The sequence below is a fragment of the Perca fluviatilis genome, chromosome 18, assembly GCF_010015445.1.
Source record: "Perca fluviatilis chromosome 18, GENO_Pfluv_1.0, whole genome shotgun sequence".
In the NCBI taxonomy this organism is placed as follows: domain Eukaryota; kingdom Metazoa; phylum Chordata; class Actinopteri; order Perciformes; family Percidae; genus Perca; species Perca fluviatilis.
Window position 1 is genome coordinate 6,131,480 of NC_053129.1, and position 243,870 is coordinate 6,375,349.

Genomic DNA, 243,870 nt, shown 5'->3' on the forward strand with positions numbered 1-243,870 from the left:
TGATGTGGGCTATGTGAATAACTGGAGGGCGTTCTGGGGAAAGCCTGGTCTGATTGAGAGAGACGGCATTCATCCCACTTGGGACGGAGCCACTCTCATATCAAAAAATCGGACCGAGTTTATTATCGGTCATAAACCATGACAACCCAAGTTTGATATTAGTAATCAGAGGTGCAGTGCAATGCGCCCCTCTGTGCTTCCGTTGGAGCAGTCGCCCACTCAGTCTAATAAGCACAGTGTCTGTCACCTGACTCAGATCGGTTAAATCAAATTGTGTAAATGGAATTAAAACGACTGCAACGACAGAACAAAATAGGAAAATTAGATGTGGACTATTAAATATTAGATCTCTGTCTTCTAAAGCAGTATTGGTAAAAAACTTGATATCAGATAATAAAATTGATTTATTTTGTCTTACTGAAACATGGCTGGGCCATGAAGAATATGTTAGTCTAAATGAAGCCACTCCTCCCAGTCATATTAATACTCAAATTCCTACAGGCTTAGGCCGAGGAGGGGGAGTTGCAGCCATATTTGATTCAAGCCTGTTAATTAATCCTAAACCTAAACTAAATTATAACTCGTTTGAGAGTCTTGTTCTTAATCTTCAACATCCAAAATGGAAAACATTACAGCCAATTATATTCGTTGTTATTTACAGGGCTCCAGGTCCGTATTCTGAATTTTTATCTGAATTCTCAGAGTTTTTATCATGTTTAGTCCTTAAGTCCGACAAAGTACTTATTTTCGGTGATTTGAATATCCATGTGGACGTTGACAATGATAGCCTTAGTACTGCTTTCAACTCATTGTTAGATTCAATCGGTTTCAGTCAGAGTGTGCACAAGGCGACGCACTGTTTTAACCACACCCTCGACCTTGTGCTGGTATATGGTATTGAAATTGAGGATTTAATAATATTTCCGCAGAATTCGGTATTATCAGATTATTCTTTAATTACTTTCGAATTGTTAATACCTGACTATACTAAATTAGATAAAAACTTCTACACTAGATGCCTATCTGACAGTGCTATAGCTAAATTTAAGGAAGATATTCCAACAGCATTTGACTCTATGTCATGCCTTAACATAACAGAGGACCTTTAAGTTAACCTCAGTCCCTCCCAAATTGATACATTTGTAGACGGTGCTACGACCTGCCTACGGACGACCTTAGACTCTGTTGCTCCCCTCAAAAAGAAGATGATGAAGCAAAGGAAATTAGCACCTTGGTATAACTCCCAAACTCGCATACCGGTATTAAAACAAATTTCGTGAAACCTCGAAAGTAAATGGCGTTCCACCAAAGTGGAAGAATCTCGTTTGGATTGGCAAGAAAGTCTCAAAACCTATAGGAAGGCCCTAAGAAAGGCCAGATCAGACTATTACTCATCACTAATAGAAGAAAATAAGAACAACCCAAGGTTTCTTTTCAGCACTGTAGCCAGGCTGACAGAGAGTCACAGCTCTACTGAGCCATCTATTCCTCTAGCTCTGAGTAGTGATGATTTAATGATAAAATTATAACAATTAGAGATAAAATCCATCACCTCTTGCCCACAGCTTCTAACGGTTCACTGCTTAAAGCTAAAGAATGACCGCTAAAAATCAGCCGACTATTCGTATTTTTAGATTGCATTTATCCTATAGACCTTCAACAATTAATGTTAAAGGTATCTTCAGCTAAGCCATCTACCTGTCTCTTAGACCCTATCCCAACGAGGCTACTCAAAGAAGCATTACCCGTGGTTAACACTTCATTACTAGATATGATCAATATGTCCTTTTTAACAGGTTATGTACCCCAGTCATTTAAAGTAGCAGTGATAAAACCTCTTCTGAAAAAACCCACCCTCGATCCTGAGGCCTTAGCAAACTATAGACCTTTATCTAACCTTCCCTTTTTATCCAAGATCCTTGAGAAGGTAGTTGCTAATCAGTTATGTGATTTTCTACATAGCAATAGTTTGATGACTTTCAATCAGGATTTAGAAAGCATCATAGCACAGAGACGGCACTGGTGAAAATTACTAACGACCTTCTAACTGCTGCAGACAAAGGACTTGTCTCCATTCTTGTTTTACTAGATCTTAGTGCTGCATTTGACACTATTGACCATACCATCCTGTTACAGAGACTGGAACACTTAGTTGGCATTAAAGGAATCGCACTAAGCTGGTTTAAGTCCTATTTCTCTGAGCGATCCCAATTTGTTAACATTAACGATAAACCCTCCAAGCACGCTAAAGTTAGCCATGGCGTTCCTCAAGGCTCAGTGCTTGGACCAATTCTATTTTCCTTATATAAGCTTCCTCTAGGTAAATTAACTTTCACTGTTACGCAGACGACACCCAATTATATCTGTCAATTAAGCCAGACGAAAGTGGTCAGTTAGCTAAACTTCAAGCATGTATTAAAGATATAAAATCCTGGATGACCCACAATTTCCTGATGTTAAACTCAAACAAAACTGAAGTTATTGTGATGGGACCAACGCACCTCCGAACTTCATTATCTAAAGATATAGCTACTCTGGATGGTATTCAAGCCTGTTAATTAATCCTAAACCTAAACTAAATTATAACTCGTTTGAGAGTCTTGTTCTTAATCTTCAACATCCAAAATGGAAAACATTACAGCCAATTATATTCGTTGTTATTTACAGGGCTCCAGGTCCGTATTCTGAATTTTTATCTGAATTCTCAGAGTTTTTATCATGTTTATTCCTTAAATCCGACAAAGTACTTATTTTCGGTGATTTTAATATCCATGTGGACGTTGACAATGACAGCCTTAGTACTGCTTTCAACTCATTGTTAGATTCAATCGGTTTTCAGTCAGACCACACCCTCGACCTTGTGCTGGCATATGGTATTGAAATTGAGGATTTAATAATATTTCCGCAGAATTCGGTATTATCAGATTATTATTTACTCCTCTTTGTAGTCATCAGTTTTATTTATTATATAATCAATAATATAGTGAGAGTAGAGGGAGGCAGGCCAGTACAGCCCGATCCGGTTGGGGAGAGTTCTAACCTGACCAGGCACCTCTCTTTAACCTGCCTCTCTTAGTTATGCTATTATAATTCTAGACTGCCGGGGAAGTTCCTTCCTTCTTATGACACACTGAGCTGCTCTCTCATCTCTACTTGTTTCCTTTTGTATGCATCCTGTCCCAGAAATGCTTGTTACTAACCTAGCTCTGGGGAGTTTACTCCCCGGAGTCCTTATGTTTCTTCTTCGCAGAGCTATGCTATGCTCAGAGTAGTCAGGATCCGGTATAGGAGACTGCACTACTCAGTATGACACGATGTGCCCTGCTATGACATGAACTTCCACGATGACCTTCGAAGTCACTGTTCCATTATCTTTAATGTGACTATTATTTGCCACTGTTCATCACACCCCCAACCGGCCCTGTCAGACACCGCCTACCAAGAGTCTGGGTCTGCCGAGGAATCTTCCTAAAAGGGAGTTTTTCCTTGCCACTGTCGCAATAGCCACTGCTAATGCTTGCTCTTGAGGGAATTACTGTAATTGTTGGGGTTTTGGAATTTATAGATTGTGGTCTAGACCTACTCTATCTGTAAAGTGTCTCGAGATAACTCTGTTATGATTTGATACTATAAATAAAATTGAATTGAATTGAATTCTGCTGTTATTTTTGTAATAACGAGTAATGAAGATGCTTAGGGGAAATGTAGTGGAGGAAAAGTCTACATTTTATTAGGAAATTTAGTGGAGTAAAAGTAAAAGTTTCCAGAAATATAAATAACAAACGTACAGGTACGTGAAAAGTATGTGTAATTTGTTACATTACAACACTGGGTGAGGCAATGTCATTTCTGAACACTGACTTAAAAAACATATTCCAGAGACGCTGATGCCGCTCTGTACATTTAAACAGAGGGTGGATGTTAAACTTTAACATGACTCTTTATAGTTCAGAGAATTAAATTTTTTTTTTTCCGTGAGACTGTCCAACTATTTTATTTTTCAGCCGTGATAGACACCTGAGTTGAGCTTGCTTCTTGTAGCTTATTTCAGCTCGCTACTGTTTAGGGGTAACGTTACCTCACATGCGTTAAGCGGTCCCAAGCTTAGATTGGGGAAGAACGTTGTGGGTTGGTAGGGAACATGTTCAGGGGGTTGTTTGAGTGGATTGTTTCACACCGCAATATGTGGTATGCACATATTTTTTTACTGTCTTTTGTGGATTTCTCAGGTTTTTCAAGCGCCTTTAACTCGTAAGGCAAAGGGTTGCTTTTGTTTTTCATAAAAATATTGCATTTCGCCTTGACACTATGACGGCAGACCCTTATGGCAGATACTTCATGATTTCAGGTCACATTAACTCCTTTCCAGTAATAATGCTCAATATCTAGTGACAATCCTGATTTTTTTTTCATAAAGCTTTTGACATGATACAAGCCTCTAGTCCTAATGTCATTATTGGAGGTGCCTTTAACTGCTACTTGGACCCAACCCTAGACAGACTTTCAACAAAACCACCTCCTTCAATAGCTTCAGTGCAAATTTTAAATCATTTAATTAAGACTAGGAACATGTTTGATATTTGGTGAGTTTTATCTTTCTACTCTTAATGTCCACAAATCATACACTAGGATTGATTATTTTCTGATTTCATCTGAATTGCTACCCAACATTACAAATTCCACTTATTATAATATTTTGATTTCTGACCATCTGACTGGTTATCACTTCAATTTAAAGATATTCTCTCCAAACAGAAGTACAGCTGGCGCTTTAACCCCGTCCTTTTGAATGACCAATCTTTTACTGAGCATATGACTGCATGTATTGATGACTTTCTCACAACCAACGATAATGGAGAGGTCTCTGATTCTACTCTGTGGGAGGCCTTTAAGGCGGTGATGAAAGGCCACATTTGTTGTGGTTGGGACCAGCTGGCTGTGAGTTTGTTTATTTTTCTCTGCTGTTGGTGTTTTATTGTTGCCCTGCCTCTCTCTCCCTGTGTCTCTTTTGCTTTCCCTCCTCCCCTACTGCCTACTCCCTGCTTTCCTCCTCCCATCCTGCCTGCTACTGGCCGACTGACTACACACACCTGCTGCCAATCACCCATCACTGCTCTCCGGCCGCTCACACCTGCCATCCATCTGCAATCAAGCACAGTACTTCACAGTACCGGCCCAACAGACCATCTCCGCTGAATTGTTGCCTCATCTTCTCTGGTGACACTCAATGCCAACGAATGCTTTCTACCCAACCTGTGTTATTCCTTACCTGACCCTCCTTTGTGTTTGTCTTTCAGATCCACTTCCTCCCTCTGTTCCAGTCAGCTGGCCTCCCCGCTCAGTCCTCCTCCCACGGCACCCTACATCGCTCTGCCTCTGCTTCCACGCTCCAGCCAGCTCTCCTTCGCTCCTCGGCTCCCCCGTTCCAGTGCCTCCTCCGCGGCTTCCCAGCCCCGGTTTCCCCGCGTCTCCCTGAGTTCCCTGGTCATCCTAGATTTTTCCCTTGAGCCCCTGCCATCCTAGTTTCTTCTCCTGCGTTCCTCACCATCCTAGGTTTTTCCTTGTTGTCCCTCACCTTCCTAGTTTTTTCTCCCGTACTCCTCCCTCCTTGTTTGTTTAATAAAGTATTTGTTTTTTGAGCTTTGCGTTTGGGTCCGTTCTGTCCATCGTAACAGAACAATTCAGCCACATGGACCCAGCAGGCTCGTCCCAACCCCCCACTACTTCTGCTTCCCCGTCGCCAGACCTCTCTTTCGCCGTGGCCTCCCAGGGGGCGCTGCTCAGCCAGCATGCAGCAACCATCTCCGCCATGGCCGAGACGCTGCGCTCCCTGGTCGAGGAGGTCCGGCGACTGGGCCAACCTGCTCCTTCCCCCGAGCCTCCCCATCCTTCCAGTAACCCCGCTCCCTCCGCTCATTCTGATCGCTCACCCGTGGTACATTCGGCCCCGCCCGTTCCCCTCGAATCTCCCGTTTCACCGCCTGACAAATTCTCCGGCGAGCTGGGAACGTGCGAGGGTTTCCTTGTGCAGTGTGCCCTAGTTTTCCGGGGGCAGCCAGTAACTTACCACTCTGACGAGGCCAGGGTGCGTTTTGTCGCCGGGTTGCTCCGCGACCGGGCCCTCTCGTGGTTCACTTCGGTGAACGCGGGACGGCCCGATCTCCTATCCTCGTACTCCGCTTTTACGGAGGAACTAAAAAGAGTGTTTGATCGCCCCGTGCAGGGGGCTGAGACGGATTCCCCTTTATGGTATCTCCGTCAGGGGACTCGCAGTGTCGCGGAGTATTCGGTTGATTTTCGCATTCTGGCCACTAGAGCAGGCTGGAACAGTCCGGCTCTCCGTCGCGCATTCCTGAATGGGCTTAGCGAACGTATGAAAGACCTGCTAGCCGCTAGGGACGAGCCGGAGAGTCTGGACCGCCTTGTCGAAACTGCAATCGACTTGGATAATCGCATCCGGGAGAGAGAAAGAGAGCGCTCGCTCCGCGCCTCTCCCTCTCCCCGATCCTGCCCTCCACCTTCTCGGGTCTCTGCTCCCTTGCCTTCCCAGCCACGTTCAGTCCGTCTCCGCCCCCCCCGGAACCCATGCAATTGGGTCGTGCCCGCCTTACGCCCGAAGAGCGAGAGCGCCGTCGTTTGGCTGGGGTCTGCATTTATTGCGGTAACCCCGGTCATTTCATTTCCACCTGCCCCGTCCGGCCAAAAGAGTTGGCTCGCCGGTAGCAGTGGGAGCTCTGGCGAGCCAAACCGCTCCCAACCCTCGCCTCCTACTGGAGGTTTCCCTGTCCTGGCAAGAGGTAACACTCCCTTTGGGGGCCTTGGTTGATGCCGGCGCCGATGAAAACTTTCTCGATATTAAAATCGCTCGACAACTCTCCATTCCCCAAATTCCCCTTGACACGCCCCTTCACGCCATCGGTCTCAATAACCGTTCACTCACCACCGTTACCCATCGCACTCCCCCGCTCCATCTCCTAACCTCCGGTAATCATCATGAATCTCTCCCCTTTCACCTCATCTCCTCTCCTGCGTCCCCCATTGTCCTTGGTCTCCCCTGGCTCATCTCTCACAACCCCTATGTTGACTGGGCACGGGGGAAGATCAGGAATTGGAGTACTCAGTGTCACACGTCCTGTCTGTTGTCCGCGCCCGCCCCCGGTAAGCCCGCTAAGCCTCTTACTCCCCAGTCCCCCCTGATTTAACGCTAGTCCCCCCTGAATACCATGACCTGGCTCAGGTGTTTAGTAAGGAGCAGGCCTTGTCTTTACCCCCACCGCCCTTTGCGATTGCTCCATAGCTCTTTTCCCGGACGCGCCCCTCCCATCCAGTCGGCTGTTTAATCTGTCGCGTCCGGAGAGGGAGGCTATGGAGCAGTACATCAAACATTCCCTGGCCGCTGGAATCATTCGGCCGTCCTCGTCTCCTCTGGGCGCTGGTTTCTTCTTTGTGGCCAAGAAAGACAAAACACTACGTCCATGTATAGACTACCGGGGGCTTAACTCCATAACGATAAAAACCAAGTATCCACTTCCTCTTATGGATTCGGTGTTTGAGTCCCGTGCCGCTTCCCGAAATAAACGCCTTGCAGACCGCCACCGGACTCCAGCTCCCGTCTACCAGCCTGGCCAGAAGGTGTGGTTATCCTCCCGGGACCTCCCCCTCCAAACCTCCTCCAAGAAGCTCAACCCCCGGTTTGTGGGACCCTATACCATCGAGGCCGTCCTGAATCCCGCCGCCGTCAGGCTCAGGCTCCCGCCTCATTTCAAGATACATCCAGTCTTCCATGTCTCCCAGCTCAAACCAGTCTCTACCAGCTCTCTCTCTGCCCCGGTGGCAGCGCCCCCTCCTCCCCGGATCATCGACGGCCATCCGGCCTATACGGTACGCCGCCTCCTGGACGTGCGACGGAGGGGCCGGGGTTACCGGTACCTTGTGGACTGGGCCGGCTACGGTCCGGAGGAACGATCCTGGATACCTGCCAGCCAGATCCTCGACAACACACTCATAAAGGACTTCTACAGGGCCCACCCGGACAAGCCTGGCGGTCCGCCTAGAGGCGTCCGTTGAGGAGGGGGTACTGTTGTGGTTGGGACCAGCTGGCTGTGAGTTTGTTGATTTTTCTCTGCTGTCTCTGGTGTTTTTTTGTTGCCCTGCCTCTCTCTCCCTGTGTCTCTTTTGCTTGTCCTCCTTTGTGTTTGTCTTTCAGATCCACTTCCTCCCTCTGTTTCAGTCAGCTGGCCTCCCCGCTCAGTCCTCCTCCCACGGCACCCTACATCGCTCTGCCTCTGCTTCCACGCTCCAGCCAGCTCTCCTTCGCTCCTCGGCTCCCCCGTTCCAGTGCCTCCTCCGCGGCTTCCCAGCCCCGGTTTCCCCGCGTCTCCCTGAGTTCCCTGGTTGTCCTAGATTTTTCCCTTGAGCCCCTGCCATCCTAGTTTCTTCTCCTGCGTTCCTCACCATCCTAGGTTTTTCCTTGTTGTCCCTCACCTTCCTAGTTTTTTCTCCCGTACTCCTCCCTCCTTGTTTGTTTAATAAAGTATTTGTTTTTTGAGCTTTGCGTTTGGGTCCGTTCTGTCCATCGTAACAACATTATTCCGTTTGAATCGTCTAAAAAAAGAAAACTTAATAGTCACCATGTCCTCAGCAGCGGCCCCCGCCAAAGGGTCGGAGCCGAAGCCTAGTGAGGCTGTATCTCGCCCGTGTCCCGCATCATGTGGGGCATCCATCTCGGGCAGGGACCCTCACCCGATGTGCATAGCCTGCATGGGCACTAAACACACTCAGGCAGCGCTGGCTGACCCACAGTCGTGCGCCCAATGCGCGTCAATGCCGGAAAAGATACTGGAAAGGCGGCTGAGAGTGGCCGTGGCCAACAGTCATGACCCATGTCTGTCGGGAACCACCGCAAAAGCCACAAGCAGTACCCATCAGCCGCGAGCTACACCTAGCTGGGCGGACATGATGGACGAGAAGTCCCAAGACATGCCTCCACTTTACGAGGACCTCCTCGGGATGGAGGACGAGGAGGAGGACTCCACATTCTCCATTCCACAGTCAAGGCCTCCTAACGCAACTGACGCTGCTCCCCCGGTGGTCAGCGGCCAAATTGGGAATACAGTGGTCAGCAGTCCAGGACCGAGGGGGAAGAGAGAGACCTGTACGACGGCAAGAGGCTCCCACCTGCCCAGCCGCCTGCGAAACAGCTTCTGTCGGCAGTGCCTGCCTGTATGAAGGAAATGAGCCGGTACTGGTCCAGCCAATTTAAGAGTAGGCTCCCAACCATGGGCTGCTCTATGCTGGAGATCCACGGGATGGAGGCACTGGGGCTGACTGAACCCCCAGTGGTGGAACCTTCAGTGGCTCATCACCTCCACCCAAACCGCCGCTCTCTCTCTCAGCCTCACACAGCATTCCTCTGCCTAACAAGATGGAGCGTCTCACTGCCTCCATGTTTCAGAGGATGTACAGATATGCAGCCCAGTCAGTCTGCTCTCTAAATGCAATGACACTGCTGGCTGCGTACCAGGCTGAAATCCTCGAGGAGATGGGCCGTCAGCTGGACTCAGGGGCTCCTAACCCGGTCCTCTGGGACAAAATCTGTGTTGTGAATGACCTGGTGCTGCGATCCTCATGGGGTGCGGTGCAGGGCTGCGGCCGTGTAATGGGGCTCGCAGTCGCAGGTGAGAGGGCCTTGGGGCTGAACCTATCGGCCCTGAGCGACACACAGAAAGCAGAGGTTATGGACGCAACATACGACCCCACCAAAGGTCTGTTTGTTCCAGCTTTAGAGAAGATGAGAGAGACCAGCACCCTCAGGAAACAGGAGGGCGAAGCCTTTGACCTCTGCCTACCCCGAAAACACACATCCCGCCCCTAGCAGGGACAGAGAGGTGGCTTTGACGCAGCGGCAGCAAAAGTAAAGCAAGGGGCTGCAAAGCCACAGAGACAAGCCACTGGTCAACAGACTAGCCAGCAGTCTCGGTCAGACAATCCCAAGCCGTGTGGGAAAACACTACTAGCCAAGAGCCACCACTCCCACCCTGGAGAGGGGAAGAAGAAGCGGCCATCCTAACTCCCCCAACTTCTCCCTCCATCCCTCCTACGAAGAGGAGGAAGGTTGGAGAGGTGGAGCAGAGCCCCGAGGTTTGTGGTTCAGGGGCCCTGGTGTTTCACAACTCTCCCTCCTCATCCAAGACGAGAAGAGTCAGTGGCAGAAAGTATTCCAGTGCCACCAAGCACTTTCACCATGTTCACAGTGACACCAAGCACCATGTTCAAAGAGGCAACATGCATACAGGCGCAGAGCCGAGGGTGAAATGCTACCCTCAAAACAAAATAAAGATAAAAATAAAACTGAACTATCAGGTCCCTGCAGGGGGAGCTCACACTCCTCCCAGGGCAGACCGCTCCCTCCAACCCATGGAGGTGACGTCACTGCAGTGCGGCTCCAGGGGCCCCCCTCTCTGCTCGAGCAGACCGGTGGTGCGCATGCGCAGTTCACCCATGGGTTTTATCCACTGTTTGTCAGGGTTACAGGCTACAGTTTGCTATGAAACCACCCAGATTCAACGGTGTGTTAGTTTCAGTGATGAAAGGGGATGCAGCACAGAGGACAGAGTCCTAGAGGACGAAATAACATCACTATTGGAACAAACAAGCTATCAGAGCTGTGCCGAGCGAGGAAACGCATCAGGGGTTTTACTCCAGCTATTTCCTCATTCCCAAAAAAGGGTGCTCATCCCTTCGCCCGATCTCTGTGTGAAACAGACACCTACGAAAATACACTTTCAGGATTTTAACACACAAAGTGCTCTGTCATTCAATCCGCCCGGGGGATTGGTTTGTGACGATAGATTTTTCAGATGCATATTTCCACATCGCCATTTATCCCGCACACAGAAAATTTCTAAGGCAGAACCTACGAATACCAAGCCATCCCATTTGGGCTGTCGTTAGCACCGAGGGTGTTCACCAGGTGTGTGGAGGCAGCGCTGTCACCATTAAGGAACAGCGGTATCAGAATATTTTCGTACATAGACAACTATCTGATCTGCTCCCACTCTCTGGAGCAGGCAGTCAGAGATTCCACTACGGTGATAACTCATCTCAGGGGATTTGGGGTTCAACATAAACTGTGCAAAGAGCCGAGTAGAACCCACGCAATGTACGGAATATTTGGGTCTAAAAATAAAGTCCCTCTCCTACTGCGTCACGCTATTGGAGGGGAGATTAGCGTCTCTGGGGCAATGTCTCTCCCTTTTCTGGCTGAGCAAAGCCGTGCCGTTCAGACTGTGCTTTAGCCTGCTCGGCCTGATGGCGACAGTAGTGTCAGGGCTCCAGACTGTGACCAAATGGTTGCATTTTGCGACCAAAATTTGAGAGTGTGCGACTGAATTTTACATCCAGTCGCACATGTGCGACCAGTACATTTGCCCCCTTTTTTTACACGTTAAATGTCGAAACGTAGGTACCTGAGCGCGTAAGCGCAAGCTTATCTATCCTCTCTGAAAATTGACAGAGAGCGGTGCTCCGACACAAACACACACACTCGCACACACGCAGAGTTGCGATCGGCGCAAACTACGTCAGCTGTTTTGTTGAAGTCACAGTGAGTGATGCCGATAAAGTGGTTTCAAGTATGGTTACAGTTTTTAAAAACTTCACGCAGACAGCGTTTTCTGCTATATGATATTAAAAACAGTCACGGTGCTGTTGACGTTACACTTCCTCTGAGACAAGCAGCAGGCACAACAGTGTGCAACTGTGCCCTGGTGACTGACTGACAGGCTGAGGGTGTAAGGCAAGGCAAATTTATTTCTACAGCTCCTTTCAGCAACAAGGCAATTCAAAGTGCTTTACATGAAACATTAAAGCGCAATTAAAAACGGTCGTGATGAAAATAAGGCTAAAAAAGTTACAGTGAGTAAGAAATAAATAATTATTCAATTTAATAGGTTGTAGGGACGGGTTTGGGAGGAGAGAGGGAGAGGTTTTATTTTTATTTTTTTAATTTCTTTAGAGTGTAACATATTCTAATAAAATAACATAATGTTCTAAGTACATAGGATAAATAGGTTTGGAATTATTTTTACAACTGAAATAAAATAACATTATGTTCTAAGTACATAGGATAAATAGGTTTGAAATTATTTTTACAACTGAAATAATTGTTTTGTAATTACAGAGGGAAAGTACCCGAAAAAATGTACCGTTGGGTACTGGAACATAATTTCAGGTATATGTACCAATATTGGTTCAGATGCGAAAGGTACCCAACCCTAAGGGTAGTAGCCTAAACAATGCATGTTTAATTTTAAGGTGAATTCATTGTAATTGTAGACTAGAGTTGGTATATTTTTTAAATATTTTGTTTACTGTCATGACAGCAATGGTGCCTTCTATGTTGCATCTTCAAACGTGACACTGAATTTGAAACAGCACATTGTAATTTCTGCCTCTATTATCAAATTATTTACTAGTAATACAGTGGAAATTAGTAGAAATGTGAATATTTGGTTAGCATGTTGATTTACGGTGTGTGCCCCTAAATTTTCTGGTTGCGCCCCTAAAATTTTCAGTAGGGGGCCACTGTGCTCCTTGTGAAAAAAGTTAGTCTGGAGCCCTGAGTGTCTGTGTTATATTTGGGGCTGTTAATGATGAGGGATTTTCAGCTGTGCCCACGCCGTCATTTCAACCGAAGGGTGAAAATAACTGCCGTGCGTATGGAGTTATATTCCTATCTTTAATCAAGAGCGCATTCTTTCAATTTGAGAGCATTTCTCACTGATATTACGTTCAGATTTTGTAATAATTTCCCTCAAAACCTTGCTCTCACACTCAAATAGTCACTGCTCGCGCTTGGATTTGCTCTGCTTGTGCTCAAAGTTTGTGCTCGCGCTTGGATTTTCTCTGCTTGTGCTCAAAGTTTGTGCTCGCGCTTGGATTTGCTCTGCTTGCACTCAAACTTTCTGCTTGGACTCAGATTATGTGTTATAACCCTATCAAAAGTCAACAACCAATAGAATGCCAGCTGTAGTGTTGACCAATGAAATGATCCCAACCCCGTTGAGGGTGCGTTCACTTTACTTTAGAACGTCTGTTGAGGGCGGCTGCACTGTAACCTGACTGTAACCAAGTTTATATATCCCCGCGCCGTTTATAGCTTTATTATAAGTATATGTCAACAATGTGCACAGAATGGTCGCCGCCCGTCAGGAAACGGGAGAAAGCTTTTTGAGTGGGACGTACTGAAGTTATGTCCACAACTACGAGGGTGAGTAACATAACTTAAGCACCTAGATAGCTAGCTAGCATATGGCGCTAGCATATAGCCTAGCTTGATGTCCAGAAACAAATATATGTTCTTTATTGTATAGCTAGCTAGATTGAACGACATATGACGGACAGTGTGTGTATATGTGATGACCCTACTTTGTATTTTTTCCTCGTTTGGTTAACCATGTTCCTGGGATTTGGCTAATTTCATGTTAGAGCCAGTAGTAAAACATAAACTGTAATATAACTGAAAGAACACAAGAAACTGGATTGTTTGTGTGCTTTTTGCATCACTGTTGTGTGTTGTTCATCAGAATTTAGTCTTCATTCCTTCATATAACATTAGTTTGAAAATAGATTCATAGCAATCTGTATAAAACGTAATGTTAAGTTCAATTTTATCACTATAATAAAAACAGATCTAGAAATGATATGGTTTCTTATTTGCTCCTTAAATAGCAGTTATTTGTTTAATTAATACAAAGCAAACTGAACTGAAAAAACAAGTATTTTGTTTTACTTTCTTTTTCATCCAGGTGGGGCTGAGGGGTTTGACCCCTGTTGATCTGTGTGTCATATCACCAACCCATGATAGCTAGAATTCACCCTGCTACTCCAGATCTACCTACTGTACGGCTGGCTACAGACTACAACCATCTGCTCCAGATCTACCTACTGTATGGCTGGCTACAGACTACAACCATCTGCTCCAGATCTACCTACTGTATGGCTGGCTACAGACTACAACCATCTGTTCCAGATCTACCTACTGTATGGCTGGCTACAGACTACAACCATCTGCTCCAGATCTACCTACTGTATGACTGGCTACAGACTACAACCATCTGCAAGTTTTGTTTGTAGTGAACATCATCAACAGCTGCACTTAAAGTCTCTTGGGTTCATATGGGACTTGATTGTTCTCCATACTGCATCAAACACTGTATTATTTTTTGGTGTTATATTAGTACAGACAACAGTAAGTATCATTACTTAATCACAGTATATATTATTCTGGTGTACACTGTTGACTTGACTCCATGCTATTGACTATACTTTAGCTTGCCACCTCATAACTTTACCTTAATTGCTCTTGTATAGTTAATTTATCTTCTACTAGTTGTACATACCTCCTATTTAATTGAATTATTCTTAATTTGTGTTGCCATACCTGAATCATCCCTCTTGTGAACACTAGGCCTATCTTATCTTTATTCATAAGCCTGCTCACAAACTCACCTGAACCTGGGTCATCTGTTTGCCAATATCAATGTTCCTGCTACAGTAAATCCTATAGGCACATTGTACTGCTTCACCGTAGTATGAACCATACACTTTTAAGGTTACGTGTCAAATATTGTGCAATTTGTTATGAATTACTCATTGTTTTGACAAGGTAAATTAAAGCTATTTACCAAGTGTCAGCTCTGGTAAATTTAATTGTACTGTTTTTTTTTATAAATGTTATGGAACATGAAAAAACAATTTGCCTTGATCAGGGTTTTAATTTGTTGCAAATGTGAACATGGTTTTAATAATCTGTATCTTATTGCTCTGAAAAACTACAATGATTTAAGAAATAGCAGTGATACTTATCAATATTTATTGAATTGATTGAATATATGGACAGACATTACAGGCACCTATTCATGTCAACAGAGAAAACAATAATTTGTTCTCTCTTTTATCACTTTGATTATACGCTGATGGTGCAGAAAAGGGTGAAGTCCTTGTAGATCTCTGGCACTTTGAGGACAGACCGATCCAGGAACTCTCCACTGTTGTCTTTGTATAGTATGCTCCTATTAAAGACAGATTTATAGACATCAACACGTAATATATTAGGTGTACATAGCTTGCTTTAACATCATTACTATCTTACCTTACCTTCTCTGATTTGGTTTTGTGGACATCAGTAATTTTCTCTCCCAGGCCTGGTTGTGCACCCTGTGAATTTAAGCAAGAAACATAAGTGTATGTAACATGATTTTACTATTATATTATTATTATTTTTACAATTGCATTATTATCAGACTTGCCAACCTTCTTGGTTTGTGCTACTGCTGCCTGTCCTCTGCACACAGGTGAGTAATGTACTGACTGGCACAGGTCCATGCATATAGTGCAGCTGTGATGCAGCTCAACGGGTACTTCAGTCACACCTGGAAGAAGAGAAACAAACCAACAAAATACTTGTTGTTTCTGCTCAGTTTGCTTTGTATTAATTAAAAAAATTACATTTAAGTTGCAAATAAAGCATATCATCTCTAGATTTGTTTTATTAGTGGTGAAATTGTACTTAACAGACTGGGTGGTCCGTGTACTTTTTCGTTCATTCGATTTTCATTTCATGAACAGGTATTAAAAAACAAAAAACGAATGGTTATTTGATTTTCGTTTTAAAACATGACATTTGAAATTGAAATACAATGCGTTTTTTCTTTTTCATTGTCGAAATGGGATGGGAGAAATTTAAAATATGCTGTGATTTTCATTTTCTATTTTATATAACAAAAATAAAATCACTCGAAAACAGAAACGAAAAAAGGCTTGTTTTTTTATATTCAGAGACCGGATGTTGTCATTTCCAAGGCAACAGTGCCAGCCTAGCCTACCAGTGTTCAGCCCAGGCCAAAATTACTTTGGAAACCTAGCTAGCTAGCTATACTCTTGATAATCCTTGGGGGGAATTTTATTTCATAATGTCACATGTATTTATTACCCTCTCTCCCTGCCTCCCTGTCTCTACCCACCGCAGACAACTTCGCCCGAAGAGAGTCGAACCAGCGGAGCAAATAGACTTTCGGTTCACGGCTGTAACGTTACCGTTATGCCACCGTTAACAATCCCAGCAAACTTTCTGTTGCTGCCGTTAAGCTTGCTGATCTGGCAGAGAGTCACCGGGGGTTCGGGATCAGATCATGGGGATCAGACCTCCGGTGCTGGGTCTAATATTCTAATATTAGCTGCTGCTGCAGCTAGCTAGCAGCTAGCCACCAGCCCTGTGACCTCGGTCCTCGCGGTTCGCTCCCCGGGACTGACTCTGCAGAGCTGGCGTTACCCGCTCTATGATCAATGAGCAATGATCAAGGATTACCAAATTTCTCTCTCATATTGCTCCTCATAACCACTGAAAAACTAAAAAATCTAACCCAAAGTACAATTATTATGGACGTTAGCTGACATTAAGGGTTTCTGCTTCATTAAGGGAAATTGTAGGGAAAAAGCGTAACGTTAACGTAACTTAAGCTTTTTTCGCGTTCGAATTTTTGATCACTGTTTATAAACAGTGATCAAAAAATACTAAAACATCGTTATGGACATTATCTGACTGATAACTGACTGATATTTGATTGATCATTGTTTAGGTACATTTAAGGTTTGGCATTTCCGTTAAAGCGTTTTAGAATGTCCGGCTGCAGCTGAGGGAATCTGTAGCCTATAACTTCCGTTTTTGCCCCCCTTACATAAATATACATATGGCTATGAAATAGATCATGAAATACAGGCTTTAGTCATAATACCTCCTAGCCTAAATACATGTATGTTTTACTATGTATTTCGAGGGACTTTTAATTTATTCCATCTATTTATACACGTGCGGTATATTTAAGGGAAGTTTGGTTATCTCACAGACTCAGACTAAAAGCAGCAGCAAGCCTGCCTGACATCAGTGCATCATAGCATATCACTATCTGCAAATAAAATAAAATATGAATAAATCACGAGCACGGCAGATTCCCAGCTCAGCTAAGCGGGAAGCCTCTGCAACGGACCAGAGTCAGTCAACACCGGGAGCGAACCGTGGGGACCGAGGTCACAGGGCTGGTGGCTAGCTGCTAGCTAGCTGCAACAGCAGCTAATATTATAATAGACCCAGCACCGGAGGTCAGATCCCCATGATCTGATCCCAACCGCGTGACTCTGCCAGATCAGCAACAGAAAGTTTGCTGGGATTGTTAACGGGTGCGTAACGGTAACGTTGCAGCCGTGAACCGAAAGTCTGTTTCCTCAGCTGGTTCGATGGGGCGAAGTTGTCTGCGGCAGGTAGAGACAGAGAGTCAGAGGGAGGCAGGGAGAGAGGGGAATAAATACATGTGACATTATGAAATAAAATTCCCCCCCAAGCATTATCAAGAGCACAGGTTTCCAAAGTAATTTTAGCCTGGGCTGAAAGCAACACTGGTAGACTATGCTGGCGCTGTTGCCTTGGAAATGTCAACATCCGGTCTCTGAATATGAAAAAAACAACCCTTTTTTCATTTCTATTTCCGAGTGATTTTATTTTTGTTATATGAAATAGAAAATGAAAATGACAGCATATTTTTAATTTCTCCCATCATTGTTAACCATGAAAAGGAAAAAAATGCCTTGTATTTCAATTTCAATTGTTGTATTTTAAAACGAAAATCAAATAACAATTCGTTTTTTGTTTTTTAAGTCTGTTTATGAAATGAAAATCGAATGAACGAAAAAGTACACGGACCCTGGGTCCATGTACTTTTTCATTCATTTGATTTTCATTTCATAAACAGGTATTAAAAAACAAATGGTTATTTGATTTTCGTTTTAAATCATGGGGATCAGACCTCCGGTGCTGGGTCTAATATTCTAATATTAGCTGCTGCAGCTAGCTAGCAGTTAGCTACCAGCCCTGTGAGCTTGGTCCCCGCGGTTCGCTCCCCGGTGCTGACTGACTCTGGTCCGTCTGCAGAGCTGCGTTATCCGCTCTAGCTGACCTGGGAATCTAACGCCTGCGTGATTTATTCATGTTTTATTTACTTTGCTGGATATGCTATGCACTGATGTCAGGCAGGCTTGCTGCTGCTTTTAGTCTGAGCCTGTGAGATAACTAAACTTCCTTTGAATATAACGTGCATATAAATAGACGGAATAAATAAAAGTCCCCGGAAATAAATATAAGTAAAACATATGTATTTAGGCTATTGAACTATAATGACTAATGCCTATATATGTATTGCCTCATTTATGTATTTCATGTTCCATTTCATAGCCATATTTATTATGTAAAGGGGGCAAAAATGGACGATCAGTCGCTCAGGAAGTTATAGACTACAGTTTCCCCCAACAGCAGCCGGGACATTCTAACGCTTAACGTGAAAAAGCTTAACGTGGTAACTTAATGTACCTAACAATGATCAATCAGATATCAATCAGTTATCAGTCACATAACGTCCATAATAATTGGACTTTGGGTTAGATTTTTTTTGACAGTTTTCAGTGGTTATGAGGAGCAATATGAGAGAGAAATTTGGTAATCATTGATCATTGTTTAGGTACATTAAACCACCTCTATTTGTTTCTGGACATCAAGCTAGGCCATATGCTAGCTAGCTAGCTAGGTGCTTAAGTTATGTTACTCACCCTCGTAGTTGTGGACATAACTTCATACGTCCCACTTCAAAGCTTTCCTCCGTTTCCTGACGGGTGCAGGTGAAAGGGCCGGCCATTCTGTGCACATTGTTGACATATACTTATAATAAAGCTATAAACGGCGCGGGGATATATAAACTTGGTTACAGTCAGGTTACAGTGCAGCCGCCTTCAACAGACGTTCTAAAGTAAAGTGAACGCACCCTCAACGGGGTTGGGATCATTTCATTGGTCAACACTACAGCTGGCATTCTATTGGTTGTTGACTTTTGACAGGGTTATAACACAAAAAAAACTTGCGCATTAATTTTTGCAAAGTGAGCAGAATCAGCGGTCGAGTGCAGGAGAAGGTTCAAAGCTGAGAGCATGAAATCTGTCCAAACAATAACATATCTGAAGTCCAAGCAGAAAGTTTGAGTGCAAGCAGAGCAAATCAGCGCGCAAGTGCGCAAACAAAACTTTGAGCAGAGCAAATCTGGCACAAGCAGCTGAGAAGCACAAACTTTGAGCTCAAGCAGAGCAAATCCAAGCGCGAGCAGTGACTATTTGAGTGTGAGAGCAAGGTTTTGAGGGAAATTATTACAAAATCTGAACGTAATATCAGTGAGAAATGCTCTCAAATTGAAAGAATGCGCTCTTGATTAAAGATAGGAATATAACTCCATACGTGCGTAGCAGCCCTCCACCCATGAATGGCACCTGGAGCCGGAGATTAGCCCAGGCTCACATAAATGTCTTGGAGCTTATGGCGGTGTTTCTGGCTCTGAAACATTTTCTGCACTTTCTCCAAGGTCGTCATGTTTTAGTGAAAACAGACAACTCCACAGTGGTTACGTACATCGCCAGGGCGGCACTTGCTCACTGCAGTTGCACAAGTTGGCTCGCACAGTGCTTTTGTGGAGCAGCGGGAGACTGCTGTCTCTTCGAGCAACACACGTGCCAGGCTTTCTAAACAGGGGTGCAGATCTTCTGTCACGGGGAAACCCTCTGTACGGGGAGTGGACTCTGCACCCACAGGTGGTGGGACAGATCTGGCAGAGATACGGTCAGGCAGCCGTAGATCTCTTCGCCTCGCAGGAAAACGCACCAATGTCCAGTGTCCAATGTTCTTCTCTCTGGCAGACGTAAATGTGTGGATGCTCTAGCCCACCCGTGGCCACACGTGCTACTCTATGCATTTCCCCCCCTCAGTCTGATCTCCCCCACCCTGGTGAGGGTGAGAGGTCCGGACCTGTGGCTAATCCTGATAGCGCCGCTGTGGTCATCCAAGCATTCGGTAGCAGAGATAATACAGCTCCTGGCGGGAGTGCCATGGCCTCTCCCCATTCGCAGGCGCTTTTGGCTTGGCCCGTGAGAGGTGGAACCTGAATGCATCAGGCCTGCCAGAACGGTCATTGATACCATTCAAAGCGCAAGGGCCACGTCAACCCGCTCTCTTTACAGCGGAAAGTGGCGGGTTTTTGAGTAGTGGTGCAAACATAGGGATACCATCCCTTACCAGTGTTCTGTGGTGGACCTGCTGTGTTTCCTGCAGTACCAAATGGATAAAGGGAAAGCTTTCTCCACAATTAAGGTGGTGTACTTGGCTGCTGTCTCAGCTTGCCATGTAGGTTTCGGGGATAAGCCGGCAGGGCATCATCCCTTGGTTTGTCGCTTCATGAAAGGGGCACGCCACAAGCTCCCAGTTTCAAGGCCCCTGGTTCCTCTGTGGGATTTGTCGGTTGTGTTGGACGCCCTCTCTCATCACCCATTTGAGCCTATGAAGGCAGTGGGGATGAAGTTTGTCTCTTAAAACAGTTTTGCTCTTGGCTTTAACCACTGCAAAGCGAGTAAGTTACAGGCTTTCCACCCGCCTCCTTTCTCTTCAGGGGAGGAGCAAAGACGTCACATGTTATGCCCTGTCCGGGCTCTGCACATGTATGTGAGTAGGACGGTTGGGTTCAGAAAAGCGGATCAGCTGTTCGTGTCCTGGGCTACTCCCCACAAGGGTAAGCCATTGTCCCGCCAGAGGCTGTCCCACTGGATTGTGGAGGCCATATCATTGGCCTATGAGCGTAAAGGTTTACAGGCCCCACTGGGTCTTAGAGCTCATTCCACAAGCGGCATGGCCACTTCATGGGCCCTTTTCAGGGGTGTGTCAGTGAAGGAAATTTGTGCGGGAGCAAGCTGGGCTACGCCTCACACTTTTGTGAGGTTTTACAGGCTCAATGTTTCCGGACCGTCCTTGGCACAGGCTGTGCTGGAGGTTACGGCGCCGGGGTTAGTGTGACTCTCGGTTCAATATTATTTGGCTTTGGGAGATTCAGGCAATCCGGGAGTGGTCTACATCTCCCATAGTGAAACACCAAACGGAGTTAGAAAAAGAACTTCTAGGTCAGTGGTTCCCAACCTGGGGTCCGGGCACCCCTTAGGGGGGCAGCAAAGATCACAGGGGGGGGGGCGCAGGTCTTTATCTGGTTTGAGGTTGAGGTAAAAAAAAATATTTGCACGTTAAACAAATTATGATAATACACTAGAATATATAATGTATACAAAAGTCGGTATAAAAAGTATATATTTTTGTTCTCGATTAAAATAGGAGGCAGGTTACTTAGTAGGCCAAACCTCTGGGACCTCTTAACCTGGGACCCTTGCTGTCATCAGGTCAGCTGTTGGCTGCTAGCTTTTAGCTGCTAGCTACTAGCTGCTATCATCCTCGTCTTTCCTGCCACCACGGCATCACTATTTTATGAATGAAACATGGTGGAGAAAAGTAAAAGTGCTGATAATTCCTCTGTATCAAAAAAGAAAGTAAGGCTCTATCTCGAGAGTTACCTCAACTTTGGTTTCCGGGGGGGGGGGGCTCAGCTTTTCTTAGACATAAGTAGGGGGGGCGCCAAGGAAAAAAGGTTGGGAACCACTGTTCTAGGTTACTTAACCCCAGTTCTTTGATAACAGATAGAGGTGTTTCACCAACACGTCCCTCCTTGCATAGACACAGAAAGAAACCTATCTGCAATGATTTGTAAGGAGCTGGTCGACTGCGATTATATGAAGGGGCGTGGCCCTAGCACAGTTTGACCTGTCTGTCACGGACAGACGTGGTGTCATCGGAGCTTCCTTAGTTGGTTACACCGAGGCGATTCCCATAGTAAAACACCTCACTCTGTTATCAAAGAACTGGGGTTATGTTAAGTACCCTAAAGTTACTAATCCAAAGCAAATTAATGCTTGCTTCGGAGACTTTTATAAGGAATTATATTCCAGCAAAGTAATGCCCACTGAAACAGATATTGGTAATTTTTTAAATAACCTTAATCTTCCACAGCTAGGTGCCATATATAAAGACTACATTTACACCCCAATCTCTAACCTTTTGGAAGCTATTGGAGCATTTCCCTCTGGGAAATCAGCAGGCCCAAATGGCTTTCGCTGCAAAATATACAAGATTTTTCATGAAAAAATAGTCCCTCTCATTTTAAGAATGGTGAATGATACAGTGAAAAACAAGATGCTCCCCAGCTCAATCTATGATGCTAATATTTATTTGCTTTAAAGAAAGGGAAAAGTACAAACCGACCCTGCAAGTTACAGACCAATCGCTCTTCTGAATTGTAACCAAAAGGTGATAACTAAAGTTCTGGCCACAAAATTAGGTATCTCAAAATTGTACATCCTGTTTTATACCAGGTTGATATTGCTTTGGAACCTCTTGCAATAGGAATCAAGTGTCACCCAGGTATCCATGGTGTAAAATTTTACATGTGAATTTCTATGCGGACGATTTATTAATTTGTTTATCTGACCCGGTAGTGTCAGTTACCAACCTCCTGAACTACATTAAATCATTTAGTAAACTGTCAGGATATACAGTAAACTTGGATATAAGTGACTGAGCCCAAACTGAGCCCTGCTTTCTCGAAATCCTTGCCATTTAAAGTGGTTACCACCCACTTTACTATCTTGGACTAAAGATTTCTAGAAACCCAAAGCTTTCATTTAAACAGAATTTTCTGGACATGGTAGACAAATTAAAAGATAACATTAGGAACTGGAAGCTGCTTCCCCTTTCAATGATTGGCTGCATAAATGCTATTAAAATGGTTGCACTTCCAAGGGTCTTATATCTTTTTAAAATAATTACTGTCTATTTACGAATATCCTTTAAACAACTGGACTCGGTTATCCTCTCGTTTGTCTGGGCAGACAATCCCCCTCGCATTGCTAAAGCCCATCTATAGAAGAATGTGAAAAGTGGTGGTCTCGGCCTTCCGATATTTAAGCATTATTACTGGGCTCTCACTTTCTGGCAGTGGGGCTGTCTCGACGACGACCAGTCTGATGTCTCCCTGCTATGGTAGTTTCAGAAACTTCTCTCCCAGTGATGCTCCTTTCTGGAGTGCAGCTTTCCTACAAACTAGTTGGTCATAAGCAGTGTTGCCAACTCTTTTCCAATAAAAGTCGCTAGCACCAGCTCCAAGAGTCGCTAAAAGTCGCTAGATGATGTCATACGCTCATTTGCATATTTGTGACGTCATTACGCAATCATTTGTATAAAGCTTGGTGTTTGTGTCAGCAAAGTAGATAGAAAGAAATAGAACTCTTTAGCCAAATAATCACAAATTCAATACAGGAATTTATTTTACCTTATTATTATTACTTAGGTAGCCTATCTTTAAAGTAAAAAAAAAATTCTACAAAGGGAGGGAAAAAGATCAATAAAGAATTCTCAAAGAAGGCTGATCTGCTCAGCGGAGTCTTTCTCCCATCACGTCCTGCTGTCTCTCCTACCTACACCGGCCCCTGCACATCCTGTCCCCCTCCCCTTCTAACTGCCTGTGCGCAGTGCTGCTGCACATGAGGAGAGAGGGGAGAGGCTGCTCCTCTGCTCCTCAGTCACATCAGAAGACTGTTTTGGCGGCTACAGGAGAGAAATACCTTGCGTGCTCTCTGGACAATACTGGATTTGTCGCTAGTTGCTTTTTTGAAAAAAAGTCGCTAAGGGGGTCTGAAAAGTCGCTAAATCTAGTGACAAAGTCGTTAAGTTGGCAACACTGGTCATAACTTAATTCTCAAAGGATTTTGAATCAATTTACAAAACTCCTTGGATTGGTGAATATCTCAGTATACAGCCCTATAACACTAACCTCGTGAGACCGTCCTGAGCTCCAGTTTTCCACTCGCAGATCAGTCTGGCATCTTCAGATAGAGAAAATGTGGAGCCGTTCGCCAAACGACCGACCAATCAGCGTTGGTTTTGAGGCGGGTTTAGGTGGTGATAGACAGATGGTTTATCCAATCAGCTAACCAGTATTTTCAGACAGCAGTAGCCCTAATTCTGTATGTCTGGAATATGGACCGGGAACCTGAAATGGTGCCTTTTATTCGTAAATTCTCGGACACAAACGGAAAATATCCTTTATCGACATGTTGCTTGCTTGCTGAGCTAACGAGCTATGCTTTGCCTGCAGCAGCAGGGGCTTGTGGTTGTATTTTCATATGCTTCGTTGATCTGATTGGTTGATTTGGCCCGTCTATCACCAACATAGGTGGCGATAGACAGATGGTTTATCCAATCAGCTAACCAGTATTTTCGCCCCTTCCCAAAAGTTTCCCAAAAGCATTTTTTACGAGAGTGTATCCCAGAATTCACAATTAAACCAAATTTTTTTTTACCTTTCACTCAGCAATTGATCTCCCGTTTTGACACTGCTTTTAGGGAGGCCTGGGCCGCAGATTTGGGTGCTCTGGTGTCAGATGAACTGTGGGAGGAAGGTTTGTCCGCTATACAGAGCTGTTCCATTAGGTCTAGAAACAGATTAATTCAATTTACAGCTATAGTGGGTAGTTTCTGCCGCCCCCATGAGGAATTCTAAGTAATGACAACAAGTCACCATACTGAGAAATACAGAGAGAGTTGTATGGAGCTGATAGTCTTAATTAGCTTTGTAGCAACTCCTTTCTCAGGTGTTTTGACACCTTTTCCTGTATCAACAAGGGTCATATCATGCAAGTTTGCTTCCATTTCGGCTGTTTATTTCTATGTTCCCTTTTAGCATAAGTTGTGCTGTTTACTGTGAAATTTCAGATGTTTGCTCATCGGATTGGGTAGGTGCCTTGTTCTGGTCCTACATGCTGGGTTCGGTTTCCTCTGATTCAGAGAGGAACCCACAAGGCAATAATAGGTCACAATGCAGAGATGGGGACTCGAGTTTGAGACTCGGACTCGAGTGCGACTTAAGTCGCACACACAGTGACTTCAGACTCGACTTGAGACTCGTCCTCGAAAGACTTCCGACTCGACCTCGAGCTGCGGTACTCGTGAACAATGTTTATTTTTAGGAAACGTCTGATGAGCTCGCTATACCCCTCCCTCCGTTACCTATAACCTGCGAGGACACATGAGAGGACAACAAACAAACATGTCGAATGCACCGGCCGCTGCTGTGCCATTCATCGTAAGCTTTGGGTTCAAAAACTTTAAACAAGACGGCCCAAACAAAAGAAGCGCTCAATGCAAAATATGTGGTATCGCGATAAAAGATTCTGGCTCAACCACATCTAATTTTATCAGGCATCTGAAAACGCACCCTGATAGCACAATAGGAGCCAAGGCCTTTCATTATAATTCATCGACAGACAAGGGAGTCCTTTTTCTTCAGAACCTCAATTTTTGGTCTGTACTGTATTGTATGTTCAAGCTACAAGGCAAAATACAGATATTAACTTAAAAGTAAAGCATTCTTGGTGTTTTTGTCATGTTGCAATAGTCTGTTTACACTGATTATATACCAAAATCAAAGCTGATACTCTATGCTGATAGATAAAGGAGTTATAATAACACATTACATGCTTTGAATTCCTTATATATAGCTATGCAGTGTTCTAAGCAGCCTGGATGGGTCGCTGTACGTGATGCAACACTTATAACCACAAGAGACTTGAGACTTGACTTGGACTCTAGCTCAGAGACTTGTGAGCATCTCTGTCACAATGTAATGTGCATGTTTATGGGCCCATCCTGACCTTCAGGACACAGCAGCTTCAAGACAGACACCACACATTTACTCAAATATATCCATACCAATAACTTAAAATACAAAAATATAAATGAAGGAAAGTTATTTTTGTGCATTATAGAGTCGTATATGAAGGACTTCCTATACCACTCCGACTTGCACATTGGTGCCATCAGTCTTTGACTGAAGGTGCTGCTGTTTATCACCTTCAGGAGGTGGAGTGGGTGTGCAGGGTTGGTCAGTATTGATCCTAGTTTATTTAATGTTCTGGCCCCTGCTGGACCCCTCTAGTTCAGCCCCGACCACCGAGCTGGCCTTCTTGATGAGCTTGTCCACTCTGTTTCTTTCTGCTGTGCGGACGCTGTCTCCCAACAGGCCACAGCAAAAAACAGAGCACTGGCCCCCACTGTGTGATAGACACTGCAGAGCAAGTGCAAAAAAATAGGGTCAGCTTTGCCCCTTACAGTACACCGCCTCCATATGGCTCTTCCAGTCCAGCTTGCTGTCAAGCTGCACACCAAGGTAACTGCGGTTGGCCAACAACTCCACCTCAGTGCCCTTGATGGTGATTGGTGTTGGTTGTATCCATCTCCTCCCCCTCAAGTCCACAACCATTGCAGAAAGTTGTTGAGTGTTCCTCTGTACTCCACTGGGCTGATATGCAAACTGTAAAAGGGTCCATTTGAGTTGACACACTAAGCCCTGATGTACAAAAGGACAAGTCTCTCAAGTGTCTTCATAACATGTGAGGTGAGCGCTACCGGAAGATTTTTCTTTGGGACAGGGATCAGGCAAGATGTTTTCCACAGCCTTGGGACCTTCTGTAAACGGCTCAGGTTGAACAGGTGTGTTAAAACAGCCCCGTCTCATGGAAGTTCGTGTAAATGTGACGTTATTTGAATCTATTGATACGTGTTCACGGAGACGTTTTTGTCGTTTTTTACGTGGTGGACAACACGAAAATGTGAACTAATGTATTTCAATGGGAAGCATATTTCGTTACCACAGCACGAAATTGTAGGGAGGAATATAAAAAGCCGAAAATCCGCGTAGGCACAGGACTTTCACCCGGGCGAGCGGGGATCGCGTCCCGTTTGCGGCTCTTTGTTTCCCGGGGATGGCGTCCCTGCGTGTGGCGTTTTGTCCCGCGTCTCCCGGCGTTTAAGGCGCCCTTTCCCCGCGAGCGCTCCTTTCCCGCGCGTTTTATGCCTCTTTCCCGGCGCGCTTAGGCCTTTCCCGTAAGTTTTTCCTAAACCCAACCTCCGCCATCCCGTTATTGTGGGGCGTCCCCAGCGGGCCGTCTCGCGGGCGCCTCCCGGCTTATGGAGCGTCCTTTTCGGCCGCCTCCCGGCTGGTCCGCAGCGGCCCGCCTCACAGGCGCCTCCCGGCTTATGGAGCGACCTTTTCGGCCACCTCCCGGCGTCCTTTCCCCGAGAAAATAATGTGACATTTACACGTAAAAAATAACGTGACAGTTACACGTAAAAAACGAGAAAAACGTCTCCGTGAGCACGTATCAATAGATTAAAGGGGTGATAGAATGCAAAACCGATTTTACCCTGTCATAGTTGAATAACGACAGTTCGGTGGGTAAATAGGACATACATAGAAGCTCAAAATCCCATTGACACCCCTTTACTATGAAAATCTCATATTTTGAAACTGCCGCTGAAAACGGGCGAATCCCAACAAAGCTGGAAGTTGACGTCAACCTCCCAAAACCGGAACCTTTGTCAGCCCATGGGTGTATTAAGAGAACGGTCACGCCTAACATTTACATAGGCTACACAACTGACCTGGGATCAGGTAGTTTTCTGAATCCGAGCTAGGTAGCGCGCAGATCTCTGCTATTCCATTACAAAATTCACTTCTGAAACTTTTTTATGCGAGAAATCAACCATATAAAGCTCAAATATGGGCCGCTTTACGAAAATGGATGGCTATTTGCAAATTTTCTCCGACTGTGTGTCGGAGTTTAGTGCCGTGTTTGGTGCTGCCTGGGTTGCTACATCGCCGCCCTGACCGGTAGTGTCAGCGAGCTTGTTACGCCCGCAATCTTTTACCGCAGCCCGCAGGTTCCAGTTAATCTTATAATTGGTATGTGTGTTGAGTTATTTAAACAAACAATCGGGGAAATAAACGCCTCTTGTCCGTGAGTCTCATTGATAGAGCCGCGGTGAGATGGAGTCCATCAATGAGAGCTAGCTAGCCTCCTCCTAACTCTGACATTCACAAAAATACATTCAACTGAAATCCGAAATCGGACAAGTGTTAGCTAAGCTTTGTAAGACCTTGAGGAACCTATAATATTCATGCCGTGACGAAATTCAAACTGTAAATATACTTTAGTTATGCGAAAGTGAGTAAGCTGCGATATTTCCCCATTGTAATGAATGGGACATATAGCAAGCAGCTGCTCCACCTACAAAGACGCCTCGCGTTCATAAAAATGCCTTAAAATCAAATCGGACACAACGGTTAGCTTTATAAGACATTGGGTAATGATGTTATATAAGTGGCGTGACGAAATTCAAACTGTAAATATAATTTAGTTATGGCAAAAGTGTAGCTAGCTAGCTGCGGTATTTCCCCATTGTAATGAATGGGACATATAGCAAGCAGCTGCTTTCCTACAAAGACGCCTCGCGTTCATAAAAATGCCTTAAAATCAAATCGGACACAACGGTTAGCTTTATAATACATTGGGGAATGATGTTATACAAGTGGCTTGACGAAATTCAAACTGTAAATATAATTTAGTTATGGTGACAGTGTATTTAGCTAGCTGCGGTATTTCCCCATTGTAATGAATGGGACATATAGCAAGCAGCTGCTCGTCCTACAAAGACGCCTCGCGATCGGACACAACGGTTAGCTTTATAAGACATTGGGGAATGATGTTATATAAATGGCGTGACGAAATTCAAACCGTAAATATATTAGTTATGCCGGCAGCTGGCCGCGGAGCCCCGTAGTGCAGTATCCACAAAGGGTGACTTTGCGCTTGGTATGGAGCCCAGCAGGCTGCCGCTTCGTCAGACTGTGTGGAGCTCCTAAAGTCTGACACGTCTTACCAAATTTCAATTTAGCCATCAATTTTTGTAAAACGGCCCATATTTCAGCTTTATATAGTTGATTTCTCGCTTAAAAAAGTCTCAGAAGTGAATTTGGTAATGAAACATTGCAGTGTCTGGAATATGAGATTCTGTCGCTTCTCTAATGTATGTGTATTGGGGATTCGCTCAACCAATCAGCGCGCGTCTCTAATGTCTGCGTATGGCAAGTCGCTCAACCAATCAGCGCGCAGCTCATCTAAATATTCATGACCATAACCATATTTGGAAGAAAAGCTCTTGTTATAAATAGGGCCAAAACACAGGGATGCATAAGGGCCAGTAAAATATCAACCAGGCCATTTTCAGCCCAACCAATGTTACATACCCCATTAGGAGACCATAAGGAACAGTGTGAAATACCCTATATAATCATTCTATCACCCCTTTAAGAATAACGTGTACATTTACACGAACTGCCGTGAGACCGGGTTGGTTAAAATACCACATAGCTCTGCAGAGCAGGTCTTCAGTAGCCTTGGACTTATGTCATCTGGCCCCACTGCTTTCCTTGGTTTCAGTCCACCCAGCATCCTCTTGACCTGAGCTGGATGAAGAATCATAGGCAGGGCTGCTGGTGGGGTAGGAGATGGGAAAAAGGGACTACGAGCAAATTATATCATAGGTGTGTCGGAGAGAGGGGGAGGAGATTAAGGAGGCTGGAGTGATGTGGGGCAGTCAAATCTGTTAAAGAATCAGCCAGACTGTTCGCCATCAGGCACCGTACCGCCCTTCTGCTTCATGCCTGTGATCTTCTGCATACCAGCCTCACTCCTTTTTGCTGCAGCTGTTCTAATTTTAACCTATACGCTTCTTTTCCCTCAATCTTTCAGTACCTTTTGAAAGGTTATTCCTGTCTCCTTCCCTGAAAGCCTTTCTCTTCTCATTTAGCAAGACCTTCAAGTTGCTGGTAATCCATGGTTTGTTGTTAGGGAAGCAACTAATTGCAACAGATGGTATGATGTCATCATAGCAGAAATTTATGTAATGGGTAATGCATTCTGTTAGGCCGTCAATATCGTCCCCATACTCCTCACAGAACACATCCCAATCCGTAGTCTCAAAACAGCACTTCAGGGCTTCATCAGCTCCAGGATACAGCATTTTGATGTTCTGATGGTGACAGACAGCCTCTTGACAGCTGGGGTGTAGGAGAGAGAGGTGTAGTATGTCGTGGTCTGAGTTCCCAAGAGGGGGCAATGCAGTACATTTGTATGCATTTTTCACACTGGCGTACAAGAGATCCAGCATTTTATCACCCCTGGTTGTGCACTCAAACTGTTTAAAAGTGGGCAAAGTCTTAGAGAGACTGACATGATTGAAATCTCCAGACATAAAAATGAATGCTGTGTGCTTAGGGTTACACCACTTGTTGACAAGCAGTATAAGCCCCCCTCCTTCTGCTTACCGCTTGCTGCGGTGTCCCAAAAAACACGCCCGACTTTCTGATCAGTTTCCCCGGCTTCAGGACGATAGTCGGTTTTTTTCAACCACATCTCTGTCAGGCATATGATGCTGCTCTCCCAGTACACTTTCTGGGTCTTGACAAGGGTTTCTAGCTCCTCTAATTTGTTTGTTAAGCAGCAAACGTTTCCCATGGTTATAGATCGTAGAGCTTGTTTAAAAGACTCCATGTTCTCGGCACCTTCCTCTTGTTTCTCCCCGCGCCGCGCTTGCGCCCGGCCTCCCGTAAAAGTTCCTTTGGTATGTCATGTTGAATCCCGAATATTGAGCCATGTACCAGGTTCAACAGTTCCTGCCCCCTCACCAGCGCCATCTTGATTACAATTAGCAAGGGTATGCTTGTTGCGAAGGCAGAGGTTACGCAAAAGAATTCGGGCTCCAATTTCAAGTGTAGGCTCTTACTCACAAATAAAATCTTTATCTGCAACTTTCTTTGCATTTTCACTAAGTTTATAACTTTCCTTCAAGTGAGAGTTCAGATATTTTTTTTTTTCCCCCTTTTATAAACATACGGTGCATGTGAAGTAGATAAACTGTCCTTGACAGGTAACCCAAATGCAATGTTGATGAGCAATCTAGGTTGATGGCCAAACAGTTCATAGGCTGAAAAACCAGTAACATAATTTCTTGTGCAATTGTATGCTTGAGAAAGAGGCTTTACATCACATGTGTCAAACTCAAGGCCCGCGGGCCAAATCCGGCCCGTTACAGATTTAAATCCGGCCCGTATATCAAATTGGGTTCACAATAAATTTTGGCCCGCCTAGTTGTGCGCCAAACCAAAAACACAGGAAAGTGTTTTTTAAACTGCAATTACCTGACATTCAAAGCAGAATATGGCAATTTGCCTACTCTGAGACTCAGATATTCCCCCAGAAGCAGAGAGAGAGTTTTCATATTCAGGCTGTGAAACAGGTTGTTAAAAAAATATAAAATAAAATCATTGTTTTGCTTTATTTGCTGAAATTCTATGATGGCTAAGGAACCGGCTAAAACACATACGGGAGCTGCAGGTAGCGGACAGGAGTGTGGCCAGACTGACTGAGACTCTATGGAGATGGTGGTCAGAGTCCCGTCCTGACTCACCCAGGCGATCCGGTGTGTAGGCGAAGAGAGCTAAGTGGCGAGGCAAGCCGTGATGAGAGCTGAGTGGCATGGTGAGCAGGCAGCCAGGGGCGATTCTAGGATCTGACCTTTGGGGGTGCTCAGCCCCTAATAAAGTATATTAAAAAAGTTAGAGCTAGATAGCAGTTAAATAGCAGTTAAGCTAGGGGGGTTCGGGGGCATGCTTCCGTAAGATTTTTTTGTTTTTTAAACCCTTAAATCATGACTTCTTGTGAGTTTTGGGGAAAGAAATAGACAGATTGAGACATGCAATTATGACAAACTATCAACAGATTCAAGGCATCTGCTGTGAAAAGAGATGGAAACTACAAAGCATGATTATTGCAGCACACATACCCAGGGGCATTGGACTGGGGGAAGGGGACTGAAAAATATGCTAGAATTCATAGCTTTGGCTGTGTTGAATGATGGGCGAGACCCCCTCCGAGCGCCCCCCCATATTCAAAATAGGGAATAAAACTGTACAACTGTTTAACTAGTATTGATAAAGCTGTACCCGTCCTTGCCCTCCCCTGAATATGTATACCTACTCCTAAAACTACTAATGCCATGTAATGAGTAAGCAAGAATCAGTGAAAGTTGACACATTAAATACTTCAACAAAGTGCCATTTATTAATACACTAAAACTGTATACTCCTAATTAATCATAAAACAAGCTATATATACACAGTACAGGCCAAAAGTTTGGACACCTTCTCATTCAATGTGTTTCTTTATTTTCATGACTATTTACATTGTAGATTCATCAAAACTATGAATGAACACATATGGAATTATGTACTTAAAGGTTAATAACTGAAAACAGAACATGTCTTATATTTTAGATTCTTCAAAGTAGCCACCCTTTGCTTTTTTTGATAACTCTGCAAACCCTTGGTGTTCTCTCAATGAGCTTCATGAGGTAGTCACCTGAAATGGTTTTACCTTCACAGGTGTGCTTTGTCAGGGTTAATTAGTGGAAGTTTTTCCCTTATTAAAAAAAAAAGCAAAGGGTGGCTACTTTGAGGAATCTAAAATATAAGACATGTTTTCAGTTATTTCACACTTTTTTGTTAAGTACATAATTCCATATGTGTTCATTCATAGTTTCGATGCCTTCAGTGAGAATCTACAATGTAAATAGTCATGAAAATAAAAAGGAAACGCATTGAATGAGAAGGTGTGGCCAAACTTTTGGCCTGTACTGTATATGTAGCTTGCTTTAGGATTATCATTTCGAGAGGCCCTATGCTATAATTTGAAGAGGTCTATTATGATTTTTTGTCTGCCAATGCAGATAGAAAAGCTACAATTCTCGTTAAGAACGTTTGCATGATGTGCATCGTTTATATAGGCTACTAATGAAATCATACAGTAAAGCATGCCTACTTTTTTTTTTATTGTTGTAGTGTTATCATCAACAGTTTGTCCACCACTCAGTTTTATCAAGGGGTTAAGTGTTTTAAGGGGAGTTGTGCTTACCGCAGGTTGTAGCCTCACTCCCTCATCTCTGTCCCTCTCCTCCTAAAGTCTCCTCCTCACTGTGCAGGTCACTGTAGCCGATACCAGCACCGCTATCATCGGCCACGGGCACGGGAGCTGATGAAGGTCCTGCTACTCCCGAAAACATGTCTTTTCGCTTTTTTCTTTTATTTGAGCCGCTTGGGTAACTTTTTTTCATTTTGGCGTTTAGACCATTGACATAAAAGACAGGTTTAGACTCGTCTTGCTCCGTCTCTGTGTACTTCCCAGTTCTCCGTGTGTTTATCTTTCGCGCTGCGGCGCACTGCGGGACGGACTAGTCCATTTCATTGTGAAAGTGGGGGGTGTTGACCTCTCTCAGCTAGCAGGGCTCCTGCAGCTTCTGGGGGCGCTGATCTGCCAATTCCCCACACAGTGAAGTGATAGAAAACAGAAAAACGCTTTGCGGCACAGAGGATTATTTATTTTTTAAGTTAAGTGGCTGCCCGGTTCGCCCGTGCCAAAAACCGCCACTAGTTTGAGCACTAAACGATTTCACATTATCACAATAAGGACTTTATTTTCAAAAAAATAGCCTAGCGCCGCCTATGCAGGCAGCAATGAGAGCTGAGTGGCGAGGCAAGCCGTGATGAGAGCGGAGTGGCGTGGTGAGCAGGTAGCAATGAGAGCTGAGTGGCATGGTGAGCAGGCAGCAATGAGAGCTGAGTGGCGAGGCAAGCCGTGATGAGAGCGGAGTGACGTAGTGAGCAGGTAGCAATGAGAGCTGAGTGGCATGGTGAGCAGGCAGCAATGAGAGCCGAGTGGCGAGGCAAGCCGTGATGAGAGCTGAGTGGCGTGGTGAGCACAGGGTGAGCAGGGAGCAGGTGAGCAGGTCACAGCAGGGGAGCGGCAGGAAGTCAGCAGGTAGCCTACAGAACGGGATCAGATCAGAGGAGATACAGGTTAACTGAGGCCCGATGAGACAACAACAAAATGCTAGAATGCAGAGAGAAGAGGAGCAGAATCACTGGTAGGTTTGCAGTGCCAAGTTACCACTGGTAATGTAGAAACGAACTGGTGCTGGAGATGTGAACAGCCCGGGTTGATAACTGCTGGTTGATTAGTGGAATGTGCTGCAGCTGGCTGGAACAGAGTAGGAGAGAGTGGCCACGCCCCTTGACCTAGATCCTGAGACACTCGCCACAGAAGGTGGAGACAGACACAAACAACAAACACAGGGAAAAAGGGAAGAGGAAAACAGGTAGGGACAGGGAAAACAGAGCTGACCAATAACAATGCAAGTGTTCTGGGAACTCCATGAGTCTGCTGGTTTGGATATTGACCAGAAGCGCCACTTTCTCTGGCTAAATTCCCTTCTGACTGTCTCCACATCAGATGCCATTCTTGGCCAGTAGAACTTTGATTTGACCAGCTCAAGAGTGCGTTTGATTCCCATGTGTCCCATTTTGTTATGAAGACTCGTAAGTACAGATGACCCTAAACCGTATGGCAGGACATGTTGGCAGACTGGTCTATTTTCACACGGCCGTCTCCTGTATAATAGGCCATCCTGTGGTTCAAGACAACTCATCTCCCTGCGCATCAGCTACACTCGGGCCGAATCAGCTTGATGATACAACTGATGACTCAGTCTGCTCTTTGTAGTCTGGCTAGTCAAATACTGTACATAAAAGACAGTACAGAACACAAATCTAACAATAGATGCATACCTTAAAATTCAAAACTGTCTTTGCCATACGTGGGAACTGTAAGAAGACCTTGGAATTCCGCCTCCTAAGCAGATTGTTATCTGTTACTACTGTGAACCTTCCAAGTCCAAGGCTTTCCAGTGAGTAAATTCTAATATTTCATTTAACATTATATGTTAGCATTATTAGTACGCTTACAAGCTAATTAGCCATAGACAGAAATAATTAGCCTTGGTGTAAGACGCCCATTTTACAGTGACTGTTCTGTGTAATAGTTTCTGTTATTAAGCTATTTTTGGTTAATTCTCGGGGTTTGAGAGACATTATTAAACGAAAGGCATTATTTCTTCATGTAGTCACGTTTGCTTTCCCCGTTCTTCTTTTCCTAATCCCAACCATATATTTTACGTTATTTTATATATTTTATACATATTTTACATATATATTTTACGTAAAATCTAGTTATATTTTAAGTCTTACTGTGAAGGACATGCCACTTCCGGTGGCACATGTCAGGACATGCCATTTCCGGCTGCCACATGCCACTTAAAAATCTAACTCCTACTGATCGACGGCATACCCTACAGACCCTACGCCGGACCCTACGCCATAGCCTGACGCGCACCTCTCGAAAAATTTAACTACACGCCTACTCGTCGCAGCGACGCATGTCACTCGCCCGTGGCTTGGTAGCATTGCATTTCACCAGACTCATTTCCTGGTTCTCCTTCTCCATAAACAACATGAAATCAAGGAGAGGGTTAACTTTTCCTGCTAAAGGTTTCCCACCGTGGTCAGAAAGCACAGGGGAGACACTTTGTTTCTCTCACTATGACTCTAGAATTGGTACTCGCTCCAAAGCTAAACACCGTCACTCTCTCACTTCTCCCTCACTCTACAACACACTCCCCACACACACACACACATGCTGGCTCAACGCACACACCAGCGCACAAGTATGAACATCAGGCCACTTACGTAGGCTACGGCAAAAGCTCTGCGTGGAGCCTGCGCAGGACTATAAAACGGCCTTAAGAATGCTGGTCAACAGTGTGGAAACAAGCAATAATAGTGCCTGTTCTAAAACCAGGGAAAGACCCCTCAGATCCATCTAGCTATAGACCTTTTGCCTTAACATCACATTTATGTAAAATCATGGAAAGAATGGTTACAGAAAGGTTGACATATTTCCTAGAAAGTAAAGCTCTTTTGTCTCCTTATCAAAGTGGGTTCCGTAAAGGTCGGAATACAATGGATTCAGTATTGTGCTTAGAATCAGAAATCAGTAAAGCATAGACAAACAAGGAAGTAGTGATTGCTGTCTTCTATGATGTGGAAAAGGCATATGATATGCTCTGGAAAGAAGGACTACTAATTAAGTTAAAATCATTGGTGGTAGAGCATTTACTTGACAGGAAAATACAAGTAAGAGTAGGTGCAGAATACTCCAGTGTTTATGCAGAGGAAAATGGTTCCCTCGCAAGGAAGCATTTGTAGTCCATTGCTATTCAATATTATGATAGATGACATATTCTCTCTGGTCAATTGAGGTGTGGGAAGGTCTTTGTATGCGGATGACGGGGCTTTGTATGCGGATGATGAGGCCACAATGTATCATTTGTAAATAGAAAAGTTCAAGCTTCGGTGGCTCAAGTGGAGGGATGGACAAGAAATGGGGATTCAAACTGTCTGTGGCAAAAACTCAGGTGATCTGTTTTTCAAGACAGCATAAAATTGCACCCATATCGGTAAAACTGTATTATCAACCTCTTGAACAAAAGAAGTCAGATTTCTTGGTTTATGGTTTGATGAAATGGTCACATGGAATACTCATGTAGAAAAGGTTCAGAATAAATGTAAGGTCATTAATATACTCCGTTATTTGGCAGGACAGGAGTAGGGAGTGAGTAGGTCATCTCTACAAGACATATATTAGGCACTCATGAGACCCGTCTAAAATTATGGTTGTATAGCTTTCATGTCAGCAGCAGAATCACATCTCAAGAAGCTGGATGTCTTCCAAGCTCAGGCCCTGGTAATCTGTAGTGGATCTTCTCTTTATCTCTAGTATCAGCAATGCAGGTGGAAATGGGAGAGATGCCTTTAAGAATTAGAAGGGTTAAGTTAATGCTGGCATACTGGGTTAATCTTCAGGGGCATTGTAATGTACATCCTGCAAAGAGCATTTTAACATACTGCTGGGAACACAGTAAGTCACATATCAGTTTTGGATGGATTGGTGATGCTAAAAGCTGCAAGCACTGGATTAGGTCAACTATAGCCCTACTGTTTCAATCTCCTCCATTCCTCCCTGGTTATTCCCCTTGCCACGTGTAGACCTCAATATGCATCAGAAATTGACGAATAAGACAAATAACTTCCAATATGGCGCACAGTCCAGAATTTTGTTATAAAGAATTTCTCAGACTTAGTATTCAATTGTACAGATGGCTCTAAACATCCAGATAAATGGTGTGCAAGTGCAGCAGTATATATCCCAGAGAGTGAAACGTCAATAAATAAAAGGGTATCAGACCATTTATCAGTAAACACCACAGAGTTGTCAGTAATGTTATTGGAATTACAGTGGATATAGGAGAAGGAAATACAAAATACTGTTATTCCATCTGACAGTTTTTCAGCCATATCCAGTATTAGATCAGGCAGATCGTCCTTCAGAACTGATATTATCAATGAGATAGTTCTAATTATGTACAGATTGCAAATTAAGGGCATATTTACAAGTATCATTTGGGTTCCTGCCCATGGTGGTGTGGAGGTAAATGAGCAGGTAGATATTCTGGCCAAACAAGCACTTAAAATTACAAATGTAGATGTACAGGTTCCACTAAGCAAAGCTGAAGTCAAAACATTTATCAGGACATATGCACAGACAACATGGCAGGAGTACTGGGACATTAGTGAAATGAGAAGGCATCTTTACAATATACAAAGACAAGTTGGTGATAGGAGGAAGGTGGCTTTTAAACGTAGGGAATAAAATGCCATTACTCGTCTCAGAATTGGTCATGCAGGTCTTAATTATTCATTACAGAAAATAAGCAACCATCCAATTGAAAAATGCACATACTGTAACCAGCCAGAAACTGTTGAACACATATTAATACATTGCAAGGAATACAATACCCAGAGAGAGCACTTTTTTCAGACACTAATTAAGGCAAACCACCACAACCTTTCACTGTCAGGGCTTTTGGGAAAACAGCAGGGCAAATCATATCACAATATTATTTTATATGTTTCTAAGAGTTTCTTTCTTACTTATTTTTTTATTATTTCTTTATTTTGTTTCAGCATTTCTTGTTCACACTCCAGTCTAGTCAATAGTGTATAGCTGCAGCCTGGAGACCTCCCGTCCCATGCCGCCCGGTGGCGGTAATGCACCTTTAAGTTGGTTTGCCAACAGCCAATGAACCAAAAAGAAAAAGGAGAAGAAGAAGACGAAATAGAAGTGGAGTATCATGGCGGACACCAGGGAGAAAGCGCTGCAAGACTACAGGAAAAAATTACTCGAACACAAAGAAATTGACGGGCGGTTAAAAGAATGTAAGATATTATTTAATTTAGCCGTTTGTGTGTGCCATGAATACATCTTGTTTGTTTTGATAAGATAAATATCGGGTAGCCAGCATCAGTTAGCTGGCTAGCTAGCTAGTGCTTTGTCATGCAGTTAGCATTATCATAGAAATGAATGGACATAAAGCTAACGTTAAACCAGTTAACACTAGCAGTGCTATCTTAGCAGAGGAGTAACTTAAATTAGTAGACGAAAAAGTCCTAAAATTCACTTAACGTTAGTCTGTGTGGTGTTACCCATCACATAGATAAAGTTATAACGTTACACATACAGTATGTTTGTCATATATGTTAAGTTTTACTTTAACTTTATCGTTAAGCTAACTTAGCAGCTAGCTAACGTTAACTTACATATCAAGCATGTTTGTTTGGCAGTGTGAGCTTTTATCTTTAGCTGTAACAAACAATTTCATTCTTGGCTGTGTCTTTGATAACGAAAAGTATAAACAATAACATTACATTCTGGGTATCCTTATTGTTTGTTTTCCAGTAAGAGAACAGCTGAGAGAACAAACTAAACAGTACGAGAAATCAGAAAATGACCTAAAGGCCCTGCAAAGTGTTGGCCAGGTAAGAATATTCTGATGGATGCCAAGATTGATACACAAACACATAGCTACACTGGCGCGCAAACCGGAACGGCAGCCACCACGTCACTTCTGTTTACTGACATACTGACATGATAGACAATTCATACTTTCTGCCTAGTGTTGGCAGAAGGTTTAAAAAAAACCAAAACAACTACTTATCAATAAGGCTGAGCAATTTTATCGATTCTGCGATATAAATCGATATTTTTTTTCCCCAAGAAAGTATCGATTTTAAGCCGCGAGTATTTATACATAAGTCCCATTCAAATCCCCCGTGTTTACCTGTAACGTTCGCGTTACAGGAAGAGCGATTTGGTCAGCCAGCCGCTAGTGTCGCTGTAGAGCAGCCAACGTCAAAGCTTTTTGTCTGGCCCGCAGAATAATCATGAATTCACAAAATGTAAAGAGGAAAAAAAATTGTTCTGTTATTTATCATTTCAAGCATTTAGAGCAAAAACCCATCCCCCTGTATTTACATCTCTATTCACATGCCGGGATTCTGTACAGCGATGCCCGAGCTCCACACACACAGCTGAGCCGAGATGTGTGTGCATTAAAGGTTAAAACATGCAGCACCTGACTGGGAACGATACAGAGTTACCAACGGCCGCTGGGGCCGATGAACTCACGCTAGTCTCTTTTCTATAAATAGGCTACAATTAAACCTTCGTGAGTAGAAAGTCAACACTTAACAATGCACTCACCTGTGTAGACCAGCATAAACATGTAGAAAGCGATATTTCAATCTGCTCAGTCCACCACGCTGTTTTACGCAAACACAGCTCTACTCTGCAAATAGCGAATTTTTACAAACAAGCTAAAACAAAAGCTGTAGGTTTTTAGTGTAACTGTTTATCTTAGGTTGCCGGGAATCTGGAAATTTTGCCAAATTCTTGTAAACCTCACTGTTGGCTGAACAAACCAAACTCTCCGCTAGAGCGGACAATCTGGATCTACTTAATATGCACGTGAATGACGCGATCGTTATGTTCGAGTGATGATGATGATGCCGGTTGTATTATTTTGCAACAACATTGTTTCATTGCAAATGAGGCATACATGACGAGTGCATAGCCTGCTTATCAGTCCATTCATCATTAAAGCTGAGCTTTTGGCTTTTCCACGTCAACTTTTTGCTTCAGCCTCTTTGACAGTGACATGTTTACCTGACAACAGCCTTTCTTTCTGCAAGCATTTTCCATCAATCAGGATGCTGCATACTACAATAATTTTTCCATAATCACAGACTTTAAACATCACTCCTCAGTGAACTGCCTCCTAGTCTGAGATCTTTTTCTAGTTAAAGAGACAGTTATCATTAATTCAGTAAGAAAGTGAAAATTTCGAACAAGAATAGGCGTATTAGGTATAAATTCATTTTATTTTCTTTATTTGAAAGTCCGGCCGCCAGAGTGCTTAGAAAAATTCTGAAAAAAATGTAGTTGATGATCCCTGCTGTAGACTCTCTGTCCAGTCAGAGACATATATTGTGTAATTGATGTTTTCAGTTCAATTAATTAAATCCAAGTAAATGGAACACTCACAAGATGTCACCAAAATCACTCTGTCCCCTTTAAATCTTTCAGAAAATGATGTAAGTGTATCAAATTATATCGAATCGGCAGAATATCGTGATGTGTATCGTGAGCTGAATATCGTGTATCGTGAGATTAGTGTATGGCTTCAGCCCTACTTATCAAGCTGTCATTCGCCGGCAGGCAGGGTGTACGTATTCAGATGAAGACTTCATCACACGACGGAACAGATTAGCAAATGTTAGCGGGTTGCTAGATAACTAGTAACACTCACCTTTGCTTTGATTATGAAGATATTCCTGTTTTTCACCTCCCATACGACAGCGTTGTTAACCCATCCACTCTTGAAAAAAAAAAGATAGCTATCTTTACTTTTGTAGGCTTTCATTTTTTGTGCGGTGTAAGGTGACGGATTCTCGATAAGATGGATGTAAATATCTCCAAACTCCAAGTCTGGTAGAGACTTTGCCAGCTTCAAAGCAATGAAAACATCAACGGGTGCTGTGTATGGATCGCAAGTTCCGAGTGACATATGGTGTGACATACGGTCTAAATAGTTGATTGATTGTAGTATTGGAAATCTGCAAGGCTGCAATTCCCGTGGCTGGCCACTGTTCCACTGTATATGTATTGATTGTTCATCGCCATTCTATCGGCATTTCTGGCCCGCCAGGTATCCATGGTAATGACGTCACTGCAAAGTTTGAATAGGCTCGTTCGAGATGAGCCAGATCTGCGCAGAATCGATCACTGGTGATCGCCGCCCAATGCATGCCGGTTAGATTTGTGTCCGACTTGATCCCGACTTGCTCTGACGTCATGCACACGTGGGCAACGATAATCTCACGAGATCAAGGTGGCCGCAGTTTTTAGAGCCAGGCTCCGCAGTTGCTCTCCACCGACTGCAAGAGCCAGGCGGACCCAGGGCATGCTGGGAAACGCCGGCCTCTCAGTTGATCTAACAGCTGATTGGTTCAGAATCGACTCAACATGATGATGACATTTTATATAAACGTTGTATTGATTTTGAATCGGAGGGATTTTAACTATTTGTCTGATTTAAAGGCTTATTCTGTACATAACACATGTTGTGTGGCTGATAATTATGTTTAGAAGTCAGAGAGACTAAATCTGTTCAGATTATGGATCATCTACAGTGTGTTGTTAATTAAAATCAGCAACAGATCGCATGTAGAGCATTTTGACAGCTACTCTGTCATAATAAAAACAACTGGAGACAGTGGAGGATCTGATATATGGGTCTGATAACATTTTATTAAATCGGACCACAGTGTTTATGTTACTTCCTGTTCAGCCTGAAGGCTGCTGGAATCAGCTGGAAAACTTGAGAGCGGATTTTTGTCACTACCCCCGGCTGCTCCCGCCACCTCTCGTCCGCTTTACAGGCGAGGCGCAGTTCATCTCGAACGAGCCTAGTGTTTACCTCTGGCTAGTTAATTAGCTAGTTTGTGGCGATATTTGGCATGTATTTGTTTTAATATATATGTTAAAGTCTGGATAATATATGTTTGTATATCTGGAGTTGTAACAAAATAATTTCCCCCTGGGATTATTAAAGTATTTCTGATTCTGATACCTCCGTTTTGACAAACTTTGCACCCTGATTTTCGACATGTTAATGTTTCTGGGCTTTGAGATGAACAGCTCTAATGCCCTCTGGGCTCGACCCAGTGATGGAGACCCTACAGCCTGTTAAGGTGCATTTGGAGCACACTGTTGGTACTCATGTTTTAAGAAGATTAACGTTATGTAGTTTGTCATGTAAGTTAGTTAACGTTTATGTAAATGACTGGGGAAGCCAAACACCGTTCATCCCACACTGCAAAGACACCAGTGGAAAATCGGCGTAGCTTCCCTTTAACGTCAGCTAACGTAAATTAACTATATATATATTACACATGTTATACATTGTTTGTCATGACAAGCTGGAGAGGAGACTGTCAGCTAACGTCGTTAACTAACACGTAAATTACGTTAACTTAGCTAGGGCCTAAGAAAAATAATTGTTTGGTTCCGGTTTCCAACCGACCCTGTTAATTTATGTGCGACCCAAATTTATTTTATGAGCTTGGGGATGAAATTATACGAATTAAATTAATGCAAATAAAAAGTGTGAGGCGAATTAGAATTACATTTTTGTACAGCACTCTTGCGATGCAAGATGCCTTGTCCTCCAGCAATGCTGGAAGAGGACCCGATGTCGCCGCAGCAGCACTTAACGTTGCCGTGTCCAGTTTTACGGCAGCAGCAGCGTGAGGATGGCACCTTCAAGCAGCTCTCACCGGCCAGCTACAGCGCTACTGCACTGCCGGGGTAACACGTTAAACGGGGCAGATGAAATCACTCATGAACTGTATGTTGTGTTTAATGTCGTTCAAGAGGATGGCAACGTAGCAAGCAAACACAATCAAATGAAAGGTAAACACCCTTTAGAGTGCTCTAACGTTACAGCAAGTCCCTGTGGCTCAATGGAGGTGACTAACAGCAGTGAAGCTAATGACAACTTCACAACACAATTCATTTGGATACAAGCGTTGCATTATGGAAGATAGACGGGATTCTGATAAGGCTGGGGGTAAACGATTATTTATTAAACGATTAATCGGGCGATTATTTTATCGATTAGTCGACTAATCTAACGACTAATTGGACGATTAATATAACGATTATTTTTCTGTTGCTCGATTAACAAAAATCATAATGTATCTCGAATAAATACCCAAAAAATTGTAATAATGTACTTTATTAAACAACAATTTTGCACAGCAAAAAATCTTCTGCTTTACACAAAATAAAATAAAATAATTTTATTGTTATACAAAATGAAAGGCCAGCCTGTTTACTCTTTCACAGTACCAACCTAACTCTCTTGTTCAAAAAATTTAAAAGTTGTAGTGCAAAAAAAACTGTGCAGTGCACAGTATAGACATTCCTGAGTGTTTAACACAATATAAAATTCCTGTTTTCAGTTTTACAGTCCCAACATAAATCTCTCCTGTACAAAGCTACTGCAATCTGCTTGCTACCGTTAGCTAGATCTAGCAGTGTGTACTTTGGTGGTGCTAGGCTAACCAACGCATCTTAGCTCTCTTTGTTCGTGCTAGGTTAGTAGCTAACGTTCACGTTAGCTAACGTTAGCTCCTATAGATAGCTGTGTTCTGCAGCTGTAAGCTAGCTACGATTCAAGCCAACATTAGATAACTAATGTTAGCTAAACACAGCTGTCTAGGCGCCAGTAGCTAGCTAACATTAACGTTAGCTACTAACCTAGCACGAACAAACTGCACGGAGAGCTAAGATGGTTAGCTAGCACCACCGAAGTGCGCAGAGCTCAAGCTACACAACACGCTAACAACACACTGACGTTGACGTTAGGGCTGAAACGATTCCTCGAATAATTTGATTATAAAAAATCCTCGAAGCAAAATTCTTTACCTCGAAGCTTTGTTAAATCAATGTAATTAAGGTTGTACGGCTCACTGTGTTTCCGCACGGAGGATTGTTACTAGCGCACAAGAGGTTTTACGCTTCTGTGGACACAAGACTGACGGCCCAGATTACAAATGAAGGAAGAAGAAAATGGAGAGGGTCTAAGACAAGAGACAGGCAAGAGAAAATGACAAAGTTTGGGATCATTTTAGGCTGAAAACATGCTGCTACATCATCTCTGTAACAAACATCCAGTGTACTCATCCATTCCACGGAGTGAACCCGACACAAGGTAGCTAACGGCTGCTGCTCTCGTCCACCACGCTGTTTTACACAACTAGCCTACAGCATGCTACTCTGCTAATAGCCATGTTTTACCAACAAGCTAAAACGAAAGCTGTCGGTTTGTAGTCTGTTTACTGGTTTGCTACTAATCTTTGGAAACTTAGCTGCTGCCAGAGACAAACCGGCTCCTCCCCCCAGGATGGCCACTTAAAATCATGTTGTCAATGTCATCATGCCGGTGCTTTCTCCTCACTGTGTATTAGCCTTCTGAAAATGTGTCCCCCAGAACAGTGTAGCTGTAACCTTTGTACCGTCAAATTTACCCTCTGGTTAGTGAACAGCTCTTTAGCATATCCAGTGCAAAGAGCCAGAGGCAAGAAGGAGAAGGGGGTGAAAAATATTTGTTTTTTGAAAAAAAAGGGTCTTGGAATATGGCAATAAGAAAGTTTGCTTTTTCTAAAAAAAGGAAACCTGTCTTTTGTGTATATATACAAAAAAACAGCAATAATAAATATTTACTATTGCTGTTTACTAAGTATTTCTTATCCGATTAATCGATGGAATAATTGGTAGAATACTCGATTACTAAAATAATCGATAGCTGCAGCCCTAGTTGACGTCATCGACGCGTCGCTACAGGCCTAGATTCTGAACACAAACGCACACAGCAGAGCTGATGTGTTTGCGTTATTTCATGCAGCACATGTAACTGATTGGAAACGATACAGATTATACATTATTTACTGCCGCTGGCGCAGATTTACTAATGCTACACTCCTTACTGTAAGTAGCCTACAATAAACCCTTCATGCTTTAAAAGTCAATACTTATCAATACCCACATACCCGTTCTACAGGCAGAAACATGTAGAAACAGATATTTCAGTCTGCGCTGTCCACTCTTGACCAAACACCGCTCTACTCTGCAAATAGCGACTTTTTACAAACAAGCTAAAATGAAAGTTGTCAGTTTGTAGTCTGTTTATCTTAGTTTGCAACAAATCTTTAATTTTGGACAAACTCTTGTAAACTTAGCTGCTGTCTAAACGAACCATCCTCTCCGCTGGAGCGGTAAACCTGTGGCTGTATTATAAGACCAAAACAGATACATACTTAATGACGCCTCACCATGTTTTCAATTTACTAAGCGACAACTGTATGTAGTAACAGGTAGGCTATGTATCCATCGCTACTGTAAAGAAGAAAAAAATGGCTGAGTTTATCCTGTCTTTACTAACCATATCTGTGCCTCCTTCCTTGCAGATTGTTGGAGAAGTGCTCAAACAGCTGACCGAGGAGAAATGTAAGTTAATTGGCAGACATCTCACATATTACAAGTGCAGCACAGGTAGTACCGGAAAAATGATTTTAGGTTGAGAGGATTTCAGCACCACTGAGCCTTAAGGCTGTAACAGCCCCTAACAAGCTATACATCTGCTTAGTGCCTTGGCTGCCAATCACTAGAGACTTGCTCACAAAATCCTGGTGAGTCCAGCTCATTTTTCACCATCGCTCCCCTCGTAATTACCTACAGTCTAGGTAGGCAATAGGGGTGCAACAGATCACAAAACTTGCGATACAGATCGGATCACGGTTTTGAGTCACCGATCGGATCAGCACAAAAAAGAGGGGAATTTAAATGATTCATAAAAAATCTTATAACGAAAACTTACAATAATAATTTCTTTCACCAGTAAATTGCTGTTAAACTACAAATACAGATGAGAAAAGAGGTATTTTACAATAACTTTGAATGCACCACGAGGTTTAGCAGTTTCAAGTAAACTCAACATTTAATCACGTCTGTGTTGTTTTTCCGACAAAAGCAATAACCAAGTGCTAGTTTGTCTTTTAGCTCATATCTTAAGTAGCAGACTGTTGTACGTCCAGGTGTTTGAATCTTTTACAGTGAAATACAGTCACACTACACAGTTTAGCTGTCAGCATTTTAACCAGTCTGTGTTTAAGCCAGTTACTAGCTAAGGGTAGGCTAAAGTTACCTGTTGCCTCTAACGTCGGTTTTGGAGCATCAGAGAGCAGAGCATGCATTTAAGTGGCACCGAAATCTGCGTTGCTATTCTGTCCGGTAGATACAGGTCGTTTAGGCACCGGTGCCATATTAGCACTGGATTTTAGCATGCGCCGTTCACATGAACAGAAAATTGCGATGCCTGTATCTTTTCACGGCAAACCTCCATTGAGATTTATCAGCCTACTTTAAGTAACCGCCACAATGAAAATGTATTTCAAACAAAAAAATAAATAAATAAAAGTTAAACAAGATGAAAACATGACAAAAACAAATGAATTATGTACCTTTCACTTATAGACGTATCTCTATGATAATTTCACTTGCACAGGATATCTATACAACCAATGCGTTTATGATTAAATTGTTTACTAGAGGGCACAGTTGTTTACAAAAGCACAACATTCTTCATAGATTTTCATTTTCATAGACATCATTTTGCTCTTAAAGTTTGCCTCACCAGATTAATGCATTTAACTTTAAATCCTAAAAAATGTTGTTCTGGGAGAGCATGTAACTGGACCCCTTGAAAGGGTAAAAATTCCTATTGGCTGTTTTTTAATCTCGCTATATAGGTATATTGCAGTATATTGTATATATTTACACAGTTTTTTTTTTCCCAATAACGTGTAGCCCTAGTCTCAACAAAACATTGCTTGGTGCATTCATCTGCATCGTGCCATTTTCACGTTTCCATATCTTTACTGTCCTCTTTTTCTCCTCTCTCGCAACTGCTCTGTGACAGGCTCGCATTACGAAAGACCCGCCCTATTGAAGCTTGGCACTCATAAAAATGACTGACAATCTGTGACTGTGACACACTGTGATTAGCTCAGACATGTGACGCTAATGTGTGTTTCTTTTTTTACTCCAGTCATTGTCAAGGCCACCAACGGACCCAGATATGTGGTTGGATGCCGCAGACAGGTAGGTGCTGAACACCAATGTGCCAAGCAGGGCTTGACATTAACTTTTTGAGGCACTTGTCCTTTGGAAAAGTACATTTACGTTTCACTTGTCCATGAACAAAAGTCACTTGTCCGGGTAAAGATTTATCATTTTATAAAAATAATTATGTTTTGCTTATGCAGAATTCGAACAAACCGTTGAAAGCATCCAACACTATCAGCATTAATAAAATTCAGTTGAAACAGTAGAAACGTGTCCCAAGAATAGATTTCCCATTCAACAAGAAAAAAGGATCTCCAGACTCCATAATACAAATTATTCAATACTTTTGAAATATTAAGTCAATATATTGAGATACTAAGTTATTGAGATCAGGGTGGGAAATTGGCACCCATTTCCACTTAAAACACTCCAGCTACAGAAAATGATTCCTCCTTACAGCAGTTTCGTACTCAAACCCTATTAAACCACTGTGTTAACACACAAACGCACACACACATACGCCAAGAGGAGAAAAAAAAGTTGCGGGCCTGGTATGGACGTGAAGGACGCTATCTTCAGTGAAGCAAACGCACAGAAATCCAACTTACAGTTAGCTGTTAGTCCAAGTAACACAGCTCAAACATGAAAACGAAAACCAGTCACCAGCTACGGCAAAATCCTCTTCAGCAGTGAAACACGTGGTCATCCTCTCCAGTCCAAAATCAGCGTCCTCCAAATCAGCATCTCTCTGTTGTTAGCTCCAACTTTAGCTAGTCCGTTAGATCCAACTTTAGCTACTTCGTTAGCTCCACTGCTGTTAGACAGGAAAAGTGCCGTAGTGTAGCTACACCTCTTCAGCTTCGTTATTCCACTTAGATCTTCTCCAAGCTAACGAGTGTCTCTCGATGTTTCTCAGTGTTTTCTTTCCTCTTCTCGATTTGCGATTCTCTTCACTCTCCCATGTCTCTGCTCAGCCGTTATGCGTGGGTGTTTTTGTTTGTCTGTGTGCATGTCTGTCTGTCTCCGTTTGTCTGTCTGTGTGAGTGAAATGGGTTAGGCTACTGAGTAGGGCTGGGCAATAAAACGATAACGATATGTATCGCGATAGACACGTAATCAATATCAATAGAAAATGCGTTCGATAAAACGTTCGATAACTTGTTTTTCTTCTTCGGAAGAAACCAGAAGTTGCGAAGCAAGTTTGGTTGCATGAACAAAGGCACTCACTCTCTGGTAACCTAGCAATGTAGGGAGTGACACTCTAACAGCCAATCATGTAACAGTATCAAGTTTGGCAAACTTGTTTTACCACCTTAGCCGCGCTCACACTTTGGAGCAAAGCCGTATTCGCCAGCAACGTCCAACAACATCTGCAGCTGCTACACCGCACAAGCAGCAGACCGCCATGGAGAGGTACTCTGCATCAGCGCCTTACTAAACGCTACAAAGAAATAACGGAGGCAGACGTGCTGAGCACTGTCCAGAAGCCAGGTTACCAACCTAGCACTAAACCTGCAGAAAATAGTTCTTCTCAGGTTTCAGGTTTCTCTATGTTTATATTTAACACTTTGCACCATTTTATTACACCTTATTAAGCAATTCTTACTTATTCTTTCTTCACTTTGATTTTAGACTTATGTTTACATTTTAATTATTTGAGTGGTTTCCATGGTTGTGTTGACATTTCTGCTTTTATAACTGAGGGGATTATAATCAGAGGAAGGTTAAGTTTAAAATAAAAATGTTTAAATTTAATATATTTTTCTCCTGGTCCTTATTTTAAATAGGTCATAAAAAATATCAATAATTATCGATATCGACCGATATGAAACACTTATATCGTGATACAGTTTTCAGCCATATCGCCCAGCCCTACTACTGAGACTTATTTTTCATTTGAATGTTTATGCCGCGGCCGGAAAATTAACGAGCGACGTCATTGCGTTATAATCGATTATATGCATTGATGCAGCATCTTCCATGTCCGCATCCCAATGCATCGAATATTTGATTAATTTCAACACCTCTATAAATGAATCTGCCTTCCTTTCTGCTTACAATTAAAAGCTAATATGGATGTATAGGTTGCCATGCGTATCTGGATGATAGCCTTAAAACTAGGAAATGAGAGGGGAATGGTATTAAGCATTTACAAACTCCTCCTCAAATAGCAAATTTACTCAGACACTGGAAAGATGGGAACACGACTTGGGTATATCACTCACCACACTTGAGTGGGACAGAATTTGGAAGCACTCGGCAGCGATGTCCAAATGTGTAAGACAGAGTAATACAACTGAAAATACTGCATAGAGCATACATCACCCCCTCAAGACAAAAAAAAAAGATTCAGTTTTAACCGAATTATGCTGGCATAGTTGCGGGGTGGTGGGTACCCTTGTGCATTCTTTATGGTCTTATCCAGCCGTTACTGCCCTTTGGGATGGAGTTAGTGACACACTTTCCAAAGTTTCTTTAGATCCAGCCACATGTTTTTTGGGTATTGAGCTCCAAGTCATTAATTGTATATTAGCGCAAGAAATTATCACACTAGCATGCCTTGCAACTAAACACTTAATCCTTGTGAACTGGAAAGTCAGGAAGGCTAAGTGTTTCGACATGTATAATTGGCTTGAGGAGTTCCTGAACCTTTTTTATAAGTATGGAAAAAGCAGCGTCCTTATTGGTATATCCAGATGGGAATGGATTATGTGACGCAATAAGGTTGACTCACAACCCACCTTCTTAGGTTCCATCATATCTCTTTCCACTTAAAGTGCTCATATTATCCTCATTTTCAGGTTCATAATTGTATTTAGAGGTTGTACCAGCATAGGTTTACATGGTTTAATTTAAAAAAACACCATATTTTTGTTGTACTGCACATTGCTGCATCTCTGTTTTAGCTACCGAGTGAGGCATCTCACTTCTGTCCAATCTTTGTTGGGAGTTGCACATGCGCAGTACCTAGGTAAGGACAACTAGCCATTAAGTAGAGCAGAGTATGAGTGCCTGCCACACTAGCAGCCTACCAACTGCCTTGAAGTTAACGGTCGCAGCGCTGCCTGGAAGGAGACGTTGGGGGCTTTAAACACCATCGAGCTAGACGAGCATTATAACGTGTGTTACAAAGTGACCCACGTTTGTCATGGATGAGCACTTTAAGAATATTCTAAACACTGTAATTCCTAGGGATGCACCGATCCGACTTTTTCAGTCCTGATACCGATCCGATACCGTTGTTGAATTAATAATACACTGTATACCTTCCACCTTACACCTACCTTACACCATGTGGCACCAGACTTTCCTAACTAAACATTACTTTCCTAACTAAGACAAAATAACATAGATGTAATGTATTGAATTCTTATTTATTTGTACGCTCCACTCTTCCAGCATGCGACAGAGGTTTTTTTGTTAATTTTTCCGATTCCCCGATCCAGCTATTTTGTCAATATCGGGACCAATATCCAATCTTAATATCGGATCAGTGCACCCCTAGTAATTCCCCACACCCCTCCCACCATTGTATTTCATAGGTTTGTCCTGTCGCTAATTTGTAGTTATGTTATGTCTTTGTACTGTTTCCTTTTTTGTTAATTTGTTTGTCATGGAAAATCTTCGGTAATAAAATAAGGATAGGATAAAAAGTTCAAAATTTGCCAACACAATGCAGTTTCACAAATCTTTGACCTCAGTGTTTAGTATGTGACCACTAATCTATGATATGTTTCATCCCAGTTGGACAAGTCACAGCTGAAGCCAGGCACCAGAGTGGCTTTGGACATGACTACACTCACTATAATGAGGTAGGCTGGATATAATCATCACTTACAATTGGTAAACTAGTATCACAGGCCAACTGTACACTTGCTTTTCGTGAACACTTTATACTGGAAAACTACCATGGCATTTGTCCCTTTTTACATATGGCTTTCAAGCAGTGTCTTGGTTCAGATTTTTCATAGCACATGTGACACCGTTATCGTTTGTAGCGAATATGGGGTTCAATCAGCTGCTCAGACTGCTGCTCTCATAATTATTCTTCATGCACATCTGTTTTCCTCCAGGAAATTTAGTTGATGTGCTAAGCCATTTGGATCCAGTGACGTATTTGTAATCAATTTAGTTAGACAATGATGACACAGATTAAATCTATGGCATTTTCTGTGTGTAATAGTGCCACTGCTTTTTTCCGGAAGAAAAATGTTTTAAACAGGGTATTTTATGATGTTAGCAATAGTGAGGTGGCTCACCTTACTCACTACGGAAAAGTTAATCAGTCCCTCCACAAAAACGCGATCGCATAATTCAAAGTATAATCAGCCAAAGTCCGCATATTCATAAGGGGGCCGCATTTTTTTTCAAATATGCCGCACTTTCGCCGCATAAATTGCCGATTTCCGCGCAAAATATGCGGTGCTTGCATGATTTCATAATCCCCGCATTTTCGTTGCAAAAAAGTCACATATATCTTAGCAAAAAGTTGAAAAAATTTTGCGTTTACTTCACACGAGCAGCCGTTTTCCCCTGTTGCCATGGGAACGTTATGAAGTGACGTAATTACGCGACGTGAACATCATCGAAAAGCAGGGTGTTGGAGCTTGAATTTGACATGTACTTTGAGTCTCTTAAGTTGGTATCCAATAAGAAACCTATCTTAATATCTGATGTCTACTCAAATTTCTTTGTTTAAGTGCTCCTGCTGTCTATATTATTAACGATTTTTGAAACTCTCTTTTGTATCTTTTATTTCCCTCTGTTTAGACTATTACTTTTATTTTTACTTTAATATTATATTATTTGTACATATTTTTGTATCCTATTTTTTATTGCAATGACTGAATATCTGTAAACTATTTTTTGGAAATTAAGTTTAAAAAAAGCATGGTGTTGGGGGAATCACTTTTTCTTCTCTTTTTCATCAAACCGCAATTTTTGCAAGTTCCCGCAATTTTTGCAAGTTCCCGCAATTTCATCGCATAAAATTGCATAAATATCCCGCATATTCCATCGCATTTTTTAAAGGGGTGATAGAATGATTATATAGGGTATTTCACACTGTTCCTTATGGTCTCCTAATGGGGTATGTAACATTAGTTGGGCTGAAAATGGCCCGGTTGATATTTTATTGGCCCTTATGCATCCCTGTGTTTTGGCCCTATTTGTAACAAGAGCTTTTCTTCCAAATATGGTATGGTCATGAATATTTAGATGAGCTGCGCGCTGCTTGGTTGAGCCTTAGCCCCGTACACACACATATAGACGCGCGCTGATTGGTTGAGCGACTCGCCATACACACGCATTAGAGGTCGTGTGCTGATTGGTTGAGCGAATCCCCAATACACAGACATTAGAAACGCGACAGAATCTCATATTCCAGACACTGCAATGTTTCCTTACCAAATTCACTTCTGAGACGTTTTTATGCGAGAAATCGACTATATAAAGCTCAAATATGGGCCGTTTTACAAAAATGGATGGCTAATTGCAAATTTGGTAAAACTTTGTGTCGGAGTTCAGCTGCCTGTGTTGCTGGCTCGCCGCCTGGCCTGCCTTCCTCCACAGACCCCGGCTTGCTGTGAGCTCGATTGAGCTCCGGCACGGCTGCTGCAGCCCACAGCACCTCATACCCACCCAAAGTCACCGTTTGACGCCGCTGCTCTGACAAAGCTCCAGGGCCTGCATCTCCTCTCTTCCTGCTGGCTAAATGGCCCGTGTGTGAGAGCGCGGTCAGCGAGCTTGTTACACCAGCAATCTCTTACCACATGTTACACACATGTCACGCCACTTAGCTATACAACATATAACTATATGTTTTATAAAGCTAACAACGGTGTCCGATTTCAAGTTAATGAATATTTGTGAGCTGTAAGGGTTTCGTTAGCTGCGACTGTCCCTGCAATCCTATGTGTACAGATTGCGGCTAGTTAGCTTCATTTTTGGTCGTAATTCGAGTATATTTACAGTTTGAATTTCGTCACGCCACTTACACAACATCTAACTATATGTTTTATAAAGCTAACAACGGTGTCCGATTTCAAGTTAATGAATATTTGTGAGCTGTAAGGGTTTCGTTAGCTGCGACTGTCCCTGCAATCCTATGTGTACAGATTGCGGCTAGTTAGCTTCATTTTTGGTCGTAATTCGAGTATATTTACAGTTTGAATTTCGTCCACCCACTTATACAACATCTAACTATATGTTTTATAAAGCTAACAACGGTGTCCGATTTCAAGTTAATGAATATTTGTGAGCTGAATGCGGGTTTCGTTAGCTGCGACTGTCCCTGCAATCCTATGTGTACAGATTGCGGCTAGTTAGCTTCATTTTTGGTCGTAATTCGAGTATATTTACAGTTTGAATTTCGTCACGCCACTTGTACAACATCTAACTAAATGTTTTATAAAGCTAACAACGGTGTCCGATTTCAAGTTAATGAATATTTGTGAATTCCAGAGGAATTCTATGAGGAGGCTAGCTAGCTCTCATTGATAGAGCTCCATCCAGCCGCAGGCTCTATCAATGAGACTCATGGACAAGCGGCGTTTATTTTCCCAATCGTTTGTTTAAATAACTCAACACATTATAATTACACACATTATAAGATTAACTAGAACCTGTGGTAAGAGAATGCTGGCGTAACAAGCTCGCTGACCGCGCTTTCACTCACATACACCGGGCATTTAGCTAGCTAGCAGGAAGAGGGGAGTTGCAGGCCCTGGAGCTCTGTCAGAGCAGCGGCGTTTGGTAGTAGTCCACCAGCCCAAACGGTGACTTTGCGCGGGTATGAGGTGCTGTGGGCTGCAGCAGCCGTGCCGGAGCTCAATCGGGCTCACAGCAAGCCGGGGTCTGTGGAGGAAGGCAGGCCAGGCGGCGAGGCAGCAACACAGGCAGCACCAGCCTCTGAAGTCCGACACACAGTCGAACAAAATTTGCAATTAGACATCAATTTTCGTAAAACGGCCCATATTTGACCTCTAAGTAGTTGATTTCTCGCATAAAAAAGTCTCAGAAGTGAATTTAATGGTAAAATAGCATATGAACAATTAGGCCTGTCGCGATAGTCAATAAAAAAAAATTAGCTCGATAATTTTTCCGGCCGCGATAATTTCCATTTGCATGCTTGTTTGTTTTCCTCGTCTCTCTCTACCAAAGAGACTGGAGGACCACTCTCGGTTCCTTAGCGTAACGAGGAGTGAACCCTCTTGTCAGTCGCATGGTCTTTGTGGGGGCGGGACTCCAGGCGGAGAGAGAGACAGAGACAGACAAACGCTAGTTGAGAGTTGGAGCAGGGTTTCCCGCAGCACTTTGCAGTTAAGGCGCCGTCAAAAAGAAAGTATATGAGCGATATCACCCGTGTTACTCGGCGTCCCGTTTTCTCCCTTTCATTCCAAACCACACAGCTGACAACCTGCAGGTGGAGGCGGTGGAGACAGGCTCGGACATACACGCCGCTGTGGACTTCCGTCAGTCTCGCAAGCGGTTTCAGGAAAGTGGCTGCATGTGTCCGACAATGCACAGAACATTAACGGTACAAGCCTACAGCTGTCCGCGGACACGGAGTGTGGAAAGTATGTCAGAGTTGTGTGTGTGTGTGTGTGTGTGTGTGTGTGTGTGTGTGTGTGTGTGTGTGTGTGTGTGTGTGTGTGTGTGTGTGTGTGTGTGTTGTGTGGCCCGCCCACGAAAGCTCCGACCTGAAGAGGAGCAGAAGCCGTACAACCCCGCCAAAATGAAGACTGAAAAACAAAACTGTTTTGGTACATTTACTCGCCATGTGGCAGATAGCCATACAGATAGATTTAATTTATTAATTATATATTATTTAAATTTAATATTTTGTGTTAAATAATTGTAAAATGTAGTACAGAGTCTGTAGTCTGAGAACTTACGTGTCACAAACGGCAATTCCACAACTGTACATCAGCGTGAAAGACGACATACTAAAGGAGATCAAAGACATATTGTGGATATTTAAAATGTCTTCCAGTTCCAGTGTTAAATATTCTTTAGAAATAAAAGTGTATTGATCTTTGAAAAGGTGTACCTGTATTATTATGCCATTATCATTATATTAGATGCAAATGGTCTCTCGATGACAATATTATCGTTTATCGCAATAATTTCTGGGACAATTTATCGTCCAGCAAAGTTATCGTGACAGGCCTATGAACAATGTATACATTTTCTGAGATCTGCACGACCTAGATTCAGAAGACTAACTGATCTCAGGTCTGTTGTGTAGCCTATGTAAATGTTGGGGCGTGACCGTTCTCTTAATACACCCATGGGCTGACAAAGGTTCCGGTTTTTGGGAGGTTGACGTCAACTTCCAGCTTTGTTGGGATTCGCCCGTTTTCAGCGGCAGTTTCAAAATATGAAATTTTCATAGTAAAAGGGTGTCAATGGGATTTTGAGCTTCTATGTATGTCCTATTTACCCACCGAACTGTCGTTATTCAACTATGACAGGGTAAAATCGGTTTTGCATTCTATCACCCCTTTAAGAAAACGTGCCGCATAATCAAGGATTTTTGCCCACAACAATCACAAAAAAAACTTGCGTTTTTCTGGAAGGACTGGTTAATGTATATAACATACCTGCAAACTAGTCTCTTTTCGGCGAAAATCGCCGTTTTGAATGGGAAAATGTCATCCAGGTGAATCGTGTAGATCCTAAGAGTTTTTCTTTTTCCGGGGGGGTCCGAGACCCGGTGCTGATACGGCCCGTTGCCTTAGTGACCGTTATCTACCGGACCGAATTGCAACGCAGATTTCGGTGCCTTATTTAGGTGCCACTGAAATGTCTGCGCTTCTCTCTGATGCTCCGAAACGGATGTTAGAGGCAACCTAAACATCGCCGCATGTCACGCTAGTTAACACTACACTTGGCAGCAGGTAACGTTAGCCTACCGTTAGCTAGCAGCTGGAGTAAACAAATGCATTTCAAATGCTGACAGCTAAACGGTGTAAAAGTTTCTGTATTTCACTGTAGAGGAATGTATGACATTGTGCAGCTGCTGTTGAAAAACAACACCGATGATTCGTTCACTTGAAACTCCTCGCCAGCCTCGTGCTGCTTCCAAGTTGTTGAAAATACCCTTTTCCCATCCTGTGGTTGTTTTTGTCGTTTAACAGGAATTTACTGGTGAAATAAGTTAAATCTTTCAGTTCAGGCATCGTTTTAAAAGTATTGTTTTAGCACCGGGTGGAATGGGGTGTATAAAATGTGTCACCTTTTTCAGCCCTTCTGAGTTGGCAAGTATGATATAAAGTATTACCGCTTATCTTTGTGTAGGTTACTTATTGAAAATGTACAAATGAGTGTGTGCCTTTGAAGCTCAATTCAATCTATAAATGCCACAAACCAAGTGCATAGTGGTTTGAGAGCAAACCATCTATACAGCTGGTGATGGGTGTGTACTCAGCCTTTGTTTCCTTTTCTTTCAAAGGTACCTGCCCAGAGAGGTGGACCCTCTAGTGTACAACATGTCCCACGAGGACCCTGGCAGCGTCTCCTACTCTGAAATTGGAGGCTTGTCTGAACAGATTCGTGAGCTGAGAGAGGTACAACAAAGCTGCAACAATTATTCAGCAGGATAGACTTCTTGAGTTTTGGCTGTTTTTTGTTTTTTTTCTATTATCTTACTCACATTTTGATATATATATGTGGTTGTATGGTGGCTTTGATTGGAAGGATTCTTAAGACCAGATGCATTTTGATTTTATTATCTATTCATTGAGTCCAAAACAATGCTGCTGTTATTTTGTGGCAGGTGATTGAGCTGCCTCTGACTAACCCTGAGCTCTTCCAGAGAGTGGGGATCATCCCCCCTAAAGGCTGCTTGCTCTATGGGCCTCCAGGTCAGTAGTTAAATGAAAACACACCTGCCTTTTTAAGGCCATGCCCATCACATTTGAGTAATTATTTTTTTTTGGTATAGGGCTGAAACAATTCCTTGAGTAAGTAAGCTGTCGGTAAATTTAGCTGCTGGCGGAGACAAACCAGCCCCCTCTTAACCAGCGCCTCCTGCACATGGCTACTTAATATGCACGTAAATGATGTTATCGGATCATGCAGATGATGTCTGCATTCTTCAATCTTTCTAAACTTCACTCAGATCAGCCTTCTGAAAATGTGTCTCCCAGAACAGTATACAGTAGTTGAATAGCCCCGCTGTAAGCTTTGTACAGTCACATGTATTAGTGAACAGCTTTTTTTGTATATGCAGTGTAAAATGCCAGAGGCATGAAGGTTAAGGGGCGCGAAGATTTGCATGCCCCCAGTGTTTAAAAATATTAGCATCTATTCCTGTTATTGTATGCAATTTAAGCAATAAAATGGTTTCTTTTTCTAAAAATGAAACCTTTCTTTTATATATTTACTACTGCTATTTACTATAAAGCAAAAACATTTCTTATCCGATTTATTCAATTAATCGATGGAATAATTGGTAGAATACTCTATTACTAAAATAATTGATAGCTGCAGCCCTAGTCTAGTATTGATGAGTGATTTTTATTTTTATTTTTTTTATTTTTTATTCTTTAACAGGCACTGGGAAGACTCTTCTTGCCAGAGCAGTGGCCAGTCAGCTGGACTGTAACTTCCTCAAGGTGAGTGTCAGTACCAATTTCAGGGTGTACTGCTACACTGCAGCCGGTCAGCTGATGTCTGTGTGTGTGTGCCGCAGGTGGTATCCAGCTCTATCGTGGACAAGTACATTGGTGAGAGCGCCAGGCTGATCAGAGAGATGTTCAATTATGCCAGGGACCACCAGCCTTGCATCATCTTTATGGATGAGATTGATGCCATCGGTAAGTGACACTGGGGAACTGGTATGGTTTCTGACTTTCCTAGGACTTTAGCATTTTAGTTTATATTTGATGTTTTTCAAAGGGTATATCAAGGATCAAAAAGCGAGTTCATTATTTTTCAGTGGTCTGTAGCTAGACCCCTCTGAAAAAGGATTACTTTTTCTACCCCATTAGGTTTACTCTATATTTAGAATATTTTCCCCGCTTTACCTTGCTGTCAGACAGCCCTTTCTGACGGGGAACTGAAACTGTTATATCGCTCTCTTCAAATCCACCAGCTCCATTGACGAAAACAGTAATTTCATCTCACTGAACACATTTTCTGCAGGTGAAGATGACAACTAACTTTTAGCGATTTATGACTAATCGTTTTTGGCTGTGCTTTCTAACATGATGTCCTTATGCTAAACGTGTACGGTTAGCCTTTACAACAGAGCCGCTTCAATACACTTGTTAGATAATGTTTCATTACAGAGTTCTCTGTTTATTTGTGTTTGTCGCTGTGTACTAGTGGTGTAAAATGAATGTAAACAAAGTTGGGTGCAAGAAATGCAATGCGCCACGACGAAGGTCCCCTTCAAGGCCAGGCTAATGTTGGAAGTTCCTCTAGTGGACAGAACATGTGTGCCATTGACAATACGTGTGCCTGAGTAGTGTAGTACATAGTAATAACAGGCTGCATTTGAGCATTAAATATTTTAATATTTAAAAAAATAACATGAAATTCAAATGGTTTTAGAGAGGAAGATTGACAGCTTGAGTGTGGACTAGCCAGACCTTCCTCTACAGCGCTGTGGAGATTGGTCTGGCAGTGCGAGACTAAGTCTGACCTTATTTAATGTGTATATAAATGAAGTTGCTGTTAAGTTGGATCAATGTGCTGCCCCTGGCATCTCCCTCCTAGATAGAGAGGTGAAGTCTGTTTTATGCTGATGACCTTGTTCTATCTCCTAGTAGAAAGGTACAGTCAGAACTTGGTCCTTACAGTAAATGTGAAGAAAACTAACGTCATGATCTTTCAAAAACGTTCCAGATGTCAGGAAAACAAACACTAATTTGCCATAAATAATATTTGATAGTGTCATCCAACCCATTGCCCCTGTCAAGTGAGGTTCCACTCAGAGCTAAACCTGTTGGGACAAACATCCAACAGAATTTGTACATAAAGAATTCTGCAGATACATTTTACATGTACACAGAAACACACCAACACATGCATGTAGAGCAGAATTAGGAGATACCCACTGATAATTAACATTCAAAAAAGAACACTAAAGGTTTTTAATGACCTGAAACCCAGAGAAACCCTCCACTCCAAAGCCCTCCCAACTCAAGAGCTGAGCCCAGAAAATAGTCCCCTATGTCAGTTGGTTCTGAGGTTAACTGCCCCTTTCTCAGACACACTCTGACCAGCCTCACAACAACACTACTCTCTAAACACCAGAGTTAAGCCAAGTATAACACAATGTAAAGAAACCGGTACTGAGGCTAACTGCCCCCTCTCAGACACACTGACCAGCCTCACAACAACACTGCTCTCCAAACACCATTTGGAATAAAGTAAATTATAACACAATGTAAAGCAACCTATCTGGAACTTTGGAAGGAAGAAACTAATGGCCAAAGTAGAATATTATCCAGCCCTAAAACGAGATTATTAATTAGCAGAATATCTTTCTACTGTCAGATTAAAAGCAGAGACAGATCCTAACCAACTACATGCTCAGTAGGGTTGGGTACCGAACTCTGCATTTTTTTGGGTACCGACCAAATTACGTTGGAACTACAGAGGATCGATTCACATTAAATCGTTTATTTTTAGTTTTGTGTAAAATGTTCTAAATAAATAACAATGTTCTAACTAAATAGGATAAATAGGGTACCGTTGGGTTCAGATCCAAATTTCAGGTACCCAACCCTAATGACCACAAATTGGCAGTTGAAACAGGAAGACACAAAAAATCATGACAACCAAACAAAAACGTGGCCACTGTTCAACTGGTAAGGTTGAGACATAAATGCACTTTCTCCTATGTAAAACATTCAATGAAACGGGGAAGGCTTATTTTAACATCAACTCTAATCTCAGATTTCAAAGAGCTAAATGACCATTCAAAATTAAAAACACTTCTGAGAGAAGGAGACAGGCATAACATTTTCCATTACGAGACGGAATGTCTGTTTTTGTTGAGGCCTGTGTGTTGTCAACTGCCCATTTTGACACTTGGGCCAGACATAAAACGCAAACACGCAAAAACAGGCTGCAGCCATGGTAGAAGTAGAGTAGCATATAGTAGGGATTTCAACATTCATGTGCTCGCATTAAATTATATGAAGTACTTGAGTTAGTTACTCGCAAAAAAAAGAGACACGGCCGATGAAGTGATCCCTACTGGTGCTAACGGCGCCATGCTAACGTTACCGGGGGACCAGGCAAGTGGGACACAGCTGTTCACAACCACTGTGACGGACATATGACAGAAGCTGCAAGTTTGACTGCCTCATAATGGAAACGTGCAGTTTAACTTTGGCAAAACAACTGTGTAGCCTGAATTGTTGTATTGGGACACAGCTTATGTTCTCTACAGGTCGCTCTACAATGTATGTAACGTTAGTTTATGGAATATGAATGTTACCATCGCCAGCTTCAAGTTTGTGATAAGATGATTCCAGCTTCGTTACAAACTGGCATGCAACCATAATGTGTAATAATGTACAGTGTATAGAAAAGCTGTATAACAGGGTCTGGAAAGTAGTAGTACCAAAAATCTCCCCGCTGCCAAAATTCTTCCTCCATCTTTTAAGTGTCTGTTGCATGACGTTAAGCCGAGAAAGCGTGGCTTGTCAGGTGGGTACAGAGCTCTGCGAAACCCCAGGCTTTAATAACAACATAGCTGCATTAGGGCTTTGACTTTTGCCCAAAAATCATATTCGAAGTTCGTTTGTATATTAATATTAATATTCGAATATATTCGAATATTTATTAATAATATTTTGACCATTAAATGCCTTCAGTTTAAAAAAAAAATTAAGTCAGACCCTGGATTAAACACAAACAGTATGCTTTTGACAGGAAGTTCGGAGCTTTCACCGTAGCCTACGTAAGTGGTCTGATGTTTATACTCGTGTGCTGGTGTGTGCGTCGAGCCAGTGTGTGTGGGCGGTGTTGCCAACTTAGCGACTTTTTTTTCACAAAAGCGACTAGCGACAAATCTGGCGACTTTCTGTAGAAAAGACAGCGACTTTCTGTAAAATAAAAGAGTCGCCAGTATTGTCCAGCGAGCACGCCATGTATTGCAATGTATTTCTCTCTTGTGGCCGCCGAAACAGTCTCCTTTCTCTTCTGTTGTGTGAGTGAGGAGCAGCCCCCTGTGCTCTCTCCTCATGTGCAGCAGCACTGAGCAGGCAGGTAGGAAGGGGAGAAGGGACAGGGTGCGGCGCCGGTGTAGGTAGGAGAGACAGCGGAACGCGATGGGGAAAAAGACCCCGCTGATCTGGCCTGGCCCTCGGCAAGCCTGCCTTCTTTGAGAATTAGGGGGGAATGCACCGCTACTGAGCCACGGCCGAGAGACGTGCGTCGCCGCGACGTGTAGTTATACATTTTGAAATGCGTGAAAAAGCCTCGGAATCTGAACTGAAAACAACGTTTACAAGCAAACGCATAAAAATAATGCCCATAACAGGTTCGAATATTAAGGGCTGGCTAATATTCGTTCGAATATCATTATTTTTTTAAATATTCGAATGGTATTCGAATAACGAAGTTCGGAGTCAAAAGCCCTAAGCTGCATCTAGCTAACTGTGGGGCGTGGGGTTAAGCGTTTGTAACCTGGCAACCCCCGTGAGCTTCGAAGCTGGGAAAGAGGGCCTGGTGGAGACGTCTGTCTTGAGTATTTTGAATTTGGACTTTATTAACAATTTTAAACGCTAGCTATCAGTATTACATATTGGACCTTTTAATTGGAACTTTTGTCAGCAACATTACAACAGTAACGGCTCCATTTTAAAAATGGAGCTATATAAATAAGTATACTAGATGTACACTTTCAGAAGGTAGTTTTCATTTTTGTCAATTCAGTTTGAATTCCCTCAAAGCCCTAGCCACTTAGACTCATTACATGAATTGCACACCCTATGGCCATTGTACACATTTTGTGACACCAATAAGAATTTCCATTTTTGTATAGGAAGCATATATTTTTGAAATATGAAATGCTTTCTCATTTTCTATATAGAGTAAACATTTTTGTGTTTTCCCATAATCATGTACCACTTTCAAGATATGATGTAGATGAGATTTTATTATTGGATACAGTCAAAATCACAAAAAACTAGGTATGTAAGTAATGAATAAAATTTTAATGCCAAATTATGTATAATATCTAAAATATAACTATAAATAGAATAAATTGATCAAAATAAAAAATTAATCGGAATTGGATATTGCAGTAACTCCTATATCAGGGTGTCCGCTGGGTTTTAAAAAGTATTAAAAGGTAGTAAATCAAATTAGTAAAAATTAAGGCTATTAAAAGGTATTAATCGCCATTTTACGAGGTATTAATTTTTTGATGTCTAAGTAGTGTTTAAGTTGATCTTGTAAAGTTTGTGTGATATTATATCCTATCCCGCATCGGGTGATAGCCTATTTTAGCCTGACAAGCCAGACCCACATCAAGATGTTGGGTCTGGGAACTCACCATTGGCAGGGCTCAATCCGAGGGGCGGGATAAACGGTTGTCTTTCAAATTCCCTCTGCACGCTACAACCAAGCAGAGTAACGAAGAAGGTAGCGGGGCTAGTTAATAGATTCAACTTTTGCATATCGGGTCGGCAAAACTCCGAACACATCTTCCTTTTTTAAGAATGACTTCTTAAAGAAAGCTTAACTCCAAGTCTTCCAGAGTCGCAGCAAAAGCCGATTCCAAAGACCGCTGTTAGCCACCAGCAGCAGCTCTTCTTTGTTTTAAAGTTGTTTGTATCCCACAAAGGTGAACAGAGATCCTGAGTGGTGCATCACACAGATGAAGAGTATAGTGCAAACATTCCTCCAGGGCAGGCAGTTGGCAGGTGGCATCTCAGCTGGTAAGAAAATATTGTATAGGGACAGTAGAAGGTGGATAGGTTATTCAGATTGATTAATGAGATGTGTTAGCGGTCTCAGTGTGCAAGGTGGTTTTGTGCATTCTCTTAACAGTGTGGAAGTGTTATTGCTTTTACATAAATAATTTATTTGAACAAGTTCTGAAAAAATATACTATGTAGTCCTAGCTCTCGATGTAGATGCTGTGATGGTTGACAGTGTTTCCTCTAGAATTATTTTCAGCAGTGGGGGTGGGGCTGTTGAACCTCAAAAAGTAACGTTACCTGAAAACAGCGTGTAGATTATTTTTAGCATCTCACATCACACTTTCAGTCAGAAACATTGATTGTGCCAAAATATGAACAATAAGAGGGTGTTTTTTTATAAATCTCAAACTCTGTTTAATGGTTAGAAAACGTGTTGCCGTATAAACCTGCAACTTAATGGCGTGTTGGTTTAAAAAAATATTGAAGGTAAGTCTTAAATCACTTTCCCTAAAAATAAGGCCTTAAAAAGTATTAAATTGTCTTAAATTCAGATTGGATAGGTCTTAAATATGTTTGTCATGCAACCGTGAAAATGCAGGCAATCTGTTCGGCCAGCCAGGTCGAATATTTTTTACGCAAGGTAACCCCATTTGTACATGACCTATCCCCTGACCAATCGGCTATCCTAACCTTAACCGAGGTCAAATGCCTAACCCCTACCAATCGAGCTGCTTCGGTAGGGTCTTGGCGTGGCCATAGTCAGTGGGATTTGCAATTTCGCCGCATACAGGTAATACAGCAATGGTTGATGGCCACCTAGAAACATGGGGAAATGGAAATTCAATTACAAATTGCTTGAAAAGAACAAGTATTATTGGTTAAGGTCGGTGCCTGGGAATGTTTATGAAGCTGACTGCGTTATGCGTCGGAAGAATTTCATACTTGGTAAACTATGTACTACGTAAAGGCTCGCCAGCAGCCCGTAATTGCTAGTTTCTGCTACACCATTTCTACCGCTAGCAACGATGTCAACGCTGGATGTTAGGATGGGAAATCCAGAGACAACCATGCCAGATGACCGCCTAGCAATTGTGGCTCTATGCCAACACTCCGAGCAGAGGTGATTTGGGTGCTGAGGACTGTGACAAGCCACAATTCCTACAGGTATAATGACGGGATTGAAAAAGTGTTCAAAGCAATGTTTCCAGATTCGGGGCTTGTACAGTCATTTACCTGTGGAAAGGACAAGACCAGATACGTTACGCTAAATTTGGACTGGCGCCAAATATAAAAAAAATAACTCCTCACCTAAGTCCAAAAATGCGGTGCGTTTGTAATTATGTTCGATAAGACACTTCACCAGACAACCAAAAGCAAACAACTGGACTTGCATGTGCTTTATTGGTTAAATGACAAGTGGTGCTCATAAGTTTATGAACCCATGATAAGTTGACTAAAAAGAGGAATACAAAAATCATCTTTTGGAAATTGATCTTAATTCCTTAATTAAAAAAAGTAGGAAAAGTCCAACCTTTAAGGACACCAATTTTCTTTGTGAATAAATAATGTATCGTAAATAAATAAATGCCCTTCCTAAAATACAGGGGGCTACAGATACAATGCATCCTGATAAAGTTCCCTTGGCCTTTTAGAATTAAAATAGCCCCACATCCTCACATACCCTTCACCATACCTAGTTATGGGGCACTTTCAATAAAATCATCTCTCAATCAATCAAACCAGCTATGAGGCTATGAGAAATAAAACCATGCCAATCTCTAGGTATGGTGAAGGGTATGTGATGATGTGGGGCTATTTTTATGAGCAGCACTGTATACTATTTATACATATTGGCAGGTAAACAGCAGACTCTAATACCATTCTAAAACTCAATTTGGCTGTTTTTACTTCATTTTAATTTGTCTAATTAACATGTAGTGCCCTATCCATAGTTGTTATTCACTTGACAAATCAGTAAAGCTTAACTATATGATACACAACATACAAGAGGTTAGTTAATAATATATTTATGGCACACTTACTTTGAAATCCTGAAGTAGATCCTGGGCAGTTGCATGGCCCATGAACTGCTCTATATAATCTTGACTGGACATGGTCATTTAACCAATAATGCACATGCAAGTCCAGTTGTTTGCTTTTGGTTGTCTGGTTCAGTGTCTCGTTGAACATAATTACAAACGCACCGCATTCAAGTCTTCAATTTCATTTAGAAGTGGTCTTAAAAAGTCTTAAATTTAACTTGTTTATACCTGTAGCCACCCTGTAAAAGGTATTGAATTTATCTCCAGGATTTCTGTATATGCACTGAATATACAGTTTTTAGGGTTTGGTACTTTTTAGGGTACCGACCAGATTAGAGTGCCAATTAGCATTAATTCAGTCTGTTCCAAATGTCGGGACCTTGCAAAGCATGTAAGCACAAGCTTCTGTCATCTCTGCATGTTGACAGAGAGGGGCTCCGCTACGACACATGTGCACCGAGCTGTGGTGCAGATGGAGTGAGACTTCGTTGGTTAATGCAGTCAACGTTACACTTCCTCAAAGATGGGCACAACAGTGTTCTCTATGCCCTTGTGACAGTCTGACTGGCTGGAGGTTGTAAGCATGTCAACTTTATTTCTATAGCACATTTCAGATACAAGGCAATTCAAAATACTTTAAATTAAACATTCTAGAGCATTTAAAGACGGTAATGAAACAAAAAATAAACAGGCTAGAATAGAATAAGATACAAATACAATAATAAAAGTTACACTGCATTGTAATTGCTAGTAAATGAGCCATTTTTTAATTTAATTTAATAGGGAGCTAGGGAGGGGTTTTATTTTGTGTGGTGTGTAAAAAGTTAACGCGGTATGGAAAATCTGGAAAAGTATGTAATTTGATTTTAGGAATTTCCTGGTCTGGATAGAAAAAAGAAACAAGGGTATAGAGAAATATTTGTTTCTCCAGACTTTCTACCATACGCTGTTCTCTAAAATATGAAGTTAAGCCAAAATGCTTAGACCAGGGATATTTGCATTTTCAGCGAGGCAAAAGACGTACCACGAGATTTGGGGAAGCCTTTGCTGTTTTAGCAAAGGGTGTTTTTTGCGTAGCTCTTCACTTCACTGCCAACGTCATAGCAGGTTCCGTAGAGTAAACTGTAACTGTGTGCGTTTGTGCATGTGTGTTGTGCCTCATGTATTTAAGTGATAGGATATGCTTATGGAAAAAGGAGAGAAAAACCGAGACACTGAACGTTTGTGATTAAATACTTCACGTTAAGTTCTGTGTTAAGTTTAAAGGTCCCATGACGTGGTGCTCTTTGGATGCCTTTATATAGGCCTTAGTGGTCCTGTAATACTGTATCTGAAGTCTCTTTCCTGAAATTCATCCTTGGTGCAGAATAACAACCACTAGAGCCAGTCCCACAATAGGGCTTTGACTCCGAACTTCGTTATTCGAATATCATTCCAATATAAAAAAAAATAATGATATTCGAACGAATATTAGCCAGCCCTTAATATTCGAACCTGTTATGGGCATTATTTTTTGTAAATGCGTTTGCTTGTAAACGTTGTTTTCAGTTCAGATTCCGAGGCTTTTTCACGCATTTCAAAATGTAACTACACGTCGCGCGCACGCACGCCTCGCGTCGGTTCGGTAGCGGTGCATTCCCCCCTAATTCTCAAAGAAAGCTGGCTTGCCCAGGGCCAGGCCAGATCAGCGGGGTCTTTCTCCCGTCGCGTTCCGCTGTCTCTCCTACCTACACCGGCACCGCACCCTGTCCCTTCTCCCCTTTCTACCTGCCTGCTCAGTGCTGCTGCGCATGATGAGAGAGCACAGAGGGGAGGGCGGGGCTGCTCCTCAGTCCCAGACCAGAAGAGAGAGGGGACTGTTTCAGGGGCCACAGGAGAGAAATACATTGCGTGCTTGCTGGACAATACTGGCGACTCTTTTTTTATTTAACAGAAAGTCGCTGTCTTTTCTATAGAAGGTCGCCAGATTTGTCGCTAGTCACTTTTGTGAAAAAAAGTCGCTAAGTTGGCAACACCGCCCACACACACTGGCTCGACGCACACACCAGCACACGAGTATAAACCATTGACATTTGGTATAAACATCAGACCACTTACGTAGGCTACGGTGAAGGCTCCGAACTTCCTGTCGAAAGATCACGGTTTGTGTTTAATCCAGGGTCTGACTTCATTTTTTTTTTTTTAAACAACGCATTTAATGGTCAAAATATTATTAATAAATATTCGAATATATTCGAATATTAATATACAAACGAACTTCGAATATGATTTTTGGGCAAAAGTCAAAGCCCTATCCCACAATGAGCTTTCCTTAGTATGTGCCATTTCTGTGTCTGTAGCTATTGAGGAGGAGAGAGGGGGGGGGGCAAGGTGGAGGGTGGGGGTGTGGCCTTGACCAACTGTCACTTTGCTCGTTTGAAAGCCATGATCTCTCTCATTGGTGGGCTAAATTCTCTGGGCGGGCAAAGCAGAGAAAGGCAAGGTAACCTTGCTCCTTATTCCTAGTGAACAGTTTTAGGTTATGTCATGTTTGACTAATTTCAACCACTAATGGTAACCGTTAAATTGCACAGTTCATTGCTGTTTGAATAAAATTATGTGCATTGAACACGTCTGGGTTTGGTTTAAATTGATTTGTATGAGCTATAGTAGTCTACCTACTCACAGGGGTGCTGCAGAAATTTTGGGCTGTACTTAATACTATGATATGCCATGTGTTAACAGATTTTTTGTGCTACCAGTTTGAAATTGTATCGACATATTCAGTTGCATACCTTTTTTTTTTTATTAAATTGCTTCAAAGTCTGGTTGGCAGAGGCAAGGATATAGTTCCCAGTCAGTTGGATTTTCAAATATTTTCTTTAAATAATTAAGTTATTAGTTGCACGGTGACATCCACATAGTCTGGAAATATGGGAAAGTATGGAATTTTGAAATAGAAAATATGTAGGAACCCTGTAATAAATAACGCAATGTTTTAAGTAAATAGCATGAGTAGGTTTGAAATCGTTTTTACAACTGAAATAATTTTATTACAGAGGGAATGTACCGAAAAAAGGTACTGTTGGGAACCAAATTTCGGGTATTGATATAACGGTTAAAATGTGAACAGTACCCAACCCTAACTGTTTTTCATTATTACAAACAAGGTCTTTACATGAATACAGGTGTTCAGATTCCCCTATTGGGGCTTAATTCTTTGAGTTGGGACCTGCCTAGATGTTCTAAATCCTCACTGTAAATTATGTCATGTTTGTGTGTTCCCTGTAGGCGGCCGTCGTTTCTCTGAGGGAACTTCTGCTGACAGAGAGATTCAAAGGACTTTGATGGAGGTAACTGAGTCACTAACAGTGTTTCCTTCAGGATTTTTTTTTTAGCATAGCAGTGGGGACAGGTCTGTCCGAACATGGTGTCACACAACAAACTCCACATGTACAATACTCATGTTTTCCTCACGAACGCACAAACCAGACAGAATGAAGAAAAGGAATAAATAAAAAGCAGTGCTGCTCACTAAACCCGACATCGCCGTCCACCTGCGGGGGGCGTGGACAGGCTTTCCAACAGGCAGGATAATTTAAAAGGCAACCTTACCAAACTACATTGTGCGTCTGCCCTATTTCTGATACCATGGCGTGCCTCCACTTCCAAATCAACATAGAGGAAACACTGACTAAAGTGTCCCAAACATTGAAATAAAATGCATAGAAAAGACATTCAGCTGTTTGCCGTGGTCATTTGACTAGTACAAAGTAGTTTTTTTTCAGTAACCAGTGCTTGAAACCAGCATGAAAGCACGGCGGAACCGGGGCATTGTTTGGCCTGACGTGAAGATTTTTTACTATTAAATATAAAATGCTAAAGACTAACACAATAACTACCAAACTAATCGATCGAGCCAGAAGTAGACAAGCAACAAACCAATCGAGGCAGCAGAAAACTTGCTTTTTTATCAATGCTTTATCGCCGTCACAAAGGGCTTTGTGACGGCAAGGTAAAAAGCGGATAAAATATTTGAAATATAGCATATACTTAAAGGGATAATTGGCCAATTTTAAACCAGCTTAGTGTCATGGCAGTGTGCATGCAGATGAACGGCTTCCCTCTGCGGCACCAGCTATCGGTTTTAGTCTAATGTTACCTTGCCTGTCAGTCAACAGGGCATAGAAAACCTGCCTGTGTGTCCCAGAGGAAGTGTAACTGCACCATGACCGCTTTCAGCTCGCTATTAATAATTATTTTGCAGGAAACTGTCTGCGTGGACTTTTGAAAAGTGTAACGACACTTGCAACCGCTTAACCGGCACCGCGTGACTCACTGTGACTTTAACTGCCATGTTATAACTCCGCTCTCTATCAACATGCAGAGGACAGATAAGCTGGAATTACGTGTTCTAAGGTACCGACATTTGGTACATTTGGTTTGATTTAACTTGAATCGGTCCTATGTAATTCGGTCGTTACAGATTTTGGCACCCAACCCTACCACTCAGTACATACACATTACATTAATGTGTTTATGTTAAAAATATATATATATTTTTTTTTTACTAAAGTATGGCTGACTAGTTCTGCTTAGGCCTGAAACCTGAATATATTCTGCCCTTTCTGCTATTATGACATGTTCTTTTCATAGTTACTCACTGAATAAAGGTGGTAAAAATGTAAACATCAAATGGAGCAGGTGAACAGGCTACATTACAGGTGTACAATTTAAAAAATCACACATTGACAAACAAAGAGGTAATGTAAGCCCTATAGCACAGTACAGTCTATCTGCAGTGTCACCGTTTTGGTCATTTCAGATGAATGAACATGCAAGAGTGGCATGTTTGACTCATTCACTGAACTCAACTGTATTAGCATTATATTCAAAAGATATTTAACTTTTATTGTCATAAGGTGCAACAATTAAAGTCAGCCCAGTAAATAATTAGCCTAATTAAAAGCAGTGATTGATTTAGTTGGTTTGTGTGGTGTGTTCTGTCAGCTGCTGAACCAGATGGACGGCTTTGACACGCTGCACAGAGTCAAGATGATAATGGCCACCAACAGACCTGACACTCTGGACCCCGCCCTGCTGCGGCCTGGCAGACTGGACCGTAAAATCCGTAAGATCTCTGTTCCTGTTCATTATCTGTGTCAGCTCTCTGTGACCACATGCAGCAAAACTAATGTCCTCTTCTGATCTTCAGACATTGAGCTGCCCAATGAACAGGCTCGTTTGGACATCCTCAAGATCCACTCCAGTCCCATTACCAAGCACGGAGAAATAGGTTAGTGAGCAGAACCGCTACCTTGATGAATTAAGTTCCGTAGATTTCATTTGTCCTGATCTTCTCGACACCCTTCTTCTAATCCTAATGTGATGCTAAACTAAAGAGTTCCTACGCTGATTATGACATTTCACACAAATGTCTATTAGAATAAAATAATGAGGTGATGACATTTATATCCAGAATGTCAAAAGTCAACAATGTCCTGCAAAAAATTATTTTCTAGACAATTTTCAACACCGTAAGTGGGCATTCAAACAGCCTGCATTGACTGCCAGACAGTGCTGCAAAAACGCAGGTCTTTCCATTTGTTTTGAATGGGGGTGTGCATTTAGGCGGTGGCGGGGTTTGCTGCACGGGGGACACACACAAAACGCAGGGGGTCTGTGGAGAAAAGTTGATACAGACTCAACTTTTGGAGAAATGCAACTCCACGTCGCGCTGCAGTTACCAATCAGACTTGTCAGTCGGTTTGAGGCAGTGTGAGAATCCCATACAGGGAAACATCACTGCCTCTATCGCTGCCACAAGAAAGTTTTAAAACACAAAATAAAAGCATTGAACTGCCCAGGGGGTTGTGTAAAAGCTGAATGTTTGCCAAACTTCAAAGCACAGTCAATCTGTCCGCTTGTCAAGTGCGGTTGGAAACGTTGAGATTCAAAACGAGCTGACTGAAAATGTTAGTTGTGAAATATAAAGTCTACTTGTCCTACATTGGGGGGTTAAAGAACACAACGGGACGTCACACAAATGGGCCGTTTCATTGACACTCCTCCCTGATCGCTGTTTCACTGTCTGAAGCGAGCCTACAGAAGGGGAAACATTTGGTCAAATACTGAATTGGTGACACTTATCTTGAAACTTTGGCAATTGTAAAGATTTTTTGTGCTACCAGTTTGAAATTTTATCGACATATTCAGTTACATACCTTTTTTTTTATTAAATTGCTTCAAAGTCTGGTTGGCAGAGGCAAGGATATAGTTCCCAGTTTGTATACGGTTAGAAGATGGCTGTGTCTCATGTGACCTTGTTATTTGTACACGCTGTGACTATACAAATCACAACATGTAAGGAAAATGTTGGTGTTATTTTGTCACTTATTAAGAGCAGTAGGCTAGATGGAGCCGGTTACCTCTAGGATCTGTGCTAAGCGAGGCTAGCAGTGGGGGCGTCAGACAGTTAAGACACGCACAGAGATGAGAAGGATTTGTATGGACTTATCTAACTCTGGGGGATATGGTGAATAAACTAAAGTCCCAATAAGTTGGCGTGTTCCTATAAACCTTGGCCCCTCTTAAAAAAACCTGTTTTAGTGATGGCAGAGAGAACTAAACGTTGTCATTGATGCTGACAAATAATCCTTGTTGCCACAAGTGCAACAAGTATTTTGCATGTAAGGGCGGAAACACGATTAATCTTTCAAAACATTTATCATATACAGACGGAGAAATCTACAGTTTTCAACCATCTAGCTAGTTCATCGATCGTTGTCCCAAGTATGTTGTATGCTAGCAGCCTGGAGCCTGCACACGGAGTTAAGTAAATTATACGACAACATGAGTTAATGATTACAAGTAACTATTAACCAGCTGATTGTTGTGGGCTCTTTCATAAATTCAATCTGAAATGGTCAGAAAGTGTAATGGTAGTGAGTTGCAGGGAACACTAAGCCAGCAGGGGTCCCGACTTCTGCCAGAGAAGGCAAACCTGTTGATCTTTTCTCCAGAAGAACAGCTAAGAGCTGTTAGGCCTAATTGATATACACAACATATGAGAAAATAAAGCAGCGTCAATTCTGTTGTTAATTTGTTGATTTCTTTATTCTTTCAAGATTGTTTTTTGGGGCATTTTTAGGCCTTTATTGACAGGACAGCTGAAGGAAATGAAAGGGGAGGGAGTGGGGGAATGACACGCAGGATTGCAGGTCGGAGTCGAACCCGGGCCCGCTGCGTCGAGGAGTAAACCACTATATATGGGCGCCTGCTCTACCAACTGAGCTATACGGGTACAGATAAGAATACCTTTAAAGTAACATATCGATAAGCAGTATCTGTAAGAGTATGATACCCATCCCTATGAACCAACTGGCTGGCTAACGTTAGCAAGCCTAGCGTTAGTTTAGCGGTGATGCTAGCTTGTGTACATATATCTGGCTTTTGCCTCAGCGAGCGGAACTTGTCATAAAGTTAGCGATAACAAAGCCCGCCTATTTAGAGTGAAGTTATGATTGGTCAATTTGACAGTCATTTGAAATTACGCTCATTGAAAACTATTAAGTTTTAATTGCATGATTTCCCTGATTAATCGCATTGTTATACGCAAAATCCAATAATTAATTCAAAATTAGTGTATAGTACAATTTTATTTTAAATGTTCTGCCACTGAACGAAAGTGCCATAACATTTGTTCATCAGCATTTTGTTTATACAGTAGCAGTTAAATAAAATATTTAGTGTAAATCTCAACTTAAACAATGTAATCAAAGCAAATAAAAAATTAAACTGCCCACAAAATCCTGAGCCACAATCATAACATTTAAACTGTAACTCGAGGTAATAATGGTTACCCAGGGATGTCCAGTAGTCCCCAGTGAGAGCAACAGCCGGTGCACGTTATAAAGTGCATAACAATTTCATAACAACTCATGTATTCTTCATGTGACTGTGCGTCTTGAGGGAATCTCATACCTGCCGTCATTTGTTGCGATTCTCAGAATGTTTCTCAGACTGACATCCTCCACAACACTAATCGGCCTGCAGTCTGTAGCTATCCACTTCGCTATGGCATTTGTTAGCTTCTCTTGCCTTTGTTTATCTATACTTCTCCCACACGCTGCATCTAACGTAGTCTGCTGACGCGCCAATGTTTGTTTCGTTGAATGATTTGCTGGTATCAACGGTGTGTATTGCTTTTAGGTGATATTTCAGACTGGAAGTACTCCGGTGATAAGAAAATTCAACTTTGCAGTGGTTACAAATAACTTTGGTTCGGTCTACTGTGCCGTCTGGAAGTACTTTTAAAATGAAAATGGCCATGCAAAAGTTCCGTACCCTTCTGCATGTTTGTTTGTTTGTTTATCTGCCAATTCTTTTCTTTTCCAGTTCCTGTAAGCATGGCAGCAGTCAGCAACAGACTTTTACAAAACAAAAGCCTGTGAGCAACAGACTTTTACAATAATTAAAGAAATAATAAAAACTGCGTTAATGCGCGATTAAATAATTGTCGGCGTTAATTAACTGAGTTAACGCGTTAACTTGCCCAACCCTAGATTTTATTCATTATTTAACTTTCAAATTGTAGTGTGGCAAAATGTTAATCCCGCAAGGGGAAATTAGTTTTTCTCTGTTGTTACACACAGGCCCAAAATACACACGCATGCTCAGGACCTATAAATGCACAAATGGAGAGATGTCAGAGTGCTGCCCATGGAAAGGCTCCCTGAGCAGTTGGGAATTCGGTGCCTTGCTCAAGGGCACCTTTGCAGTGCCCTGGAGGTAAACTGGCACCTCTCCAGCTACCAGTCCACACTCCGTACTTGTTCTGTACAGGAACTTTAAATGGTGACCCTCTTGTAGCCAAGTCCCTTCTGATTGAGCTACTGCCACCAGTTACAATACACTTATAAACATTTGGCCAAAAGTGGCTTCTCTCATCCACCATTGAAACCAGCTTTAATCTCTAGATAATAAACATTATAAGCAACTAATAGTGAGAAGGGCGACTGTTTGACAATGTTTCTGGAGAGAGAGAGAGAGAGAGAGAGAGAGAGAGAGAGAGAGAGAGAGAGAGAGAGAGAGAGAAGAGAGAGAGAGAAAAAAAAAAAAAAAAAAAAAAAAAAAAAAAAAAAAAAAAAAAAAAAAAAAAAAAAAAAAAAAAAAAAAAAAAAAAAAAAAAAAAAAAAAAAAAAAAAAAAAAAAAAAAAAAAAAAAAAAAAAAAAAAAGAAAAAACCATTACATTTCTTGTGATTGCCTTTGGTTGTTTTCAGATTATGAAGCAATTGTGAAGCTGTCAGACGGTTTCAACGGAGCAGATCTGAGAAACGTTTGCACAGAAGCAGGTTGGACATTGTCATTCAATACGGTCGTTGGTTTCATTTCCTCAGTTCACGATATTCACGAACAGCTCTATTCATGTGTTTGTTTGCAGGTTTGTTTGCCATCCGCTCTGATCGGGAGTATGTCACTCAGGAAGACTTCATGAAAGCTGTGCGGAAAGTGGCTGATTCAAAGAAGCTTGAGTCCAAGCTGGACTACAAGCCTGTATAAACCCTGTATGTGTCATCCTTGTCTGATATTTTTCATTGCATGTTCATGGACTTGCAGTGTTGTTCCATGCTTCAGTGCCAGGAAAAACTGTTTGTGGGAAGCAAAATTAGAAAAAGTGCATGGACACACAGTTGCTAACAAAGTGACTTTCACTAAGTGACCCATTTCCTTTTGCTACTCTGACCTGCCTTTTTTTTAACACTGGATTAAAAGGCTGATCATTCTGGCATCCCACAAAACAAATAAAATGACTTAATATACTGAAAATGTACTATTCTATCAAAAGTTCTGTGTTTTTCAATTTATAATTCTTTGCTCTCCATTATCTTCAAGTGAGCGTGATGGACATTCAGCATCTTAGTCACTGCATTGTCCAAAACTGATTAAAAGTTTCTTCCTAACTTTTGGAATGTTTTCTTCAGTATCAAAGTATAATCCAGTCATGGTTGTCTGTACATGCATGAGCTCAGTGCAAGCAGGAACTGCCAATAGCTAATATAGCATACTTCTAATGGTGTCAGTTCTACAATACGTAAACACATACAGGCTTAACAAACATGGGTCTCATAAGAGACATTACGCTGACATTACAACAGCACATTTGATGCGCTTTTTTGATGGCTTTACTGATGGCTTTATAGCTATAGTGCGTAGTTTTGTCACCCCCATGCGCTGCTGTTGTCCTTCCTCGGTGCTGATGCAAAACACGTCACTCAAGCTTCTGCGCACAAATTTTGCCAGACTACACCATTTTGTTAACATAGCCATACTGAGAAATAAGGAGTTTTGTGGCGCTTATAGGCTTAATTAGCTTTGTATCAACTCGTTTGGCAATGGCTTAAATGTAATGGACGTTCATTAAAGCTTTAGTGCGTAACTTTGATATTAATAAACGTCAGTTACATTTAAGCCATTGCCAAATAAGTTGCTACAGTTTTGTCGTCATTACTTAGAATTCCTCATTTCCTCAGAAACTACTACGCACTATAGCTTTAATATAAAATAGTTGTGCACTGGCTTTGTTTAGTCTTTGTTAGTCTGTTGTCACATGTTCCCAAATGAACTATATGCACACCCCCAGTTTCCTCTAGCACAGCCAGGCAGAGCAGTTGTAGCTGTGCTCACAGATGGTGGCTGTATTTCTAGGCTACTTAAAAGTAGTAATATGCAATAAATGCATCATGTGAAGTGTCACATCCTCTCCTTTCTGTGGTGAACCGGACCAACACAAGCTGTTTGTGTTCATATGGGTCAGTGGGAATGCAAAAATACACCCTACCACAACATTTGCGGCAGTAATTACCTAACCCAGCTCGCCTAAAGACCTAAATCCAGTCCCAATGGGGCATTAGTTGTATATATTCAAGCTAATCATATACAGTATGTCTTGCAAAAAACATCATCTGTGGTTTGACCAAATGTGATTGTCAGTAGCCTGGCAACATAAGCAAACATCCCCACCAGACATCACTTTTTCCCACTGAGCTCCACCCACTCAATGAGTGTAAAGAGCTCAGAGAAAAACAAATACAGAAATATTGCAAGCTGTTACAACTAAGGCTGAACCTAGTGTGTTAATTAGGGAGCCCAACATTAGAATGTTTTCAGGGCCTTTAAGATGCTCTTTCGGGATATTTGATTGAGTCTTAGAAAATTACTCCATGGATCATCAAACCTTTATGTCCTGTGTGATGCAATGATTGGGGAAGAATATCACTAGATTTTTTTTTTTTTTTTTTTAGATTCAACTTTGTCATTGTGCAATGTACAAGTACAAAGACTGCGAAATGCAGTTTGCGTCCAACCAGAAGTGCATAAAATAGCAGAAAAGTGCAATGTGATATACAAAGTAAAGACAGGTGGTGCTTAGGCAGCACAATAAATATATTGCAGTGTAATAAGAGAAGAATAAATATGGCTATGTAATATGAACAATGTATGAACAACATGTACAGATATGTGCAATGTGGTAGCAGTGACATACTGCTTAGTAGGTTGATTATCACTGGGATGCAGAGTTAGAGTTCAGGAGGGTGACAGCCGCAGGAAAGAAGCTTCCTCTGAACCTGCTGGTGCGGAGAGACCTGAGACGCCTCCCGGACGGGAGTGGGGTGAATAGTCTGAGGTTGGGATGAGAACAGTCTTACACAAGCATCGCTTGCCCTGGATGGTCTCGATGGAGGGGAGTGAGGAGCCGATGATGCGTTGGGCAGTTTTCACCACCCTCTGTAGTGCCTTCGGGTCATGGGCTGAGCAGTTGCCATACCAAACTGTGACACAGTTGGTGAGGATGCTCTCGATGGTGCAGCAGTAGAAGTTCACCATAATCTGAGGAGACAGGTGGACCTTCTTGAGTCTCCTCAGAAAGAAGAGACACTGGTGAGCCTTCTTGATCAGGGTAGTGGTGTTGAGGTCCAGGACAGGTCCTCAGAGATGTGAACACCCAGAAATTTGAAGCTGGTGACACGCTCCACCTCAGTCCTGTTGATGAGGATGTGTGTGCCAGATTCAGACTTTCTGAAGTCCACAATGAGCACTTTGGTCTTCTTGGTCTTGAGAGCCAGGTTGTTGTCAGTGCACCACGAAGATAGGTGCTGGACCTCCTCTCTGTAGGCTGTCTCTATCACCCTTTTTTTTCATGTGTTCCGACTGGACCAGTTTGGGGATATTAAAGTGATGGTTCGGAGTTATTCACCCTAGGGTCCTTTGCACCATGACCTCGAGCCAAACACCCCCCCAGAAGCTTTTTTCACCTGGGTCTAACATTGGGAGAGTTAGCGTAGAGTAGCGTTATCAGCTGAATAGCTTAGCTCAGGGGCTAACGGACCCACGTTTGTATCTCGTAAATTACCCCACTAATAATGCCCGAAATGATACCAAACGTCTACAAGTAGTACAAATGGACGATGGATTGGAAAGTTTGTAAGTAAACCAGAAGTTTATGTAAATAACACTTGCCTGCTGGCTTCTGCTCTCTGCTGCTATAAAGACCATTGCCGTGCTTGTGTCACTCCCTTACCCCTCCTACCAGTAGAACTGTTTAGAAGTGGACTGTTCATATAACTACGTTCCTGTAACTACTTGGTCGGAAAGAGGCTATTGGCACACGTCAGAACTGGCGAAAATTGCTAATTTCTGCAGCGATTGGGCTCAGGCTTGGCCAGCAGGCTCCATTACATAGACAGTACAATAAATGGACCAACAGTTCCCGTTGCTCTGGACGGAGACCAGTGAAGGCTATTAGAAATCTCAATCATTCCGAATCTTGCAGAGACAGAGAGCGTAGGTATATGTAAGGAGATAACATAAGCACAGGCTAATTATTGCTAACTAAAATGCTAGTTAACATTAGTAATAAAATAAACAGCAAGTCGAAACTGCCTGCGAGTTTGTCCTGTACTGTACGGTAATTCCTCTACTATGCGACAGTAAGTTGCGTGGTTATGACACAATTGTTAGCCTATTTTTACAAAAACGTCTGCTATGGATCATAATGTGAGATACAAGGTAATGGAGCCTTTTATACATTGTCGTGTTTCTCTAGAAATAAACAATGGACGAATAAAGTCTTTAAACGCTTCAGATGTAAATTTATTCGCTGTCGAAAGTGACGCCAAAATGAATGGCAGTCAGTAACGGGGTGATGGCTTGTTAGCATCAAAATGGCGCCATAGGAGCTACGCTTTGTGGAGGCTGGCTTACCCCCTTGCTCCATTGCCCCCCTAAACGTGTTCCTGGGTTGGGATAAAGTTTATTTGATGTTCATGATTTGTTGGGAACTTTGTTTTCATCTTTAGCAGGGTTCCCGCAGGTCCTTAAAAAGTCTTAAATTAAATTTTGTGAAATTAAGGTCATAAAATGTCTTAAATTTACTGTAAATTTGCTGTAGGTATTAAATTCGTTGACCATGTTTTTAAGATGATGGGGTAAATTGTCACCGATGGTCTACCGTAAAATGACCTAATGTGTATTTGGTTACCTCACCTTCATAGCCATTTGTAGTCTTTTAGAGATGAGGCCTTGCAGCATTTCAGGAGTTTTATGTTGCATTATTAGCGGCGGCTAACGCCTGTGTTGTTTCAACGAAGCAGAACAAAAATTTCAGACTCCCTCGCTGCTTCTCAACTGGCGGCTTTGAGTGGTTTTGTGTCGCCACCAGATTCTTCACACGATAAGCCGACACGATACCAACCAAATAATTTAGCTTTGTAGAGATTGTGTGATTTCCAAAATGAATAAATAGCACACATATTTAAGCAAAACTGCTTTGCTACCCCATTGTGGTGTAACTAAGATATCTGCAGAATTATTATTTTTTCCCCCCATTGCAGATTTAGCTCCTGTACGTCCGCAAAATTCACATGTATAGCTATTTTTAACATAGTGCCCTGTCAGTGGCATAGCTGATGTGATCCAAACATTTCCAGTAACAGTTAACTTAAGAGCGTGAGTCGTTTAAAACAAATCACTTTATATCAGGGCTGTACTGGGACAAAAAAATTGGCCCTGGTATTTTTGGCCCAGGTGGCCCACAGCCACCGTTATTGGTCAGACACATTCCCTACAGACAGTCCTCTTAAAATATGCATGCATTCTATATGAGTTGCCTAGTGTTCTGCGTTGTGATAGTTTTGGATCCTTCAAGAGGGGTCTCAAGACTTATCTGTTGATCTTACACTTAAATAATTAATTAATTCTTTATTTGTGTATTTATGGTATTTGTTTATTTTTTTAATTATTGATATTTGATATTGTATTGCCATTATTGTTATTATTACTATTTTGCTTAATATTGGCTTAGCAACTTTTAAAAACTGTTTACTGTTCATCATAACTATTGTAAGATTCATATGTTGTCGCTTTGGACAAAAGTGAACGCTAAATACAATAACCATAACCCTTCCAAAAAGCTACAATAAATCTGAGAGTAGCATATGCCCTGGAAAAGGGCACTCTGGCTTTGCAATGCTACTGAATAACATTAGCTAATTAAGCAATTCAAGGAACACTGATGCTTGTATCAACACTGATTTTATAGATCACACAGACTTTTCAGCAGGCCAACCACTAGCATTTTCAATGAAAGCTTAACCCTTGTGTTGTCTTCCCGTCAAACCTTCCGACGTTTTAGACGCCTTTTTTTTCACAGTTTGTTTTTGCTTTTTCAATGTTTTAAATTGTTACATTTTTCTTCTACACATTTTCAGCGCTTATTTCTAAGTCCCATATTTTCTGATAACATTTTTTAAAACGGGTCAATGTGACCCGAAGTCAACACAAGGGTTAAGCAGGTACCTGACAGCCACATTAATGTTACAGACAAACTGCTTGTTGTCGTTATGACATGAGGCGCACATAACGCGCGCACAAACATGTATGTTTACGTCTGCTGTATACAGCGTAGACATACACGAAGATAGCTCAAAATGCGTACAGGTAACACGCCACTTGGCTTAAGAAAGTGGCCGTGTATGTTTATGCAAACTCATGATGTCATATTGTGTTTTGTATTGGTATGTTACATTTTAAGTCAACAAAACAACTGTCCTAGAGAGTTCAGTAAATCTCTTTTCACCTGCTCCTGTCGCTCTCCCATCTCATCAAGTGTTGCTGTCTCTTTCTCTCTCCTTCCACCAGAAAGCTACCAGAGAGACAAAAGGTGTTTAATGTTAACATTAGTTTAACATTATGCACACACATACACACACTCTCTCTCAACACACACACACACACACACACACACACATTCAACATGCAACATAGATAAGAGATATATATATATAGACTTTATTAATGCCACACTGGAGAAATTCCTGTGTTAGGCCTAGACTATTCACCTATCGCTGTCTATCTGGTGAAAAGAGTAATATTATAGTGAGTAAAGTGAGGTAAAAAAAATATTTAATATAAATAATTTATATATTTTTTTACATATAGTCAAAATTATGTATGAGATCCTAAGTTAAAGCAATACATACTTTAGTCTAAGTTCATTGACACAACATGGCTTCGAACGGTATATAATTCTCAATGTTCATCTGTCAAAATCCTTTCAGCATTGGGATAAACAATGTTTCACTTTTAACTTTCTCAAAAGTAAAGTGACTGATTAATTGTTACCAGTTTCCATGCCTGATTCTGGCACAGCTGCTGCTGCTGGCTCCTCCGTCTGTAGCTCATCTTTGCTACCCTCTACAAAACCATTTAATCAAATCAAAGTGTATATTTACTACAAACTAATATCACAAAACAAGTCACACATACATTTAATGTTTGTTGAAGCCATTTCTATCCATCCATCCATCCATCTTCGTCCGCTTATCCGGTGTCGGGTCGCGGGGGGAGCAGCTCCAGCAGGGGACCCCAAACTTCCCTTTCCCGAGCAACATTAACCAGCTCCGACTGGGGGATCCCGAGGCGTTCCCAGGCCAGGTTGGAGATATAATCCCTCCACCTAGTCCTGGGTCTTCCCCGAGGCCTCCTCCCAGCTGGACGTGCCTGTAACACCTCCCTAGGGAGGCGCGCCCAGGGGCATCCTTACCAGATGCCCGAACCACCTCAACTGGCTCCCTTCGGCCGGCCGAGCAGCGGCTCACCTCCGAGCTCCTCACGGATGACTGAGCTTCTCACCCTATCTCTAAGGGAGAGCCGCCAGCCACCCTCCTGAGGAAACCCATTTCGGCCGCTTGTACCCTGGATCTGTTCTTTCGGTCATGACCCAGCCTTCATGACCATAGGTGAGGGTAGGAACGAAAACTGCCGGTAGATCGAGAGCTTTGCCTTCTGGCTCAGCTCTCTTTTCGTCACAACGGTGCGATAGATGGAATGCAATACCGCGCACTGCGCTACCGATTCTCCGACCAATCTCCCGCTCCATTGTCCCCTCACTCGCGAACAAAACCCCAAGGTACTTGAACTCCTTCACTTGGGGTAAGGACTCATTCCCTAACCTGGAGAAGGCATTCCAGCGGTTTCCTGCTGAGAACCATGGCCTCCGATTTAGAGGTGCTGATCCTCATCCCAACCGCTTCACACTCGGCTGCGAACCGATCCAGTGAGTGCTGAAGGTCGCAGGCCGATGATGCCATCAGGACCACATCATCTGCAAAAGCAGCGATGAGATCCCCAGCCCAACGAACGCAACCCTCCCCACCCCCGACTACGCCCGATATCCTGTCCATAAATATTACAAACAGGATTGGTGACAAAGCGCGCCTCGCGGCGAGGCCAACCCTCACCTGAAACGAGTCCGACTTACTGCAGAGAACCCGGACACAGCTCTCACTTTGGTCGTACAGAGATTGGATGGCCCTGAGTAGAGACCCCCTCACCCCATACCGCAGCACCTCCCAATAGTACCTCCCCGGGGACCCGGTCATACGTCTCTCCAAATCCACAAAACACATGTAGACCGGTTAGGCATACTCCCAGGCCCCTCCAGGATCCTTGAGAGTGAAGAGCTGGTCCGTTGTTCCACCACCAGGACGGAATCCGCATTGTTCCTCCTCAACCTGAGGTTCGAACTATCGGCCGAACCCTCCTTTCCAGCACCTTGGAGTAGACTTTACCAGGGAGGCTGAGAAGTGTGATACCCCTGTAATTGGCACACACCCTCTGGTCCCCCTTTTAAAAGGGGAACCACCACCCCAGTCTGCCACTCCTTTGGCACTGTTCCAGACTTCCACGCAATGTTGAAGAGACGTGTCAACCAGGACAGCCCCTCCACACCCAGAGCCTTGAGCATTTCTGGACGGATCTCATCAATCCCCGGGCTTTGCCACTGTGGAGTTGTTTGACTACATCAGTGACTTCCGCCCGGGAAATCGAACCAATCCCCCGTCATCCTCCAGCTCTGCCTCTAACATAGAGGGCATAGTCGGATTCAGGAGTTCCTCAAAATGCTCCTTCCACCGCCCTATTACCTCCTCAGTTGAGGTCAACAGTGTCCCATCCTTACTGTACACAGCTTGGATGGTTCCCCGCTTCCCTCCTGAGGTGGCGAACAGTTTTCCAGAAGCACTTTGGTGCCGGACCGAAAGTCCTTCTCCATGTCTTTCCAAACTTCTCCCACACCCGCTGCTTTGCCTCTTTCACGGCAGAGGCTGCAGCCCCTCGGCCCTTCGGTACCCTGCAACTGCCTCCGGAGTCCTCTGGGATAACATATATCCCGGAAAGACTCCTTCAGTCGGACGGCTTCCCTGACCACCGGTGTCCACCACGGTGTTCGTGGGTTACCGCCCTTGAGGCACCTAAGACCCTAAGACCACAGCTCCTCGCGCCTTCAGCAATGGAAACTTTGAACATTGTCCACTCGGGTTCAATGCCCCCAGCCTCCACAGGGATGCACAAAAGCCCGCCGGAGGTGCGAAGTTGAAAGTCCGTTGGACAGGGGCCTCCTCCAGACGTTCCCCATTTTACCCGCACTACACGTTTGGGCTTACCAGGTCTGTCCAGAGTCTTCCCCACCCCTGACCCAACTCACCACCAGATGGTGATCGGTTGACAGCTCTGCCCCTCTCTTCACCCGAAGTGTCAAAAACATACCGGCCTCAGATCAGATGAAACGATTTTAAAATCGATCATTGACCTTCGGCCTAGGGTGCTCTGGTACCAGGTACACTTATGAGCATCCCTATGTTCGAACATGGTGTTCCTTATAGACAATCCATGACTAGCACAGAAGTCCAACAACAAACAACCACTCTGGTTTAGATCAGGGAGGCCGTTCCTCCCAATCACGCCTCTCCAGGTGTCTCCATACGTCATTGCGCGTGCGTAAGTCCCCCAGCAGAACAATGGAGCCCCCACTGGCCCCATGCAGGACTCCACTCAAGGTCTCCAAGAAGGCCGAATACTCCGAACTCCTGTTTGGTGCATATGCACAAACAACAGTCAGAGTTCCCCCACAACCCGCAGGGCGGGAGGCGACCCTCTCGTCCACCGGGGTAAACTCCAACGTAGCGGGCGCTCAGCCGGGGCTTGTTAGTATTCCCACACCGCCCGGGCCCGCACACCCTGAGCAACCCCGAGAAAAAAAAAAGAGTCCAACCCTTATCCAGGAGATACGGTTCCAGAACCGAGACTGTGCGTAGAGGTACGCCCCACCAGATCTAACCGTAGCGCTCCACCTCCCGCACCAGTTCCGGCTCCTTCCCCACAGAGAGGTGACGTTCCACGTCCCCAGAGCCAGCGTCTGCTGCCCGGGTCTGGTCCGTCGAGGCCCCTGACCTTCACTGCCACCTATGTGGCAGCGCACCGACTCCCAGCGGTTCCTCCCACAGGTGGTGGGCCCATGGGCTGGAGATTGGGAGCCACGTAGCTTTTTCGGGCTGTGCCCGGCCGGGCTCCGTGGCAAACCCGGCCACCAGGCCCCCGACGAGCCCGCCCGCCGTCTGGGCCTGGCTCCAGACGGGGGCCCCGCGGCTTCTCTCGGGCAGGGTCACTCCATTTCTACCTTGTTTTTCCATTGGGGTTTTGAACCATTCTTTGTCTGGCCCCTCACCTGAGACCACTTTGCCTTGGGAGACCCTACCAGGAGCACAAAGCTCCAGACAACACAGCCCTCAGGTTCACAGAGACACACAAACCTCTCCACCACGATAAGGTGATGGTTCACGGAGAACCATTAGCCAGTTCTATGGAAGTAATAATATTTTGAGTTTATTTTGTAGGACCTCAGAAAACCTGTGTTGCAAATGGAACGTAGAAATTGGAATGTAAACAGTTGACCAGTGATCTAGAATAATGTAATTTGATTGGCTGTTAGATTTAATATAAAAGAAATAGAACCCTGCTAAACAGCCAGAAGCCACTGGACTTTGGAGCAACACAGTCTTTTGACATTCATGGAACTGCACAGTTAATCTGTAAGTAAAGTAAAGATCCTAAGTTTTTATACTTTATGTTTTTAAATTCATAAATAAACAAAGAACTTTGGATTCAAGACTTATTTACTGACGTTTTGTGTTGAGTACAAAATAACTTTGAGGTCCTAAGCTAGTGAGTCAGCTTGCTGCACTCACAATGTTAATGCTTATTGGTTATCCTTAGAGAAAACAACACCTGATAAACAAGGAAAGTATTCAGTGCAGTGGGATAAAACTAGTGTTCCTGGCTACCTACAGCATGAACATGTTCTACAAATGGCCACACTTATCTCAAAATGTGTAGCCGTTGTTTATCTTCAAATGCGATGATAAGCATGCTGGTATAACTGCTAACGTAGCCTTTGGTAATAACTAGCTAGTTAAACAAATTGGCCTACTGTGGGTGAAAGCCTGCCAGATGATGATCTTCAGACTTTAAGGACCAAAACAAAAAGTGAATTCTTACCCTCTGACTTCCTTTGGAAAAATCCCCAAAGTCTAATTTGCTTCATTTTTGCAGTCTTTCCTGCTAATTGCTGTTAAAGTGATGGTTCTGAGTAATTTCACCCTAGGATCCTTTGCACCATGACCTCGAGCCAAACACCCCCCCAGAAGCTTTTTACAGCTGGGTCGAACATCAGCTGCATCAGCTGAATAGCTTATCGCAGGGGCCAGGTTTGTATCCCCACTAATAAAGCCCGAAATAATACCAAACTTCTACACTAGTACAAATAGGTTATGCATTCATAAAACGATGGATTGTAAAGTTTGTAAGTACACCAGAAGTGTATGTAAATAACACTTGCCTGCTGGCTTCTGCTCTCTGCTATTGTTGCTGCTGCTGCTACCGGCAGTGACGAGTGCTTAGGGCCGTCTACAAATTACAACACCGAAAAGAGATACAACAAAAATATTTATTAATTTAACTTTTTTTTTTTTTTTTAAGTAAGTGCTGTAGTATAACAAGTATAGCAAGACAAGTTATAATTGAGGTAAGTTTGGAGACATTACCTTATTTAATCATTAAATTAATAAATATTTTTGTTGTATCTCTTTTCGGTGTTGTAATTTGTAGACGGCCCTAAGCACTCAGTAGCAACAGCAGCAGCAGCAGAGATGAGAAGCCAACAGGCAAGTGTTATTTACATAAACTTCTGGTGTACTTACAAACTTTCCAATCCATCGTTTTATGAATGCATAACCTATTTGTACTAGTGTAGAAGTTTGGTATCATTTCGGGGATTATTAGTGGGGTCATTTACGAGATACAAACCTGGGTCCATTAGCCCCTGCGCTAAGCTATTCAGCTGATAACGCTACTCTACGCTAACTCTCCCAATGTTCGACCCAGCTAAAAAAAGCTTCTGGGGGGGTGTTTGGCTCGAGGTCATGGTGCAAAGGACCCTAGGGTGAAATTACTCCAAACCATCACTTTAACTTGCCACTAAGTAACGTTAGTTGATGTCAACGACTGTGCTAGCTCATCCCCTACCTGCTGCATATTCAACAGAGAGGAAGAAATGGAGTAGCCCATATGCTACCGACAGCAAAGAAACTCATTCTATAGGCTAGATTATTTTTAAGACCGATGTCTATTTTAACAGGCTGTATGCAGTATGTGCTGTTGCAACTTAATGTTAAGCACTTTGAGTTTGAATTTGAGTTACTTATTTGATATGTTTAAGGATATACATAAATGCATAATTCCTTATTTGAGGTAAATTGTTGATTAAAAGGTTTCATTGAGTAATACTACATTACCCATAATGCAGTGCAGGTTACGTTTAGGAATTGACGTAAATGACGTAAAAAGAGCAAGTTTAGTTGTTTTTTTTAGATGCAATGCCTGTACACGCCTGAAGTTCTACAAGTAAAGAATCCTCGTTTTGAAGCAGTTACCGTTTGCCCATTTCTTTTGCTTGCTAGTAGAAATACAGAACATGTGCAAAGCCAAAGCACAATGAACTAAGGCAACTTATGATTTCGGGGGTTTACATAGGCTGTTGTCCGGTTTCATATTTGTCAGTCAACTTTTCAAAGTACATTCAGGGCTACACTCAAAACATTCAGGGCTGAAGCCCCAGCAAAATCGGCTGACGCAGCGTCTTGGCTCAACGCCCACACCAACGCACAAGTATAAACATCAGGCCACTTGCGTAGGCTACGGCGAAAGTTCTGCATGGACGCTTTGCAAATCATGCTTTATACAGCTTGTTATATAAAGTTGAACAGATTATATTGCAAAACCGTGCAGGACAACATACAGTTTCACATTCAATACAATACAGGAATACTGTACAGTTCAAACATGCCTGAAGATTTTCCACAGCTTCACTGGTCCACTTCTTAGATGTCCTCACAACAGATTAAAAAAGTTTTAATGGTTGCCTGTAAGAGGGAATCAGGTGGCCCATGGCATGGTCAGTGAGACACTGACTGAGACAGTGCAGCACGTGGGACAGCATGTTATGCATTGCAACAGTTATCCAAAATATTCTCCTCTCTGATTGGACATTTAATAAACTGTCAGTATTTGGGGAGTTAATGGCTTAGATTACCTTTGTTGAAGTCACCGAGGACAATAACATGGGAATCTGTGTTTTTCCGCTCGCTGGTGTAATGTTATAACATTACACCAGCCACTGTTACTGTAAAAGCAGATTCCTCCACCTTTCGATTTTCCGGAGAGATCTGTGTCGCAGTCGTGCTCTGAACTGCTGGAAACTTATGGGGTGCCGTTTGTAAAGCGGCTCCCTCTGAAAATAACAGCAACATTTTGTCACATTTAGCTTCAAACAATGTTTAAAAAACTGGTATGAATTTTTGAGGGTCACTTTTTAGCACATTTAGAACAATATTTGTCAACTTAGAGATATTTTAAATAGTTAAATCTAAACATTAAATGTTACACCTAAATGTTAAATCTAAATCTAAATGTTAAATTTAAATCTAAATCTAAATATTAAATCTAAACGTTAAATCTAAATGTTAAATCTGAATGTTAAATCTAAATATTAAATCTTAATCTAAATCTAAATGTTAAATCTAAATGTTAAATCTAAATCTAAATCTAAACGTTAAATCTAAATGTTAAATCTAAATCTAAATGTTACATTTAAATATAAATCTAAATGTTAAATTTAAATATTAAATCTAAATCAAAAAAAAATAAATCTAAATGTTTGAGTTTTGTGAAACTAAATATTTAGCTAATATGCAAATTCAAAATGCCGGTAACCGGAAGTACCAAAATAAAAGCGCGGGGGAGGTCAGTGTGTGTTTATAGTGTCAAATAATGAATAAAAAACATCTCATCCGGGGAAAATGGACTCTTGGACATGGATTATCGTGATAATAACTACCTAAATAATAAACACGTTTGGAGAAACTGTATTTGAAGAGTACTTTGAGTTTTTAGTGTCACTTTTATGAGAGGGAGACTTACGACCTGTAGCCACTATAGCCAGCCACGGAGGGGCTCACTTTGACTGATCTGTCATGTGGTTGCATGAAGGCCAGCAAGAGCCTGTCCCCGCCCGCCCTGACCAGGTACGGTAATGTCGGCCATGGTGGCGCTGTGAAAATGTCCAACGAATCGGCGTTAGCCGAGAACATCGGCAGAGCCGTCCTGGCGGCTATTCAAACTTTTTCAACAGCGTCGCAACCGCCTCAGGGCCACCACAGGCCACCTCGGTAAGTAGCTATGTTTTCCAAATCACGTAGCATTGGATTCTTGTCAAGGCTAACTTAACTAAACTAGCTAACGGTAGCCAGTAGAGATTTGCTACTAGCACCAATGCACTTTATGTGTAGCACATTTGTTTCTATAAACCGTAAAACTCACACCGGTTAAGTTACGCAGTGGGATGAACTCATGAGTAAATGTGAGTTCAAGATTATGTGAAGATGTTCTGACCAGCAAAGCATAAATTATATAATTTAAGCGTTACAGCTAATGGAGACTACTTGTCACACCTCAGGCCCACAAAATACACTGTGAATTGTTGGTCAAATGGAAATCTGCCTCTGTCCTCAGTCAGACATCTCACCTTGGCTTACCTGCTGGCCTTTACTCACAAGATAAAACCGTTCTCTGTTTGGCAAGAGAGAAGCAATGCTGATGGAGGACAGAGGCAGTCACAATGATAAAGACATTTAATTTAATGTGAATGAGTGCATACTGTAAAAAAGCATAAAATGTACCTCTTTGTTTCTGCATTTTCCTGCTTTTTTGTCCCTTGCCAATCTCAACACTGTTTTTTGACTGCTGGGCATATAACACATTAAAACACATGAAATTTAATGTTGCTAATATTTTGCTAATGTCTCTTCAGGCTCCCACCACCTACAATAACCCACCGGGGCCAGCCACACCCACCACCTCCACTGGAACATCATACCCGTCGGTATACTTTCATACCCCTGTAACCTAAATGGCTGTTTGTTGGTTATTTAATTTGTGTGGTGTAATGTTTCGGCATTAGTTCCAATCATGGTGGCATATTTTACACAACACCAGCATTTTGATTTAATAAATTGCTTATTGACAAAAAAAAGGTTAAGGAACCACCTAGTAATCGATCAATTGTATAGAGACCCCATGATGGGTTGATGATACTACCAGTTAGTTGGTTTGCATCTACAGTTTGCATTCACAATTAACTAAAAACGTATTGCTCTCTTGTAATGCACAGGTGTCTGTGTTTCCATTGATTTCAGGTTCCATTTCCATCAGTTCTTCAAAGGCCTGCTACACACTCACGTTTTGTCAGAAAAAACAAAGCCTGCAAACACTATACAAGAGATGTTGTGTGCTTGCTTTTTTCTTCAGCATCAACATTCCGCATTCCAAGGGGAGACTCAAGAGCAAATTTGGCACGAGATGGCCTTATTGGGAAGATCTCCTTTACATCTGACTGGTCTGAAGCACAACTTAAAGAAGAAATTACTGCCATTTTCCAGAAGAACGTTTGCATTGTCTATGGGCCAGTCATTCCCATTCGGAGTATTTGAGTACAGTCAAGGGATGCAAAAGACTAATGAAACCAAACGTCTCGAGAGCAGTTTTCTGTGGGTGGAAAGGAAGTTGCCCCGATTAGTTCAGCCACTTGTCTCTATATAGTAGCATTAATACGCCAAACCTGTACAGGTAAACAGTTTATATGACAGTACAGAGTTTCAGTTATGGGCAACATTCAATGTTTTAGAAGTAAAAATATATATGTTGCTTATTCTGCTTCTTTACATAAATAGCATATCCTTTTTTAGGTTAACTAGCATTGCCACTGGCTTGATGTATTATATATCACACATAACACATTTTTTCTCCAGGAGGAACCTGAGGAACTCTCCGATAGTGACTTTGAAAGTCCTGTGGGCTGGAGAAGGAGAGGTGGGTCTGAGAATTTGAAATGTTGTAGGCACAGTCAACAGTTATTAAGGTTAAGGTTGTAGGCACAGTCAACAGTTATTTTCTTAAAGCAATGGGTTTATCATCTATTTATACTTTTTTAAATTTATTATTAATTCTGCTCATCCCAAAATTCAGATATGGGTATTTAAATTAAAAATGTTAAGTACTTTGTTTCCAATTACTGATATATATTTTCCCTTCTTTTGTCCATAACATCATGTAATTTAGTTCATACAGTGTCACCTTCCACAAGTGAAAGTGAGCTCATCAGTCAAGGGAGTGAAAATGACAGACTGCAAGAAAGTCCATCGCATCAAAGAAGTAGGTTAAAGCACTTGTTTATATTATGTTTTCTATGGGCTGTATGGTAACTTGGTTCAAACCCCGGTCCAGCCCTGGTCCTTTCTGTGTGGAGTTTGCATGTTCTCCCGTGTTTGTGTGGGTTTCCTGCACCATCAAAAACGGGCACATTTAGGTTAATTATCCAGTCAGTGCCCTTGACCAAGGCACTGGCTCAGAATCTGGAGTTGGTTCATGGGCACTGTGCTATGGTTGCCCCTGCTCCTGGGATGGGTTAAATGCAGAGGACAAGTTTCACTGTACAACATTGTATGTGTGATTAATAAAGTATACCCTTGTCCTTGACAACTCAGTAATTACTGCTTTATTTACTGCAAAAGTTAAGTTCACACTTTAGGATTGTAAGCCTAGAATGATTTTTCCACTTGCCGAGAGCAATCAACAAACTTTAACCTAATGCCTAATGTATACCTAATGTATGATTTACCCCCACCCCGAGTCATGAAGTGTGCAAACCACAACACTCCTGAGTACAAGACAGACGTGTAGTGTGAACAGTACAGTGATCTTAAGACTTTGAAAGTCCTGTAGTGTGACCAAAGCTTAACAAAAGCCAACCTGACAGAATTTAAGCACCAGTTCTTTTATTTTTATTTTTTTGTCAGCCTCAAATGGATCACTGTAAGCAACCTGTAAACTGTATTTTGATTGGATGTCTTGATTCATCTACCTACAAGTCATAAGAGGTGTAGACTGAGCTTAGTAGCACAATTCAGTCATTTGTACTGAAAGGGAGAGGCAACTCTCAAACCTAGCTCATCTCATTCAGTTTTGCTTCACCCTAAATCCTTAAAGGCTGCCTTTTAATTTTTTTTAAAGGAAACACTTAAAAATGGAATTAGGGTTAAGTTGCACTTAGATAAAATGAGATTAACATCATTACAAAAATATTTCCCTTTGACCTCCTTTTCTTTATGCAGTGAAGGAGTACAGTGCCTTCATCACTGAGGGAAAGTGAGGGCAGATGTCAGGAGACAGAGAGCAGCACTCAAGAGAGTGAAAGTCAGGGCCAGGCAGGGGACCCGAGACAAGTGTTTCCTTATAATGTGGCAGAATTTGTGTAAGATATTGTTTGGGCTTCATAGAAATACAGCAGGGTAGATGTTGGTCTGTTTACATTATGAACCTCTGTTATAAGTTTTTCTCTTTCTCTTGGATTTCTGCTGTTCCCCGTTTTATCTCTGTTTGCTCAGCCCTGTTTATCTGGAAGAAGATGAGGCTCTTGAAGAGGCAATTCAGCGCGAGTCTACTAGAAGAGTGTGATGGACCTGCTTGGTTAATACTTTGAAAGTAAGAGTTACAAGTAATTTTTACCATGGGTAAATATCTTGTTTACACACCTGTGTAAACATCGCAAAACCAACATCTAACAGTTATATCATCAAAACCCCCCTGAAGGTGATAGTGGAGTAACACACAGATAGCCAAAGGTCTGTTTATCTTGTTCATTTTAATATAGGTCATCTGAAATGCTGAGCAAAGAAGAAATTGCAGGCCTTCTACAAGCTCACAGTGAGAGAGTTATGACATTGGGAACAAGACAGGTCTATATCAGTCGAGCCAATGTTTGGACCACAGCCCATACCTGCACTTTAAGAGACCCAGTTTTGTAGAAAGCTGTGACAAGCCCTATGTCACATCTTGGAAACGATGAACATGATGCTGTGGAAGATGCCATTGACCTTGGGGTCCCAGATCGAGAGTCCACCACTGGTGAAGGCCATCCTCCAGGACAAGTGGAGCTTTTGAAGAAGATAACTTTTATAACATATATATATATATGTATAATATACATATACATATACATATATACATATATATGTATGCATGTATGCATGCATGTATGCACACATGATATATGTATGCATATGTATACACATATGTATGATATACATATATGTTATACATATAAGACATAGTGAGAGAGAGAGAGATAGTAGGTATAGAGAGAGAGATTGTATATATATATATATATATATGTATGTATATATATATATATACATATATATATATATATATGTGTATATGTATACGTTATATATATATATATGTTATATATATGTTATTGTTTTTTTCTCATATTATTATTATATATATATATATATATATATATATATATATATATATGTATGCTCTTCTTTTTATTATAAGTGTGGTGTTTTTTTTTATCTTTCTTTTTGTATGCACAGCAGACAGGAACATGTCACGCAAAGATGGAGATGTCCATACCATAGAGTGGAACGTCTCCTGGCAGACATGGACGGAGGTGGAGAACACACACAGTTCAAGTCACAGTAAGTAGACAAGTACAGTGTGACAAGACACAGATCACCATCATGGAACAGTGACATAAGGAAACGCCTGGACAAATTCAAGGAGGAAAATAACGTACATGAGAACCATGGATGGAGACAGTGAATAAGGAGATGGCTGTTTTTATATTCCAACATTAATAGTTACTTTTTTTTGTTGGTTGTATATTAAAGATTTAGTGTATTAAAAAGTATTAAAAGTGCTTTATTCACTTTCTTGTCATGTAACTGTGTGCACAGTCTACATGAGAGTATTTAGTTTTGATAAATGCACACAGTAATGGTAGAAAATGGTTATCTTTAAGTATTGGTTCAAGGAACACATGGGGGATGACACATGGAAATTGCTGTGAGGGGCATGAGGAAAGAGCACGGAGAGAGAGCTTCCCTTCTGAAGTGCCAGGAGACAGTGTTTGTTGCGTTCACCTGCTGTTCTGCAGCGGCGGCTTTGTGTGTCCCTCTTGTGGTCCACTGTGCTGGGTGTTTAGGGTTCTGTTCTCTTTGGTTTATCTTGCTGGCCTTTTCATTTATGGTGTTGTTTCCCTCCGTTTTAGCACTCCTGGGAACCCCACAGCTTGCGTGTCGCTTCTCAGGAGAGGACAAAGGAAATGGATGGAAGGAGTTTACAGCAGTAATGGTCTGGGGAGCACAGGGAGGAGTGGTCCAATGGAAAGATATACCTAATATAACAAAGTAGATGGAGTAATTAAGGAAATAGAAGGAAATACATGGAGAAATGAAAGAAATTAATATAGTACTTAATGAGCGCATGGAGCCTAGGTGGAGTGGAGGGAGGAAACACATGGAAAGGAGTTATTGGGTGTGCTTTTTCCCCCTACGTTCCTGTCCTCTTATTCACTGTTCACTTTCTTAAACCTGGTATTTTCAGTCTCCAAGATACTGGTTTCTCTTTTCATTTAGCAGAGCAGGCTATGGGGGACAGGATGTACCAACGGAGGAGGTGGCTTTGGAAGATGGAGCTCTGCGTTGGTGCAGGGGGTGGAAAGTGGTTGGAGTAGTGAAGTATGATTCATATATATATGGAAAATATCTTGCCATTGCTTGCAAAATGAGCTTCACCTTTTGTGAACACAACAACAATGGCTGATGATGATGAATTTAACTACTGCTTCCTAGTAGCACTAATGAATGGATCTTTATTCAGCACCATTTAAACACAGGACGTTTAACAGCTAACATAAAAGCACAAGGTGTATTTTTGCAAGCACAACTGGAGCATAAGTGTACTGTCCTAGTTTTGATTTTTACTGTAAATCTACTACTAATTTACTGGAAATCAGTTAATTTGTAAATGAACCGCTGCAGTGTAATACACCACTGTTTAGTGCAGGACTCCCCCATGTTCGGCCAAACCAGGCTGCTGTGGTGTTCTGTGTACCCTCTGCCCCTCTCATGGTAACAACCCTAAAACTTTACACTACAGACCAGTGGTTGATTGTGTCCATATGTGTAAGTGTATTTCATAGAGGACATAGTTTGTCCATATTATAAAGCAGTGGTTTCAATTGCACGGTACATAAGAAAGCGGAAAAATATTCGAGCTCGTGTTTTTCCCATCTTGCTCCACATTCTTTGTTCTGTTTTTGTTTTATCTTGTTATCAAATTTTCTGTTAAGAGCTCCTTTGCAATATAAATGCAACATTGTGATGTACACATTATGTAAACACATCTATCACTTCATGATTTCTGTAAATCAACAGCCAGCCATATGCAATCAGTATAGCCTAATGAAAAATAATTAAAAAAAAAATGTTATAAATATGTCCTTTGAGTTCATTAAAGTTTGCGGACTAAGGTTTGGCGTACATGCATTAGTATAAAAGGATTGATAGAGCCATCAGCTCTGTTTTCCATGTGGTTTCTGTGGTTTTTGAGTGTAAAAACTCTATTCCTGTTTGTGGATGTTAATTACAAAAAGTGTTTACCTCTGTGAAGACTGTATCTGACCCTTCTTTATTCTGTAAAATGTACTGTATGATTGGAAGGATATGGAATCGGTCATCAGTAATAAACCACTAATGTAGTTACTTTAACCTTGTTATGTGTGTTTTTAACAATGATTGATTCATTTAACTACCAGTTTTTTATACTGAAACAGTAGTGAAGGAATAAACTATGTACATTTACTCAAGTAAGGTACTTCAGTAGAAATTTGAAGTACTTTTCAGATTACAATTTTAATTCCCCTCACCATTGAAAGCCATTTATATTCAGATTTACTGATCTTGAATGTTTTGTGATAAACTGAAGAATGTATTTGTTCATTTAAAAAAAAAAAATCCTCCTATTCCTACTCAAGCACTTTACAAAACCTTTTGGATTAGCTGCAAAATGCATTGTCACAAAGCTGAAAAACAGTTTTTTTCTTACCTTATGAACAGCCATCTTCTCAGAGATACATAATAAAGATACAATAGTTATGTATGTAATGTATAAGATAATAAAACAATGACAGGTATCGTTTTACTTTACTGAGTAGTTTTACTTTGCATATTTAGGTAATTAAAAAATCAGGAACAATGTACTGCAAATGGTAGTGGAAGACAGTTTTGTATCAATACATCTGTAGAGCCCTGAAAAGTATTTCACTGTTCTTTCACATAACAGGAGTCATCTTGTATTCATCCACAGTACCATTGCTTTTGGCTTGACATAAAACTTTTAACAGTTGCCAAAGTGCATCTGTAGCCTTTTAACATTGACATCAACGTGTATAAAATATCATTTTAACACTATCTACAGTCATGTGAAAGAATTAGGACACCCATGCTAAAGTTGACTAAAAAGAGAAATAATAATAAAATAAAAAATCACCTTTTGGAAATTGATCTTAATGCCTTAATAAAGAAAATTTTGGAAAAATCCAACCTTTAGGGACACCAATTTTCTTTTGTAATTAATAATGTATCGTAAATAACTGTTCTTCCTTAAAATACAGGGGGCATAAGTCAGTACACCCCTATGTTAAATCCCCAGAGGCAGGCAGATTTTTATTTCATGGATCCAGGACACTATGCATCCTGATAAAGTTCCCTTGGCCTTTGGAATTAAAATAGCCACACATCATCACATGCCCTTCACCATATCTAGAGATTGGCATGGTTTTATTTCAGTTAGCCTAATAGCTGGTTTGATTTGCATTGAGAGATGATTTTATGGAAAGTACCCCATGCCAATCTCTAGGTATGGTGAAGGGCATGTATACAATATACTTATTATTTATTTATTTACGATACATTATTCATTCACAAAGAAAATTGGTGTCCTTAAAATTTGATTTTTCCTCATTTTTAAAATTAAGAGACATTAAGATCAAATTGCAAAAGATTTTTATACCTCTTTTAGTCAACTTTAGCATGGGTGTCCAAATTTTTTCACATGACTGTATATGCTGGCAAGAGGCTTTAAATCTTGCAGTTCAAGAAGCACAACAAAACATCAATATTTGTTTCACAGTGTACTTTTGAAAGTACAATAAGGCTAATGTTACCTAGTTGTCCCATGTTATGCTAAGATCACACATTTACACGTTTATCAAAAATAAACTGTTGTGTTCTCTGAAACAATGTTTTGCCATTGTTGTTGCCATTTTGAAGAGGGTTAATGGCATCATTCAGTTCTTGCAAATCCCTGTCATTCAATGGGGAAAATCCTCTTTGAGAGTTTGGTGAGGAACAAAAAACTAACCCTGCTGTTGAGAGTTCTGGGTTGTGAAGATGAGGCAAATCATTGTCCAGACTAAAAAGCTGAACTGGTGTTCTATTTCCTTCAGATGACATAGAGTGATTGTTAAATCCAGCTTTGAATTCCCCAAAGTACGGTTGATTCTGGGTAGAAAGACATAATGGAGACAAAATAGGTCTGTTGCATTGTCTATGTCTAGGATACCCAGGGATTCCAGTTTCAAAAAAATGGGTGCATAAATATGGCTGCAGTTTTTGTTCAAGTCTCGTTAAAACGCTCGATCCTCTGGTTGTGTACAGAACTTCCTGTTAAGACAGAGCCTTCCCCCTGCTTGCATGCATATCCTCCCAAATCTGAACGTTCTCTCCTGTGAATCAGTCCTGATGTGCAGTGGTCTGCCAAACTGTCCAACAGCTGCAGTAAAGAGGTCTCTTACAGTTTCAGCACGATTATTGTTGGAGCAGTGAAGAAACATCAACATCCTACTGTAGCCGTCTATGGCTCCATGAACAACCAATTTCCAACCGAATCAACTTATGGTTTCCGCCTACATGCCATATGAAATTTGGATGTGGGACAGAGTATACTCGCCGAGCTATTGCTGTTCTTCTCCTGGCTAGGACACCAATTGGGTCCATCCTTCGCGTGAATCTCTTACACGTTGTCTTTGAACCACAATGTTTTTGAGCCGGAGATGCCCCATAAGCATCACTTCTCCAACATTTGGGTGTTCAGTTTTTTTTTGAGACACTTCAAGATCCAATTGTTGATCACTGATGCTCTTAAATTTTGACGTTGGGATATTATAGTCATGCAGTAACTTGTAGAAAGTTGGCCTTGAGATTGAAAGAATAGATGCGCTTCTGTAAAGGTGGTTTTCAGTGAAAGAACATGTTCAAGCTCCTCCTTTGGAAATCTGATGTCTTCCTTGGTAGTCATTCTAGAACACAGCAACGAATATGACATTTGGCATGTTTCTATAACAAACAAGGGTTATTCAAGAGAGAATTATAGACATAACAGCATTCACATCCACTCATTATCTTTCTGACTGAAGAGAATTATAGATTGTACTGTACATTTATTTAAGGAATATTTAAATAAAATGGACAATCAAAAGATGAAAGGTTACTGAGAGGTAAATGAGAAATAAATCAAACAAATATGAACATGAATATTAATGAGTACTTACTGACAGACAGGTCACTGGAGCAAAGTCTGTTGTTGGTGAAGGTATGGTAGTGCTGGTGCTGGAGCCCTGAAGAGTTTTGAAATATAAACAAAATACCAAAGACATTGTTATCTTGTCACATGTTATTGTTGTGTAAAATATGCCACCATGATTGGAACTAATGCCGAAACATTACACCACACAAATTAAATAACCAACAAACAGCCATTTAGGTTACAGGAGTATGAAAGTATACCGAAACGGTATGATGTTCCAGTGGAGGTGGTGGGTGTGGCTGGCCCCGTGGGTTATTGTAGGTGGTGGGAGCCTGAAGAGACATTAGCAAAATATTAGCAACATTAAATTTCATGTGTTTTTAATGTTTATATGCCCAGCAGTCAAAAAACAGTGTTGAGATTGGCAAAGGACAAAAAAGCAGGAAAATGCAGAAACAAAGAGGTACATTTTATGCTTTTTACAGTATACACTCATTCACATTAAATTAAATGTCTTTATCATTGTGACTGCCTCTGTCCTCCATCAGCATTGCTCTCTCTAGCCAAACAGAGAACGGTTTTATCTTGTGAGTAAAGGCCAGCAGGTAAGCCAAGGTGAGATGTCTGACTGAGGACAGAGGCAGATTTCCATTTGACCAACAATTCACAGTGTCATTTGTGGGCCTGAGGTGTGACAAGTAGTCTCCATTAGCTGTAACGCTAAATTATATAATTTATGCTTTGCTGGTCAGAACATCTTCACATAATCTTGAACTCACATTTACTCATGAGTTCATCCCAATGCGTAACTTAACCCGGTGTGAGTTTTACGGTTTATAGAAACAAATGTGCTACACATAAAGTGCATTGGTGCTAGTAGCAAATCTCTACTGGCTACCGTTAGCTAGTTTAGTTAAGTTAGCCTTGACAAGAATCAAATGCGCACGTTGATTTGGAAAACATAGCTACTACCGAGGTGGCCTGTGGTGGCCCTGAGGCGGTTGCTGTCGCTGTTGAAAAAGTTTGAATAGCCGCCAGGACGGCTCTGCCGATGTTCTCGGCTAACGCATTCGTTGGACATTTTCACAGCGCCACCATGGCCGACATTACCGTACCTGGTCAGGGCGGGAGGGAAGGCTCTTGCTGGCCTTCATGCAAGCGAACATGACAGATCAGTCAAAGTGAGCCCCCCCGTGGCTGGCTATAGTGGCTACAGGTCATAAGTCTCGCCCCCTTCATAAAAGTGACACTAAAAACTCAAAGTACTCTTCAAATACAGTTTCTCCAAACGTGTTTATTATTTAGGTAGTTATTATCACGATAATCCATGTCCAAGAGTCCATTTCCCCGGATGAGATGTTTTTTTATTCATTATTTGACACTATAAAAACACACTGACCTCCTCGAGCTTTTATTTTGGTACTTCCGGTTACCGGCATTTTGAATTTGCATATTAGCTAAATATTTAGTTTCACCCGAAACATTTAGATTCAACATTTAGATTTAGATTTATATTTAACATTTATATTTAACATTTATATTTAGATTTAGATTTAATATTTAAATTTAACATTTAGATTTATATTTAAATGTAACATTTAGATTTAGATTTAACATTTAGATTTAACGTTTAGATTTAGATTTAGATTTAACATTTAGATTTAACATTTAGATTTAGATTAAGATTTAATATTTAGATTTAACATTCAGATTTAACATTTAGATTTAACGTTTAGATTTAATATTTAGATTTAGATTTAAATTTAACATTTAGATTTAGATTTAACATTTAGGTGTAACATTTAATGTTTAGATTTAACTATTTAAAATATCTCTAAGTTGACAAATATTGTTCTAAATGTGCTAAAAAGTGACCCTCAAAAATTCATACCAGTTTTTTAAACATTGTTTGAAGCTAAATGTGACAAAATGTTGCTGTTAATTTCAGAGGGAGCCGCTTTACAAACGGCACCCCATAAAAACTAGCCACCTCTAGCAAGTTCGGTATCAGAACACAGAGCCACGTCTCTGCAGTGTTGCCAACTTAGCGACTTTGTCGCTAGATTTAGCGACTTTTCAGACCCCCTTAGCGACTTTTTTTCACAAAAGCGACTAGCGACAAATCTGGCGACTTTCTGGCGAAAAAGTCGCCAGTATTGTCCAGCGAGTACGCAAGGTATTTCTCCCCTGTAGCCGCCAAAACATTCACCTCTCTTCTGTTCTGTGACTGAGGAGCAGAGGAGCAGCCCCTCCCCTATGTGCTCTCTCCTCATGTGCACATTGTGCAGCAGCACAGTGCGCGCATTCAGGTAGAAAGGGGAGAAGGGACAGCGTGCGGGTGCCGGTGTAGGTAGGAGAGACAGCGGGACGTGGCCGGGGAAAGTCGCCGCTGAGCTGGCCTGGCCCTGGGCAGCCCAGCCTTTTAGAAGAATTGTTTATCAATCTTTCTCCATCCCATTGTAGAATTTCTTTTTTCTTTTTCTTTTTCCTTCCCAAAGATAGACTACCTAAGTAATAATTATAAGGTAAAATAAATTCCTGTATTGAATTTGTGATTATTTGGCTAAAGATTTCTATTTTTTTTCTATCTACCTTGCTGACACAACCACGAAGCTGTATGCAAATGAGCGTATGACGTCATCTAGCGACTTCTAGCGACTTTTAGGACAGCCAATAGCGACTTTCCTTACTGAGGAGTTGGCAACACTGCGTCTCTGTGAAGCACAAAACGGCAGATCTAGAAAAGTCTGTTTTTCTTCAGCAGTAGCTGAGGTTAGTCCAGTTCCACAATGAACTTGGGTCATTTTGTTGGAAAGGAATATCCCAGGTAGCGGAGTGCAAAGTTCCCACCTGCCGAGACAAACAAGCGTCCGGCCCGTCTTCCTCTCCTCCTTCGGCCCTTCACTGCATGGGCCAAGGTGAACACACCTTTGACTAAAATGTTCAATAAATATATATGAAAGTAATGAGTTAATGTTTGTTGTATGAGAGTGAATTATTATTTTTGAGATACAGATTATAATTTTGTATTGTGTTCAAAGGGATCTGGCCAATTGGTCTGCGCTGCCAGCATCAATACGGTCCAGGATTGCTGTTGTTAAAGGATTAACAAAGCCAAGTCATCGACTATAGACCTATGGAAAAACGCAGCAGCACACTAATGACCTCAGCATCACAAGAATTAGAGGAGGATTAGGCTATGTGTGATTTTTGTTTTCTTGTATTATGGTTTGTTTTGTTTTCCTCGAGACCGCAGAGGGTGGGTGAGGGTTTTGGTTCCTGTTTGATTGTATTTGTTTGTTCTGTATGTTGTGTGTTAAAAAATATTAAAAATAATACAAAATGTATTAAAAAAAAAAAAAAATGGCAACATTACGTCTCTAATCTTCAGAGGTTGGTCTTGACCTGTCTGACATTTTAAAGTATCAGCTCGCTGCTTATCTGTGCCATATATCTGACTGGAAACATAAAGATCCTGTATCTTTATGCTTGGATATTGAATGCTCCATGTCCGAACTGCCATTTTAGGATATGGGCAACTAAAGGAATTTCAAATGTTTGTGATCTTGTTTACGGGCCCACTTTAATGTCCTTTAGTTGTTATATGAACAAGTTATGAATGTGTAGAGAGATAGCTTTGGGCAGCATGAATGGAGCCATGATACATACATTTCATGGTAACAACCACAAACAAACTGGTCAGCGGAAATACTCATGCGTACATACAGCGAGTTTGAACATATATGTATTTCGTTAAAAAAGCAACACAGCGGCTGCTGCAAAAAAGAGAGAATTTGCGTGGGACAAAATTGCTGCTAGAGTAAATGTGAAAAAGTCCTAGACTCTGAGGTTAAGTTACCTCTCTTTCTGAAATGGCGAGTTACCCCTCTCTCTTAGGTTTGATTAACCTCCCTTTCTGAAACAGAAAACCCAAAATTTTCCTCATCTCAGAGTTAACAAACGTTTTTTTTTTGCTGCAGTGTTACCCACTGATGTTCAAGATACTATTACTTTCTACAGTCCTGCCAGACTTTTTATCCATTATAGTTTGATGTAAAATAATTGCAAGATCAAGATTTGGCGTCAGGGTTTATTTGCAATGATGCCTGTCTTGCTGCAAATTATTTCTTAAATAACATTCACTGGTTCGGTATGGAGTCATTGTTCTGCAGCTGGTCCCTGTGTCAGGGTGAAGGACTCCTGGACGAAGGCCCTGCAGATGGGGCAGTGCTGGAAGTGTGACACACAGCTGTCACACACACAGGCGTGTCTGCAGGGCAGCAACACCTTGTTCACCGCTGCATTCTGACAGACCACACAGTCTCTGCCCTTTCCCTCTGACCAGTCATTCTCCTCCTCCTCCACCACTGGACTCTGCTCGACTCTGCTGGCCTCGTCATTGGGTTCACTGGGTTGGGTATTCTGCTCTGAGTCGAAGGGCTCAGATGCCCCCCTACTGGCAGCTGACATGAAGAGAGGCTGCGGGAGACAGGAGGCATAGTTTTCTCACAGTATATCAACATCATTTTGACAGCTGTTCACAGTGACCACTACTCAAACAAAATCACGGTAATGTCATAGTGACGTCTTCTAGGTTATCTCAGGTCAGGCTTGGAGACAACAAATCTATACCAAAAAGCCCTGCATTACAAATTCGAGGTGTGGAGCATGAAATACGTCAGAATCAGAAAGAGATTTATTTCCAAGTAAGTAACACTTACAAGGAATTTGCCTTGGTTGTTGGTGTATACATAAGCATATTAAACATTAATATGAAATAAACAATAAATACAGAAACAAATATGTACATATAACTGTTTAACATTAAGAAAGAAAAAAGAGGCTGCATTTGCATATCTATATTTCTATTGTATATATGTGGCTGCTTATCAGACAGATAGAGTCTGATGAAAATATTTTGTCCAGTTGCATAAAGACATCTGTCAGGCTGCTGCTGCAAACATTGTACACCCCCGCTTCAGCTCCTAGCACTGACACTGTACCGTGATTGTTTTTATTAGCCCCACCCACTTAAAACCAGTGTACACAGAAATCTTGTGATATCACAACTTAGGCCAAACCTAGTCTGTTCATGTAGGGTACAGCTCCTCTTTTCACTCTGTGTTCACAGAAGTGAAGGCTGGACTACAATAGTGCTTGGAGCAGTTTGTGAACAGTGTTTTCTCTGGAAGATGGTAAGTCCCTTTAGGGTGGACTTTGGGCTTTTTCACTTTGTAAACCTATAACGTGAACAAAAAGATATATAACACAATAAAGGAAAGAGAAAGAGCCAAAAACTTGAAGGCAGCTTCATTTCACAGAGAGAGAAAGAAAACTGTGCTTTGTTGTTTGGCAAACATTCAGCTGCTTCGTTCACTGTGAAGCATGCAAGAAAGACAAAAATTCTTCAGGAATTCAAGGTAACACGGGGTGAGAAATACAAATTGTTATTTTGATGGTAGTAGGAAGTATTCCTTTAATGCTAATTTGTATATTTATCATCTCTGGTTTCAAAGAGAGTTCACAAAGAAATTAATCATAATTAATGTTAGTATTATTGAGCCCATTTCAAGCACTTTTTAGTTAAAAATGTCTTTTTTCTGTTCTATGTCAGGCTGCATTAATGATGGATTTTAAAGGAGACATATCATGAAAAAGTTTTTTAGTGCTTGTGTATGAATGTTTGGGTATCTGGAATGACTACCAACCCACAAACTTTGAAATAAAACAACCCAAATTGGTTTGACTTTGGCTGAATCTCACTTCCCTTACTTGATAGCTCCTGAGCATCGAGGAGGGATCTCCGAGGATCTATAAGTGAGGATACACGAGAGCAGCTAGGGCTGCACAATTAATCAAATTTTAATTACGATCACGATTTTGGCTTCCCACAATTAAATTTGCATGATCGAGCGATATTTAAAATGCGTCATTCTGTTCATAGAACGCTCCTTATCAAAGTTTTTGCAAAGCCAATCTAGCGCTCCATAAACCACTGTCTAATGACGTGCCTCCATGAGCCAATCAGAGTTGTTCCCTGCACCGCGCAGCTTAGTTTTTAGATGTAGACAGTCACAGAGGACAGAGTAACGTGAGGAAAATTCCACAACAGGTAGCAGTCGGTCATCATAAGCCAGTCACAATGTTTACCAGTTTACCAGTAAACGCAACATTTTGTCCTGGCTGTGTTGTTTTTCAGACAACAGCAGTGACCAGTGCTAGTTTGTGTCTTTTAGCTCATAGCTTTAGCAGCAGACTGTATGACGTCCCACTGTTGGAATCCTCTATAGTGAAATACAGTCACACTACACCATTTGGCTGTCAGCATTTTAGCCTTGTTTAATCCAGTTACTACTGTGGCTAACGGTAGGCTAACGTTGCCTGCTGTGTAACGTGTTATTAGTGTTTACTAGTGGGACATGCAGCAATGTTTATGTTGCCTCTAATGTGGGTTTCGGAGCATCAGAGCACAACGCCGACATGTAAGTAACAGTGTAATGAGCCACCGAAATCCACGTTGCTATTTCGTCAGGTAGATACCTTACGGCAAACGTGCATGTATGGAAAGCGGTCGCACAACAGCTGAAATGGCATACTCCTTCACAGTATCCTTCACTAAAGGAGGAATGTAACACAATATGGATGTTTTAGCAGGAATGTAGCACAATATGGATGTAAAAGCAGTTATAATTAGCCTATGTGACAATAAATTTTTTTTTGGTTAAAATCAACAAATAATCGTGATTAATCGTGATCTCAATATTGATCAAAACAATCGTGATTATCATTTTGGCCATAATCGTGCAGCCCTAAGATCAGCCTTCCCGGAAGCTGTGCAGTTTAATGTTGCTAACTCCCTCTATACAGCTGACAATTAATGTGATGTGAGGAAAGGACGTGTAATCCCTCTTAAAACACATTTCCTTGTTTCCTATCTCCTGGCATGATTTCCTCCAGTCTCTCCCATGCTACCTCGCTGGGAACGACTAAGACATGAGGAAGGGAAGCAAGTGGAGGAACTGGGGATGCAATTTAAGAATCTGGGATGCACCCACAGTTATAAAAAATATGAATGATGTAAAATGTGACAAAAAGTATACCCTGGGGTCTATGGGTACCCCAATACCCCAATAAGGGTTAATGATGTACTAACATTTAGAAAGTTTACCATAAGATTGCTTCCTGAAGCTCAGTCAGCAGAGGAATTTAATTAAATATATATAATAATATATATATATATCTATATATATATAAAAATATATATTTGAATGAATGCTGGAATCACATACAGTGGGGTTCATAAGTTTAGGAACCCATGCTAAAGTTGACTAAAAACAGGACTAAAAAAAATCATCTTTTGGATATTGATATTGATGCCTTAATTAAAAAAAATAGGAAAAATCCAACCTTTAAGGACACCAATTTTCTTTGTGAATGAATAATGTATCGTAAATAAATAAATTCTTCCTTAAAATACAGGGGGCATAAGTATAGACACCCCTATATTGGCATGGGGTACTTTCCATAAGATCATCTCCCAATGCAAATCAAACCAGCTATTAGGCTAACTGACATAAAACCATGCCAATCTCTAGGTATGGTGAAGGCTATGTGATGATGTGGGGCTATTTTAAGGCCAAGGGAACTTTATCAGGATGCATAGTATCCTGGATCCATGAAATAACCTGCCTGCCTCTATGGGAATTTAACATAGGGGTGTCTATATATGGAGGAAATATTTATTCATAATTCAAATTGAAAGTCCAAAGAGAAAACAAAGCAAGATCAAATTAAAAGTATATATATATATATATATATATATAGTATATATATATTTTTTTTTAATTTTCCATTTGGCTTTGGCTTTTGAATTTAATATTTGGCTTTTGAATTTGAATTTAACATTGGCTTTTAATTTTCATTTAATATTTGGCTTTTGAATTTGAATTTAACATTGGCTTTTAATTTTCATTTAATATTTGGCTTTTGAATTTGAATTTAACATTGGCTTTTAATTTTCATTTAATATTTGGCTTTTGAATTTGAATTTAACATTGGCTTTTAATTTTCATTTAATATTTGGCATTTCAATTTCCATTTAACATTGCCTTTTCCTTTGGACTTGACACATGTCAATGTAAATGAGGAGGCGTGGCCCAAAGGCTGGTGGGAGGGTCTGAAACGAAAGGGGTGCAGAGGCACCTTATGAACAGCAGGGGGAGCTTACTGCTGGGGAGCATCTGTCTGCAGCTTCAGGCTTGATGGCCTCTTATTTCACATGATAGAAAATGATGATGTAGGCTAAACACACACGACATTTCATGCAACAACAGTGAAGTTTTCATGTAGTTACTATAATTGGGCCCGTGTTAGTGAGGACTAGATTAGGACTGTATTTAAAGCTGATTCTGGTTCCCAACTTCGCCCCAGGTGTGTCTGTTTAAAACACGGACTCAGACAACTTTTCTCTTTTGATGTTTTATTTAATTAAGCAACAGTAGAAACATGGGTGCGGGTAGCTCTGCGACGTGTGTTTGTGTGTGGTCAGATTTCGAGGACGCACACACACACACACACAATCTCAACCGGATAGTCATCGTCCGAACTGCGACCTCTCCTTTTTCTTTCTCTCACTTTTTTCTCCGGGTGGTGCACGCGGTGTGAAGTGCGTGTCCGCGCTATTCTCCAACTTGTAGGCTACTCACAACAATCACTCCTGATTGACGGCCTTTTGTACAACCCGTGTACTTCCAGCTGTCAGCGGTGTCTGTAAGCATCACTGGCCGGCCAGCAGGGAGGCGATCCCGGCCGCCACCAACTGGCTGTCCCGTCAGACTGAAGCTTCTGACAACATCGGAGAAAATGTGCAGTTGGCCATCAACGTTTGTAAAACTGCCCATATTCAAACTCTACACAGTTAATTTATCGCATAAAAAAGTCTCAGAAGTGAATTTAGTGGTGAAAAAGCAGATGGAAATTATAAAAAAAGCAATCGATTCTATAATCTAGATCGGGAGTTTGCAGTAGTAGCAGCAGCAAACAACTGGAAACTTTTTACAATTTTCATCTACTTTTTTATGCGATAAATTAACTGTGTAGAGTTACCTCACACCGCGCGCACCACCCGGAGAAAAAAGTGAGAGAAAGAAAAAGGAGAGGTCGCAGTTCGGACGATGACTATCCGGTTGAGATTGTGTGTGTGTGTGCGTCCTCGAAATCTGACCACACACAAACACACGTCGCAGAGCTACCCACACCCATGTTTCTACTGTTGCTTAATTAAATAAAACATCAAAAGAGAAAAGTTGTCTGAATCCGTGTTTTAAACAGACACACCTGGGGCGAAGTTGGGAACCAGAATCAGCTTTAAATACATTCCTAATCTAGTCCTCACTAACACGGGCCCAATTATAGTAACTACATGAAAACTTCACTGTTGTTGCATGAAATTTCGTTTGTGTTTAGCCTACATCATCATTTTCTATCATGTGAAATAAGAGGCCATCAAGCCTGAAGCTGCAGACAGATGCTCCTCAGCAGTAAGCTCCCCCTGCTGTTCATAAGGTGCCTCTGCACCCCTTTCGTTTCAGACCCTCCCACCAGCCTTTGGGCCACGCCTCCTCATTTACATTGACATGTGTCAAGTCCAAACGAAAAGGCAATGTTAAATGGAAATTGAAATGCCAAATATTAAATGAAAATTAAAAGCCAATGTTAAATTCAAATTCAAAAGCCAAATATTAAATGAAAATAAAAGCCAATGTTAAATTCAAATTCAAAAGCCAAATATTAAATGAAAATAAAAGCCAATGTTAAATTCAAATTCAAAAGCCAAATACTAAATGAAAATTAAAAGCCAATGTTAAATTCAAAATCAAAAGCCAAATATTAAATGAAAATTAAAAGCCAATGTTAAATTGAAATTCAAAAGCCAAATATTAAATTCAAAAGCCAAAGCCAAATGGAAAATTAAAAAAAAGAAATAATATTTTTAATTTGATCTTGCTTTGTTTTCTCTTTGGACTTTCAATTTCTCTTTGGACTTTCAATTTGAATTATGAATAAATATTTCCTCCATATCTATACTTATGCCCGCTGTATTTTCAGGAAGAACATTTATTTATTTACGATACATTATTCATTCACAAAGAAAATTGGTGTCCTTAAAGGTTGGATTTTTCCTATTTTTTTTTAATGAAGGTATCAATATCAATATAAAAGATGATTTTTTTATTCCTGTTTTTAGTCAACTTTAGCATGGGTTCCTAAACTTATGAACCCCACTGTATCTACTATCATAAAATCTGGTCTAAAAATAGTCTCCGTCCGGTTGTTTGGTCAGTGTTCTATAAACACTGTTTTTGGAAGTCATAGTGCAGTTACTCTGCTAAATACTAACCGATTTTAGTCAAAATATGGAGAGCCTGACTGTGTGAGTTTGTGAGATAAGCAGGAACAACCTGCCTGAAACAAAATGTGACATACCTTTAACTCGTACATGTTCCCTTGTGAGGTGAGAAGGTACTGAAAGAGAACCCGTGCAGAAAGGCTGTATTTGTCATCAGGAACATGAATAACTGTCACACTAGCCACCTAAAAGAAGAAAGACAGCATAATGAGTTTCTTTAAATTTGTATTATCAAATCGCTTGTCAATTAGTCTCTCCTTTCTATGCTAAGGGTTTTTTAGGGAAATGTTCTTTCCTTTCTAGAGAGCTTGGTTTGGTCAGTGTAGTTGATGTCGTGGACCTGTAAAAGCCCACTCACTCACAGTGTACATGGGACTACACAAAAACTCTTGACTTGCTTTGGCCTGCAGTTTCCCTTTACTTTCAGACGTTGTGATAAGTCTGGTCATCTCACTCAAAAACAAACAGTAAACAATCATAGCTAAAATGTTTTTATGTGAGATGGACTCACAATGTTGTATGCATCTCTGGCTTCTGGCTCTGCCAGCGTCAGCACAGCCAGAAGAGGGTAGTGTTCCCTTGGCAAAAGCCCAAAATCTTTGATCTCATGGTCAGCAGGAATCTGTGTGTGGCGTTCCACTCGATCTTCATTGCCGATACTGGAAGGGTGGGGTCAAAGAGGCTAACATCAGGAGCTACAGTAGGAAATGTATATCATGCAAACACGCAGGGTAAAGCCAAATAAATATCTTAGATATGAGTATTATCACCATGATAAGAAATGATGGCAATGACTGCTTTGATTGATAGCTGTTAAAATTATAAAATAAACATTCACCTCAAAACAATTCCAACATTACTAACAGAAATTTAACTTTGATGTTCTTTTACTGTTTGGTGTAATTAACACACTATGTAAAATAAACATCACATCACCTCAGAATATTTCCAGCTACAGTAAAGAAAGAGAGCATAATCAAAATCAGCCATATGGATCATCTGCAAGGTCAGTTACCATGAGGAGTACATGAGAAAATATGAAATTAACTTTTAAGGTATAAGGTTAGAAAAGGTTATGTTTAGATATCAGGTTAAATTCAATTTACCGGTATGTTTCTTATGTGCTATAAGCCTTAGGATCAAGCACTCTCCTCGTGCCATGCTTTCATAGGTGTTGATTTCGGTGGGGACGGTGGGTACATGTACCTATCGGATTTCGTCATGAGTCATTTTGTACCCACCATTTTTTGAAAACCTCGAGCTCAATTTAGTTAAAAAAAATAAAGTTCATAACACATATAATTCTTGAGCGACAGATTGCAACAAATCCACAAAAAATCTCTATCCCCACAGGGCCGGCACAAACACAGCCGTTGCTGCTGCTGCGCTGGCACTGCCTGTCGGGACATTCTAAAATGCTTAATGTGAAAAAGCTTAACGCGGTTTAATGTACCTAAACCATGATCAATGATCACCAAATTTCTTTCTCATATTGCTCATCATAACCAATGAAAACTGTCAAAAAATCGAACCAGAAATTTGGTGATTATTGATCGTTGTTTAGTACATTAAACCACGTTAAGCGTTTTCACGTCATGACTTATAAAGCCCATGAGAACCATGGAGAGTCAACACACAGCCGCTCCGCTGCCCTGCTGAAAATGTGAAGCAGAAACGCTTAATGTCAGATAACGTCCATAATAATTGGACTTTTGGTTTTGATTTTTCGACAGTTTTCAGTGGTTATGAGGAGCAATATGAGAGAGAAATTTAGTAATCATTGATCATTGTTTAGGTACATTAAACCACATTTTTATTCATTTACGCTGTCCTGTAGCTTACTAATGTAAGTTACAGGACAGCGTCTTCAAAAATTTTTGTATTTAACTTGCTAAGGAAGTACACACTCTGCGGTGTGAGAATGGACAGCAACGTTTGTACTTCCTCAGGAAGTTAAATACTTTAAATGTAGATAGGAAAATTATGTCTTTATTTTATAAGTGCTTTATTGAATCTGTTTTTACTTTTGCCATGATTGCTTGGTATGGTAACCTGAACATCAGGGACATAAACCACCTATGCCATATCGGGATGGCAGGAGATTTCAACCTGCACATTATTACAATCAAATAACCTTGTTACGGGTGCCTGCCTTGTGGTGGTGGAGGTACAGGGCCTCCTGAAAATATGAGGGGGTGCTGAGCTTCAGGCCGTGGAATAATAATAATAATAATGTATACTTTATTAATCCCGCAAGGGGAAATTACAATGTTTTGACTCATCTGTTATTACACACCAGCAACTCTTCAGTTCCAACTCCCTACTGACTGAGCTACTGCCATCACATAACTACTATCATAAAATCTGGTCTAAAAATTGTCTCAGTTTGGTTGTTTGGTCAGTGTTCTATAAACACTGTTTTTGGAAGTCATAGTGTGGTTAGCTTACTAAATACTAACTAGCTTAGCACATTATTACAATCAAATAACCTTGTTGCAGCTGAGTCTTTGTTAGTACTGTAAAGGATACTGGAAGATCTGGCAGTTGTGATAGTGGAGGTGCAGGGCTTCCAGAAAATGTTGGGGGGTGCTGAGCTTCAGACCATGCTGGTGGGCCTGCAGTGCTCCCTGCAGGGCACTGACCTTACAGCCCCAGAAACAGCTCAGGACACAGGGCTCCAGACAGCAAGGTCTCACTGACACACCATCTGCAAGGGAGTGTTCCAAGAGCACAGTGTTGGCTAATGTTTTAATGGCCTGGGCCACAAAAGATATAATCACATGTATACTTCCATCTCCACAACATACGTGGAACAGGAATGATATTGGGTTTCTGTACCAAGAACTTATTTACGACGCAGTACTTACTGTAGCTTTACATTTACTGAACAGGAGCTGTACAGTATAACAACAGGCTTTTAGCTGTAGTAAATAATTGTCATTCTCTTGTCAGAGGTGGAAAAAGTACTAAAATATTGTACTCAAGTAAAAGTACCAATACTTTGATTAAATATTACTCAAGTACAAGTAAAAATACCTGTCTGAAAAATTACTCAAGTAGAAGTAATAAGTAGTTCATTTAAAATGTACTTTAAGTAAAAGTTACTTAGTTACATTTTTTAAAAAACTGTAAAACGGTGGAGAATCTCTCCCATGTAGTGAAAATAGTACAAGGGGTCATAAATCCAAAACTATTTTGTTTTTAATTAAAGAAAAATCTAAACAAATGTCTAAACATCTATACAAATGTATACACATGTAATAACATAACACATGTCACATGTTATTTAAGACCCTTAGAAAGGTATAATGTGCAATTTTAGTTCTGACCATCCCATGAAATGTTTTCAAACAATCAATTGAAAGTAAAAGTACCATACATTGTTAGTTCTGAGGGCCATCCTTCTTTTCTTCAAAAACATTAACAACAGTTATAATGCAAACCAAGGCCAAATCACATGTTTTGACTCCATAAATGGGTTAGACCCATAGGCTGTTTATTGATTATTAATATTAACAGTCTATGGTTGGACCCTAATGTTCACAGCCCAGACTAACAGCTAGCTTCTACACAGTAGCCCATATGAGCTAATTAGATGTATGTCAATCAATTTAGCCAGTCTCCTACATACGTTGTCCTGGCAGGAGTGGGCTATTCATTTTCCCAAGGGGCCACATGAAAATCAGGGATCGTTGTGGAGGGCCGGACCAATAGGCTAAACTTAATTCTGCTCAATATTAATTTTATGTCAGGCGACACATTCTCAAACGTCGCTTTTTTCCCCTCTGGACATATTAGCGCAGCAGAGTCCACCAAACACTCTTTAATAAACGCCCCTTCAGAAAATGGCTGTTTTTGGCGATTTTGTAGTTTGTCACAAAGCTGGTCTTGACTGCTGCATACCTGGATGCATTGTTGCTTTTGCAGCTTAACTAGCAAAGCTTCAGATGTCGGTGCCCGCTCTGCATCAGTCAAGTCATTTTTGAGGGATAACAGCTCATTTACGTCCGCTAACGTCTCCCACTCAGTTCGCCGCTCGCCGACACATCCAAGTCCGACCGTTCTCTTAACAATGGGTCCGACGGTGCAACCTTTTTATATACTAGTCTATGGGTGCACCCATAGACAGTAGGGTGTAACCATAGCAACCAGGTGCAACACATTGCAGTTCTTCTTCTACTTCTTTTTAATTGCGACTTGCAACCAGAGAAGAAGCTGCATGATGCGTTCTCTTAATACATCTGTCACTACCCAAAATGAGTAGAGTGCAGCTTTGAGTTGCGCATGCGTCACTTTGCGACGAGTGCAGATGTGAGTTGCGCATGCGTCACTTTGCGACAAGTAGTCTACAAGATGCTAACGGCGGTTTGAGCTAACGTTAACAATCAAGTAGCCTACTAGATGCTAACGGCGTTTTTAGCTAACGTTAGCAATCAAGTAGCTAGCCTACTAGATGCTAATGGCGTTTTTAGCTAACGTTAGCAGTCAAACAATCATAAATAACTAAAACGTTTTTGAAATGACTGCTAGCTACAAGTTAGCAATCAAACACAACATCGGCTGTCACTTGAATGGCGTTTTGAGCTAACGTTAGCAATCTAACAATCATAGACAGCTAAAACGTTTTTGAAATGACTGCTAGCTACAAGTTAGCAATCAGACACAAAGACTGTCACTTTAATGGCGTTTTGAGCTAACGTTAGCAACCAAACAATCATAGATAGCTAAAACGTTTTAGAAAATGATTTCCATCTTCTGTTATTGTATGTAAAGAGAAAAGTTTAATATTTTACAGATTTCACAAATTTCAGTAAGACACGTTATGCCGTAAACAGTTTAAATCTGACCATGCGCAACTCACATTTGCACTCGACCAAAGCCGGTCTGACTCGGCTAACATCGGGTATGACACGTTATGCCGTAAACCGTTTAAATCTGAGCATGCGCAACTCAAAGCTGCACTCTACTCATTTTGGGTAGTGACAACATCCATGTTTTGAGCACTCTCATTGGAACGTACGGGGCTTCCCGCCGAACACTCCAGTTCTCTTAATACATCCATGGTTCGCGCAAAATAAAGAATGCTGGTGCATTCAGGGCATTCAGGGTGCATTACAGTCTATGGTCTGGTGTAGTAATTCCAGGCGCAATTTTTTTTTATCTTCCTTTCGTTTCGTTTTACTCAGTAACGGATGGGATGTGTAATGTAGCGAAATACAATCCTTCACTCAAAACGTAATCAAGTACATTTTAAAATACCGATTTTAAAAACTACTTGAAAAATATAAAATACACAACAAAACTACTCAATACAGTAACGTGAGTAAATTTATTTCGTTACTTTCCACCTCTGTCTCTAGTAAACCTTTTATTGTATTTCTTGGATGGAGGTTGCATTTGAAATCCCCAGACACTTTCAATCCAACTTAGGCTATCTTCCCCCTTCCCAGTTTGTATGACCCTAAATGCAGTTAAAGGACAAATCCGGCGCAAAATGAACCTAGGGGTAAATAAAACGTGTCCACTGTTCTCTGGGATATGTTTTCATGCTAATCGAATGTGAGCAGTTTTATCGCAAACCGCTAATTAGCTTACAACGCTAGTCGTTGGGGCAAGGGTAAAGTAAAAAGAAATCGCTATTTAACAAGGCTCAAAATAGCATCACACTTCCACGGTAGCATAATGAGGGTCCCTACATGTAAACCGAAGCATTGAGAACTTTGTAAGTATACAAACAGTTTATTAAAAAGATTCGTATACAGGTTTGTTCAAATTTACAGGTGGGCGCCATCTTGGGTAAACAGTCACGCTCTGCTTGAGCTAAAATATGTTACTGGTTACTGGTTGCACGTCGTTTGTAGTTCGACTGGTTGTGACGGTTTTCCCAAGATGGCTGTATACGTGAACAGTACTGTCTTTATAAACTATCTTTTTAATAAACGGTCTGTACACTTACAAAGTTCTCAATGCTTTGGTTTACAAACCCTCATTATGCTACCATGGAAGTGTGGTGCTATTTTGAGCCTTGTTAGTGGTATAGAAATAGTGATTTCTTTTTACTTACCCGTGCCCCGATGACTAGCGTTATAATCTAATTAGACTAATTTAAAAAAAAACTAACTAATTAACTAAGTAGCATGCAATAATATAAGTTCAGACAATTTATATGGTTGATCAATTTAGAGGGACTCAGAAAGAATATTTACAGTATTTACGGTATGTAGGCTAATTACAGCTCATATTTACAGTGATGCAATAAGTTGTTTGATTCTTCGCACTTAATATGTGTGTGCTGATATTTTAAAATACGTATAGTGTGGATTAAGATAAAGGGAATCAGTGAAGCGTCAAGCTACAGCTTTATTCTTTGGAAACCTACACAGTTACTGTGTTATATTACTAATGATGACTGTTCTCACCAGTGACAGATGCTGGCCCAGATCCCAACTCAAGGGTGAAAGGATTGGTCATCTGAACCATTTGCTTCTCAGGGGTTGGTAGATGGGACTCTGTTTCATCAGAGCTGCGAAGGATCACTGGGACATCAAAGCCAAACCTGCAGGACAGAAGGCAGAGTGAACAAAGTGTAAAAGAGCACAAAGTAATTATGTAATGTTTTATAGTATAATCTTTAACAAAAAAATAAAAATCTGTTGAAATCTTTTCATTGTGTATATTGGAACAACTGACTTTACTGATCTTTTTTGTTGGCTGATGAGAAAAATTTTTTTTTTTCAAATCAAACTTCCACTCTGTTGACTCTCTGTCCAATAATTAATTTCAGAGCAAGATATTTCTTCAACTATTGGTTACATTATTGTGGATATTGGTGTGGATATTCAAGGATTCCCAAATTCCTTCATATTTAATGTTATGCATATTTTATTTACTTCATATTTAATATTATATGTATTTTATTTTGTTATACAAACCCCAATTCCAATGAAGTTGGGAGTGTAAAAAATAAATAAAAACAGAATATAATGATTTGCAAATCCTTTTCAACCAATATTTAACTGAATGCACTACAAAGACAAGATATTTATGTTCAAACTGATAAACTTTATTGTTTTTTTGCAAATATTCACTCATTTTGAATTTGATGCCTGCAACACGTTCCAAATAAGCTGGACGTCCCTGCTTATTTCAGCAAGACAAAGCCAAGCCACATTCTGCACGTGTTACCACAGAGTGGCTTCATAGTGAAAGAGTGCAGGTATTAGACTGGCCTGGCTGCAGTCCAGACCTGTCTCCCATTGAAAATGTGTGGCGCATTATGAAGCGCAAAATTTGACAACGGAGACCCCGTACTGTTGAGCAACTGAAGTCGTACATCAAGCAATTTATTTTAAAATAGACAATAAAGCAGGGGATGCTTTAGGTCATGACTACCTGCCAATCATGATAGAGTCCTAAAATGCGTATTCAGGCACTATAGCTGTGTTTTAATTTAGGGGTTACATCCTTTGAAAGCCGCATTTGTAGACCTAATGCATCACAGCAGCAGGAAACCAACGCAGTACTAAGTACTATGTTCGTCAGTAGTATGCAGTAGGCGTTTTGAATATGTTCCTGCCAGTTTCCATCCTTGTATTAACATAATTGATAAGTGTGTCCCTTTTCTCTTTCTCCCCTTTTCCTGTAGTACAAACTAACTCCTCCTGCGAGCCAAAAAACATATGGGACAATAAAAAATAGTAAAGTATGTGTACAAGAAAAATCACAAGGTAGGGTGCAGAGCAGAGAGGCAAAGCACAGTGCAGGTATACGCCATCATTGCTTCTGGAAATGGTTGCGCCTTGAAAGGTCAGCGGTAACAAGGTCAAAGTTGAAACCATTTGAACTAGAAGCACAGCGGTACAGTAGTTGGGTGGCACCACTCTCCCCATTGGAAAACAATGGAACGGCCAGCGCAGAGCTATTTTACTGTGGATCATGTGTAGGCGGCTTTAGAATTGTTTTTTCGGAGAAAACCCAAACGATAACCAACTCTACTGAGAACACACCAGGGCCAAGTACAGCAGAGGGTAACCAGGAGGTGGGAAAGGAGGAAAGCCGGTCAAAGCCTCATAAGAGAAAGAAAGACAGGATAAGTCGCTTGAGCTCATCAAGGATGACATGACACTGGGGATGTTAATAATTAACTATTTAACTGCTAGTGCTTGTACTAGCAAGTTGCTAGTGCTTGCTAGTGCTAACTTTGCACTAGCAAAGCGTTTGAAGATCTGCTGGACGGTGCTCACAACAAAGAGCTAAATGTCACTATATCAATGAGGAATGGCGTCCTACACACAAAGTATATCAGGCAGACACACAGCTGACAACACTGCAGGTGGATGCGATGTAGACAGGCTCAGACATACACGCCGCCGAACGCTGTGGACTTGTGTTGGTTGCGCAAGCTGTTCCAGAAAAGTGGCCACAACAATGGACGTAACATCAGGGCTGCCTGCGACCGGTACAAGTCTGCAGTTGTCCACGGACACGTAGTGCGGAAAGTATGCGTACGAGTGAACTGGGACTTTGTTGCCTGCTTGTCGGTTAGCAGTTCATGAGCGGATGATAACTACAGAGAAAGCAGGCTCAGGGTTTCAGCAGGTTCCAACAAGTCAAATTTAGGACTTTAAGACATTATGAATGAATTTTAAGACTTATATCACAACAATAAAAACTAAACAAAAAACGACAGATGTCAGAGTCGGGAAACATCATCTGAAACAATTCTCTGATTTCCTCATTCGCATTATAGGACTGAAGGACCCAGAGTAGGGTTGGGTATCGTTTTTTTTCTTTTTCTGATAGCATTCCAAAAATAATACTTTTTAAATTGTGTCAGTGCCTAAACGGTGCCTGAATCGCTACTTTAAAATAAAGAAGAGCATGGCTTGTGTATTGCTAAGGCCATATGGTCAAATAAAAATGATTTATTTAAAATCTAATAACAATTCCTTATAACAAACCTGTTTTACCAGTCAATTGCAGTTACACGACAAAAAGAACAACCACTAGATGACAAAATAGCATTTTGTCATATAGTGGTTCTAATTGAACATACATTACGTTCTATGTTGTTTCTCCGACAACTCTGAGTCTTTAACTGGAGACTGTTTCTCGGTCTACTCTGTGTCTTTAACTGCAGACTGTTGGACATCCCAGTGTTGGAATCATTTCCAGTAAAATACTGCCACACTTTACACCGTTGAGCTTTCGGCATTTTATCCGTATTTAAGCAGCTACTGACTAACATTAGGCAAAGTCTTTTGGTCATTTCCCACCTCTTTCATGTTGTAGTGATCACAATATAATTTACTCTATCGCAGCAGCGAAGTGTAATGTTAACTAGTGTCACATGCAGCAATGCTTCTGTTGCCTCTGATGTCCGTTTCAGAGCACCAGAGAGCAGCACAGGTACTGTATTTCAGTTGGACCGAAATGAGGCACCGAAATCCGCGTTGCTATTCGGCACCGGGTTTCGGTACCCAACCAAGAGCACCTCCGCTCTGTTGGCTCTGATCCAAAAACGACGCTGAGGTCGCTTACGGGAGTTGCGGAGCTGTTGCGTGGGCCTGGACTAGGCTGTGTGGAGGTAGTGCTGGGGCTGGGGCTGGAGCCGCTGCCAGATACTAGGCAGAACTAACTGCCCACTAGCTGTCCTTTGCTGGAGATGCTTCACAGCAGTTAGAGGTTTCTCACTTTTTGCATGAGACTCCAGTGCACGTATACCCAACATTCCCAGTTTAATTGATTGCTTGTTCGCATAAGAAGCAGTAGGCTTCAAATACGTTGTTAGGAACTGACTTTTTCCCCTAAATTCTGTTTTTCATGCCAAGTATCGCTAAACTTGTACCTAGAATAATAATTAAACCGTCTGTCTGTGGTACAATCCAAAAGAGACTTGTTAGCTGTGTTAGTCCCCCCCTTGTTACGCTTACTTACATGATAACTACAGGGTATGCTGACTGTAATCTAAAGCAGTGTTAGTTCCCCCCTTGTTACGATTAATTAGAGAATAACTACAAGATAACTACGGGGTAGGTGGGCTGTTATCAAAAGCAATGTTAGTTCCTCTATTTTTTTCTTCTTTTAATTTTATGATTACATTCCTCATTCACAAAAACAATTGAAAAATGACAAAAACCCTCTTAAAAAATAAATCCCTTTATTTATAGTCAGTGAAATAGAAATTTTAAAAAAACTTTTATGTAAACTGTCCACATCATGTCCTCCAGAGTAAAGGGTTTCTTGTATACTGTTGCTAGTAATCCTGATGCATCTTTCTGAGGATACTGAGAGTTTCCTGACGCTGTTTCTCCTCTGATGGTTTTTCGTACTGTGAGGAGAGTCTGTTAAGTTCAGGAAAAGCTTCAGGACTGAGCATCAGGTCACTCAGACTACCTGTAAAATATTGCAAATTCAGTGTTAGATTAAACTGTCATATAACATCAAGGTGATTACAGACAAAGTTATAGGCTAGTTCACTACATCATCTTAAATGTGTAGTTATGGCAACAGCTACAAACAGTGATGTTGCTAGGTAGCCTATATGTCTGACTATCCACGCATCCATTATTTATTATTCCATTCATCAAGGTTGCAGGGAAATATGAATTATTGCTCTCCCCTTGCAGTTCCTCCAGCCTCTAGAGGGTGAGGTAGCTTCTTCAACTTATCACTCAGTGGGAAAAATACAACATAAACTGTGTATTATCAAGTTAGCTGAGTGTTAAAGCTACATCATTATGATGTGAAACAGATATTTGTTTGTTTTTTAAATGACGAGGAGAGGGACATTGTACTTTTTAGACAGAGAGGACCATTACATTTTTGTTATCAGGTTCTACCACAGTTAAATGTTTTCTGCTCCTTGAAAGCAGTTTTTATTTCATCCATTATCCTTGCTTTGTTTTGTAGTGTTAAAATGACAACCTCTGGGTCCCAGGGACTCACTACATTGAAAACCTATCAACATCACTGAACAAAAATTGTAAAACATGATAACAAATTACTTAGTAAGGAAAAAATGTATTATAGAAAACAGTTGACTTTGTGTAACTTGTGTTGTGACATAAAAGGTTGTAAGATCACTATAAGCTGCAAATAGCGACTCAGTGTTGTTTGCTGCCGATAATATTCCATTGTGTTACACTGCAACAGAGCTGGTAATGTTACAGCTTTCAGTCCTGAGCATATTAGAAACTGGGTGCTGACGTTAATCAAAGCTATGCAACGTTGCCAAGCTAATTAATGCAGTTTCTAAAATTCCTTACATGAATTAAATACTTATGTTATTACATAGCATTACACATAATACAGCAGCTGGCAAAGAGACCGGAGGAGAGCTAAGCAGACTGGGCCTTCATTTGTTCAAAGCCAGCTGAGCTAAAGTTGCAGTACAGTTTCATGAAAAAAAAAAAAAACATGAAAAGAACAGTTATCCAAGTACAACATACTTCAGTCGTTATTTAACTGGGTTTAAATAAAGTTTTTAAAAGTTCACACAGTCTCTCTCAGTATTAACCAGTATCAGAGTGATAGAGAAAGACAGAGTGGCGACACTCCCATTGGACGCCGTTGTACACTTTTTGCCGCCTACTTCTGTGGTATGCAGCCTCACATAGTTCCAAACACTCCATTCTACGGTGTTGGACATCATTCATTTCCATTGCTGGCCGTCAGGTAACTTCTGAGGTAAGTTACTCCTCTTTGAATTGTCAACTGTCTATATTTTATCAGAGGCCCTTTATGATGCATATACTGATCTTTATTTGTATGTGCACAGCGTAATTATATATATTTTTAACATGGTAGAAGACAACCGATGTCCTGCAAGTTTGTTAGCTCGACTTCGCCATCTGTGAAGGTATCGCTACACCAACAATTACGAAGTTCAGTAGTGAATCTCTGACAACTTTTATTTAGTTAATTTTTGACGTTGGATTACTAGGATCATTAAGGATTGAGGACGGGTTTTATTTAGGTTTTATCTGCTGAACCTGACGATGTTAGCTAGTCAGCTGAATACTGTGTATATGATGCTAGTAGGGTTAGCTCAGTGCTTAATTTGTAAAGTGGGAGGTCCCGGAGCACAGAGGGGGGGTGGATCCGGCGACTCAAAACGGGGATTGGAGCGATGTGTGTACATCAGGGCAATGTTTATTTTTATTTCAGAATATGCACTGCATCGGTGCGAAATGTAAAAAAGTTTTCACAAGCAGCAGTTATCCATCGGACTATTAAATTAACCAAAAAACCCACCGTGGTCCCCACATTCTTGATCGGCAGAAACGTTTTTTGCTTGTTTGGGATCCGACTGGCCAGTGTATTTGAACAAGTTAAGCAAACTTTGTTGTCTTTTTGACATTTTTGTGAAATAAGGCTATAACAGTAATCTCAACCAGCACAAGTGCAGAGCCGCGCTGTTGAAGGGCCTCTCCCCCCTCCGTCTTACCCTGAAAATTCACCTCAAAACGCATCGGAAATGCAAACACAAGATTTTTGTGGAACTTCAATGGGGAATAACGACTAACAAAACAGATAACAACATTGAACACTACACAAATAGTAGTTTATTTTTTGATTTAGGCGATTAATTTTTCCTGGTGACACAGGAGGTGCCGGATCCAATAACATGTTCCGGCGTGTTCCGGTTCAAATTAAGCCCTAGGTTAGCTAGCTAGTAGAAATAAGGTTGCGTTTGTTTAATTATACCCTGACAGGAAAATGTCTTGGGCTGCGGAAAGACTCAGACTGATCAATCACCTTGATCGATCATCTGCCACGATTGTATCCTTGTGTTCTGCTTGTTTATGTTGGATCAGGGGATACATGGCTGCACAGAGCGGAACAGGCTGTGGGGTGGTGGTGGGATAGACCGGGGTCCATGCTTACACGAACGTGAAGCTTCCCCTCAAACTTAAAGGTCATATGACATGGTGCTCTTTGGATGCTTTTATTTAGACCTTAGTGGTCCCCTAATAGAGCTCAACAGTCCCGCCCCTCCTCTGAGAGACCTTGGGTTCTGGAAGTAAATTCCCCATTCATTTCTCCCATTGACGTCTGGAAAAATCCGTATATAAAGAGTTTTAGACCATGCCTTAGGCTAACCAGATGGTACGTTCCTCATATGAATACAACGTACCAATTTGAGTGAAAAAACTAACAGAAAATCCAAAACAAAGTCAAAGGTACAAGACTGTGTACATCATCATTTCAGAGCGAAGGAACTACTCATCCCATAAACCACCGCGCACCACTGAATAAAGGAAGCTAAGTTAGTTTAGCTAACAGCTAATTCGGCTAACCGCTAGCTGAGACAGCATGTAATAACTTTTAAAGACCCTCAAAATAAAACCTGAAAATAACTGTTAAAATATATAACAGCTGTTACATCAGTTGTAGCCTGCTTTCCCCAGTGTTTAGTTTGAGATAACGTTATTTTAGACTGAATCAAGCTGTCAGCTAGCGGTTAGCCACATTAGCTGTTAGCTAAACTAACGTTAGCTTCCCGCCAGAGGCTAACGGCAGAAGCGTGGAACAGATCGTGATTCGTAAATCGTAAATCCTCATGACGGATCGTGCAGGCAGCTCCCTGCACGATCTATATTAGCTATATATATATAGCTATATACTATATCTAGCTATATATGTAATGAAGTACTTATCCAAGACATCGCGAATAAAAGACGTTTATCTCAAAACAAGGTTGGTGCCCCATGATTTTTGGCGTCTATATGAGCATATACAATCACTTAGTCACGTCGCCATGCTGGTTTTAAGTCTACCATCAACGGTTACCATTTTATGGCTTATACTCCAATTTGTCAATGGAGAAATTGCATTGTATTTTTACTTCTGGAACCCGCTGTGGGCGGGAATGTTGAGCTCTATACTGTATCTGAAGTCTCTTTCCCGAAATTCAGCTGTGGTGCAGAATTACAGCCACTAGAGCCAGTCCCACAATGAGCTTTCCTTAGTATGTGCCATTTCTGTGTCTGTAGCTATTGAAGAGGAGAGAGGGGGGCAAGGTGGAGGGTGGGGGTGGGGCCTTGACCAACTGCCACTTTGCTTGTTTGAATGCCTTCATGTCTCTCGCTCTCATGGGTGGGCCAAATTCTTTGGGCGGGCAAAGCAGAGAAAGGGGAGGTAACCTTCCAGATCAGCCCATCTGAGCTTTCATTTTCTCAAAGGCAGAGCAGGATACCCAAGGCTCGGTTTACAACTATCGCCATTTCTAGCCACTGGGGGACCATAGGCAGGCTGGGGGAATGCATATTAATGTTAAAAAACCTCATAAAGTTTAAAAAGGTATCTAAGTAATACTTATACATAGCTTTCAGTTGTCACCCTACCATTCCAAATGTAAAACTGTCATTAACAAATATGCAATAATGCAGTAACAGTCAAACAAGTACTTGGGTATGTGTTTTCATTTATTTACCATTCAATATCGCAATCGCTGCTGTCAGTCCCGTAGAAGAACATGACAGCACTGCGTGTTTGGAACTATACAGGCTTACATGAACCATGTGACCACCCCACTAGCGAGATCTGTGTCTCAACTCTTCTCTCTCTATGGCTCTGACCAGTATTAACCACTCCAGCCTCTGGGTCATGATCGAAGCGAATGTTAGCCACATTAGCTGCCCAACATGCTAACGTGACCTGCAAAATAAACAGTAAAGCAACATAAAAATAGGAAAACTTAACTTACATCCTGCTGTATAATGGCCATAAACTGTAGTAGTAGTTACAACAATAGTCTCACTTTGCCAGACCCTCCTCCAAAAGCGCACTGAAGGAGGGTCTGGCTACTTCACATAATATTGGGGGATGGGAGGAAAACATGCTCTGGCTTTTCTTTAAACTAGGGCTGCAGCTATCGATTATTTTAGTAATTGAGTATTCTACCGATTATTCCATTGATTAATTGCGTAATTGGATAAGAAATACTTAGTAAGAAATACTTAGTAAACAGCAATAGTAAATATTTATTATTGCTGTGTACTTAAAAAAAAGGAAACTTTTCTAGAAAAAGCAAAAAAATGTATTGCCAAATTCAAAAGTACATTTTTGGTGGCCCAAAATGCCCAAATGTTAATATTTTTTACCCCCTCGCCTTCTTGCCTCTGGCTCTTTGCACTGGATATGCAAAAGAGCTGTTCACTGACCAGAGAGTAAATGTGACTGTACAAAGCTTACAGCAGGGCTATTCAACTACACTGTTCTGGGGGACACATTTTCAGAAGCCTCAATGCATAGTGAGGAGAAAGAATAAAGAATGCAGACATCACCGGCATGATGACGTCATTCACGTGCATATTAAGTAGCCATGCTGGGGGGAGGAGCCGGTTTGTCTCCGGCAGCAGCTAAGTTTCCAAAGATTAGTAGCAAACTAATAAACGGTTAGACTACAAACCGACAGCTTTCGTTTAAGCTTGTTGGTAAAACATCGTTATTTGCAGAGTAGCATGCTGTAGGCTAGTTGTGTAAAACATCGCTATTAGCAGAGTAGCATGCTGTAGGCTAGCTGTGTAAAACAGCGCGGTGGACGAGAGCAGCAGACGTTAGCTACCGTGTGTTGGGTTCACTCCGTGGAATGAATGAGTACACTGGATGTTTTCTACAGAGATGATGTAGCAGCATGTTTGCAGCTTAAAATGATCCCAAACTTTCTGTCGTTTTCTCTCGCCTGTCTCTTCTTAGACCCTTGCTATTTTCATCTTCCTTCATTTGTTGTAATCTGGGCCGACAGTCTTGTGTCCATAGAAGCGTCAAACTGTGCGCTAGTAATAATCCTCCGTGCGGAAACACAGTGAGCCATACAACGTTAATTAAATTGATTTAACGAAGCTTTGAGGCAAAGAATTTTGCTTCGAGGATTTTTTGTAATCGAATTATTCGAGTTATTCGAGGAATCATGTGAGCCCTATTTTAAACCAATCACAATCGTCATGGGCGGTGCTAAACTCCAAACAAAGCTGCTGCAAAATACTCTTACGAGAAAAAACTCCGATTGGACAGATAGTCAAGCAGTCAACCATAGTCCTCATAAATCCACCGAATTTAAAATTCCAACACAAAGAAAGCGGAAGAAAACAGAAAACACAAGCATCGGGCGGAATTTCCTGCAGCACCGGAGCAATCCCGGAAGTGGAATGTGAAGGATATAGCCTATGACAGCAGTAACAGAGCGTTTATGTCAACTAGACTTTGATTATAAAATAAGACTGAGACGAATAATGACTAATGAGTGTGCTCTTTGTGAGAAGTTACAAAATAAAGTTGTGAGGGGAAAAAAAGATCAGCAGGTCCTCTGTGGGCGGGGATGGTCAACTAACAGTAGAAGGCATACCTGTCAAGTATCCCGTTTTGGCCGGGAAAGTCCCGTATTTTACCCTTCTTTCCCGCCGTCCTTCCGTATTAGTATTTTACCGTAAATCTCCCGTATTTTAACCTGCGTCATTAAAAAATAATAATAGGCCTACCCCAGGCCCGCGCGGAGTGAAAAAAACAAACAAAACATTCCCAATCTGAGCTCTGTCACTAGCCTCGCGATAACTGCCACCTGCAGTAGCCTACTACAGCTACTGTAGGTGGCAGTTGTCGCGAGGTTTGTGTGTTAGGTCAGATGATGATGGACGCTACGACAGAGACGGTGCGCTGCCAAAACTTATGAAGGCTTTACTATGTATTCCCCATAGCAATGCAAGTTCAGAAAGGGTGTTTAGCATGGTACGAAAGATTGTTACAGAGAATAGGATGACGTTAGACAACAGAACTGTTTGCGCTCCACTCTCATGTAAAATGAACCACTGTGGCCCAGCCCACAAATACACTCCTTCCAAAAGAGTCTTAAAGAATGCAAAGTCTGCAACAAATTTGTACAATAACTCACTAAAAGAGTAAACAAACGTTACGTGAAATGAAAAGAAAAACTGTAAAAGAAAAGCAATATGAAATGAAAAGAATGTGTGGAATGAAAATAAAATGTAAATGTACATTTTATTTTCATTCCACACATTCTTTCCAAACAATGTTATAAATTGTAAATGTTTTCAGCATTCTGCATCAAGTGGTGATTTTAGCTTTCTTGTACACCTGTCTTAAAATGTAAGGGATACTGGAGCCTGAATTTCCCTTTTTTTCAAATCCAAAACTTGACAGGTATGGTAGAAGGTGGGCCAGGTGTCCAGTAAATGAACTACAGTATAGGTACCCAGTAGGTAAAAAAGAACTATACAGTATAGGTACCCAGAAGGTAAAACATAGTATTGGTAAGTAGCAGGTAAAAAATAACTACAATATAGGCACCCACTAGGTAAAAAATAACTACAGTATTGTTCTTTGTAAGATCCCAAATGTTACCCCCTTATTCCATAACTTCATCTCTTGTTCTGCAGTATCTACATATAAGTAGCTAGCTAGCTCATTGGTAGCCTAATGTACTGGTATACCGTAATTCCAGAGTAATTACACAACAGTTTGAAACCGTGTCCGTGTATCTCATACCTTACTTTCATAACTGTGAATACATTTGGCCAACACATATTGTGAACATCAGCGATTGGAAGAATCTAACGTTACAGACACTAACGTTATAGCGATAGATATAGAACAATATGGTTATAGCACTGACAACTGTGAGTTAGCTAGGTGATTCAGATGCTATGGTATTGCATTGTGTATGTCAATTATTTTACTTCCGATGTGATAATGTAACGTTAGTCCACGTGCCATGTCGTTGAGATAAACGATAAAGAAAACAGACTGCTTATCAATCGACCGAATTCGAGGGAAACGTGTGGGGGGTAACGTTAATATGTGAAAATATGTGTTGTTGCCAGATCAGTGGATAAGCTAGTCACTTACCAGCCCATCACCATGGCGGCGGTAACAACGAAACACAAAGAAACCACACTTATGTAAAACAATGGGGAGTACTCATACAAGGTCACCAGGAAAACCGCTGCCATTTCATATGATTTCTAAGAAACGTTATTGAAAAATCCACTGGTAAACACTTTCCATGACAGCCATAACAGGAACTCCTTAGATAGAACTACGGTGGCCCAGAAGGTATATAAAGTATTCAACAAGCACATAATATATCTAATATACATTAACGACTTATTCCTATTATTTTACGTTTTTATTTATTTATTTTTTAACCGTAAATCAAGTCGATAGTCAATGTCTATGGTTTGAACTAACGGTAATGACCTAAATGTGACTCATTTAGGCCACAGAATTTAGCCACAGAAACGCATGTAAAAATAAGCTTGAAAACTAGCTATGCTTGGAAACTTCGTTAGCGTTATAGTATAAAATAGTAAAACAGTTTGTACTATTGTAACGTTACTTGTTGTTGTTGGTTGTATTCGCCGATAGGTACTTTGCATTGTATTATTAGAATTTTAAAAGCCTGCGGATATCGATTTTATTTTGAATGTTTGAACAGGAAGTTTAGTTTGTATTCATTGACTTGACATGATGGAGCAACTGAGATTACCACCCTAGCTAGTAGGCTACCGTTCATTGATTATTCCAGCAGTTATCCCAAAAAAACGGGAACGTGAACGGGGAGTGTGTAGCGTTGCAGGCAGGAAACCAGGAGGTTATGTTTCGTTTAAACACTAGCTAAATATTTTTAAATCTGTAACGTTAGTTATAATGTTAAGAAATATTGTCGGGATCAGAACAGTTCGGCTGTAACACAGATGTTACAAGATGGGGAGACGAAACCGTTAATCTGGTATAACGTAATGCTAATAGTCTGACGGTAGGGACATTGTGCATTTGTTTTATTTTCCATTTAACATTATTGGGTCTAATAATCTGCGGCCAAACCATGAGCAATATGAGGGATAAAACGACTAACGTTATCCGCCAACAGAGCTCGGAGAATAACTCTGTCAGCAGTAATGAATGGGATATGGCAAATGATGTGTTTTTGTCCGGCTACGACGACAATCCGATGGGAGATAACGGTAGTGTTGCTGCGGGGGACAGGGACCCAGAGCAGCCCGGCTCTGACATACACCTGCCGCTGTTATCCCATGATGTCATGATGCTGGGCCTGGCTGGGGAAGAATATTCCAGCTCGTATCTGGACATCGATCCAAACTACACAGAAAGTGACGGAAATTCCACAACCAAGAAGCGCATACGGTCAAATAGCTCCAGGCACCGCGGTGAGATCGTCACTGAGCTGGGACCAGAGGAGGTGCGGTGGTTTTACAAAGAGGACAAGCGGACGTGGAAACCATTCGTTGGACATGACTCTTTGAAAATCGAGATTGTCTATCAGAGATTCAGTAAACAGAACCCTGACAAGGTCAAACGCCCCGTCAAACCTGTCGAGGCCGAGGAAAAGGAGGTCCAGCCGGAGAGCGGAGCCGAGGACAGTGCGGAGTCGGCGGTGCAGCGTAGCGAAGGTCAGCGGCACTCGTCAGAAGAGATGAGGGATCCGGACGACATCAGCGTGGAGGCAGTGTGTGTCAGAGGGGGACTCTATGAAGTCGATATCAGGGAGAAGGAATGCTACCCCGTTTACTGGAACCGTGAGCACATAAGGATTTATGTGATTTATGTCCATAATGATAAAGCTGTTACAAAACACTGCTACTATTTAATTACTACTATTAGTAGCAGCTCCACCAGCCTAAAGTTACTTAAAAGTTACAGCTACAGTACTACGTAACTTATTTCGCCTTTGGCGAATAAGAAGTAAGACGTTCCATTATTACTACCTCTGCTTCTTCCAACACCACCACCAACACCACTTTGTATCACAAGTATTATTATTACCACCTATTAGAACCAGCTACTACTGTACTGGATAGATCAATTGCAGTTGGCACTCATCAAACAAGGCTACTATTAACATAGAATGATCATTATTAGTAAACTGCTTTTACTATAGAAAATACTGCAAGTACCACTGTTTCAACCACTATTTTTGCCATGACTGCAACCTCTACTCTTTAGTGCTAAAATTATAGTTAATTCATCAGTTACTTCATTATTTGTCAGAATAAAAGCACCATATATTTTGATGTTGGTCTCAATTTGAAAATGTAACTTTGGGCTGTGTTAACTTGTGATAACTTAATAATATTTCTTGTCATTATACCATAGTTTTATATATATATTATAGTTGATCGACAAACTGTTTGGGTCCTAACAAGCTTACAAATAGTGTGGTAAACATCATGTGGTGTTCCTCAGAGCAAGACCGTATTCCTGTGATGAGGGGTCAGTGGTTCATTGATGGAACGTGGCTTCCCCTGGAGGAGGACGAGAGTGACCTCATCGAGATGGAGAACCTTGCCCGCTTCAGGGGGCAACGGATGAGGGACACCTACGAAATGGAGGTGGTGACCACCACGGTGGACAGCAAGGATGGTAAGGAATGTTAGACAGAGTGTGGAATAAAGTAGACCTTGAAAGGTATGTCCATGATAAACAAAGAAGATAGGTGTTTATGGAGATGAATGTGTTGAGTGCAAGTGTATGGCTTCAGGTGTTGTGAAAGGGGTAAGTGTGAGTGTGTGTGTGTGTGTATAAAACAATGGGGAGTACTCATACAAGGTCACCAGGAAAACCGCTGCCATTTCATATGATTTCTAAGACACGTTATTGAAAAATCCACTGGTAAACACTTTCCATAATGGCCATAACAGGAACTCCTTGGATAGAACTACAGTGGCCTAGAAGGTATATAAAGTATTCAACAAACACATAATATATCTAATATACATCTACGACTTATTCCTATTATTTTACGTTTTTATTTATTTTTTTTTTTTTACTGTAAATCAAGTCGATAGTCAATGTCTATGGTTTGAACTAACGGTAATGACCTAAATGTGACTCATTTAGGCCACAGAATTTAACCACAGAAACTTGCATGTAAAAATAAGCTTGAGAGCTAGCTATGTTTGGAAACTACGTTAGCGTTATAGTATAAAATAGTAAAACACTTTGTAATATTGTAACGTTACTTGTATACGGTTGTATTCGCCGATAGGTATACTTTGCATTGTATTATTAGAATTTTAAAAGCCGCTTATTCTTGCCTGCGGATATCGATCTTATTTTGAATGTTTGAACAGGAAGTTTAGTTTAGTTTAGTGTGTGTGTGTGTGTGTGTGTGTGTGTGTGTGTGTGTGTGTGTGTGTGTGTGTGTGTGTGTGTGTGTGTGTGTGTGTGTGTGTGTGTGTGTGTGTGTGTGTGCTGTTGGTTGGGGTAACTCTGCCATTAGAACAAGGCCGAAACAAATCAGGTGAGGTTATTTTAGCTGACTCCAGCTGAACCAATAGGAAGCTCACCTGAGAGAAGAGGAGGCACTAAGTGTGTGTACATGATGACTTGTGAATGTAGACTTCATTGCAATGGAGTTTTACACACATATACACACATTCTACACACCCTCATTGGAAATGGTAAATTAATTATGCTTGATGAAGTGTGTCACTTGCTGCTAATCACACGAATGTCTCCCAGCCATCCACAGTCTGAAGCTGAGCAGGAGTCATGTGGACTGGCACAGTGTGGACGAGGTGTACCTGTACAGTGACGCCACCACCTCCAAGATCGCACGTACTGTCACTCAGAAACTGGGCTTCTCTAAAGGTATATGTAAAAATTATGGCTGTCACTCGATTAAAATATTTAATTGCGATTAATCGCATGATTTTGTATATATATATATATATATATACACACACACTACTGGTCAAACGTTTTAGAACACCCCAATTTTTCCAGGTTTTTATTGAAATTCATGCAGTTCAATGTCTTATTGTACTCTGAAATGAAAAAATAGAATAAATGAACAATTAAAGTTAAAAAAGAAATCAGGAAATCAATTTATAAACCAAAATGTATTCTAAATTTTTTACTCATCAAAGTAGCCCCCTTTGGCAGATATAACAGCTGGACGCACTCATGGCATTCTTTCTACAATGGAAATCAAATATTCTTCAGAAAGTTCTTCCCAACTCTGTTGCAGAAGTTCCCATAAATGTGTGGCAATGGTAGGTTGCTTTGCTTTCACTTTTCTGTCCAGTTCATCCCAAACCAGCTCAATGGGGTTTAAGTCTGGTGACTGTGCTGGCCACTCCATGTATCTAAGCTTACCATATTGTTCTTTTTTCCTAAGGTAGTTCTGGCATAGCTTATGTTTTGGGTCATTATCTTGCTGAAGGATGAACCCCTGACCAACTAGGCGCATACCAGAGGGTACTGCATGGCGCTGCAAAATGCTGTGGTAGCCGTTTTGGTTAAGGGTGCCTTTCACTCTGTACAAATCACTGACCCTGGATCCAGCAAAACAGCCCCAGACCATCATGCTTCCTCCTCCATGTTTGACAGTTGATGTCACACACTGAGGAACCATCCTTTTGCCTACTCAACGGCGTACAAAAATCCTGCATGATGAACCTTGACTTTCTTCGCAATTTCTCTGTAGGAAAGACCAACATTCTTAAGTGTTATGATGGTCTGTCTCTCTTCCATTGTTAATTGCCTTTTCCCCACCATTTTTATGGCAACACACTACTTTCTGCAGTACAATACTGTTCATATAATGCTCACGAGGGTATGGTACCACAGTGTGTTCCAACAATACTTTTATACAAACAGAGGGGTTTGTAAGTAATCCAGACAAGTTGGAACACCTGTGGGAATTGGTAGTACCAACTTTCAAAGCTTGATCAACCTCCATTGCTGCAGAACAGCTTTACGTTGTTAACCCATTTCCTGTTCCCTGAAAAAGGCCTTTTTGTAAAATTCTGAAATGTGCATTATTTTTCAGTTTTGGGTAACCTTACTTTTTTTTAACCTCAGGGAGTTCACCATTTAACCTTTGTATCATTTCAAGCTATTCATTGGACTTGAACTGCTAAAATTTCAATAAAAAACTAGAGAAATTGGGGTGTTCTAAAACTTTTGACCAGTAGTGTATATATAATATGTTTACTATCATTGCAACAATCCAAAACAATAACAAATACTGTCTAGAATATTCTCCAGAATAACCTTAAAGGTTAAAAAAATATATAACATTAGGATCTACTCTGATGCGGAGAGGTCTGAAAACGAGTCTCCGTCAATAGCTATGTTTCCATCGACCCGTTTTTATCCGAATTAAGTGATATTGAATGAAAAATGCCTTATGGAAACTGAACGACTGAATTTCATGAATATCGACTCAAATGAAATACGTTCGGTCTCATCGGATTTTCTCTTGATCGATATACGGCTTATGCGATAAACGCTGATGGAAACGTTATTTGCCGAATAAATAATGAAATGCGATTAAGTTTTAGGTCATTTTATGGTTGCAACCCGCAAAAAAACGAAGAAGAAGAAGTTTCAGTTCATTTCCGCCCAGTTCCGCTCTGTTTGCAAAACAAAAACAGATGTAAGTGGACAAACGAGGAGACAAGATACTTTTTTAATTTAATTTACCAGAAAAATATAACAGCTATTTTAGATAGCAAAAATCTAAGAAACGCCATCATTTATCAGGAGCTCGCGAAGGAAATGACAAACAGTTACGACAGGGACATTAAACGCTTAAAGGGGTGATAGAATGATTATATAGGGTATTTCACACTGTTCCTTATGGTCTCATAATGGGGTATGTAACATTGGTTGGGCTGAAAATGGCCTGGTTGATATTTTATTGGCCCTTATGCATCCCTGTGATTTGGCCCTATTTGTAACGAGAGCTTTTCTTCCAAATATGGTATGGTCATGAATATTTAGATGAGCTGCGCGGTGATTGGTTGAGCGACTTGCCATACTCACACATTAGAGACGCGCGCTGATTGGTTGAGCGAATCCCCAATACACATACATTAGAGAAGCGACAGAATCTCATATTCCAGACACTGCAATGTTTCATTACCAAATTCACTTCTGAGACTTTTTTAAGCGAGAAATCAACTATATAAAGCTCAAATATGGGCCGTTTTACAAAAATTGATGGCTAATTGCAAATTTGGTAAGACGTGTCAAACTTTAGGAGCTACACACAGTCTGACGAGAAAGCGACAGCCTGCTGGGCTCCATACCCAGGGCAAAGTCACCCTTTGTGGATACTGCACTACGGGGCTCCGCGGCCAGCTACCGGCATAACTATATCTATAAATAATACATTTACAGTTTGAATTTCATCACGCCACTTATACAACATCATTCCCCATTGTCTTATAAAGCTAACTGTTGTGTCCGATTTGATTTTAAGGCATTTTTATGAACGCGAGGCGTCTTTGTAGGACGAGCAGCTGCTTGCTATATGTCCCATTCATTACAATGGGGAAATACCACAGCTAGCTAGCTACACTGTCGCCATAACTAAATTATATTTACAGTTTGAATTTCGTCACGCCACTTATACAACATCAAAAAAAAAAAGGGGGTGTTTTTTTTTTTTTTTTTTTTATTTATTTAAGCAAAGTATTGTTTTTAAAAAGAAGGGCGCCTTTTTTTTTTTTTTTTTAAAAAACAAAAAAACCAACCACCTTTTTTTTTTTTTTTCACCAAAATAAAATTTTATTTTTTATTTACTTCGTCATGGCAATATTACAGGTTCCTCAAGGTCTTACAAAGCTTAGCTAACACTTGTCCGATTTCGGATTCAATTGAATGTATTTTTGTGAATGTCAGAGTTAGGAGGAGGCTAGCTAGTTCTCATTGATGGACTCCATCTCACCGCGCGCTCTATCAATGAGACTCGCGGACAAGAGGCGTTTATTTCCCCGATTGTTTGTTTAAATAACTCAACACACATACCCATTATAAGATTTACTGGAACCTGCGGGCTGCTGTAAAAGATTGCGCGGTAACAAGCTCGCTGACACTGCCGGTCAGGGGTGGCGATGTAGCAACCGAGGCAGCACCAACACCTGCACTAACCTCCGACACACAGTCGGAGAAAATTTGCAATTAGCCATCCATTTTCGTAAAGCGGCCCATATTTGAGCTTTATATGGTTGATTTCTCGCATAAAAAAGTTTCAGAAGTGAATTTTGTAATGGAATAGCAGAGATCTGCGTGACCTAGCTAGATTCAGAAAACTACCTGATCTCAGGTCAGTTGTGTAGCCTATGTAAATGTTGGGGCGTGACTGTTCTCTTAAGGTTCCGGATTTTGAGATGCTTTTGTAAGCAACTCAGCTTTGTTGGGATTCGCCCGTTTTCAGCTGCAGTTTCAAAATATGAGATTTTCATAGTAAAGGGGTGTCAGTGGGATTTTGAGCTTCTATGTATGTCCTATTTACCCACCGAACTGTCGTTATTCAACTATGACAGGGTAAAATCGGTTTTGCATTCTATCACCCCTTTAACTTGAAAAAGCTTAACGTGGTTTAATGTATCCAAACAACAATGATCATCACCAGATTGATCATGGTCATATCTTGTCATGAACACTTAAGCCTGTCAGAAAAACTAAATCGAAATCCAACGATTATAGAAGTTATCTCACATTAATATTTTCTTCATCAGTGGTCGTATTAATATTGTTAATATGGCGAGGAAAAAGCTTAACGTGGTTTAATGTACCTAAACAATGATCAATCATCACCAAATTTCTCTCTCATATTACCCATCATAACCACGGAAAACTGTCAAATAATCTAACCCAAAGTCCAATTATTATGGACGTTATCTGACATAAAGCGTTTCTGCTTCAGGGCAGCGGAGCAGCTGGGGGTTGACTCTCCACGGTTGTCATTGGCTTTATAAGTCCTAATGTGAAAAAGCTTATCATGGTTTAATATATCTAATAGGGCTGCAGCTATCGATTATTTTAGTAATCGAATATTCCACCGATTATTCCATCGATTAATCGAGTAATCGGATAAGAAATACTTAGCAAGAAATACTTAGTAAACAGCAATAGTAAATATTTATTATTGCGGTTTACTAAAAAAAAGGAAACCTGTCGCTTGTATATATACAAAAGACTGGTTTCCTTCTTTAGAAAAAGCAAAAATTTTTATTGCCAAATTCCAAGACCCTTAAAAAGAAATACATTACAATAGTACATTTTTGGTGGCCCAAATGTTAATATTTTTCACCCAATTCCCCTTCTTGCCTCTGGCTCTTTGCACTGGATATGCAAAAGAGCTGTTCACTGACCAGAGGGTTTACAGCAGGGCTACTCAACTACACTGTTCTGGGGGACACAGAAGCCTAATACACAGTGAGGAGCATAGCTATATCTATGGTGAGGAGAAAGAATAAAGAATGCATGATGACGTCATTCACGTGCATATTAAGTAGCCATGCTGGGGGGAGGAGCCGGTTTGTCTCCGGCAGCAGCTACATTTCCAAAGATTAGAAGCAAACTAATAAAAAGTTACACTACAAACCGACAGCTTTCGTTTTAGCTTGGTAAAACATCGCTATTAGCAGAGTAGCATGTTGTAGGCTAGTTGTGTAAAACATCGCTATTAGTAAAATAGCATGCTGCAGGCTAGTTGTGTAAACAGCGTGGTGGACGAGAGCAGCAGACGTTAGCTACCTTGTGTCGGGTTGGCTCTGTGGAATGGATGAGTACACTGGAGGTTTGTTACAGAGGTGATGTAGCAGCATGTTTGCAGCTTAAAATGATCCCAAACTTTCTGTCGTTTTCTCTCGCCTGTCTCTCCCTTTTAGACCCTCGCTATTTTCGTCTTCCTTCATTTGTAATATGGGCCGTCAGTCTTGTGTCCGCAGAAGCGCAAACCTCTTGTGCGCTAGTAATAATCCTCCGTGCGGAAACACAGTGAGCCGTACAACCTTAATTACATATACACGATTACAATAACGAAGCTTCGAGGCAAAGAATTTTGCTTCGAGGATTTTTTGTAATCGAATTATTCGAGTTATTCGAAGAATCGTTGCAGCCCTAATATCTAAACAACGATCAATCATCACCAAAAAATCCTCTTCTATATTGCTCATCATAACCACTTAAAACGGTCAAATCTAACCCAATGTCCAAATATTATGGACGTTATCTGACACATTAACGTGAGATAACTTTTTTGACAGGCTTAAGTGTTCATGACAAGATATGACCATGATACATCTGGTGATGATTGATCGTTGTTTAGATATTAAACCATGTTAAGCTTTTTCACGTTAAGCGTTTTAGAATGTCCCCTTACGACCAGCCGTGGGACGTCCTGCGGAGTAAATGGAAGGCACTCAAACAGCGATACACGGCCTCAAAAAAGAGAGTTGTCTCGCAGCGGTGCCGGAGGGAAAATATAAGGCAAGTTCCACCTTTTTGATGAGCTGGATCATATCCTCAGCCAAAGGTCCATCGGAGCTTAGGCTATAGCTTGACTTCTAATATTAACAACTACTTTTGTCTAGCAAAACTTTGTTCGCAAATGTTCGCTTGAATCTTGTGCGATTCAGTTCAAAAATGAATGGAAACACCATAAAATGTCTCAAATCAATTCGATATACCAATTTAATCGCAAAACAGCATGTGACGTCATTACGCACAGGTTTTTATTCGCTTTAAAGCTGTTGGATGGAAACACACTTTCACCAGCTTTATTCGCATGAGTTTTTTTACCGAACTTCAGATAATTCGATTGACAAGTGGATGGAAACTTAGCTATTGATGCATTTTGTTGAAGAGATGCTGAAACATAACTTATCCCTGTGCCCACCAGAACGGGCACACTGGGTGCTTGTACCCTCGCCGAGGGAAGAAACTCCCCCAAAATCTACTATCATTAAGTTTCTGAGCTAGAGAACATAGAGGAAATTCTACAAACAGCGTGGCAAAAGAAGGGGTTTATTTGGAAGAATAAAAAAATTACTCTGGACAATGACTACTCATCTAGAGTTCTTAGGCAAAAAAAACAAAATATGTGGAAGCCAAAAAAGTTTTGAAGGAAAATGTGATTCCTTTTCAGACACCGCCTATGTGTGCATATGATGTGGACATTATTCCAAATAGAGAAGACGCCAGATATAAAACGCAGATGATTAACAGAGGCACATTTTAAAGAGTTTTGAGTCTTTCAAAAAAGATCGATTGGAGAACCAAGATTTGTGGCAACTTAGAAATCGTTGTTATGAGGAACTCAGGAGCAGCACAACTCATTTCACATACAGGTTCAGGAGACCTTGAGGAATTACACAGGAGCATTTAATGAACACTTAATGGAGGAGAAATTAGGATCACACAGTACAGTGTGGGTGCCATCCCAACTTCTAAACATAGATGCTTAACACAATTTCATAGTTGAGCCTATCTCTCTTTCTGGGAAGTATGCTACAGTGTGTCAGGCCCCTTTACCTGGTTTCCACCGACCTCCAAAAGGAATGAAACGAAAAACGAAACATTCACATATCATGCAGGTGCCTGATTCCCTGAATCTGTAGAGACAAAAACAAATTTAAGCATGAAGAGGTTTGGTTTATACAGACTGTGACTTATGAATGGCGTGATGCTGTCTATGCTTTCCCTTTTGGCACAACCTGGTGTTTCTGGAAATTCCACCACATGTGAGTGGAAAAAGGCTAATATCTACAATATATAAATATCTTAAAGACCTTTTGAACTCAAACAGCCATCATGTTAAACATAAATGGGAAGGAAATGGAGGAATTGTTATATGTATCTACAGATGAATGGGGAAATATTTGTAAATTGCAGTGGGAAACCACAGCCCAACACAGCTGGACAGAATTTGGGTGGAAAAGTATCATGAGATTCTTCATTACCCCTGCCCAGAAAAGGCATTATGGTGTTGGAACTGTTGGAGGTTATGTGGTTCAAATGTAGCTAACAATTATCATATATTTTAGGATTTCTCAAAAATTACATCTTTCTGGCGTGAAATGCATAAGGTCCGGAAATCTACTTTAAATCACCATTCCATTTGATCTGACAATATATTTTGGCACTATAGCATTGCATATTCAATCTCCAGTGGACAAGTATTTAGTGAGAAAATTACTTATTGGAAGGAAGAAAGCCCTGACTAGGAATTGGTTGCATCCAGATGCTCCAACATTAGACGATTGGTTAAAAAAATATTCATTCAATTTACATTATGGAGAGTAGGGCAGCAGCTACCGATTATTTTAGTAATCGAATATTCTACCGATTATTCCATCGATTAATCGAGTAATCGGATAAGAAATACTTAGCAAGAAATACTTAGTAAACAGCAATAGTAAATATTTATTATTGCTGTTTACTAAAAAAAAAGGAAACCTGTCGCTTGTATATATACAAAAGACTGGTTTCCTTCTTTAGAAAAAGCAAACATTTTTATTGCCAAATTCCAAGACCCTTAAGAAGAAATACATTACAATAGTACATTTTTGGTGGCCCAAATGTTAATATTTTTCACCCAATTCCCCTTCTTGCCTCTGGCTCTTTGCACTGGATATGCAAAAGAGCTGTTCACTGACCAGAGGGTTTACAGCAGGGCTACTCAACTACACTGTTCTGGGGGACACAGAAGCCTAATACACAGTGAGGAGCATAGCTATATCTATGGTGAGGAGAAAGAATAAAGAATGCATGATGACGTCATTCACGTGCATATTAAGTAGCCATGCTGGGGGGAGGAGCCGGTTTGTCTCCGGCAGCAGCTACATTTCCAAAGATTAGAAGCAAACTAATGAAAAGTTACACTACAAACCGACAGCTTTCGTTTTAGCTTGGTAAAACATCGCTATTAGCAGAGTAGCATGTTGTAGGCTAGTTGTGTAAAACATCGCTATTAGTAAAATAGCATGCTGCAGGCTAGTTGTGTAAACAGCGCGGTGGACGAGAGCAGCAGACGTTAGCTACCTTGTGTCGGGTTGGCTCTGTGGAATGGATGAGTACACTGGAGGTTTGTTACAGAGGTGATGTAGCAGCATGTTTGCAGCTTAAAATGATCCCAAACTTTCTGTCGTTTTCTCTCGCCTGTCTCTCCCTTTTAGACCCTCGCTATTTTCGTCTTCCTTCATTTGTAATATGGGCCGTCAGTCTTGTGTCCGCAGAAGCGCAAACCTCTTGTGCGCTAGTAATAATCCTCCGTGCGGAAACACAGTAAGCCGTACAACCTTAATTACATATACACGATTACAATAACGAAGCTTCGAGGCAAAGAATTTTGCTTCGAGGATTTTTTGTAATCGAATTATTCGAGTTATTCGAAGAATCGTTGCAGCCCTAATGGAGAGACTAACATTTTCTATAAAAATGTAATCAGATCATCATAACGGATCATGGTAAAAATGGGTCAGGTACATTAGCCCACAGTGACCAGACCTGCTTTAATGACCCTGCTAAATTGCCATTTAACTGACCTACTGAGGAGACCGTGTTGTGTAGATTTTCGTGAATAAATTGTGTGTGCAATATTTGTTCAGATGTTTATAGTTAATTAAGGTAAAAGAAAAAGGAGAACAGTAGATGCAAGGAAAGCTTTTTTGACTCGCTTGATGCAATAGTCTGAATGATATTGTATCAGTACGTACTCATAGTGTAATCTACATTGGAAGAATTGTATGTACCTAATTGTCTTTTAAATCTTGAACTATGTATGACCTCCCTGATAAAGTAAAAAGTAAAAAAAAAAAAAATCATCAAAAATCATCAAAAATTAGTATCATCAAATACTAAAAAATATGCTATTTGTACTGTGCTTGTTAATCTTCGTAAAACTGTTGACAACATGTCCTATGGATTGTTCAAAACAAAGCAAGGCTGTGTTCAGCTCTGGATCAAATTATGCATCCTCTTGCAATGACAATTTCACACGCGAATAGAATCATAAGGTCTGGCATTATGTCTGACTGCTTTAGTGATCACTCAATTGTTTACTGTGTATGTAAACTAATTAAATTGCCTCCAAGACTAATCAAAATCAGACACTATAGGAAATTGAAATTTAGATTTATTTATTAATGATTTGATATGCTATTATTATCTGTATTCTGGGTTTAATGATGTTGCTCCTTGGAAAACTACTAAGGTCAAGGGTAAACATCGTCCTTTTTGATTGGGAAAATATACAGGCAGTTGATTTTTCTAATCAATATCAAAATATACAGGCAGTTGAGAAATATGAGCAAGACAAAAACCTGTAATGCAAAATCAAACTATTATACAGACAGAGGCCCTCATTTATCAACCTAATGTAGAAACCAGCGCACAAATCATCTTACGACAGGCTAAGAATGGTCGTACATTGATAAATGCAGCGGCTGGAAACGATCGTAATTTAAATATCAGCCTGATATTTAAATTACGATCGTTTGGGGCCTGATATTATCAGGCCCCAATATATTCTCGGTTTTGAGGCCTCACCCTGCAATTTACGACATGGCAAGACGTAATCCAGCTGAGAAGCGGCACTTTTCAGAGGTGGAGATTGAAACCCTGATATCTCAGGTTCATTTGCACTAATGTGTGTACTTTTTGGCAGCCTGAAAACTGGTATTAAAGGCTGTAGAAAGAATGCGGAATGAAAAGAGATCACTGATGCGGTCAACAGTGTTGCCGTAGTAAATCGAACTCCAGCTGAAGTTTAGCCTATTTAATTTACATCCTTGACACATTTTCTATAGTCCTAATTAGGGCTGCAACGATTCTTCGAATAACTCGAATAATTCGATTACAAAAAATCCTCGAAGCAAAATTCTTTGCCTCGAAGCTTCGTTATTGTAATCGTGTATATGTAATTAAGGTTGTACGGCTCAATGTGTTTCCGCACGGAGGATTATTACTAGCGCACAAGAGGTTTGCGCTTCTGTGGACACAAGACTGACGGCCCATATTACAAATGAAGGAAGACGAAAATAGCGAGGGTCTAAAAGGGAGAGACAGGCGAGAGAAAACGACAGAAAGTTTGGGATCATTTTAAGCTGCAAACATGCTGCTACATCACCTCTGTAATAAACCTCCAGTGTACTCATCCATTCCACGGAGCCAACCCGACACAAGGTAGCTAACGTCTGCTGCTCTCGTCCACCGCGCTGTTTACACAACTAGCCTGCAGCATGCTATTTTACTAATAGCGATGTTTTACACAACTAGCCTACAACATGCTACTCTGCTAATAGCGATGTTTTACCAAGCTAAAACGAAAGCTATCGGTTTCTTTATTCTTTCTCCTCACCATAGATATAGCTATGCTCCTCACTGTGTATTAGGCTTCTGTGTCCCCCAGAACAGTGTAGCTGAGTAGCCCTGCTGTAAACCCTCTGGTCAGTGAACAGCTCTTTTGCATATCCAGTGCAAAGAGCCAGAGGCAAGAAGGGGAATTGGGTGAAAAATATTAACATTTGGGCCACCAAAAATGTACTATTGTAATGTATTTCTTTTTAAGGGTCTTGGAATTTGGCAATAAAATGTTTTGCTTTTTCTAAAGAAGGAAACCAGTCTTTTGTATATATACAAGCGACAGGTTTTCTTTTTTTTAGTAAACAGCTATAATAAATATTTACTGTTTACTGTACTGTTAGCTGTTTACTAAGTATTTCTTACTAAGTATTTCTTATCCGATTACTCGATTAATCGATGGAATAATCGGTAGAATATTCGATTACTAAAATAATCGATAGCTGCAGCCCTAGTCCTAATAGTAATATACGGGCTTCTATTGAAATCTCTTTGGTCTACATGTAGGTGTACCTATATTTAAATAAACACACGTTAGCACGGTTGTTGTTGCAGACTTTTTCTGCCGTGTATAGGGTCCCCCCCGCTGATGCAAGCCATCTGCCCTTAAACAATCCGATGGAGCGCTCCACCGTGGCACGTGCGCGTATGTGTGCACTGCTGTACCGGGATCATAGAGGTCTTCTAAAAGAGCCAGATCTGCCATTGCTGATAAGTGATCAACTGATGACTTCTCCTTCTCCTGTTAAACTGATTATATGCTGCACCGCAAGTCCACACTGACTCGAAAACTTGCGTACACGAGGTCAGACGTGAGATTTTATCGCAGCCTATGCTCATGTTCAAATTGATAAATGCCGAGCTTTGCGTAGGAATCGGCTTACGCCCGTCCTTCGCCTGTTTTAGGTCGTACGCACGTTTCATAAATGAGGGCCTGTCTCACTACTGATTTTAAGAATCCTAAACAATTCTAGAAAAAAATAAAAACCATTATTAAAATATTAGATAAACATTGACTGCATGACTTTCCCATGCATTCAATTATCATTTCTCCTCCTCCTTATTACCTAACTCTCACTTGTCTACTAGTTTCTTTAGTAATATTTCACCTTGCTGTAGTTCCTTTTCGTTTAGGAAAATTTTACCAGCTGAAGTTCAGAATGCTATTAATGAACTAAATGTTTATAGTGGTCCTGGACTTGATGGAATAGAAAACAGGTTTATTAAACCAGCTTCCCATATTCTTATGTATCCACGCTGATTTATTCAATCTTTCTTTGTCTACATGTGAGCTACCAGCTATCTGGAAATGTACACACATCACTCCACTTGACAAATCTGGAGATGTACTTGATCCAAACAATTGCAGACCTCCGTTATATGTTGTATTGCTAAAGTCTTTGAAAAATGTATTAACAATCAACTTTTACATTATCTCAGTACCAAGAATATCCTATCACCATTTCAATCTGGCTTCAGGTCTAATCACTCCACAACTACTGCCCTACTTAAATTTACCAATGATGTTAGATGTGCTGTAGATAATGGTGAACTCACAGGTGCAATCTTTATTGATTTAACTAAAGCCTTTGATTTTGTTGATCGCGATCTGCTTTAAGATAAGCTCCATGATATCGGCCTCTCTGAAAATGCAGTATTGTGGTTCAATTCATATTTGCATAATAGAAAACAATCTGTTGTTCTACATGGAAGTAAAGCCGATCTTTTGGTTCAACAAAGAGGTGTGCCACAGGCTCAACATTGGGACCACTTATTTTCTCTATTTATGTAAATAATTTACCATCAATTTTCAATAACTGTTAGATCAGGTTTGCATATGACAATGTCATCAGCATAAAGTTGAACACAACACAAATTCAAGCTTCTCTTCAGTCTAACTTCAATATCTTACAAGATTGGCTTTTACATAAATTATTGTTAAACAAAATAAAGTCTATATTATTATCTTTGGTACCAGACAGAAACTCAAATCCAAACCTGGTTCCTGTGTTATAACCTGTGATGATGGCACTCCTCTGCATAAAGTCGATAAGATTAAATATCTTGGTGGATGGCTTGATTCTGAACTCTCATTCAAATTACACATTGAGCAAGTGTTACGTAAAGTGAACTTTGGAATCAATGTTTTACATCGATCTCGAAATTGCTTTACGCGCAGTGTTCATATGAATCTTGCCTCTCAACTTATACTTACGATTCTGGACTATTGTGATGTTGTCTATTAAAATGAATTTAAATCAGACCTTGTTCTACTTAACACCGCATATAATAGATAAGTTTGGCACTATGCTCAACTCTACTTCTCTGTCCCTTGTGTTAAGAAAACAATTGGCAAAAGAAAGCAGCAGATTGGAATAATTTCCCTGTGGAAATAAGATCAATTTTAATATTTGGCATGTTTTTTTTATAGCTAATTTTTTGGGGCTTTTCCCTTTTATTGGACAATGGATAGATATGAAAGGGGGAGAGAGATGGGGAATGACACGCAGCAAAGGGCAGCAGGTCGGACTCTAACCCTGCGCCGCTGCAGGACTCGGCCAACATGGGGCGAATGCTCTTACTGGGTGAGCTAGAGGCCGCCCCAATATTTGTTATGTTTAAGAATGTCATGTCTTCTCACGATAAAATGGACTCTCATTGTTATCAACAATGCCATCATTCCCTATACCTACTGTTTATTTATATAATGTTCATACCCAATTTTAGTTGGTGATCGACTCACACTTTACTGTTTATTTATTATTACTGGTTGTAATGTTTTGATGAATTTATGCATGTGTTTTGTTATTGCTTTTTTTTTTTTTTTTTTCATTGTATGTACGCTGTGTTATTGATAATTGTATTCCTATTTTTAGTTCTATTTTTATTTTGTTTATTTTTTTTCCTGTCACTCTGTTGTTATGTAATGATTGTGATATATGTTGGGATACATCTCAAGGGGTTTATCCTAATAAACAAATTTGAACACACAATATGTCAATCAAATACATGCAAGTATAAGTATAGTACAAGTGTACATTCCTAGTAGATGACTTTGTAATGTCAATAGGGATTCTTCTGTTTGGCTGGTTATCTTTGAGATGGAGGATAAAATGATTGGTGCAGCTTTAACTTTCAGTCTAAAATGTAAAAGTTAAAGTAGGTAAAGTATGCTTTATCTGTTTTTCTGATAGCCTTCGTTCTCATAGATCTTAATACTACAGCCAGTCTTAATGGATAGTATTTCATTGTCTCACCCGTGAAACAAAACACCCACATCAGTGCAGCCCTTAAGTTTGTTTACACAGTGCTTTTTTTCAGTAAGCATGCCTAGTTATAGGGACACTGTTTCTAGAACAAGATAACGATTTAATCTTAAATTTTTTTTAATGCTGTGAGCAGCACAAACTAATTCCATTCATCTCCATTATGTTGCGTTGGCAGAAATCTCAGAGTCAATCTCCAAACCTGGACAAAAAACACTTGTGTCTGTGCATTGTGACCTGCATGGCCCATCTCAAGATCATGGTCATAATATATGGTGATGTAGAGGGTTTTAAAAAAAAAAAAAAAAGGTTAACATTTGTCTTTTTGCCAGAAAACATGGTTTGACCACTTTAGTTTACTTGTTATTGGTTGGCAGTGTCAGATAATGACTAAACACAGGCTGTGGAACAAATCACCTCAGGTAGTAATGTTCCCTCTCATGTACTCAGCCTCCAGCAGCGGGACGCGTCTCCATCGTGGATACGTGGAAGAGGCAGCACCTGAGGACACCCCACCTGAAACCACACACATCGTCTTTGTGGTGCATGGCATCGGCCAGAAGATGGACCAGGGCCGCATTATCAGGAACACCAGCATGTGAGATATCAAGAGGTTCCCAATGAGAGCACAGAAAATTGAAAAAGGAATCAGAATAACTCTTGTATTAATTGTTTTGTCTTTGCTGGTATGCAGGATGAGAGATGCTGCCAGAAAGATGGAGGAGAAGCACTTCTCCGATCGCACCACAGAGCATGTAGAGTTTCTTCCTGTTGAGTGGAGGGCAAAACTGGCTCTGGATGGAGGTATGCTGCACCTCAGCTAACAACCATTATACCCAAAGCATTACACAGGAAAACTGTAGTTGCATTGTGAAGGGTCTGTTCTACCTTAAATGTGTAAAAATGACAGGCAGGTAAAAATCAATGATCAATCAATCAATTTTATTTGTCACATGAAATCATACAAGGTACAATTCCAGTGAAATGTCCATCAGCTCCTTCAACTATTCATCATAAAATGTGTGTGTGTGTGTGTGTGTGTGTGTGTGTGTGTGTGTGTGTGTGTGTGTGTGTGTGTGTGTGTGTGTGTGTGTGTGTGTGTGTGTGTGTGTGTGTGTGTGTGGGGGGTTCATAAAAGTCTTCATCTTTCATGAATCTCCTAGGCTTTTTCCTTGAACACTGATTGAACCACTCTCTGCAGGGCATAGCGGTGTTTTTGTTGCTGTTTCTGTACCAGGCAGTTGTGTTTCCTGTCAGCACGCTCTCGATTATGCAGGAATACAGATTGTTCAGTATTTAAGGAGATACCCGGAATTTCCCCAGGTGTCTGAGGTCTCTGCCTTGCCTTTTTCACCACTGAGTCAATATGTAACACCCAGGTCAGACCATCTGTGATGTGGACACCAAAGTACTTGATGCTGTCCACCCTCTCCACTGTGAACCTGTTGATATTAATGTAATATGAAGCACTTCTCAGAACAAGAATTCCTTAATGAAGTTGAAAGTGCCTGGAACCTCTTTTGTGAGGGGTTTACCAATATAATTAATAAGTATGCTCCACTAAAGAAGTACAGAGTCAAAGGCCGAAACAATGCTTGGTTTTCACGTGATTTAGCAAATCTCCTCCAAGAGCGCAATGTGGCATGGGCAAAAGCCAGAAAATCGAATCAGAACTCTGATTGGCTGGTCTTCAGACAACTGCGCAATGCATGTACTGTCAAAATTAGAAAAGCCAAAGCTAATCATTTTCTTTCTCAAACCACTCATAATCTGAATAATCCATCAACATTTTTGAAAGCTATCAAATCATTATCAGAAAACGGTAAAGGCCAGGAGCTTCCCTCAAGCATTGTGATGGATTCTCAAAAAGTTACCGACAAGGCCAAAATGCTTGATTGTTTCAATGAACATTTTATAGCCTCAGGATTTTTATTTGAGTCATTCTGTCCTCAACATGAGTGTTCCTCTACAGTTGAAAATGTTGGTCTAGATCCTTCCAGTCAGTCTTTTAGTTACAGTCCTATCACAGTTTCAGACGTAAATAAAGCCCTCAAGCATTTGGACACAACAAAATCTGCAGGCTCTGAGAAAGTGGATCCCTACTTTTGCGGCTGTGGCTAAGTGGTAGAGAGGTCGCCTGCCAATCGGAAGGTTGGTGGTTCGATCCCTGGCCCTGCAGTTCCATGCCAAAGTGTCCTTGGGCAAGACACTGAACCCCGAGTTGCCCCCGATGCTGCACCATCGGAGTGTAAATGTGTGTGAATGTTTACCTGATGAGCAGGTGGCACCTTGTGCGGCAGCCTTGGCCACAGTGTATGAATGTGTGTGAATGGTGAATGGTTCCTGTACTATGTTAAAGCGCTTTGAGTAGTCGTTAAGACTAAAAAAGCCAAAGCTTTTAGTCTGGCCCGCAGAATAATCATGAATTCACAAAATGTAAAGAGGAAAAAATGCGTTCTGCTATTTATCATTTCAAGCATTTAGAGCAAAAACCCAGCCCCCTGTATTTGCATCTCTATTCACATGCCGGAATTGTACAGCGATGCCCGAGCTCCACACATAGAGCTGAGCTGAGATGTGTGTGCGTTAGCACCTGACTGGGAACGATACAAGAGGATTACCAACGGCCGCTGGGGCAGATGAACTCACCCGCTAGTCTCTTTTCTGTAAATAGGCTACAATTAAACCTTTGTAAAAAGGCAATACTTATCAATGCACTCACCTGTGTAGACCGGCATAAACATGTAGAAAGCGATATTTCAATCTGCTTAGTCTGCTCAGTCCACTCTTGTCCACCGCGCTGTTTTACCCAAACACAGCTCTACTCTGCAAATAGAAATTTTTTACAAACAAGCTAAAACAAAAGCTGTCGGTTTGTAGTCTGTTTATCTTAGTTTGCCGGGAATCTGGAAATTTTGACAAATTATTGTAAACCTCACTGCTGGCTGAACAAACCAAACTCTCCGCTAGAGCGGTAAATCTATGGAGGTATTATAAGACCAAAACAGATGCATCTGGCTAGTTAATATGCACGTGAATGACGCAATCATTATGTTCGAGTTCTTCATTCTTGATGATGATGATGCTGGTTGTATTATTTTGCAGCAGCATCTTTCATTCCAAATGACGCATGACAAGTGCAATCATCATTAAAGCTGGGCTTTTCCTTTTTTTTTTCCTACAATCTTAAATAACTACAGACCAATTTCTAAACTGTCTGTCCTGGTCAAGGTTCTTGAATCTTTTATCAGTGATCAGTTAAAGAACTTTTTTAACAGTTATAATGTGTTATTTGACTTCCAATCTGGTTTTAGAAAAGGCCATAGTACAACGTTGGCAGCTCTTAAGGTTTTAAATGACTTTGTTGAATCCATGGACAATAAGCAGCATTGTGCAGCCCTTTTTATTGACCTTTCAAAGGCATTTGATACAGTGGACCACATAGTGCTTAAACAGAGACTGTATAGAGCTGGGCTTTGTGAACAAACTGTCGGCTGGTTTGTAAACTTACCTTACAGAGGCGGAGGGCAGCACTTCTCGCTATCTCAAAATAACAAAAGGCGTGCCGCAGGGGTCAGTTTTGGGGCCACTGCTATTCATCCTCTATATCAATAACATTGATCATAACTTTGAAAATTTCATTTTTATGCTGATGACACTGTACTGTATTGCTCTGCACCCACAGCAGACCAGGCCCTCTCCCAGTTACAACTTGATTTTAACACGCTTCAACAGAATCTTTGTGATTTAAAACTTGTTTTAAATGCAGAAAAAACTAAAGTCATGCTTTTTTCAAATTCTAAATCTAAATCAACTCTGCCTTCAATCCTCACTTCCAAAGGTACGAAAATTGAATGTGTTTCTGAGTACAGATATCTTGGTATTTTAATTGATGAATCTCTTTCTTTTACCTATCATATTCACAGCTAGCAAAAAGATTAAAACATAAACTAGGGTTTTATTTCAGAATCAAATCCTGCCTTTCCTTCGAATCTAGAAAGAGGCTGGTCGCGCCACTTTTATGTCTGTACTTGACTATGGTGATGTTTTATACATGCATGCTTCATCTCAAAGTTTAAATGCACTGGACACTGTATACCATGGATCTCTGAGGTTCATCACTGGTATGAAAGCCCTCACTCACCATTGTGAACTGTATGAACATGTTGGATGGACTTCTCTATCAACACAGAGACTTCAACACTGGAATATCTTTATATACAAGGTTATTTTAGGACTCCTTCCATCCTACCTTCTGACCTATATCAGTATAAATTGTACCGGGACATACAATCTTCGTTACCAGGATCTTTTCCCTCTGTCTGTTCCAAAGGTTAGATCTGAGCTGGGGAAAAAGGCCTTTAAGTTTGCTGCTCCCTCTACATGGAACAAGTTACAGAAATCCATGAAACTTACTGAGCTGGTCTCATTGGTCGCTTTTAAGAGGATGTTGATTGACTTGGAGGCAGCCACATCTGGCTGTAGATGTTTTGCCTGATGTGTTTAGGATTGTGGTTGACTTTGAAGGACTTGCTGTTTCAGTTGTTTTATATTTCTAGTGTTTTTGTGTATTTTGTGTTTGTATGTACTGAATGTGTGGTTGTACTGCTGCCTATCTTGGCCAGGACACTCTTGAAAAAGAGATTTTTAGTCTCAATGAGTCTCTTCCTGGTTAAATAAAGGTAAAAGAAAAAAAAAGGGGGGAGATACTTATTTCCCTTATTCTTTTCAAAGTCACTATCATCTCTTTAGTCTTTCTGACATTCAGGAGTAGGTTGTTGTTCTGACACCAGCGGATCAGGGCCTCCAGTTTTTTTAAATAGGCCTGTTCATTGTCTGTGATCAGGCCCACCACAGCTGTGTTGTTAGCAAACTTAAAGTGATGGTTCGGAGTAATTTCACCCTAGGGTCCTTTGCACCATGACCTCGAGCCAAACAAACCCCCAGAATATTTTTTCACCTGGGTCGAACATTGTTAGCGTTATCAGCTGAATAGCTTAGCGCAGGGGATAATGGATCCACGTTTGTATCTCATAAGTTACCCCACTAATAATGCCCAAAATGATACCAAACTTCTACACTAGTAAAAATAGGTTATGCACTCATAAAACGATGGATTGGAAAGTTTGTAAGTACACCAGAAGTTTATGTAAATAACACTTGCCTGTTGGCTTCTGCTCTCTGCTGTTGCTGCTGCTACTGCTACCGGCAGTAAGACAAGAGATACAACAAAACTATTTATTAATTTAATGATTAAATAAGGTAATTTCTCCAAACTTACCTCAATTATAACTTGTCTCCTGCTAGTTATACTACAGCACTTACTTAAAAAAAAAAGTTAAATTAATAAATATTTTTGTTGTATCTCTTTTCGGTGTTGTAATTTGTAGACGTCCCTAAGCACTCTTACTGCTCTGTAGCAGCAGCAGCAGCAGCAACAGCAGAGAGCAGAAGCCAACAGGCAAGTGTTATTAACATAAACTTCTGGTGTACTTACAAACTTGCATAAACTATTTGTACTAATGTAGAAGTTTGGTATCATTTCGGGCATTATTAGTGGGGTAACTTACGAGATACAAACGTGGATCCATTAGCCCCTGCGCTAAGCTATTCAGCTGATAATGCTAACTCTCCCAATGTTCGACCCAGGTGAAAAAACCTTCTGGGGGGTTGTTTGGCTTGAGGTCATGGTGCAAAGGACCGTAGGGTGAAATTACTCCGAACCATCACTTTAATGATGTTGTTGGAGTAGAAAGTGGCTACGCAATCATGTGTTTACAGGGAGTACAGCAGGACTCAGAACACAGCCCTGGTGTGCTCCAATGTTAAAGATGAGGGTGAAAAAGGTGTGTCTGGCTATCTTCTCCACCTGGGATCTGCGTATCAGGAAGTCAAGGATCCACATACACAGTGAGGTGTTTAATCCCAGGTCCTTGAGCTTTGTGACAAACTTGGAGGGAACTAGGCGTTAAATATTAGTCAATGAACAGAAATCTCACAAAGCTTCATTTTGTTTTCCAGGTGAGATAGGTTGGTGTGAAGGATGTGGGCAAAGGCGTCAATTCGTTTATTTATTTAAATTAGTTTTTTTGTGATTCCTTATCATGGACAAAAAGGTTGATCATTTTGACATTATGACTGAACAGAGATGCTTGATATATCTCAGGGTCACCAAAATCATTAGGACTCATCTTCTGTGACTATGAACTGTCAATTCTAAATTTCATTTCCCAGTAGTTATCTTATATAGATATATATAAAGTATTGGATAAATACAATTAACATTAACTTCTGGTTGTAAAACATGAAAATATGTGTTTATATATATGAATGTAAGGCAGATCAGAATCACTGTTCTTTCACTAGAATATGAAACAGTATTAAAAAAGACATCATTTTTCTATGGGAGTGTCTGACGTGTATTTGTATCTTTTTCTACTTGAAGACACGGTGGACTCCATCACCCCAGACAAGGTGCGAGGTCTCAGAGACATGCTGAACAGCAGTGCAATGGACATCATGTACTACACCAGCCCTCTGTACAGAGATGAGGTTAGACTGAGACTATACTAGACTACAGCTTTTCAGTTCCCTTTAAGTAACACATCAAGCCTTAAGTATAGCCTCATTCTGTCTCCTCACACCTGTGTTGCTGCACTTTGTTAACATGCTGGTGGTTTGGGACTGTTATCCCATGAGCCCGAATCAACTTCCCTCAGGCATAACTACATCCTGGCTAAACTGTTTTGTTTTAATCCAAAATGGTTGCATAGCAGTACATTATGGTCTACTTCCCGACTTTGAAAAAATAGATGAAAAACAAAACCAAATGTATTTGAATTATTAACACAATTAAAAATAGCAAAAGAGGCAGGTACCTCACAATTCTTTTACGTGTGTTGTTGTTGTGTGTCAATGGAGGACAAAATATGACTCAAGTCTAATAAATAAATGTATAAATAAATATAGCAACAAATAAATAAATACAGAAACAAAAAAGAAAAGAATACATTAAAAAAAAATTCAGCGTGTAGCTTACCAGCTCTGAGGTTCTGGTTGTTGTTTCCCGTAGGAAATAGATATTAAGAACAACAACACAAAGAGAGTGGAAAGTGAGGGACATCCAGCGATTATCCTGGAACTGTCGTTGATCCATACTACTGTCATGCCAACATTAAATCACACCTTCTCGTGTAATATTGCTTATAGGTTGGATCTATCTATGGACAGAGTATCTCACCTGCTGTTCCTCTTTGTCTGTAAGGCAAAAATAGTAGATCCAAATCAACCACACTCCTTTAAGGCAACACCAAAAATTATTTTGTACCTTAAAATAATGTTTCCAAAATCGTTTCAGTGGTTCATCAACTTGTAACAGGGTGAACGGCACTTCTGCATTCGCTTTGCGGGCCTCTATCGGCTAGAACCGCACTATGCAAGTTTGCCAGATCGGGTAGCGGATCTGTACTTCGAATGAGACATAAGAAACTGTAGTGGACAATTCCGCTTCCAACCTGTAGGGGGACCGAAGAGGAAAAGTGCTTTGGTGTTGCGTTAAAGGGGTGATAGAATGATTATATAGGGTATTTCACACTGTTCCTTAAGGTCTCCTAATAGGTTATGTAACATTGATTGGGCTGAAAATGGCCCAAGTGATTTTCTGTGGGCCATTAACTACCCTGTGAATATGGCACTATTTTGAGAAGAGAGCTTTTCTTCCAAATATGGTATGCTCATGAATATTTAGATGAGCTACGCGCTGATTGGTTGAGCGACCCACATACATTGGAGTCTCATATTACACACACACACACACACACACACACACACACACACACACACACACACACACACACACACACACACACACACACACACACACACACACTGTCTGTTACGTGCCCAGACATGCCCGGGCGAGACAAAATGTTTCGACACTTTCATTATAACTAGTGTAGTTGTAACGTTACCCTTGGGACATAAAAAACCTCCACCAAAGAATCACAACTCACCTAATAGCTAGTAAGCACGGGGAGCGGAGAGTGAACCCTTGCAATGTCCTCTGCCAGTGCCTCTGCAGCGCCCATTAGATCCACAACTCCCGCTCCATTGTCCGATATGCTCATTCTAAACACTTTTCTCTGGGCAGTAGGCTATTCCGTTGTACAGTCTGGAGCACTGCATTTACGACCGTGGTTCATTTTCAGTATCCTTGAAAAACCTCCAAACTTTGTTCTTTCTAAAGTCCTACATAGCGCAGCTCGTGTGTGAGATCCTGACAGAGCTCCAGCTCAGCGGGTCTGTGAAGGGGGAGAGGCCGACGGAGAAGGCACCAAATCTGTCCGGCAGCCGCCGCCTGTCCCGGCAGATTGTGGAGCTTGTCCTACCAAATTTGCAATAGCCATAGATTTTCGTGAAACTGCCCATATTTGAGCTTTACATAGATGATTCCTCACGTTAAAAAAAGTCTCAGAAGTGAATTTAGTGGTAAAATAGCAGATGAACAATGTATACAATTTTAGAAATCTGCGTGACCTAGATTCAGAAGACTAGCTGACCTCAGGTCAGTTGTGTAGCCTATGTAAATGTTGGGGCGTGACAAAGACTATAGACTAGAGCCAAATGAGGAGGAGTTGAGAAGTTGACGTCAACTTTTAGCTTTGTTGAGATTCGCCCGTTTTCAGCAGCAGTTTCAAATTGTGAGATTTGCAGAGGAAAGAGGTGTCAATGGGATTTTGAGGTTCTATGTATGTTCTATTTACCTACCAAACTGTCGTTTTTCAACTATGACAGGGTAAAATCGGTTTTGCATTCTATCACCCCTTTAACTAATCATTAACATATTGAAACAGAAATACATAAATAAATAAATGTAGGTGAACAAAAATGTAAATATAGATTTAAAGCATTCATTTATTTATGTCCCATTTAATTATTTAACTTTTTTTAAAATTTTATTTACATATTTATGTACATATTTATTTATACATTTATTCATTTATTTCTCCATATGTGTCTTTGTGTGTATGTAGATAACCAGGGGTTTGACTCTGGAGCTGAATCGTCTGTACTCACTCTTCTGCTCGCGAAATCCAGACTTTGAGAAAAATGGGAAGGTGTCCATAGTATCACACTCACTGGGCTGCGTCATCACTTATGACATCATGACGGGCTGGGACCCTTTGCGCTTTCACCATCAAGAATCGCCAGACCCTGAGGAGACAATGGTCTACTGGTCGAGTGATGAGGAGCACTACCTTCAGGAGCAGCTAAGACTCACACGCCTCAGGTACTGCACAGGTTATTTTTCTGGAGCAGGTGAGGAAGTCAATTCCACTTCTGTTTTGGTGTAAAATTTACCTAAAGTTGAAGGTACAGAAGATTCCACTACTTGTCCATGTTTTAAGCAGAGGTAATATTTATTCAATTCAATTCAATCCATATTCCCAGTCAGGGGCGGATCTAGAAAAATATTTCTGGGGTGGCGAGAGGGGGGCAGGAATTTTTGAGGGGTGGCAACATATGGCAGACGTATATATACTGAATTTAATCACAGTTATCACAGTGTGATGAGAAATAATATGTACACACTACAAAAGGGCACAGGCTGCCATTTACAAACTCCTACAGACAAACTTCTTCTCATGCAATCAGTGTCCTGCATTTGAGGTTTCATTTGAAACAGTTCATATTAGGAATAAGTTACCATGCAATGTGATCTCACTTAATAGGAGATAGAAGTATGATAGAAGTATATTAGGAATAAGTGACCATACAATGTGACCTCAGTTAATAGGAGATAGAAGTATGATAGAAGTATATTAGGAATAAGTTACCATGCAATGTGATCTCACTTAATAGGAGATAGACGTATGATAGAAGTATATTAGGAATAAGTGACCATACAATGTGACCTCAGTTAATAGGAGATAGAAGTATGATAGAAGTATATTAGGAATAAGTGACCATACAATGTGATCTCACTTAATAGGAGATAGAAGTATGATAGAAGTATATTAGGAATAAGTGACCATACAATGTGACCTCAGTTAATAGGAGATAGAAGTATGATAGAAGTATATTAGGAATAAGTGACCATACAATGTGATCTCACTTAATAGGAGATAGAAGTATGATAGAAGTAAGGGCCATTATCACAGGACAGGCATTAAGTTAAGACCCAGGTGATGAGTGTCAGATGTGTGAGAGGGGAAGCAAACTGTTTTGGACTGTGTCAGAGAGGAAGCGTTGCAGGCAGCATTTGTATAAAATTAGGAACTGTCATTGATTAGTTCTAACCATCAGACTGTGTTAACACACACTAACACTTTGCTTTGAGCCGGTATAGTATTTTTAGGTTCATTTGTTTATTTTTTGTTTTATTTATATATATTTTTTATTTTTTATATTTAATCTGAGCAATAGATCTAAAATACATTCTACACAAAATATAAAAACTCATCTCCCCATCTCATCAAACTTTCACACTGACAACTTTCCCTAATTATTCATATTTAAGCTTTGTCATTTGTTGTTCTTATTCATATCTAACTTAGTATACTATGCATCAACAGTTTCCATACCGTGTGGACCAGCTTGACTGGAGATGGTTGGTGATGACCCAGGCACTCTGCTTTCCCTTTCACTGTCTGAGCCCTGCACGTTCTCTTGTCTCTCGCTTTCTCCCTCCTCCTCTCGGTGATGCTCTCCCTCTATGGAGCCAGGACAGTAACAGTAACCTGTGGTATTGAAAATAAAAATTGGCATTGAAACAACAAATATTGGAACTGAAAAATTTTGAACTGAAATATAAAACACAAACATCAAAAAGTAATAATCTCACAATGCTATTATTTTATTTCACTTTGACATATTTTTGCATTATGATAGGTTTTTCAATGCCAATCTACATTTTTTCTTGATGTCTGACTTTTTTCAGTGACAGTTTTTTTTTTTACGCTGTCAGGATTTTTACAATGTCACTGGTTTTCAGTTTCAACTTTCTGTCACTGTTTTGGCGAGGGAGGAGGGGCCTGAGAGGAGGGGACAAAGGGCGTGGTGTATAGGTAATTTGCATAGGCTACTGGGAGAGACCGCAGCTCCACAGGCATCCTCACAGATTACCCATATCTGCAATGGCTTCCACAAGTTCACCTGGAACCTCCAAATATAGTCAAGTAAGTCTGTTTATTTCTGCCATTTTTTTTTTCACGTAGAAGCAGGCTGGTTTAGTGTTAACTTTAAATGTGGGCCTAGGCTGTGGCAGGAGGTTAGAACTGTTCTCTTAATACATCCATGCTTAGCACACGCCAGCTAACTTGTGGCTAATTGTAGCTAAGTTTCCCGTTGTAGAAGCTAACGCGCTAGCTAATACCACATCAGCTAGCCCACTTGGGGGTTTAATATTTTTATTAATAGTGCACTGATGTGTCAGTCTTTAAGAGGGTCGCCTGCTCAAATCCCCCAACAGTCTGCATTTATTTTGTACCCACTATACATTTGTACCGATAGACTGTATAACAGTCTGTTTGTACCACGCCTCCAGGGGCGCACTACGACACTACCAGACTTGTCCAGGACCCTGTGCAGCTTCAAAATGTTCAATTAAACCTTTTTTTTCAATTTTGTTTTGGATGCTTATTATGGCCATATGTGCATAACAAATTAAATGCACACCTAAAGTGTGCATTTTATTTACCAAAAAGTGTAATTGTTTTGTGAAGTATTCTAAAAGCAACTGCAGTCTTTTAACATTACTTGTCAATTACAGGATATACAAGATCTTTTCTTGGAGGGGACCGTGACAGAAGAGTCTGCCAGTGGGGTACTTTTACCACCCATCCAGTGCCCTCTGAGGCCGCAGACTGTGGCAGAACTATGTGATTCTTTACACATAAACATGGCAGGACAACACAGGAAAAACATTTTGTTTGTTATTTTAAAATGACAAATACCACTACTACTTTATATGTAGTACTGATTTTAATCCTTAACAATTTTTGAAATGACATGCATTTACAGTATGGGCTCCAGCAAAACAGTTAAATCTGTACCTTTTCAGTGAATAACAAATAAATATATTCAAGTAAGAATTTGACTCTATATTTCTTAACAAATTACAGTAAATGCAATGATAATGCATATGAGGGTTAATGTGTACTGGCCTATGCGAAAGGGTACAAGTCCCATTTCATGACAAAAACAGTGTAAGTGTAAATAGTCAAAATCCACAGGCTGACGTTGCAGAACTTCCTGAAGCCTTCTCAGCAGTCTCTCCGTAAAGCTGCCTCCCCGTCCGAAGGTGCCTGTAATTATACACAACTTAGTGAAATCAGATGAGAAATGTAAAGGTTATGCCTTTGAGCCAGAAATACCACAGACATACTAGTTTTTGTTTACAGGCAAGTTTAAACATGTATGTCCAAGTAAACCTTTAACCGATAATATCAGTTTAACAGTTATAAAATATTGTACTGGACTGTTTACATGATAATGTTAACTTATGTTCAGCTAAGGCAGTTTTTCAGTAACTGTTTTCCCAGTTGGAGATGTCAGTAAACGCGTTCTGCCTGTGTGATTTGCCTAGAAACCTGTCAGTCAGCAGCTATACTTGTGATTGGAGGATAGTTATGGGGGAGGGGCGTTCCGTGCCAGGCGGCAGGTAGAGAGAGCGGAGCTCGTTCTCTTAAGACATCCATGACGGAGCTGAGAGATGCAAGCGAGTCAAGCCTCGTGCACCAGCAGTAACACTGGCCTTAGGACTCCTAAAGGACAGGAATTACTGTTATTATAAATACTAGATTATAGAAGATAGATTGACATCCCTGGCGGGAGACTTAGCTACAATTAGCCACAAGTTAGCTGACGTGTGCTAAGCATGGATGTATTAAGAGAACAGTTCTAACCTCTGCCACAGCTTAGGCCTACATTTAAAGTTAACACTAAACCAGCCTGCTTCTACGTGAAAAGAAATGGCAGAAATAAACAGACTTACTTGAGATTTGGAGGTTCCAGGTGAACTTGTGGAAGCCATTGCAGATATGGGTAATCTGTGAGGATGCCTGTGGAGCTGCGGTCTCTCCCAGTAGCCTATGCAAATTACCTGTACACCACGCCCCTTTGTCCCTCCCCTCAGGCCCCTCCTCCCTACGCCAAAACAGTGACAGAAAGTTGAAACTGAAAACCAGTGACATTGTAAAAATCCTGACAGCGTAAAAAAAAAAACTGTCACTGAAAAAAGTCAGACATCAAGAAAAAATGTAGATTGGCATTGAAAAACCTATCATAATGCAAAAATATGTCAAAGTGAAATAAAATAATAGCATTGTGAGATTATTACTTTTTGATGTTTGTGTTTTATATTTCAGTTCAAAATTTTTCAGTTCCAATATTTGTTGTTTCAATGCCAATTTTTATTTTCAATACTACAGGTTACTGTCACTGTCCTGGCTCCATATCCCTCCATATCTTCACCGCTGTGGGGTTCTCCCACCTCCTCCTGTCCCTGGTCGCCTTGGCCTTGTATTCTGTCTCTGTCACGTTTCTGTTGCCCTTTTCTCTCCCCTTCCACCTCTTCTCTCTCTCCTTCCACCTCTTCTCTCTCTCCTTCCACCTCTTCTCTCTCTCCTTCCACCTCTTCTCTCTCTCCTTCCACCACATCTTCTCCATCTACCTTGCTCACTTGTTCATTTTCTATTTCTCTCGCCTTTCTCTTTGGAGACAAAAACTGAATATGCTACCTTTCCTCTTGATTTCTGTAAGATTCAAAGTAACGATGTTTTCCTTGACAGACGTTGAATCAATATTAGCTTTTGTAGCCTACTTTACACAGAACAGACGTCAGACCCTAAGTAACATTGTATAGTTGGCGAAATAACGTTCTTCAACTGTTGTTTTTATCATCTCAAAATCAGCATCCGCAACTATGCTAGCACTGTGCTTTCGTTACAAAATTTCATCTCTTGATAGATGTTAATCCGTTTTGACCTCTTTCCTCCAGTGTCTCCATTCAGCGGCGACTCCTGGCCCCTCGCCGACGCGCCACTCAGTTTTCCAAACAAAACTCTCTCCGCTCTGGCATCATCTTATGCTGCATTCACTGTAGTCGGACATTGGAGACGCACGCTCGTAAATTGTCAAATTGGCCATAACTTTTACCGTAATTCGTTGCTGCCAACTGGGGTGGCAGCAGGGGTGGCAAGGCTTTCTTTTAGGGTGGCAGTTGCCACCCTATGCCACCCCGGTAGATCCGCCCCTGTTCCCAGTGGATTTTTGCATGTCATATCATTGGTAGCAATATTGCAAGAACAAAGGAGAGATTAAACAACACTCACTCCCATGGCGGCCTGGGTTGGGACCCCCCTTTTCGTCACTTTTTTACGCTCTGGGTCAGAACCGATTTGGCATTATTTCTCAACATGCAGGGTAAAACCACTTAGTTAAGGTTAGGAAAAGGTTGTGGGTGAGGTTAAAAAATTTACGTTTGAGTGACATGTGGGACAAGAACGGGACATTAACCCCAATCTCCTGGGTGAAAGTCCTCCGCACCAGTCTCAATTTAGCACCTAACTAGTCTCAATTTAGCACGAGCAGTGGTGCTGAGTAAGGCCAGATCCAAAAGTTCTCAATGATATGGAATTGCATTTTATTAAATAATTGAATAAGGCAATACATATTTATGTAAATGTAAATATATAAATGAGTCTATATAGTTCAATAAATCATTTTTAAGGAGGATTTTCAAATTACTCAGGGGACTTCATTTCTTTAACCCTTGTGTTGTCCTTCGGGTCCCAGTGACCCGAAGGACAACACAAGGGTTATGTACTTCCGTTTACTTTGTTGAGAATTGCTCTCTAAACAAGGGTTAATACAGCACCTTAGTTCTTGTTTGTACAGCATTTTGGTCAGCTTAAACTGTTTAAATGTGTTCTAGAAATAAACTTTACTTACTTACTTTACAAGAAACAGGGTTTAGAGAGCAATTCTCAACAAAGTAAAGGGAAGTACATCATCCTTGTGTTGTCCTTCGGGTCACTGGGACCCGAAGGACCACACAAGGGTTAATCTGAGTCTGTGAGATAACCACTACCCCTTAATTTGAATATAAGGAAGGGAAATAAATAAATGTGGACGTATGAAATAAAAGTCCCTTGTAATATATATAAATGTGTACTTATGAAATAAAAGTTCTCTGAAATAAATAAGAGTGGTTATTTGAAAAACATAATTCTTTAAATAAAAAACCTCTTTATTTCTTATGAACTATATTGACTCATTTGTATATTTATATTTAAATATTTATTGCTTAATAATTTATTTTAGGATGCATTTCATAGGCATATTTATTTACAGTATTTATGTATGTATTTATTTAATTTTGAATAATATGGCATTCCATACTATGAGGGAGAAACAGTAGATGTGCTTCCAGCCCCCAAAATTAATTTTAAGTAGGAAAGCCATGCAAAACAAAATATTACTCATAATGGTCAGAGTATTTTTAACATACTTGGAGTGGTCTGGTGTAGGACTTTAAATGTAGAGGTAAGGAAAACTTTAGAATTATGTTTCCTCCATACCCTATGTAATAGGTAAATATATATATAAATATATATATATATGTGTGTGTGTGATGTAATTGTGTGTGATAAAATTAATTAATTAATTTTAAAACACCAAATAACAACTAAAAAATATACCATAGAATGGTATAGCTGTAGGTGGAATAGATGCAAATAAAATTGGGTATAATTGTGTGCTGTAGCACAATGTAAAGACAACTGAGAAACCCAACAACCTCATGGTGAATTCACTCTGCCGCAAATACATTTACTCCGCTTCACTTTAACCGTCCGTGTAGAGCTGTAGGCTTCTTCAGTACTGCAGAATTGTTGCTAATTCAAAATTGATTAGGAAAAAAACCCTCATTTCGTTCTGAGCTTATCAAAATTGCAACAACCAAGCATCCTCCTACACTGTAGTGCTGTTTTGCATCCAGTTTCCTGTACCTTTAAAATGATTCATTTGTTATATGTTAATATTGAAAACATCCTTGCATCCGCTGCCTCTCCACGAACGAAGCAGTGTTGTTTCTATCGATATGGTTTAATGTTGCGTTACATGACCCATTCTAAATAATAAAGTTAGGCGCACCAGTGCAGCCAAGGCAAAAAGTTAGTCTGGAGCCCTGTGTATGTTTTTTTTTTTTTTTTTTTTGCTTTTCTCTACTATTTTACATGAAATAGTCACTGGAACACCACTGTTAATTTGATTAAAGTGATGGTTCAAAGTAATTTCACCCTAGGGTCCTTTGCACCATGACCTCGAGCCAAACACCCCCCAAGAAGCTTTTTTCACCTGGGTCCAACATTGGACGAGTAGCTGAATAGCTTAGTGCAGGCGCTAATGGATCCGAGAGTACATTAACCCACTAATAATGCCCGAAATGATACCAAACTTCTACACTAGTACAAATAGGTTATGCACTCATAAAACAATGGATTGTAAAGTTTGAAAGTACACCAGAAGTGTATGTAAATAACACTTGCCTGTTGGCTTCTCGTCTCTGCTGTTGCTGCTGCTGTTGCTACTGAGTGCTTACGGCCGTCTACAAATTACAACACCGAAAAGAGATACAACAAAAATATTTATTAATTTAATGATTAAATAAGGTAATGTCTCCAAACTTACCTCAATTATAACTTGTCTCCTGCTAGTTATACTACAGCACTTACTTTAAAAAAATAATAATAATATAAATAATATTTTTGTTGTATCTCTTTTCGGTGTTGTAATTTGTAGACGTCCCTAAGCACTCTTACTGCTCTGTAGCAGTAGAGCAGAAGCCAACAGGCAAGTGTTATTTACATACACTTCTGGTGTACTTACAAACTTTACAATCCATCGTTTTATGAGTGCATAACCTATTTGTACTAGTGTAGAAGTTTGGTATCATTTCGGGCATTATTAGCGGGGTAATGTACAAGAGACACTCTCAGATCCATTAGCGCCTGCACTAAGCTATTCAGCTGATAACGCTAACTCGTCCAATGTTGGACCCAGGTGAAAAAACCTTCTTGGGGGGTGTTTGGCTCGAGGTCATGGTGCAAAGGACCCTAGGGTGAAATTACTCCAAACCATCACTTTAAAAAGAGTTTATGAACTCAGATTAATGGTTTAGTCTGGCAAATAATGTTGTTTCCGTCACTGAATGTAATCAGTTTTTTGCAGAAATCTGGGGTGGGATGTCATGGGGTTGTGTATTTGTTGTAAGGGGCTTCAAAGTGCTTCAAGAGGTGATCCTGTTTTCATCTCTCCCAGAGACCTCAACCTTATTCCCCCATTTCATCAGTCTGCTGAGAGGGGATGAGAGAAGCTCATGAGATCATTATGCTTGTTCAGACTCCATCTAATGATTATGTATTCTTCATAAAAATAATGTATTCAGCCTCTTTACTACTTTGCACACACCTACGTAAGAATTTCACTACCTATGGTCACACAAATTGCAGTAGTTGGTTGCAGGGAGTAGCAGCTCTGACCAAATAAATTTGTCTTTTGGAAAATTAGGTATCATTTGATTAAATTAAGTTGTGTGTATATACTATCCATCATCCCAGGTTGAGGGACTTGGAGGATCAATTCCAGCATCTGCAGACCTCGTCTTGTTCAGTGCCAGCTTTGAAATTCAAGGTAAAGTTGACAAATGTTTGACTGCTTTATCTGTCACTGTTTGTCACCGGCCACTGCCAGCCATTTCCTGTTCAGCATGTGTATGGTTACAACTATAAGGTTTGACACTAACTTTATTTTACCGTAAAAAATTAAGGAGCACATAAAAAACTTTAGGGGCGCAATGAAAGTTTATCAAATAATGTGTTTTTCTTTAATTAAAGGGATACGAGGAGACATTAAAAAGTGATTTCATTTGTTTGAGTAGAAAAAGTATACTAGGACAATACACAATACAGGCTATGTACACAAGTATTTGGGATCGGAAAGAGAATTTGTTTTTGTTTTTTGTTATCATATTTATTATTCCATTATTAGTTTTCTTTGCGCAGCACAAAAATATTTAAGTTTTTCATTTCTAACTGAATCCAGACAAACCCCTGGAGAATTATATCCAGTCAGCTTTAGAGTGACTTAGCCCACATAGGTAACTGCTATTAGCCTACTGTTGGTGTACAGTGATACTTGCAGCTAATTTGTACAATTATAAAATTGTGTTATGAATACAAACGTATTTTCTGTTGATCAATAAATTGTCAGTAATGTTGAATATACAGTAGTGGTGTAATGGACCCACCCCCACGGTTCTGCACGCATGTGAAGCGTGGATTAATTGCCAAGTTTATACTTGGCAATACACAATACAGGCTAGTGTGAAATACAGTTTTATAACACTGTTAACCTGTTAAGTTGAAATAATTTGAGCTTTAACCCTTGTGTGGTCCTTCGGGTCACTGGGACCCGAAGGACCACACAAGGATTATGTACTTCCCTTTACTTTGTTGAGAATTGCTCTCTAAACCCTGTTTCTTGTAAAGTAAGTAAGTAAAGTTTATTTCTAGAACACATTTAAACACAGTTTAAGCTGACCAAAATGCTGTACAAACAAGAACTAAGGTGCTGTATTAACCCTTGTTTAGAGAGCAATTCTCAACAAAGTAAAGGGAAGTACATAATCCTTGTGTTGTCCTTCGGGTCACTGGGACCCGAAGGACAACACAAGGGTTAAACGCATTGCTTGATGGTTTTACCGCAGATCATTTGTAGGCAGCTTTCGTGTATGGGGCGCAGCAGAAAGACGCCACCTTGCAGCTTGTTTAGTTAACAGGAAGCAATGCTGCTAAAACTGTGGTTAGACTTTTTAAGCTATGTAGGAGCAGGTAGGGGCTGAAGACCTTTCAAGGGGAGTGTCTCTTATTCTCTCATGTTCGAATTTAGCCTGTTCTCTATATTGCAGGTAGAAAATTTCTTCTGCATGGGCTCTCCTCTTGCTGTTTTTTTGGCGTTGCGAGGAATCCGGCCTGGAAATAATGGTGTGCAGGATCACATCCTCCCCACATCTATCTGCAAACGCCTCTTCAACATCTTTCATCCCACAGACCCTGTGGTAAGCTACAGCTATCACAACTGAGTGTGTCACTATTCTGCTTAGATTGCAATCATCACCCTCTTTTATTATCTATTATCTGTTTATTATTGCCTGTTGCCAGATGTTTAGGAAGTAATGAGTATAGTGGAATGGCTAACAAACAGAAACAAGCCTTTCAATGGATACTTTTATAAATCTGTGGTGTTGCTATTAGATTACATAGCAAAACAATGAAAACTAGACAAACTGGCAATTGCGTTCAAATAAAATGTGTTGAAGTATTGTTGCAAGACTGCTCAATTATTCATATTAGTTTGTTTGTTTCAGGCATACAGATTGGAGCCTCTTATCTTAAAGCACTACAGTAACATTGCACCTGTTCAAATCCACTGGTAAGACTCTCTTGTGAATATTTTAAAGCAGTAGATACTGTGATCTAATGAATTGTTTCATATTATGCACCATTTTTGTCTATCTTTTTGTTAATCTGTTATTTGTAAAATAATTTTGTTGCTCTCAACAATTTACAATAAGAACAATGGTATAACACACTTAAAACATTATTGATTAATCATGTTTCAGTCTGTTTGTTATTATGTAACCCAACTTTCACTAAAGCTACAGTATGCCTAGTTTAATGAAATTACAGCTGAAGACAGAAGGACCTGAGGTTGATGTGGATGTGATATGCAGGTACAACACCACCAGCCCAACACAGTACGCTCGGATCCGGCCCACACTGCTCAACCCCCCAAAGGAAACAACATCTGTCTCAGACTCAGAGAGCATCCCAAGCCCCTGCACTTCCCCGCCCCAGGCCAGACGCCACTATGGAGAGTCTATCACCAACCTTGGCAAGGCCAGCATCATGGGTGAGCACACAGGGAGGGTAATGGCTGCATGAATGGCAGGTGCAGTAGAACATTCAATTCGATTTTTTTATTTATTTATATTTTATATATGTATAATTTACCTTGAGCAGAACCTAGGCTCTAGGGTGGGCAGCCATCTGCCCAACCAAAATATAAAAAAAAAAAGAGAAGAGAGAAAAAAAAAAAAAAAAAAAAAAAAAAAAAAAAAAAAAAAAAAAAAAAGAGAATAGATGCACAGCAATAGATGCACAGCAATAACAATAATAAACAATAATAAAAAGGCCCTTACACATCAGGGACGTTTTTTGTGTGATAAATTTGCACATCATATATTTTTTCGAACTGCTGACAACTAAACACAGAACATGACTATTACACGGCGATAAAGCAACGTAATTTTATTTTCAAAAAGGTTGATTTTTCTGAGCTTTCACCCTGCAAATAAAGACATCAAATAATCATATTGACAAAGGCAGCGTTTACCAGATACAATCTTCCCTAGACATATGTTTACCACAAAATAGCTTACAGAAGCACGCAGCAGCTGGGGAAAGCTGCAGCATTTATTTGTGCTTAAACTTCAGATTCTAGCTAGTGTACATTCACTTGATATCTTACAGAGCCCCAGAAGGGTCATGGCGACAATTTTGAGGGGACTACTTTTGCATTCCCTCGCAATAAGTTTTGCGTTACCTCACAATACTTTTCTTCTTCCATTCCCGAGACACAGTGGCGGCTCTAGAAAATTCTACATTGGGTGGCAAAGGGGTGGCGAAAGGTCTTGGCAGGGTAGCGTTGGAAGACGGTACACGGAAACCCATTATGTGAATGGCTGGTGTGGCAAAAGAGGAAAAACTGTAAAACTGTGTAACATGATTCTATCATTTGTTTGACCTTTTGTTTGATCATAATTACTGATAAAGTAAGACAAATAGAATAGAAAATAGAATAGAATATTTTATCAGCAATTATGATCAAACAGAAGGTTAAACAAAAGAAACTGTAAAACATCATAAGATAATCTATTTATATACTGTATGTACATATCTAACCCTATAACATATACAACAGAATAGAAATAGCCAAAAACTGAAAACATGTCATTTTACTGAGTGATATGGCATGTTATGCTACTGTACTGCAGTTTATATGGAAGAAGAATAAAAACATACCATGTGGTCCAGGGGGAATTGCAAGCCTACCCTCTTCCTCCCTGTCATCTGCCTCCTCCTGATCACTCCCTGCTTCTGTCCCTCACTCTGAATCGGCAGCCTCCTCTTCATCCCTCACAGTCAATTATTCCTTTTCCTCTTGACATTCACTTATTTCTCCATCTCCTTCTGTGGCCTTCTCCTGCTCTGACCCTCCTGGTCTCTCCAGTTTACTGTCTTCTCCTTCATTTCCCTCCAGTCTCTTCATCCTGTGCACTTCTCTGAATTGTCTTTGCAAAAAGCTGGCAATATCCCCACTTTTAGCTTACCTTTTCACTTTTAGGCTCCAGCTAATCTCTCTAGCTATTCTGGCCTGTACAAATCAAGACGTGAAAAGCTCTGGTTAACTGTAAAAACATTACAGTGTAGGGCCCTGTACCTAATAAGTAGGCCTAGCCTATAACAAATAACAAATCAGAAAAGATTTATCACATGATGCACACAACAGTTATGTTTAGACTAGCCTACTTAATCCCATTAATGTTTTATTTGTTTTCCCAGTTTGACAGTAAAGGATGTAACCTGGTTTAATTTGTGCAGATTTATTGCTGTGATATGTGAGAGTAAGTGGATTTTATTGTAGGCTACTGCTTACCTAAACACCCTAACCACTAATCAAATAAAAATGAGCACGCACTGTGTAGTGTGTTGTAACATAACGCCACCAAAACAGTGACCCTCTGTAAATGTTATGAATTCAAACATGTTCTTGTCTTTAATAAAATCAAAACTAATCAAAGGGCAGAATGCTCTTACGAATCATGAGGGAGCGATTTCACTTTTGACTAACGAAAAAGACTCGCTGTTATGTGTACATGTGTGTTTAAACTTCACCTGGGGAAACTGACTTCAGTACCAGTCTTTGCCGGGATGTAGGGCTCCCGCGCCACAGCAGACTTGCTGTGTGTGAGCCAGACTGTGCAAACGCCGCTCTACACATTTGATGCATGGACAAAGTATTTGAGGGGCAGGGGGCTAAGATTACATTTACAATTATTATTTATTAAAAATGATTATAAATGAGAAGCACGTGACGCTGTGCTTGCAAGAGACTGAGCTCCTACACTCGCCTCCGTATTTCATTAAATAACCAGGTCTATTACTTTTTCTTTGACGCCAAATCATTTTGTCTTTTGTCACGGTGACTCAGTGAAACGCCTGCAGGCACAAAAGAGCGAGTCTCGTTGTCACCTGGGCTGTCTACTCGTTTGGAGAAATTTGCTAGCATGTCTGTGGCTAATGGAGTGGTGGCTAATGTGAACACGTTCTCTAATATGGATGAATTAATTGACCGGGTCTTGGAGAAGCAGCTAAGTGTGCTTAAATCAGTGATCTACAGCGCAGTGAAGGGAGTGCTGGCCGAAATTAATGCCTTGCAGCAACACATCGGGGCAGAACCTGAGAAGCAGGAAGGCATGGTATGTGAGCCGGACCATGTGTAAGTTTTGTATCTAAGCTTTAAAGGGACACTTAACCAGACTGAAAATACATGATAAATACTGGCTGGTAATCCTAAGGATACTGTATGTAAGTCAGTTTACAGTCTATGTTTGTTAACATTTAAGATAGACTGAAAGAACATGAGGTATATTGTCTGTTCAGCTCATAGTCTGAGAAACTAGATTGGTCGGTTTCTCACACAGCTTAGTCCAGAAATTCTTTTAAGGTGTTTATACTATTGTTCATGTTTACCATAAGAATTCACTAGACCTGTTTCGATTAACCTGTGACTTAAGCCAGGAGGTGTAGTTTTGAGCTGGAGTATTGCGCAAACTGCGTTTGATGTGGTCACGCATCTTACAAATAGGGGAGGGGGTCTGCGGTCTCAGAGGGTTAGGGGATTTATTTAACTTGTTATGTTTTTGTCACACCTTGTTCGGAGCTAACAGTTAAGCCTTTGCTACAGTTTTGTCAGCAAAATCCGGTAGGGTACTCGTCGTGTATGCGTTTAAATTTTGAAGATGGCTGAGCTTTCAATCCTTTCAGTTAACATCAGGGAGCTAAAGGGGCCGATCAAACAAGCTAAATTCCTGGACTATTTAAGAAGGAAAAACATAGACGTGGCACTTATACAAGAGTCACACTTAAAACACACACGTAAAAGAGATGTAAATCGTCTACAAAATAAATACTTTAAGGTTGCTGCCTCATCTGGTGACGACACCAAAACCAAGGGCTCCATCGTGTTGCTATCGCGGAAATCCGCACTTACCGTAGACAAAAGCAGTAAAGACTCTTCAGGCAGGATATCTTATATATGTACCACGATAAGGAGTAGGAAAATAGCCTTTGTCTCGGTGTATGCACCAGCTACATATGATGGAAGTTTCTTCCCATGCCTAACCAGTGAATTGCTCTCTCTCAATGAATATTTACTAGGGGAGACATGAATGCAGTACTAGATTTAAATCAGGATAGATCAGGGGTCAATCACACGAAAGCCCCAAAACGCATATCGGACATGTTTAAAGCAGTTGTGGAATCCCACCATTTTACAGACATATGGAGGATGCACAATCCTACTAGCAAGGATTACACCTTCTTTTCCACACGTCACCTCACCCAGTCCTGCATTGATTATATGTTGTGCTCCAGTGAGCTTAAGGCAATGTTCCAGATGATAGCAATAGAACAAGCAATTCTGTCTGATCACAATGCACTGATAACCACATTCCGTTGTGATGTTAGGAGAAAGATCTAGGAGATGGCAATTTAACAATTCCCTTCTCCAAAACACAGCTTTTCATACAGAGTTTAGAGCCAAGTTGGCAGAGTTTATATCAATCAATACTGACATACATTTGGCAAGCCACTAAAGGATTTATTTGAGATTTCACATCTTCCTTTGCGGTCAATTTCAAGAAAAAGAGAGAGGCAAGGATTGTGGAGTTGGAAGAACGTTGTAAATCGTTAGAACAGTCTTTAAAAGTGGATTTTTCTAAATATACACGTACTCTACACGTACAAATCGAGCAGAGCTAAATGATTTGCTAAGAAGGAGAGCTAAATTCATAATGCACAGAGTGAGGAAAATATCTCAACGAATCCTAAAGATATCACCGCCACTTTCCAATCCTTTTATTCAAAGTTGTATGAGTCCTCCTGCAATCCGGATCGGACACAGTGCCAAAAGTTCCTGAAAGAGCTAAACCTGCCTCTTCTTGACCCAGATGAGGCACAACAACTGGGTCAGCCTATAACGTTAGAGGAACTTAAATCAGCGTTAAAAACAGCTAAGAAAGGGAAAACACCGGGGTTGGAAGGAATTCCATCAGAACTTCTACTACAATATTTTGACAAACTAGGACCTACCATTTTACAAACTTTAACCTCGGCCATAGAGAGGGGCACCTTTCATCAGCAAACCAACACTGCACTAATTTCGGTCATACACAAAAAGGACATAGATCCTACGGAGTGTTCAAACTACAGGCCCATGAGCCTCATTGGGACGGATGTTAAGCTCTAATCCAAAATCTTGGCACTATGCCTAGAATGCTTTATTGAGAAGCTAGTCCACCCCAACCAATCAGGGTTTATACCAAAGCGTCATGCTGCAGACAATATACGCAGATTATTCCATGTAATAGAAGAAGCCAAAAACCTTCCAACAACAGCAGCAGTTTTATCAGTGGACGCGGAAAAGGCTTTTGACCACCTAGAGTGGAACTACTTGTGGCAAGTAATGGAGAGGCTTGGTTTGGGAGCCAAATTCATTGACATGGTACGCACTGTATATGTGAGTCCCATGGCCATAGTCTCAACCAATGGCCTGCATTCACAGCCATTCCCCGTCGCACGGGGCTTGCGACAGGGATGCCCGCTATCTCCCATGCTATTTGCAATAAGGCAAAATAAAATATGCATTGTCCAGATCCAGTAACAACTCAATGTCGTTATTTGCTGATGATATTTTGCTGTACATCTCTGACCTTGAGGACTCTGTCCCAAAAATTCTTAAGATCTTTAAAGAATTTGACTCAATCTCCAACTATAAAATCAGTTGGAATAAATCTAATCTTCTTCTGTTAAGCAACGAACAGGCGACATCAGCTATTAGTGATAATAGTGATAAAAGCTAAATTACATATTTGGGCATCACCATTCACGCACCGCTACAGCGAGTTGCCCAGGACAACTATGAAACTATACTAAGTGTTCAAAGAGATCTGGCCAATTGGTCTGTGCTGCCGGCATCGCTACAGTCCATTAATAAATTAAAATGAAATAAGTACTGTACACTTAAAAAAATATCAACCCACCCTCCCCAGGACCCCGTGGACTGGCAGCTGTAATACCAGTTGGCCTTTTAATGTCTCTGCCATTAAAAGACACATATCTACATTCACCTGTCTAGCACCATTGATGCAAGCTGTTGAAAGTTCCATATAAACTACGTCTAGAAAGGTCAGAAGCCATTGCTTAATGGTCAAAGTGTGTGGGGGCTTCCAGCGCACCGCCACCATTTTCTTTGCAGCCGTGAGCTCGTGTAAATTTCTTAAGTACAATGATCCCCTTACCCCCACCGATAAATTTCTGGAAGAAACTTGATACCGTAATTCTGCAGTATATTTGGAATAATAAACAACCTAGACTAAAATACTCTACCCTGCAACGTACCACAAACACGGGAGGCCTGGCCCTCCCCAACCTCAATTGCCAATATGTCTTTTTTCTTCAAAATTCAATCATCCAATCCACCAAACGAGTCAATGGCAGAATAAGCAGTTTGGCATAAGAAGATTTGGCAAATTTTTCATGGGCGCAACCCACATACTCAGCACTGCTGCTCATCCCACAAAGCCTATGGCCCTATTATCACCAACACATTGACCGACATTAAACAGGTCGAGGAGCAACTATGCTACACCAGTAAGTGCCATTTGAACACCCCAATTTGTCACAACATACACTTAATGTCTGGTAAACTTTTGTTTATAACCAGTGGAGTGACAGAGGTATTTATACTCTAGACCAGGGGCCTGTTGCACAAAAGTAGAATGAAGAAATCCAGGATAACTGAAAAAGCGCAGCTTGACTCAGTGTGATCCGCTCATCGCGTCTTAATCGGTTGCACGTTTGCTGAGCCAGGATGAGAAGGTGAAGCTATGTCAAGCCAGGTGTACATAGCTAGGATAAGTGCACGTTCACGGCTTTCATAAATAGACAACGGTATTGATCACAGATTTACTGATGCAGAAATGGAGAAGACGCATGCGGCATATGTTTCACCCTAATGGATAGTTACGAGGAGGTGAAACATATAATATGCAAAAAGGGAAATACGGCTGTTGTTATCAGACAAAGAGAAAAAGCCCGACAGACAATAGCGGACCGACTGAATGCGTAAGGATTTCAAAAGATTTACTTACTAGTCACTCCACAATTTTACAAAGTTGTACACTCTGTTTTAATTGCTTTTAATATGCTTGTTTTAAGTGTTGTTTTTTTGCTGTATCTGTTTTTATGTGCTGGTTTTACTGTAAAGTGTCTTTGAGTAGCCTGTAAAGCACTATATAAATAAAATGTATTATTATTTAGCCTACTTTGCCTTAAAAGTGAGCAGAGGGATTAATGTTCCTTAGGAAATTTACCCTAAGGACTAGGCTTAATTTCAAACCCTTATTTATAATGCGAGAATATGTTTTACAACCATATGCACCAATCTCTATAAGCTATGACTAATTCTAAATATCTTTCTACAAATAATGTTCATACAGAACAAACATGACTGGACAAAAACTAGAAAAAGAAGTAGCCTAAGTGAATTCAATACCTGTAAGCATATCTGTAAAACAATTATTTTTTTATTACAATTACAGCCTATTATTATTCATGTTTTATTTTTCTCACTCCCAATCTTGAAGATGACAAGTGACAGCACCAAAATAAAAAGATTAAGAAGCTTTGTGGGCATTCCAACACATTCCCACTCCCATCTCGTAAAATACGGACGTTTGGTCAGGTGCCAAGTCTCCTTTAGAGTCCACTGCACAGTGTGGGAGGATCCTCCTGCCTCCCCCTGCCTCTCCACGTTGCACGGGGCAAATTTCACGGGGAGAGCAGCGGACAAGCCCATTTCCTCCACATTGTCCCACTTAATCTCCGATGCAAGTGCACCCATTTCTTACCATCTAAACAACTGCAATATTAGGATTTAAATCAAAGTTGTGACAGCAATAGTGACAAGTAATGCATGTTAATAAAAATAAAGCAGAAGACAATGGAATAACTGTTAAACACGTTTATTTCAGCTAGCCTGCTCTGGATAACTTGAATATCCCGGCTTAATCCCTTATCCTGGTTTTGTGCAACAGACCCCAGCTATTCAATGATGAAGGTATGTTAAGTTTTTTGAAGACCTGAGAGCTAGCTTTGAGGTCCCTAAGACATCCTTCTTCCTTTATCTTCGCTTAAGATCAGCCATAAAATGTTATGGAGTACCATGGGGGAACAGTCTTGAGATGCACCCAATCATTAAATGGCTTGTTGATTCTCCGGTCAGAGGATCAGTGTCCAGGATTTATGCTAAACTGATGCAAGTATCTGTAGGAGAACTCCCAATAGTAAAGAAATAGGAGCGAGAGCTGAGCCCAAAGGGGAACATAATTAATTGGGAGACAGTTTGGAACAACATTTTCCACTGTTCCAAGAACCCAAATCACCAGCAGATCCACTTCAACATATGCCATAGGACATATTGGACTCCTCAGAAGAGATACGTCTCTAAAGTCATTCCTACTCCCTATTGCACGTTCTGCCAACCTGAACAAACTGGAACTTTCCTGCACATGGTCTGGGAGTGTGAGTGCATGAGTTTTGGAATAAAACAACATCAATTATATCTGATGTGATAGGATGTCGAATTCCTACTGACCCGATTGTTTTGTTTCTTAATGACTCTAAATTACACCTGCTTGGGAGCCAGAAGAAAATTTGGCTAGCTGGTTCAACCGCAACCAAGAAAATGATAGCTCAGCACTGGCTCCCCCCACTCACTTTGTATAAAACAGTGGTTGGCGTATTTTTTTTAGACATAATTATGCTTGAGCTCTCTACAGCAAGGATTAAGAAAGCTGAAAGAAAGATGGGTCTATTTCCACTCAGTTGCCTAGTGTGTGGCATTGTGCTATGAATCAGCTCATTGAGTTTTACTTTGAGCTGGGAATGCTGGTATACTGCTCAATGCGATGTCAGAGGTGTCACATAACACGATGAACCAACATCAGAGAATCTGCAGCTCCTCATGTTTTGCTAAGAAGTCGTAGCTTGCATCCATTTTATTTCTATAGTTGTATCAAATTAGAAAAAAACTAATATGTTCTTTATCAGACAGCAAACAAACACGTAGGCTACAGATATAACCTATTTAGACACATGCACCTAAATTAGAAACCGCATAATAGGCCCCAGTAGACCCAGAATTTAGGCTGTTAGAGACTATTTTATCAAATTTGAAAATAGGAGATCCTGATACAATATTATTAGACACCATTTTATGAGGTCTAATTTGAAATCAAATACAATGCTATCAGATCCCAAATGTGTTACATGCTACCAAATTGTAGACACAACTTATACCAACCTGGGCATATAGCTTAATTAGACAGCAGGCTGTTATTATAAGAATGTAATACCATATCGGGCATAGCCTTAGTCAGTGTAGGAGCCATTTATATTCACCTTTTTTGGTTAGGTTAAGTTAGTTTATATTTATTTTAGCCACTTGGGGGAGTATTGCATTGGGTGTGGTATGTCACTCTGAATTGGATATATCTGCAGGTGTGGCAATCAGTGAGGGCAAGGTGTGGATGGCGGGGAAGACACAGTTCTTACCGTAGCTGTGATCACCCATTCTATAGACAGCAAGTCACCGCACTTTATTAATTAACCACGCTGGGTGAAGTACTATTTTATGTGAAATACCTCCTTTTCTACTTTTATAATAAACGGGAACACCACCCAACGATAATCAATGCCTGGACTCAAGATCTTTTGCTACGTGTTGAGAATACCATGTCATCCATACCGAGGCTTAGGATAGCCTCAACAACGTAAGAACTTATTCCTCTTCGTTTGGATACGCTTCTGAATTGGACAGGAGCGTCCTGATCGTTTGGATACGCTTCTGAATTGGATGGGATCGTAAAAATATCTTCTGTTGACCACGATGTTTGGATATGGAAAGGATTACCCGTTTCGTTGGATTACCTGTCTTGGAGCCTGGAAGCTTTAATTGAAACACCTGTAAGTCCTCACGTCAACCAGTGCACTGCAGACCGCAACCACGGAAAGCTGGTGGGTACATTTTCATAATCTCTGCCGATGGAACTGAAGAAAAGACTGTTTCAGTGCTGTTAAAAAAAAAAAAAAAAAAAAAAAAGGGGGGGAAGAGCGCTTTGAACGTGACAAAGCGCATTAAACGCACAAAGATGAGTGCAGAGGAAGAAAACTTGCCCGACAAGTCTAAGACTGCTTCTGTGGTTACAGACGAAAATAATATTCCTGATAAGTCTAGTTTTCTTGTTGATGATTCTGGGAAGCGCACAAAGAAATTAACAGCTAAGGGATGTGCAATTTTGTTTGAAAATCTGCAAAAAAATCGGAGATCCCAATTTATGCAAGCTAATAAAATTAAGCAAAGGATTAATGAGGTTCTTTCTGGGAAAATTACGTTTCAAACTGTGTCTGACGTGAAGAAATGGATAAGTAAATATACCACACTGTGCAATGAGGCTTTAGAAACTCAAACTACTTTGCTGGAAATGCCTATGCCAGACCCTGAATACGACAAGCAACAATGCTGGCTTGTACAAAAAACAAAGGAAGTTAATACCTTCGAGAACGATGTGAAGCAATGGTTGGCTGATGCTGCCGCAAAGGACAGTGAGAATTTTGATGTGCTGTCTATAACAAATTATGACATAAAGCCTGAAGATAGTATTTCCAATGTTTCAAGTAAAGGGTCAAAACATGGAGATCACTTTTCTGTCCATTCAAAGACTTCTAGTGTTATTTCTGCATGTTTAAAGGCAAAGGCTGAAAGGGCTGCACTTTTACAGTCTGCAGTTGCTTTGAAAAAAATACATGACATTGACGCTGAAGAAGAAGCCCTTCAAATTGAAAAGGCAAAGTTGAAAAGAAAAAGGGAACAGCTAGAGGTTGAGGCCAAGTTTGCTGCTGTTACAGCTAAATTGTCTGTGTTTGAAAATGTAGGTGATGATGGAGATGATGAGTATGAAGAGGATAACGGAGAAGATGCCATGAATGCCTATCTTCGTGCTCACTCGAAATCACAAACATCAAGTTATTTGAACACAGCTCCTGTTTTGCAACTTCCTAAAACTGTTGCTTTCCAACAGGACCATTCTCTGCCATTGGCTGTACGGCCTAAAGGAAGGCCATACATTCCACAAGCCCAGTCTTCAGTAAGGTCTAATAACCCTTTGTCTTCAGCATCATATGCACCATCCTCTCATAAGTTTGAAGTGCAGGGGAATGTCCCCGGACCCGGACCCATTAAAATTGCACCAGCAGGACTTCAGCCTTCGATCTTACAAGGGAGTCAGCCTACCCACATGCATGACTTTGAAGTACAGGGAAACGGCTCTGGATCCAGACTCACCAATGCTTCAACAGCAGGATTCCAGCCACTGACTTCACAACGGAGCACATGTATGCAATCACAGTCGCATTCCTCTCTCGACAATGTTCAACACTCTATTTTGTATGACCTTATACAACAGCAAACTAACATCACTGCTCAGCTGGTTCAGAATCAAGCCATAGCCTCTCTTCCTCCACGAGTTATTCCAGAGTTTGATGGTGATCCACTTAAATATGCTGCCTTTATTAGAGCCTTCGAGCAAGCTATTGAAAAGAGAACTACAGATAAACAAGAATGCCTGTATTATCTCGAGCAATACACCAAAGGGCAGCCAAGAGAACTAGTTCGGAGTTGCTATAACATGGCTCCTGGGCAGGGCTATGAGAGAGCAAAGAATCTATTGAAAGAATACTTTGGAAATGAAATAAAAATTTCTGTAGCTTATATGGAGAAGGCTATGGAGTGGCCAACTATGGGGGTTGATGATATTAACGCTCTGCAGTCCTTTTCAATTTTTTTAAGGGACTGTTGTAATGTCATGGAAGATTTACAGCATATGGAGGAGATGAACGTGCCATCTAATCTTCGCCTGATAATGATGAAGTTGCCCTATAAATTGAGGGAAAAATGGAGGTCTGTAGCCTGGGAGCTACAGGAGCGCCGTGGTTACAGAGCTATGTTCCCAGACTTTGTGGCCTTCATTGAGCGTCAGGTAAAGATTCTGTCTGATCCTCTCTTTGGTGACCTACAGGGTACGCAACCAGACCCTTCTTCTAAACCTAAGAGCAGATATATTGGAAGAGGCCAAGCTACGGTTGCTGCCATTAATACTGTTTTAGGATCAACCTCATCATCAGCTTGGCACCAACAGCGCAGAGGGCCAGCTTCACAGAGGAACAGCGAAGAGTTATGCTGTGTGTGTAAGAGCCAGCATTCAGTGGAGAAATGTTCACAGATTGAAGAGATGACACACAGGGAGAAATTGGATGCGCTGAAAGTAGGTAGAGTTTGTTTCAGCTGTTTGAAGAAAGGTCATATGAGTAGGGAATGTGACAAGCCTTTGATATGTGATATATGTAAATATAAACATCCAACTATCCTACACATTGAATCTAAAGCTAAACCACAGGAAGTGTCGGTCAATAATGCACTTGTGTCATTGGAGACATGTGGCCATATTGGGGCCGGAAGTGATGAATGTGTTCTCTCCATTGTGCCTGTACAGGTGAAGGCCAAGTCTGGGAGCACAATTGTGAATACCTATGCCTTTCTAGACCCTGGGAGTTCAGCTTCATTCTGTACCCAACATCTCATGAGAAAAATTAATCTTTCAGGAGTCAAGACTGGCATTCTTCTTGAGGTTTCTGGATTGGATGAGGAAAACTTCTTGGACTTACCGGAAGTCTATACTCAGAAGACCATGCCTGTGAGTAGAAAAAACATTCTCACTCAACAGGACCTAGAAGGATGGAAATACCTTGACGGCATTAAGGTTTCCAGTCTTGAGGCAGAGGTGGAATTGCTGATAGGCACTAATGCGCCGAAGCTCATGGAACCATGGGAAATAATAAATAGCCAAGGCGAAGGACCATATGCTGTCAGGACTCTATTGGGATGGGTCGTGAATGGTCCGCTGAGAGGTGGCGAGTGCAAAGGCAAGTTTGGCCATCCTGCTGTCACTGCCAATAGGATCTCAGTTGCTAAACTACAGGACTTATTGGTTGCCCAATACAATCAGGATTTCAATGAAAGATCAGATGACGTGTGTCCTTCCAGAGAGGATCAAAGGTTCATGAAAATAATGGAGTCTTCAATGCAGATTGATGAAGGACACTACTGCTTTGACTTGCCTTTTAAAGCTAAAGATGTCGTCATGCTAAATAACTACAGCATTGCAGAGCAGCGTCTCTTGAGTCTTCACAGGAAGTTCAAGAGGAATAAAGATTATCATCAAGAGTATACAGCTTTTCTCTCCGAAGTCATCGAAAAAGGTTATGCTGAGCTTGTACCACATCAGCAGTTGAAGCGAGCTGACGGCAAGGTGTGGTATATTCCCCATCATGGGGTATACCATCCAAAAAAGAAAACCCTTAGAGTTGTATTTGACTGTGCTGCTGTGTTTAAAGGCATTTCATTGAATTCACAGCTGTTGCAGGGGCCTTACCTCACAAGCACCTTACTTGGCGTACTTACCAGGTTTAGACAGGAACCTGTAGCATTGATGGCAGACATCCAAGCCATGTTCCATCAGGTGCGGGTGTCTCCAGAGCACACAGACTTTTTATGCTTTTTGTGGTATTCTGATGGCAATACAAGACAAACTCCCATGCAATACAGGATGAGAGTTCACCTCTTTGGGGCTGTGTCTTCGCCCAGTTGTGCGAATTATGCACTGAGGAGAATTGTGCAAGACTACAGAGACAGTTTTGAACCTAGTGTTCTGAATACAATACTTCAAAACTTCTACATGGATGATTGTCTAAAGTCTGTATCATCGGAGGCCAAAGCTATAAAATTGGTGCATGAATTGACTGAAGCCTGTGTGAAGGGAGGATTCCAGCTGTTGAAGTGGACAAGTAACAGCAGTGAAGTCTTGGCCAGTATTCCTGAGTCACAGCGTTCTAAGACCACCAAGGGGCTTAACCTGGATCAAAGGGAAAGTCCTGTTGAAACAGCTCTTGGTCTTCATTGGTGCATAGATGCAGACGTCCTGACCTTTAGGGTAGCCATAGAAGAGCGCCCACATACAAGACGTGGCATATTGTCTGTGGTGTCATCTATCTACGACCCTTTGGGCTTTCTTGCACCATTTACTTTGTCTGTTAAAAGGATGCTGCAGGAGATGTGCAGGCTTAACATCGGCTGGGATGCCAGTATACCCTGTGTCTTCTCTGAGCAGTGGTCCAAATGGCTGGCTAATCTCCATCACATCACTGAGCTTAGAGTGGATCGGTGCATCAAGCCAAAAGATTTTGGCACACCTACTCATTTGCAGCTGCATCACTTCTCTGATGCTAGTGAGTATGGCTACGGAACTGCATCATACCTCAGGATGGAGAATGAGAGAAACCAAGTCAGTATTGCCTTTATTTTGGGAAAGGCCAGGGTCGCTCCTTTAAAGCAAACAACAATTCCTCGTCTTGAGCTGACTGCTGCTGTCCTGGCTGCCCGGGTGGACAAGATGCTGAAGAGGGAGTTGCAGCTGGATTTACACCCATCAATATTCTGGACAGACAGCACAACTGTTTTAAAGTATATTGGAAACGAGACTAGGAGGTTTCATACGTTTGTGGCCAATAGGGTGGCTGTAATTAGAAACGAAACAGATGTTGCACAGTGGAGACACATTGGCTCAAGATTGAATCCAGCAGATGAGGCATCCAGGGGTCTAAGTGCTGAAGAATTCTTTGCATGCAAGCGGTGGCTGAAGGGACCAGAATTTCTCTTGAGGGGGGAAGTGGAATGGCCTAAGACCATCATTGAACAACCTTTGATTCCTTTGGATGACCCAGAGGTGAAGAAAAACCTACTGGTGAATGCCTTTGTCTCCCACAGCCCAGTTAATGCAACAAAAGTGTTTTTAAGCCACTTTTCAGATTTTAAGAAGCTGAGAACGTCTGTGGCATGGATGCTTAGACTTAAAGACGTGCTTCTAACCTTGTTCCGAAAGGAGACAGGTTCTTGGCCGCACCAATGGAAGCCGAAGAAACGCACCATCTTCATGCCGGAGATGCAAGGGGAAAATTTCGCACTCCGTGGAAAGTTGTTGACAACAGGTGACCTTGAGAGGTCAGAAGGTGCCATCATCTGTTTTTCCCAACAAGAGAGGTTTTCTGATGAGATTGCTGTTTTGAAAGACGGAGGATCTGTCAAACGAAACCGCGACCTCTACAAGCTGGACCCAGTGTTGGAGGACGGATTGTTGCGGGTGGGGGGAAGACTTGGTAGGGCTGCCATGCCTGAAGTGGAAAAACATCCGATCATTCTTTCCAAAGAGCAACATGTGTCCAAACTCCTCCTGAAGCATATCCATCAACAACTGGGTCATGCAGGTAGAAATCACATGCTCTCTTCTCTCAGGAAGCAATACTGGATTACTCATGCGCCAATTCTGCCTGCAGGAAGGTTATCTCTGAATGTGTAGTGTGTCGCCGCCTCCAAGGAAAGATGGGGGAACAGAAAATGGCTGACCTACCAGTAGAGAGAGTTGTGCCAGACTTACCTGCCTTCACAAATGTGGGCGTTGATTACTTTGGGCCAGTGGAGGTGAAGAAAGGTCGAGGCAGAGTGAAGCGCTATGGCGTCCTCTTTACCTGCATGGCGAGCAGGGCAGTTCATCTCGAAGTTGCTTATGCTTTAGACACTGACTCATGCATAAATGCTATTCGCCGTTTTATGTGTCGCCGAGGTCAGGTGATACACCTGACATCAGATAATGGCACCAACTTCATAGGAGCTGAGAGGGAGTTAAGGGAAGCCATCGCTGAGTTAGACCACCAGAAGATTCAACATGTTTTGCTGCAGAATGGTCTAACATGGTCCTTTAACCCTCCAGCCGGGTCTCACCATGGGGGAGTTTGGGAGCGTCTTATTCGCCTTGTGAAAAGGATCCTCTTTTCCACGCTTAGACTCCAAACACTGGATGATGAAGGGTTTCACACTATTCTTTGTGAAGTTGAAGCCATTCTCAATAGTCGTCCCATCACAAAGGCCTCTGATGATGTGAATGACCTTGAAGCGCTTACACCCAATCATATTCTGCTCTTAAAATCAAAGCCACACCTTCCTCCTGGGCTCTTTTGTAAGGATGACCTGTACATGAAGAGAAGATGGAGACAAGTGCAGTTTTTATCTGACCTCTTTTGGAAGCGCTGGGTGAGGGAATACTTACCACTACTCCAGGAGAGACAGAAGTGGACGAGACCAAAAGAAACTTTTCCATTGGAGACATTGTGGTCGTAATGGATCCTACGCCTCCACGAGGGTCCTGGTTGATGGGAAGAATTATACAGACGTACCCCGATAAGAAAGGCTTTGTACGCTCAGTTCAGCTGAAGACAAAAACGGGTCAGCTGGACCGGCCTGTAACGAAGATCTGCCTTTTGATGGAAGCTGAAGTGCTATAGATGACCTGATTAGATGATTTGATTATAGATCTCCTAGGCTCAAGAAAGGAAGATGATTTTATTTAGATTAACTTTGCACAAATGGCTCCTTTAATTTAAATTAGGAAATTGGGGTAATTGTGGTTAAAGTAAATATTCACAATTATGGGGCCGGTGTGTAGGAGCCATTTATATTCACCTTTTTTGGTTAGGTTAAGTTAGTTTATATTTATTTTAGCCACTTGGGGGAGTATTGCATTGGGTGTGGTATGTCACTCTGAATTGGATATATCTGCAGGTGTGGCAATCAGTGAGGGCAAGGTGTGGATGGCGGGGAACACACAGTTCTTACCGTAGCTGTGATCACCCATTCTATAGACAGCAAGTCACCGCACTTTATTAATTAACCACGCTGGGTGAAGTACTATTTTATGTGAAATACCTCCTTTTCTACTTTTATAATAAACGGGAACACCACCCAACGATAATCAATGCCTGGACTCAAGATCTTTTGCTACGTGTTGAGAATACCATGTCATCCATACCGAGGCTTAGGATAGCCTCAACAGTCAGACAAAACCCTGAGAGCTCAGAAGACAATACATTTATTTTGCCTTTATCTAAGTTTCACTTTCTTATATACTGTATCATTTGTGGCTCATTAGAAGAAAACTGCTGTAAACTAAGTCAAATAACAGGTCACATGTGGTCGCTATTTCACACGTCCCTTACAGCCGATATGCAGACACCAGACCGGGATGTAATTCTTGATTTAAATCTGATGTGATTAAACGTATTTGTCCCACACAGTACAGGAATATAGACTATTACAGGTAGAAAAACAACATAGGCAACTGATTGTTACCACAAGTGCAGGCTATATTTTCATGTTTCCATCCCTGAACTAACATTCTCTCTTAGTAGCACTACTACGACAGTATTTGTTGATGGACTGTAGACTATATCCAACCAGGCCCCCACATCAGCGTTCAGTCCAGTATCCAACGTGAACGTATCTCTCACTGTGAATATGCATTCAAAGTTATCGTCTAATTATTGACGTCTGAAGCCAAAGCCAGTCAGTGAGAAAGTGTGACCAAGAAATGAGCGGAGCCTATATAAATCTCTATAAAGCAAAGGGAGCTGCAGATTCTCTGATAATTCAGTGTTGGTTCATCGCCACATCATGCGAACCTCTGACATCGCACGTTATCTTTTTTATACATTTAAGAAATAGGCTATTGATTATAGCCTATATGAGATATAAATGTGCCCATTGAGCAGTATTTCAGCTCAAAGTTAAATTCAACGAGCTGATTCTGGTTTTTATTTTCTATAAAGGCTTGTAAAATATCAACCCTGTTGTTCACAGTCAATCTATGAACTGATCTTTTTTTTTCAGGAAAAATGGGTTATTAGAATATTTGTGCTGCAGTGAGGTCACTTGAATGTTAAAAAAAGGTTGTAGGACCATAAAGACAAATAAATAAATAAAACCAAACATGAATCTCACAGATATATATTTATTTTCCGTATTCAGCAACAGAAAAAACAAAAAAAAAAAAGATTTTTTTTTTTTTTTAAAGAGAAAACAAAAAATAAACATTGTAACTTATACAGTGGACAAAATATCTAAATTTTTTCAAAAAAAGTCCAGACGCTTTTGTCCTCATGACATTCATTAAAGGGGTGATAGAATGCAAAACCGATTTTATCCTGTCATAGTTGAATAACGACTGTTCGGTTGGTAAATAGGACATACATAGAAGCTCAAAATCCCATTGACACCCCTTTACTATGAAAATCTCATTTTTTGAAACTGCCGCTGAAAACGGGCGAATCTCAACAAAGCTAGTTGCTTACGTAAGCATCTCAAAATCCGGAACCTTTGTCACAGCCGTGGGTGTATTAAGAGAACAGTCACGCCCCAACATTTACATAGGCTACACAACTGACCTGAGATCAGGTAGTCTTCTGAATCTAGGTCACGCAGTTCTCTGCCATTCCATTACAAAATTCACTTCTGAAACTTTTTTATGCGAGAAATCAACCATATAAAGCTCAAATATGGGCCGTTTTACGAAAATGGATGGCTAATTGCAAATGTTGTCCGACTGTGTGTCGGAGTTTAGCGCCGGTGTTACACCGAAAGCTGTGACCCATCAGGAAGTGTGACCGCAGAGGGCGCTGTTGCACATCGTCTGCTCGTGCGTGCTAGACAATGGAGGGCGAAGAAGAGCGCGTACGCAAACGGAGTAAACATTAATAAATTACGTCCACGGATGCAAGCTGTATGATTATTCGCGATTTGTTATTGCTTCCTAAGGAGAAAAAGTAAACCGCTGTTTATCTGAAAGTAAATAAAATATATTAAGGTACATTTTCTCTGAAATTTATCTAAACATGTATTTCTTTGTGACTGCATGCACATGCATGCACAAGTTACATTTGTAATAAGCACATTGGCTAAGTTGTCAGAATGTGTGACCCCACTATAACTGCTTAATAAAGGAGTTAAAAATATTGTTTGGGGTAGATATGTCATCTCTTCACACTAATGTGGACACATATTTTCTTATTTATAGTCTTCACAGAGCCAGTATCTCAGAGGTCACCATATCTGACAAGTAGCAGCCATCAGAATGTGTGACCCCACTGTAACTGCTGAATTAATGAGTCAAACTTCATAATATTGTTTGAGGTTGTTATATCATGTCTTCACATTACTCTGGACACATATTTTCTTATTTGGAGTCATCACATAGCCAGTATCTCAGAGGTCACCATATATGACAAGTATCAGCCGTCAGAATGTGTGACCTCACTGTAACTGCTTAATTAAGAGTCAAACTTCATAATATTTTCTGGTGTTGTTATGTCATGTCTTCACACTAATCTGGACCCATATTTTCTTATTTGGAGTCATCACAGAGCCAGTATCTCAGAGGTCACCATATATGACAAGTAGCAGCCATCAGAATGTGTGACCTCACTGTAACTGCTTAATTAAGTAGTCAAACTTCATAATATTTTCTGGTGTTGTTATGTCATGTCTTCACACTAATCTGGGTGGTATTTCAGAAATCAGGTTTAGTGAAAACTCTGAGTTTGTTAACCCTGAGATGAGGGAAACTCTGGGTTTTCCGTTTCAGAAAGAGAGGTAACTTAACCTCAGAGTCAGTTACTATGGTAACTGGCTCTGTGAACCGTAACCTGGTCGGGAGCAGGTTTTCTTCTCCAAGAAACCTTGAGTTTCTCTCAGTCTCAGTCTCCGTCTGACAAAGCGCGCATTCATTTCCTCATTCATTCATTCAGTCTGTAGGCGCATTTTAGTGCATTTTTGTTATAAGAATTCCAGATTTTTATAATATAAGAAAATATGTGTCCAGAGTAATGTGAAGACATAACAACCCCAAACAATATTTTGAAGTTTGACTCATTAATTCAGCAGTTACAGTGGGGTCACACATTCTGACAACTTAGCCAATGTGCTTATTACAAATGTAACTTGTGCATGCATGTGCATGCAGTCACAAAGAAATACATGTTTAGATAAATTTCAGAGAAAATGTACCTTAATATATTTTATTTACTTTCAGATAAACAGCGGTTAACTTTTTCTCCTTAGGAAGCAATAACAAATCGCGAATAATCATACAGCTTGCATCCGTGGAGGTAATGTATTAATGTTTACTCCGTTTGCGTACGCGCTCTTCTTCGCCCTCCATTGTCTAGCACGCATGAGCAGACGATGTGCAACAGCGCCCTCTGCGGTCACACTTCCTGATGGGTCACAGCTTTCGGTGTAACACCTGTGCTGCCTGGGTTGCTACATTGCCCCCTGCCTGTCCGTCACAGGCCGGTGGCCCGGTGTTCAATACCCCCGCAAACTCACCCTTTCCTGGGTGACTGGAACTACCACACACCGCTGCCCTGGCAGAGCTCCAGGGCCTGCATCTCGCTGTTCTCCCTCCCCTCTTACTACTACCGGTGAGTGACTGAGAGTGCGGTCAGCGAGCTTGTTACGCCTGCAATCTTTTACCACAGCCCGCAGGTTCCAGTAAAGCTTATAATGGGTATGTGCGTTGAGTTATTTAAACACACAATCGGGGAAATAAACGCCTCTTGTCCGCGAGTCTCATTGATAGAGCCGCGGAGAGCTGGAGTCCATCAATGAGAGCTAGCTAGCCTACTCCTAACTCTGACATTCACAAAAATACATTCAATTGAAATCCGAAATCGGACAAGTGTTAGCTAAGCTTGTAAGACCTTGAGGAACCTGTAATATTCATGCCGTGACGAAATTCAAACTGTAAATATACTTTAGTTAGGCGAAAGTGAGCAAGCTGCGATATTTCCCCATTGTAATGAATGGGACATATAGCTAGCAGCTGCTCGTCCTACAAAGACGCCTTGCGTTAATAAAAATGCTTTAAAATCAAATCGGACACAACTGTTAGCTTTATAAGACATTGGGGAATGATGTTATATAAGTGGCGTGACGAAATTTAAACTGTAAATATAATTTAGTTATGGCGAAAGTGTAGCTAGCTAGCTGCGGTATTTCCCCATTTTAATGAATGGGACATATAGCAAGCAGCTGCTCATCCTACAAAGACGCCTCGCGTTTATAAAAATGCCTTAAAATCAAATCGGACACAACTGTTAGCTTTATAAGACATTGGGGAATGATGTTATATAAGTGGCGTGACGAAATTCAAACTGTAAATATAATTTAGTTATGGCGAAAGTGTAGCTAGCTAGCTTCGGTATTTCCCCATTGTAATGAATGGGACATATAGCAAGCAGCTGCTCGTCCTACAAAGACGCCTTGCGTTCATAAAAATGCCTTAAAATCAAATCGGACACAACTGTTAGCTTTATAAGACATTGGGGAATGATGTTATATAAGTGGCGTGACGAAATTCAAACCGTAAATATATTATAGTTATGCCGGCAGCCGGCCGCGGAGCCCCGGTAGTGCAGTATCCACAAAGGGTGACTTTGCGCTGGGTATGGAGCCCAGCAGGCTGCCACTTTCTCGTCAGACTGTGTGGAGCTCCTAAAGTCCGACACGTCTTACCAAATTTGCAATTAGCCATCAATTTTGTAAAATGGCCCATATTTGAGATTTATATATTTGATTTCTCGCTTAACCCTTGTGTTGTCCTTCGGGTCCCAGTGACCCGAAGGACAACACAAGGATTATGTACTTCCGTTTACTTTGTTGAGAATTGCTCTCTAAAACCGGTTTCTTTTAAAGTAAGTAAGTAAAGTTTATTTCTAGAACACATTTAAACACAGTTTAAGCTGACCAAAATGCTGTACAAACAAGAACTAAGGTGGTGTATTAACCCTTGTTTAGAGAGCAATTCTCAACAAAGTAAACGGAAGTACATAATCCTTGTGTTGTCCTTCGGGTCACTGGGACCCGAAGGACAACACAAGGGTTAAAAAAAGTCTCAGAAGTGAATTTGGTAATGAAACATTGCAGTGTCTGGAATATGAGATTCTGTCGCTTCTCTATGTGTATTGGGGATTCGCTCAACCAATCAGCGCGCAGCTTGTCTAAATATTCATGACCATACCATATTTGGAAGAAAAACTTTTGTTACAAATAGGGCCAAAACACAGGGATGCATAAGGGCCCATAAAATATCAACCAGGCCATTTTCAGCCCAACCAATGTTACATACCCCATTAGGAGACCATAAGGAACAGTGTGAAATACCCTATATAATCATTCTATCACCCCTTTAATAATAATGGCCTATTTATTGATATCACACACACAGCAATGCCACACAAGCATTTGTGTTGTCTAAAACAGTTCTATATTGTTGGAGTCATCCAGTGCAAAAATAAACATAATGAACATTGATTGATTTATTAGACAGTAACAGAAATAAATGCATAACAAGATGCCAACACAGTGACATTGTACATTTATCAGAACTGTCGAGGATAACAGAAGAAAGTTACAAACTTATTTCCATTGTGGTCCTCATTATAACTCATATAAAGGACAAACTATTTACATTTCTTACATACAGTGTATCAATCTTGGATGTAACAGTATGGATTAATTGCACAAAGACCCCAAAAATTCTGGACTTCTATGCTGGATACAAAACCTTCTGTAAGGGCTAGGAAAACAACAAAGACATCAGCAGAACAGTGTGACTGTTAGCTTTTAGCTCCAACATAAACGTTGATTATAGCGAAATAGCCAAATTTGGTACAGAGCATCGTAGTGGGAGGTTGAGCAATACTGAGCAAAGTATTTTGCTGATGTCATTTAATTTGGCCGAGATATGATAACGTTTGTGTTTGGTAGCTAGCTATGAAGATTTGTTTGGTCGTCAAATGCGCATACTTTAACGTAGCAAAATAGTTTCCATAACTTTTGATCATCTTGAGGTGCTATCTACCAGGTTTCGTGCAGATTGGTTGCACGGCCTAGGACGAGTTCGAAAAACTTGGCTTTGCACATTGCGAAAAAACTTCTTAGTGGAAATGGGCATACATACACTACATCATGTGATACACCTTAATTCAAGGAACACGTGAATGTAAGGTTTTCTAATGTGCGATGTGTAATGTGGTAGTTAAAGGCAAAAAAACATTATAGCATTAATAAAGTTGCTTACATTAGTGTAAGTGGTGAATCCAAATGTGGGTCACATAGGCCACGCCCACTTTGACCAATCAATACCCCACTTTAGGGGTGGCCTCAGGAGTGCCCCTAGATGGTACCCTCCAAATTTCGTAAAAATCAGATGAGCTGTTCATGAGATATAAACTTTTTGTACTTGTGTACTTTCCCCCTAGTGGCCAATTTTTCGTAAATGTACCTCCAGAGGGTCATGGCAAACAAGAATCTAAAGTTTCACATTGATAGCATACATTTTGGTCCAGATATGGCAAAGTTGGTGTTTTCATAGTTATCTACACAAATGTGTTTGTGCGTAATTTGCGCAATTTTTATGCTATTGATAAATCACGATTTTTCACGCATAAAAGTATGGCCGTGGCCTATAACAGGAGATTCAGCTGAATTCGGCGAACGCGCCAATGTGTGTATTTTTAATGTGCGATGTATGGTTTGGAAGTTATAAGGCCAAACATGTTTTTTCTGCTATAGCGCCACCTGGAGGTGGATATGTATAATTTTTTGAATCGGAGTAGTGTGCCCCAGTCTGTACCACGCCTAAAAGTTTCACTTATGTAACTTGTATGGTGTAGGCTGCAAGTATGACTTTTAACTGGGCGGAATAATAATAAAAATCTTAGCGAAAACAATAGGGGTCCACAGCTCCGCTGGAGTTGCCATGCCCCCTCGGGCTTGGACCCCTAATAAAATAAAATAAATAATAATAAAGTAATCAATTTAACAGCATAACTAAGAGCTGGTCCAAGGCAAACCTGAGCCAGCTCTATGAGGGTTGGTAGATGAATCTTGACTTGACTCTTGTTGACTCGGACTGGGTCCTGTTTCAAGGCTGACTCCATGGCAACTGACTGTGTATCGCAATGACAATCGTGCGGTCTGAGACAGCCAGATTACGGGGGCCAGACGCAGCTTGACTACTCAGGCCTACACACACACAAACTCTTACATATATACAGATATGCAATCACACCCAGCCCCCATCCAGCGCCTTCTCCGCTTTGTACCCCCAGTCAGGCGGGCGGGTCTGTGACCAGCGCCGTTATGGCTGCAGGACCGGATGGCTGCTTGCCTGTGCTGGTTTACCTCAACCCCAACACCCCTTTCCCCATTGCATGTCTCGTGTGCTCTTGTACTGGTTATGTGCTTATGTTGCTGAGGTGTTTTTTTCCTGTTCCCAGACTGTACTCCTATAGGGGCACAGTCTGGGAGTTGCCTTTTTTTTCTCCTCACCTATCCTGATGTCATGCTGTATTCTTTTCCTTAATACCCTGTCTTCCTGTCCTGTCTACCCCATTGTATATTGTATGTTTGTATATGTATGGTCAGGTTGATTGATAATTTCGCTAGTACTTGTGACTATGTGACAACAATAAAGGTGACGATTATTATTATTATGAAGAGAAGCACAGAAAAGAAGGTGTGCCGTGTCTGTAGATATACACCTTCCCCCGCCGGTCTAGGCGAACGCTGAAACTCCTCACTCCCTAACTATTTAGCTTTATCAAAGAGGAGAGTTTGAAGTTTACTCTTAAATGTGGTGATGGTGTCTGTTTCCTGAACCCAGACTGGAAGGTGGTTCCAGAGGAGAAGAGCCTCATAGGTAAAGGCTCTGGCTCCCATTCTACTTTTAGAGACTCTAGGAACCACAAGTAACTCTGCATTCTGGGAGCGCAGTGCTCTAGTGGGGCAATAAGGTACTATGAACTCTTTAACATCCAGGAACCTAAGGCCATTTTTACAATTCCTTTTCCGTCTGGTTTTATTTTCTAAAAAAGCTTGTAAAACATCAACCCTGTTGTCTATAGTCAATCAATGTGTATAATTTTTTTCAGGAAAAACTGGGCTATTAGAATATTTGAGCTGTAGTGAGGTCAATTGAAAGTAAAAAAAGGTTGTATGACCTTTAAAACAAATAAATAAATAAAACGGAAAATGAATCTCACAGATATTTATTGATATCACACACAGAACAATAAATGCTAAGCCAATCTCCTGTCTAAATCAGTTCCCATATGTCTTGAGTGTCAAACTGTGAAGAAATAAACATTATAACTTATATAGTTGACAAAATATATACAATTCTTCAAAAAAAGTCCAAACGCTTGTGCCAATAATCAAAATAATAATGTTCAAATGTATTTATCACACACACAGCAAGTATTTGTGTTGTCTAAAACAGTTATCCTATATATTTGGAGTCATCCAGTGCAAAAATAAACAATGAACATTATAATTCATATAAATGACAAACTATTTACATTTCTTCAAAAAAAGGCCCAAATGTATCCTAAATATCTAAACAGTGACGCCATTCTTCTCTGTAGAACGGTCATAGACCGTAGTTATCTTCTTTTTCACTTTACTCTTTGTTCTCGCTCCTATTTCCTGGAGTGAACTCTCTTTTCGACTATATACTCTTTGTGTGATGGACCTGCCTTCCCATTGGTTGAAAAACGTCAAAACAGTCTTGCAAAGCATCATGGGAGATTTATACTAGACTGTTGCAGCCGGTAGCACAGAGCTAGCTGAAGAAATGACGGAAAATTGATAAATTATGGACATCGAGTGGATAAATCTTGGATGTAAGCGTTTGGATTTATTGCTGAACAACTCCGAAAAGAGGCACAAGTTCCAAGCTGGATAGAAAACCTTCTGTAAAGGCTACAAAGACAACAAAGACACCCCCGTGATGGCTAGCTTGTTAGCTTCTAGCTGGAAAAAACAGTAAGAAGATCGATAAAAGTTTCATTAAATAATCTAAATATTAATCGGAGGTGCCGTGTGACATCGTGGACGATGCCGTAGGGCTCTGAGGGTAAGACATGATGGTGCCTGACTATTCAGAGCTTTGTTGGTCAGGAGAAGGATTTTAAATTCAATTCTGGATTTTACAGGAAGCCAATGCAGAGAAGCTAATACAGGATAAATATGACGTCTTTGATTAGTTCTTGTCAGTACACGCACTGCAGCATCCTGGATCAGCTGGAGAGTTTTAAGGGACTTGTTTGAGCAACCTGATAATAAGAAATTACAATAGTCCAGTCTTGAAATAACAAATACATGGACTACTTTTTCTGCATCGTTTTCAGACAGGATGTGCCCAATTTTGGCAATGTTACACACCTGAAAAAGGGGGTTCTTGAGATTTGTTTTATGTGGGCGTTAAGGGATATATCCTGATCAAAAATAACTCCAAGACAGTAGTGCTGGAGGCCAGTGCAATGCCAGAGTAGCTATATTGTTAGATAATGAGCTTTGGAGGTGTTTAGGGCCTAGCACAACAACCTCAGTTTTGTCTAAGTTTAACATCAGAAAATTGTAGGTCATCCAGGATTGTATGTCCTTAATGCATGCTTGAAGTTTAACTAACTGACTGGTTTCATCTGGCTTGATTAATAGGTATAATTGGGTATCATCCGCATAACAGTGAACATTGATAGAGTTTGCCAAGAGGAAGCATATATAAGGTGAATAGAATTGGTCCAAGCACTGAGACTTGTGGAACACCATGACTAACTTTAGCGTGCCTGGAGGATTCATCGTTAACATGAACAAACTCAGATTGATCTGATTAAATATGACTCAAACCCGTTTAGTGCGGTTCCTTTAATGCCAATTAAATGTTCCAGTCTCTGTAACAGGATGCTATGGTCAATAGTGTTGAATGCAGCACTAAGATCTAATAAGACAAGTACAGAGACAAGTCCTTTGTCTAATACAGTTAGAAGGTAATTTGTCATTTTCTGTCTCTATGCTATGATGCACTCAATCCTGATTGATAATCCTCAAATAAACTGTTATGTAGAAAGTCAAATAACTGATTAGCAACTACCTTCTCAAGGATCTTGGAGAGAAAGGGAAGATTAGGTCTAAGACCTCTGGATCGAGAGAGTTTTTCTTTTTAAGAAGAGGTTTTATCACAGCTACTTTACGTTAATAAAGACATATTGATCATATCTAGTAACAAAGCTTCTTTAAGTAGCCTAGTTCGGATGGGGTCTAAGAGACAGGTAGATGGCTTAGCTGAAAAAATCATCATTAGTTATTAGTTATACATTAGTCTTAAGTATACTGTATGCCAGGTCTTAAAGCTTTTTCTAGCAGTCCTAAAAGATAAACCTTTAGGAATTGAGGGTAAGAGTTGATGAATTTTATGTCTAATTGTTATAATTTTATCATTAAAGAAGCTCATGAAGTCATCACTACTCAGAGCTATAATACATGGCTTAATAGAGCTGTGACTCTCTGTCAGCCTGGCTACAGTGCTTAAAAGAAACCTTATTTTATTCTAATAATGATGAGTAATAGGCTGCTCTGGCATTTCTGAGGGCCTTCTATAAGGCAGTCTTGCCAGTCTAAACAAGATTCCTCCAGATTGGTGGCACGCCATTTACTTTCAAGTTTTTGCGAGGTTTGTTTTACTTTGCGGTTAGTTATACCAAAGTGCTAATTTCATCTTCTTCAGGAGCAACAGTAGCTAATGTCGTCTGTAGCGAGGCCGCAGCACCATCTACAAAATGATCAATTAGAGAGGGACTAAAGTTAACATAGGAGTCCTCTGTTATAAGGCTTGGCATTGAATTAAATGCTGTTGGAAACTTCCTTAAATTTAGCTGTAGTACTATCAGATAGACATCTAGTGTAGAAACTTTTATCTAATGTCGTGTAGTCAGGCCATAAGAATTCAAAAGTTATTAAAGAATGGTCTGATAATAAATTATTCTGTATAAATACTATTGAATATTCAATTTCGATGCCATATGCCAGCACAAGGTCGAGGGTGTGGTTAAAACAGTGTTCTAGTAGCCTGGATCGACAAAAAACAATTGAGTGATCACTAAAACAATCAGATAATACCCCATATTGAGATATTCTATTTGGATGGGTAACCAAGATCCAGTCCAGAAGATACTTGGACTTATTAGTCACCCTAGTCGCATCAGTAATGAGTTGAGTAGTCCTTTGGCATAATGAGTTCAGAAGATAAATGAGAAGAGATGTAGGTGGCTACTCCCCCACCACGAGTACACCTGTCTGCTCTATACAAAGTATAACCATCAAGTTTAACATCTGCATCAGATATATCATTCAGCCATGTTTCAGAGAGTGTGATAACTCTAGGCTTATTGTAAGAAAGCCAGGCTCTTAGCAAGTCGATTTTATGTGTCAAACTCCTAATATTCAAATGTATAACAAATAAACCTTTACCTATACTGATTCAGACAAAACAGAAATAAATAGATAGGAGGGTTGGGGAGAAAAGAGGGGAGGGGAGAGCATATCACACAAATTTACCAATATTTACACACAGACACAAACACACACACGCACACCACAATACACACACAAGAACACAGAAATTGGTCAAACCTAGGCCTAAAGTTGGTGTGGTTCAAGGTTGGATCACGTTCTCACCACAAACAAACCGCTCCAGTGTTCAATTGAACATGTACCGAGACCACCTCATCAAGCTGGTCTCGGTATGCTTTGTTTGGTCTACTTTTGGTGCGCACCAAAGTGTGATTGTCTCACCTGCCCAAATTACGCTGGTCGACGTAATGATGGCGCCATTGATTATGGGAAGGTGTTTATGTAGGTGGACCGTTCAATGCAGTAGGCTGTGAGAAAGTGAAAATGGAACTTGCAAGCAGAAAAAGTGCCGCCCGGCAGCACACCCAGCCAAAACAAGGCAACCCAAGCTGAGTCACACGCCCAACTCCCAATGCCGACCTGTCCCGCGGTGGCAAGGATCCCAAACAACACACAACATCGCCGCTGCCAAAACACCTGCGCATGAAACATCCAAAAGAATACGAACCACGCATGAAGGAATCCACAGACAGCAGCCAAAACACAGCAACCCCAGGTACGGCAAAGGAAGGACAGTCGCAGCTAAAAACTTGTGTTAACCAGACAGTGCCTCTCCCAGTCAGCTGTTCTCTCGGCAAATGAGTCTCACTACAGTGGGAGCAGAGCAACCGAACGGCCGGCTGCTGCTCGTTAGCTAACGTTAGCTTTCTAATTTCACCCACTCAACATGCCTTCATCATACACTGGTTAGTGAAAATTTGCCAAACAAAATTGTCACTCATCTGGCGATAGCGATGTGCTTTCCTATGATGTGAGAAGAGCGTGTGAACTCAACATTAAGTTTTATTTAGAGGCTGTGGACGTTTACTTAATTAATGTGTTTACTGTGTTAATGGACTGAGGATGGGAGTAGGTTTTGGTATTCAGTTTCGGATTGGGCAGAATCTTAACCAGTGGATTCAGTATTCGGCCGAACTCAAAAAATCTGGATTTGGTGCATCCCTATTTATTTTTGATAAAATACATTACAGCTCAGATATCCACTCTCATTTCACGAGATGAGCCAGTAGGGGGCAGATGACTCCACCCCTACCAAAATCCAATTACGTGAAAAAACTGTTGTTGGAGATTAGGAAGGTACAGATTCAATTATTAGCAATTTAACAAATACGTTTTTATCAATATTAATAAAGTTATGAATATGTGTGTTAATAACTATCAAAATGACAAACAATCAAAACGGGCAACATCCTGGAATCAGGGACGAATAACTCAACTGTGAAAACAGTGGTGAAATTCGAGCACTGACCTGTTCAACCATCTGTTATTATAACAAATAATCACAAACAACTGCTCTTTTAAAGTATAATAGAATGTATTTAACTTCCAAATTATTAATTTTCAACCAATAGTTCTTCAATCAATCAAATCAAATCAAACTTGTTTATAAAAATTGTTAAATTGTTGTTACAACTACAATAAAGGCAAAACAAGCAAGTGTGTGTGTGTGTGTGTGTGTGTGTGTGTGTGTGTGTGTGTGTGTGTGTGTGTGTGTGAGAGAAGGGGAGATGACGAGATCACGTGGGTAGCTAAGCCACGCAAGATCAAGATGGCGGATGAAACACTTTGAGATTTGAGGCTCTTTGTAGTTTTAGTGCAAGTCCCAAAATGGCTATTTAACCCCAAGATGGCGGGTAGTGAAACTGGGTTGCAATACAATGTGACTATTGGGTGGCCGTCAGCTGATCTAGCATGTGTGTGCGTGAGTGTTAGGTTAGTATATAAAGAGGACAAAAAAGCACACTTTAGAGAAAGAAAGACACTTGGAATCTTGATTTTAGAGGAAGTTAGAAGGAACGTTTGTTTGGTCCCATAGATGCTCCACTGTAAACAAAACGGACCTGTCTCTCACTCGTCAGTGATACGGGAAAGCTGGTTCTCTTCAAAGGCAGTGAAGAACCAGTTCAGTCGACTTGAGAAGAAAAGCGGTGTCCACGTTGTCCAATTTGTTGTAGAGAAAAAATATATTTATTTATTTATATTTATTTAAATATTTTTTTTATACTTGTTAGTTATTAGGGGTCCAAGCCCGAGTCTGGAAGAACCCGGCGGTAGCAATGCTACGCTGTTCGCACCTTTTTCTAACGATTATTAGGGGTCCAAGCCCGAGGGGGCATGGGAACACACAACGGTGCACATCTCCAGCGGAGCTGTGGAACCCTATTGTTTTTCTAAGGATTATTCTTCTTCTCCATATTATTTTTCTTCTCCGCCTAAAACTCAGACAACAGCCTAAACCATACATGGTGGGGGGTTGCCATTTTCAGGACTGGTCCAAAGGACCTCAGGTGCCACAATTGACCCACTTCCACCACTAGGTGGCCCTATACCCACACCGTACACCGGACATTAAAAAACCATACATCGACGCGTTCCCTGGATCCAAGTAAATCACGTGATATAGGCCACGTCATTTCCGCCTAGACTTTTATGCGTAAAAAAATCACGATTTATCAAAAACTTACTTTTTCGATCTCCTCCTAGACCGTGCGACCGATTGGCACGAAACTTGGCATGTAGCATCTCCAGATTGACCTGACATAAAGTTATTAAAATAATTTTAATAGGATAAAAATTGCGCATATTACGCATTAACAAATTTGTGTAGCTAATTCTGAAAACACCAACTTTGTCATTTCTCGCCCAAAATAAATGCTTTAAACGCCAAACTTTAGATTCTTGTTTCAATGACCCTCTGGAGGTTGTTTTATGAAAATTTGGTTTGCGGGAGCGCTAAAAGTACAAAAAGTTTATATCTCATGAATGGCTCATCAGATTTATACAAAATGTGATGGGTACCATCTAGGGCCACTCCTGAGGCCAACCCTAGAGTGGGGTACTGAGGGGTCAAAGTGGGCGTGGCCAATGGGACCCAAGTCTAGATTCACCACTTAACACTAATGTGAACAACTTTAAATTTACAGGGTAGATGGACAATGGGTCCTGGACCACAGCTACCAAAAATTACACATGTGGACCACTAGGTGGCGCTATGTTTTTTTTGCATTTAACTCCCACATTACACATCGTGTTCCTTGAAACAAGCTGAGTCACATGATATAGGCCTTGCCCATTTCTGCTTAGAATTTTTTTTCGCAATATCGCGCAATGCACAAAACCAACTTTTTTGAACTCGTCCTAGGTCGTGCAATGGATCAGCACGAAACCTGGTACATAGCATCTCCAGATGGACCCGACCAAAAGTTATTCAAAGAATTTTGTTACGTTGCACATTTGACGACCAAATAAATGTTCCTAGCTAGCTACCACACACACCTATCATATCATATCATATCATATCTCGGCCAATGTTATCAGCAAAGAACTTGAGATCCTTGTTCGATTCAATTCAATTCAATTCAATTTTATTTATAGTATCAAATCATAACATAAGTTATCTCGAGACACTTTACAGATAGAGTAGGTCTAGACCACACTCTATAATTTACAAAGCCCCAACAATTCCAACAATTCCAGTAATTCCCTCAGTTCACCATCCCACTATGATGCTCTGTACCAAATTTGGCAAAGATCGGCCATTAGGGGGCGCTATAATCAATGTTTATTTAGTTTGGCCAATAACTCAATGCATTTAAATGGGAAATTTGCAATTGCAATATCTCCACCACAGTAAATACAATCAACACAAAACTTGTGATTCTTGTTCGGCATGCCGCTCTGAGGCTCTGTACCAAATTTGGCGAAGATCGGCCATATTCGGCATATCGGCATATTTGCAATGGGAATGTACCATAGACCTTGCAGCTCACACTTCTCAATATTTACTGATGTTTACCTCCTACCGTTACGTTTTTGTTTTTGATTTTGCGTGCTCCCCAGGTTTTCTAAAATAAACAAACTTCTTAACCCATCTGACAAAGTTTCTACAACCTTCACAGTGGACAAATGCAACTCTTTTCTCTCACTTTTTCAATCAATTCATGACTTAGTGTGATTGGTTATGTCGGTGGCATTGATTCTTAATTTCCCAAGAAGCTGATCATGGTTGCATGCCAGTTAAACTTTTCATCTCCAATCCTATCTTTATATGTGAGAAGTGGCGCTGAGTTGAAAGCCTACTTTAGTGCTTAATTATTGAGTTAATAGGCTTGTGTGTTCACGTCGGCTGCTGTCCATTTCCTAAGGTTCTGAAATGCAAACAATTTTTGAATGCATGGAGATGACCTGTTAGCCACTTCATTTGTGTAGTGTCGCGGCTCACACCGTACCGCAGACCTTGCGGGTCAAACCTCTCAATATTCACCAACGTTTGCCCCCCCACGTAATGCTTTAGGTCCCGCATTGGCGCAGCTCCCCGGGGCGTCAGGGGCGACTGGCATCGGAGGCTTGGACCTCGTCATAACTGCTTGCAGTTCTAGTTTATCTTTTCTTTTTCTGTATATGTCATGAAATGTTTTAGTATTGTCCGTTTTAATATTGTCTCTGTAGTGTGTGGATGCCAGGAAGACTAGCTGGTCGTTTAGGCGTCAGCTAATGGGGATCCTTGTAATAAACTTAAACATATAACTTATACCAACTGCAGGGACTAGTGATAGGTCATCTTGACATGATAACTAATGAATAAATTGTATGAAGCATTAAACTTACTGCCCCTCAGGTGCTGCCAGTCTTGGAAAGGGAATCGGAGGAATCCTGTTTTCCCGCTTTTCCCGTTCTAGTGGCCAGGTGGGCGGAGTGGAGGAGGAGCCATCAGATTCTGAGGGTGGAGCCTCTGAGGTGGAGAATGTGGCATCAGGAGATGAAGGGGCAATAGTGTCAGAGAACGAAGAGAAAGATGAAGAAATAGAGAAAGAGAGGACAGTCGTGGAGCCTGCAATGTCCCAGTCTGCCTCAGCTGTCATGGACAGCACCACATGTAAGTAATGTGCTTTTGGTCAGAAACTACCTGCAGCTTGATATCAGGGAGTCAAAATCAATCTACCCATAACATCTTCCTGTAGTCAGTTTTAATTACGTCCTCACATTCCATTTTTCTTAAAATCTCTCTTGTCCAGTTCCAATGTTCCCCCCCTAAGCCCTCAGTTCCTGACGGACTTTAATCTACATGACCTGTGACATCAAACTCTTGTGAGGACTACAAACTCGGTCTGTGGAGTGGGGCAGCACTTAAGGCCGTGACACACCAAGGCGACCGGCGGCCTTTGTCAGCCTTTTTTTTGGCCGCCGCCGGCAGCTCTCGGACGTTGACCGAACAGCCAATTCATCTGATTGGCTGTTCAGCTTGAAAACGAGAGTGAGGAAAGAAAACAAACGACACAAGGCTCACAAGGCTCCTTTAATTTTTCATCTCATCTGATGACACATAAGAGCTTTCAAACTGGTAAACAATGACGTTTGAATGTTTCTTCTAAAAAACACACAAGTTCGAACGATTGGAATATCTACCTTTGCACAAGCTAACGTTAGCTAACAAGCCAGCAGCCGGCTGCTCCGCTCCCACTGTAGGGAGACTTCTTTGCCGAGAGAATGGATGACTGCCCGGGGGAGGGACAGTCTGGGTAGCTATCTCCCGGTGTCCGCTGTTTTCCCGGTGGGGAGTGAAGTAGAGGGACCTTAGGCTCTGTTTCGTTCTGCCACTGATCGAGCAAACGCTGTTTGTTTTGGGTATCTAGCAACGTTATCCAGTTTCCCTTGTTGAATGACAAATAGATTACCTATCCTTATCCTCTCACGGAGGCGCAAAATGTACGTGGTACTTTGCCATTGGCTGTAGTCTCTGCGGTGTGTTGGTGCTAATATTTGACAAGACAAAGGTGATGAGGGCGGACGTGAGGCGACGCCACTAGTTCCTGGCCGTTGGCTTGGTGTGTCAGGGCCTTCATTGAAAATATGTTACTTAAATGTAGACATTTCTGTGCACAGTAAACTGTGAGACTGATATATCAGACTATGTAGTTTAATGAACTGGAGTGTTTGTGGTTTTCTTTCTATGGAGAGCCCAAAACCCCACCCAAACTACCACTTATCTAATTACCAAACAACCAGCAACCCAAACTGCACACCACCTGTCAAGTTACCACACACACAGCACCCAAACTGCACACCACCTATTCAATTACCCAGCGACCAAACTGCACAACACGGGATAGCCCTTACTGCACACCACCTATCCAGTTACCAGACACCAAGCACCCAAACTATGAAGTGTGTAAACACTTCATAGTCTTTTGTTTAGTGTTTACACTTTGACTCGTCTTTTTCTGCTCACTTCTTTAGTTGGCTTGTAATCAGAAATTCTTCTTTGAGACTAACTGCAATATGTCATCTCGTTAACCCAAAAAACACAAACTCTCTAGTAAACGAACACAACATACACAGTTCCCTGTCCCTGTACAGTAAAGTGCTGTCAAACACTATCAGCTTTATTAGTTTGTTTCTTTATTAAACATAAACAGTTTGATAATGACATTGCTTTTTTTTCATGTATAAAGTACTTGAAAGCAATACTTGAGTAAAAGTACAAGTATCTTACCAGAAAATGACTGTAGAAGTTAGTGACCTTTTAGAATATTACTAAATATCAATTACTTTAAGCCTTTTACTGATATTAAATGTACTTAATTATTAAAAGTTAAAGTAAAAAAAACTAACTTTGTGCCAGAAATGGTGGCTTCCTTATAGTGAAACATAATATTCAGGGTTTGCACACCTTCTTAAACATCAAATTCAAAGCCTTTCAGGCACAATTCACTCAAGTTAAAGGTCCAAATACTGCATATTTTGAGAGAGCTGACATCAACAAAGATAATCACAATCAGTTTCATTGTACTGCTTCCATAATAAACACTCGGCATACATGGAAGCGAGATATCGTTCTCCATAGATCGTGGTATGTTAAAAAAATTAAATAAAAGAACAGACACATTATGAGACAGATACAAATTAAAAATAGACATACAGACGACTTCCGGTTATGGCGCGGTGCTGAGCGGTCGTGTTTCTGAGCGGTCGTGTTTCTGAGCCCCTCCTGGGAATTTGCTGTGCACGGTCAGTTAAGCAGTCTTAATTAACTCGTACATTTGCCTTAAGTTTCATTAATACGGCGACTGCTCCGATGGCTCCAAAACCACCCAAGCAGACACAAAAACTTTTGAAGTTTGACTCCACACTGAGCCCTTCGGAACAAGCTAACGAAGAAGCTAACAGTGCTAGCGAAGCACCCGCGGGGACTGGCGTTACAACTGATTCCAACAAAATTCTGACTGCAATTCAGGCATTGAAGGATGACTTCGCAGCGAGGCTGGATGGGCTTTTAAGCGCAGTGCAGGGGCTAAAGGCTGACGTGAAAGCGGTTATAGTCCGTGTAACGGAGGCCGAGGACAGAATTGGCGCCAACCAAGATGACATTGCGTCACTGCTAGCAGACAACACGTCCATGAAAGCTACTATTAAGGAGTTAGCGTTCAAGGTTGACGACCTGGAAAACCGCAGTCGACGATCTAACTTGCGCCTGGTAGGCATTCCCGGGCAAGGAAGGGGCTGATATGTGCATGTATCTTGAGGGATGGCTGCCGGCTTTGCGCCGATATACTTTTCCCAGTCCCTTGTTAATTGAGCGAGCCCACAGGCTCGGTAGGGCTAACAAAGCTAGCAGGGCTAACAGTGGTGGACCGCAGCAGTCGGCACGGCTCAGGGTGGTGATAATGAAGCGACTGAATTACGCGGACAAGACACGAATCATAAGAGCGGCTAGGCTGAAGGGACCCATACTACTGGACAACCAGAGAATAATGTTTTTTCCCGACGTATCCGCTGACCTTCTCAAACGCAGGAAAGCCTTCGACCCAGTGAAAAAAGACTTGGCGGCCCTCTCCATTCCGACGCTGCGATATGGAGTTGCTCATCCGGCTACACTGTTGATCACTTTCAAGGGGAAGCGCCACACTTTTGACACGGTTAAGGCTGCAGAGGATTTTGTGAAAGAAATCCGGAACCAGCAACATGAAGAATGCGGGTAAACGAAGCATATCATCACTACAGCACGCCCTTTGAAATACATTCCGGTTCTGTACTGTTTTGACTGACCCATTTAGGTTTCAATATGGCAGTACCTTGTTGGCCACATAACTGGCCCGACTAGCCCTGCTGATGCGATCGTAAATTAGTATCGCTTTACGCCTGTTTTTCTTCTATGGTGTTACGTAATTATGGTTCAGGTTAAACTTTGTCTGCTTGGCTGTTACTGCCTACAATACTGCAATACGGAGGATAGGGGGGGCTCCATTCTGTTCGCTGGGCATGCTGTTCCTCCTACGATGCTTGCTCAGGTGGGCCAGCGCAGCTCCATGATTGAGCTTGGTTTAGAGCTCCTTTGGATGTGTAAACTGTGGGAAGGTTGGGTGTATTTCAATTGGGGAAATACACTCTGTTCACTCTGTTTTTTTTTGATAATGTGTGGGGTGTTTTCTTTATTTTTTTTATCTTCTGTCTTTTCCTGTGCTTTTTTTAATGTATTTTCTTGTGTTTACAGCCACTTTACATATATCTGTCAGGGCATTAATGAGGCGAAAACTCTTAGCTATGGCCTCTGATATTCAGTTTACGTCCTGGAATGTGAGAGGACTAAATAAGATTGTCAAGCTTAAACAGGTTATGGACAGGCTCCGGCAGCTTAAAGCCAAAATAATTTTTCTACAGGAGACACATTTGACCTCGGAGGATGTGACGAGGGTGAGGAGGAGATGGCCGGGTCAGGTGTTTTCAGCTTCTTTTAGCTCCAACTCAAAAGGGGTAATAACTCTTATACACAAAACTGTGCCCTTTAAGCTTATAGGTGTCACTGAAGACCGGCTTGGTAGATACCTTATTATTGAATGTGAACTTCTTTCAGTCAAAATAAATTTGGTCAATGTATATGGGGCGAATATTACGGTGGCCGGGAAGTGCAATGCAACATTACAAAGAATGAAACACTTTTACATTTTGGAAAACAAAATAACATTTTGGAAAACAAATTTACATTTTGGAAAACAAAATAACATTTTAGAAAACAAATTTACATTTTGGAAAACAAAATAACATTTTAGAAAACAAATTTACATTTTAGAAAACAAATTTACATTTTGGAAAACAAATTTACATTTTGGAAAACAAAATAACATTTTAGAAAACAAATTTACATTTTGGAAAACAAAATAACATTTTAGAAAACAAATTTACATTTTGGAAAACAAAATAACATTTTTCGGAAAACAAATTTACATTTTAGAAAACAAATTTACATTTTGAAAAACAAAATAACATTTTCGGAAAACAAATTTACATTTTCAAAAACAAATTAACAAGATGCAAAACACTTTTACCAGTCCCGAAACAAATTTACAAATGACAGATTCTTCACGGAAAGGGAATGTACCACATACCGGAAGTGATGAGGTTTTGTATACATGTCGCCTTGACTACGGCAGTTATGGATCGAATGCGTCAATAGAGCCGCCATCTTGGAACAGGGAGGCACTGCCTTATATACTGTCTATGGGCCGTCCTTAATGCATCAGCGTCAATGTAGGCAAAGGTCTAACGGAAATAAAATCACTATAAATCGTCAAAATCTCGTGCGATGTTCTAGTTTTTTTAAACAAAAAGACAAAGAGACTAATTAATGTGTTAATACAAAGAATATTTATTATAATCAGTTCACAGATATGAGTACAAACGGAAACTTCACCCTTCTGAACTAAGAGGTTCTGCTTCAAAGTGAAGTTTAAACAGACTGAAATGTCCAGGCTCACTCCCCCACTAATGATTCATTTATTTCTGCATGTATTTATTTATTTAACGAGACTTTAAGTCGTGGTTTCGTGTCCACAGTCCGAGTCCCGCCAGACTCCCTTTAGGAAACCTGTGATTTAAACTTCAGCAGGCTGTGACAGTCCGGCTCCGTTCAGTCCTGGATCTGATTCTCCCGGGCTTCCCTTCCCTCCAGCGGGCCCAGCAATACGGCCTGGGTCTCCAGCTGCGTGGTGTCGTTTTGGCTCCCAGGAATGGGCAGTGAGCTCCAGGTCCTGCAGCTGCAGACGGACTCAGCTGCCCCCCTGCTGTAGCTTCGATCCGGCCGCGGCTGTCGATACGTTCCCTGTGTTTCCGTCAGGTCCGCGTCATATAAAAACTCCAAACACCGACCACACGTAAAGTCACCATAAACTTCATTCACGCCATATACTCACTCACAACAACACAAATTGACTGCGCTCACCAACAACACCTCATCACTTCCGGTATGTGGTACATTCCCTTTCCGTGAAGAATCTGTCATTTGTAAATTTGTTTCGGGACTGGTAAAAGTGTTTTGCATCTTGTTAATTTGTTTTCTAAAATGTAAATTTGTTTTCGAAAATGTAAATTTGTTTTCTAAAATGTTATTTTGTTTTCCAAAATGTAAATTTGTTTTCGAAAATGTAAATTTGTTTTCGAAAATGTTATTTTGTTTTCCAAAATGTAAATTTGTTTTCTAAAATGTTATTTTGTTTTCCAAAATGTAAATTTGTTTTCTAAAATGTTATTTTGTTTTCCAAAATGTAAATTTGTTTTCCAAAATGTAAATTTGTTTTCTAAAATGTTATTTTGTTTTCCAAAATGTAAATTTGTTTTCTAAAATGTTATTTTGTTTTCCAAAATGTAAATTTGTTTTCCAAAATGTTATTTTGTTTTCCAAAATGTAAATTTGTTTTCCAAAATGTAAATTTGTTTTCCAAAATGTAAAAGTGTTTCATTCTTTGTAATGTTGCATTGCACTTCCCGGCCACCGTAGAATATAGATAACCCTACCTTCTTTAGACAGCTTTTCTTGCTGCTAGCTGCTTTACCTGGCCAAATTATCATGGGTGGAGACTTTAATTGCACACTCCAGCCGGAATTAGACAGATCCACAGGTGTTGACACCTCTCATCCATTGACTAGAAAAGAATTGCTTCAGTGCATAAAAGATTTTAATCTGGTAGATGTATGGAGAAGTAAATATTCTACCCAGAGAACATTCTCATGTTACTCTGGCACTCATCAAAACTTTTCTAGAATCGATTATTATCTGGTCTCAGCGGAGTTGATTCCAAGAATTTCAAAATGCTGGTATGATAGCATCCTACTCTCAGATCACGCTCCGACCTCACTTATTAAATTTTCGAATGTGGTACCACCCCCCCCCAGATGGCGCTTACAATCATTCTGGCTTAGGGACCCAAGTTTTGTAGAGTATATTGGTAAACAAATAGATTTATATTTTGAAAGCAACACTAATCAGACAACTGCTTCTGTGAGGTGGGAAGCATTTAAGGCCTTTCTGAGAGGCCAAATGATAAGCTTTACCAGCTTTAAATATAAATCTAATAGACTAGAAATGTAAAAAACTTGAAAAAGCAATTAAGGAAACCGAGGCCAACATTTTTGAAAATCCCAACCGGCTACTTTTTATGGAACTTAACAAACTCAAAGCAAAGTATAATGTTCTGTCTATAAATAAGGCGACAAAAAGCTTGATGAGATTAAAACAATCTTATTATGAACAGGGAGAGAGGGCGGGTAAGCTACTTGCCTGGCGCATAAAACAGATGGAAACCGAGAGGGCAATAAATTCCATTGTGACAGAAAAAGGAGACACAACTTCGGGCCCAGGAGAGATAAGCGACACCTTTCAACGTTTCTATCAGAACTTATATGCCTCTGAATACTTAGGTTCGGCCCCGATTATGCAAAAAGACTTTTTGGATACACTGTCTTTTGACCTAGTAGATAAACAATTGTTAGACTCACTGGACCGTAACCTTGAGGGGGAAATATCTGAGGCCATATCAGGTCTGGGGGGAGGTAAAACACCAGGGCCAGATGCAATTCCAATTGAAATATACAAAATATTTAAAGCCAAATTAATACCACCCCTTCTCGATATGTACAGGGAATCATTTGATGTGGGATCCCTCCCTCCTTCGCTAAACACAGCAATAATTTCAATATTACTGAAGCCTGGAAAGGCGCCAACTCAGTGTGGCTCTTATAGACCGATCTCGCTTCTAAATAATGACCTTAAGATTTTATGCAAAGTGCTGGCGAGGAGGTTGGAACCAGTCCTTCCTCGGATGGTCCACTTGGACCAGAGTGGATTTGTACAGGGCAGACAGGGCTTCCATAATACAAGGAGGCTGCTTAATATTCTATTTAATAAGTCTGGCCTTTCCAACCATTCTGTCCTGTCACTGGACGCAGAGAAGGCCTTTGACAGGATAGAGTGGCGGTACTTATTTGATGTCCTGCATAGATTTGGTCTGGGTGTCGGTTTTCTCAGATGGGTCCGGCTTCTGTATTCCAACCCACACGCCATAATACTAACTAATGGACTTGTGTCAACACCATTTAGGCTTAACCGGGGAACGAGACAGGGCTGCCCCCTTTCTCCCTTACTCTTCGTCCTGGCCATAGAGCCACTTGCTATGGCAATCCGCAAGCATGCTGACATTACAGGAATTAAAGTCGGAGACGTAGAACATCGTATCTCGCTGTACGCGGGTGACGTCATTTTATTTTGCTCCAGATTGGGAAAAACTCTACCTGGCCTGCTGAAGTTGATGAAAACATTTGGTACCTTCTCAGACTATAAAATAAACAACAGTAAATCAGTGATAATGTTTTTGACAGAAAATGAGAGGAATAGTCCCCCGATCTCTACACCATTTACTGTGTCAAAACAAGGTTTTACTTATTTAGGTGTCAGAATTACCCCTACTATTGACAAAATTATTTCAGTTAATTATGACCCCCTTGTGGAGAATGTCACACAGTTGATAGATAGATGGACCAAATTATCCATATCCTTAATCGGTCGCATTAATATCCTAAAAATGTCAGTTTTAAGTAAATTTTTATACCTCTTCCAGTCAATCCCACTTTCTCCAGCTCCTTCCTTCTTTAAATTGCTTAACAAAACATTCTCAAACTTCATTTGGAATAATAGACGGCCTAGACTCAGGCTTTCCTTGTTGTATTTGCCATATGACAGAGGTGGACTGCAATTTCCGAATTTCCTGTGGTACTTTTGGGCTGCACAGATTAGGGCTGGTATGTTCTACTTTGTCAATGACCACCCCCCAGCTTGGGTTGCAATGGAATCGCAGAATATCACAGTACCATTACATCTGTACATGTATTCGGCAGATAGAAAAAAGCTTCTTAAAAATACCAAGAATCCTTTCGTGAAAAACACGATAAGGATTTGGCATAATGCCATTGCTTACTGGGGTATGACAAAACAGCTTTCCCAATTCACACCCATTTTTGGTAACACTGACTTTCACCCAGGCAGGGCAGACCCAGGTTTTAAACTTTGGTCCTCCAAAGGTCTTGCTAAAATATCTGATCTGTACAATGGAAAGGAATTTATGTCGTTTGAGGAACTTGGATCCAAATTTGGCATTCCTACAAAACATTTTTTTAAATATTTCAAAATCAGAAATTATGTTCTATCTAAGCAGTGTAATAGCCTGGCGCTCCCCCCCCTTGTCCATTTTAGAAGACACTACTTTAAAGTACGTAAGAGCTAGGGGACAGGTGTCTGTGCTTTACAATCTGTTTGTCAGTGGATCTAATGAGTCCTCAAATGATATATTACGGGCCTGGAATATGGATCTAAATGTAAATGTATCGGAGGAAGAATGGTCAGAGGCCTGCTCTTTGGTGAAAACTCAGTCAGTCAACACATACTCTATACTACTGCAATATAAATGGTTGAGTAGACAGTACATTACTCCTATAAAGCTGCACCGCTTTAACCCTAATATTCCCGACACGTGCATTAAGTGTAGCCATCAAACGGGGTCACTGTTTCATTGTATGTGGAGCTGTCCGCAGGTTTTACGCTTCTGGAAAAAGGTACTGACAGTTATTGGTTGTATTATTGGCAGGGTGATTCCTACTGATCCTAAGTTATGTATCCTGAATATTTACCCTGTCAATTTTGTGATAACTAATGATGAAAAACTTATAATTAGTATGTGCTTCTTGGAGGCTAAAAGGTGCCTTGCTAAGTCATGGAAGAAAACAACTGTATGTGGCGTCTCTGAATGGTTAAACGGAGTCACTTCCTATCCGGCACTGGAAAAGATAAGTTATTTCATAAAAAACAAGATCGATAGGTTTTGGAGTATTTGGGGAGTTTTTTATTATTTCCTGGACAAGGAAAGTATACGGAGTGATGGAAGGAGTGTCGTACCGATTTGATTGTGACTGTGGCTGTATCTCCCCTTTTATGTATATACCCTTTTTTTTTCTTTTTTTTTTCTCTTAATATATATATATTATATATATTTATTTCTTCTATTATTACTGTATATATATATAAATATATATATATATATATATATATATATATATATATATATATATATATATTTTTTTTTATGGATCTGTTCATACTGTAGTTTTATTCATTACTGTGTAAATCTTTGCTTATTTGTATACATAATTTTTGTATTCTAGTGATGGTAACATAACCTAACAGAACTTCGCACAACAGCGCTTCTTTAGATGTGGGGAGGGGGGATGGATGTGCTATGTACGACTGTTCTGTTCGTGCATACCATCCGTTTGTGTTTCTTTTCTTTTTTGTTGTACTTGCCTTTGTTGTATAGGAAACTAAAACCCAATAAATACATGTTTGAAAAAAAAAAAATAGACATACATTAAAATTTCATAAATAAGGGGCATTATCAAATGGCAAAACCATTAAAAAAAGCAGTGCAGGTACAGAGATAAAAGTACTGTTGTGACATGTACATGTGCAATATGTGGAACCCATGTGTTACGCATTTAAAGTGCTTGAGCATTTACATCTGTAAATTATGTGTGGGTCATCCCAAGTGGAGGGAGCGATGGGTGGCAGCATTTGAAGAGAGTTCAGGGTTCTAATGGCTTGGGGGAAGAAATGATTGCGCGGTCTGTTGGATCTCGCACTGATGCTCTGGAGCCTCCTACCAGACAGCAAGAGTGTGAAGAGGTGGTTAGATGGGTCGGTCAGTATGCTTGTGACCTTACCAGATACATCTGTCTTTGTGTATGTTGGCTATGGAGGGGAGAGAGACACCTGTGATCTTTTCTGCTGGTCTCACTATTTTCTGTAGGGGCTTGCTGTCAGTGGCTGAACAGTTCCAATAACAAACTTATTATTCGCCATACTGCTTTTTTTGCAGTGTAACAAATTCTGCTGTGCTTGTAAAATACTTGGGTAAATGTAGCTTGTGTGGATGCTACAGCATTATTTGTTCAATAAAAGAGCTAACTTAAGCTACTGAAAACCTATTTGATTCAGAAAAAAGTGACACTGTTGAGAAGTAGTTAAGCTAGTAATGCTTCTGTCCAACACTGCTTGTAATACAAGTTGGATTTAGCGCCATTCAACCCATTTGCATAAAATCTAACTGTTTTAGCGTCGTAGACTGGACCGAGAATTGACCCGTTTGGTTGTCACTCAAAAACTCGTTAGCCAATGGGGTTGCACCCCTGAAAAGACTCACCCATGTGAGAGATTTGTGTTAGAAGTCAGTCATGCCTACATACACCTATCAGCACTGCCATCCTTGTCAATGCCCTGATCACCTCCTGTAACTCTCTCTGGTCTACCTCTCATGTTTCTCCATCAACTCCAACTGGTCCAGAACTCACCCCTGTCCTTCATCAACTCCACTGGCTCTCTATCAAATATCACATTGACTATAAGATTCTCCTCTCACTTTTAAAGAGCAACAGGCAGGTTGGACAACCCTATATAGCATAGTGTATCTTAATGATAAACAACTAGATTTTCAAAACTGGAGAGATATATAACTATGCCATAAACGATATTTTGAGATAAAATTGTGATAAAATAACTTCTGCATCTAAAAATCACCGACCGGAAGTGACGTTACGCGACGGAGTCTGGTCAAGTTCAAGCTTAAATTATTATTATTATTATTATTGATGTGATGATATATATTTGAGTAGCAAAATCTAGGTGATTTCAGCATATTGATTAAAAGTGTTGGGAGTGATGTGTTACAAAAGCAACGCAATTACAGTAATGTATACTTTTTTGCTGTAATGCAGTAATATAATGCATTACTAATTACATTTCGGTAATATTATACCCATTACAAATGTCAGTAACGCAAGTTACAATGCGTTTTAACGCAACATTTAGTGGTGTTTTTGTTTTTTAAGAATTCACCAACACCGCGAAACATTTCTTCACAGGAAAAAAAAAAAGCCGTGAGTGTTATTTCTTGTTGCTTTATTCGATGGTTGAGATGACTGCAGAGACAGATAAATTTGCGAGATGGACATTATTTTCAGGAGTTATTACGCTGTTTAAGTGAGCTGTCCCATCTCTGTTCCTGTGGTCAGAGCCAACCAGAGACAGTATGGACAACATCTGTGTCCCAACAGGCAGGGACAGACTGGGACCAAAAATCGGCACTGGCATTTTGGCCCAGACCGTCCCACCACATAAGATCACAAATACCACCACAATAAAACGGTATACTCCTCATGAATCATAAGAAGAAGAAAAAAAAAAATATATATATATATAGTTAACGCGTTATTACCGTGATAACTCAATTAACGCCGACAATTATTTTATCGCGCATTAACGCAGTTTTTATTATTTCAGTCTGAGAAACATTCTGAGAATCGCAACGAATGATGGCAGGTATAAGATTTTACAAGACGCACCATCACAAGAAGAATACATAAGTTGCTATGAAAAGGAGAGGACCGCAAAAGCGACACCTTTACAATGACAGTTTTATTTTTTATATATATATATATATATATATATATATATATATATATATATATATATATATATATATATATAACAGGATAATATGAATGACCTGGCAGTGGCAATAAGCTTTAATTTTGTATTTGCTTTAATTACATTGTTTAAGTTGAGATTTACACTAAATATTTTATTCAACTGCTACTGTATAAACAAAATGCTGATGTTAAGTGTTTGCAGAACAAATGTTATGGCACTTTCGTTCATATGGCAGAACATTTAAAATAAAATTGCACTATACACTACTTTTGAATTCATTATTGGATTGCGTATAACAAATCATGCGATTAATAGTGATTAAAACTTGTAATCGTTGCCCAGCCCTAATATATATATATATATATATATATATGTATATGTATATATATATATATATATATATATATGTATGTGCTTTAATTATAAGAGGTCTATCATGAGTTTTTGTTTGCCAAGCTACAATTCTCGTTAAGAAAGTTTGCATGATGTGCAACGTTTATCTAGGCTACTTTAAGGACACAAATGCACAAGCACAAGCTTAAGGTTTGATGAACCTTAAGGTGGTGTTTTGCTTATTATTAAGATGTAGGCTACTTTGTTGAATGAAAGGTAGGCTAATATAGCCTAATAATAATAAAACGGTGAGAACATCATCAGTCAAGACTCAGATACCCGCGCACTTAGCCAAACTAATGTAATCATATAGTAGCATGCCTACATCTTTTATTGTTATAGTGTAATCAACAGTTTGTCCACTACTTGTTTTTGGCTCAGTTTTATCAAGGGGCAAAGTGTTTTAAGGGGAGTACCCTCACTCCCTCATCTCTGTCCCTCTCCTCCTGAGTCTCCTCCTCACTGTGCATGCCACTGCCGCCGACACAGACACCACACCACCACTATCATCAGCCACGGGAGCTGATGAAGGTCCTGCTACTGCCGGAAACATGTCTGTCAATTTGACACATTTGGCAGCGTCTGCTTGAACGGCCTGTTTCTTTTTCTCACGCAGCTTCTCTGCACCTCGTTTGCGTTTCTTCTCCATGATCACTGTAACTGCATGCAGGCAGAAATCCCAAAGAGGGTGCTGTTTAAAGATATAATGTCCTCTTCATTGTCTTGGTTAATATTATCCTCCCCTAGCGCCACTTCACAGCTAGCTGCTGCTATAGCGGCATGTTCAACGCTTTGGATGTTGTTGTTCCTGTCTGTATACCCAATAGTAGCCGTAAAAAAGTTTATCATCTTTGGCAGCGTTGCCAAATACTTATCGGCGTCTTTTCACTTTTTTCTTTTATTTGAGCCGCTTGGGTAAATTCGTTTTTATTTTCGCGTTTAGACTCGTCTTGCTTCGTCTCCGTTTGTGTGCTTCCCAGTTCTCCTGTCACTGTGTGTTTATCTTTCGCGCCGCGCACCGTTACGGACTAGTCCATTTCATTGTGAAAGTAGAGGATGTATGTGTAGGGACAGAAAACCTAGCCTATGTGATGTTTTTGACTAAAGTTTTTGGGCCAGCCCACTGTCAATTAAAAAAACAATGGGCTGCCAATCTAGGCCTACCACTTTTATGAGCCGGTTCATGGGCCGGACAAAAAAAATACAAAATTAAAGATTTTTTAAAAGTGTCGGCCCACCGGGAAAGTGCCCGGTATGCCAGTCCGCCCTTGCCAACAGTTGACGGTACGTCAGTGCGGACAGCAGTGTGTCCGAGCTGCTGACAGATAGAAACATGTCGGGAATTAATGTTTAGGCTTGCTACATGTAATATCATTGCATTTTATCAGCTGTGGAGAGTAGCTATGCCTGTAGTGGAATGGCTTCAAATGACGACCAAAAACACTTGTCTTTTACTGTGACCATTTACTGTTCAATATTTTGCACAGACAGTTTATTTAAAAGATAGTTTAGAAAGACAGTAGCTCCCAAGACGGCGGCCGCCTGTATACGAGAATGCGACTGTCTTTATAATCTTTTTAATAAACTGTCTGTACACTTACAAAGTTCTCAATGCTTCAGTTAACATTTAAGGACCCTCATTATGCTACTGTTGAAGTGTGGTGATATTTTGAGCCTTTTTAGTGGTATAAATAGCAATTTGTTTTTACTTTCCCTGTGCCCCGAATAGCGTTGTAAGCTAATCAGCGGTCCACGCTAGCTTGTTTCAAGCTACAAACTAATTCGATTAGCATGAAAACATGTCCCAGAGAACAATCAAGTGGGTACACATCTGTTATGAACCCCTAGGTTTGTTTTGCGCCGGAATTGTCCTTTAAGCTTGACGGACATGTTTTGCATCTAGCATCTCACATTCATATCAGTAAGCTAGCAACAGTACACAACAGACAACTTCCTTGTAGGCTACTTCAACATAAAAGCACTTCTTTGACGGTTCGCAGTAAAACTAAATTACTGTTAAACAAATAAGGTTATGTACCTTTTCACATATCAGCTATAAATCAAGTACTGTAAATAATGTAAATAGTGAGTTTTAATCACACTATAATTGACCATTTCCTTTAGACTGTTTTAAACTAAACAACATGAATTTCTTATTCAAGTGCTTTACAAACATTTTACAACAATGCCGTACTTCAATACAATGTAAGGTACTTTTAATTGAGTATTTTCATTTTCTCCTACTTGCCAATTGTATGTTTTCCTCATCTATTTTTATAGCTTTAGTTACTTTACATATTCATATTAATTATACAAAATATTATGAATAAGCTATCATGTATTAAAGTGGATAAAGAGGAGACTTTATTGATCCGGTGGTGAAATTCACAAGGTAGCTGCCAAGTCAAACTTCTGCTGTTATTTTGGTGAAAGTAACTCAAAAGCAGAACTGTATAGTAACGAAGTACAACTACTTCACTACTGTACTTAAGTACTAAAAGGCTGTATCTGTACTCTACTGGAGTATTATTCTTTTGTAAGTGATTAATAAACCACTGTTATGTCAGATAATAGTAGTTATAACAGCTGTGACATTAACATACCTTTATTTCAGAAACTTCCTTCATATCCAGCAATGTACAGCTTGTGATTGTCTTACTACCAAGTAAAAAGTTGAACTCCAACAATATGATATTCAAAATTTGACGGCTTTCTTTAATAACTAAATAACACAATACTTGTACTTTTAGTACTTGAGTAGTATATTTTAAAATAAACTACTTGCAATACAATACAGTACAAAACATTTTGAATAATTTAGTACTTCGACTTAAGTGTTGTGCTTAAAGAGCCCTTCTACTTCTTCTCAAGTCACTTTTTTGATAGAGCACTTGTACTTTTACTCAAGTCTGGGTCTCTAGTACTTTATACACCTCTGCTCAAAAGTAATGCAAAAGTAGTGTAACACATTACAATTCAGAGACAGTAATATTGTAATATAACTAATTACTCTCAAATGACAGTAACTAGTAATCTATAATGTATTACATTTTGGAAGTAACTTGCCCAACACTGTTGATTAATAAATCAATTTGGACCTTGTAAATTACCGGAGTAGCCTACGGGGGATACAAAATCGGGCGGGAGAATGGTCTGAGTGTTGGGCTAGCTGCCTGCTAACAGCTCATAGCTATAGCTTTGTGCAAACTGCTACATTGATGTCAGAAGGCAGACAATTACAAAAACCTGTTCTAAAGCTCAGTCTCTCCATCTCTCTCTCTGTATTATTATACTGAAACCCTGATGCTAGGAACTTGCAGTCGGCGCATTTTTAATCCAGATGACGGAATGGTTTCAGACGCAAGTTTAGCTACTCCTGTCATCAAATCATCAGCTACCAAATGTTTGCTAATGCAATAGCCAAGCTAACATGTATGTTACTAGTTAGATGGTATATATATATACATATATACACGCTCGAATCACTTCTCTAATCGGAAATTATTAGACTAAAACATTACGAAATCAGCAAAATTAAGAGTTAAAAGAATTAAAAGTAAGACTTACTCTGCTAAGAGCTCATTTTTGGTGCATGGAATTTCTGCTTGTGCTAGCACTTGGTCCTCCTGTCCTGCCCCTGCCAGATTCAGGTGAAAACTTTGATGGTGGTGGACTTGATTCCATTGAGTGCACCGAGGGAAAAACATCAGTAATCAGCCTCACATGGTCCTTACTCTCCAGGTCAATAACTATCCGGAGTGAAATGAGCGCCACAAACAACTGAGTGTGTGGTGACAGACAGTGAAGTCTCTTCACCTGCATAAAACGCACCCAAAAAGGAAAAGCCTTGCTTTTCCTACAAGGAAAATTATGGACACGATGTCCTGACAGGTTAGAATTCGTGTAACCAGCACAAACACAATAATTTTCCATTATGGCTTCTCTAAAACTCAATCTAAAACTTTCTCTATATCTCACTCTGTCTCTCACCACTGCGCTGGTAACACTTTACAATAAGGGTACATTAACTAGCATTTAGTTAATGCATTAATAAGCATTAACTAACCGTTATTAACAGTTGAATGAATTGTTTAACATTTATTAACAATGCTCATGTTAACTAAGGTATTAATTGATGCATTATTTACCATTAGTTAATGCCTTAACTAACTGTTAATAACAGTTAACTAATGTGTCTATAGTAATAGTACTATAGACACATTAGTTAATGCAGTAATAAGCCTTGACTAACTGTTAGTAACAGTTAACTAAGGCGTCTATTTACCATTTGTTAATGCCTTGACTAACTGTTAAAGGTCCCATGACATGGTGCTCTTTGGATGCTTTTATATGGGCCTTAGTGGTCCCCTAATCAGTATCTCCAGAAAAACGTGATTATGCGATCACATAATTCAATGCATAATCAGCCTAATTTTTTCAAATACGCCGCACTTTCGCCACATAAATTGCCGATTTCTGCGCAAAATATGCGGGGCTTGCATGATTTCATAATCCCCGCATTTTCATTGCAAAAAAGTCACATACAGTACAGGCCAAAAGTTTGGACACACCTTCTCATTCAATGCATTTTCTTTATTTTCATGACCATTTACATTGTAGATTCTCACTGAAGGCATCAAAACTATGAATGAATACATATGGAATTATGTACTTAACAAAAAAGTGTGAAATAACTGAAAACATGCCTTATATTTTAGATTCCTCAAAGTAGCCACCCTTTGCTTTTTTGATAGCGCTGCAAACCCTTGGTGTTTTCTCAATGAGCTTCATGAGGTAGTCACCTGAAATGGTTTTCACTTCACAGGTGTGCCTTGTCAGGGTTAATTTTTTCCCTTATTAATGGGGTTGGGACCATCAGTTGTGTTGTGCAGAAGTCAGGTTGATACACAGCCGACAGCCCTATTGGACAACTGTTAGAATTCATATTATGGCAAGAACCAATCAGCTAAGTAAAGAGAAACGAGTGGCCATCATTACTTTAACAAATGAAGGTCAGTCAGTTCGGAAAATTGCAAAAACTTTGAATGTGTCCCCAAGTGCAGTCGCAAAATCCATCAAGTGCTACAACGAAATTGGCTCACATGAGGACCGCCCCAGGAAAGGAAGACAAAGAGTCACCTCTGCTGCTGAGGATAAGTTCATCCAAGTCACCAGCCTCAGAAATCACAAGTTAACAGCAGCTTAGATTAGAGACCAGATGCCAGATGCCACACAGAGTTCTAGCAGCAGACACATGTCTAGAACAACTGTTAAGAGGAGACTGCGCAAATCAGGCCTTCATGGTCAAGTAGCTGCTAGGAAACCACTGCTAAGGAGAGTCAACAAGCAGAAGAGATATTTTGGGCCAAGAAACACAAGGAATGGACATTAGAACAGTAGAAATCTGTGCTTTGCTCTGATGAGTCTTTGTGGGACGCAGAAAAGGTGAACGGATGGATTCTACATGCCTGATTCCCACCGTGAAGCATGGAGGAGGAGGTGTGATTGTGTGGGGGTGCTTTGCTGTGACACTGTTGGGGATTTATTCAAAATTGAAGGCATACTGAACCAGCATGGCTACCACAGCATCCTGCAGCGACATGCCATCCCATCCGGTTTGCGTTTAGTTGGACCATCATTTATTTTTCAACAGGACAATGACCCCAAACACACGTCCAGGCTGTGTAAGGGCTATTTGACCAAGAAGGAGAGTAATGGAGTGCTGCGCCAGATGACCTGGCCTCCACAGTCACCGGACCTGAACCCAATCAAGATGGTTTGGGGTGAGCTGGACCACAGAGTGAAGGCAAAAGGGGCAACAAGTGCTAAGCATCTCTGGGAACTCCTTCAAGACTGTTGGAAAACCATTTCAGGTGACTACCTCTTGAAGCTCATCAAAAGAATGCCAAGAGTGTGCAAAGCAGTAATCCGAGCAAAGGGTGGCTACTTTGAAGAAACTACAATATAAGACATGTTTTTAGTTATTTCACACTTTTTTGTTAAGTACATAATTCCACATGTGTTCATTCATAGTTTTGATGCCTTCAGTGAGAATCTACAATGTAAATAGTCATGAAAATAAAGGAAACGCATTGAATGAGAAGGTGTGTCCAAACTTTGGGCCTGTACTGTATATTGAAAAAGAAAGAAGAAAGAAATCTTGCGTTTACTTCACACAAAAGCAGCCATTTTCCCCTGTTGCCATGGGAATGTTATGAAATGACGTAATTACGCGACGTGAACATCATCGAAAAGAGGGTGTTGGAAGAATCACTTTTTTTTTTCATTTCATCGCATAAAATTGCGATACTATCAAGATACTATCTCGTGGCCTCAAGATACTATCTCGTGGCCACGAGATAGTTATAATACATTTTTTTTGACAAAGTGGGACCAGGGGGGCTCCGTATTTTTGCCCGCAACAATCACAAAAATACTCATTTTTCTAGAAGGACTGCCTAATACTGTATCTGAAGTCTCTTTCCCAAAATTCAGCCTTGGTGCAGAATTACAGCCACTAGGAGCAAGATTCCAGATCAGCCCATCTGAGCTTTCATTTTGTCAAAGGTAGAGCAGTATACCCAGGGCTCTGTTTACACCTATCACCATTTCTAGCCACTGGGGGACCATAGGCAGGCTGGGGCCATATTAATGTTAAAAAACCTCATAAAGTGAAATATTCATGCCATGGGACCTTTAATAACAGTTAAATAATGTGTCAATTTAACCATTAGTTAATGCAGTAACAAGCCTTGACTAACTGTTTATAACAGTTAACTAAGGTGTATATTTTAACATTAGGTAATATAATAAAAAGCCTAAACTGGAAATAAAAACTTACTAAAGTGTCAAAGTAAACCCTTAGTTGATGTTAATTAAGATATTTCCTAATATTACTAGGTGGTTGATAAAGATGTTTGATAGCATGTATGTCTTAAGGTTCACAACCAAGCCATGTTATTATGAAAAAACAGTTTTTATTGTTTATTTACGGGTTATGGTTGTCCACATACCTTTGTCCACTATATTTGTCTATCCTCCAACATGTGACTTACTTTTGGTAGAGGGTGAGATCAGTGAAACAACTCCATAGTCTCCATGCAGAGGTTTGCGTCTTCCTTTCATGTAGACATTAACTTAAAGGAACACGCCAACTTATTGGGAATTTAGCTTATTCACCGTAACCCCCAGAGTTAGACAAGTCGATACATACCCTTCTCATCTCATTGCGTGCTGTAAAGCTGTCTGACGGCTCCAGCGGCATCAGCCCATAACAGAACAGGCAGGTGAATGGTTCCAGTAATCCTACTGCTCCGAATAAGTGACAAAATAACGCCAACATGTTCCTATTTACATGTTGTGTATTGTCACAGCGTGTACAAAAAACAACGTAACATGAGACACAGCCATCTTCTAACCGTAAACAAACCGGGAACTATATTCTCAGGCGGAAGAATATAGTACTTGGGCGGAGTGATATGCTTACAGCAAGCCTGTCTGAGAATATAGTTCACGGTTTGTTTACGGATAGAAGATGGCTGTGTCTCATGTTACGTTGTTTTTTGTACACGCTGTGACTATACAAATCACAGCATGTAAATAGGAACATGTTGGCGTTATTTTGTCACTTTAGTCACAATTCGGAGCAGTAGGCTAGTTGGAACCAGTTACCTGCAGGATCTGTGCTGGGCTAAGCTAATGCTGGAGCCGTCGGACAGCGTTACAGCACGCACGGAGATGAGAAGTGTATGTATCGACTTGTCTTACTCTGGGGGTTACGGTGAATAAGCTAAATTCCCAATAAGTCGGCGTGTTCCTTTAAAGCCCAACCTATATACATTATTGTGCATGCTATATAAGCATTACTTAACCTTAAATGGTCACTTGATTAATGTATAATGTATAAATAAACCATAATTAAACAGTAATTAACGCTGTTTGTTAGCCTTATTGTAAAGTTAAGAACATATGCACCTTAACTATCACTTAATTAATGTATAACAATACTGAATAAGCATTACTAAACCATAACTAAACAGGTGTTAATGCTCTTTGTGAGCCTTATTGTAAAGTTGAGAACATATGCACCTTAACTAACACTTGATAAATGCATAGGAGTGCTGAATAAACAATGATTCATAGTTTATTAATACTCTTTGACTTAAACATTCACACAGCTTTTAAACATTAGTGAAACATTGTCAACGTGAAATCTTTCTCATCTTTCTTTCCACTGAAGACTCTTTAACATTGTGAGTTCTGTATGCAGATTACACTGGACATTTTCCTGCTCTTGTCATCTTCACTGTCATTTCTTCTGGATAGTTTTCCTCCCTTGAAACCTAATAAACCAAGTGGGATATATCAATTTCTTTTAAAAGCATGCAAAAGCTACGGATGCAAGGATTGATCGTTCACTAGATCAACGTCAGATCTTTACACATGTTGTGCACTCAAATGACAACAAAAGTTGATTGGGCACCCTTAATGGTAATGGTATACACTCTACCAAGTGAGTGGTGAGCTACCTTGACGATCATGATTATCCATTATATAGATAACCTTTTTCAATAATGTACCCCTTTTGAATTGTTTCTTTAAGCCAGTACCCCCTGACCAGCGCTAATCATTTCAGTAGATAAACAGGAACAGTACAGCGCTGTCAGAGAGAGATTTACTAAACAACAGCCTTGTAACTGAAAAAAAACATTTAAAAGCTAATGAGAAAAAGAGACAAAAATTGTAAAAAAAGAAAAAAACTTGGAAAAAGATGGTAGAAAGAAGGAAGGAAGTAAGGCAAGAATAGGTCAAAATAGTATCAAAAACTTCAAAAACGGTTACATAAGAAGAAAAAAGCGAGAAACTTGTAAAAAGTAGAAGGACAGTATAGGAAGGAAGGCAAGATTAGGTCCAAAGAAGGCGACACAAATGTCACATTTTTGGTAGGAAAAAAAGAATTCTACATAAAGAAGAACAATGTTCTGGACAACAGCCTTGTAACTATTAAACATTTTGTTAAATATCTCACGTACCCCCTGCAGTCCTCCCAAGTACCCCTAGGGGTACACGTACCCCCATTTGAGAAACACTGATCTAGATTGTGTCCAGAATATTAATTCATTGATGCATCTGACAGCCAACAATCACATCATTCAAATGTTTGTTTGTATAGATCACAGTATACTATGGACCATAAATAATCATTATCATAGTGTAGCCTCCCCGACTGAAAGCTGGTCTTCATGGTTGGATGGTTTATTCACTCTCTCTATGCAGAAATCAACCTAAATTAAAGGCCTAATAAAATATTAAATAAAATATTAAATTATTCTCCTTTGAACCTTCTGTCACATCCAATATACCGTAGTAATTGCATTTCTATCTCTCAAGTTACACCATTTCATGTAGCTAAACAGGCTCATCAACGTGGTAAGTAACTGCAGGCTAATATGTTGACATGCTAGCTTTACTTGCTCATCTCCAAGTCCGTAAAACTCTTAAACAGCATATCATAAAGTGACTGAAACACTGAAAAACCTTGTGCCCTTATTCAGCCAGATGATAAACAAGATAAGCATACACCATGCTTTCTTTGGCAGAGTATCAGCAGCACATGTTGCCTGTGGCAATAATGTAATAATATTCTAATAATATCGGTTTCGATCTTTTCAAAATAAAAGCACTAGCTAGCTAGTTAGCTAGCTTTAGGTAACCAAAATGACCCTGTTCTCTGGCAGATTTTTCTGCCATTAACGTATGTTAGAGCTAATCCAACAGCCAAGCTAGCTCTAAGTGACCCACATATTATTTTGTTTCACTCATTTATTAATCTATAGCAGTTTCCAGAGTTAGCTTTTTATTTTGAAAAGATCGAAACCGGAAGTATAAAGTTGATCCCACAAGCTGGCAACGTGTGCAGCTCAAGGGGGTAAGCTTCGCTTCAGAACTCGAACCTCCTATGGCGCCATTTTGATGCTACAAAGCGATCACCTCCCGTTAGCATTCCATTGACTGCCATTCATTTTGACGTCACTTTGACAACGAATAACTTTACATCTGAAGCGTTTAAAGACTATATTTGTCAATTGTTTATTTCTAAAGAAACACGACAATGTATAAAAGACTCCATTACCTTGTACCTCATGTTATGGCTCCGTAGCATGCGTTTTTGTAAAAATAGGTTAACGATTGTGTCATAACCAAGCGACTTACTATGGAGGAAATACTTATTCATAATTCAAATTGAAAGTCCAAAGACAAATTGAAAGTCCAAAGAGAAAACAAAGTGAGATCAAATTAAAATTAAAGCTGCGAGCAGCGATGGACGCTAAGACGCCGCAAAACGTCAACAATGAAAAGGGAACTCCCTGCCGAGTTCAACGATAGCTCACACAAGACTCTACATCATACGGTTCATTAGCTGTGAAAAGGGGCGTGGCAAAAGCGTAGGGGGCGGGTCAAACCATCACCAATTTAAAAAGGAACTCTCTGCTGAGTTCAATTATACCTCACACAAGACCCTACGTTAGATGAGTAAGGTTTTATGAAAGGGGGGGTGGCTTAAGCATAGGGGGTGGGCCAAACCATCACCAATTAAAAAGGAAGTCTGTGCTGAGTTAAATGATACCTCACACAAGGGTCTGCATCAAACGGGTCATTAGTTATAAAAGGGGGCATGGCTAAAGCTTAGGGGGCGGGCCAAACCATCACCAATGAAGAATGAAGTCTCTGCTGAGTTCAATGACACCTCACACAAGACTCTACCTTAAACGGTTCAAATGTTAAGTAAGTGGGCGTGGTCATATTACAGGGGGCGGATCAGTATCACATGTAGACCACACATTCTGAGTTTCATGTAAATCGGATGATGTTTGTCATATAAGGCAGATTTCCTGATGCCAGCGGGGGGTGCTATGACCAAAAGTCAATTTTGGTCTGTAGGTGTCCTTAGGCCTGGACCCTTGTCAATTGTGAGAAATTTCGGACAGATACGACAACGTACACTCAAGTTACAACAACTTGGTTCATCGCTAAACACTCAAAATGGCCGCCACGCCCACATCGTCTGACGAAAGGTTTTTCTTTTAATAACTTTTCATCGTTAAGGTGTTGGGATGGTACAGACCAAGTCTGAAGTCCATCGGATGAAATCTCTAGGAGGAGTTCGTTAAAGTATAGCACCTTGACTTTTAGGCCTACTTCCTGTTGCTACTAGGGGGCGCTATGACTTTAAGTAAATATCGGCCGTTATTTGTCCTCTCGGTTGGACTCTTATGAATCGTGAAAAGTTTCGAGGGTAATCGGACAACGCACCACTCGAAGTTACACCCACTTCCTGTTTCGGGCGGCGCAAACGCAAAATGGCCGCAGCCCGCCCCTCTGACGACAAAAGGTTTTGTTTTTAACAACTTTTCATCTTTAACGTCTTAAGATGGCACAGACCGAGTTTGAAGTTGATCGGATGAAATCTCTAGGAGGAGTGCGTTAAAGTACACATACGTGGAAATGGCCAAAATCGCACTAATTTCGAACTTTGAAATCAAAATGGCGGACTTCCTGTTGGGTTTAGGGTGTGGCTCTAATGAAGTATTTTGTACATCTTGACGTGTTACATATGTATACCAAGTTTCGTGAGTCTACGTTAAACGCACTGCAGGGGCTCAATTTTCGTAACTTTCTAGGGGGCGCTAGCGAGCCATTTTTGTGCGCCTATTCCCGAAACCCTTAAAATACGTAAATTTTCACCAGACTTGATGCGACCGCCAAATTTGGTGAGTTTTTGAATATGTTATGCTCCTCAAAAAGCCAATTCATTTGACGGGAAAAAGAATAGAAAGAAACAAACAAACAAACAAACAAACAATAATTCTTTCAGTTTCAATAGGGCCTTCGGCGCTCGGGCCCTAATGAGGAGGCGTGGCCCAAAGGCTGGTGGGAGGGTCTGAAACGAAAGGGGTGCAGAGGCACCTTATGAACAGCAGGGGGAGCTGACTGCTGAGGAGCACACTGTTGAGCATCTGTCTGCAGCTTCACCACCAGGCTGGCTTGGCCTCTTATTTCACATGATAGAAACTGATGATGTAGACTAAACACAAACGACATTTCATGCAACAACAGTGAAGTTTTCATGTAGTTACTATAATTGGGCCCGTGTTAGTGAGGACTAGATTAGGACTGCATTTAAAGCTGATTCTGGTTTCCAACTTCGCCCTAGGTGTTTCTGTTTAAAATACGGACAGAGACAACTTCTCTCTTTTGATGTTTTATTTAATTAAGCAGCAGTAGAAACATGGGTGTGGGTAGCTCTGCTACGTGTCGGGAGCTGGTTGTAGGTCAAGAGAAGGACTTTAAACTCAATCCTGGATTTAACAGGAAGCCAATGCAGAGAAGCTAATACAGGAGAAATATGATCTCTTTTCTTAGTTCTTGTGAGAACACGCGCTGCAGCATTCTGGATCAGCTGGAGAGTCTTAAGAGACTTATTTGAGCAACCTGACAGTAGGGAATTACAATAGTCCAGCCTGGAAGTAACAAATGCATGGACGTTCCAGCTTTTCGGTCGTTTTGAGACAGGATATTCCTAATTTTGGCAATGTTACGAAGATGAAAAAAGGCTGTTCTTGAGGTTTGTTTTAGATTGGCATTAAAGGATATATCCTGATCAAAGATAACTCCTAAATTTCTAACAGTGGTGCTGGAGGCCAGGGCAACACCATCCAGAGTAGCTATATCTCTAGATAATGAAGTTCGGAGGTGTTTAGGGCCCAGCACAATAACTTCAGTTTTGTTAGGGTTTAACATCAGAAAATTATAGGTCATCCAGGATTTTATATCCTTAATGCACTCTTGAAATTTTGCTAGCTGACTGGTTTCGTCTGGTTTGATTGACAAGTATAATTGGGTGTCATCCGCATAACAGTGAAAGTTAATTGAGTGTTTTCTAATAATATTGCCTAGAGGAAGCATATATAAGGAGAATAGAATTGGTCCAAGCACTGAGCCTTGAGGAACCCCATGGCTAACTTTAGCGTACATGGAGGATTTATCATTAACATTCACAAATTGAGATCGATCAGAGAAATAGGACCTAAACCAACTCAGAGCAATTCCTTTAATGCCAACCAAGTGTTCCAATCTCTGTAACAGGATTGAATGGTCAATTGTGTCAAATGCAGCACTAAGATCTAGTAAAACAAGAGCCTGTTTACATGAAAGGGTGTATAGTATAACTTCAGAGTTAGAAATGCAACTACTACAGTATACTGAATGTGATAGAAGGTTCAAAAGAGAACCATTTTGTATTTTTTATTGTATTTCATTGTAAGTGGAAAAAAAAAACGGGAAGTAACACTCAATTTAAGCACTCAAAGGGACATTTATATTTACAAAAAATGTAAAAGGGGTTAGGGATAGAAAGAAATGTATGGATATATTTAAAGTAAAAGTATTTAGTTTTCTTAGCTCTTTCAGTGGTTAGATGCAGTGTGTTCAAGGCATGTTTGAAACTGCAAAGGAAAAATGAAGTCTTTGTGAAAGAGAGCCAGACCATCTAAACTATGATAATGATTATTTATGGTTTATTTATATAAACAAACATTTGAATGCTGTGATTGCTGGCTGTCAGATGCATCAATGCATTTATATTCTGGACACAATCTAGATAATGGATAATCATGATCGTCAAGGTAGCTCACCACTCACTAGGTAGTGTGTGTACCATTAAGGCTGCCCTATCATGTTTTGTTGTCATTTGAGTGTACAACATGTGTAAAGATCTGAGAGAACGTTGATCTAGTGCCCAGGTTCCCAAACTGGGGTCCGTGCACCCCTTAGGGGGGCGTCAAAGATCACAGGGGGGGGCGCCAGTCTTTATCTGGTTTTTAAAAAAAAATCATTAAAAAATGATTATACACTAGAATCAGATAATGTATACAAAAGTCTGTATACAAATTATATTTTTAGTTCTTGCTTAAAATTGTAGGCAGGCTACTTAGTAGGTCAAACCTCCAGGACCTCTTAACCTGGGACCCTTGCTGTCATCAGGTCAGCTGCTAGCTGCTATCATCCTCGTCTTTCCTGCCGCCGCGGCATCACTATTTTATGAACAAAACGAAATGTCGGAGAAACGTAAAAGTGATGATGACTCCTCTGTATCAAAAAAGAAAGTAAGGCTCTATCTTGAGAGTTACCTCAACTTCGGTTTTATTGAAGGACAGGACAAGTTTCGGCCAGAATGTGTCATTTGTGGCGAGAAGCTAGCTAATGACAGCTGAAGCCAAGCAAAATGAAACGACACCAAGAAACAAAACACCAGGAGACTGTTGGCGAAGGCCAGGACTTTTTTGAGAGGAAAAAGCAACATGCACTATCAAAAAGATCCACGGATATCAGAAAATCATTTGAAAGAGCCGGCAGTGATTTACACAGATCCACAGAGGCGTCATTTGAGTGTTCACTATTAATTGCCAAGGCTAAAAAGCCACACACTATTGGAGAGCAGCTAATCAAACCCGCCTGCCTGAAAATTGTAGAGAGACTGTGTGGCCCACAGGCGGTGGATAAAGTGAAAACCGTCCCACTCTCTGATAACACTGTCAAAGACAGAATTGATAAAATGGCTGGAGATTGTCAAAACCAGCTGCACAAGACACTTAGAAATGTTCCCTTTGCCATTCAGTTGGATGAAACGACAACAGTGTCAGACGAGTCTGTGCTCATCGTTTATGTGCAATATATTCACGGTGAGGACCTTGAAACAAGACATTCTTATGTCTACCAATCTAACCACAACAACAACAGGACAAGATATTTTTATGGCTGTGGACTCTTACTTCTCATCCAACAACCTACCCTACGAGAATCTTGTTGCGTGCTGCACTGATGGCGCTGCAGCGATGATGGGCAAAAACAAGGGATTTAACAGCGGATTGAAGGAAAAAGCCCCTGGATGCGCAATTTTTCACTGTATGTTACATCGCCAAGCCTTAGCCAGTAAAAAAAAAGGTCTTCTTTCAGAAGACCTCAGTGACACCCTGGCAAAGCTCGCCCTACGAACAAGAGACTGTTTGCCCAGCTGTGTGAGGATGAAGCGCATCAAACACTGCTGTTACACACAGAGGTACGTTGGTTGTCGCGTGGACAAGTGCTTGTGCGTTTTATGGAACTGCAGGAAAAAAACAGGAATTTCAAGATCATGATGCGAACAGCTGTCGGGTATTATGGATGAAAACGGCATACTTAGCAGACATGGTCCAAGATCAAAAACGTCATAGTAGCAAAACGCTCTCAGCGCTTTTGTGTGCAAATTGGAATACAAAGTTGGGAAAATGTCAAGGAGAGCTGCAACAATTTCCACTGCTGATGAAACAGTCTTTTGGTAATGTGCGTGCGTCTTTGCGCACTGAGTTTACCCAACACATGAACTTGCTCCAGGAGGAAATTAACTCCCGTTTTGCCGATGTTGACGAGTACTTATCAAAAGAGTCGTGGGTGATGGACCCCTACATTTCCAGCATGGAGGAAGTGGAATACATCGGCTGTGAAGATGAGCTTGCTGATTTTATATAATATATAAATATTTCCAGGAGAACGGATACAAAAAGTTTTGGATCGTCAAAGGACACGCTGTTGCACCAAGACTGGTGCAACAGGTGCATACAAGGATTATTCTCCCATTCAGCACCACATATCTGTCTGAGACGGCCTTCAGCGCCCTTGTTACAATAAAAACAAAGGCCCGTAACAGACTCGATGTACACCAGGACGTTAGGCTGGCTGTCACTAACGTCACACCGGACTTTCCATCCCTAGTCAGAGGTATGCAAGCTCAAGGTGGCCATTAGTACATGAATGAACAGGATGACACAGAGTAAAACAGGTTCATAAGAGTTTAATAAGTTATTGATTATCAGTGTTACCACTGATCTAGTGAACGATCAATCCTTGCATCCGTAGCTTTTGCATGCATTTAAAAGACATTGATATATCCCACTTGGTTTGTTAGGTTTCAAGAGAGGACAACTATCCAGAAGACATGACAGTGAAGATGACAAGAGCGGGAAAATGTCCAGTGTAATCTCAATACAGGACTCACACTGTTATAGCTTTTAGAGTTTTCAGTGGAAAGATGAGAACTGACTGACTTAAACTCAGAATCAAATGAAAACCTTTTTTTACAATTTGAATATGTGTGCATAATAGAAAGTTGTCACAAAGATTTTATTTCACATTGACAATGTTTCACTAATGTTTAAAAGCTGTGTGAATGTTTAAGTCAGAGTATATAAACTTTGAATCATTTTTTAGTAATGCTTATTCAGCACTCATGCATTTATTAAGTGTTAGTTAAGGTGCATATGTTCTCAACTTTACAATAAGGATACCACAGAGCATTAATATCTGGTAAGTTATGGTTTAGTAATGCTTATTCAGTATTATTATACATTTATCAAGTGTTAGTTAAGGTGCAAATGTTCTCAACTTTACAATAAGGCTATAAAACAGCATTAATAACTGTTTCTTTATGGTGTATAAATGCTTCTTCAGTATTGTTATACATTAATTAGGTGATAGTTAAGGTGCATATGTTCTCAACTTTACAATAAGGCTACCAAACAGCATTAATAACTGCTTAATTATGGTTTAGTAATGCTAATTCAGTATTATTATAATTTTATCAAGTGTTAGTTAAGGTGCATCTCTTCTCAACTTTACAATAAGGCTACCAAACAGCATTAATAACTGTTTAATTATGGTTTATTAATGCTTCTTCAGTATTATTATACATTAATTAAGTGACCAAAGGAAGAAGCAAACCTCTGCATGGAGACTATGAAGTCTTTTCACTGATCTCACCATCTACCAAAAGTAAGTCATATGTTGGAGGATGGACAAATATAATGGACATATGTGGACAACTATAACCCGTAAATAAACAATAAAAACAGTTTTTTCATAATGACATGGCTTGGCTGTGAACCCTAAGACATACATGCTATGAAACATCTTCATCAACCACCTAGTAATATTAGTAAATACCTTAATTAAAATCAACTAAGGGTTTACTTAGACACTTTAGTTAGCGTTTATTTCCAGTTTAGGCTTTTTAGTACATTACTTAATGTTAAATTATACACCTTAGTTAACTGTTAACAGTTAGTCAAGGCTTGTTACTGCATTAACTAGTGTTAAAATACACACCTTAGTTAACTGTGATCAACAGTTAGTCAAGGCTTGTTACTGCATTAACTAATGGTAAAATAGACACATTATTTAACTGTTATTAATAGTTAGTCAAGGCATTAACAAATCGTAAATAGACGCCTTAGTTAACTGTTACTAACAGTTAGTCAAGGCTTATTACTGCATTAACTAATAGTACTATAGACACCTTAGTTAACTGTTATTAATAGTTAGTCAAGGCTTATTACTGCATTAATTAATGGTATAATAGACACCTTAGTTAACTGTAATTAACAGTTAAGGCATCAACTAATGGTAAACAATGCATCAATTAATTTAGATAACATGAGCATTGTTAATAAATGTTAATTAAACAATTTATTTAACTGTTAACGGTTAGTTGATGCTCATTAATGCCTTAACTAATGCTAATTAATGTACCCTCATTGTAAAGTGTTACCACTCTAACTACATCTACATCCACAATGAGAGAGCAGCTCTTATTTGCCTCTGTCTACGTCATATGACATGTTGCTAGCGGGAAAGGCATATTTCAGAGCCTAGTTTAAAATGGGGACATTTTCATCAAAATTTCTGTTTTAGGCTTTGTGTAACATAGCAATTTCTATATATGTTTTTAAAAGACCTCTTCAGACAACATTAAGTATTAATTCAGTTATAAATTCAACCTGCACGTTGCTCTTTAAGGCTCTCCACAAACTCAAACTTTCGTACTTTTCTGACCTCCGTCACACCTACAAACGCTCCCGGACCCTCTGATCCTTCTCCTCCATGCTCCTCACCACACCTCCTGCCCGCTAAGCAACCATGAGGTTTAAAGCCTTTTGTGCCCCCATCTCTGGAACTCTCTCCCACAAACCACCTGTAAATGAACCCTCTCCCCACCTCGACTCAGGATCTAAATATATTTTTTAGATTAGCATTTTACATCTGATCAAGCCTTCTTACTTCCACTATTGTTGTTTTTGTTCTTGGTTTTGTTTTTATGTAGCTCTCTGTGTTCTTGTTTTTAATTACTGTTTTACTGCTGTAAGGGGACCTTGAGTGATGTGAAAGACGCCCATACAGTAAATAATGAATTATTATTATTAAATGAGATAACACTAAATGAGAGAAGTTGAACTACAGACAAAATAAATATTTGAAAGCAATACAGAGCCTTACTGGATTATATTTTATTATGGTTTTGAACTGTCACCGGTTTTTTCCTCTACATAAATTAGAACTTTCCACCATAAATTGGTGCAAAGAAATTCACCAGAATGCAGAAAATGAAGTGTTTTATGGTCAGAATTTCCTGGGGGAGGGCACTTAATATGTGTCAATCAAAAATGTGATTTGTCACATAAAATAGTACGAGGTACATTTCCAGTGAAATGATAACTCACCAATGTTGAAACAGATTTTTGTGCTATCTACCCAGGAATTTGCACCAGCAACTTTTGGGCTATATTCCCCTTCTCTAACCGCTGGGCTAGCTACAGCCCAAATTGCCCACCTATTATTTCTACCAGCACACCCATAGCAAGCTAAAACTGGCCCTGTCTGCAATAGAGGATTCATATACCACGCCCTCCAGGATTTCCCAATGTCGCGAGAGCAACAATTTATGCAAATTCAACCAATCACTGTAAAGTCAGTGCGATTCGCAATTTTGACCAATCACCGCAACTTTACCGCAAATTTGACCAAAAAACGTAGTTTCCCGCGACCCTTCAACCAATCACAGCATACCCACGTGCCAGACTTTGCGTCAGTATGTGACTCCCACTGACCAAGCAGGAGTGAGAACGGGTTGACGTAACGCACACACGTCGCCAAACTAATTTCCTTGTTTCTGATATAAAGACGATGTGTGACTCGAACATCTCACATTTACCAACAAAACGTACAGCGAAAGACGGTGCAAAACATTTCAGACCATCCTGCCAACCTGTATACATTTTAACATCAATGTACGCTGTAACGATTTTTCACTCTAAAGTCGCTGAAAAGCAGCTGCTGTTTCAATCCTGTCGGCTCTCCCACTGCGACTGACGCGCGCACATACAAACACACATGGTGGATGCAGGAAAAACCGGTGATAAGATGTACAGGATGACTTCAATTGAGGACTTAATGTGCAATGATAAGTTAAAGTCCAATAAGTGCTTAATGAAACCATATGAATGTGTGTCCCAGGCCAGGATATGAAATTAACTAACAAGCCAATGACAGATATGTTCAAATTTGATTAATTCAATAAATTATAATTTTTTGTCTTAAACCCACTGGCCATTTTCATATTATGCCAGCATTTGCAGCATCCTGAGCCTTTTTGTTTGTTTTGTTACTAGGAAAACTCAGCCCAGAGTAGTTTTATTCTCCCCGAAAAAAGAAGTATACCACAAAAAAAATCTTTATCGCAATTTTTTACAAAAGCTGGATGGACTGATATAATGTAAATTACCAGCTTCATTACCGTTAAGAAAAATACAGAGGCTTAATATGTTGACAGTGGGAACTCCCAGACAATATGACCGAAGTCCACCAGGGCTCAGAGAACTACTAAGGAAACTATCTTCTTCTGACACTTAATGCAGCTAGATACTAATCTGTCATTTTCTCTGTTCCAGTGGAACTGGAGAGGCGCATCGACTTTGAGCTGCGGGAGGGCTTGGTGGAGAGCCGCTATTGGTCAGCAGTGACCTCACACACGGCCTATTGGTGCTCTTATGATGTGGCTCTGTTCCTCCTCACCTTCATGTACAGACCACAAGAGCCCCTTGAACCTGCAGAAGATAACCCAGAGACCTCATAACGTGCAAACTGACATGGAGCCATCATGGCTGGGGTCATTTTGCTTTCTGTTCATGCCTTTTAAACAAATGAAAAGCCCAATTTATGGAACATGAAATGAAGAATGAAGACTTTTCCTTTTTTTCTTAATTTAAATGAAACAATTCTTATTTTTTAAATTGGTAAAATTAAATATAAGACTAATTATTACTTTCAGTTATGTTTACATTTAGTCTGACGAAATAATGATTAAAATAGCTGTTATATGAGGGAATTTAAAATGAATTGACCCAACATAGACAGAAGCACCAACAAATCACTCACCTGTTTTACTCTAAAAACACTAACCTCGATGTGACCTTTGCTAAAGACTGAGCGGATATACAGTATACTGTGCCTGTCCTTGATTTCATGGTCTTCTCTCAACAAAAGCAACAACTGTTTACTGTGCAAAGCACCCTACCATGTCCTACCGAATCAGTGTCATCCCACTGAAGATTACTTGTCTAATCACAAAGCTCTGTTGGTTCTTCATTGTGGATATATATATATATATATATATATATATATATATATAGCCATAGAGAAAGCCCCAGGGCTTAATCCCGTTCTAACCTTGTACATTTGTGAAATATGTTTAATAATTTCTCATAATCTCATGCCTCAGATTCTCATCTGAGGCATGAGACAAAGAAGCCCACAAGTGATCATGGGAGCCATATTATAGACAAGGATAAAGGGAATTCTTTATTTAATACAATGCGTACAGTGCATTGTGTGATTGTACAGTCTACTCCAGTGCATTGTGTGATTGTACATTTAATCCTAAAACCTGAATATTTAACAGATAATCTGTTTAAAGCAGCATTTACTATTTTTGACCACTGGAGGGCAGACAGACTCCAAAACAGACTTCTCAGTCTCAATAAACCATTAGCTGTTGCTATTAGCAACAGTTGCCTAACACTAAAACTGTGTCTACACAGGAGGCTTAGCACCACGTAAGCAGAGCAGCGTAGTTACACATGTAAAACAGAAGACGCAGTCCCTGTTTTGTTTTATTCCAATCCTACTCGACAAAGTTGCAACCTTTAGGGTCTCTTCATTTACATGCACTTGAGTTACCAGGTTGCAGACGTTTTTTTTATTTAAATTTTGATTTCTTTCATGTAAACAGAAACTTGGTGTCCATAATCGTAGAAAGGGGATTGAGAAACCTGATTTGTCCAGAAAAAAGTTGATTTCTCTGCCATGTACGCATAACCAGGTTTCTAATCAGCTTTTTGCATGTAAAATACAGTGCATGAGTAAGACTTCAGATAAGAAAAGTATGTGACAGCAGAGCATCTGGATGAAAAGAGAGATCATAAAAAGTAGCAATGCATCCTTGTATTTAAGATAATTCAATCCAAAGTCAGACTGAAACTAACACACAGGCTCTTTTTTGTCAACCCAGCAGCACAACTCACAGTCAAGTAGTGAGTCAAGCTTTGCTTAGGGTTATGGGGCATATTGGTAATTTTGTGACCCAGTTCGCCTGGCGCACACCTGGATACAGGGTGGGATCAGAAAGAATACATTATAAATGGGCGTGTTACAGGTTTTGACAATCATGGGCAATCACGTTCCCTATTTACATCTTTAAAAACAGGGCTTCGGTTACCCAGTGTTTTGGATCATTGAGACACTGGGGGAGGACTGGCAGGAATGGACTGCTCTGAGGGAGTTATTAGTGGAGAGAGAAGATTTAATTGATCCACGTTTTTTCATGGAATTCTGTGAACTGTTTTAATGTGTCTGTTAATCATATCTGACTAGTTTGATGTGCACATAAGCACAGAGGTTTCTTTGGTTATTTTTGCAACAGCCTGTTTAATACTATTATTAAACAGGCTGTTGCAAAAAAAAAGAAACCTCTGTGCTTTTGTGCACATCAAACTTGCCCCAACAATTGATTTTTGTTAAAAATCAATTGTTGGGGCTTTAACTTCACTTTAACCTTTGTTTCGTATCATCATGTTTGTATCGACAGAGCTGTTGTTTCTTTTAGAAATAAAGGACATACCAGTAACATTGAGGGGATGAAACAATTGGTGGCCAAATGTTTGTTAGATGCCAACAGACTACTTCGTGTAGATGTTACTGCTCATACTCATTGCCAGATGATAGCATGATGCTGACTGTAATCTCAATCCAAAATTAGCCACAAATTACTACTACACGATAATATCATACAAGATTTAACATTTTGCTGTACTTTGTCCTGAGTCATCTTACCAAATTTAAACTTAGACTAGAGTCAGTCAGTTAAAATAAATTAGTTAAAATAGGCTGGATATACATTAAGAAAAAGTTCTAAAAGTTCATGTATTGATCTTTGAGCATTTTCAATGTTTTTAAGGTAGTCCACACTTCAGGTTCAAACACAGCACGATGAGTTTTACTTAAATTACTTTAATGACAAACACTTAAACCTGCCATGAGTTTACATTGCTGTTTTTCTTTTCATGTATGTATATTCTCTTTAGGAGGTGTAAATGAGTATTACATCTACAAAGTTCTGTTGGAGAGTGTGACTCATTTTCAGCCCTGGAATTTCATGCCCACTTTACTTCACGACTGACTATATTAAAATAACATAGAGTATAAGTCTGCAATAGTGCACTGTTCTCTATGGCCTTGTAATTCTGTGTATTTTTGTAAAATATAATTTCCAATTCAGTGCAAATACAGTAAGTGTTGCTTCACAATATAGATTTAGAAAGGGGTTATATTGTTACTGATCTAATCATGTTTGCTTGTTCACACACTGTGGTACTTACCTGTGCTTTCCACACTGACAGCAGCAATACCTTGCACAATACTGGGTCCTGGCTCTGCTTCTGACACTAAATCAAATTTAAAAAGATTGTCATAATTGTCAGCACAAATATCCCCTTTTTACAAAGCTTTCTGATCAAATCAAGTCTGTTTCATTAACCAGAGGTGGAAAAAGTACTAAAATATTGTACTCAAGTAAAAGTACCAATACTTTGATGAAATATTACTCAAGAACAAGTGAAATTACCTATCTGAAAAAAATACTCAAGTAAAAGTAATAAGTAGTTCATTTAAAATGTACTTTACGTAAACTTAGTTACATAAAAAAAAAAATTGTAAAACGGGGCAGGGGATCTCTCCCATATAGTGAAAATAGGACAAGGGGTCATAAATCCCAAACTATTTTGTTTTTAATTATTGAAAAATCTATACAAATGTATAAGCATCAATACAAATGTATACACATGTAATAACAACATAACACATGTAACTGGAAGTGCCGAGTGACCTAGAAAGCTAACCTACAATGATTAATGTCACAGTAGGCAAAGTGCCTCATGCTATAATCCTCTCCAAAAAAACTGAGCTCTCCCTTACCATTCAAACTGCTGATACATTTGAATGTAAATTCAAATGCTCGTTTACATTCAAACAATTTCGGTGGGGCAAAGCCTATTTGTTCAACCGAGACTAATGTTCACAGCCCAGACTAGCAGCTAGCTTCTTCTACACACCTAAGTAGCCCGTACATACGTTGTCCTACAGGTTGCTAGTGCTAGACAAAAATTAGCAATGCCACAAAACATGATGTTTCGCTAATTGGCAATTTGCTATTAGTCATGAAAACTTCGTTTGAAGTACCAATGCACAAATACTTACCAAAACATGCTTCCGTAGATTAGATGTGGAGTTATTGAATGCTGCCAGTTCAGTCACCTTTGACAGGCACATCTGGCATTGCATGAATTTCTGGCCTTCTTGAATTTAAATGAAAAACAAGTCTTTCATATGTGGCCAAGGATTTTCGTCGTTTTGGGCAGCAGAATTCTATGTTTCAGCTAGTATTTCTACAGAAACAGTCTCTGAACCGTCGTCGCTCACCTGATCCACCTCCATCTCGTTCTCAATCTCTTACAGAAAGACTTGGCGCCTGGTACGCAGCCTAGATGCTGATCATTCGTCACTGTAGTGGTTCCAGGCGTAATTTTAATTCTTCCTTTCGGTTTTCGTTAGTCAAAGTTCTTTTTTTTAACTCAGTAACAGATGTACGGAGCCCCCCTGGTCCCCAAAAATTTATTATAACAATATTGTGGCCACGAGATAGTATCTTGTGGCCACGAGATAGTATCTTGAGGCCTCGAGATAACTATCTTGAGGTCTCAAGATACTATCTTGTGGCCACGAGATAGTATCTTGAGGCCTCGAGATAACTATCTTGAGGCCTTAAGATAACTATCTTGTGGCCACGAGATAGTATCTTGTGGCCACGAGATAGTTATCTTGAGGCCACGAGATTGTTATCTTGAGGCCTCGAGATAATTCTTCTTCATATTTTATAGCCTATATTTATACTTTTTACATGTATATATGTCACAAAGTGGAGCCAGGCAGCCACAGTTTTCTTATGTTGTATATAGTGTGGTGTTTCGGGTGTTTTATTTTGTATATAGTGTGGTGTTTCGGGTGTTTTATTTTGTATTATTAATGGCTGAGACACAAGGAGGAAAGAGGAGCGGATAGAGAGCGAAAAAGAAACGTTGGGGACGGAGCACAGATAGACGGGCAGGACAGCGGAGCCGGAAGACAGCTGTGGATGTTTGGAGGATCGGCGCGTTGGCGTTGTGCGAGTGCGATTTGGGCAACAATAGAAAATCTGATTTTAACCAGTCTATAGAGAAAGGGACTACAGTCTTTACCCTTTTCTGTTTGAGGGAGGGGGGAAGAGGGCCAGCAGCACGCAACGTCCACTCTGCTTTTCCCGGCGCTCAACGCGCCCGATCCGTAAACATCCACAGCTGTCCTCCGGCTCCGGCTCCGGCTCCGGCTCCGTTTCCTGCCCGTCTATCTGTGCTCCGTCCTCCTCTTTCCTCCTTGTGTCTCAGCCATTCATTATCAAAATCGCTCCGGTATATCCCCGTGTGTTGGAGGCGTTCCGTGTTCCTCCAGCATCATCTCCTGATCATAGGGGCCCGATTTATGTTTTCCTCCGTGGTGCGCACAGGCGCACGCGCCTTAAAAACAAATTTGTCAAAAATCGTTTGCATTTCAGAACCTTAGAAAATGGACAGCGGCTGACACGAACACACACGCGCTATTAACTCGGTAATAAAGCCGTAAAAGTAGGATTTCAACTCAGGACAGCGCCACTTCTCACAAATATAGATAGGATTGGAGATGAACAGTTTAACTGACAAGTAACCGGCGATCAGCTTCGTGGGAAATTAAGAATCAATCCACTAAGCACCAACTGCAAAGTTTAATTTTAAATGAATGTAGCCTACTGGCAGTCTGGCCGCACGTAGGTGCTCAGTATGTCCGTGGGTGCTCGAGCTCCAGGGCACCCACGGTATCGGCGCCTATGCTCCTGATGAGATATGCCTCAGGTGGACTGGGAGGAGTCTTCCGTTCTGTGCCAGGCAAACCAAAACAGCACACTATATACAAAATAAAACACCCGAAACACCACACTATATACAACATAAGAAAACTGTGGCTGCCTGGCTCCACTTTGTGACATATATACATGTAAAAAGTATAAATATAGGCTATAAAATATGAAGAAGAATTATCTTGAGGCCACAAGATAGTATCTTGAGGCCTCAAGATAACTATCTTGTGGCCACAAAGTGGGACCAGGGGGGCTCCGTACGGATGGGATTTGTAATGTAGCGAAATACAGTACTTCACTCAAAACGTAATCAAGTACATTTTAAATTACCGATTTAAAAAACTACTTGAAAAATACACAATAAAACTACTCAATACAGTAATGTGAGTAAATGTATTATGTTACTTTCCACCTCTGTCATTAACGTAGTGCTGAATCCATCCATCCATCTTCGTCCGCTTATCCGGTATCGGGTCGCTGACGAGCCCTCCATCTGGGTCTGGCTCCAGACGGGGGCCCCGGGCTTCCTCCGGGCAGGGTCACTCTATCTCTTCCTCGTTCACACTGAAGGGTTTTTGAACCATTCTTTGTCTGCCCCCTCACCTGAGACCACTTTGCCATGGGAGACCCTACCAGGAGCCAAAGCTCCAGACAACACAGCCCTGAGGTTCATAGGGACACACAAACCTCTCCACCATGATAAGGTGATGGTTCCTGGAGAAGGTGCAGAATCATCTGCATCATTAATTATGTCAGGGCATTTTCATAACAGGTCTACACCATACTCTTCATTATATTAAATCTAGTTCTTATTCACTCAATGAGCAATCCTACCTGCCCACTTTGGAGTTATGGGCTCATGGCTGCTGCTTGGTACTGCCTCTTCATTGTCACTGTTAGCAGCAAACTAGACTGGTGGCTGCTGCTGAGGAGCAACAAGAAAAAGTTTGATTCGTAAACATGAGCGGTGGTTTGCAGGCAGCGTTGTATCATGTTTTGAATGACCTGCTTGCACTGCTCGTAGCATAGTTGTAACACCTTCTAGCAGGGTGATTATCCTTATGACCTTTTAAATTTGCCCAGTAAGTTAACGCAATCTGATTCCTTCTAATATTCAATGGCATTTCATTCAATTTTACTTGAAAGGCTGCTGCTGGATTTGTTTTTAAAGCACCACAACAAAGTCTCATGGCCAGATATTGAATTGCATCCAACTTCTTAAAGGGATACTTAACCGATTTAGCATTCAGCTTTGTATCAGTAGAAACCCGATAGTATTTCTGAATGACCGTGCCTCCCTCCCTCATGTCCCCCTGAGACGAGAGATTTCTGCATTTGGGGCCTGGAAAAAAATCTTCCGATGACGTAAAATGACGATTTTTGCGTCATTGGAAGATTTTTGGGCCAGAGGCAAAGGACTACAGCCAGTAGTAGGATCTACTTCCGTATGTTTTCAACACCACAGGGGTTGGACTGCGAGTCTAGCCGGCGAGGTATTCGAATGAAAACGACTGTCAGCCATCTTGAATCTTCGCTAAACAGGCTTTCGGTTTTCAGCAGAAAACATTTACAACAATTATCTGCATTCAAACTACCGGACGTGTGTACCAACGGGATACATCGGTACAGATCGGAGAATATGGAGGAAACGTTATTACAGACGCAATACTCGGCACACTACGTGAGCTTCGCCGCACGGAGACCAGCGGTGCGCTCAATGCCGCTAGCCGGCTAGGGGACATCCTCATCGGCTAGGTGGAAAGCTAACGCTAGCTGTCCACCTGTCCCAGCCATCCTGCTTGCAAGTGTCTGCTCATTAAACAACAAGCTGGACTACATCCTCCTTCAACGAAAATCCCAACGTGAGTTCAGTGACTGCTGTGTTTTTGTTGTTGTGGAAACATGCCTGAACAACAGTGTACCGGAACCGGACTATCCAGCTACGGGGCTGCTCTCGCCGCCCGTGGAGGTGGGCTGTGTTAAACGGACTGGTGTAGAAATAAAATCCAACTAGCTTCTGCTAACTGCTGGTGGAGCTTGTGACTGTTAAATGCCGACCATTCGACATTCCACGCTAATTCACGGCTGTGTTTATACTCGCCGTTTTTTTGTTGTTGTGGAAACCTGCCTGAATAGTGTACCGGACTGTCCAGCTACCAGGCCTGCTAGCCCTCCGAGCTAGAGATGCTCTGTCGCCAGGTAAAAGAGGTGGGCTGTGTTAACACCGAGTGGCGCAGAAATGTGGTGATTTGTATCCATTTAACTGCTAACTGCTGGTGGAGTTTGTTGACTGTTAAATGCCGACCATTCTACATTACACACTAATATCGCGGCTGTGTTTATGCTCGGTGTTTACAGCCCACCGCGCTAATGCTAGTCTCGTTAGCTGAACTTTACGGAGCCTATAAAGTGTGTGTACTAAATGTAGCCTGTTTCGTATGTCGTTTTTATATAATGTCGTTTTTATATATGTTAAATGTGTAACACCACTTGAGTCACGATGAAACGTTGTTTCGTGTATATGGTTGAAATGACAATAAAACACGCTTGAGTTGAGTTGAATGCCTCTGTCGGTCTGTCAAGCGGTAGGCGTGGCTTGGGAGTGGACTCAAAGCAACGAAGCAGGTGCATTCTGGGATTTGGTGTTTTTCATCCATATAAGACCAAAACACATTTTCTGGCTTTTCTCGGCCTAGAAGGCACCCATTTCAATTTTTTTTCACATTTCTACTACATAAGTGACCCAATTTAAAGATATATTCAGCTTTCCAGCGGTGAAATATTCCTTTAAGTAATGTTCTTGAAGCAGACTGATAAATTGAACATCCATGATCAATAACTGCCCTAATTAGTCCAATATGTATGCTTTCATATACTGTATACCCTACAGTATATGCTCCCCACTCTGTACCTCTCAAACATCTTACAACATTTAATATTCTTTTACATTTTTCAACAATTTACCCTGAATGTATATTCAATATTGTCAAAACACTCCACTCTCTCTAAATTTTCTACATAAAGTTTAAGTTTAAACTGTTCCTGAACTTTCCTTTTCGTAAAACAGATTACTCTGGTCTTTGCCACTGAAAACCTAAAACCCCATTCCAGTCCCCAAAATCCTATTTTCCCTATTGCCTCTTGCATTTTTCTATATGCATATATATTCGATATTCCTTCATCTTTTCCACATAACTCTGTCATCTGCAAATAAGGCAACACTGATAGATCTGTCAAAACTAACACAGGCTTTTCAGGTGATGTCCTGACGTGCTGACGTTGGGGTCAGCCGTATGTTCCCACAGACCTATGTTCCCACATCCCAATGGTCCCACAGCCTTATGTTCCCAAATTTCTAAGAATTTTTTTTTCACAGAAAATTAGGCCCTATGTTCCCACATTTCTAGGACATTTTCAAAATTCGATCTTGTGTTCCTACATTTCCCTTCAATTTAAGGGTTAGGTTTGGGTTAAAAGGCTTAAAAGGATGGGTGCTGCGAGGGGCACGGGCACAAGGGGAACACTGGTGTGAATAAAACACTTAAACACCTACTTAAAAAGCAAAGATTGCATTTAAACTACACTACTACACTTGAGTATAACTACTCAAGCACTTATAGTTCTCTTCTCTTACAGTGACTGCCTCGCTGATCTCACAATTGTTAAAACACTGTTAGCTACTTTTCCTTAGCCATTAGCAATGGCTAATTCCTCTCCCTCTCCTGCTCTCCCTTGCTTGGTGTGTCAAATGTTTAGATATTCCTCTGCCTCCTTTAGTGATAAAGATACATGTAATAAATGTAGTTTATTCGCTGTTCTGGAGGCAAGGCTTAGTGAGTTTGAGGCACGGCTCCGCACCATGGAATCAAAATCGTATGCTTCCGTAGCTAGCCAGCGCTCCGTAGCTGGTGCGGGCCAACATACTGTAGCTTCAGTTAGCAGTCCCCCGGCAGGCCCTGCGCAGCCGGGCGAGTGGGTGACTGTCTGAAGGAAGCGTAGCACTAGCTCTAAACCGGGGAGGCGGCAAACATCTTCGCCTTTCCGTTTCTCCCCACTCAATGACACACTTGCTGAGAAGCAATCTCTGGTTATTGGGAGCTCTATACTGCGGAACGTGAAGTTGGCGGCTTCAGCGGTCGTGTGTGTCGCTTGGGCCAGAGTGGGCGATGTTTAGTCACTTAGTCATGTGCAAAGACAATGTCGGACTCAGTACTTCTCTCTGGACCCCTGCCAAACCTGATCAATGATGACATGAACAGCCGCATGTCATCCTTCCACTGCTGGTTGTCGGGGTGGTGCCCAGCTAATGATGTGGGCTACGTAGATAACTGGAGGGCCTGGTCCCACTTTTGGAGCGGGCACCATTGGGGCACACCAGTCTGTCGGCTCCGTAACTTCCTCAATGATGTCAAGGCTCAGCATACGCTTTACTCCTTTTCCACTTTTGGAAGGAGCGGAAACGGAACTCTGCGTGGCGTGTTGACGCTGTATGGGACTGCTTCCTCTGTTAGCTCGATCTTAACAGGCTTCAGTAGTCCTATTTCCCCCAACACATCGCTTGTTAGATCACTAGTGATAGCATTGACTTTTGCTACCAGCCCGATGCGCTTTGCCACTGCCTTGCCCAACAAGTTACTAACGTACTGTCCTTTTATGACTGTAATCCAATATTGGTATTTCTGACCTTTGTATGTAGTGGTGGTAAGGAACTTACCTACGCATTGGACTTTCCCACCCCTGCTATACACTGTTGGCCTGGACTTGTTCAGTTTTGGTATTTGACGTAGTTTGCTGAAAGTCTCTTTAGTCATAACGGTGGTATCAGCGCCTGTGTCGATCTTAAAATTCACCGGACTGCCGTTCACTAGTAGCTCGACATCCCAGTCAGTATCCAGGTTCGACTCCTCAATGATGTTTGGCTTTGACTTTGCGGTTGCCCTCAGGAATAGTTCTCCAATAAAAAATGAATCCTCGTCTGAATCCATAACGGCCTCTGCTCTGACTTCTTTCAGCCTCTTGGATTTACACACGGCCTCGAAATGTCCTTATTTTATTGCACTTCCTGCACCTTCCTGGACAGCTTTCCTTTTTATCATGCATTCTGTTGCATCTCTGACAGTTCAGTTTGTTCTCACTGTATTTCTGTCCATGTCCCTGCCGTGGTTTATCATAGCTCCTCCTTGTGCTATTGTACTGTTTCTATCTCACCTCATTCACTGTAGCTTCCACACGCTCTGCACCTTGTTGTTTCACTTGTTCACTCTGCCGTGCAAGCTGGATGGCTCTCTCCAGAGTCAGGCCCGCCTCTAGCTGGAGTTTTTGCGAAACCTCTTTGTCCATTATTCCGATGACGATCCGGTCCCAGATCTGCTCGTCCTTCCCCGCACCGAACTCGCAGTGCTGCAGGAGCTCGTACAGGCTCCGCACGAAAGCTTCAACTGTCTCGCCGGCCCTTTGGCTCCGCTTATGAAAACAGGCGCGATCGTGAATGACGTTTCTTTTCGGGACAAAGTGTTCATCAAACTTCTGCATCACTAGATTAAAGTCATACTCCGGACGTGGCATGGCCTCGGTTGCCGCAGGAAACACAAACGAGCCGTAAATAGGTTCGGCATCTCTCCCCATCGAATACAAAAGCGAGTTCACCTGCACTTCGCTGCTCTCTCTGTCAAGTTTCGATGCGACTCTAAACCGGGAGAATCTCTGCCGCCATGTAAGCCACTCCGCTGGCTGCGAGAAATAAAACGGCTCGGGATGTCCAAACTTTGCCATCCTGCCCTTAATGTCGGCGTGAAGTCCTTAATTCTGACACCATGTCATGATATGAAGCAAGACACGAGTCATAATCCTCATAAAGAGAGTTTTATTTAACTACAGCACGGAGTAACGTCAACCATGCGCTTTACTTACTCGAAGCTAATAATGCAGTCTTCCTAGTGGTTAGCATACCCAAAATACGGTAACTCAACGTGGACAAAAGACAATCTCACAACAGGTAATGATTGTTCAAAGTGGGCGTGGCCTATGGGACCCACATTTGGATTCACATTTGGATACTTACACTAATGTGAGCAACTTTAAATTTAGAGGGTAGATTTACAATGGGTCATGGACCTCACCTAACAAAAATTACACATGGTGGCGCCATAATGTTTTTTTGCCTTATGTAATGTGGGAGTTCCCCGCTAACACAGAACGTTTAGGGAATGTTGGGGAATGTTAGTTTTTGGTTCTCTAAAGGTTAGTTCAAACCAAACCAAAAACTAACGTTTAGGGAACGTTCCCTCATGGTTATAACGTTCCCTAAACGTTAGGGGAACCAACCAACTGAAACGTTCTCCTGTGGTTGCACTGTTACCTCCACACAACGTTCCCGTTTGGTTGTTTTTGGTTGTTCTGAGTGCGGTTTTGAAATGTTAATTTAAACTAGCTCCATTTAAGTTTTTGAAGTAGCCTATAAAAGGTTTGCAGTCACTTGATATAGATTCACTCAAAAATGATTGGTCTTATAAAATCTAAGTAAGATAAACAACATAGCAAGATAATTTAGTTTGCGGAGACTAACCACTGCAGGATGTGGTTCTCCCTGCTGGGTCAGGGAGGTCCCCTGGGTCTGGATGCCTGTCTCGAGAGTGGCTGGAAGGATTGTTGTATGCTTTTCCTCCATTCCCTCTGCTTCCCCAGGTTCTCCACAGGGTCGCCATAGTCCATTACAAGGTGCTGCTGAGAGCTCCACGATGGCCAAGGAGGCACTGGTTTCCAGTGCTCCTTCGCTTGGTTTACGGGGAACCTTGGGCCCTGCCGGTCAGAGCAGACCTGCTTTCTCAGGCGGAGGGGCAAATATGGCACCCAAAGCTGGCCGTCTTGCAGCTCTGGGCTTGGCCACTTCTCAGTCCCTCCCTCAGGGACTAGAGGTCGAAATAGATCGTAAGTTAAGACTATAGCTATGGATCTATGAGACCAAACGATGACCGTTACCATCTCTTGTCGCTCAGAACAGGCTGAGGTGTTCCAGGCAAGAGGAAGAGGCGTGGCCACCTGGATGCTCTTATGGACGGTGGCCAAGCCTCTAAGGTCAGTCAAATGACTTTGTTGATATAATGTCTGGAGGATAGGTTGAAGGATTGCATCATTCAAGGTGAAGACTGTGGTGACGGTCATCGTTCGGTCTCATGGATCCATAGTTATAGTCAGAGTAAAGTACTAGATACCCATACTTGAATAAAAGTACAAGTGCTCTATCAAAAAAGTGACTTGAGTAGAAGTTGAAGTGCTCTTTAAGCACCCCACTTAAGTGGAACTACTAAAGTATTAAACATTTTTTGTACTTAAGTATTGAAGTATTGCAAGTAGTTTATTTTAAAATGTACTACTCAAGTACGAAAACTAAAATTACAAGTTTTGTGTTGTGTAGTTATTAAAGAAAGCAGTCACATTTTTAATATATTGTTGGAGTTCAACTATTTACTTGGTATTAAGATGGTGCATTACAGGCAGTCACAAGCTGTACATTGCTGGATATGAAGGAAGTATCTGAAATAAACCCCAAAAGGTACATTAATGTCACAGCTGTTATAACTACTATTATCTGATATAACAGTGGGTTATTAATCACTTATTAACAAATACTGAAATAAAATGTGTGATGTAGTGGAAAGTTAGCAAGCTAGCAAAATAAAGATAAACTAGCAGCTTCACATCACAGGTTAAAACGGTTAACATTCAGTACTCACTGCATACTGAAACCACTCAGGAATAGCTTAATCTGCTGCAACAATAACTAAATATAAAGAGTACAAACTTACATCATCTCTGACTTCTGAACGGGCAACTGTAATGAAAAGAAACACGATGCGATCTCGGGGATTTAATTTTTATAATTATTGTACGTAACTAACGTAGCTGTAACTACACACTACTACACACAGAGACGTCTCTGTAGCGTGAGGAATTCACAACAGTAACAGTAAAAGTATTAAACTTATCGAAAATATGTACTCAAGTAAAAGTGAAAGTAGGAGAAAAAAATAATACTCCAGTAGAGTACAGATACAGCTTTTTAGTACTTAAGTACAGTAGTGAAAGGTGTTCTACTTCATTACTATACAGCTCTGGTTATAGTCATAACTTACATTTCGATTCTATTTGCTGCGTGTGCACTGCCTATGTATTACTTATCAAATTAGTTGTTTATACAATACCTTGATTTAAATAGTTCTATATTTTTTACTGATAAAAGTGACTTATTGTTTACTTTATGTAAAATAATGTAAATTTGTTTAAAGTCAGATTAACATATCAGGAAAGTAAATATTCCATAATTCAAAAATTACTAATTATTGTACTACTTAATCAGCACCTCATTTGAACTTCTTTTCTATTGTCTTAAATTTCTTTGTGACCAAACATCCAATTATATATGAAATTACATATACTGTGATAAAACATTTCCACATCATCCACCCCCATTTACCATAAACTGCAGTGATAAATTACAGTCTTCCTGCAGAATAAACCTTTCTATATGCAGGGACATGAAATGCAGGTAAAAAGCCACTTAATACACTGATTAGCGCTTTGTAAAACTTGGGTATTTTGGTCAACACAGAAAAATGCTGGATATAGTTAAATAGTAAAATGTCAATGATGGCCATGAGATGGGACAAGAAGCCTTCTTTTGCTGTGAAAGTCATTACTTTTTGTGTTGGGAATAATATGCTATTACAAAATAAGTGGCATAACGATTCTCCCTAAAATCATGCAATTAGCCGGAGTTAGAGGTTGCTTTGTTAAAAATTAAATAGTCCATTTCCCATTTCACCATATATACTTACAGACTATACTTCAAACTTCGCTGGAAGATGGCCGCCACAGAACCGGCACGACAGCAGCGGTGTCGGCCGTTTAAACAATTTGCGAGGTTTGACGCGTTGCCTGCTTCTGTTTGGTCGAATGGTGGATGGATGGTTGCTGCCATAATGATTACGTGTTTGATGGTTGTTCAAACGCGGCGTGCAATCATATCTTCGGGGGCTGATGAATGTTTGTTTGTCCCTGCGGCAGGAGGCCAACACATAATATACTCAAAGTGGTTGAGAAATGGCTATGCCAGCGCCCCGTCATTGTTGGACAAAGGCAGGAGATACTCAGCTAACAAGGGTCTCGCCCAAATGGCGGTTGTGTTGGTTTTGGCTGGGGATATAGAGCTGAATCCGGGCCCACATCCTCGGCTGTCCACTGGCATGGATCCTGTTGTTAGCTATGTAGCACAACATCTTCAGCTGGCTTCACCTGCCAGTGGGACTACCAGTGGACTGGCAAACTTAGCCTCCCAGCTGGTTGATCCAAGGTGGAGTTGTGGGTTCGCGGCCTCGTTGTTCGCGTTCCCTGGGGTCCTTCGACGCAGCGACATCCCTGCCATCAGAGGGGAGATGATGACGGCTCCTGGCAGTCCAGTGGCTCGCGGTTCGGGGTCCCACAGCGCCATGGTTTTTCTGTCTCCTATCTCCGGTGCCCATCACCTCAATGAAAGTGGGAATATGCCCCGGAATCTTGACGACCATGTCAACATGCACATGACAGCAGCCTTTAACAGCGAGACATCGGTTGGTCAGATGACAGAGGATAAGGCCAGGGACTTTAAATCGGAAAAGGTTTACATTTCCTACATCTTAATGTTAGAAGTCTGCCACCAAAAATTTAGGAAATTAGACAACTGGTGAAAAAATCAGAGGTCGGGGTTATCTGTTTAACGGAAAGTTGGTTAGATTAAACTATAAGTGATGAGGAAATTGCCATTAATAATTACTGTATAGTTAGGAAGGACGAAAATAGAAAAGGGGGCGGGGTTTGAGTATATGTGCGCTCTGATGTGGCCTTTAACTGTAGAGATGACATTGCTAGTGATTTAGAGATTGTTTGGTTGGACATATGTTTACCAAAAACAAATCCTATTTTATTGGGGGCTTGCTACAGACCGCCAGGCCATCCCACCTTCTATGATAAGTTAGAACAGGTTCTCTTGAACTTATCAGACAAAGAGAGCTCAGAGCTGATATTAATGGGGGATATGAACACAAATGTGTCGGGCTGTGCTCATCCTTCCGGCAAAATGCTGGAGGACTTGTGTTACTCTTTTGGTCTTGAACAGTTGGTAAAAAAGTCCACGAGGATAAGCAAGACTTGTGAGAGTATTATTGATTTGATTTTAGTTTCAGACAAATCGAAAATATCTCAAAGTGGTACTATTACCTATGACATAAGTGATCACAATATATTTTTTATAAGAAAATCTGGTAAAAAAAAACCTTTTGCTCTCA

At 40.8% G+C, this 243,870-nt stretch overlaps 3 protein-coding genes, 1 long non-coding RNA gene and 1 pseudogene across 11 annotated transcripts; 4 read left to right on the forward strand and 1 right to left on the reverse strand.

The window, feature by feature from the left end:
- The first annotated feature begins 19,794 nt into the window (after positions 1-19,794).
- On the forward strand, positions 19,795-20,935 carry LOC120547194 (annotated as a pseudogene).
- A 16,998-nt stretch (positions 20,936-37,933) lies between these two features.
- On the forward strand, positions 37,934-74,767 carry psmc6 (proteasome 26S subunit, ATPase 6). Its single transcript, XM_039781985.1, has 14 exons — positions 37,934-38,084; positions 38,605-38,684; positions 45,237-45,276; positions 46,877-46,929; positions 50,638-50,705; positions 56,348-56,462; positions 56,672-56,759; positions 57,451-57,512; positions 57,590-57,713; positions 68,096-68,157; positions 69,815-69,935; positions 70,020-70,100; positions 74,087-74,158; positions 74,248-74,767. Exons 1-14 carry the CDS (start codon positions 38,000-38,002, stop codon positions 74,364-74,366), a joined length of 1,170 nt encoding a protein of 389 aa, XP_039637919.1. The 5' UTR covers positions 37,934-37,999; the 3' UTR covers positions 74,367-74,767.
- Positions 74,768-89,368: 14,601 nt separating this feature from the next.
- LOC120546797 lies at positions 89,369-91,247 on the forward strand. Its single transcript, XR_005636940.1, has 4 exons — positions 89,369-89,381; positions 89,564-89,624; positions 89,874-89,966; positions 91,199-91,247. It is a non-coding gene; the product is annotated as an uncharacterized LOC120546797 (long non-coding RNA).
- A 10,015-nt stretch (positions 91,248-101,262) lies between these two features.
- On the reverse strand, positions 101,263-137,447 carry cgrrf1 (cell growth regulator with ring finger domain 1). 5 transcript variants are annotated; one of them, XM_039781989.1, is made up of 7 exons: positions 137,422-137,447; positions 135,913-135,992; positions 114,018-114,154; positions 110,128-110,305; positions 108,110-108,257; positions 107,676-107,783; positions 101,263-101,669 (listed from the first exon to the last, which is right to left on the reverse strand). In XM_039781989.1, the coding sequence occupies exons 2-7, from the start codon at positions 135,957-135,959 to the stop codon at positions 101,349-101,351; spliced, it is 939 nt and encodes a 312-aa protein (XP_039637923.1). In that variant the 5' UTR covers positions 135,960-135,992; positions 137,422-137,447; the 3' UTR covers positions 101,263-101,348. The 5 variants fall into 5 exon arrangements, with proteins under 5 accessions (XP_039637923.1, XP_039637925.1, XP_039637924.1 ...); XM_039781991.1 differs by lacking the exon at positions 137,422-137,447 and adding an exon at positions 117,849-117,993 and having other exon boundaries at positions 135,913-135,994; XM_039781990.1 differs by lacking the exons at positions 135,913-135,992; positions 137,422-137,447 and adding exons at positions 117,849-117,993; positions 125,467-125,583.
- ddhd1b (DDHD domain containing 1b) lies at positions 126,071-230,213 on the forward strand. 4 transcript variants are annotated; one of them, XM_039781973.1, is made up of 13 exons: positions 126,071-127,157; positions 127,825-128,001; positions 129,103-129,231; positions 143,457-143,604; positions 143,701-143,810; positions 149,452-149,558; positions 152,039-152,295; positions 160,628-160,700; positions 161,977-162,126; positions 162,436-162,500; positions 162,802-162,980; positions 195,565-195,822; positions 227,961-230,213. In XM_039781973.1, exons 1-13 carry the CDS (start codon positions 126,446-126,448, stop codon positions 228,143-228,145), a joined length of 2,550 nt encoding a protein of 849 aa, XP_039637907.1. In that variant the 5' UTR covers positions 126,071-126,445; the 3' UTR covers positions 228,146-230,213. The 4 variants fall into 4 exon arrangements, with proteins under 4 accessions (XP_039637907.1, XP_039637908.1, XP_039637909.1 ...); XM_039781974.1 differs by lacking the exon at positions 227,961-230,213 and adding an exon at positions 224,147-227,219; XM_039781975.1 differs by lacking the exon at positions 227,961-230,213 and adding an exon at positions 195,962-196,845.
- The last annotated feature ends 13,657 nt before the right edge of the window (positions 230,214-243,870 follow it).

Bases quoted from the DNA above. Each gene is read 5' to 3' on its own strand.
- psmc6 (XM_039781985.1), top strand. From the start codon at position 38,000: ATGGCGGACACCAGGGAGAAAGCGCTGCAAGACTACAGGAAAAAATTA. The intron at 45,277-46,876 runs GTAAGTTAATTG...TTTTTACTCCAG, and splicing joins ACAGCTGACCGAGGAGAAAT to TCATTGTCAAGGCCACCAAC. The intron at 46,930-50,637 runs GTAGGTGCTGAA...GTTTCATCCCAG, and splicing joins TGGTTGGATGCCGCAGACAG to TTGGACAAGTCACAGCTGAA.
- cgrrf1 (XM_039781988.1), bottom strand. From the start codon at position 125,570: ATGGCAGCGGTTTTCCTGGTGACCTTGTATGAGTACTCCCCATTGTTT. The intron at 107,784-108,109 runs GTGAGTCCATCT...TTCTTCTTTTAG, and splicing joins CCAGAGATGCATACAACATT to GTGGCTAGTGTGACAGTTAT. The intron at 101,670-107,675 runs GTATGTCACATT...TGTCTCCCGCAG, and splicing joins GGAACATGTACGAGTTAAAG to CCTCTCTTCATGTCAGCTGC.
- ddhd1b (XM_039781973.1), top strand. From the start codon at position 126,446: ATGAGCAATATGAGGGATAAAACGACTAACGTTATCCGCCAACAGAGC. The intron at 128,002-129,102 runs GTAAGGAATGTT...AATGTCTCCCAG, and splicing joins CACGGTGGACAGCAAGGATG to CCATCCACAGTCTGAAGCTG. The intron at 195,823-227,960 runs GTAAGTAATGTG...TCTCTGTTCCAG, and splicing joins TGTCATGGACAGCACCACAT to TGGAACTGGAGAGGCGCATC.